This window comes from Callorhinus ursinus, unplaced genomic scaffold, assembly GCF_003265705.2.
Source record: "Callorhinus ursinus isolate GAN/ISIS: 27379988/994484 unplaced genomic scaffold, GSC_fseal_2.0 scaffold20, whole genome shotgun sequence".
In the NCBI taxonomy this organism is placed as follows: domain Eukaryota; kingdom Metazoa; phylum Chordata; class Mammalia; order Carnivora; family Otariidae; genus Callorhinus; species Callorhinus ursinus.
The window spans coordinates 1,624,393-1,888,990 of NW_027397082.1; the positions used below are offsets into that span (position 1 = coordinate 1,624,393).

Consider the following 264,598-nt stretch of genomic DNA (forward strand, 5'->3'; position numbering starts at 1 on the left):
TATATATATATATATACACCCCCACACATTCTGGGGATTCTGTACCCGTTAATGTTCTGCTCCTTCTGGCCTTCATTTGGTCATTGCCATTGTCGAAGTCCTGTAGCTCCCAACCTGGTCTTGTCTGAGGATAAAAGCATGAGATTGTCCAAGACAGAAATGAGTTTGTCCTCATTGGTAGACGTTTTGAGGACTGATCATGTTTAAAATATATAGTGATTGCCTTTATTCCTGGCAGCCCGTTAAGTTCCCATGTTTTCTTTACTGACTTTTAATAGTGAAACCACTGTTATGGCTTATTTATGAAGTTAAGTTTCCAGTGTGAACTTGTAAAGTTATAGATGCTTTTCTGTTACTTTGTTTTATTAGAAGTGCCAAGGATTATCATTTTCTAAGTTTGTTGATTATGCTGATGCCTCTCAACTGGGAGAGATTGTTCTGAAAGTCAGAGAGAGCAGACAGGAGGCTTCTGGCTGGTGAATTCATTTAAGAGGCCAAGAAGCAATGTCTTCTCTCTAGAATCTGTTAGTCACTCCTACTGACTCATAGTAATTCCCTCTCTGGGCAGAAGTTCCCTTGAGGCAGGTCCCCACCATATGGCTGTTTCAACTGATGGAAGAATTCAGTGATGTTTATACAGCAAAGAGGTCTTGTGACTCCTGGGAAGCAGATCAGAGTCAAGTAAAAGAGACCAGTCTTGGCTAGTATGCATAGCCCTGGCTGGCACTGCCAGAGGTGTCACTTTAACCTCCATACTCTTCTTCCTGATGACCCACTCCACTCCTAATCTAGCCATTCATTCCACAAATGCCTGACTACAGATATCAGGGCATGAGTGAGTAAGAGAGAGAACATGCAATCTTCTCTGATCATGTTCCTATGCTTTCATTCATTGTCTCACAATGAGCCTGAAGGGAATCAAAATGTCACCCCAAAATGTGACATTTTGGTGTAAAAACTATTTGGGGCTGAAGACTATTAAGAAACAAAATTTAACCGAGTAAATGTGAAGATCTAATTTGTTTTATTAATCAATCCATGAATCAGACAGCATCTTGTCTAGCAAATAGGGGGGAGCTCTGAGGAGTTGTACAAAATGGAAGGTTTTTATAGGAAGAAGGGTGGGGCAAGGAGTTAATAGCTAAAGACTAGAAAGGATTTATCAGGCAAGGTCACCTTCCCTTAGGGATAGGGTCTTATTAAGTGCATTACCTCACCTTCCTTTGGGAAATGGACAGAGTCCATGTGACAGATTACCTAATTGGTACTGACCAGAAAATTCCAGACCGATTGGCTTAAAATTCTGCTGGAGAGGTTAAAACTGTAATTAAGTCTTGGTTTGCTGTTCCTGTGGGTGAGTGACAACACCTTGGGCCTGTGGCTTTCTTTCTGGCAAGGCAATTAAGACAAAGCAGTTACCAAAGAAAAGCTCTCTGCCCTTCCCTATTTGCCTAAAAACAGGACATAAATTTACAAAGCGTCCCTCCCCCTTACTCTGTCAGGAAGGGAGACAACTTTAGACGTTTATCAATGTGGAGATAACAGCAGACAGAGGAATCTACATTAAAAGCTTTATTAGGGGAGTCGGGGTGGCTCAGTCAGTTAAGTGTCTGACTCTTGATTTCTGCTCAGTTCATGATCTCGGAGTTGTGGGGTCAAGCCCTCTGCTGAGCATTGAGACTGCTTAAGGTTCTCTCTCTCAAAAAGAAAAAAAAAAAAAACTTTACCAGATAGGCAACCTTAGTTTTCAATATATTGCACTTCCCACAGTTTGTTGCCCTTGGAAGCCTAAAATTGCTTTCCTTTGTCCTGTCATTTCTCTATAAATTTACTTTTTGTTGAAAGTGCTACATATGTCTAAATTCTAAGCCATTTCTTTGAGCTGCTCATCCCTGGGGACTCCCATGTGCTACATGTGCAATACACATGTCAATAAACTTGTTTTTCCCTTCTTAGTCTGTGTTTTGTTACAGACTCCAGCTGAGAACCTGGAAGGGTAGAAGGGAAAGATTTTCTCCTCCCCTACAAGCCTGATAGTCACCTTGAGAGTTAAACAGGGCAGGAACCAATGCCATTCTACAGGTAAGAAGATCAGGCTTGTCCAGGCTCACACCCGCCATCTTGGATCCTCTAGTGCTTGAGGAATCCATCTCCGAGAGATTGAAGAGATTGAAGGTCTGCTCTGCTGATACCTATCAGCCAAAATTATGTGCATATTAAGGACCCCTGCCCTCTTACTATTTTGTATAGCTCAGTCTCACACCCTAAGCCTATTTGAAGCCGTTGTCCCTCATCCCTAGCCAAAGGGCCTTTGAATATGCTCATGCCAAAAGAGACCTAGAGTTTAGGCAGCTGCCCTCTGTAAGTTTACGAGCCAACTTCTTTGCTTCAGTGTCTTCTCTTTTCTTCTTCTTTTTCCTTTCTTTGTCGCTCTCTCGCAGTATTCCAAAGGAGGGAAGATTGTTTGTGAACGGTGTTGAGAGTACAAGAGTGCACACAACCCAACCCTGCCCTATCTTCTCCCTGATGTGACTCGGATTGTTGATTGGTCTTCTGTGAACCTCAGATCATTCTCTTTAAGAGTTAAGCCACTGCATTGTTAGTCCAGTTTGTCATCATGGCTTGTACCCAGTGTTGTTAAAGGGGGAGAAGGGGCTACGCCCTATGTCCGTAGAACTCAGAGGACAGAACCTCAGAAATCGTCTGGTTCAAGGCTTCACTGTTGGTGGTTGCGGAGAGTTCCTTTCCCTAAGATTCGTCGGTAAGAAATAGAAAAAAGGAGAGCCAGTATTGCTCAGGTACTTGTCGGGTGCCAAGCACCTTTTTGACGTGCTTTACATGCATTGTTTACTTGATTCTCAGAGTAACCCTCTCTGGTGAATACTGTCATCATGGCCACTTTACAAAGGGACAAACTGAGGGGAAGAGAATCTAGGTAACTTGCCCAAGGCCACATGGTAGGGCTGGGATATAAATCTGTGGGTATGAGTCTGTGTTTGAGTAAAGATCGCAATGATTCTAGAGCTGTCGCTCCTACCTCAGGACTGAGCCAACAAATATATGTGGAGTAAGGGACAATACTCTGAAGAGTGAAAAAATTACCTACCTGTACAGTGCCACTGAGCACACACCTTCCATCTTAGTCTGGGTGAGACTTAGAAGTTACAAATTTAAATGGGCAAGACATGTCAAGTTACTTTATTTTCTTTAAATCTTTAATTAATTTTGACTCTGAGTGTCCACCCCAATCCTACTGGCCTGACTGGCTCAGCAAATTGGGAGCCTATCCCTACCCAGCATGCTGGAAAGGCTCGGGGGTCTTCCATGGAGAACATTTGAGAGGGTCTCATAGTTGCTCCAGTATCTGCAGATCCATTCACAGCCCAAACCCGCGAGATTACTCAGATGCAGAGATTCTGCTTTCTTGCCACTCTTGTACGCATCAATCTTTGTTGAGTTTGAGGGCTCCCAGGCATAGGGGTTCCTCCTCTCTAGGCAGACCACCCAGCTAAACCTCCACTTCCCTCCCACATTACCCAGAAGGTCCTCTTCCCCTCACTGAGCCCATCACAGTTCACAGTCACCTCCCCAGTAGGAGCAACACAAGCGCAGGAATGTTTTGTGCCCAGATGTCTCCTCAATGCCTAAGTCAGAGCTTGGCACACAGACTTCTGCCCCTCCCAGAAGGCCCTTCCTGCCTCTCTAACCCCCAGACTATGCATGCAGCACGATCCTCACAGTGACCTCAGGCCGTCAAGAAAAGCAGGTTCTCAGGGGCTGGGGGAGAGAGGAACCCAGAAAATGGGATGGCAAAGGCTCTCATTCTTTCTAGTTCTTCAGCAGCAAACACAGAACCCAAACTAATATCTCAATAAATCACCCTACCCTTCATGGACCAGCCAACGAGCATTGAGCACTATTTACCCATCTTCTAGCTGTTGGAAGAAAAGACACAAGTGCAAAGGTCATTTACAGCTTTCAAAGGTCTTTCTTTCTGAAACGACAAAGTTTGAGAGGTTCCTCTCTCCAGTCCCAGGATAATGAGAACATTCGCATACTTAAAGGGATTTTTACTCTCCGCAGCGCTGTTTTGTTCCACACAAGAACACAGCTTTCAGTGTGGGGGAGGCTGATGAAGTTCCCCGCAGCCTGCCAAGCTCAGCACCCATCAGCACAGGCGGCCAGATAAAGTGGCTAGAGAGAGAGAGAGAGAGAGAGAGGAACATCAAGAGGCAGAGACACTCTGCCACAAGGGGGGAGGGAAGATGACAGTGTGTAGCAGTCAAAGACACACAGCGATACACAGAGTCCCGGAAAAGATACTTCTGAAGTACACAGAGACAGAGAAGGAACCACTAAAAAAGAAAACAGCAAGAGTTCGAACACATCCGCGCTGAACTGCAAATTAGCTGCCCTGTTATTCCCCAAAGTTAACTAATTTTGCATTAAAGCAGTAGCTATGCCATTGAGGCAACTTAGAAAAAATGATTTCATTTAATGGGCTGTCTTCCGGCAAACCCGCTTCAAGTCTCAGCCACTTAGAGAAAGAATGTATTTGCTATGCCCTGCTGGCCCACATTGTCTTGACGCTCGGCCCCCCTGTGTTTAGGACTCGCCTGCTCACAGCGCTATGGCTGCCGGATTAAAGCTGCACTGCTCTCTCCTTTCCTGACCTTTCTGGCCAATGCCTCTTGCTGTGCAGGTATGTTTAATCAACCAGCCTATAGCTCCGAGTGTGAAACAGCTTCTTGAAAGATCTCTGTAAATCAAATTCTAATAAATTAAATGAGGATGGATTGGGGTGTTTGCTTTATAAATTAGTGTGATGGTCAATACTTAGCTAAGAAAAGAAGGCCTTAGTCAAGTTGGTTGGTTTGCTTTGTTTAAGGTAAATAACTCCTCCTAGGTGTCTGGATTTGGTTGCTATGTTGTTGGTTTTGGCATCTGTCTCCACAGTCCAAAAGAGAAGGCTTTGGACCTTCTGAAGTATGTTCAGAGAATAAGCATTCCAGAGCCTGTAAGAAGGAAGGGCAAGAAGATGTCTGTTCGGGAAGGCTCTTGGGGAACTATGGAGTCATTGAAATGATGCAGGACCAAGAATCAGGAACGCTCTTGCTTTTGGCTACATCCCCTTGAGTAGGTAACCAAACCTCGATAAGCCAACCTTATAGAGGACATGGTGAGGAACAAAACAAGAAGAGGTGCCCACTCATTAATTCAGCAACATGTCAAGGACCCCCTCTGTGCCAGGCGGTGCCAGGCTGTGCCAGGCTGTGCCAGGCGGTGAGGACAGAACCGAGGAGACAGAGGGGACCTCTGCTCCCATGAGAGCCACACTCTGGTGAGGGCAGAAAGGGCGGGACAACATATTTGTTGGCTAGGGCTGCGGGAACCCAGGCTATAATGTGGGTGCCCTAACTAACAGACATGCCTTGTCTCACACACAGCTCTGAAGTTGGAAGTCTGAGGTCGAGGTGTCCGCAGAGCGGGTTCTTTCTGAGGGCTGGGCGGGAAGGATGTGTTCCAGGCCTCTCTCCTCGGCCTGCAGATAGCCCTCTCCACGTGGTCTCCCCTCTGTGTATGTCTGTCTCCAAACTTGGCCCCCTTACAAGGAAGGACCGCAGTTTAGGAGAGAGCGGCTCGCACCAAGGTGGCAACAGTGCAGGTTGGGGAGGAGTGGATGTGGAGTGTATTTTGAGGGTAGGTCCAAGAAGAGTGGCTGAAGGATCTGACGAGGGGAATGGGAGGAAAGAAACCAGTAGGGGCGATGCCTGGGAGTCTGGCTGAGGCAGGTGAGCTGAGAGAGGTCCCGCAGCGCGAGTACACAGCACGGACTGCCAAACATCAACCCCACATCAAACATCCTCGTTTCCGAGACCGCTCCCTCCCGGGGTGGAGGACACCCCAAGAACAGCCCCATAGGCTAGTCTCCTCTCCACTCTGTCCATCAGGGCGAAAGGAGACAGAAGCAGGGGCTTCAGCTGGAGGTGGCTGAGGGTCGCTCGCAGGTGAGGGTTCACCACATACTGTAATTCAGGAGCTCTGGGGTAACACCTAGCGATCGGTAATCAGATGAACAGAGAAACCATCTCCACCCACCTGCACCCCACGTGCAGGTAACCTGAGGACCTGGAGAAAGGGCACAGTGGCCCCTGTCCCTCTACACCCCTGTCACGCCACCATCTACAGTTGAACCAGAGATCAGACTCAGGCTGTCTTTACCTGAAGCCAGTGGGCTGGGCAAGCTTCGAACCCCCAGTGCCTCTCTGGTCCAGATACGCCGAGTCATTTCCCCATGCCTGGTGCTCAGGCCACCTGCTGAGAACACACAGGCTACCTGTAGGGGACACTGGTTCTTCTGGAGATGGGCATCTGCCCCAAGGGACCATCAGCGAGGAGCCCTGAGGGTGAGGCTACAGCACAACACTCCGGCCTGAGCCTATGAATTAGGCCCCAGGAAATTCGGATGCAAGGCTGGGAGTAAGCTGAGGCTGGAAATGGGGGAATGGAGCCCAGAGAGTGAGGGGCCCCTCAGGGCATGCGAGACAGGATCTCAGCCTCTTCCCTGGGTGGATGACCCGGATGATTGCCCAGGTATTTGTTTTCCCTCCCGCAGGGTCTCAAGCCCTGGGTCACCTGAGGCCCACCGCGCCCAGCTGTGTGCTCCAAGGGGAGAGAGAGTGCCCAGTGGGCTGGGAGGCCCTCAGGCCAGGGCCAATGAGCTGTAGCCTGGAAAGCTCTCTGCTGGCTCCTCTGACCCCAGCCTGGATCCTCAGCTTGGGCTGTTTGTCCCCCGACCCCTACTTCTCCCCAAATTTCCATCCCCTAGTGATTTCCCAGCTTCCTCTTCCCCTGCCTATCACTGTCCTAGGAACATGTGCTGCTTCTGGAACAAAAGTCTATTGATGAGGTTCTAATGGACTGCAAAATGTGAAGAAAGAGATGCAGTGAAGGAAGGAGGGCCTATTTTGTTTCGTACTGTTCATTCATTCAGCAAACTCTCCCTGAGCCTCGGCTCCGTGCCCGGTGCGTTCTAGAGCTGGGGACACGGAGAGCCTGCAGAGGAGGGACCCGTCATAAAGCTGTTGCCGAAGTAAAGCGGCAGTGGCCGTGACGCACAGCAGCTGAGCCTCTGTGGTTACCCTGCTCCCTCCCGAACCTCCGTGACAATGACCGCGAAGCCACAGACCAGCCTCCACTCCAAGAGAGCCGGAGACGAGGAGACTGCAGAAGAGAGGTCGAGCTCAGCAGTATTCTCGAAGCTAAACATTCGGATGGACAACAATGTCAGCCCTCCCTGTTTTGACACGTGCCCACAGGGGAACGCTGATGGGGACACTGGGGAGGCTGGAGCATGGACTGGCCAGGCAGGGGTGGGTTGGCGGGGGACAAGCAGTTTTGCCACAGGCCACAAGTGTTACGTGTAGTGAGGACACGTGCCGGCTCTGGCGGAGACTGCTGGGTTCAAATCCTCCCTTGCCGATACAGCTCAGGTTTCGGAACCTCTCTGGGCCTCCCTCTCCCCACCAGCACACCGGGGGTGGCAACGGAGCCTCTCCCACAAAGCTGCCCTGCGTGTGGCTGAGAGAAGGCAGGGGCCGCCTGGGGCAGCCCGGGACACAGTGAGCGCTCGGGGAGTGGGAGCCAGGGATACTGTTACTCTTTACTCCCTCTGCTCCGAGGGTTTTCCTGCAGCCCGCTGTCTCAAGCCCCTCCTGGCCTACCCCCCTGAGCCCGTGGCCCCTGGTCACCTTGGCACTGAGCCCTCCAGGACCACCCCCACCCAGAGTGGGAGTTTCCCTCCGGGCCTTGATGGCTGTCCTGCCCTACCAGGGTGGTCAGCGGCCAGAGATACAAGGAAAGCAGGTCAGGCTTGTCTGAGGAGCAGTCATGGCGGAAAGGGATCATCTCGTGAGGGAGGAAGCAGGACACCCCAGTCACGGTGGTGCACAGACGTCCCCAGCTGGATGGACTTCCCTGAGCTCAGATTTTAGGCTGGACAAGACCCCCAACTTCTGTGCTGAGGAATCCTGGCTCAGCTCGTTGGGTACTGAGACACCCCTTCCCCTGAGAACCTGCTTCCCCGCCTCTCTCTGGTCATCCGCCTACAGCCGGCCGCTCTGGAAGTCCATTTGGCAACTTGGAGGCTCCTGGGGAAAGAAAGCACTTGCTAGCCCAGCCCTCAGGGCCTCCTGTGGCCTCCGGGCCATCTCTGCTTTCTCTGCTTCTCCTGGAAGCTGAGGTGTCTGGTCCCCAGGAGCCTGGCCCTTCCTCCTGACATTGAGGTGGGAGATGACAAACCCACAGCACAGATACAGCACTGTCCATGCTTCAGCAGTGCCACAAGGAGCACAGCTCTGCTGTCACACAGGCCTGGATGCCAAGGTCTTCCCTTTGCAAGCTATGTGACCTTTGGCAGATGGTTTGCCTTCTCTGATCCACAGTTTGTTCGTCTATAAAGTGGTAGAAATTGCATGAATGACCCCACTATTACCCATTATACAGTGTTCAAGTGCTCCTCAAAATCATGGCATTAGGTTCTTCAAGCAAAGGTCATATTCTAGGGAGCAACCTCTGGGCGAGGAGAGTTCAGAGTGTAGAATTCATCGAGCAAAGATTTTACACAAAAATGGTCACCGTGTGAGAAAGACATCTGATGCTATTTTTCAGGAAAATCCACTCATGTGGACAACAGCAACTGACACTTATTGAGCACCTACTATGTACCAAGCCCTGCGCTAAGTAAGCACTTTCTGTACATGCTTTCCTCATTTAATCCTCACAAAAACCCGATCTTACCCATGAGGACACTGAGTCTTTTAAGGGGTTTGTGACCTCTTTGCAGAGGTGTTTGAGCTAGACTTGAATCCAAGCACAGCCCAGAGCCGACTCTTACCTGTTATGTGTGTGGAAATTAATACAGTGTTGTGCGGGCACCTTCAAGTCAGCCTCAAAAGGCGGCCCCTCTTCAGTTTAAATTTCCCCTCTGAGCTGTCAGCAGAGAGCCATGAGTCCAGGTGTCCTTCTTGGGTCCAGGTGCAGATGTAGGGTAACATGGCAGGCCAGGATGGCAAGCCGAAGATCAGAATGTTCTTTGAAGTCTGTTTCAGGCAGCATCAAGCCCAGGTGAGGCATATGAAAACAGTGCACTTGTAGACAATCTCCAGTGTGTGGTGGTGGGGCCGGGGGGGGGGGGGGGTGGTGGTGGGGGGGGCTGGCGGGGGGGGGGGGGGGTACAAATGCATAGTAAAGGGGGTCTGACTCTCATTTTAACATAAGTCTGGCCTGCCCACTTCACGAAACTCCCCTTTCACTGAAGCCAGTGCTGCCCTCTCTGCAGACACATCCCCCTCTCTAGCTCAAGGTTATCCTTTGCACCTGGCACACAGGTACAAGCACTATTTTGCCAGAGTTGTTTCCATGTGAACCAGAACACTGTGCAATCCTTGAGAAGCTCCTGAGCCTTTGAGTCTTCCTGTGGCTTTTTCTAATTCCACGCTTTTCTCCAATAATCCCACCTGCTTCCTCGGTTCGGCTGCTTCCTCTTCCCACCTGCTCCCTGCCCCTTTCTGATTCCTCTCCCTTCCTGCGGGGGGGGGGGGGGGGCACACATCTCTCACTCCCCACAAACTCAGTGCTGCCTTTGTGGCGGGCTGGTCCTCCTTTCCCACCGCAGCAACTTATGACTTACTGTGAGCCCCTCTGGGAGATAGGAATTCTTATAAAAACCAACAGTGAAATTTACTGTAATATTAATTCAAGCTTCGTAGAGTGAGGATCTGGGCTCCCTAAGAGGATAAACTTGACCACTGCCTGTTGTTGGCAACAGCCATCAGTGGAGGGATCATATGTCAGGGCTTTAATACTAGATGATCATCACAGTGTTGCCTGAAAAGCTCTCCTTATTTGCATTACAATGATCCTATAGTCTTCAGGGAGTTCTGTAATCCCAGAGTGCTTGCTCAGACCCCCCCAGGATTTCTGCAGCAACTACAGCTGTCAGTGGCTCAGCATCCTACCTTCTTGATTCCCAAGCCATCCTACAAGCAGGTCCTATAAGGTTGCTGGTGTTCCCACTTCGCAGATGCAGACAATGAGGCTCACGGGGATGAAGCCATTTGCTCAAGGGCTGCCTGGCCCCATTCTGAGCGCTTCCTACTCTCCCTGAAGCACCTGGAGGAGTGAGCATCTGTTGATGACTAAGCCCAAGTATGCGGACAAAGCAGGTGTCCAGCACCACAGTGTGCAAGACGCCCAAGAGCATCCATGCTTGTGGTCTCTCATCAGTCCAGGGAACTTTCTAGGGCAGATCAAGATAAGACACTGCACCAGAGTAGCAGGGCCATCCCCGGGGGCTCACCCACCACACAGCAGTCGTTGTATGAAGGTGCCACTTATGTTGTCCCTGGGAGCACTACTATTGCTGATGATCTGTAGAAATCCACTAGCAGTCATGACCATATTGTAGCAAGAACTGGCGTCAAAAGGTGTCATTGAGAATGAAAATGGTCAGTTTCTTTAGTGCAGGACTTCTTAGAGCCTTTAATATGCTATTGTACATTTTAGATCTCTAAGGGGGAGTTTAGAATATGATAACCACCTGTATTGCACTGTACTATACCATATCGCATCATACCGTCCTGTATCAGACTGTATGAGACTATACTATATTGTACTCTACTATATACTGCATATTACACTGTAATGTACTATATACTGTATCCTACTATATTGCACTGTACTATATTGTGTGTATCATATCATATTGTATTTTCACAAAGCCAGGCCAGTTCTGTGAAAGTCCCTTTGGGAAATGCCAGCATAATACTAGTTATCTCTTCTCTTTTTCTTCCCTCCTGAACGAATTTCCCCTGGAATTCTAGTACTAAATCTTCTCTGCCCCCAGATTATACTGGTATAAATCACCCTGAATTTTAACCCTAATTGAGATTGGATTCCTTTGCATTAGGATGGTGATAGTCCCAGGTATCAAGGTCATTTTCAAATATGTTAATAGTTCTGTTTGACAAGAGCAGGGTCACCATGTCCCCAAGCAAGAGGTATGATGAGAAGAGCTAGGCCCTGCCCCTCCAAATTCTGAAGGCATAAATATACACAGACAAGGGAAAAAAGACTCCTCAGAGAAGCACCACATCTTTAAAATTCATGGTTAATTTTACACTGAAATTAGCAATTCACTTTTTAAAACTCAGGAAATGGGGGGGCGTTTTGTTTTGTTTTAATTGGGGGGGCAGGGGAAGAGAGCAAGATCAAAGCACCATGTCAGGACTTCTTCCTTGTCCTCCTTGCCTTAGCTGCTGCACTGGGTGTTTGGTCTGGTGTTTGCACCGGAGTTTGGAACCACTGGCCGTTAGAGACTTGGGGAACATTCCAGTTTAGATTACTACCTGCCAGGAATCCTCTGAAATTTCCAGCTGGAGTTTGCATGATGGACAGGCTCACCTTTGAAGAGCCCAGTTTTAAAAGTTGGGAGTGGGGGCGCCTGGGTGGCTCAGTTGGTTAAGCGACTGCCTTCGGCTCAGGTCATGGTCCCGGAGTCCCGGGATCGAGTCCCGCATCGGGCTCCCCGCTCAGCAGGGAGTCTGCTTCTCCCTCTGACCCTCTTCCTTCTCGTGCTCTGTATCTCTCATTCTCTCTCTCTCAAATAAATAAATAAAATCTTTAAAAAAAATTTAAAAAAAAAGTTGGGAGTGGAATTTGAAGTCTGGTGTCATCAGTACAATGTCTGTAAACTCTTTGTTAAACAGTCTGTCCAATTCTGGAGAGTGGTGACTGATGACATGAAAATTCTCTAGAGGCAGTTTTGGTCATAAGCAATGGAAAGCAACTCTGGTAAGAAAAAAAAAATGTGTTTCCCAATACGCCAGAGGCTGAAAATGCTGGTTATTCTCCCTTCCAAGCTCCCCTTACCTCCAGGGATTGCCATGTGACACAGTTCTAGCCAGTGTAGGCTAAGGGAATTTTTCTCAGGGATGCTGGGAAACACCTCCTTCCTTATAAAGAGAGACTCACGAGTACATTTATCTTATCACATGACTGGGTTCCTTTCTTCCTGCATCTGAGCAGGATTGAATGATTTCATGTGATTCCTGGGGATACTGCGGCCACCCTGTGATCACGAGGGGACTATCACTGGCATTACTGAAGATGGTAGAGTAAGAGGATGGGAATGGCTGGGGGCCTTTGAGGCCACCTACTTCTCAATTTCTTTTATAATATTAATAAACCCCTACTGGTCAAGCTGCTATCAGTTGGTTTTTTTGTTACTTGCAGCCTAAAGCATCTCAATGGAAATAGCTATCCAATGTTAAATCAAGCATTTTTACATGAGAATGCAGATTCTTGACTTCTCTTGAAAAATCAGAAGATCTGGCAACTCTGGGCTTGTCTTCCTACCTGGCAGCAGCCTGGAAATAAAGAGAGCCAGCACCTTTTACCTGGGGCACGCGCTCTTTAGCTGTGCAAGGCTTCCACCACTCCCGACATCCTGACCTGCTCCCTCAGGTCATTCCTCCCCTAGTCCCTCCAGGTGTCTGACCTGTGCCTGCTGACCTCTGGTTTGATCTGAGCAGGTTCACTCAGTGAAGGAAGAAGCATCTCGCGGACCACAGCTACCAGGGTGGGATCTGACTGCTTGCACAGTGTGCGGCCTGCTTTGCCAGTGAGCCTGCTTTAGTAACCTCTCATGTCCAGAAGAGATCGGGGCCGGCAGAAATGCCTCCATTCACTGCCATTTCGTTAGTGCATTATGGTGTTACTTTGCTTTCACGTTAGTAGAGCACGAAATTAACATATATGGATCCACGAAAACACTCCTCTTCTGTGAAATGACCCAGTGAATTATGGCTCCTAAGAATCCTGCCATAGCTTCATGTTATGGTGTCCTTTGTCACCTTATTATTTAACGAAAGCTTTGACATGGCCCGTGGGGTAGGACTTTCCATTCAATTATCAGCATTAATAATGCTCTGTTCTTGGTTACTTTTCAGAATCCCTTCATCGATCCGTAAATATAAGTATTTATATTAAATTTACGTTTCGTGGCCCAGAATTTTAAGTCCTCAGTAATGAAATGTAACTCTCACTTTTGTCCTGCTTGCTAAGCAGAGCTCTGGTAAGTATAGAATCAAAGAAGTATTTGAACTACAGTGGGTGGTTTTGATTTTGGGTTTTTTTGTTGTTGTTGAAATAGTAGCAAAGGATCCTTTTCCTGCATTTTTATATTTGACTATTTTTGAAAATTATAAACGTTTAGTTGAATCAGAATATTTAATTTTCTAGTTTTATATGAATTTTAGCTCTGGATTTTAAAATTATGTCTTATCAATGGCTATGATTTAGCTTCTGAAGTATATCACATCTGTTTTCAAAGTTGCTTATGGGTGTAACTGCTGTAATTTTTAGAAATCAAGAGTCTGACTTTGGATGAAAGCCAACTCAAGCCCTCCATCCCTCCACCCCACATGGGGAGGGTCTCCCCACAGCTCTGCACTGAGCCTAGTTTGGAAGGACTGCAGCCGGACAGGGCTGCACAGGGGCTTGCTTGTGAAACGTCTTCACAAGGTAGTGTGTGCACTCCAGGGCTGAGCTCACAGTGTAGACAGCTGATCAGAAATATCCTGGTGGTTCTCACTGGAGCCCCCAGCCCAGAGTTGCCCAGGCAACAATTTGTACAGCCACATGAGTCTTCCCAGAGACTATGACAGCAGCTGCTGCAAGGTGATGCAAAAATGCACCCCCCTGCCCTTCACAGCAGGCGCTGGGACCTGGAGAACCACATGTGTGTCTGCTCAGAAGCAAATGGAGGGAAGGCTCGCTGCCTTGAAAAGAACAAAGTGGCCAAGGAGCAAGCAGTGTGCTCTGCTCTCAGACTGACAAGGGTTCTCGACTGGCTGAGCCAGAACGGGGCATTCGTGATTCTGTTCCTGTACTTTCTACCAGAGCCCTTCTACCACGCTGAAACGCCACCTGCCAGACCAGAGACGGAAGGCACCACTGTTCGAAGAAGAAGACTTCTGGCAGAGTCCTGCAAAACTCAGGTCCTGGAGGGCAAAACTCCTCCCTGGAAGCTACTGCTTACTGCCAGAGGCCACCCAGCCACTCCCTGGGAAGGATCCGGTGCCCCCCAGCCATTCCCTGGGAAGGATCTGGTGCCCCCCAGCCCTGAGACACCCGCAGCGACCTCCTCTCCAACCTGGCCCTCAGGCATCTTTGTTTTCACTGTATTTGGTGAAAGCCTCTGTGTGCACTCATTTGTCTCATTTCCTTCTAAATCCAGTGATTCAAAAACCCTGGAAATACTAAGGCAGTAGCCTCAAACTTCAGCTCCATTTCAGGGGCACATGCCCTGGTAAGCTGACCTTTCGGAAAGCTTCCAAAGCTCAGCACCTGGAATGATCTACAAACAGAGCTGGCTTTGGACCGACTCCCCACCCTGGCCTCGGCTGTAACACACACCGCGTCTCCGAAGGACTTCTGCTGCCCTGGACAGCCAACACCAGGTGGGAGGCTTTATTATGTTTTACGACCATGAAAACACAGGACGGTGGCTGTTAACAGTGAACATTTCAGGTAAAGGAACGGACCAAGTTACACCTGCCCTGTCCTTGCGGCCTCCTTCCATACGTCTCTCCGAGATTCTTCCTGCGTCCTTCCTTTGCAAATTCAAGAAAGTTGAGAAGACACATTTAAAGTAGCAGGAATACCATCAGCAAAATGGAAGCAGAAGGATAACTTTGAGAAACAACCGATGAGAAACACACTACAGAAAACCTCTTCTACTGTGTTATGATGCCGGGGGGGAAGAGCGTGCCCTGGGCTCAACGTCCATCCTCTTGAGGCCCTAGTCATACAGGGCCTTCGGTGATACCTTCCAGGGGCATGCTGGGCACGCTGTCAGCTGTGGGCCGCTCGTCTTTCTTCAGCGACGTCGGGACCCGGAGGCTGACGTAGGGTTTGTGACAAGCTGTGTTGGCCAAAGGAGGGTAGTGCTGTCTGTAGCAAATATATGCAAAAATGAGGCCAATGACTCCACCAACAAAAGAATCTAGGCAGAAAGAGCAAAATGGGAGAAATGTGTTATGACGCATTCAAATGTGGCCAGTTACATTTTCTAGAAAGTACTCTTCTCACCTACTGCAGTGAGTGGTTTGCTTGCTGGACCCCCCTTGAGAGACTAAAGGAAAGAGAAACCATGCTGGAGGTATAGATCTTGGTGGCCTCTGCAGATCTTTTCATTTCCAGGACTAAAAGATCCCTTGAACATGTTTCCTTGATTTGCTCTTAAGTCTTTAACATGCACCTGAGCATCGCATGAACTCAGATTTGCATTCTTGAATTTTAAACATCTCTTCTAGAATCTGGAAGAAGTCCAGCCCATCTCTATAGGATCTAGATACCCTGGTGCGGGGCTGTGATTTCTTATTCTTCAGCAAGTTCCCGCTGGAGGCCTGCAGTATTACTGGTGAGCTACCAAAACTCATCAGGTGTGCGGACTCTGCCTCGTAAGTGATTTCCCAGGGAAGAAATACACTTTGGAGTCACAAAGTAAAGAAAATATTTTATTGTACACCAGGACTGGCAACTCAACAGATCTCTGCTGTGAGAATCCCAATCCCTCCAACATTTCATCAAGCTGGGGGGCAGAGGGCGCATCTGGAGGCAGAACAGGTCTCTCCACCGGGGGTGGGGGGGGCAGTCCCTTGCCCAAAAAGGCATTCAGCTGATGCCCAACAGAGACCCCATGAAAGCAGCCCACCCCAACAACCCTCATTTTGTATGTGCATGTATACGCGCATGTTGGCGCTTTCAACTGTGTCTATGGATTATTCTTGCCAGGAAGATTCTAGCACAATGGAAAACCTCCCTTAACAAAAGGAATTTCGGGACTCTTTTGAAGGTTGCTATCATGCTGAACTGTCAATCTCCATTTGGGGTTTCCACGTCCACATTTACGATCTTGTTGGATTCCATACACCTCTTAGAGGGAAACAGCATCATAATTCCTGAGTGGGGTTGCAAGGCATAATTTTTTTTCTTCTTTTTTAAATTTTATTTTATTTAAATTCAATTAATTAACATATAGTGTATTATTAGTTTCAGAGGTAGAGTTCAGGGATTCATCAGGTGCAGATAACACCCAGTGCTCATTCCATGAAGTGCCCTCCTTAATGCCCATCGCCCAGCTACCCCATCGCCCCCACCCACCTCCCCTCCAGCAACCCTCAATTTGTTCCTTAGAGTTAAGAGTCTCTTATGGTTTGTCTCCCTCTCTGATTTCATATGATTTCACTCTATGTGGAATTTAAGAAACAAAACAGGGGATCATAGGGAAGGGAGGGAAAAATAAAGTAAGACAAGGCATAATTAACGGGATTAAATCGAGTTCCTTAAAAGGAGAAGCTCTTCACAGGGCCTGTGGCCAGCAGCCTATAAAAACGTGCCAGGACTCAAGGTCGACTCGAGGTCGGAGAGTTGCACTGTTGTTTTGTTCTCTAACCCCAGGGAACAGCCCCATGGGGCATGATTTTTTATTAAGAGTCTGAAATGATCCATGACATCTGCATTTGAGCCACTGACTTACTGAACAGACCAAAGAGCAAAACCTACAAATAATGTCCTTCGGCTGGCAATTTTCTGGGGTACGGCATCTCATCAGGTGCACCACTGACCACAGGACATCGAATTGTCCTGAGCAAATGTTCTCCAGGCTTACTGATGGGGCAGCATCCGAGGGCAAGGCAAGTCCTGCCCATGCTGTTTTCCACTGAACGGAAAGAGAGGAACGTGGTATCACAGGTCCACCAGCGTTCATCAGAAATAACAAGGGAAATGCAAGGTCCAGGCAAGCCACCTTCTCAGCAAAGTCATGTGGGGCTTTGTTTATTACAAAGGTGGAGAACAAGATCCAAAAAATGACTTACTTTATGAGGGAGACAGTCATCAGGTGCCTCAAGTGGGTTATTGTTATTTTGATGAAATCCTACACACAGCCTGTCGGGCCTGTGCTGACAGAAGAGCAGGCAGGAGACAGGCCGGCCTTTATTAAGGGAAAAAAAGCTTGGGATTGACTTTACCCTAAATATGGCAGCATGGGACTGGAAGGTTCAAAAGGGGAATAAATGGATCTCGTTGTCCCTGAAGCACAAGATACTGGAGTCTCCTTACTCAGCATCAATGCCATTCCATTCCACCCACGTCTGTGTTCCACACGCGTATCAGGTGCCCAGCGTGACGTCTGGCTCTAGGGCACAAGGCTGAACAAAACAGACCTCACAGTCCTCAGGGGCCAGAAGGACACTAACTAATGACAGCCTTATCAGTGAGCCACAGCCGTGATACTCGCCACGAAGGAGAAGCGTGGGTCTGAGAGACCACCCAGTGGAGTAGCATGGGCTAGTCCAGTCAGACCAGGCGAGTTTCAAGGAGGACGTGCCCCCCCAGGCCAGCCATGCAGGATAAGCAGGCGTGAGCCAGGGGAAGTGGGAAGTGGAGACGGGCGGACACCTGCAGTCTTCCAGGAAAGACTTCCTCTTCCAGAGGAAAGAAGGAAGGGGCTTGGCAAATTTGGGAAGCGGAAGGAAGGACCATCTTTTACCACAGGGCTTGTGTCTTTATAATTCTATAGGACAGGAGTTGACCACCAGGTAGTCCAGGTACCCTCAAGCTCTGTGGAAGCCTCAGCATGGACCAGGGACCCTGCTAGCTTTCAGGGAGACTGTCTCTGCGCACTTCTTCGCCCATACCTACCACTCAGTGCTGATTTCCCCCTTAACAGCCTTCCTCATCTTCATTTTCTAGACCCCAGCAGTTATTACTCAGTAAATGTCTGGTGAATTGAGATGCACTAAAGCATCAACACCACCAACCACAAAAAGCCCCAGGTTGTGTGATCCCATGTATACGCAGTGCCCAGAATAAGGAGATCCGTGGAGAAAGAAAGAAGGATTAGTGGTTGCCAGGGGCTGGGGTCGGAGTTTCTTTTTGGGGTGAAGAAAATTTCCTGGAATTAGTGATAATGGTTGGCACAACTCTGAATATACTAAAAACCACTGAATTGTGCACCTTAAAAGGGATGAATTCTGAGTTACGAATTATACCTCAACAAAGTAGGGGGAGGGAAACAACACTAGATGGGCTCCAATGGTAGTAGAAAGAGGGACAGACTTTGAATCAGGCAACCTGAATTTGAATCTTATTTATAAAATGGGCAGGACCCCCACCCCCTTCTCAAAGGACAGGAGAGGATCTCACCGGGTCTGGAACATGGAAGTGCCGGTACCTACCGGCCATGCTCACCTGCTCTGGTACAAACAAGCACATCTTCTGGAGATGTGCCGTCAAGTCCCCTGGGGGAATACATCCCTCTCTGTCACCATGGCAACATCCAATATCACTGAGCTGGCCTAACTTGGGAATTTGTATGCCTTGGGCTCTACGACCCAGGACACTATGGGCAAACTCAAAAATCCCACGATTGTTTCTGTTCCTTTCATTCTACTACTAGTGAAGCTTTCTGTTTTTGTAACTTTGAGTTTCTGTGAAAGAACTTCCACAGCACGGAGGATACACGATCTATCTGGTGTACTGGGAGCTGGAAGGGTGGCTGCCATGTCTGTCTTCTCCAACACCACACATCCAGGGGACAATATGCCTAGGGCACAGGCGTGAGAGAGACAATGACTGAATGAATGTTTAAAGTCTAATTTTTTTTGGTTCATTTTTAAAGGGAAAGAACTTGCAGAGGAAAGGTTAATTTTAATAACCCTCCCCCCAAAATTTTAATAAAACCAGTGTGAGGAAAAAGATGATACTAATAAGAAAGAAACATGATTTAGTAAGACTCATTCATTCATTCATTCATCCACTCATTCAACACATTTACTGGGCACTGTTAGGAGTTGAACTGTGTCCCCCCCCACCCTGCAAAAAGGATAAGTTGAAGTCCTAACCCCAGTACTTCAGAATGTGGCCTCCTTTGGATACGGAGTCTGTACGGGGGTCATCAAGTCAAAATGAGGTCATGAGGGTGGGCTCTCATCTCATCTGACTAGAGACACACCCACAGAGGGACAATGATGTGAAGAAACACAAGGAAAACACTGCAGGCAGAGATTGGAATGATGGTGCCATAAGCCAAGGAACATCTGGGGCGACTAGAAGCTGGAAGAGGCCCAGGAGGATCTTTTCCCCACAGGTGTCAGAGGAAGTGTGGCCCTTCTCACACCTTGATTTCGGACTTCTAGCCTCCAGGACTGTGAGACAATTTCTATTGTTCTAAGCCACTGGGTCTGTGGAACTTTGTTACAGAGCCTGAGGGAACTAACACAAGTACCTACGATGTGCCCTGCCAACAAGAGATGAAAATCCCTGCCCGCACGGAGATCGGACTCTGGTGCAGAGTTCCCCAACTACGAACCACACGCACTATTTCGTCCCATATTGTCCATAGCTGTTTCCACATTACTACAGCCAAATCCGGGAGTCACAACAGAGACTGCACAGCCCCCACAAAGCCTAAGATATTTACTGTCTGACCCTTTACAGAAAAAGTTTGCAGACTTCTGTTCTAGTGGATAAGGACAGACAGTAATCAATACACCATAAACCCCTCGGTCCGTTAGATGCTGATGCATGAGCAAGATGAGGGCGGTGGGGAGCGCGGAAGAAGGGCTGCACTTCTAAGAGTGGTCATCACAAGACGTCCTCACCCAGAAGGTAACACTTGAGCCAAAGTCAGGAGGGGGAAGGGAATGAGGCACACCTACAGAGGGAATCGGATTCTCGAAATATTTTGAACAGAGAGGGACACTCTGTTAGTATGTGCCATGTGCCACAGTAAAGTGTGGCATCCCCACAGGAGGGCTGGGGGCCTGACTCATGCTCTCTTTGGCCTGGCCCAAAGTGCCGCCCACTGGGTTCTACGGGAGGAGGCAGGTGACAGGGGTGCTGCAGACAGCCCCAGCCCTCCTGTGGGGATGCCTAAGGTAGGAAGGCAGAGGTGGGTGGACTCATAAGTCATCGAGGCTGAGAGGCTCCCAGACCCTGAGCAACATTCGGCAGCTGATGATGAATGTGAATACAGACCCTGCCACAGAGGGCAGCCGACAGTGGAGGGAAAATGAGTTGAAATCAGTTCACTCCAGACCAAGAATATCCGTGGGAGAATATCAGTGTTTCTGTTTTACTCAAAGCTGGTGGGATTCGGGTAGGAACAGTAATATAGTTCCAAGGGCTCCTTTTCAACTCACTTTGCTCAGAAAATCTAGAGACTGCTTCTGACAGCCCAGGAAAAACCTGGTTAACAGAGTGTGTCCCTCAACTGTGTGTGTGTGTGAGTGTGTGTGAGTGTGTGTGAGTGTGTGTGTGTGTAGAGGGGCAGGGGTAGCAGCCTCTTCTTGGCTCTTTACTGTGGCACATGAACCATCAGCAAAGTGTCCCCCGCCGCCAACCACCTCATCTGCAGGGCTGATAATCTCCTGAAGTCTGGTAACTACATGAAAATTCATTTCAAATCACAAACCCTTTCACAGCCCAGTCAGGGAAACATGGTGAAGGCAGTGGCAGCCCCCTTGAACACTTCAGCCCAGTCAAATATGGCATCTGTGACTGCCACGGATGCTTTCTAACCTTGAGCTGGGTGGGAATGAAGGACCGTTTCCTCCCTTGAGACCCATTTTTCTGTATTACATTCAAAGGGAGATGCTCTTTCTTAGAGAGAAAACCCACAAAAGCACCCAGAGCTGCTTAAAATGACATTATGATTACAGAAACCAGCGTTGGTTGGAAGACTACCTCCAAAGGTAGAGTCACATGAGGAAAGCCTGGATCCACACACAGGAATTTGAGGGGCAGAACGACCTCACGATTATGTCCACTCATATAACAAACAATACATTCCGGCCACTCCCGTAATTCTTCACTGACTAGAAATCATAAACACTAAAGTCTATGAGTTGAGGGAGACGTGAATTCAGTAAGAACATTTTTCTCCACATACGCTTTTCTTAGATGGGAAATTCCACAAGTTTTAACTCTTGAAAACACATGGCTAATCACGAAGGGCAACCTCTTTGTGAGGTGCTGGGCTTGGCAGTTAGCATCACCCATGAAACTCTGTAGCTTTCAGTTGACCTGAAAGCGGGCATGTCACAAAGACGTGGAGACTCTCAGCCACATACAGACTCAGGACCCATCTAGCTGGCTTTATTTCTGCAGAAGTCCTGCTAAATATTTCACATGCTCCCTCCTGCCATGGCCTGTGCCTTCCATTTTCTTCACTTAATAAAACAACAGGCTTGTCTGTTTGGAGTGGAGCTAGGAAGGCAGAAAAGACAAGAAGGGTGTTGATAACAGAAAATAACCATGATAATGGAAAGAGGGAGGCATTTGGGATTATGGGCTATTTATTGGATAAAAATATACAATCGAGTAATTGGATGTACTTCTCTATTAGACACAGTTGTGTAAGTCAAAATTGAAATGGAGTCATAGAAATCTCATAATATTAATGTTGTTAACTAAAGTCTACAATGAGAGGGATTTGGGTTTTGCTGATGCCCATGGGGCTCTGCATGGATTCTCATCAGGACAGGTGGCGTCTGCCCATGGTCATTGGACAGCTCAGTCTGTGAAGAAAAACAACTTATTTATCTCTATCCGGCAATCTGCCTCAAACACCCACCCACACTGTCCATCCCTCCTCTAAGCTGGAAACCTTGGAGGCCTCCCTGACTACTCCCTTAATGAGTGAGTGTTCAATGAATAAAATTTCCCACTCACTGAACACTGCTCCTTCTTAACATGTAATAAGGGGGAAAAAAGATGGCGCTGAGGTACACCTCAGATCAGGTTTTCTAAGCCTCAGCAGTAGCCATCCGGGGCTGGGTAGGTCTTTGTCGTGAGGGAGTCGCTGTCTGGTACACTGTCAGAGGTTTAGGAGCATCCCTGGCTTCTCCCCACCAGGTTCCAGGAGCAACCACCAATACCACCACCCCTCAGTTGTACAAACCAAAAAGATATGTGCAGATAGTGCCAAATGTCCCCTGGAGGTACAGTCACCCCCTGTTGAGACCACTGGTGTAGATAGTGACAGATGGTCTCATAAAAGGAAATTCGGGTAAAATGAGCCAGACTCCTTTCAGGGCCCACTAAAGAGTCCAAGGAGAAGGCGCACTCCTCTCCTGGCTGATTCTGGGGATATAAACGGAATAGATGACACAGGTGAACTGGTACTTGGCCACGTCAAAGACCTATAACACCCCACGTACACTCAGTTTTGCCTGTGAGAGTCTACCACATCTCAAGTCTGGCCCTAAACATCACTGAACATCAAGTCTCTTGCTTTGCTTTCCTATCACCCCACAGAGCATTCATATTCTCCCTCTGCTGCTCCAAGTTCCTTTCTGTGCCCGCTGGATAAGACGGGGCTGTAGCGCCGTTGCCAGCAGGCCTTCAGTGCACCAGCTGCGTCATGCGTCTGCCACCTCCATAAAGCCTGAGACTGTGACTCTTCATCCTTTCGTGATGTACCAGCCACAGCAAGGTAATGAGTAAAAAACCCATCAGGGCCAAAAGTATTTAAGAGAGGCCAATCTCACGTCTGAGCGTTTCAGGACAAGATCACTACACAAAGGCTCCTCCTGCCTTCCAAGATAAAGCAACACTCTACTCAAATATGAAACCCTTCATCATTTCTCAAATCCCAAGTGACTGAATAAAAGTGCAAACCAGGGACTCACAGCTTACAAACAGACCACGGTCCAAAAACATGTCTGCCTCTAAATCAGTTGTTTGGGAAATACAACCCATCCTTCTCTAGAAACAATGCACAAAGCAACAACATTACTAGTTTGCATTTGTGTAATATATTTTCATTTACAAAGTACATTCAGATCCGTTATTTCATTCAGTCTATAAAACAGCATATGAAATATTGGGGGATTATTGTTCCCAAGTTCAGAAGAAGAAACTACAGCTCACAAGGGATAAATGAAAAGCAGTTCATAAAACACCAGCCAGCTCGTAATATTCTTCATGGGGAAATGCCCTCATCATCTGGGCGATAATGATTCTGCTGGAAAATAGTCCTAGGTGCGGTGGGTATGCCTTGGTGCTGCTGGCTCAGCAACTCTGCCCCTGCTTCCCTCCCATGATGGAGCTTTGTGTTACCCAGAACTTCATCCAAGTCACTGATAAAAGTAGATCACAAGGGAGGGCACAGGGCTCAGCATTATGGCTTCTAGTGACTGCCCCCATTAGGAGGGCCTCAAGACCCTGATCAGCACTGACGTATCCACCTGGCCAGACCACGCATCAGTCTCTCTTTCCCCTGAACCTCTGGCTCTAAGCTCAAAGCTCCTGCTCGAAAGGAGCTCATAAAGCCCAGAGCATGAGCTCCAAGAGGCCAGGGTGGAGCTGAGGCCAGGGAAGGAGCAGGAGAAGCTGGAGAAGTACCAGGAGGAGCAGGAGGCCCCAGAAAAGACGGGGAGAATATGTCCTCCAGCTAGAAGCACCCCTCACCTCTGGCCTCATCTGCTATGTCACTACCACTGGAATAAACAGCTGGGAAGAGGTGAGAAGTGTGCAGGATCATAAGGCAGCTGGCTGCAGGGACAGAAAAGTGGGGAGGTGGGGAACTGCATGGGGGCAGCAGGAAACAGGCAAGCAAGAGGAGGGGCAGGCCACGGGCTGATCGTGGAAAGCCATTCGGATCCCAGGAAACTGGATTTGGGCACATGTAATTCAGTCTGTTTGCTTAAAGGTGACACACTGGAGCTCTTCCCCAAAGCTGCTCAGACTTCATCAGAAATAACCAACTTGCATGTTAATGCAGACTCCTGGCCACCACTCCAGACCCACCCCCGGAGCTGGCCTCCTATCTCAGGGTGGCCTGGTCAAGGTGATCTGAGGATCGCCCTGTGCAAAACATGGCCCTACATCCTGCGCTCCTGGCAGTCTCATGTCCCATGGGCATCACCTCTCTGCTCCCTGTTTGCTGGGGCAGGTGCTGTTTGACATTCAGGCAGGCCGTGACCGCAGCTTATCTGCCGGAGGACATGGCATGGTGCAGTGTTATTCCAGTCCCTCATTTGTTGTGTGCTGTTTTCACTTTTCTCAGATACTCCAGGAGTCATACATACAGGTAAGCCTCACAACAGCCTCCTAGCAGCTGCTCAGAAGAACGCTGCTGGCATTGATCCCTGGGCTGCCCCCGGCCTTTGGAAGCGCATCTGTGGTGATAAATATGTCTTTGTGTGACGGATGTGAGATGTGCAAGCAGCCAAACACCACTTGGCACCAAGTCTGAAGACTGAGGCAAATGATCTAGCAGGGAAATCACAGTTGGGACTGAGGCCAAGGGTCTGCCTTCCTGCTGGGACCTGAGCACAGAGGAGGAGGAGGAGGAGGGGCTTCAATTCTACCCCCAGTCAGGGCAGTATGGGGGTCAGAGCTCACACGAACAGGCTTGTTTTCTTTAAAATGGTATCTGCTGTTATTTCAGCCTACTCTGGTGTGAAGGTGGGCACCTGGTTCTCCCTGAATAGGCACCTTTCTACACCCATCCCTGCAGGAGAGTGTCAGACTACCGTGAGGACTAGGCAGGCCCTGGGCCGGGACTCACCTTGCCAGTGGTGCTTGTAGTCACACATACGGGACAGGGCAATCATCATGGCGCAGTACAGGGGCAAGATGGCGGCACAGAGCCGCCAACTCTTCCCCCGCCCGCTCTCGGTGAAGCAGTGCAGCTTGCCCGCCAAGTAGAACGTCGTGAAGCCGAGGCCAGAAAAGGCAACTGCCAAAGAGAAACAGCAGGTGTTACGCTAGCAGGTGGTAAGTGGCAGGGACACAGCACATCCTGGGCATCCTGTCTACCATCTTGCACACCCCAGGGCCAAGGCATATGGGCACCAGGTACCGTCTAGGCAAGAATGACCTTCCAGGCTGTGTGTGATCAAAATGTATTCTATTTCTTTCCTTCCTTCCTTCCCTCTTTCCCTCCTTCCCTCCTTTCTTCCTTCCTTCCTTCCTCCCTCCCTCCCTCCCTCCCTCCCTCCCTTCCACAATGATTTAATGGGTATCTACTGTGTGCTACACAGGCACTATTCTAGGTGGGGAATAACAAAGTGCATCCGATGCAGTCTCTTTCTCAAGGGGCTCAAGGTCTGGTTGAAAGAGACATAGCCATGTGTAGAGAGGATTTTAATATAATGTGTTGGGTTCTATAAGAAAAAAGTGTGTATAGAACATAAGACTGTGATGACTCATGAGATGTGAACAGTGAGGGAAAGGAAGAGATTCGGGGCTTGGGGGCGCTCAGTAAGTCGGGTCCAGCACAACTATGGAGGAATGAGTTTGATGGAGAGGTTGGCAGTGACAGATGCCTTGTTTTCTCCTCCTAAAAATTGTGGTTATTGATCTTTAGAATTGCAGAGACAACTCATGACTATGCTAAATCCATTGTCAAAATTGTGGAGGTTGGGTATAGCATATGTAATTCCCAGACGTCTCACGCAGTCAAGTTTAAACACAGCTGGAGGGCGCCTGGGTGGCTCAGTGGGTTAAGCGACTGCCTTCGGCTCAGGTCATGATCCTGGAGTCCCGGGATCGAGTCCCGCATTGGGCTCCCTGCTCAGCAGGGAGTCTGCTTCTCCTTCTGACCCTCTTCCCTCTCGTGCTCTCTATCTCTCATTCTCTCTCTCTCAAATAAATAAATAAAATCTTTAAAAATAAATAAATAAATAAATAAATAAAACACAGTTGGAACTCAGTGAGATTTAAAGCAGATCTTCTGTGGGTTTAGAATGGTCTGCAACCCTGGCTACCCATGGAGTAGGAAGGTTTTTCAAAACCTGAAAAACCTAGGAAGCTTTACAAAATCCTGGTAGCTAGGTCTCGCTGCCGTACATTCTGCTGGTGCTGGTCTACTGGTCTGGAGTGTGTGTGTGTGAGTGTGAGTGTGTGAGAGTGTATGCATGTGGGAGCGAGAGTGTGTGCGTGTGTGTGTGTGAGTGTATGTATAAGTGTGTGAGTGTGCATATGTGAATGTGTATAACTATGTATGTGTGTATATGTATGAGTGTGTGTGTATAGATCTGTGTGTGCATGTATGCATGAGCGTGTGCGTGTGAGTGTGTATGAGTATGTATATGTGTGTATATGTATGTGAGTGTGTATGTGTGTGTAGGTATGAGTGTGCATGTGTGCGTGTACGTGAGTACATGTGTGCATGTATGCACGTGTGTGCGTGTGTATGTATGTGTGAGTGTATGTATGAGTATGTATGTGTGTGTGCACATATGTATACATGAGTGTGTGAGTGTGCACGCGTATACTCCCCGAGTGATTCTAACACCAGCTGGGATTGAGCCTCTGTCACTCGTTGAAGCCACAGCCCCTGCCTTCTCTAGACACCAGCCTAACCAAAGCTTTCCTCTTGGTGAGAAAATACCCCTGAGGGGCAGACTCCTTGGTAACCCGCCCACACAGGGGCTTGGTAAAACCGGTCTTGCAAATACTCCGGATGCCAATCCACCGGCGACTCGACTCGGAGTGACTGCCTGAGCCCACCCAGCAGCCTCAGCATCACCGAGTTAGTTACAGATGCAGAAAGTCAGGCCTGCCCGGACCTGCTGAGTTAGATTCTGCATTTTGCAAGGTCCACGAGAGACGTGTGTGCACTCTCCAGTCTGAGGGCCTGGCCTAAAACACAATCATCCTCTTTATAAGACTCTCTAAGAGTCTACCTTGGGAAATAATCCAAAAACATGGAGAGCTCTAGAAGATATTCTGGTTGAGTTATTTATAATCATAGAACAATGCAAGATGATGAATGCAGAGGCACAGAGTAGCAAACTGTGATATTTCCATTCAGGGGACTATGACACACCCATCACAATCACAGTGCTCACACAGCGCTATGGACAATCCTCACAGTACCATGTTAAGGGAAAAAAGCAGAACCTCAAATTGTAGGTTCAAGATAATCATGGCTATAGCACATAAAAATGAATAAACTGCAGCTTTATCAAATTATCTGATAATGTGTCTTTTTTTTTTTTTTTTTTTTTAGAGAGAGATACAGAGAGAGCAAGTAGGGGTGGGGAGGGACAAGGGGGAGGGAGAGAGAAATCTTAAGCAGGCTCCACGCCCAGAGTGGAGCTGGATGCCGGGTTGGATCCCACGACCCTGAGATCCTGACCGGAGCCTAAATCAAGAGTCAGATGCTTAACCGACAGAGCCACCCAGGTGCCCCAATAATGTGTCTTCTTAAAAGAGATCCCCCAGGTACAAACATAAGCTTTTGTCAAAGTAGAAAGCTTTCAACAACCAAGTTAAAGAAGGTAAGAGGGTGTTTGTTTGTTTTTTCCCTTTTTAACAGAAGATTAAATCAGGTTTATCTCAGGAATAAAAACGAAGCACTTAAACATTTTTGAATAATGATTAGCACCTAAATCAACAGCAAAGCAGTGCCAATACATATTAAATATTCTGTTTAAAATAAGAAAATGTAAGGAGCTTCATTGTTCAGGGCTGTTCTACATTTTTGCTATGATGGAAGGTTTTTAAGTGATTTACGGGCATTTGAAAGTGGCCCCATTTGGCCACCATCCTAGCAAGCACAATGGGTTCTTAATTTCCTGTCCTGACCCACGTTGCTCGGCTTCTTCTCTTCATTTACATCCTCCCCTGAGGTAGCAGAATGGGAGGGGGAGGCTGGACAGTTGGCTCTGGTGGGTACTGGCCTCATCCTGAATTCTTATGGAGGAGTAACGGAATTCGTTCAAACCAGACAGCTTAGCAAGTCTATCTGGCTAATTATACTGAATGTGGGAGCATAAAAGAACTGTCCTGGGGCTGTGTAGAGTTATGGATGAAAGTCTCCAAGATTTCAATCAGAGAAGCAGCCCTAAGTGTTGCCAAACTGGCATCTTGGGGGGGGGGGGGGAAGAACAGTAAAAACAAAAGGAAGTCAATGAGTACAGGGTGAACGAGGAGCAGGGATCTGTCTGTGTCCCCATAAAAAAAAATTGGTTCGGACACTTTAACACAGACAGGTCCCAGCTCAAGCAGCCAATGCCACCTGAGCCTCGAGGCACAAGACAGGCAAGGGAAGGGGCCGCTGAACACTCTCCAAGGTCAAGACCTGGGGTGGGTAGCTCAAGGCCAGACCCTCAGACTGCACTAGATCACCTCCTTGTCCCCCCTTGGAACTCGAATTTGCCCAGCTTTGGCAGCAGCAGGCTGACACTCATTCTTTGGAGAGCAGGTAAAATGTACTCTCTGTCATGCCCTGGGACCCACACTGCAGCCCTCCAAAGTGTGGGAACGTCTGTTTCTTTGAAGAGGAGCTGGGAATCAAAAAGGCATTTAAAGGCTGGGTTCACCAGTTTAGATCCTGCGGGCATCCAGCAGCAGCTGCTGTTCTGCATATTCTATTGGGCCTTTGGGCAATGTTTTTAAAGCCGCACTGTGCGCCTTTACTTTTCTAGGTGACATGACAGGCTCCAAATTCATGCTAACCCTTATGCTTGTCACTTTCTCAGTGACATTTATACAGCTGTTGAGCCAGCAGAACATCCTCTGGCAAAGGGCTTCTGAGGCTCTGCCTTGTGGCCTGGACACCATGGGCACTTTGCATTCCTGCTTTCCCGAATACTGTCCGAAGTAGAACTAGGCTCTGCCAAACCGCACTGAATTTCTACGATCCCACATTTTGTTCTTCCACCTCCTCCCGTGAGGCTGGGCATTGGGGACCAGGATGTAACCTCCTGGGGGCCGTCCAGCTCTCAGATCCTGGGGCTCACCGAGGCTCAGATCCCATTCAACTGGGAGAAAAAGAAAGCAGGGAAGTTTTCTGTTGTTGTTTTTTTAAACTTTATTTTATTATGTTAGTCACCATACAATACATCACCAGTTTTTGATGCAGTGATCCGTGATTCACTGTTTTCATACAACCCCCAGTGCTCCAAGCAGTACGTGCCCTCCTTAATACCCATCCCCGGGCTAACCCAGCCCCCCGCCCCCCCACCCTCTGAAACCCTCAGTTTGTTTCTCAGAGTCCATCGTCTCTCATGGTTCATCTCTCCTTCCAATTCCCCCCCTTCACTTTTCCCTTCCTTCTCCTAATGTCCTCCATGCTCTTCCTTATGTTCCACAAATAAGTGAAACCATATGATAATTGACTTTCTCTGCTTGACTTTTTTAAAAATTTTTTTATAGTTATGTTAATCACCATACATTACAAAGAAAGGCTTTCCAAGGCTAGCCAAGCAACACCCTATTCTCTTCTCAAAGAAACATGCACTGGAGACCCTGCAGAGCTGAAAAACCTTTTATGCTCATGTGGAACAGGTGAGACCCCGTTCATTCTGTCTGCCTCTTCCCTTAGACACAGCCCCCGCTTCCAGCATGATTAAGAAATGGAACTGAGAGCAGAGCAGTCAAGAGAGTGGACATTTCAGAAGATGGAGATCATAAAATAGGGGAAATGTGTTCATACTTTGCTAACATCATGAAAAACAGAAATATGATTAGAACACTCCCAAGCCAGCAGGCAAGAGGATGCCAAGATTCTACCTGTCCCTAGGGATCTGAACTCGTTTATTTGCTCTCCAGAGTTTGAAACACACACAAGCTCTCTCACAGTGATCTATGGGGAAGAGCATATGCCCCTTGCTTTCAGAGCCTGTAGCAGGTTTTCTGAGCTAGAAACAGCTGATTGTAAATATTTATATGTTGATCCGGCTGTGAAAAGCAAAGATGTTCTTGGAGCCTGTAAACTAGGAAGCAGACGAAGGAGAATGATTTTCCCACCCTGTTTCTGGCACTTTCAATGCTCACTTCCGGCTCTGTCGTCAATGAGAGGGGATAAGCAAAGCATCCCAGTCCAAGCTGCTGGCCCAGGATGTGACATGAGGCACCTCCCCTGTGCAGGGCTCTCTGCCTGCTGGGGATTTTGAAAGGGAATCATTGGTTCTTCTCTCTTCATAGATGAATTGCCACAGGTTTACAACGCTCTCTTTGCAAAGGAAGTTCTAATTATGGAGCTAGCTTAGGTGAAATAATGTGGTTTGCTTCCCCCCCACCCCTCATTGACTTTTAAAGCAAGTAGAAGACCTTTGGACCCCAATGATTGCCAGAAATAAGGAAAATGGAATGCACACACACAAAGCTTTCAAAATAAAATGAGGTAAGAATCAGGGGGACAGATCCTGTTTTGCGTGTTGTGTTTTTCACTTTTGCTAATTTTAATGAATTTCTCCAGACAAAGTGATCATTCCTGGCACCAAATATGGAATTGTACCCTGATGAGGTAATCTGTACAAATTTCCCATTTTATGATGCTCAAACAGCTAGTATTTTCTTCTCCAAGAGCGAGAAGAGCAATACCAGATGGCTGAATAAATCTTAATACCACAGGGGGTTTTAAGAATGTCAGTGTATCTCTACAAGACCATCCAAAACCAGGACGCGGGAACGAGCATGTGTGGTCAGTACAGGACACTCCTTACAAGGACAGTGCTCCCAGCAGTCAGAGATCCAGGTTCTCATCATGGCTCTGTCATTAACTGAATAACATGACCTTGGGCAAGTCACTTTCCCTCTCTGGGCCACAGTTTGTTCTGTAAAATGACAGACTGAACCATGGGGGCCACCAAGTCATGCCCACAGGGATCAGGCAGATAGGGAACAGGAGTAAAGTAACTGGATATTAAGAGACACCTTTTTGCAGCAGAAAACCCTCCTGGTCTATCTTCTATTGCTCCACTGTTGCTAGACGCTCAGATAAACACTTCGCCTTCTGAAAAGAATCAATGGCTCACTTGCGATGGTAAATGACAACTAACACCTGGCTGCTTCACTATGGGGCGATAACTGGGAGTGGTGAGGACTGGGGAGCACCTGCCTGTTTAAAGATGCAGCCTTGCTGTGCAACAACGCACCTGCTGTTTAAAGATGCAGCTGGTGTCTGCCCTATAGAAACGTGGGCTCTGTGTTCCTGGAAGTTTTGATCTTCTGGCAAAGGAGGGATATCCTGATGTGTGTGGTAAATGTCTCCATTTTAACATATTAACAACTCATCCAAAATTAATACAGTGCAGACCAAACGAACCTCACCTGTGGGCCAACAGGGCTGGATCTGCGGACTGCCAATGTGACAGGTCACCTGACCCCTGTCTTCCAGTGCTGACTGGTTAATTCACCCTCTATGCCTGAGCTGAAAAGTATACAAGTCAATTTGTCCCTGCTCTCCACACTAGAGCAAAGAAGAAGTTGAGCTTGGGGTGATTTTGTTTAAACCAACCGCAACAGCAAATTAAGTGACATAGGAGATTTGAGGACTAAGGAATCCATTCAACAGCAGGGACTACAGACAGTCCCTGACTTACAAGGGTGCTACTTACTTTTTTTTCTTTTTTTTACTTTATAATGGTGTGAAAGCAACGTGCATTCAGTAGAAACCGTACTTTGATTTCTGAATTTTGTCCTTTTCCCATGGATGTGACATGCGATATGATCCTCTCTCGTGATGCTCAGTGGCACCAGCCGCAGCATAGAGTCAGTCCTGCGATCCCCAGGGCAAACAACCGACACACTTATAGCCGTTCTGTTCTTCACTTTCAGTACAGTGTTCAATAAGTCACAAGAGAAGTCAACACTTGATTATAAAATAAGCTTTGTGTTTGATGATTTTGCCCAGCTGTAGACTAATGTCAGTGTTATGAGCAGTTCAAGGGGGGGCCAGGCTAAGCTATGGAGTGCAGTAGATTAGGTGTGTTAAATGCATTTTCAACTTATGATATTTTCAACTTACCATGGGTTTGTCAGGCTATAACCCCATCATAAGTTGAGGAAAATCTGTACTGTGTGCTGTTGGAGAGTGTGGGCTTTCGAGGCAAACCCATGTGGTCTCAGCTCTGCCACTTAACTCCCGTATAAGCTTACCTCTTGGGGTCTCAGTTTCCTTATTTGTGCAATCGGGTTAGTAGCACTTGCCTTACAAAGTTATCTCACAAGTCAGTTAATGAGGAATTGTAAAATGCTTAGTGTAGTGCTTGGAGCCAAGTGACCACTTGTCTAACCCATAGCCTTGGTTCTGTAAAGTTCCATTCTGCAAGAAGGGCCTTCACAAAGTCTACTCTTGCAATCTGTGGCTCTTTAGTTATATAACTGCATGCTCGCTCTGAGAGAATTCTAGAGCTAGGTATCAGGCTGTTATAATTCCGTAGCCCCCAAGGCTCTCAGTAGATATAAAATGATCTTAGCCAGCAAAATGAACAAACTTGAAGACTCAGTGAGATAAGTCAGTGGATATATCTTTCTGAACCTGCTTTGTAGGATGCCTGAAGCTCTCAGATGAGAGGGTCAGAGAGCCAGGAGGCCGTCCCGGTGCTAAGTGACCCATCACATAGCTTTTCTCCTACGACTCCCCAGAAACTAGCTTCATTGTGTCAGAACCTACTTTGATGTTTCTGTGGCCCTAAATGCCTTAATGTGACTAGTTTCTCCTTCATAGTTTCGATGTCATAGTTTCTTAATTCACAGCTCAGCCTAGCCAAGATGCTCGCTCTGTTTTCTATGATAAGCTAGATTCATTAATATTCTAAGATATTGGTTAAGAGATTTTACTTTAAAAAAAGAAAAGGATGAGGGGCGCCTGGGTGGCTCAGTTGTTAAGCGTCTGCCTTTGGCTCAGGTCATGATCCCAGGGTCCTGGGATGGAGCCCCGCATCAGGCTCCCTGCTCGAAGGGAAGCCTGCTTCTCCCTCTCCCACTCCCCCTGCTTGTGTTCCTGCTCTCACTCTCTCTCTCTCTGTCAAAAAAATCCTTAAAAAAAAAAAAAAAAGATGAAAGTAGATCGCTACAAATCCTAGTGAGAATGTGGATCCACAGTGCATCTGTAGCCTAAAGCCATTCAACGGAATTTAAGGAATGACAGCTATTTATTCTGCACAAACTTATCAAGAGAAGATCATTAACATTTGATTTAACTACCCAATCAGTGTTACAATTTCAAGGGTCAGTTTTGATGAAAACTACAGAACAGACTCAGTACCCACAGTGATTTTTAAAATAGCCTGCCTTCTCCCCAGTTTAGGAGCAATGAGATTGTTTTTGCTCAGATGTAGGAGGCAAAAAGTCTATCTTTGCTGGAAGAAAGAGAATTGTCAAAATCCTTGAAATCTTTTGAATCATATCAATGATTTTTCTAAAATTTCTTTTAAGTACAAGAGTTCATCACAATCAATATAATTCAACAACCCCAAAAGTATCAATTGATTCAACTAGATAATTTAGGGGACAGGATTTAGGTCCTGATTTATCTTGGTAAGCATCTATACATACTTCCTTTTCTTTGCTTGTATAAGCAGGCAGACCTAGATCCCACTAGACTGTGACATCCATGAGGGCTGGACTTATGCTACCTCCTTCACACTTGGATCTATCTGTACAGTCCTACACTCTACTGGCCCCAGTAAATATGTGCTGAATGAAGAGAGGACTTAGCACAAAGGTACGTTATGGTCATACATTCCTTCATTCACTCCCTCAACACCTATTTATCAATGGCCTCAAGGAACCATGGACTTTGCTGGACCATAGTGATGGGAAGATGCATAAGACCCAGTTCTTGCCCTGGAGGAGTTTTGTTTGGGAGAGAAAAACTGGGAAAAACAAGGGAAGCTCCACAGAGGAAATAAAATTGGAGCCTGGAGGACAGACAGAAGGAAGGGGCTGTAAAACCACCTCGGTTACCTGGGATCCAGGGGCTAAAGTCATTCAACCCTACGGTTGAACTGCCTCTGATTCTAGGCATGGTCACAGTGGCTATCAGCCTCAGGAAGAATGACTTACTCCAGTACCATCAGCCTTAAGATCTAATAAGAATTTGGTGTGCGGGTGAGAAACTGAAAGCCATCTGTTACAAAGGAGATTAGGTAGATCCTAAGCAGCTTGGGGAAGGCAGGCTGAGCCTGGGACTGTTGAAGCCAGCACCACCTGACTATCTGCTCCAGAGGGATGGAGACAACCATCTTGACACACTACAGGAAGCCAGGTGGCCAATTAGACCTGGTAGCTACAACTCCAGAGATGTGACATGAATTGAGAACCGACAGCTAGTCAGAGATGGAGTGAGGATTTAAGCACAGGTGAGAAGTGCTCTGTAGCACAGCTGGGTGGACCTAGGTATGCGTCCTGACCCCACCACCTGTTATCTATGTGACTTAGGGCAAGGTGCTTAACTTCTTAAAACCCAGGCTTGCCATCTGTAAAATGGACAAGCCAGCAGCTGTCCAACAGAGTGATTGGGAGAACCAATCACAGAGTATCCATGATATGCCGGACAAAGTGCCTGGCAGGCCTTAGGCTCTCAGTGATGGTCTGACCCCTCTTCCTTCTACTCATGCTCTTTCTCAAAATGATGCTGCCTTCCAAAGTGAATCTGCAAGTGTGGAAGAGAAAACGAAGCAGATGCACGTACCAAGATAACAAGGATGTGAACTCTGTGGCACCAGGATGGCTCCATGACCAAGAAGGTGTCTGCATCCTCTGCCATTATATGCACCCCACCAAGAACAGTGCCACACAAGTCGTGGGTGCTCGATAAATACAAGTGAATGAACATATTAAAGAAAGGAAGGAATGGTAGGATAATATGGAAGCTAGACCGGGGCCTCTATGGGAGCACAGTGACGAGATCCCTTCTCTGCCTAGCTGACTCCTGCTCACACTTAGGTCTCAGTTTAAATGTCACCTCCTCAAGGCAGTGTAACGGGCTCTTACTATGCCTTCTACCTACCCGTCATAACACTTAACACCACTCTTTTTATTTATGTGATTGCCTAGCATCTACCTCCCTTCTACTGGATTCTAAAGTACGGGGGCAGAGGCTGTGTTCCCCATGCCTGCACACACTAGGTGCTCAATAAATGTGCATAGTAAATAAATGGCTGCAGATCTGACAAGCAGGGAAGGTTTCACAAAAGGAGGAGGCAGGGGGGTACCCAAAGATGGAGAAGGGGTGGAGTCAGGCACTGGCTCAGAATAACATATGGGAGGGAGACAGGCTGGGACATTCATTCAATCCCTCCTTAGCACATCCCATCCTCCAGATATATAGTCAGTCAGTCAGTCTCTCTCTCTCTCTCTCTCTCTCTCCCTCTCTCTCTCTCTCTCACACACACACACACACACACACCTCCTACAAGGTTCTTCCTATAAGGATGACCCCAGAATCGTTCTGGAGCTTTCCGAACAGAAGCCCCTCTGTTCCCCAGGGACTGACAGCCACGCCTCCCCCCCAATATCTGGGCTAGACTCCAGGGAACAACGAGAGACACTCACAGCATTCTCAGATGAGGTGAGCTATGGAAGGGGAGCAACACAAGATTCCAAGGGTCTGAAGGACAGACAGGTGGAGTGGAGTTTCATTAAAGTAGAAAGGAAGGAAAGGGGAGACGGAGCTGACTTGAGCAGATTCCAAGAATGTTCTGTCAGGAGAGCAAGACCATCAGGCGTGGAGTGTCTTCATCCACCAGGCACTGTGCTACAAGCTTTCATTACCTGGCCTTGCTTCATCCCTAGAACAACACAGTGACATAGCTATTGGGCCCATTTTATGGATGAGAAATGGAGGCCCAGAGAGGTCAAATTACTGACTGAAGGTTAACACAGACCTTAAAAATGGTGAATTATTTCTTTTGGGGGGGGGCAGGGGCAGAGGGAGAGAGAGAATCTTGAGCAGGTTCCATGCCCAGTACAGAGCCTAACACAGGACTCGATCTCACAACCCAGAGACCATGACCCGAGGCAAAATCGAGTCGGATGCTTAACCAACTGAGCCACCCAAGTGCCCCAATGGTGAATTATTTCTAAATGGAGCAAGAAATCACAATTTTCTTAGCATAACTGCAGTTATGGCCCTGCTAACTGCCTATCTGTTTTGATACCCCCAGGAGGCACGTGCCCTTCAGGGTCACCACTGAAGCCTGAGGACCCAGCACACTGCCTGGCAAGAAAAGTAACCAATATATGGTAACCAAATGAATATATAAATGGTAGAGACCATTTATTCATTTCACAAACACAACTGGACTCAATATTAAGTACTCTGGCAACAGGCCAAGGTCCTTGGGGACAGGAAAACATTATGACCGTAAAAGGTCATGTCCTTCAGCTCCTATTTCTAGGCAGGGTGATACTTAAGCTTCCTGAGCCAGACGAGATCTCCATCTCATGACAGCAATGAGGGTATTGCCTTGTTTAAGGATGAGCAATGGGGAAAAGGAAAAGGAACCAAAAAACTCATAATTAGTCTGAAAGCAAATGTCAGAGGCAGGAAACACAAACAGTAGAGGCGGAGGACTGTAAGCTCCTTGTGTAACCCCGGTCCCACATCTTCAAATAGGATTCTATTCTGAAAAAAAGAACCCACAACCAACTCAGGCACAATGCACAAAAAAGTGCAGGGGGAGTTCCAGTGGCCGGGAAGAAAGGGACTTTGCAGGAAGAAGGTGGCAGTCTTTTTGTCAGTCCTTGGAGGCACGATCCCGGGAAAAGGCGAAGCATCAGCAGAGGAGGATTAAGGATTTTTAAATGACAGAAGCCACTCTGGCTCCCCCTACATACCCCACACCGCTTGATGACAAAGTCTTGTTAGGAATCATAAATGGTACTCCACTCCTTACCCTGGAGAGAGCTATGAACAGTCACCAAGACGGGAAGTGGTTTTGGATACCAGAGCATCCTGATCTATAGAAGGTCTAAGTTGCCAAGACAACTTTTGCTTTTTTCCCTTGTGATTATATGCCATAATGATCTGAAACATAAAAATATGCCCTCAAAATGGAGAAATTACCCTCTTCCATAACATCATTAGGGAAGCTGACAGAAGCATGGGCCAGCTTCAGATCAAGACAACATTTTAATGAAAAATAATTTTATTTTGCCTCCAAAGGCCTTAGCGGAACATAAATTTGATGGTGAAATTTCAGCAGCAATGCACATGTTGGAGAAACAACTAAAAAGGCAGTAGCCATGAATATGCCCTGTGTGTTCATCCGATCAGCCTCTATGTGGGGTGTATGAACTTTAGGAGAAGCCTTTGAAGTCTTAACGATGGCTACTGCCCCGCTATCTGCCAATGACGTGACCTTTTGTGAGTTGTTATACTACCCGCAGTATGATTTGTTAGGGAAAAAACACCCTTCTAACCCGCCCCTAGCACTAGCCCTGATCGGGGATCTCAACTCACATAGGAGGAGAACATGTGAGATGACAGACAACCATATATATTGGCCTTTGCCCCTGGTTCCTGGCACAGAGCTCCTAAAGCCCTTATAAATTCCCAAGTGATAAGCCCTAGGAGCATCTCTTATTCTAATGTGGTGACTCTGGGTGGGTTCCTGGATAGGGGCTGGTCACCAGAAAGACCAAGTCATGACTAGATGCTTGGGACTTTCAGCCCCACCTGCCATTCTCCAGCGAGGAAAGGGGGGCTGGAAAGAGAGTCAATAATCGATAAGGCCTATATGATGAAGCCTCCACACAAATCCCCAAACTACGGGGTTCAGAGAGCTTCCAGGCTGGTGAACATAGCAGGAGGATGACCCCAACTCCATGGAGACAGAAGCCTCTGTGCCTTATCTCTGATCTCAGAAGACCTTCCTTAAGACAACATCCAAGTCACAACTTCCTCTACACAACAAACTGAAATGCACCTGCTGGGCTCTTTTAAATCCTTTACTCCAAGACAGCACAAAATAGAACAAAAATAGAACTCTTCCAGGCATTACAGGATTTGGGTTCTGGGTCAGAGTGGTGTCCCCCACCAGCAGTCTTACCTAGTTGCCAAATGGGGACAAAGAACTGCCTCACCCGAGTCTCAAAAACACAATTTTTGTGAAAGTACTTGGTAAACAGAAATTCCACGTACAAATGAAAGGTGGTGTTAAAAATTCTGGGGAAACCGATGAGAAACATTGCAGCCAGCCTTGGACCCAGATCTGTCTGCTTCTCAGCCCGACATGAGTCTCCTTTCCCAGCACAGAAAGAGCTGACACTTCCCCAACCCAGGATTTCATTTCCCAGAGCATGGCTGCCTATAGATCCTGACTAAAATAACTAAATGTTGAGTAAGATACAAAAGCAAGCAAACAATCTTTTCAGTTGACACCAAGAGACAAAGAGACAAATTCATGAAAGCAAGGTTCCTCAAAATGAAAGGAAAGCACAGGTCTTAGATACAAGGCCATGGCAAAGCCAGACTGCGCCCTGAGTGTGTTCACAGAAACCCGCAGACCTAGAGCCCCTGCTTTGACGTCATCATGAGGCACAGTCTCAGGCTTATCCGAGGTGGAGCATCTAACAGGAGACCCCTGAATAACCCTTATTTGGAGTAAAGAGGGAGGAAACAATAAGGAGACTTGTCTGTTTCCATCTTTGTGCTGTGCGGAGAGACCTCACAACTGTACCACGCCTCTCACAGGTTTTTGCTGTCCAATTTGTGTTTCTCATATGGTCCCCACAAAACCGTACGTGGAGAACGAATTCTGGATGGCCCTGGAGCAGGTAGTACTCTCTGGAAAAATTCGTCTTCAACCCAGACATCAAAATATTCCCCAAAACAACATTCTAGGAAAAGATTAAAAGCCCAAGGGGCGCCTGGGCGCCTCAGTTGGTAGAGCGTCCGACCCTTGATTTCGGCTCAGGTCCTGATCTCATGGTCTTGAGACTGAGCCCTGCATGGGGCTCCCCACTCAGTGGGAGTCTGCTTGAGATTCTCTCTCTCCCTTTCCCCAACCTGCCCCTGCTCTCTATTAAAAAAATAAAATCTTAAAAAAAAAAAAAAAAAAAGCCCAGAGTAAGAAAGCTCAAAACACAGAAGATTTCAGGGCATATATAGGAAAAACAGACTCATAACAACTTCAGATATTATAAGGCACAGAAGATAAAATAATTATTTGTAATGTGTTTAAGGAAATTATAGGGAAGCATGAAAATAAGGACAAAGAACATGCACTATAAAAAATAACAAAGCAGATTTTTTAAAGGACCAAACAGAATTCTAAAAATAAAAAAACAGAGTAATTGAACTTAGAAACTTGATAGATTAAATAAGCATGTGAGACAACACTGAATAGGGAATTAGGTTGGACCACAGATTCAAAATTTTTCCAGAATGCAGTTAGAAGGCAGGGGTGGAGAGGGGTGGGTGGGCAGAATACGCAGGAGAAGTTATGTGACGTGGATAATATGTTGAGAAAGTCTGACTGGAGTCCCAGAGTAGAGGAGAAGATGATAGAGAATATGGAGGAGCAATGTTCAAACAGACAATGGCTGGAGCATCTGAGACTGTTGACAGACACAAGCCTGAGAGCCCAGTGAATCTCACACAAGATATGTGAAAGGAAACCCACAACAAGACACATGATAATAAAACTCTGACACTCAAGAAAAGCAAGATGTTAAAAGCACCCAGGTTGGAAACACACAGTATTAACAAAAGAGCAGCAGTAAGACCTACAACTGACTTCAAAAATGCCAAAAAAAATTGGAGCAAGAGATCAGCAAAATACTATCTTCCAAGTTCAGGGAGACAGTAACTGTCAAGTGAGAACTCCATAGTTAGCAAAGCCATCTTCCATACTATCTTCCAAGTTCAGGGAGACAGTAACTGTCAAGTGAGAACTCCATAGTTAGCAAAGCCATCTTCTAAGAATGAGGTCAAACAAAGGAAATTTAGAAAAATCAAAACAAACTGGGCATTTACCAAAAAAGAATATCAAAGAAGGAACTTTAAAGGCTCTATTTGAAGTAGAAGGTGGACGGGCTGAAGTGGAAAAGGGATGGTAAGGAGAGCTGTTAGGACGCACACGGGTTACACACACACAGGTCACACACGCACAGGCTGTACATGGGTTACACACGCACGAGTTGTACGCGGGTTACACGTGTATGGGTTGTACACAGGTTACACACGCAGGGTGTCGGTGGTTCTGTTGGAGGAGAGAGAAAGAATCAAGCTAGAATGAAAACACCAAAGATCTACCAGGTAAGTGAGAATGCATTTATCAGAGAGAAAGCATTCAGTGTCTTCATATTAAATGTTCAGAAGGGAAACACAAAGATATTAAATGACTCGAGACTTGGTTAACTATGTGTGTTAAACTAGAGGACTGATAGAACTTCTAAAAGAAAAGAGGCAAATAATGAAATTATAACATAAACATTGTACAGGAAGGAAAGAGAAAACACTATGTAATGAATGATATAAATAAACCCTAACATATGAGTAATGACAACAACTGTAATTAAAATTAGCTCCCCAGCTAAAAGTTAAAGAAATACATACATAAAACACAGAGCACACAGAATAGAAAAAGATATAAGAAGCAAATATTAACCAAGAGAAAGCTGATTTCGTTAGTAAAGTCAGATATTGTTTATTGTAAAAACGGTATTAGAAATAAAGACAGTCATGACTTAGTTATAAAGGTAGTAGAAGGTATAACAGGAAGTATGACAATTCTAAACTATGTTTACACAGCACTTCAAAATATATGAACCAAAATGAACAAAATTACAAGACCACAGAACTATCACATCTACTATGAGGGTGGAACATTTTAATGCACATTTTTCTAATTGATGAATTAAGCATAAACAGAAAAATTTGACACATAAGATTTGGACAGCACAAAAAACTTGGTCTAGTGGATATATGTACAGCTTTAGCTCCTGCAATTTTAAAATTCACATTATTTTTTAATCCCATATGAAATATTTATGAAAATAGACCATATGCTAAGCCACAAAGCTAGCCTCAAGGTCAAAGGATTGGTAATTTTTACATCCCATAATCTGATCACAATGCAATTAAACTATAAATCATTTAAAAAGTATAACAAGAAAGATATATGTTTAGGATTTTTTTTTAAAAAGCTCTTCTAACCGACTTACGAGTCACAGAAAAAAATGAAAATCAGAAAATTTTCAAAAGTAATTTTAAAGAAAACTATGTATTAAAACTTACAGAATGTAGCTCAAGCAACATTTATGGGAAAACTTACAGCCTAAATTGCTTTAGTTAGAAAAAGAAGAAAGAACAGCATTATTGAGCAATAAGTTAAAAATAAGAGAGCAGCAGAATAAATTGAAAGTTCAAAGTGGGAAAATACTAAAGATAGCAGCAGGAATAATGAAAAGTAAAGCAAACACATAGCATAGAGGCTCATAGGAAAAGAGAGCATATTGAAAAGAGTAACAGATTTTTTTTCTTTAAATTTTTATTGTTATGTTAATCACCATACATTACATCATTAGTTTTTGATGCAGTGTTCCATGATTCATTGTTTGTGCATGACACCCAGTGCTCCACGCAGAACGTGCCCTCTTTAATACCCATCACCAGGCTAACCCATCCCCGCACCCCCCTCCCCTCTAGAACCCTCAGTTTGTTTTTCAGATTAAACTCTGGCAAGATAAACAAGAAAAAAACTTCTGGATAGAGGGAGAAAGGCGGCGCATATAGCCAATATAAAAATGAGTAATGCAGATATTAATTTGAGAACCAGTGGATATTACGAAATACTTTGTATCAATACAGTTGAAAGTTTATGTGAAAGGACTAAGCTCTAAAAATACAAACAAATTACCAAAAACATCTCAAGGAAAAGCAACTAAAACACAAGAGCTTTATAACTTTAAACTGATTCAGTATTTTAAATTCTAGGACCAAATATTTTATGGGCATACCTGCCAGACATCCCAAAAGGAAATAAATCATCTTACACAGACTCTTTACAAAGAATTAAAAAATGAGGGAACACTCATTTTATGAAGCTTAACTGTGCTATTTAAATCTTATATATTTTCCCACTTATGTTTGATCTGTCAGTCACTGAAATAAATAATAAGGTTTCCAACCATTTTGGTGGATTTTGTAGGTCTTGTCTTTCTTTTTTATACTTCTGTTTGGTTTTGATAACAGTGATTACAAAACCAGACAATTGTGGTACCAGAAATTAGAATTATTGGCCAACATCACTCAAAACATATTTACAAATGTCTTCAACAGAATATTATCAACCAAATCTTGCATTAAGGAAAAAGGGGAACACAGCTAAACCAAAGTGGTTTAATTACAGGAATCAACATTTGTTTCATATTTTAATAATTAATGACTATAAATCACCACATTAACACACTAAAGGGAAAAAACTCCAACTTGTAGATGCACGAAATTCAAAATTCATCCTTACAAATTATAAATAAAAGGAACCTGATAAAAAATGTCTACCAAAAAGTCATATTTAATGGTAAAATGTTTAAAACATCCCCTTTATATCAGTAATGGGACATGAATGCTTGCTATCCCCACTTCTAGAACACTGTAGGGAGGTCCTAGCTAGTGAATATGAGAGAATGAAATAAAAAAGTTTAAAAATTGGAAAGGAAAAAATAAAACAGTCATTATTTGTAGGTAAATAGATTTTCTTTGTAGAAAACCCAAAATAATTTACAGATAAGTAGTCAGAATTAACTAGGGGAGTTTAGCAAAATTTCTGCATTAAAAAAATCAATATACCAAAGTCAATTATATTCCTGGATACCAGAAAACAACCAGACAGAAAACATAATTTAAAAAATAAAATTTACAGTAGCAATATGAATATAATTTATAGTATCTAAAATTAATGTGCTAAATAATGTGGAAATAAAACCACTAATAGACGTCAGGACCTAAAAAGACAATTATACCATGCATTTACATAGGGAGGTATCACATCTCCCCAAATTGAACCACAGATTCAATAAAATGTCAATCAAAATCTCAATTAGGATTTTCATGGAAACTGACCAGCTGGTTCTAAAATGCATGTGGAAGAGCAAAGGGCTGAGAAACACTACGGAAGATGAACAAGGTCCTCTGATTCTAATGAAGAATATGCACTAAGGTGTTAAAGCTGATGACTTCTGGGCAGTAGTGACTTTCTATAGTATGCATGTGCTACTTCTGTAATAACAAAACAATTATTAAAATGAATGAATAAATAAAAGAATGAATACACAAATTAAATGTGGGAGGCAAAACCAAACAAATAAACAGAAAGATAATAAAGAAGACAGGCACAGAGAGAAAGAAAAGGTTTGCTGCACAAATAACCAACAAAGAGCTAATATCCAGAGTATTTTTTCAAAAACCCTGTAAGTCAGTGAAATAAAAGCAGGCAACGTAATTGAAAAATAGGCAAAAGATAGGAATAGTAATGTCCTATGAAGCGGAAATCTAAATTCCATTAAGCTTAGGAGAAGATGGTCCAGCACAGTAATCATCAGGAAGATACACATGGTAACCCCAGGGCTGCCATCAGACCCCCCCAGACAAGCAAAAACTACACTCTGATAGCGCCAAGTGCTGACAAGGCTGTGGGCAGGAGGAACTCTCATAACTTGCTGGTGAGACTGTAAGAACAGTTTGGCATTGTTTCTTAAAGTTGAAGATGAGCAAATGCCCCGAAATCTGCCAGGAATACATTTGAGAATTATTTTTGCAAGAAGTGCACCAGGAGTTCATAGCAACACCGTTCATAACTGCTACAACCTGGAGATGACCCGAGTGTCCATTAACAGAATGATTTTTTTCGAAAACTGGGATATTCATGTCCTGGAATATTACACAGCAATGAAAATGAGTTAACTTCTACCATATGCATTAATAAATACACGGATCTCAAAAACAATGGTAAGCAAAAGAAACAAATCAAAAAATATATTCTATATGACTCCATTTATGTAAAGTTCAAAAATAGGCAAAACTAAGCAATATTTTGTTTAGGAATGTGTGTGTGTATGTGTAAGACTACCTACAAAAACAAATAACTTATTTAAAAAAATTCAAGATAATGGCAAAAGTGGGAAGAGAACAGTAAGGCACCATGAAGGGTCATACCAGATTTCTAAGAGTATATTTAAATTCTATTTGTCTTAATCTAAGTAACGGGTACATGAGGGTCTGTTTTCTGTTATGATTTAAAATTTATTAATACTACTATTTAACTTATTATTATTACTGTTATAACTATTATTATTTAATTTAATATTATTATTATGTAAACCCTACAGATATATTTTATATGTGACTTTGTACATATTTGATTGTTAACTAACTGTCCCCATAAAACAATAGCAGGGTACTAAGAAAATGATCTAGTCTGGGAACAAGTGCAGATTAGACAGAGCCGGCCACCAAACTGTCTGTCCTGTATTGTGGGCTATTCAGCCATTCATTTGGTCATCAAGCAAGTCAGGCCATTTAAAAAAGGGACACCAGGTTCAAGTCCCCCAGCCCTGGTCTCCTTTTACTTACTGTAAAGCTTACCTATGAAGGCTCCATCAACACAGGGCAGGCACTGTGCATTCCAGGGTCCGGGTGCCAGACTGAGCCACACACCAGTGAACCCAAAGTACTGGATTTGGTTTTAGGACATGCTAAGTATCATCATTATGGAGACTTTAAATTGCAATTTTACGACGACCATGATTTGCTTAACCAGAAAACAAGCAATGCTCCTGAAGAAGAAGCAACAAAGGAAGTCTACCCAAATATCACCTCATTATTCAAGTGCAACGAACTCCAGCTAATACTTAATTACAAGAGGCGTTTGGAGGCTGCAAGTAGAGTAAGACATGGCATTCTCCCGAGGCACCTGACTGATTTCTCAGATTATAAAATTCAAGCCACTGAGAATTCTGAAAACATTGATTTAGGAAGAGAGAGCCCAGGGAGCACTCAAGGCTTGTAATGAGAATAAATACAGAATGAATGAAACTGGCCACGTTGCCTGTTACAGATTTTACACTAGGACGTTGTTCAAGCTTCATTGCTACTTTATTTTTCTAGTGTAACTATTAGGGGTGCAAAGACAGACCTCATCCCTTTTTCTCTTGTACATTGCAACTCTGTGCCATTTGTTATGATGTTTTGCATGATCTACACAGGTTCAGAAATATGTTAAATCAGGGCTTGGATTGTTTATTTTCTTTAAAAATTATTAGCAATGAAGCATGCCTCACAAACATGAACATTAAATACTTTTCTTACAAAGTTTTCGAGGAAGAAAGCAGCTACTTTGTGCATACGTGACCAGTTGGAGATTTTCTCAACTAACATCTTAAAGTGAATTATAAGATACCTACATAACGCAAAGTAACACCTATGTGCCTGGGTTTGAATACTAGCTTTTATTTACTATTTATGGGACCTCGGACAAGATACTTAATCCTCTGGGTCTCACCTGCAAAATGGGATTTTAAGAATATCTACCATATCTACCATATAGGGTTTTCCTGAGGATTGAACAAGACAATGCATTTAGAACAATTTTGTGCATGCCCAGAATACAGTAAATTCTCAAGAAACATTAGCTGTACACAGTCAAGAGAAAGCCTCTATGTTTAGTTCAATATGCTCCACAGGAGACTGAACTTTCCCTATGTCCCTTCTATTGTAAACGGCAAACTTAAATTTTATACTCATGTCCATACCATTTGATGTCCTACCCATGAAATCTGAACACAACCTGTACCCACAAACAGGTTCTTGGCCCCACTGTAATTTCCAAGATGAGAAAGAGAAAAATTACTCCCCAGGACACTGAAAGCCCTTCCCTATGAGATTGGAAATGACCTCCAGGCAATTTTTCAAAAACATGGAAAACAGGAAGGGTGCCAGAAGTCTGATGACAAGGAAACATCTTAATTTTTTTTAAAGATTTATTTATTTAAGGGGGGGTAGGGAGCATGTGTGAACAAGGAGAGGGGCAGAGGGGGAGGGAGAGAGAATCTCAAGCAGACTCCACGCTGAGCGTGGAGCCTGATGCAGGGCTTGATCCTAGGACCCTGAGATCATGACCGGAGCCGAAACCAAGAGTCAGATGCTTAACTGACTTTACCACCCAGGTGCCCTGGAAATATCTTAATGTTTTAAAAAAAGGCTTAAAGAGAAAATTGGAATTCTGGAAATGAAAGCCCGAAACATCTGTTATGGTCTCTGACAATATTCACAGAAAAGAGTGTGACCTCCTGACAGAGCTCACCGTTTTCCTAAGGCAGGGAGGAGAGGGAGTTAGTCACACGAGCCACCAGTCTACAGAAAAAAACAGATCAGGGTGATACCCAAGCCTACAGTTTGGTCTCAGAGTACACACAGCCAGGAGTCTCCTGGAAGAATCCTTCCTACACTGTCTTAACTTCTTTACTGGACTGAGTTCCTTGAGAGCAGATGCTGTCTTATTCACCTCTGCAGCTTCAACACATAATTTAGTGCCTAGAACTCAGGAAGCAATCAATAAACGTCAGTTGGGTGAATGAATGTCATTCTCCTCAAGGTCACCACTGAAAGTGATAGACAGAAGACCCAAATTACATTCATTCACTCATTCAAACAAACAGACATGAAGCTAGTCAGACCTCCCAAATCCCATGCTTTCTGCCTTGCACAATGACACTCTCAGTGAGTCTAAATTTTAATGAGGTATATTTGCCAAAACCTCACCTGAGAATTTTAACAGACTGAGCAAAAGGCTGGGGGTGGGGGGCGTTGTGAAGTGCTATTTTGGTAACTGACGAAAAAGCTAGGTTTTCCTTTTTCTCTCTAGAAGCAAAAATAAGGGCTTTGCTATTCGGGTCCTGCTTCTTTCAGTGTTTCAGGTTTATTTCTCCCTTACTGGTACTATTCTCCATTCCCTTCCACCCCTACTTCCCAAATTTGGCACTCAGTTTAACTAACAGCCTCTGGGAGATTATCAGCCCTCTCAAAACTTCCTAAAGGCAGGCAAGGAGTCATATGCTGCCCAGAGTAGGTGGACAGAGTCAGCTGCCATGGATCCAGGGGTGAATAGGTGGGGACATGGAGGGGAATGGCCAAGTCTAGAGAGCAGCTCAAGTCATGGCACTGATCCTGTTAGATCTGTCCCTCTACCTCTATGTGATTCTGTAAGAGTTTCAGACCTCCATGGGCATGAGAAGCTCTGAACTTATTCTCAGGGATAGGCAATCTCGCTGACAGCAAAAAGTTACTTAAAGTGAATCTATGAGGTGCCTGGGTGGCTCAGTCTTTAAGCATCTGCCTTCAGCTCAGGGCATGATCCCAGGGTCATGGGATCGAGCCCCGCATCGGGCTCCCTGCTCAGCAGGAAGCCTGCTTCTCCCTCTCCCACTCCCCCTGCTTGTGTTCCCTCTCTCACTGTATCTCTCTCTGTCAAATAAATAAAAACTTTAAAAAAAAATAAAGTGAATCTATTCACAACAGAAAGCAACCTTTCACATTAAATAGTGCAAAAGAGCTTTTATTGAGGTTCCAGCTCAAAAAAATTGAACTACAACTTATGAAAACCTTATTTTATCTTCTATTTAACATGATATGGGTTACAATTGCAACTAAGCTAATTTCTAGAACAAAGAATAAATCAAGTTTTGGTTGTCTTTGACAAAATGTAGAAAATAAGAGTGTGCAGCAATACTATTCATTGTGCCCTCAAAATCACTAAGAGGATCTTTTTATTAACAGAAATATCAGTAGTACTCATTACTTTCCCTCAATTGCATCTTATAATCCTTTGATACTCAAATCTGTCTCTTCTGAAACAACTCTACTGGCCTCATCCTACTGGATTTGCTTCTTTTTAATTGCTAAACTGATCTCTTTGGCCCAGCAGCCTGGCAACATCACTTTCACTGACTTCATGAAATCTTGAATCTTTCTCAAGATGGGCAGTTTCCCTTGATCACCAACTTGTCATGTGCTGACACTGTACTGTCCTATTAAAACATCCAATAGCCACCGAGAACCGAGCAGGGGTGGCAGGTTCCCACCAAGAGCAGGAATAGATGTTTGAGAGCAGATTAATTTTAGAGGTGGTTGATTTATTACTATACATTTCCTTTCATGGCACATTGTATCTTCCCCATGAAATCTCTTAACTGCAAAGACTCAAACAACAATAATTTGGATGTTGAGAACCCCGATGTCCATGCTCCTCTCAAATGGAGTGGGCTCAGTCTATACGGTACCAATCACCACAGGACGAGAATTTGGGGGGCGGGGTCCAAGCTTCTTTTATTGCAGCTTTCAACGGCTTTTCCCTGCATCGATTCCAGCAGCTGACATCCTTATCACTCAGCTCCTTGAAAGAGGAGAAATCAGCATAGCTGAGATACCTTTCCAATCACTGATCTGAGCCTACAGCTTTGGGGAAATGAGGCCCAGAGGTGAAAGCTTGTTTGTTTTCTACAGTGCCAAAGTAGGTCATGGATTCAGTCAGTTCCGTTTAAAAAAGAAGAAGAAGAAGAAGAAGAAGGCACCACTTGTCAATTCAGTCAAATGGTCCATCTGGTCCACCAGCCAGACTGCTTTCCTGGAAATGAGCATAAAGGTATGTGCATGTGGGATACAGGGAATGATAAAGTTCCTGAGTCTTCCCAAGACACTCTTTGATGGCCAGTGGTGCTAGAAAAAGGATGCAAAATGTCAAAACCCTGCAATCCAATCAGATTGCGACTTTCTACCCAGAGGAGGGAGGATGACATGGTGCCCTGATTTTAGCTTCAGTGCTTTAGCCATTAGAGACTTTAGACATTAGAGATCTTCAATCAAAGGTCATTGAAGAGGAGGCAGCTGAATATCTGAATTTAGAGAAAAATGACTTTATTCCCTATGAGGACACAAGTTTTTGTTGATGAATAAGAATCCAGATTTAGAGAAATGTGTGGACTCCACATGACACACATTTACTAGAAGTAACAATCACCATCACCACCTGGGGTTATGAGGTTGAAAGTTTTATCATGAAGCTATTCAACAAATAGTTATTTAATTCCTGCTACATGCTTGATCAGGTGTCATGCTCAGCTCTGGGGAACAACGAGGCCGACTTGGTTCCTGGTCTTATGGAATCTAGAGATAAAAATAATTATGAACTTTGAATGTGTGAGGAAAGGAACAAATAGGCTTTTGAAAGAGAGGATGACTGATGGGGTCAGGGGAGTCACCACTTTGTATAAATCTGGAAGATGAGACAGAGCTAGATATGCAAAGAGCATCAGAGAGTGTGTCCATGGTAGGGAACAGCAGTGGAGTCCTGAAAGGCAGAGAGCTTGATACAACCAGGAACTGTCAGATCAGTGTAGCTGGAGTAGATCATGGCTTGAGATAAGGCTAGAGGGTTAGACAGGAGCTAGATTCGATTTTTTTTTTTTTTCCCCTGAGAGGGAGAGAGCTTGGCAGGGAGGAGCAGAAGGAGAAGGAGCGAAAGAATCCCAAGTAGCTGAGCATGGAGACCAATGCAGGGCTCAATCCCATCACCCTGAGATCAAGACCTGAGCTGAAATCAAGCCAACTGAGCCACCCAGGCCCCCAGGGGCTAGGTTTTTATAGGGTTTTGTGGCACATAGCTATTCTAAGACTTTTAAAGAAAAAGAGTAATCACAAATCAATTGGTTGCTGTGTGACTGGCTGGGAGATGAGCAAACGTAGAAGGAGGACAGTAAGAGCCCACAGGTCTGAATCACTTTACCAGTGGACAACACTGACCTCAGGTTACCCTGTTATTTCTAAATGTCATTTCAAATACCACTTAAATGTAACCACAATTGATAGCTTGCTGGATTTTTCAAGTTAAAATAAATGCTATGTGAAAGGTTTCATCAATGATCAAGCTGTTCCTAAATATTCTTGAGATTCACTAATATGTGGATAGTACATCTTGCATATCTGAAAATTTTTGCTTTTGGTCTAGCTTTTTTTTTTATTGAGATAAAATTTACACACAGTGAACTGTATAGATCAATCCTGAAAAACACAGATACTCATATAAGGAAAATCCCCAAAAAGATATTACAACCATTTAGAGTCAGCTCTCCAGTCTATGGTGCTCTACTCAGAACAAACCACTCTGATTTCTACTCCATAGACTAGTTTGAACTGTTCTTGAACTTCACATAAACAGAATACTACAATATGTACTTTTCTGTGTCCAGCTTCCTTATCTCAATGTAGAGTTTCTGAGATCCACCTATACTGCTATACCCATCAGTAGTTTGCTCCTTTTCAGATAACTTGCATTGTTTCTGGTTTGGGTTGATTAAGAATAAAACTGCTGCAACAATCTTAAGTCCTTTCATGGGCATGTGTTTTTATTTCTCTTGGGTAAACACATTAGAATGGACCTGCTGAGTCACGCGGTAAGAATATGATTAATTTTATAAAAAACTGACTACCAATTTACAAAGTGGTTATACCAATTTCTACCAGCAATATATGAGAGTTCTACTTGCACCCTCAACATCAACATTTGGTGTTGCCGGTCCTTCTAAACTTAACCATTAGGTAATGGCTAAGAAGTGGTTCCTCATTGTGGTTTCAATTTACATTTCCCTAATAAGTGATGATTGAGCACCTTTTCACATGCTTACTGACCATTTATTTATACGCCTTTCTTTATGCAGTCTCTGTTCCAGCCATTTGCCTGCGTTTTTATGAGGTTATCTTTTTATTATTGATCTATAGGAGCTCCTTATATATTCTGGATATGAGTGCACAAATCCTTTGTAGGATATATGAATGGCAAGTATATTCTTCCTTTTTTTTTTTTTGAATTGCAAGTATTTTCTATCAGTCTGTCACTTTTTCTTTTCCTAATGATGTCTTCTGAAGACCACAACTTTTAAATTTTGGTGAAGTTCAATTTGTTATTCTTTTTCTTTTTATTTTTTTAAAGATTTTATCTATTTATTCGACAGAGAGAAAGAGTGAGTACAAGCAGGGGGCAGGAGAGGGAGAAGCAGGCTTCCCGCTGAGCAGGGAGCCCTACGTGGGGCTTGATCCCAAGACCCTGGGATCATGACCTGAGCTGAAGGCAGACACCTAACCAAGTGAGCCACCCAGGTGCCCCTGTCATTGTTTTTATTATTGGTGCTTTTGTGTTCCTTCTAAGAAATTTTTGACTATCCCAAAATAACAAAGATATTCTTCTACATTATCTTCTAGATGATTTATAGATTTAACTTATAGTATATGATTCACTTTGAGTTAATTTTTACATATCGTATGAGCTAGGGGTCAAGGTTAATTTATTTCTCATATTTTATTCAAGCTTTCTAGTACCACTGATTTTAATCTTTCCTTTCACCACTAAATTACCTTGGCATCTTTGTCAAAAATAAACTGACCATATATGTGTAGATCTATTTCTTGGCTCTATCTGCTCTATTAATCTATTTATCTATCCTTAAGCCATACTAGCTTAATTACTGCAGAGTTATATGAAATCCTGAAATCAAGTTCTATCAGTACTTCAAATTTTTTTCTTCTTTCTCAAAATTGTTTGGCTATTTTAGGTCCTTTGAATTTTTTTGTAAATTTTATAAACAGCTTTCAATTCCTACAAAACAAATTTAAATAGGATTGTTATGAACCCTATGGTTTAATTTAGGAAAAAACAACATAACAGATTTTTAACTTTTTGTTAAGTTTATTCTTAGGTTTTCATAAGTTGATGCTACTATAAATGGTACTTTTAAAATCTGCACTTTCTAATTGTTTCTTGCTATTATATAGAAATAAAGTTGATTTTTATATTGGCCTTGTACCTATGATCTTTAGAAATTGCTTATTAACTGTTTTATAGCTTTCCTAAGATTTTCTAAATAAATAATCATGTCATCTGCAAATAAAAATAACTACTACTTCCTTGCTTTTTATTTTTTTTCTTGTTTAAATGCACTGATTAGAACTCCCACCCAACTTTTAACAGATACAGTGATAATGGGCAATCTTTTATGATATTCACAATCCAAAGGGGAAAGTATTCAGTCTTTTCACCATTAGGTATAAAGTTAACAGTTGGTTTTTCATAGATGTCTTTTATCAAACTAAAGAAGTTCCATTTTCTTCCTAGTTCAATGAGAGCTTTTACCATGAAAGTGTTTCTTCTACATCTATTGACATGATCATATGGTTTTCTCCAATATTTTGTTAATTTGATGAATTGTTAACAATCGATTTTTAATTTTTAAATCAACTTTACATTCCTAGGATAAACTCCAATTCTTTTGTATGTATTTCTGGACTTAACTTGCTAATTTATTAAAGGCTGTGTGTCTATATTCATGAGAGATATTGGCCTATAATTTTCTTCTCTGTAATATCTCTGTCAAATGTTGTTATCAGGATTATTCTATAATCTTATTTGTATAGTCTCACAGAACTAGTTGGGAAGTGTTCTATCTTTTTGAAAGTTTTGTGTAAGATTGATATTACTTTTAAATGTTTGACTGCAGAAACCAGTGAAACCACCCGAGTCTAGAGATTTCTTTGTACAAAGACTTTTAATTACAAATTGTTTTTCTATTTCATCTCTGTCAGTTCTGGTGAGCTGTGGTTTGCAAGGAATTTGACCATTCCACATGCATTGTTGAATTGTTGGCATGAAACTGTTTACAAATGCCCTTATTGTCTTTTTAATGTATTCAGGTTATTTAAGAGGAGCTCTGTTTTCTTTCCTGATATTGGTCATTTGTGTGTTCTGTTATCCCTTGATCAGTCTTGCTAGGAGTTTATCAATTCTATAAATCTTAATAAATAACAAGAAGGGCAAGTCTGGTGGAATTGAAAGTCCTTTACCTTGAGGTGTTGGTATTCCAAACAACTTTTCATCCCCATGAAAATCAATCCCCAAAATCTAACACCAAATCATCTTGGTCCGTAGGCAGTCATTATCCCTAAGAAATTCAACAGCATGTGACTAAACCACGTGAAAAAATTAGCACATTGTGAAAGGTGAATGATCTAATAATCCTCACCATAATATGAAATATTATTATATCTATTTCAAAGATGAGAAAACCAAAGCTTAGAGAACTTAGCAACTGCCTAAGTCACAAAAGCTATTTTGGATTCACACTCATGTCCTGCTGATTCTAACACCTGTGAACTTCCCACTTCAACCGTGAAATTGCCATGAGTGAATGATTCAGGATCATATTACCAGCACTTGAGCAGCCTGCCTTTGGAAAGGTATTGTCCCCATGGAACTGGGATAAATGTAGATGGAAAAAGGAACATAAGAAGAAAAGGTGCCCCTCATTTTTTTCACCTGGCCAAGAAGGGTCACATCATACTGAACAAAACGCTATTATTGGTGGAAATTACAGAAGGAACACTTTGGCCAAGTCTAAATGACTGTAGTCTAAATGATTTTTTTAAAATATAATTTTCAACTTTTACTTCAAAAGTTAGGATTGATGAAGAAGGGAAATGTCACTTGCAAGCTTGTGACATGCTATGTTTGATCAAAATAATGCCGTTTCTGTTGTTTTAATAATAGGTCCTCATAGAGTTATGCTTTGCCTTCTCATTTGTAGACATTTCTTTGAAAGGCATTTATTTTCTCTCAGTTAAAAAAGACGAGGGATTAACTAAACACTAATTTCAGTGCTTGTTCTTACTGAGTGCCCGTTTTAGAAAATAGAGAAAAATAATTTTCCTTTCCATTATCTTTGCTCATCACTCCTAAAGATTGTTTTTTAAAAAAGCCATTATTTCAGGAACATCCATTTTAGGAAAAATCATACTGTCTAGCATCCCTGAACTCCAGCAGGAAACTGGATATACATGTTAGACCTATTCCTTGTAAACTTCTGCTATTCATTTCATCTGTTATTCAATGCACAGAACAATCAGAGAATGGCGCTTCTGAATTCTTCTTTACATCTGAATTTACAATGGGCAATGGTTTTCTAGTGAACTCTCTAGCATTATCCATACCAGCACTCTGCAAGAGAAACAAGGTAGATGATAAGGAGAAGTGAATGAGGGACTTCATCATCACAGGTGGCTTGCAGGAAGAGTTGGGAAAATGAGTCCAGCCTTGAAAGATGGGTAGGTAGGGTGAACATTCACTTTCTCAACACTACTCTGTACCAGGCAGGGGGGGCTCTGGGGAAGAGCTAGGAGGGCATTTCCTGGAGGGGAAGACAGTGAGCCACAGGCTAGGGCAGTGACTGTGGGGGCTTGAGGCTGCTTGGTTGGCAGGGTATGTGCTGGAGAGGAGAGGAACGTGCTCTCCCCAAAGTGGGTAGGAGAGCATGGCGGTTAATTTTGTGTGTCAACTTGATTGAATCACAGGGTACCTAGATATTTGGCTAAACATTATTTGTGAGTATGTCTGTGAGAGTGCTTCTGAACTAGCCCTCCCCAGTGTGGGTGGGCATCACCCAATCTGAGGGCCAGAACCGAATGGAACAAAATAGAACAAATAGCTAGAGGAAAAAAACAGTAAGTGGAGGAAGAGGGGATTCACCCTCTCTCTGCCTGACAGCTTGAGTGAGGGCGTCCGGTTTCTCCTTCCCTGGGACTAGGCTGCCCGTCGTCAGTACTCCTGGTTCGCAGGCCTTCCAACTCAGACTAGATTGTACATGGCCAGCTTTCCTGCATCTGCAGCGTGTAGACGGCAGATCATGGGACTCCTCAGACCCCGTAATCACGTAAGCCAGTTCTCATTATATAGACACACTCTTGGTTCTGTCTCTCTGGAGAACCCTGAGTAATACAGAGAGGAAACTGAAGTTGGTTCAAGCATGGTTTGGGAAAATCCCCAGATGAGAATTCCCCAGGGAATTCTTACAGAAACTGGTGAGTGACTGTGGGTGACAACAGGTCCCCATGTTCTCGAGGCGTTGCCACGAGGAGCATTTAGGGCTTCTGGTGCCAGCATGGGGGAGGGGAACAGAAGAGGAAGGAAGGCCAGGCTGTGCATTCAGGGGCTGGGGCAGGGGCAGCATCTGGGCTCATATTTTGTTCTTGGGCAGGAGTTAGAAATGAAACACTGGAGAACAGCCACGCCTTATCCAGCCGCCTTTATGCCACACTGCCACTTCCGGGGCAGAGGGAGGGGAAGAGACAACATCCAGGGACCCACTCCTGGGTCTCATGGGCCTCGCAAGCTCCGGCCCTTCCCACCACAGGAACTGCTAGGGGACCACAGGCCGACCTCACAGGCAGGGCACCCCGTGGCCGACAGCTGTGAGGGTGCCAGGGTCACCATCCTCGCAAGCTCCGCTTCACCATCTACACGCAGAGACAGCGCTGCTTGAACAGGAAGGATCTGAAAGCTGATGGTGCTCTAGACATGGACTCCAGTCGGCTGGGTGTCCCTGGGGCCTCCAGGCTTCTGCGACTCTGTGGCATTCTCACTCCGCTTGTGGCAGGCATCCTTGGGGCTAGTGGGTCCCAGTCACAACTGTCCCCAGCAAGGAGGCCCAGCCCTGCCGCTCACACCCACACTTGTCCAGTGTCCTGGAGATGCTGGAAGCTGTGGCAGGCACACGGTCCTCATCACCTCCTCTTCCGTTCATACGATCCCAGTGACAGAATTCCTGTAGCAGACTCGCTTAAGATAAAGCATGCAGACTGCCTCTAGGAGAAGAAAAACTCCATCCAAGTGGGATTGCACACGTGTGGGAGAATTTTTGACGACTTTGGAAAATGAGGTCATCATTTACCGACAAGCAGGTGTCTGATTGTTCCAAATGAACGGGACAAGGAGGAAGCGGCATCAGAGGTCATGTGACAGAGGGTTTTGTGGTGGCTGTCACCACATGGAAAGCTTTTACCAGTCAACTTCTTGGCAGCAGCTGAAGAATGCATGGGCGTGCTGGATGCATGAAAGGAACTGAGCATACTTTCACAAAATCACTTTTTGCTGAGGTTCACACAGGTCCCCATGTTGGCCAAAGTCCTTCAGGGGCACCTTCTTTTCTGGGGCAGGCAGCCAGCTCCTTTGCCATGAACTCACGCCACCATGCCCATGCTGCTCCAAAGCCTGCCCCCCAAACAGACTGAGGGAAGCTCAGTGAACAGTGCTTTTCATGTGGCCTTTCAGTTCTGAGGACAACCAGCCTAGCTGTACCCAGAGGCTTCCTTTGCATCTCTAGCAATTACCTTGATAAATTATGTTATTCACTTAGCGAATGGACTGTTAATTCTATTAATGGCCTTTCGCCACATCTAGTGAGCAACACAATGGAGGAAACAGTGGGCAATGACTGTCAACTCCACTGTCTAAGGTGAGGCTGTGACTCGGGCAGTTTGTGTCTGGGCCCATGCCGGCGGACACACAGACAGACTCACTCTGGGTATCCCCACCTCTGTGACCTTTCTAGGTGCGGTACAACTGTTAACAGATGTTCTTTGAAATAAACCTCCAGCAGGCCTCCCCACCTCTAAGCCTGGCAGACAAGGGCACCACGCTATGCCACGTCCAGAAGCCCAGCTCAAGAGAGGCTCTCTGAAGCACATGCTGGTTTTCGAGAATAATCCAAAAATGGCACGCCACAATGCTTAAATGCAGACCATAACCAGGGAATCATTTTTTTTTTGATGTTTTACTTTTCCTTTCAAAAATTGTAAGACGCTGAGTTTTTGAAGCATTTAGATCTATACTTAGGATCAAGTTAATACTGTAGGTGTAAACTAAGAACGAACACAAAAGGAATTATGTTGACTGAATTTATCACACAGCTCTCACAGCAAAAACACAAGCCATGAAAGAAATCAGTCCTGATGTAATAATCAAACAAGTACCTTTTGATGGGGAAATAAACTTGGGGGATGCCTTCGCAACCTGCTGTCATGCTGTCTTAGGAACAAACACATTCAAATGTACACCTGGTGTAGGGACAGGAGATTCTGTTTCTCTCTTGTTCTACCATCTGCCAAAGGGGACAGAGACCAGACTTCTCCGATCTTCCCCGGAATCAGAGCTCAAGGGGAAGTAGCAATAAATGATTTCATTTCATTCCCCCCACCACACACACCTGAAAAGGTGGGAATTGGGACTCTGCTTACAGATAAGCCAACTGAGATGCACAGTCATAAGTGATTTGTGTGAGACTGCATCACTGTGGTGATGGGAGCCAGGCCAAACTCCGGTCTGTCGGAGTTTGAAGATAATCCTTCTCTCTCTACCATAGTCAATATGGAAATGCTGGACACAAAAGTATTTATTTTTGTGGAGCAATCCAATGATTACAAAAACAAATATACCGGGCTAGATCTTAAAATGGCATTCTTTTGACATCCAACAATATGTAGCTATGGACATACGGAGAAAGAAGAAATAAACGAATACTCATGGTATTTAGAGCGGAAATCCAAAAGTCATAAAATGATCCACGTGCCCTGGCCCTCTCCTCCACACGCACCGTGACGAGGGATGGGGAGGTTCAGGGTCTTTCTGGTAAGAAATGTTCTCACCCTCTCTTCTCTGTTCTTGCCCCACCCTTCCCTTAGAGTTAACTGTCCCAGATGCCTCTGATCATGTAAGAGACACCACTTTAATTACCAGGTATTATATATGTTTCCTACTAGCATATATCAGGAGTGTAATTAAGTGGCTTTGTTTAACATCCAATGCTATCCATCGGGGCTACCAAGAAGGGCTGTTCAGGGTGCTCACAGTCCCAGAGCGCCCCGCCGACAAGGGCAGGCTCCTCTCTGCTCTCTATGCCCTGTACCTGCTGTTGCATCTGCTGGAAGAGACACCTTCTCCGAACCGGCACAAATACTCTGTGGGCTCACAGAGGCCCTGCCCTGTGAACTCTGCCACAACTGGGACTGGGTCTGTCTAACCCACCACCATCTCTTCCCACACCCCGCACAGTAAGTGTCCCATCAAAGTGTGTGAACTAAATGACTGATTCACTAAAGAAATGAGTGAATACTTTTTAAAGCATTTAGAGAGTATTGGAAGTTTTACCTGAGATGTGGTGATGAAGTCCCAATTGTGAGTTAGATGGCAGCACCTCACTTGTTAATAGCAGCCATGATAGCAGGCTCAACAGCAGGAGGAGACAACCCCTGGGGGCATGGCACCAAGCCACGGGAAGAGCCGGGGAGAAATGGGCAGCTGCTTGTGAGGCTTCCCTGCTCTAGCCAGAGTCAGCAAATGCCCGTCACTTGTCTTTTCCAGAAGGAAATAAACGGAAGCTTGTTTGATTTGTGAGGTGTGGTAAATAATACCCAGGCAAAATATTCTACCATTTGAACAAAAGGCCATATTAGTAAAGGACAAAAATATGATCCGTATTTTTTTACAAGGTTACTAATCACCAGGGGATGCGGAGAGGCTCAGGTGGGGGCTCTCAAGAATATTCTCTTTGGGGACACTTGGGGGGCTCAGTTGGTTAAGCATCTGCCTTTGGCTGAGATCACAATCTCAGGATCCTGGGCTCCCTGCTCAGCGGGGAGTCTGCTTCTCCCTCTCCCTCTACCTGCAGCTCCCCCTACTTGTGCGTGCTATTAAATAAATAAATGAAATCTTAAAAAAAGAACACTCCTTCCTTCTTTCCTTCCTTCCTTCCTTCTCTTCTTCCTTTCTTCTTGATGAAATATTGCAGAGCTCCTCATAACTCAAAAACTAAGGGAAATAATTCTAAGGAAAAGAACAAGCTGTAGTCTGAAACCAAGTCCATTTACTGGTGGAAATAAGCACAAAGAGGCTCCCAAAAACTTTTAATCTCTGAATGTCTGATTAAAAAAAAAAATGACTCATGAGTGTCAAAGCTCTGGACTAAAGAAGCTAGCTTGTCCCCCCCCCCCAACACACACACAAGTCCCCAGGTCCCTCTCACGCTTCCAGACGCAAGGGACCCTAACTCACAGTGTCACTGTGGTCTTTCCAGTCATTAGGAAGATTCCCAGCTCTGCTGGAGGAGGCGCAAAGGGGCCCAGCATTCACAAAGCACTGACTATGAGCCTGGCACTATGCAAGGTGCTTCCGACCTTTAGCCCTTTCAATTCTCACAAGAATTTCTCTGGCCGGGATCTTAAACCCTCTTATAAAGCTGATGACACCGAGGCAGAACCACAGAGCTTTATAAGTCAAAGTAAGCTATGCCACCCTATCCCACCCATATCCCTTCATTGTTCTAAGAGTAAAGGGGAAAACTGAGCAATAAAGGGTTTGCTGCTAGACTTCCCTGCTAGGGAGCAGGACAGCTGAACACATTACCTTAACAGCTCAGGTCTCTCTCACCCTAAACAAAAAAAGTGTGGGGTATTCTGGGAACTCAGCACTGATGGTGAATTTGGGGTCCTGCTCACACACTGATAGCATATATGTAGCTTCAGTTAAAGCTTTATTCAGCTAAGACAACAAATCAATTAGTTCAATAAATATTTGGGGCGCCTATACTGAGCCATTCACTGTGCTGGGCCCTGGGAACACATCAGTGCTGGAGATGATCAAGATCCCTGCCCTCATGGAGCAGAAGCAGAGAAAAACAAGCAAACCACCAGGATGATTACAGATACAACTAAGTGCTACAACAAAAAACAATGGCGGGAGCATCTGGGCTGTTCAGGATGGCCGCTTTCCTAAGGCCACACAGAGGCTGAAACTCAAGGAAGTCGTAGGAGTTAGCCAAGGTAATGTATTGGTTTGGGTTCCCTCAGGATGAGACCCTGAGATAGATTCAAGGGCAAACAGCCTATTAGGAAGATGATTCAAAACAACACCAGTGGGGAAATAAGACACAGATAGGAAGGAAGCCAGTGAGACATGGTATCAAACACGTTACCACTCTGGGAGGCAAGAGCTCAACACCACTAGGGCTCTAGGAAACAGGGTAAAATACACCCTTCAGACCTGGTCTACCTACAGGGCAAGGGAGCCGGGATATCTATACGCCAGCCCATGAGTCAGTGGCTGAGGGCTGCTCGAGGCGATGGGCATGTGTTCCTTCCCTGCACACCCAGTCTGCTATAAGCACAGAGAAGCAGGGGCTGGTAGCTGGAAACTGGTGAGTGCTGGAGGAATGTGGGCAGGCTTCGGACAGCATTTGAGAAGTGAGAGCAGGGCAAGGGCAAATGCCAAGAATGGAAAGAATGTCTCATGTGGAGGGAGCTGTCAAAAGTTGGGCTCTGGGGGTGCCTGGGGGGCTCAGCTGGTTGAGTGTATGACCTCCGATTTGGCTTGGGTCATAACCTCAGGGTCACGAGATCAAGCCCGGTGTCGGGCTCTGTGCTCAGTGGAGAGTGTGCTTGAGATGCTCTCTCTCCCCCTCTGCCCCTCCCCTCAATCACGTGCGCGCACTCTCTCTCAAATAAATAAATAAATAAATAAATATATATATATTTCTTTTTAAAAAGTTAGGCTCCGAAGTCAGCCACTGTGGGTATAAATGCCAGCTCTGTGATTTGCTGGCTGTGTGCTGTGGAGGCCAATCGTTATCCCCCTCAGCCTCAGTTTCCTCATCTGGACAAGTGGGCTTAATAAGAGTGCTGCCCTCACAGGTATGTTGTGGGGATTCAACGGGATAAGTCCTTTAAAAAAGCCGTTAACGTAGACCCTGACACATTTTCCATGTTCAATAAACGACAGCTGCTCGCAGGGCCATCCAAAGGACAGAGTGGCCGGCACGCAGGAAGCAAGGTTGGGTGAGGGCGCAGGACAAGAGGTTGAAGAGGCAACCAGAGGGGCCAGAGCTTCATCTGGGACTGGATGAGCCTTCCAGTGCACAGGAAACCCCAGAAGAGTTTTAAGCTCTGGGGTGTCCTGACATCCTCATTCTAGAATGTCATACTCTTCAAAGGCTTGAAATGCTTTTTCTGCTTCCAGATCCCCAGAGCTGAATCTACTCCTGGCATAGAAGGAAGGTGCTATTTAGCACTAATTAGCAGACTCCAGAGACTGACGGGAGCAAAGGAGCGCTGGTTTGAATCATCTGAAGATTGCACAGACTTGGCTGTAGAATGATCTGTTTCATTTTCCTTCGGCAGACTTAACTTCCTAATTAAGTTGGCTCCAGCTAACATTCAAATGACTTTGCATTTCCCAGGAATATGCCAACAGAGGTGGGAGACGCAGCCTCCAGACCCACCAGGAGACATAGGAAGCAAGTCTGGAATGAAAAGTTTGTTGTGGAGACCCCCATGGGAATAACTTATGTACTTGTATAAGTTCTACCCAAAAGGGAAAAGGAAATACACTGGTGGTAAGGATAGGCATGCTAGATGTGAATCTGAGAGGACACAAAGAAAAAGCCTGGTGGTTCTGAGCCCAAAAGGTAATGTTTCTATGGTAGAGCCCCATCTGAGGAAGGGTATCCACTCAGAAATGGGGGGGGGATTGTGGAACACTGTTGGCTCATGATCAATTGGTTGATTAATTTCTTTCCTTTTTTATTTCTTTCCCTTTTTCTTTGTCTCTTCCCATCCATACATACATATCTCAAAAGATGTCTAGTACAGGGGACATGTGATCATTTGAATTTCTATTTTTGGAACACAGCTACCATCTTGAATGATCTCTGGACCCATATTTAGAAGACTGTGTTAAGAGTCAATGGTTTGATATAAAGATAAAAGGAGCCCACACAAAATGTGTCTATCGAACAATTCCTTTTTAATTCAAGTCTATTCCATCACCAAGGGCTAAGAACAAGACATCTATTATAAAATTCTTTTCCCAACTGATGGACCCAAGAGCCTTGTACCCACAAGAAGTCATTACATAATATGGGAAGAGGTAGGGTGAGGAACAGAGGACATTTCCTAATGATAAAAGAGTCAAAATACCAAGAATACACAACAATCATAAATGTGTATGTGCCTATAAACAGATCTCTAAAATATATGAAGCAAAACCCAGTAAAACTAAAAGGAGAAACAGATGACTCGACAGTCCTAGTTGAAGACCATCATACCCTACTCTTAGTAATTGACAGAACACGGAGACAAAGAGAATAAAAGCAAGGATCAAAAATTTTTGAATGACACCATGGTAACTTAATGGACACATATAGAATGACACAACCAACAAGTGCATAAATACATTTTCAGGTGTGCATGGAAAGTCCATTGAGATAAAATATTCAGTAGGGAATAAAACAAATCCCAATAAATTTCAAAATACTCAACATACTTGTTTTCTGTTCACAATAAAATGAAGTTAAAGATTCAAAACATTAAAATAGCTAGAAAAGCCATTTGGAAAGTGAAAAGCTCACTTCTAAATAAGAAGGTCTAAGACAGAGTCCAAGATCAAAGAAGAAATGACAAGAGTAGTTAGAAAATATTTTGAATAGCAATAGAAAATACAATACACCAAATTTTGTGGGGTACTGCTAACACAGGGCTTAAGGGAAATCTATAGCTGTAAATGCTTAAGTTAGAAAGGAAAAGTCTTAAACAATGACGATTTAAATTTCCAACTTAGGAAACTAGAAAATTATGAGCAAATTAAACACAAATTAAAAATAAGGAAATAATACAAATAAGAGCCAAAAATCAATGAGGCAAAAAAGAGACAAAAATAGAGAAAATAAACAAACACAAAAGTTGTTTTTTGGAAGGATTAGTAAAATTGATAAACCCCCAGTACAATTAATCAAGAAAAAAGTAGAGAAAATACAAATTACTAGAACAGAAATGGAAGAGGGCCGTCAGCACTGCTCCTACAGACATCAAAAAAGTCAAGGGCAGAATATTATAAACAACTTTATCCTAATACATCCAACAACCTAGATGAAAGGTACAAATTCCTTAAAAATATGATCAAAACTGACATAAGGTAATTCCACTTCTAGTATGGCAATGTGAGGAGCTATGTGGACCCACTCTTAAGCAAGATGGGAAAATTATTTTAAAAAAATTTTTTCTAAGTCTCTGGATGGTCCCAAGAACATACAAAAAATAAACATTTATTCAAGAAAATGCACTAAAACTCCGTAAGAACGATGAGAATCTGTGGCATTTGAACCCGACCCATTCCCTCCTTCCTCACTTGAAGCCTAGTATGATGGAAAACTCCGCTCCAGGAGGGAACAGCCCAGAACACAGGGCCCCCTCCTCCTCTTCCCTCAGCAATAAAAAGAAATTACTGATACTCATGACAACATGAAGAACTTCAAGATTATATAAAATTATATTGAGCAATATAAAATTATATTGAGCACAAGCTGCCAAACACGAAAAGGACATACTGTATGATTCCAATTATATGAAGTTTATTTTTTTTTTAAGACTTTATTTATTTATTTGTCAGAGAAAAAGAGAGAGACAGAGAGACAGAGCACAAGCAGGAGGAGCGGCAGGTAAAGGGAGAAGCAGGCTCAGGGAGCCCAATGTGGGGCTTGATCCCAGGGCCCTGGGATCGTGACCCGAGCCGAAGGCAGACACTTAACTGACTGAGCCACCCAGGCGCCCCTGATATTTAAAAACTAAAACAAAAACACAAAACCTGAACCGTGGCTATCCCTGAGGGAAAGAGGATTGACTGAAAAGGGACAAAAACAAACCTTCTGGGTTTATGGAAATATCCTATACTGAGACAGGAATAGGGGTTATGAGTCGAGTTTTTGAGGGAGAGTATTTTGAATCAGTTGAACGGTGCCCATTTCTCAACATATCCTATTTAGTCAGACCGGGAATTTGGAGAGTGGACAAATTTAACATGTGACTGATCGACTTCTACCACATATTTACCTAACTCACCAAGACAAGGCTTTCTCAGCCTGGACACCACTGACATTTGGGGCAAGCTAAGTCTGTGTCGTGGGGCCGTCCTGTGTGCGCAGGATGCTTGGCAGCGCTGGTGGTCTCTGTGTACTTGATGCTCTTGGTCCACCCCCTGACTTGTGACAAACCCAGCTTTCTTCAGACATCGCTAAATGTCCCCCGGGGGGCAAAACTGTCCAGCTGAGAACTACCACCCCAAACCATGCATCCTCAACCAGGACAGCACTGCTCCCCACCCAGCGGATGAAAACTGGCTCTTGGGAAGATGAACAAGTCTTAGGGATTATCATTGCTGGTGGCCCTCAGAAAAGGGTGACGGTACCTACACAGATAGTATATTGGTGGCGTTAAACTTTCACAGTGGAATGGAGCAATTAGGGGAGGAAATGTCTAAAACAAGGAGGAAGAGTGATAATGGAAGAGAGATTAAGAAACACCCTCCTACGAAGAGGTCTAGGATTCTACTGACAGCAATCATTCCCTCCCTGCATTTGGCATCCCCAGAGAAAGGCTTTTCACTGCGCCGGGGAGTCTTCCTTTGCCTGAGAAAGATGTGGCAAACAAGCACAGTTGCTTCCCAGAACCTTCGAAATTGCCTTCGAAGCCTGAGATGTAGGAGGGTACAAATGTAGGGGAAAAGCCATGAGGGGCTCTTGCCGGATCTGACGCTGTCCCTCGACATGCTGGTGAGACTGAAAACTTTCCTTTAAGTTCTAACAGAAACCACACAAGTTGAGCTGACCTCTGACAAATGACCACCGGTTGGTCCTGGCCAGACCAATGACCTCAGCACCCATGCCATTTTATAGCATTTTTAAAAGAAGACGGTGGCATTTTTCAAGTTTCTCATCTACCAAAACCCACCCAGCAAAACCTCTGGATAGCAATTTCAATTAACTCAATAATGTAAAAGAAATGAATCTTACAATTTCCTGTTTTCCTTTTCCTGTTACTTTATGCAAAAGCTTGCCTAACACTAGAAGAACCAGCTGGTTTATAATATTGACTATTCATGCTTCACGGAGTCACACCTGGCCGTTAGCATACATGGTATCCTGTGATCATTTCTCAATCCGCACTTAAAAAGCATTTAGATTTTTTCAGTAAAAGCAAACTCCCAGGCATTCAGCCTACAAACACACTTTAGTGGGCACACTCCGCTCTCAAGGACTCTGTCATCAGAGTAATGTTGAGGCGGATCGAGAACCTTCTGATGTGTGGCATCTCTGCAACTAAAGTATTAGAACATTTCGGTGGTGTTTCTGATTTTAAAATGATAGAAGAAGGAAAAAAGTGTGACAGCTAATTTTACATGTCATCGTGGATAGGCCCTGGTGCCCAGCTGTTCTGTCAACATCAGTCTAGATATTGCTGGGAAGGTATTTTGAGAGGTGATGAACGTTTCCAATCAGTTGACTTTAAGGAGCTCACTCACCCTCCCCAGTGAGGCTGGGCCTTGCCCAATCAGTTGAAGGCTTTAAGAGCAAAGACAGAGGTTTCCCAAATGAAATTCTACCTCAAGACTGCAACATGGAAATCCTGCCTGACTTGCCAGCCTGCTGGCTGGCTCTGCCCATTTCAAATTCAAGACTACAGCACTGCCTGTTACCTGAGCTTCCAGCCTGTGGGCTGACCCTACACATCTCCAACTTGCCAGCCCCACAACCATGCAAACCAATTCCTTAAAATAACTGCTCCCTCTTCCTTCTTCCCTCTGCCCCCCCTACACTCTCTCTCTCTCTCTCTCTCTCTCTCTCTCTCTCTCTCTCTCTCTCTGCTGGTTCTGATTCTCTGGAGAACCATGACTGATGCAAACAGGAACATACATTCTATCTTAAATGGAGCTAGAAGCACCTCAAGTCCACACCACAACGTATGCCAACAAAAGCAGGTGGTAGAGAGGATACCTCCCACAGCCAGGAAAGGCGAGCCTATAGCCTGCAGATGGTGGTGCTGATGAGAAGTCCCTTATTCACCACCAAGGGCCTGCAAAGCTCTGGGTACTGCAGGAGGCAAGAGGAAGATGGGGGATGGAAACAAGGAACAGGTGGGGAGTCCTTACTATGAGCAGTTAAACTCTCCACCCTATCCTACAAACCAGGAAAGGAACTGCCAACTCCCTGACTCCTGAAGAAGATAGAAGGTTTAACGATTTGAGGCTCTGCACTTAGGAAAAGCAGGCAAGTAGGGAACAGGGCTGAGCAACCAGACTGAGAACTGAGGGTGAAGGGTCCGTCTGCAAGGTGACCTGTAAGAACCCCAGCCCCTCAGCCTGGCTTCCGGAATGCCAGGCTCAGGTACACCTCGCAAGAGCCTGGGGAGTCTCGTCTGGGGAAAGGAAGAGCCTCAAAGTAAAGGCCAGGTGCTAACACTCGGGGTCAACCAGTGAAAACCCAGCTCGCTCCCCATTCATCCTTCAGTGAAGCTTAATTAATGAGCTCTGCCCAATTACCTTCAGTGCTTCCAGCTTAAATAAGAATCCCAGGAAGGCACAAAACCGTGAAACTTCAGATGGCCAGAGATGGAGAGAAGATTCTAAGAGGTTCCAGAGAGAGAAAGAAAAATAAAACCAAGGAAAGGAATGCTACAAGGCTTCTCTCAAACACACTATAAACGAGAATCCTGCACCGAAATGATTTTTCTACCTAGAATTCTGCATCCAGCTAAAGAATTGAAAACAGACGCTTCAAACATTAAGTATCTCAAAACATTGTAGCTCATACACCCTCTCCTGGGAAATGACAGGAGAAAGTGCTTTTCCTCCCAAAGCTTTTCCTGTCCCCTGCTTGGAATTCCTAGTCCCCAGGTTTCAGACCACCGTGGTAATGCACCTGGTATTCACCCTTGCCCTAAAGAGGACTTGGCCACGTCTGACCATCCTGTACCCTCCCGGAGTACCAACCCCGTACCTACAAAACAGTAAGGCCTCAAGAAGAATCTGTTAAATCATCATCAGCCAGATACACCTTTTAAATCTTGTCTGCCATTTAAAGAGTGTATCCCACAAGTATTGATTATCCTATAAATGCCCCCTTTTTAAAATATAATGGAGTTGTTTAAAAATGAAACATCTGCGTGTACAATTAAAGTGCACTGGTCTTGCTTTAGTAATGCTTTTTTTTCAGACTTAAAATGCTTCAGAGCAGTTTGGTTCACAGCAAATTTTTTTTTTGAAAGATTATTTATTTGACAAAGAGAGACACAGCGAAAGAGGGAACACAAGCAGGGGGAGTGGGAGAGGGAGAAGCAGGCTTCCCACGGAGCAGGGAGCCCGATGCGGGGCTCGATCCCAGGACCCCGGGATCATGCCCTGAGCCGAAGGCAGATGCTTAACAACTGAGCCACCCAGGCACCCCTGGTTCACAGCAAAATTAAGAAGGTACAAATATTGTTAAAATGTCTATGCTACCCAAAGCAATGTGCACGTCAGTGCAATCCCTATCAAATACCATCAGTATTTTTCACAGGGCAGGAACAAACAATCCTAAAATTTGTATGGAACCAGAAAAGACCCTGAATAGCTAAAGGAATATTGAAAAAGGAAACCAAAGCTGGAGGCATCACAATTCTGGACTTCAAGCTCTATTACCATACTGTCTATCATCAAGACAGTATGGTAATGGCACAAAAACAGACACATAGATCAGTGGAACAGAACAGAGAACCCAGAAATGGCCCCTCAACTCTATGGTCAACTGATCTTCGACAAATCAGGAAAGAATATCCAATGGAAAAAAGACAGTCTCTTCAACAAATGGTGTTGGGAAAATTGGACAGCCACATGCAGAAGAATGAAACTGGACCATTCCTTTACACCATACACAAAAATAAACTCAAAATGGATGAAAGACCTAAATATGAGATAGGAATCCATCAAAATCCTAGAGGAGAACACAGGCAGCAACCTCTGTGACCTCAGCCACAGCATCTTCTTGCTAGACACGTCTCCAAAGGCAAGGAAAACAAAAGCAAAAATGAACTATTGGGACTTCATCAGGATAAAAGCTTTTGCACAGCAGATGAAACAGTCAACAAAACTAAAAGGCAACCTATGGAATGGGAGAAGATATTTGCAAATGTCTTACCAGATAAAGGGCTAGTATCCAAAATCTATAAAGAACTCATCAAACTCAACACCCAAAAAAACCCAAAAAATCCAGTCAAGAAATGGGCAGACGACATGAACAAACATTTCTCCAAAGAAGACACACAAATGGCCAACAGACACATGAAAAGATGCTCAACATCACTTGGCATCAGGGAAATACAAAGCAAAACCACAATGAGATACCACCTCACACCAGCCAGAATGGCTAAAATGAACAACTCAGGAAACAACAGATGTTGGTGAGGATGTGGAGAAAGGGGAACCCTCCTACGCTGTTGGTGGGAATGCAAGCTGGTGCAGCCACTCTGGAAAACAGTATGGAGGTTCCTCAAAAAGTTAAAAATAGAGCTACCCTACAATCCAGCAATTGCACTACTAGGTACTTATCCAAAGGATACAAAAATAGTGATTCGAAGGGGCACCTGCACCCCAATGTTTATAGCAGCAATGTCCACACTAGCCGAATTGTGGCAAGAGCACAAATGTCCATCGACAGATGAATGGATAAAGAAGATGTGGTATATATACACAATGGAATATTACTCAGCCATCTGAAAGAATGAAATCTTGCCATTTGCAAGGACGTGGATGGAACTAGAGGGTATTAGGCTAAGTGAAATAAGTCAGTCAGAGAAAGACAAATACCATATGATTTCACTCATATGTGGAATTTAAGAAACAAAACAGATAAACATAGTGGAAGGGAAGGAAAAATAAAATAAGATAAAAAACAGAGAGGGAAGTAAACCATAAGAGACTCTTAACCACAGGAAACAAACTGAGGGTTGTTGGAGAGGCGGTGGGTGGGGGGATGGGGTAACTGGGTGAGGGGCATTAGAAGGGCACGTGATGTAATGAGTACTGGGTGTTATATGCAACTGATGAATCCATACATTCTACCCCTGAAACTAATAATATACTCTATGTTAACTAAATTGAATTTAAATAAAAAATAATAAAGAAGAAAAGAAAGAAGGTAGAGACTTCGCATACAGCCCCACACATGTGCAGAGCCTCCCTCATTATCAACAACCCCCATCATCTGTTGCGACTGATGAACCTACACTGACACATCATCATCTCCCAAAGCCCATAGTTTACTCTTACCGCTGTGTATTCTATGGCTTTCGACAAATATATAATGACATGTATCCACCATTCTGGTATCATACAGAGTAGTTTCACTGCCCTAAAAATCTTCTGTGCTCTGCATATTTATCCCGCCCCCAGCCCCAAACACCATGGTAATGCTTTTCAATACTATTTGTTTGAGCATAAGCAACATGTTTCCAGTTTTGTGGACCATGTCTCCCTTGCACTACACAATTCTGCCATTAGAACGTGAAAGCCTCCACAGACAATACATAAACAAATGGGCATCTCACTGTTCCAACGAAACTTTATTTACAAAAACAAGCAGGCACCGGATTTGGCCCATGGGTTGTTTGCTGATCCATGAACAACAATATCACTTTATGCATCCTCGCCATTTTCACAAGAAAGAAGTTTCTTAATAGCTTGACTTGGCATTAATAATTTGTTTTTTTCTGTTTTTCTCTCTGAAAGCTATCCTCTTTCTGGAATGTGAAACAATATCCAATCAAAAGCCAAGACTGCAATGAAAAACAATTCCCTTTTTGGAATATCCCTGCTTTAAAGCTATATTGCCTTTCTCTGCTTTAAATCCCAAGTTTCCGGGGGCACCAGGCTCAGTGGGTTAGGCTGCCGACTCTTGGTTTCAGCTCAGATCATGATCTCAGCGTCATGGGATTGAGCCCAGCGTTGTGCTCCATACTCAGCAGGGAGTCTGCTTGTGGATTCTCTCTCTCCCTTTCCATCTGCACTTCTCCCCACTAGCATGCATGCATGTGCTCTCTCTCTCTAAAATAAATGGATAAATAAATATTTAAAATAAAAAAAAATAAATCCCAAATTTCCAAGAGGAAACCACTTGCTCTTTGAAAGTGTGACTCTGTTTTTTCCCACAAGAGAGGCTTGGGCTGCCTTATGGAGCAAGTCCCACAAGATGGCTACTGTGGGACATGTCTTTTGAGGGCTGGATGCCACGTGAGCACTTTAGCAGAGTACTGTTTGACGGCTTATGGTCAACTAAGCACAAGACCTTTTGTCTCCAAAAGAAACCAATGTTTTTTCTTAGGTTCAAAGAAAATCAACTGTTCTGCAGGATGGTATGGTATGTGGACATCAACTACCTTCCAGTCACCGATTATCTATAAACAGAGCTGAAGCAAAGCTGTGATTATCTAGCATGAGGAATTCGTCTTAGGAGATCCCGTGGCCCAGAATGCCTGTGTGCACTCACTCCCGTGCAACCTACAAAGGGAGAAGGAGTGTGTGTATCACACTGGGGGTCCACTAAGCTCATCCCTCCGAGGTCCAGCACCTCCTCCAAGAGTCATGCCAACCACTTCCGGTTAGCCACAATAAGGAATCCAAAGAACAGCACTGATGGTTTTTCTAAGTGGCTGTGGCAGCTCCTTGTAAGGCAGTCACTGACCTGTCACAACAAAGAAAGAGAACAGATAAAAATACTATCATCAAAGCCTAGAGGCTGGGTAGGATCCCGTGTCTGCCAAGTAGTAAAAATCCGTAACTTTTTAAGCAGTGTCTTTTTTTCTTTTTTAAGTATTTTATTTATTTATTGGTCAGAGCGAGAGAGAGCACAAGCAGGGGAAGTGGCAGGCAGAGGGAGAAGCAGGCTTCCCGCCGAGCAGGGAGCCTGATGCAGGACTTGATCCCAGGACCCTGGGATCATGACCTGAGCCAAAGGCAGCTGCTTAACTGGCTGAGCCACCCAGGCGCCCCATATTTTAAGCAGTGTCTTAAGCAAAAGATAGTCATAGCCTCTGTCAAAAAGCTGGTCTGGCACAGATGGGACATCAGCCATGCACTTGACAGGGCAGCTGGTGGGCAGCCCTGTCAGAAAATGCATCTGACAGGGAAGGTGTGCTTCTCAAAGAAACACTTCTGTGGGTCTTGGCCTCTACTCTCTAGGACCGGCAGTCTTCTGGGCTGAGTTATTCACACGACAGCTATTTCCTGTCCAATGTCAAATGCAACACTGGATACGAAATTGTGCTGGCAGGCCTCAGTCAACCACCCAAAAGCCAGGGGGCAGGGTTTCACTTCTTTCTGCTTTGAGCTTTGGAAGCCCCTTCAAGCTTGGCACTGAGTCTTTGGGAGGACAGAACATGCCCTAAACAAGAGAGAACTTGAGGGACCCTACAAGGACAGAGCTGGAGAGCAGATGGGAGCCAACCCCCGGTACATGCTATTTCGGGGACCTCTCAACAGTGTCAGCACAGGAATGCCAGACCATGAAACGGAGCTCAGGAGAGCAGGCATTCCTCCAGCAGGCACCTGCGACTCCTCCTTAAAATGAAACTTCAGAGAGCACAAACACACCCAGAGGGGATGTGATTCGAAATGCATATCCTGCCTCAAGTGGCCTCGGAGAACCCTGGGCCCTCCACCTTCCCGCAGTGCCTGGCCCCTTGCCATGTGAACCTCAGTGGGCATTCTGACAAAGCACACTCAAGTAAGCATTTTCTCTCAACTCCCTCAAGCCTCTAAAGCCAAAGGCTTTCCGCTCGCTGGTAAGTGTTCGGTCTAAGCCTCTATATCCTTTTCCCAGGGCAGCTGTAACAAATGACCACCAGCCTGGTGAGAACAACGGCAATGTAGTCCCTCGCATTCAGGAACCCAGAAGACTGAAATCAACGTGTGGGCAGGGTCATGCGCCCTTTGAAGGCTCCAGCAGAGGATCCTTCCTTGCCCCTTCCAGCATGTGGTGGCCCCAGGTTCCTTGGCTTGTGGCTGCACCACTCCGATCTCCACCCCTTCTTCACGTGGTTTTCTCACCTGTTCTCTGCATCTCAAATATTCCTATGTCTTTCTCTAACCGGGACATCTGTAAACCCGAGATAATCTCATCTTGAGATCCTTAATTCAATTACATCTGCAAAGACAATTCTCCAAATAAGGTCACGTTCACAGGTTCCGTGGGCTAGGACTCGGACATATCTTTTGGGGGAACGTTATTCAACCCCCTATAGTCTCCAACAAACCAGACAAGAATATGAGTTATTTATTTAAATGAACATGGGCTACTTCATTGTATTTCATCACGGTAAGCCCTGAGACGCTATCGAGTTAGAGGCTGGTATGAAGGTCAACTAAGTGTCCTTGAACAAGTTACGGAGTCTGTCTGAGCTTCACTGTCCTTACGTGTAAAATGGGGACAACCTGACCTGGCGAGGCCATCGTACAGATTAACAGTAATTGACATAGAGCACCTGGCACCCCAATATCTTGTTGCGAGGGCTCCAGTCTCTAAGGGCTCTGAGCAAAATATTCAACAAACACTGCAGGAAAAGGCATCCAGAGACCTTGATCCAGCCGCTATCAGGGAATGTCTTACATACTTAGAAAAAACAGCAAAGATCAAAGTAACAGGCCTGCCAACGGCTGATAATGTCACACCTGTGAGAAATCAAGGACTTTGGGTCACAAGAACGGCCTCTCCCAAATGGCCGCCTGTGGCTACAGTTTTCCAATGATCCCAGTGTCACCAACCTAAATATACAGTGTCCCACTGCCTCGAGAGTCCCCAGGACACAAGCTGTGTCTTAGCTACCTCTGTGTCCCCAACACCTAGCACTGTGCCTGGCACCTCGGTCATTCAGTAAACATTGACAGAACGAACCAGAATACTCTGGAACCTCAGCTCTGGTTACAGACAATAATATGGACAAGTACTATGGATTTAAAGCACCATATTAAGTACTTCACATATACATTGAGTGGATTAAATGAGATAATGCCCTACATATGCTGTCATGGCAGTTGTTCCAAATGTCAGCGACCATCATCACTTATTTTAACCCTCACCTCCAACCAGGAATGGAGGCAGCATCGTTCCCACTGTACAGAGCAGGTGCTGAGGCAAGAGTAGGTAAGTCACAGAGCTAAGCCCTGGCAGAGCCAGGGTGTGTCACTACAAAGACCTGTGTTCTCTCCACTACACCACCCTGCACCTGATTCATATTATTTAGTATTGGCTTTGAGGCTGGTCCCAGCCTGCATATCTATAACCAGACTATATACTGAGGCATGTGCGTATGTGTGTGTGTGTGTGTGTGTGTGTGTGTGTGTGTGTGTATGTACGTGCATATATATGCTCTGTACTGGTACACACACACGATACCATCACTGAAGGAATGAACTGGCGAGAACACAAGAGCTGAAAAGCAAGGTCCCAGGGAACATGGTAAATTCCCTTGCACTGTTAAGCTCCTGAATCATACTGCCAAAGGGTAAAGTGTCACATGTCACGCTCCGCTGAGCTCAGAGAAGCAACATGTACAATGTCTTGTAAACTCTAGAGCCTCGTCTGCAGGTTTATTACTTACTGTCGAATTCTTGTTTCTAAGCCTACAGGGAAGAAGAGTGAACTGTGCTCAACATTCATGTCCCAGTACTTTCCTCTCCACTGGAACTCCCAACAAAAGTGGTAAGGAAACATGACCGGGAATTAAAGAGAGTCCCAGCCACCGAACTTACAGGAGGAATGGATGCTGGGGAAGCTTTTGCGGCCCTCAGACACCAGATCTGGGTCCCCCGTGCAGTGCATTTCTGAGTTCATCACTCCATCTGGAAAGCAGCGGTAAAAGAAATCGGGGCGAGGTCTACAAAAGACACCATGGACATTTTCAATATAAAATGCTGCCATCACAGAGGAATCCCCAGCTGACCCCCCACCGTTCCCTGCTGCCCCGAGCTCCTTCTCCTGCCATCAATACCGGTGCTGGGTACCACTGGGGACCTGGGGTCCCCAGGTCCTGGGGACCACTCCAGACATGGTGGTCTTGGGGAAAGCTCAGGTTTTGGGGTCAGAAAGCTCTGAGTTGGAACTCCCACTCTGCCATTTATTAATTTTCTAACCTTGGGAAGGTGACACAGCCTCCCCTAGCCTCAGCTTCCACATCTGTAAGAGGGGACATGAATACCCACCCAAAGGGGAGGTCGTGAGGGCTGGATGGGAGGACTGATAGGAGGCATCTAAGCACAGCGCAGGGAGAGTAGAAGTAGTTCCTGCCTCCATCGACAGCTCCCACTCAGAGGCTGCTTCCAGAACCCCAGACTCCAGGCTCCTCATGTCCCTACATCTTGAATTTGGATGGTCAATCGTCCCTCCTCGAATAGCAGGTCTCACCTAACCTCACTGAGAGAGAGGACCCAACAGCTCAGCTCCATGATGCAGAGTGCACGGCCATCCAGGCTGGCCTCCCTGGCCTGGGTCTGGGGAGACAGACCTCACGGGACATGGGTGGAAGCTGGCCCCAGGCTGCGGGCCACACTGGCACTTATGGAGCCCTTACTGGGTACCTCACATAGTGCCAAGCGCTGCATGTGCATTGGATCATATGATTCTTATGCCAACCCCAGGATTTCCTTCCTTTGACAGGTGCAAAAATGAAGGTTTAGAAAGATTACACTCCTGCCCAAGGTCACATCCCACCAATAAGTGGCAAAGGCAAGCCTAAACCCCAGTGATTGGATTCCTGCACCGACACACTTCACCCCGTGTTTTTCTGCCTCCCTCTGGTGAGGATTCTCACACAGAGAGGTGATGGACAATCCCTTCCCATTAATTCAACTAATATTTACTGAAGGCCAGCCATGGGCAAGGCTTTGCTAGTGCTATAAACACAGGGCCCCTTTTCTGCACATACTGGGTCACACTGACACCCTGGTCTTTCCAGCTCTGGGATCTAGGCCCAATAATAATCTGTCAATATCTGTAAGAAATTAATAATCAGTATCAATAATTGATACTGACTGATACCAGAATACAATTGATACCAGAGTACACTTCTGGTGTACTCTCTCCCCTCTACTTGGCTCGTGTTTCTCCAAGTGTGGTTATTCACCTACTGAACCAGAACCTCAGAGCAGACAAGGCCTGGGAACCAGCATTTTACCGGGGCCCCACAGCAACTCTTAACGCAGAAAGTTGAGAGAACACCACCGCGCCACATCATGTGCTGCCCAATTTGTATCCACCTTCTGCCCCCTGGGTGCCTGGCCAGCACCCTCCACCAGGTAGATAATCAGTAAATGCCGAGCTTCTGAGAGGGGAGCTAACCTGTCCAAGGCCAACAGCCAAAGTCAGGCCTCAAATCCAGGTCTTTTGACTGTTCATCTCTATATGGAAACTAGCTCACTTCTGGAGCAGTTGAGGGAGAAGGCAAGATAAATGGAGAACAGAAACTGTGTCCCAGGGGGGCAACAGAAATATGCCATAAGCCAAAGCTCAAATGCCAATCCACAGATGACCTTGAGAGTCTAAGTCACCATTTGTTTCTTTCTGGAACTTACCTTCCCACTATTAACTTAATAGTGTTTGTGCAGACGCCATTCAGAGCAAGAGCCAAGGACACCGCTACAAAACAAAACCAACAGACAGAAAAATAACCAGCTGGCTCCCAAACCACAGTCATCATTATCATCATCCTCGTCACTGTTACATCATCATACTATTCGATTATGACCATAGACATATGAGTCAATAGTTTAAAAGACAGAGGGAAGTCTGAGTGGCTAGAGTAAAATATAATTAATTAAGGCAAGACTTTGCAGAGTGGCTCATAAAATCCCAAGCTCCTATGACATGAAATTTTTCTCTCCTCCTTGACTAAAATTTTTAATATTGGAAAGGAACCCATCCATTATGTTTTGGCCTGATATGAACAGATTTAATACTATAGCATATAGAGACTCTTTTACTGGTAGCAAGAAACATAACTTTTTTATCTGTTTCTGGCAACGTTCTCAAACATAATTCTAATCTGAGCAGCTCTCGGAATCCTTCTTCAGAGTAGGACATTCCCACTGGGTGATTATCTCTGTGTTGACCCATCACCTGCTGACAAACTCCATTTGTTATCAAACAAATCACTTTCTGAGAAGGTAAGCAGTCCCAGCACCTCCCTGGGTTTTGAGAAGGTTTGCCTGGGGGTGTGCTTTTTGCCACCTGAGGCAGTAGGAACTTCTGGAATACATTATTTACAAATATACAGCATGGGGACTTTCTCTAAGCAGCTTGGAAGGACTTTAGTGGATAAAGTACAGATCATTCAAAGGGTACCTCACAGGTCTCTCCTATGTTTATCAAGACTGCACAAAAGCCGAGTCAATGTGATGGAAGGTCAAATGCCTTGCATAAGCAATAAAAACCTATTGATGCCCCGCTCCAACGTTTTGTTGACTGACAAAGCACGTGAGCTACCCTTTCCCTTTGGCAACCATTAACTGTTCAATAGTAGCTGAGATTTATGTAAGGAAATAGCGGTGGAGGGACATTTCCGGGAAGGAGCTGCCTAGAGCAATGCATGGTCATCAAGGGAGACAAATGTGTTCTCTGAGCAGAAAGTAGACCACAATGGCCAACACAGTCACCAAGGGCACGGGCCAGAGACTGATACAAAACCGATCTGCTTTTAACAAGTCATGCGAAGCAGACAGAATGGGAAGGACCAGTTCAAATGAATACCTTTGTCAAAGGGAAACTAATCACCTAAGCTGGAGATGGGCCACAGAGGGCCGTATCTGAGCGAGGCAAGAGGACGGATGGGCCCCGGGGGGGGGACAGAGCGGAGCAGGAGTCGGAGCATTAACACACCAAGCAGCCAACTGGATGGATAAATTGTGTAGGAATTCAGAGAGATCTTAGGATTCTTCTGATTCCATTCTGCACGCACAGACCCTTCCTTCTGAAATGCTGGCTTCCCTTCTCTCTTGCCAGCTCAGAGCACCACTGAGAGGTCTCCTTTGTAGAGAAGAGGAGAAAATGCCCTGGGCTATCTTCACTGCTGTATTCTCCCCAGAGCCAAGACAATTAACAGGCTGTGAGATCAGCCTTCGGGCCTGGGGTACTGGGGTCTTTTCCTGGGAACACAACTGTGTTTTCCCAGCTGGGCCAGCCTCCTTCTGATCCTGGTCCTAGCATGGCCTTAGCACAGAGGCAGTCTCTGGGAACAAGCATCACCAGCAGATCTCCCAATGCCCTTGGGGAACTTCACAGACCGCTACATCAATCCAGAACACCAGACACGACCCCAGCCTCAGCACCGGCTTGGCTTTATTGTAGCCAAGAGCAGTTCTTTGAAAAGTTTCAAGGAGCTGAGCTAGAAAATGTGTGGATGCGATGTAACTGCCAATAGCTGGCAACTTCACTCTCTGATCCAAAAGCCTGAAGGAGACAGAAAACAGTGGGGCTCTGGAGTGACGATATTTAGGGTGAAAGTAAACCGAACTGATTATTTTCCTCTGAATAGTATAGCCCCTAGGGACCACTGTGGGAGCCTCTCACCAACACCAGAGGGTAGGCTGCGCCCAGATCAGAGGCATGAAAGGCTGGCTGAGCAGGAAATGAATGGCCCCAATCAGGAATGCTTGTTGATTAACAATAACCCAGCGGGTCTGTTTCGTAAGAGCTGTGTTTACAACATCCCAGAGCACTGCGGCTTTCAGAGAATGGACAAAATGACAAACCAGACTGTGTCCAACAAAGAAATTCAAAGTAATGTGTCCTGTGAGTTAGCCCGCAAGTGGCCTCTACTGAGAACACTACTGCTCATCTGCATCCCAGAGGTGTAGAGGGCTTTTGTTGTTACTTTGGTTGTTGAGAATTCGGCGCTGCAGTAGTTCCACAACAAGGGACTCTATTAGACCAACTGGCTGTTCTGCAGCCGAAACCCCTAAAAGCTAGATGCTGCATAGGGGCAAACCTCACCTGTCTTGTTCCACAGCAGATGTGCGAAGGTGGCCACTGTGGACATGCAGATAAGAGGAGGTCTTGGGGTTTCAGGTCTGCTAAAGAAGGGACCTGAGCACTAAACCCCTCTGAGAAAGTCCTGAACTCCAGATAACATTGGAAATGCTACACCTGGTTTTCTGTCCTTGGTTTTTAAAGATCAGTCCCCCACCCCCTACTTCCAAGGCTTCCTAAAAGAAGTGATTTAAAAAATAAACAAAAACAAAAAAGCTGTGTACAACAGGAGGCTTCCCCGGGCAGGCTCTCATCTATTTAGGCAAACAGAACATCCAATAACTCCACCTTCTCTGTTAACATATAGAAGGCAGGGTATGGTGTGCAATTTTGAAATGTCACTCCAAGGGAGACTTAGCAGAAAATGAAAAGGTCTAGAGAAGTAACTTACTGCCACAACAACACACAACTCCAAAAGCTGGCAGTAAATTATAACCATAACCATGAGAGACAGCTCTTACCCACACTCATATCAGCTAGGGACTCTGTGCCAGGGGAGCAACTAGAATAAAAAGAGAGGCAAAGGGATTTCCAGGTCAGCTGAGAGGGCTGCCAGCAGGACGTTTCAGGGACCACAGGGATATTTAGCCCAACACTGCCCTGGCTGCTCAAGCTACATGGGGAGGGCACCTATGCTCTCCTTGGAAAACTGGACCTTTCTGCCACTTCAGCTAAGGGGACTGAGACCATGTGATCGCCAAATCCCCAAGCCACAGATAAGTAGCCTGGGTACGTACCTGACCCAAGGCTGGGCACCTACAGGCTGACCAGAGACTCATGACTTTTGTGTCCGGGTGTGAAAATGAGTCGAGCCAGAGGGTCTGCCTGGGAAGTCTGGTCCACAAGATGCTGAGCAACTTGGAGGTGGGCACTGGAGCTGATGGCCCTACAGGTGTGGGACAGGAGCGCCTACCACTGCAAGCCCAAGCCTCATAGAAACCAAAGGTATGAGGCAGCAGAAATAACGGCCACACTGGAGGATTAGGCAGGATGTGTGAGGGGAAGAGGGAAGGCACATTACGGAGAGGAGTGTATCTCCACCCCCGATGGCCCGGTTCCCAATTCCAGCCCCCATGATGCTCCTCTGTCCTTTCTCCCCCTATTCTTGGATATTTGTGAGATTGCTGATACAGCCCTGTAACTAAACCCCTAATTTATATGAGCTAATTGGAGAGAGATTCTGTTCTGTTTAATTAGAGACCAACCAAAGCCTGGTTATGTAAGAAATGTTCCCCGTCCTGCTTCAGAGCACAAAGCCCCCTTCGCTGCTCTGCATACCCCAGATGTTGACCTTACCCTCACTCCTGCACCAAGAGAAGAGAAGACCATATTTTGCTACATTTCATTTCCTCCAAGCCCAATAATTTACAAACATACCCTTGAAGGTGGGAAATCTCATCTTTCCAGATATGATAATCTAACTGAATGAATGGTAAGTCCATACAAAATACCAAAAGTGGTTTGTGTGAGGGTTTGGATGGTTTTTATTGAGGTGTCAAAAAATAAACATAATTCAGTTCTCCTAATGATCAAAAAGCTGAAAACCTGACTATTGGGTAGTTTATTTTGGTTATGAAGCAAGCCAATTAGCTTTGCTTTCTCTTAATACTGTCATTTACTCAGTTATTTAACTAATATGAAGATCATAAAAACGGATTTAGTCTTAAAAATGTCAAACTCATGTCACATGCAGCTAATGGCTTAGCTTGGGGAGAATTTATAACAATGGTGCTATAATCAACGGCAAAGATTGTGGCATTCTTTATACAGTAACGGTTGCTTAACCGCCAAAATCCTCCCCCCCCGCCCCCTCCGCCAGAGTGAGTTATGGAGTTTATTTCCATTTTCTATTATATTTTACATCTGCTTTTGATCTTTGTGCCTCTAGCCAATGGTGATTAGTCAAGAAGCCTATGGCGGATTTCTGAATTGCCCGTAATATTGGCTTACTAGCCACAGATGTGGGATTGGACAGTCAATGGTGACAGTTTCGGATTCTCTTTGCCTCATGGCTAAGAGCTACCCTGAAGCTGTACCTGAGCAGCACAGAGCTCAGACGTGTATTTGGACATTCATATTCAGCACAAAGGACAGCGACAAGGCTGCTGGCTGAAGGTGAGATGCTCACCATCTGTGTGTTGGCTCTTCTTAGGGTTGAAAGTTTACCTTTCCTTGTTTCTCCCAAGCTTAATTTGACCAAGAGAAAAATCAGTTGGGTGCAACAGAGGTTTTTAAAATCTACTGATCTAATTAAGTCCAGCCCCATCCCCTAGAGCAGGAACTGTGAATACTCTACCTAAGAAGGCTTCCTTAATTTCAGTCTTGTCTGTTCGCCGGATAATTTTCACCACACAAATAACAGCCAGGGGTGTGAGGAAAGAAATTGCCTGGAAAAAAATAACAAATAATCCCTTATGAGGACAGCAGTTTGCTATCAGAGAACTGACTGATAATTAGTTCAAGTTAGTTTCATTTAGACTCACTAGTTGAATGATCTTACTGAACTCCTGACCTCAAAGAAAGAAAGAGGATTTATATCTATACTTAGAGACTCTGAAGACTTAAAAAAAAAAAATTGGAGGTCTCAGTGTGGGTTATAATTGATTTGTAATTGCTGGAGGCTTTTTAAACAGAAAAGAATAACCTATAATCGTGATGACTCAGCTCTGCCAGCAACCCCCTCACATTCTCCCCTGCGGAAGGGTAAAAGAACACTTGGCCTCCCATCCCCAGCTCTCCGGTGACTGGGAGCACGTTGGACTTGCTTAGAGTCAATCGATCCATTCTCTTTGGTGTTCTTTTGCTGAATTTCATTTCCTCTGCTAAGCAGAGTTTAATCCTTTTGCTTGCCACCTCTCTTCTTTCCCTCCCTCCCCTCCCCTTCCCTGGCCCAAAGCACACAAAAGTGCAGTAAGTGTTTAACGAATCAAGCTGGTGGGATTCAGATGCAAGCAACACTCATTATAGAACTCTCTATGAGGCAGGACCTATGTTTGGGTAGCAGCAGGTCCTGGCGTCTCTGAAATCCTCCTGATGACTCGGTGACTATCTTTGCCAGGCTTGGGGACTAAGTGATCTGCCCAATGACATAAAGCTGGTGAGTAGCAAGGCCAGGCTTTAGAGACCAGGTTTTCTGCCTGCCATATCTAGCATTTATTCAGCATTCTACAATTAGTAAGTTGTTTCTGACATTCCAGCAACCAAGAAAAAAGTATTTCAGTTACTTCCTTATGATTATAACATCTCAGGATTACAATATCGGAAGGGACTAAATATCTTGCAGACACACAACTGGCCTAATAGACAGTGGTGGGAAGGGTGGGGTATGGTAACTATTGCTCACACTTTAGGAAACCTCCACCTGTACTCTAACACAACGCCATTTTGTGGAAAGGGGCTTTCTAATCGGGCTAAGGCATCGCTGGAAGACACTTTTCTGTTATAAAAACAGAAACCACCAAAATGAACACAGTCTTTCAAAATGACTGGAGATGTTCTACATTCTTGCTACAACCAGGCTGCCAGAGCTGAGCACATCTTGGGGTCTTCTCTTTGGGAACTGTCCTTAGAGGCAGTTCATGAGACATGAGAAAACCCCTCTCCTTACTGGCCAGTCTCTTTCCCACCACAATGGTAGTCACCAGCTTGGTGAGCCTCCTTATCAGCTGTGGCCCTGAATCAATCAGCTGTTTAAACACCCAATGAGGGACGCCTGGATGGCTCAGTCGGTTAAGCGGCTGCCTTCGGCTCAGGTCATGGTCCCAGAGTCCTGGGATCAAGCCCCACATCGGGCTCCTTGCTCAGCGGGGAGCCTGCTTCTCCCTCTGCTTGTGCTCTCTCTCTCTCTCTCAAATAAATAAAATCTTTAAAAAAATAAATAAACACCAAATGAGCAAGTCCTACCACCATGGAGGGCATTCGCAAGAATACAACAAGTCTAAGGGCAGCTGTATGAGAGGAGATTCAGAACTGGAGCAGAGGGTTTCCCCACAGGCGACTGCAAAAGGCAAGACTCACTTGTGGAGTAAATAGTTACAGCAAATCTGTGGAAGTTCCCATGAGTGCCTGGGTGGCTCTCACCCTGGAATAACAGTCGGGCTTGTTACAATGCTGAGTCCCTCAAGTATACTCACAGGACGTGTCTTAGAATCTACATTTTGTAAACAAGTGTCTCAAATGATACTGATGCTGGTGACTGAGAAACACGCGGTCAGAGTTTTGACTCCCACATTCAGTGTTGAAAGAGGAATGACTGAAGCCCTTGCTTGCTGACATCCAAAGTTATGGTTAAGGTCATAAAAGCCCCCAGCTCCTCGTTTCCTCTCATTTCAGGCATGCAGAACAGGCCACACACTCCCCAACAGGAGAAATCAGCTCACTGAGCGGTGAACAGCACCACAATAACCCCACTGACAGTCAAAGCTGAGAACAATGCAAAACTGAAGAAAACATTACAAGACAATCCCAGATGACGTACTCTAAGGTTAGATTGAATAAAACCCCAGAAAAGATATGATTTTCCCTACCTCAGAGACTGCCTACAGGAGATCCTGAGCAGGAGTGTACCAACCAAGAGGAGACAGAGATACCAGGGGACACTGACATCTCCAGGCCCATGAGGAGGGGCTGGAGAAAGCACTAGGGCTACCCAGAGGCTCCAGGCTCACGGCTTGATAGCCAAGGGGGTCTCCCTGAGCACTGCTCCCTGCCCCAGCTCCCCTGCTTCTAACAGATCCTCACTCTGACAGCCCAACCAGCATGCACTGCATTTCACCCATTCTAGGTTTTTCCTAGGTAGATGCACGTTGGTCTCTTTTCTAGAACCACTGACAAACTGCTTCCTGGGCCAATGCCAGGCACCCAGGAGGGCCAGGGCTCCCCAGTTCATGAGCTTTACATGAGGGAATGCATCAGATGAAGCACCCACTCAGAAGGCCACAGAAATGTCTGCACATGACTGTGTGGCCATCTTTCTCTCCTCCCCGCCTCCTAGCGACATTTGGGCTCCAATCCCCTTTCTTCTTCCTGAAAACATATCTGCCATATCCTTGGACAGCACAGTCTTCAAATCAGCAGAGAGACATATTTACATTGATCACGTGCTCCCCTTTTTACAAATATTTTCCAACTAAGAAGATGGGAGTTAAGACATTAGCCCCAGAAGCCAACACATTAGGAAAACAACTTCCTTCTGGGCAAAAGCACCTCGGAACTGAGTAAAAGAGAAATGAATCCCCCTTTCACCTGGCAAACCAGACTGAACCACGCCTGGTGTACACCCCTCCCACAATTCCCACGCAAGCCTTTAGAGGCAGCTCTTCTGCCTCCCGAGACCACGGGGGTCAAGATGGACACAGAGACATGAGAGGTCGGGTTGGGGGGGAGTGATTACTTCTACTTCCAAACAGATGTGGATCTGGAGGACAAAAAGGGGCAGGAGAATGTCCCCGGGACTGTTTTCCCTCAGGTTCATTTTTCCATGGCTTAAAAATTTTTTTGAAAATCCTGGGAACAAGCCCATTAGTGCTTATTAAATGGGACCTGAGACCAGAACAATGAGTTCCAGCCCATCACTGTTGTGGGATGCAGGGGACAGACTGAACTCTCTTCAGGTTTGAGCTTTACCCACTAGTTATGAGAACAGGGCTGCTCAGTATGCATACACAAATTAGATAAGCAGGGTTAACATGTTCTGAAAACTTAGCAAGGGCCATGGTCTGTTCTAGGCACTTGAGGTAAATTAACACACTTAGACACCCTTACTCTATGGATGAGAAACTAAGGCACAGAGAGGTTAAACAACCTGCTGAAAGTCACCCAGCTAGTAAGTGGTAAAGTGAAGATCTGTACCCAGACTGTTTAAATCAAGCTCTATGCTTTTAATCATGGTGTTAGAGCAGTTCTCACCTTAGAAGTAAGAAGCATTAATAAAACATGGTAAAGGCCTCTCCTCTGGAGATGAAGGAGGAAGTAAAGGGGCTCATACCCAGGAGCATGAATAAGTCACAGAAATGTCAGTGGCAGCTGTCATGGATTAAGCACCTACTATGTGTGAAGGGCGTTCCTCACATTTGTCCAATCTTCTAACTACTCTGTTGGGGGAAACATTATCCTCCTTGCATAACTCACAAAACTAGAACTCAGGGCGATAAGTGAATTCCCAAAGGCATGCACCTGGTGGGCCCAGGACGCCCCCCCACCACAACCTGGGCTGCCATGCTGCCTGGGCTGGAGTCTTGAATCACAGGGATCACCGAAGCCCAAATGCCTCATTTTCCAGATGGAGAAACTGAGGCTGAGGTCATTCTTGCATTAAAGAACATTTTGTAAGCTACTGATTAATTGTATTCCACACAATCCAAATATCAAGATAATATATAAATCATCAGGCAGGATCTGGTACATGGCTGGTTTTGCACAATGCTATGCTCCGTGCTCTGCAGAAGGGAAATGCAGGGAACAGACTCAGATTAAGGGAAACCGGGTTTAAGCTCCAGTTCTGACACTTATCAGCTCTGTGACCATGAGCAAGTCACTCCATCTCTTCCCCTTTGAGTCTCAGCTTCATCATCCATAAGATGGGGTATAATAACATCCATAACAAATATCGTTGCTAAGATTCGAGTTCACCAGCAGCTACTGAATGTCTCTTATGCTCCAAACACTAAGCAAAGCACTGTAAGTCTATCACCTCATTTGATGCTCTCAGCACCGTAGGAGGGAGAGGGAAATGTTATCAAAGCCCCTTTTTATAGATAAGGAGACTAAGGCAGTGAGAGAGGTGACTCTGCCAAGCCACATTGCTAGAAAGTTGATCTCAGCCAGTCCGCTCTGGAACCTGCCCACCCAGAGAGTCCAACAGAGTTAGCATCCAGTGAATGCTGGCTGTTGGCTACAATGTCATTATTTCCCAGGAAAAACTGAACAAATGACCCACCCAGTAAAGAAGAACCAGGATCCTGAGACCAGACATTGGAAATAAAGTGTTTTAAGTTCCAGCCCACTATGCCCTTAGGTCTGAGCAGTCAGGGAGGAGGTCAGGGACAGGGAAAAGCCTCATTTGCCTGGGCTCCCTGCCATTCCCTACATGACTGACATCTCCACCAAGGACCTGCCTTGTGCATTGGCCAATGAAATCAACATGGGAAGTGCTGTCAGTCCCCAGCCGCTGCTGCACCCGGAAGGTGGGTCACCCAGGGTGCTGATGCAAGGCAGAGTGCTGCCAGGATGGTTCTGGAAAACGACAAAGTCGGACTAGGGTGTCTGAAGTGGGAGGGGCATAAGTATACCAGGAACTTTTAACAAGCAAAGGGGTCCAAGCCAGAGCGCCCTGATGTTAGGATGTTAGCTAGGGAAGAACTTGTCACTGGAGCTCATTCATATCAGACAAACAATGGGCGCAAAGTGCCTTCATTTCTGGCATTTGACAGAAAGGTATGCTGAAAAGTGCTTATAGAGACAACTCGGGATGAGCAGTGCAGACAGCTGAAAAGGCCCTGCTGTGGGTAAACAATGACAGCCCATTGCAGAGAAAAGAGCTGTCTAAGACTTTACCAAAAAGTCTAAAAATTAAACTGTCTATCACGAGGCCAGCTTTGTCTCTTTTCCTTCCCTCCTCCCCACAAAATTGACTTTCTGTCTTCCTTAGAAGCATCCTCTACTAAAATAGGAAAACTTACTATTGAATCAACACAATATCAATAATATTCTACAGAAGTAAATCTTCTGGACTTGTTGTGGCCAGGACAAAGGACGGGTCTTGGGTAAGATTTGTTTTTTTTAAGCCAAGCAGAGCAATTGGGGAACACCGATCATTCCTTCAACTCATTACCTGAGTTCACCTGTTCAAGAGCTTGTCTGTGACCATCCAGTTCATGTTCATATCTGTGTCCCCCATGAGACAGGAAACCGTACCTTGTTCAGCTGTGCACTCCATCACCCAGCACCATGCTTGGTTCAGGCAGGTTCTTTGTAACTGTTATTAGTTAGTAATAACTAACTAACCTAGAGCTGTCCGCAGTCAGCTTCTATCCCTGCCTTCCTCTGCCCCCTTCAGACACAGATACTCTCAACACACTCCTGTTCACTGGGCCCATGGCCCCTGCTCTCCTATGTCTGTGCGTTGACACACCAGCTCTTCCGTGTGTGATCCGCTACTCACCCCCTCTCCACATTCCCTGAGTCCCCACCGAGACATCACAGTCAGATGGGTCTGTGAGGGTCCACCCTCTTGGCAGCTGGCATTCAGTTCCAGGTGCAGGATCTGGTGGTTGTATAACCTCGGACAAGTTGCTAAATCTCACTGCAGTTTCATTTTCTCCATTGAAATTATGGGATTACAAAAGTGCTGACCTCAACAGATGGTGAGAAGGATTATCTGAGATGCCACTGTGAAGTGGCGAGCACAATTCCTGTATTCAAGAGATGTTGGTTGTTGTTGTCACTGCCATGATGATGATGATGATGATGAGAGTGGTGATGGTGATGATGGTGGTGGTGATGATGGCGGTGATGGTGATGATGATGGTGGTGATGGTGAGGATGATGATGGTGGTGGTGATGATGGTGATGATGGTGATGATGGTGATGATAATGATGATGGTGGTGATGGTGATGATGATGGTGAGGATGATGATGATGGTGAGGATGTTGGTGGTGATGGAGATGATAATGATGATGGTGATGATAATGACGATGGCGGTGATAGTGATGAATGTGGTGGCGATGATAGGGGTGATGGTGACGGTGATGGTGATGATGATGGTGATGATGAATCTCCCTACAAGTTTACCCGAGCCTCTAGCCCTTCCTAGATGCTGTTTCTCTTTAGAGTACCATCTCCCCGAGGAGTCTATAGGACCCCTAAGGATATCCACCCCCCCAGGCCTGATTTGACTTCCCATCACCTGAAGCTCCTATGGCTTTCCTTACCCACAGCAGGCTCCTGGAAATGTTCTCTGAATATGGCTAAAATTAACAAGTCAGGAAACGACAGATGTTGGCGGGGATGCGGAGAAAGGGGAACCCTCCTACACTGTTGGTGGGAATGCAAGCTGGTGCAACCACTCTGGAAAAGAGTATGGAGGTTCCTCAAAAAGTTGAAAATAGAGATACCATACGATCCAGCAATTGCACTACTGGGTATTTACCCCAAAGATACAAACGTAGGGATCTGAAGGGGTATTTGCACCCCAATGTTTATAGCAGCAATGTCCACAATAGCCAAACTGTGGAAAGAGCCAAGATGTCCATCGACAGATGAATGGATAAGAAGATGTGGTATATATACACAATGGAATATTATGCAGCCATCAAAAGGAATGAGATCTTGCCATTTGCAAAGACGTGGATGGAACTGGAGGGCAGGTGTTATGCTGAGCGAAATAAGTCAATCAGAGAAAGACATGTATCATATGACTTCATTGATATGAGGAATTCTTAATCTCAGGAAACAAACTGAGGGTTGCTGGAGTAGGGGTGGGGTGGGAGGGATGGGGTGGCTGGGTGATAGACATTGGGGAGGGTATGTGCTATGGTGAGCGCTGTGAATTGTGCAAGACTGTTCAATCACAGATCTGTACCTCTTAAACAAATAATGCAATATATGTTAAGAAAAAAAAAGAAGAAGAAGATAGCAGGAGGGGAAGAATGAAGGGGGGTAAATCGGAGGGGGAGACGAACCATGAGAGACGATGCACTCTGAAAAACAAACTGAGGGTTCTAGAGGGGAGGGGGGTGGGGGGATGGGTTAGCCTGGTGATGGGTATTAAAGAGGGCGCGTTCTGCGCGGAGCACTGGGTGTTATGCACAAACAATGAATCATGGAACACTACATCAAAAACTAATGATGTAATTAATGCATGGTGATTAACATAACAATAAAAAATTAAAAAAAAAAGAAATGTTCTCTGAATGTACAAAGACACAACTACTAAGACAGCAACAAAGAGTATACTAAAAAGCAAAAACCAACACAGTCTTCCTACACCAAAAAGTAGATTTTCAAAAATGCTATGATAGGGCGCCTGGGTGGCTCAGTTGGTTAAGCAACTGCCTTCGGCTCAGGTCATGATCCTGGAGTCCCGGGATCGAGTCCCACATCGGGCTCCCTGCTCAGCAGGGAGTCTGCTTCTCCCTCTGACCCTCTTCCCTCTCGTGCTCTCTATCTCTCATTCTCTCTCTCAAATAAATAAATAAAATCTTTAAAAAAAAATGCTATGATAAACCCCACACACTCATGAAGGAACCATGACATCTTTTGAATAAGGGAGCAGCCTTCCATAAAGGCAGCTAATGGTCTGCGAACATCCAGGAGATGCTAATCCAAGACTCAGTATATGTGAAAAGACTTCTCAGCCTGTCTCTCTGCTCAACAGGAACCCAGAGTCATCAAGGGAAACAAACTTTCAGAATCAAATAACCCAACTACATTCAACTTCCAGGTTGACAGACATAGTCATCTTCACTGAAAGTGCCAAAGGCAGAACAAATGAGGGGGGCTTCATAGTGATGTGATCACCATTCACTCTGTTTAACGCAATCCCCTACCATTCTGATCTGAACAAGTGGCTACTCTATAATGCACGCGTGCAGGGGTGCCTGGGTGGCTCAGTTGGTTAAACGGCTGCCTTCGGCTCAGGTCATGATCCCAGGGTCCTGGGATAGAGCCCCGCATCGGGCTCCTTGCTCAGCGGAGAGCCTGCTTCTCCCTCTCCCTCTGCCTGCCTCTCTGCCTACTTGTGCTATCTGTCAAATAAATAAAATCTTTAAAAAATAAATAAATAAATAAAATAAAATGCACACGTGCACACCCATACACACACACACACACACACACACACACACACACACACCCCTCCAGAGGCCTAATTTCCCAGTCAAAATACATCTGGGTTATTACCAGCTGCCTTTCAATAATGTTGTGAAAGTTGAAAAGGTTGCCCTCGGATTAAAACATTCCAACCAAAAGTAAAAGAGACCCTAGGATTTGGTTTATGTATTAAGTAGCAAAACTTGAGCTTTCTAAGGAAACCAACATAGTTTAAAAAAAATAAAAACATGTTTTATTACAGTCTTCCATAAACATCTGAAGGTTTTAAAGGATCAAAGCAAACAAATGATATTTTACATTAAACTCTTACTAAAATCCAGGAGGAAAAAAATCTAATTAATGTGGTGACAAAGTATTTTTCCTCTTTGTGTTACATGTATTATAAATGTATCTATACTGCATTCCTTGTGTTATTATGGAACTGCATGAAATCTTGTGACCAAATGAATGAAATGCATCAACTACTATTAACAAAACAAAAGGTTGAGCTTCTCTCATTAGGGGACTCACGGGTAGGAATCAGGATTTGAGGCTGAATACACTTCTATTCTCTGAGAATCACAGCACTGAATAACTCCTTTACTGCCTCGCATCCACCCCTGCCAACATGCAAATGCACCCCCTCCTATTTGTGTCTGCAGCCAGAATATTTGTGGCATTGGTATCTAGACTTCAAAACAATCCATTGTTCATAAATCTAGGACACAGCCACAAATTTCTCACAATATCCCACATGAACCTTAATCTCCAAATTGTGTTTTATAGCACATAAAATGTGAAACCTGTGAGGAAGGGGGATAAGTGGTAAGAGCTTCCCCCTTTCAAAACCATGGAGTAAACTAGTTAGACATATGCTAGTTCCTTTATTTCTAGGATTTATAGAAGATCTGAGTTACAGCAGAAATGGAAAAAGTCTCATTTTCATACTCAAGTGTTAGGTAATGCCTGAACTCTTCAATTCCCCTGAAATTTACAAAAATCAGTTTAGTTTCCAGTGGAAAAGCAATTATTAAAGAGCAATTAAGGGCACCTGGGTGGCTCAGTTGGTTAAGCGGCTGCTTTCAGCTCAGGTCATGATTCCAGAGTCCTGGGATCGAGTCCCACATCGGGCTCCCTGCTCAGCGGGGAGCCTGCTTCTCCCTCTCCCTCTACCTGCCTCTCTGCCTACTTGTGCTCTCTCTATCTCTGTCAAATAAATAAATAAAATCTTTTAAAAAAAGCAATTAAAATAATATTTCAAAGCTCATGTAATGTGCTGGGCATTTCGGGATGTTTGCAGACACAAAGATCTTTCCAACCATCACTAATTAACAAGATTTCCTTCATAAAATCAGAGGGATTTCTTTCAAAACACAAAAATATTCCTCATGAGCTCGAAGAAATCTCTGACCCAATCACTTAAGTTCCCAGAAGCACAAGACTCAATGGCTGGTCAACAGGAATAAACTTCAAGCTGTAAGGCTGGCCAACCAAAAGTCACATCACTGTTCTGTAACATAGAGGAGCTTAAGTATTTCCTCTGCTACAGAAAGGCCTGATGGCAATTCCCCAGGAGGCGATCAGCATCCGCAAGGAGTCCTGGACACTGGGCTCCCACCCTACAGGGCAGCCTCATGGCTGAGACCAGGCTCAGAGCTGGCTGCTCGGATCTGAATCCTGGCTCTGCTGCTCACTAGCTGTGTGGATCTGGGCAAGTTCCCTCCTTTCTCTAGGATGCAATTCTGCACCTGCAAACAAGGACAAGACTGACAGCTTTCTCACTGGAATGCTGGGTGAGATCCAATGAGATAATCCTTCCTTCTCAAGCTCTCAGCAAAGGGCCCCGCACATCGGAAGTGAAATATAAAAGGCCTCGATTGCCATGGGGTCAGGGTGAAGAGGTAGAAGGAATGCCACTACAATCCACCAGCTATCTGGACGCTGGCCCATTTATTCGAGAGGCAGAAAGACACAGAACACTATCCAGGGATTGAGTCATACAAGGTGGTCTCATTCGTGATCACCTGACCAGCTAGAACCAGAAGAGCAGTTAACAGAGCTAGATCTATGGTGCCTGAGTTTGGCAAAATTGAGGTTTATCCTCGAAGGACATGGAGTAGGGAAATCAGTCTCTAGTCATATTTTACTGCAAATATTTGTAAACCACTTGGCCCAGCTCAGGTAAGGAGGTCCCTTTTCTTTCCAGATTAGCAGGCTATTACTAGCTCTCGCATGACCCAGCGGCGGCCGTCACAATCTGGAATTGAGTTCAGCATGATGGGCTGCTCACCTCCTCTTTCTTCCAGACTGCTCATGGTCTTCAGCAGGGGTTAGAAAAGCAGAAATGAAAACCCATTTGGTTCACACTTGGGAGACAGGTCAAATCAGCCCCAAAATCGTGGTACTTACAAACATGAGGCGGGTAGGTATGTTGTCTGATTGCACCAAAGGATTTTTATAGAGCCAGATCTCTTCTGGCTGGATGACTCTCTGGAATGGATCCAAAAACTCCGTAAAACTGAAACAAAACAAAGACAGACACGTGAGGGCTTGAGCGCTCATCTGTTGCCTGTAGTCCCGGAGAAGGCCACTCCCACACGCCCTCAGTGGAGAATCCAGCCTCTGGGGAAGGAGAAGGTAATAACAGGCTTCCCCGGGGGCGGGGGGAGGGGGATGGACTGAAAGAATTACTGAGATTCTGTAGAACCTTCTGTCAGCAGCAAAGCCCCATTCTGGGCATAAAAGAACAGCGGCGAAGCTGACCTACAAAGACCCTAGAAGTCAGGGCTCCAAAGTGAACTAGGAGCCAAAGGGCAGAATGGTGGGGTGGGGGCTCAGACTGGGGCAAGGCCAGCCAGCGGCACAGCTCTGGGAAGGAAATGGGCTCAACGTGGAGCAAAGGGGAATGAGCAGTTGATACCACCCGGGGAAAGAACCTTGGGCTCTTCCCTTCCCTCCCTTACCCCGACAGCGCGCTGACACTTCTCCACCAGTAGGGGGCAGAGTGAGCAAGAAAAGCCTCCCGGAGAAGAGGAAGGTTGGGCAGGAGGAACACTGAGAGAAAGGGAGGGAGGGAAGGAAAAGGGGAATGAGGAGAATTCTGGGGCTGCTGCCAAGAAATCAGACAGCATTAAGCATCCATGTCCTCCTCTCGTCACCCTCCCAAGCCCTTCCACACCCTGGGAGCCCACAACACCCAGGCGGATGGAAAGCAAACACCACCAAGAGTAAAACGGGATGCAGGGGGGGCAGGGGGGAACAGAGCCTGCAGGGATATGGTTTGCTTTGTCCAACTGACCCCCCAGCCCAGGTCTCCACCTGGCGAACTCAGTTCAGAATGGGGGTCCAACAGAGCCAGGCAGAGGCTGAATGTCTTTTCAAACCTAGTCTCGGAGGTCTTGTGGTGTCATCTGGTGACATGAGGGTCATTAGGTCAGCCCACATTCAAGACAGGAGTGGACCCCCTCTTGGCAGGGATATAGAGCAAGGTCCCATCAGAGAAAGGCTGCTTAAGATGACAGATGTGGCTTTAAAATAACAATATGCCAACCACCGGCTGTCATCATTGTATTGGGCCCACAGCCCCTCTCTCAGAGACCCCAGAACCTTGATCCCCATTCCTTCCCCACGCAGCCAGCCACACCGCTGAGCACGTCCCTCCTCACCTCGCTTGTCCGCCAGGTGTTACTCCCCTCATGGCTATTTTTTAAAGCCTTGTGCACCCAGCCTTTTGCACAATTCCACATCCCACCCCGAGAAGCTGCAGTCAGAATGCAACTATCAAGCAAATTATAGCCTCTGGGAGCGGCGGAGTCAAAGATAGATGTCCCTTCTCCAGCCACACTCCAGCCACCAGTGGCTGCCTCTGAGAATCCAGACAGTGAGGCACCTGCACAGAGGACTTGGGTCTCAGAAAGCAAAGGGGGGCAGAGGTGGGCATGCAGGGTGCAAGGAAAGGTCTGGAGACCATACAGGGTGGTTACCAAGAAAGGACATCCCAGGCCTGGAAACCCCCTCCCACAAGCTCTCTGTAGGTGGTCTGGAAGCCAGGAAATGGAAACCCAGCTTCCACGGAGAAGGTCAGGCATGGCCTCCTAATGACCTGTTCACTGGGGCTCACTACGCCCACACAAGCACTCCCCAAACATGAATGTGCCCAGGATCCACTTGGGGGGCTTGTGCCTACAGAAACAGCCAGTCCCAGGAAGGGCCAGAGAGTTGGCATCTCCAGCCAGGTGCCCCGCGGTGCCGACGCTGCTGACCTGTGGATCAAACCTTGATTTGCAAGGAGCCAGGGCATCAGCCTCACAGGGAGGAAGCTTATGAAAAACGCAGAATCTTGGGGCCTAGCCCAGATCTACTGAATCACATGACCCCCAGGGGATGAATGTGAGCACTATAGTCAGACATACACAGCTCTTGGGTGGGAAAGCTGGTGCTTCCCAGCTTCGGTCTTTTAAGAACCAAGTTGGCCAGTTTTGCTTTATCCCCCGCCCTCCTCCCGGACCGTGACTTTCCTCGAGCCTTTGTAAACTAAAAGCCTAGAAGAAACTTCACATCACTGCTTAATTATGAAATCAGCACTCCCTCCATAAACAGCGGGTAAATGTCAAAATAAATACAATGAAAACCAAAGACTGCTATTAAATTCTATTTTGGTGCTGCTGCCTTGGAACCTCGCCTGCCCTCTCCATGGAGGTCCTCCAGGGCTTCCCCCGCGAGGCAGGGAAGATGGAAGGACAAGTGAGAAGGGGCGAACGTGCCCTCCCCGTGCCTGTGGAGGTGGGGGCTCACACCACGTGTCATCTCAACTCACCCCGCAAAGCCCGTACAATCATCTCCGGCACTGCTGCAGTCATGGAAGCAGGTCAAATGTTTTGATGGGAAAAGGAAGGAGTTACTACTAAAGTAAACATACAATTTTCTTTTGTCAAAATTCTAACTTGACAAAAGTCAGGTACCTTGCTGTTGGATTTGGATCCAAGTTAGGCTTCTTTCATGTCTTGACTGTTTGAATTTGACAATTATCTTAATCTGCCTGTATATCAATTTCTTCTTGGCAAAGGAGGAACAGTGTTATTGTTTTCTCCTCAGTTTTCTGATGATGCAGTTTGAAGAACTAGGAAAACATACACTGTGAAAATTCAAAGATGTTATTCTAACTTTATGCTGGACATAAAATTCATGCGTAAATCCTCCTTAGGCTTGGTTCCTATCTCCTCTCTCTCTCTCTCTCCTGGTGGCCAGTACTGTTTTCACAGCCCAGCTGACTTTAAGCAGCCTACAATATCTGCTTATATAGGAAGGAATGCAGTAGGGGACAGACAGTGGACCATCATTTTTGCCTACTGTTTATTCACTCAACAAACACTTAATTGAGAGCCTTCGATGTGCCAGGTATTGCCCCATGAACCCTGGTGAGTAAAACACACATAGTCCCCACTTTTGCGGAGATTATAGTCAAGGGAGCCTAAGTGCCAACTGATTGGGGAATGGGATGTTGAATCTTCAGTTACAGGTATCAGAGTGCTGTCTACACAGATTGTCAGCCCACTGTGCTTTGAGGAGATGTCAGGTTAGGAGTGTTCCAGTTGTTGGACCCATGAGATGGCCTCCAACCTAGAGCCGCTTATGAGGACCCTGACCCCCGGAAATGTTATGGGATGTGTATCTATCACTGTTCATGTGCTGAATGTGTCAACAGATTCAGCCCAGAGTTAGGAGCCCAGAAGAATGGCCCATCTTGACATCACACTAGCAGGGAATAATGATGTTTATGTCCCCCGTGCCTCTTTTAACTCAAAGTCAAGTTCTCAAAGCCCCAGAATCTCCCCATCATCTTCTAAAAGACTCCACAGATTTGTCAATGATCTTTAAGTCACAGACCTTGATAACATACCTTTTTCAAAATAAGGTTAACACTTCAGTCACATACTAGGCACAGATTTCTACCTCTTTGACTCCCAAACAAAAATAACACAAGATTGTACTGAAACATGAACTTAACCAGACCGTTAAACTTGGTGTAAATCCCTGCTTTGGCATTTGCCAGCTGGGTGGCTTGAGAAAAGTCACTTCACCTCTCTGATCCTCAAACCCCGCCGCCCCAGGATGGCCATACCTTCCAGGACAGTGATAATACTGCTATCATTAGCAGTAAGAAAGGTCGGGGTCTGGCACGGTGTCTGGGGCACTGAAGGCCTCAACCAAATTCTCTTCCTGCAGTGTGGGCATGAACAGTGCCAAGGACATGATGTGGGTCTGAGAAGGATGCCCCCTCCCACCCCCCGATCCCCAACCCAGGGGCAGTGAGGTTGCATGCCCAGGGAAAGAGGATCAGACAGGATGTCAACACCTGCCACTCATCACTTGGCCATTCTGTGAGCCAACAATGGCCCAGGCAGCCACTGCTGAAGCTTGCGGTGTGCAGGAGGGCAAAACAAGACTCGTGATGAAGTTTTCCAGGCAAGAGCAAAAAGTAAAGCCTGTTTCTTACTTGAACAATTATTGACCTGTCCCCCCTAGTGGGCCTCTCCCATGCAGGAGGAAAAACACTGGCAAATGGGCTCTGGAAGTGCTCAGGGACAGGCAGCTGCTACATAGGGAGGAGGTGTATGGGATTTAGTCCTGGACAAGGGGTAATACGAGGCTACAGAGAGAACACGCTGATGAATTATCTCAGCGACCTGCCCCCACACAGCCTTCTCCTGAGTTTGGTCATTGGATGCCCCAAAGTCAAGAGTAACAGTTTTCGTAAAAATAGCTAGTTATTACATTTGGAACCATCTTGTGCTGTGCCCTTGACTTGGTGCTTTCCAACGTTACTTGTTTACTCTTCATAAGAGCCCTATGAGATAGTAATTGCTGTTATCCCCATTTCAGAGATGGGGGCACTGAGGCCACAAAGCAAAGTGTCTCTTGCCTAAGTCATCACAGCTCTATGTGCTACGGAATGTCCACTATCCCACATCCTTCTGAGCACATACTCTGGAACTTTTAGGAAAGAACACGCAAATACACGCAAATACACACACGCACGCACGCACACACTGCCCACCCGTGTACACGCACGCACGCACACACTGCCCACCCGTGTACACACACGCACACACGCACGCACGCACTGCCCACCCGTGTAAAGGCATCTGCAATTATTTTAAATAAGAGATACCATTTTCCACAATTAGAAACACAGCCTTACTCTCGGGAAATGCAACATGGGGATCTCAGTTCTCAGTCAGTGTGAAGACTGAGATCAGATTCTTGCAGGGAGCAGTCTGACGTTTGTTGTAAAGGAGGGAAGGGCAGAAATCACAAGAGAAGTGAAGCCCCCTAGACGTTGCTCCCGCCAGCCCCCTCCTCCCTGCCCCTCGGAGAAGCAGATGCCCCCGCAGCAAAGCCACCTGCAGCTCACCTGCACTGGGGAGAATGGCATCCAGGAGACTAGCCCTGGACCAGATGAGGAATGGCTCCCAGAGCCCCCACCCCATCCTGGGGATGCTCTCTCTTCTCTGAAGCAGCTCACAAAGGATGACAAGGCAGGTTGAGTGAGGGTGACTGCCACCTGGGGCCAAGGCACAGGCAGAGCCTGGCTCCAATCCTCCTGCCCTTCCAACTGTGAGGGCACAGACTCTGGAGAGGCAGCCTGGGTTGGATTTCCACTCTCCCTTACTGGCTGCCTGACCCTGGGCAAGACACGTCCCTTCCTGGGCCTTGGTCTCCTTACTCTGCCAAGTGATGCTGACAAGAACACCTCCCTCAGAGGGCTGGTACAAATACTAAACACGGTAACGATGCGCAGTGCTTAGAAGGGCACGGGCATGTGTTCTCACCCTGGTGGGGGGAAAGCCTAAAATTACAGCCCAGTATTGTGTCCTGCCCCAACCCCTGAAACCACACAGACTTCAAACAGCCTGAGCACAAGCTCCCTGCCCCGCTCCGCTCCCTCAGGTAAGGTCCCCCCACCAAACAATCCTCCTGATCAAGGGACCAGTTGCAATTTCTGCTTATCCTTGAGTATTGGGTTTCCATCCCCTCCCAGCCCATGAACAGACCAATCACATCCTTCTGCAGGAACCAGGGACACCCCACCCTCTTGGTACTACACAGCCTGCCTCCCACAGGCCTTGCAGATTCGCTCTGCCCTACTTCTAGCCCTGCCCAGCAGGCAGGGTCCTCCTCCCCTGCTGTGAGTATATGTGACTGATAAACTGTTATCTCTCTGTCCCCTCTTAAGTGTCATGTATGGCCATCCCCATGACCCCAGGGTAGGAATCCCTCCTTGCCAAGGGGGTGAAGATGGGGCATCAGAGCCTGTACCTCTTGGCTGGGCCCTCCTGAACATGATGGGATGGGACAGTGGTGGAAATATGTGGGCCAAGCCTGGAAATGTCATCGACCTACCCAGCTCCAGGAAGGAAGAGAAAAGACCAAGAGTAGGCAGCAGGAATAAAACCAAGCCGCTGACCCAACTACCTGTTCACACCAGCTCTCCTTCAGCTTTTAGAAACAGGGCCCTATCCTGCCTCCCCTACCTGTGGTCACCAGTACCGGGGCCACAGACACCTGTGTACCTCTGACACATGAAGTGCACGGCACCTCCAGGGAGCATTCTTCCCAAACATGTATACTCTGAACCTAATCAAGTCTTCAGATCCAACTTCCAGCTAATAGGAAACACAGGGACAGAGGAACTAGTCAAATGCCCTCAAGCAAATAGACAAGTCCAGGAAGAAAGCTAGAGGGAATGTTCCAGATTACAAGAATCTGAAGAGACAAAACAAACAAATGTAACATACATTTGACTGGATCTTGAGTCAAAAAAATTTTAAAAAGCCATTAAAAAGAAACTCTGAGGATGACTAAGGCAATACAGGGACTGGAACAAACCAGGTATCAGGTGATCATAAGGAAATATTACTAATTTCCTTCAGTGCAGTAAGGACATGGATATGGAGAAGAAGGCCTTATTTTTAGGAGATGCATTTAGGGAGCTTAGGATAATGAATTGTCCGCAATTTCCTCTCAAATAGTTCAGAAAATTGTATATAAAACACATAACTACAGAGATAATGCAAGTAGGGTAAAATGTTAATTGTTAAATCTAGGTGGAGCAGATGGGGGATTTTACTGTTTCAACTTTTCTGTATATTGGAAATTATCCAGGACGAGAGGCTGGCATAGAGGGGCCCGGGAGCAGGAACCCCCAAAGGGAGGGAAATAGCATAGAAGGCAATATGGCAAAGGGAATACAGTGTTAGCAGAGCTGTGGAGTGGAACAGCTTCTGTTCTACCTCTGCCATTTACAACCTGTGTGACCCTGGGCAAGTGACACCTGCTCTCTGAGCCCTGGGTGCCTCCTCTGGAAGTGGAAATAACCATAAACCCTGCTCCCCGCTGCCTTCAGGGCCGCACTGAGGAAGGATCGGTGAGGTCATGCACAATGGACTCAACATAGCACTCAGTAGATGCCCCCTCCCCCAGAGCCGTCTCCTGCCACAAGAGCATATTCAAGCCCTGGCACAGAAAAAGCAGGACACACCCAAACCTGCCTGCCACGGGGCAGGGGCACACATGGAAGTATATGTTGCAGAAGCACAATGTTCAAAACTACGTGCATCACCCCAGAAGTACAAATGTTTAATCCACCGATTTCTGAACATTTCTGCAGAGGGTGCCTTCCCTCTGGAAGAAACAGAAGATGGAAAACATTTTAGTTGTCTGAATTCAAACAGAAAATCCAGGTCTACACAAACGCAGCCTGCAAAAGCTAATATATTGGGTCCAGCTAGGGCTTCATGCCCTGGGGAAGGGGCTGAGGCCCCCTCCCCATCTATAAAATGGGCAGAACACCCTGCTGAAATGTCGTGAGAATTTGGGATCATAGTTGGGGTCCATGAGAAGCACTCAACAACAGGTATTAACACTACTTATCACTGAAAAACCCCAGATTAAAAGAAAAATCCTAAAAACGTGCATACCTTATATGGACCTTATCTGGATCCTGATTCAAAGAAATGCGTTCATTTGATCAAGGTTTACAAACGGTATTGTGCTCCTGGAGGCCTGGCTCAGTTTTTTGTTGTTGTTGTTTTGTTGGGGTTTTTTTTTTTTCTTTAAGTTCTCATTGGTGAAAGTTTTTGAAGTATTGACATATGAAACGATGTCATGTCTGGGCTTTGCTTTAACAACCTCCACCAATAACGGGGGAGGGAGAACAGATGAAATCCAAGTGTTGGTAACTGGTGGAGGGTATCTGACAATTTCCACACCAAAAAGTTTTTTAAAATGATTTTGCTCAATTGCCCGAAAGATACTTGCAAAACTAAGTGTTTCATCAGCCAAAGCAACTGATGCTCTTGGAAAGCATTATTTCAGTCAAGTGTAACAACCGAACGAGTAGTAAATAAAAATCAGCAAGAAGAAAGGAGAAGAGACAAGGGAAGAGGTCAGGTCCTTCAAAAAACGAGTCTCCTTCCAAAACCTGCACACCTAGACCTATCTGAAAACCCTCAGGTTGCGGTGCCCCAGAGCCCGAGGCAATAAGGAGTCCTCTCCCTGGACATCGGAAAGCAGGTACTTAATAACGAGGGTGGTGACAGGCCGGTGACAGTGAGCTGTGGGTGACAGGAGACTATGGGCTGATCCAGGCCACTGGGAATCCACTTCCCACTGGCTGCTGGGCTTCCTGGAGCTCAAAGCCCAGCACTGCCGCCGCACCTCCCCCCCGACCCCGGCAAAGCTCTCCTCTCTGGGAGGAACATCCTCTGAGCCAGACACATCTCCTAGCAGAAAATGTTTATGCAGGGGCTACCGCACTGTGTCTGGGCCACAGGCAAACAAAAGCCACTCAAAAAAAAAAAAAAAAAAAAACTAGTAAAAGAAGAGGGAGGAAAGTATATATTTCTTTGCTAACAGACCTCTGTCTCCAGTTAAGCTCTGACTCTAGAATGCCCAGTGAAGCATTCACTCCTGGATTAAATAAGTCTTTAGGAATTGAGCCAGAGCTTAAAGCACTCTGGAGCATTCTCCATACCCACGCCTGGACCAAGCCACATAAAGATCCCAGGACACACTCAGCAGAGCTCTGATTGGAGCAGAACAGAATGCCACTCAACACTCAGGACAAAACGCTGTGCAGACAGAACTTAATCTGAAGGGGCTTCTGAGCTGTAATTTTCATTCAAACACATCAGCCAGAGAGCCCTTGTTCCAAACAGGGGCCCCCGAAGTGTCTTTGAGTTCTTCCTCCATTACAATCTCATCTGAACTCCCCCCGGCATCAGTCAGCAGGGGGGCAGGGCGGCAGCAGGCCTTCCTTACCCGAGTCCTTGGCAGAAAGCAGCAGAGCCCAGACCTGACCACGTTCTCCATGACCTGCTTATCCATGTTCTAGAATGATCTTCATCTGGGCTGGTAGGTGAGAAGAGGCACATGTGTGAGACAGAACAGCCAGGGTTGGGGCTAAGGGCTGGGGATAGCCAGTATCTGATGAGAGGCTAATGGCAGGGCCAGGTCAGGGTGGAGAGCATGTGGGGAGCATATGAGACAAGACGCTGGGGTACACCTGCCCTTAGCATGACAACCTGCTCCACAGCTGGGGTCTGGGGAAGGCAGACGTTTCCCCCCTACCCTGAGGCATGGCCAGGCCTGTGGTGTTTAAGCAGATAAAGAACCTTCGTGCTTGCCCCCAAAGCCTTTGGCTGTCAATAAGCATCACTAAGTGTTTTCCTGGCCACCTGCACTCAAACCCTCAAATCCTTAATGCAGAGTCAAATTGGCCCGTGGAACTGGGCTTGACCTCGCTCAGGAGCAGACATCCCCGTGCTGTTTTCTGTGGCCCCAACGATGGCCAGTTAGAGTCAAGGACCAAGCAATCACTGCCTGTTGGCACAACTGGGCTCTACAGCGGGGATCCATCTGCTCACTCGAAATCGTCTTAAGACGAGGATCGAGAATAGCTGGGTCATCATCACTGCTGCAAAGATACGGTGGCTTTGGGCTGAATGGAAGGGCCACAGCACAACGCCAGCTCCAAGAGGGCACTAATTCTTGTCCGCTTTTGATCGGAACTGTAGAACAGTGCCTGGCATGCAGTAAGTGCTCAATAAATACCTGTTGCATCGAGACTAAACAAATCTATGGCAGCTATTTCAATAAAGACCCAATCTTCTGCCACATGGACTCTCCAGTCAGAGGCTGACAACTGGCTGCCCTTGGACCGAAAGCAACTTGCGGCTACATTTGGTTTGGGTAGCTCAGTGGGTTGTTTTGTTTTGTTTTTTTAAAGATTTTATTTATTTGACAGAGAGAGATACAGCGAGAGAGGGAACACAAGTAGGGGGAGTGGGAGAGGGAGAAGCAGGCTCCCCGCAGTGCAGGGAGTCCAATGCGGGGCTCGATCCCAGGTCCCTGGGACCATGACCTGAGCCGAAGGCACACGCTTAATCACTGAGCCACCCAGGTGCCCTCAGTGGATTTTTTTTTAAATGTATAATTCATGGCCGATATTTGAAAACCAGGAGCTCTTACGGCAAAATCTGAATTTCCGGCTTCCGGTGAAGAATTTGGTCTGGCAACCTCCGGCCCACATCCCTCCAGGGCAACACACTGATGAAGGAGTTAAGAAGGAGCTGCCCACTCGGGAGGGCAAAGCCTGCCCAGGGTCCAGCCACCCCACCCCCGCTGCGTCTCCATGGCTGCTGTAGGCTGGCTGCTGGCTGGGCCCAGAGCGGGGGGCACTTCACAGTCTCCAGCATCCCCTAGTCTCCAGGAACCCCCCAACTCTATGAGGCCAGTGCCCCCAGGGGACACATGCGTCTCTCTCTTCTCCGGGAGCCTGGCTTTGTGGGGCGCTCGTCTGCCAAGTGGTTTGTTAGGACTAAGTGGTCCACAGCAATCGAGTGTTGAGCTGTCGCCCCACCCCCACCAGCACCGGCAGCACTGCTCCCCTGCCGAAACACCAATTTGCAAACCTTGCTCTCTCCTCTGTCTCAAGCGATGGCACGACCCCAGCCCCCTGCACTGCTGAGAAGTGGGTTTGATATGTCACAGACTGTCTGAATGGCTCCTTAGTAATAGTCAATGAGATGTTGTCTTCAGAGACATCCAGAGGGAAAGAAGGGGAGAGAGGAAGCAGAGCAAGGGAGGATGGCTCAGGATTGCTCTCTGAGTGCTTCCTACCTGCCAGGAGCCTGCTAGGCAAGTGTTACACCTTCCCTCAATCACTCCTCACAATGGAAAAGTAGGCACTGCCGTACCTATCGTCCAGAGAGGGAAACAGGCTCAGAGAGGCTTCTTGACCTGCCCAAGTGCATTCAGCAGGACAAGCAACAAAACTGAAGCTCAAACTCAGGTCTTCTAACCATTACCCTGGGCTATTTCCACTGCCCCTGTTTCTGGAAGTGTGGGCTAGAGTACAGTGAGGTGGAAGGAAAACCATGGGTGGGCTGCAGACAACTGCACTGAGTGCAGGGAGTGGTGGGAGGACCCAGAGTCTGCCCAGGTGATACGGGGAATCAGCCTGGCTTTAGTTAGCAGCACCCTGGACCAGGCATCAAAAGCGCTCATTAGCTTGTAATTGTAGGAGAATCTCTCCCTCAGTGGCGTTACTTCTTTAAGAGTAATATGGAACTCTATTCCCTTATTCATCCATTCATTTCCAGTACAACAAGGCAGTTAAATGAAAAGCAGATTCTGAAGTACGTGTCCATGGGTTTGACCTTGGCCAAATCACTCTACTTCTGTGTGCCTCAGTTTCTCATCTGTGAAAGGCTTATTATCAATGAGATGATTGGCACAGAGGAAGCAGGCCCAATAAATGCTAGGTTTTACTTCTCATCCATTCATTCATGCAGCCATGCATTCAACAAGCATCATCATCCTGCCTACTAAGTAGGTTCTGTGACCCTGCTCACAAGGGGCTAGTATTGACCCTGGGCTCCTGGGGCACCATCTTCCTGTTCTCTGAAACCTCTTCCTGCCCACTTTCTCTTTCTCAAGCGTCTCTCCCTCCCTCCAGGCCCTTCATGAATAATGTGGGCCCCAGGACTTGGGCTCTTCTGCAGTGGGGACGACATGTGGTTGCAGGGCCATGCCAGCCTAATTCTGGTCTTTCCAAATCGACATCTCCATCCCTAAGATCTACACTCCCATGTTCACTGCAGTGATATTCACAATAGCCAAGATAGGGGAACAACCCTAAGTGTCCAACCATGGATAAAGAAGATGTGGTAGACAGACAGATAGATGGACAGACAGACAGAGAGACAGACAATGGAATACTACTCAGCCATAAGAAAGGACATCTGTCATTTGTGACAACATGGATGGACCTCGAGGGCATTATGCTAAGTGAAATAAGTCAGAGAAAGACAAATACTGTCTGATCTCACTTATATGTGGACTCTAAACAAGCCACACTCACAGAAACAGAGACCAGAATGATGGTTACCAAGGGCTGGAGGTGGGGGGTGGGAGAAATGGGGGAATGGTGGTCAAGGGGTAGCAACTTCCAGCTATCAGATGAACAAGTTCTAAAGATCTAATATACACTATGGTGATTATAGTTAATAATACTGTATTATACACTTGAAATTTATTAAGATAGATCTTCAATGTTCTTACCACTAATTATATAACATGATGCAGATGCTAGCTAATTCTACAATGATAATCATTTCTCGGTATACAAGTGTATCACATCAACATATTATACACCTTAAACTTATACACTGTTATATGTCAATTATAGCTCAGTAAAGCTAGAAAAAAATGAGTATAAAGACCAAGGAATACCGGAAAAGGAGGCTAACAGCGTGCTGCTAAAGAAATCAACAGTTGCTTCTCTGCCTTAAATGATTTCCCAAGTGTTATCATGCATCTTCACATGAATCAGTACCCAGTGCAATTGGGCAATACTGATAATCAGACTGAGGGTTGCTGGAGGGGAGGGGGGTGGGGAGATGGGGTGACTGGGTGATGGGCATTAAGGAGGACACTTGATGGAATGAGCACTGGCTAATATATGCACCTGATGAATCCCTAAAATCTACCTCTGAAACTAGTAATACCCTATATGTTATGTAAACTGAAATTTAATAAAAAATTTAAAACAAAGAAATGCAGAACACAGAAAAAAAAAGATCCCCTTGTAAAATACCAAAGGTGCATCTAAACTGCTCTATACACAAATAGCCAAAGAGAAGGTACCTTCTCACCAGTACACGTAATTGCTTTGCTTAAAAGCATAACAATAAAACTCCCTGGCTGTCTCTAAAATATAACAAAGCAGAAGGGTGATTCTTGCCATTCTCAACCTGTTGGGAAGCCAGCTGGACGTTATCAGAGAGGCTTCCCCAGATTCTGCAGTCATTACTGGAAGGTCTTAATTGGCTTTCGAGATTTTGCATAGCACTGCATATTTGGGTAATCGAGTTTGAGGAAAAGTGTAATCAAGCTGATTTATCCACAATTATCTCCCTCTATTATCCTCTTTGTTACCCCATTCTGCAATTACTTGCATGGAAAATTTTTATGTAATAGAGACATGCAGATGAAGGCAGCAGATCCCCTGAATCCTACAGTGAGCAAGGGGCTCGGCTCTTCCCGGGGAGCCTGGGCCCCTAGAGGAGCCGCCTCCCCCCGCCCCCGCAGGCTAACCTCAAGACAGGTAGTGTAAATGAAGCACAAATGCCCAATGAGCCTCTACTCCAAAGCCAGTGCTCCTCGAACCCTACACTCACTTGGAAACTCACAATCATCCCCCTCCGGGAGAGGACTCACTCCCTGTCAGGTCAACGAGGGCACACTGCCGACCACCACCAAGTGCATTCCAAAGCAAGCTAAAAAGCAACAGTGAAAAGCTCAGCCACGGATGGTTGTTATCGGCACTGACACTTGAATGTCTATTCCCCCTCCCTACATCAATAGTAATTAAAACAGTATCATAACATCTGGTATTTTTGAGCCACACGTTGTTCTGGACACTTTCCAGGCACCATGTGTCTCTTCAACCTCACAAACCCTATGGAGTATGACTAACATTCCCTCCATTTTACAGATGGTCAAACTGAGGGTCTCAGAGGCCATGCAGTATCCATGCAGCCAGATCTCAGAGCCACGTCTGCTTGGCTTCAGAGCCTGTCTCATACTCACTCAGTGCTCCTGCCTCATCAAGGGGAAGGGAGAGACAGAGGGGTCTGTTCCCATCAAAGGATAAGCTGATCTTTTAAAGGAGGATTTGGGAAGAAGCAAGAAAACTTTAAAGAAATGGAAAGAAAGCCACTCGCAGAAGGAAGCTGGTGATGCCATCTTGGTTGGAGGCTGTTGGCAATGCCTATGGGAAGACTGCAGATGGAGGCCCTGCTCTCAACGGGGCCACCAGAACGCCTCCTGACCTTTCAGAGGGCACCTGGGTCTCTAACCCTCAGTTTCTCCATATGTAAAATGCTTGGGCGGCCTCTAAGCGATACCATATAATGATTTTTTAGGGTTTGAAAAGCTTCCGATGCGAGAACAGAGCAGGGCAAGAAGGTCGTGGGGAGCGCGCCTCAACCCCCAGCTGCACATCACACTCACTCGAGAAACTTGTAAAAATATCACTGCCCTGGCCCTGCCCCAGACCAGTCAAATTCAAATCTCTGGGGAACCAGGGTGGGGTCCCCTGCTCTGGAGCCACTCTGTAAGTAAGAGACAGTCAGGAGACATGTAGAGGTCAACAGGACACTTCTCCTTTCACTTCTGTTCCGTTCTATGTGGCTTTTCCCTTTGATGTTGTCTTTACCTCTCAATCAATAATGGTCCTTCTTAAAATGTCACAAGGAATCCATAGTCTCTGGCACCAAAAAACATGTGTGCTTGTTTTGTGTTGCACCCGCGAATCCTTCTATTTTGCAGGGAGACCCCTCTGAAGACCTCATTAGTCATGAGCTAAGCCAGCACGACACTCCCTGTGTCTGAGCGGCCTTGTCCGGAGGCTGAGATGGGCCTGGGCCGGCAGCAGGTCTCTAAGCCTTGGCCGCCACTCCGATGGGCTGCACCAAGAAGGGTTTGGATTTGGAAAGAGAGACGGAGGGACACCACTCCAGCCCTGAACTCAGAGGCACAACTCGCAAGCATGGCGAAGAGTTTAATAAATGTCTGTTGAGCCTGAAGCGGTGCCAGGCACAGGGACCCAGAGTGAACGAGGCACAGCGTACGTCCTCAGGGAGCCGAGTGGGGAGGGGAGGGGAGGCACAGGCCTAAAACCCAGCCGTATTAGTTTCCTATTGCTGTTGTAACAGACTGTCACAAACTTAGTGGCTTTAACAACACCAGTTCTAGAGGTCAAAAGTCTGATGCATGGGGCGCCTGGGTGGCTCAGTCGGTTAAGCCTCCGACTCTCGGTTTCGGCTCAGGTCATGATCTCAGGGTTGTGAGATCGAGCCCCGGGTCCAGCTCTGGGCTCAGTGCGGAGTCTGCTTCAGATTCTTTCTCACCCTCTGCCCGCCACCCACCCCCCAGCTTGTGAGTGCTCTCTCTCTCTCTTTAAAATACTTAAATAAAATCTTAAAAAAAAAAAAAAAGGTCCGATGCACATCTCACTGGGCTCAGGTCAAAGTGCTAGCAGGGCTGCATTCCTTTCTGGAAGCTCGAGGGGAGAATCACTTCGTTGCCTTTTCCAGCTTCTAGAGGTCTCCCTCATTCTTTGACTCATGACCCCCTTCAACTTCACAGCCAGCAACAGTAGGTCTGAAACTGTGCGCCCCCCATCTCTCTGGCCCCCTCTTCTGCCTCTTCTTCCTCCATTCTCAAAGACCCATGTGATTAGACGGATCCCACCTGATAATCCAGGATAAGCCCCCGACCCCCAGGTGAGCCGATGAGGGACCTTAGTTACTTGTGGGACCTTAAATCCCTTTGCCACGTAAGGTAACACGTCCACAGATTCCAAAGATGAGGATGTGGACATCCCTGCAGGACATTACTCTGCCACAGGCTGGCCACTTACGGGTGACTGGCTGTGATGACGTACTGTGAGGTGAAGGGAAAATCCTGGGCTCCCCTAGTTTGTCGTTGTTGACATTACACGCAAACACGCATAAGAAAAGAAGAGAGACGCAAAGAAAACCCCGAAAATGGTAACACTGGTTGCCTCTGCTCAGTCACTATGACATCACACATGTCCACTGCCCCGTGCAACACTGACTACCACACAGGTACCTGCTGACCGCTGGGGGGCCCGCCAGGCTGGAAGCTGAGTGAGCACAGAGCCCACGTCCGTCTATCTCCCTCCACCCCAGGCCCAAGTGCTGACCACAGTAGACACTGGAGAGGCCTCACACTGCCCCAGCACCCCCTGAGTGCTTCCCACACGCGAACTCACTCAGTCCTCACAGGGCCCCATAGAGCTTGGCATTATTTTTAAGCTCCACTGTTTGCACCTGAGCAAACTACTCCAGCCCACCTCGCTCAAATCCATCCCGGGGCCCTGGAAGGGTCGCTGGCCCTCTCACCCACCTCTGCTGATGGAGGCCAGCACGGACTCCATGTCCTGAACTCAAACAATAATGTCTAATTTATCCCAATTCCGACCTAAGTGAAGAGGAGGTGAAGCCCTGGCAGGGGGCACCCGCCCAGGGAAGGGGGGAGTGGGGTCTGTTCCCAGTTAGCGCCCGTGTACCCCTCTGCAGGCCAGAGTCCCCCGGGCTTGGGGCTGGGGCACAGGGAACCAGGACAGTGAGGATGGGGATGGGAACAGAGACAGCGATGGGGAAAATCTGTACCAGCCCAGCCCAGTGGGAGTGGAGAGGACTTGGGAGCCAGGTGGATCTGCAGTAGACCCTTAACCTGCAACTTGAAGCTGTGATCCTGGCGGTGCCACTGGCCCAGCAGTGAGGACTAGAAGAAGTGAGGATGGTAGCTGCCCACCCCCGACGGCCCGGAATCCATATCACCCCCGGACTTGTGATTCTCTCCCTGATTCCAGCCATACCGTCTTCCCTGGGGGGCCCTGAGCTTGCCAAGCATGCCCCTACATCGGGATTTTGTCCTTGGCATTTCCTCCACCTGGAATATTCCTCCCAGACACCTGCAAGGCTCGCTCTTCACTTGCTTCAGGTCTCTGCTCAAATAGCATCTTGTCAGCCAGGCGTTCTTGACCATTTCCACATAAAACATCAACACCCCATTGCAAACCAGCCCTCCCTCTCCTCTTCAGCTGCATTTTTTTCAACTGTTCATCACCATCCAACAGACTATATTTTTATTTGTGTGCTTATTTATAGCCTTTCTCACCAGACTGGCATACAAGCTCGACGGGGGGAAAGACTTTATCCATCTGGTCGCTACTATGTCTCCAGGGTCCACAGTTCTGCCTGAAGTCTAACAGAGGTTCAAAACAATTTGTTGAGGAATGGACGTTTTCTTTCCATGATTTCAGAGGGGAAAAAAACCCATACACATACATTTACTGATATCCCCTCCAACAAATGGTCTGTAATCATATTTCTTGCTACAAGAGAAAGATGTGGAAAATGAGTTAGGCCACACACACACACACACACACACACACACACACACACACACACACGACAACTGGGAGGGCCATGCATAGCCAGGCCATGAGGACAAAGGGCAGAGAGGCCTGGATACAGACGCAACCTGGGCTTCATGAGGCCGGGAGAGTTTGACGATTGACTCCGTCTCTGACCTCTACGAGGCAGAAAAGCTCCCCAAGCTCCACACATGTGGAAATTTGAAGTCAGTTGGTTTTCATGGACAGGCTCAGCTCATCTAGAGAACAGCTTTCTAACAACCTCGACCATGGGCAATGCAGCTGAGAACCTGAAAGCAGATGGGAACATTAGCCATCTTTTGTCAAGTGGGCCCCGGGCTCAAGAGCTCTATAGAACTGGAGACTAATTCCACATTTCACAGCTGAGGTTCAGAGAGCTTAAGTGATTGGACAGCGGTCCTGCAGCCAGTTAAGTGGCAGCAGGGACTCAAACCCAGGGCTGTCCAGCTTCCAGCCTGGGAGCTCTGCCCATGACCCCACACCCCCTGAAGGCCTGCAGAGGATGAGCGTCGGCATGTTAATGCAGATAAACTGGGCCACTTGCTGAACTGGGAGAAGAGGGGACTCCAGCACCCACGTCCTAGGGTCTTACACTGAGGCACTGGCAGGTCAGCTCCTGCCCTGAAAACAGACAAAGGAGGCAGAAGGGGCCTCTACACGGCAGGCACAAAGTCCTGGCCACTGAATTCCTCTACTTAGAGACACTGGAGGAGCTGTTGCTAAACCCCAAGGCAGCAGAATCATAGCATCAGTGGCCCTTGGAGTAGGAGCAGACTTTAGTTATAAGCTGCTTACTCGCTGACTTGGAGGAAGGTCTCAGCATCCTCATCTGTCCCACACAGAGAGCAGGAGCACCTAACCCCACCCGGAGGCCGAGGGACTGTGACACAAAGTGCCCGGCAGCCAGGGAGAGCCCTGGCAGGATGTGCTGTTGATGCTGTGACTGTTATGATCACTAGCTTTCAACTCCTCCCCCTCCAGCATTCAGCTTGCACGGTTAATTGGTGACGCCCACCAAGCAAGCAGCCGGATGTGGTTGGAGAGTGCCACTTGTGTTAAAGCTCTTTCATTCAGGGAACTGCATTGTCCCTTCTTCCTGACATCCCCTGTGCGGCCCTGGAACCCCCAGGCTGGTCTACACCCTCCTTCCTTGGTGGTCCACACCTGCACATGGTCTAGCTAAGCATCCACAATTTCATCCCCTCGTCCCCGCAGCACAGGGTCTGCAAACCTGTCACTGCCTGGTGGTGAGAGGGGTACAAGATCCAATAGTGTGGGGTCCAGAATCCTGCCCCGTACTCTTGAGAGTGGTCATACCGCCAATCAGGGTATCCACTGGGCATCTATTGTGAGCCAGTCACTGAGTCACTGCTCAGGGAGGAGCGTCTAATAAGGCAGACACAAGCTCTATGTGTCCTTGGTCCAAAGCAGAAGATGGACAGTCAGACAGACAACAGCCACATGGTTTGGTGAGCACTGTAATGGGGGAGAAGGGGTGCTGTCCATCTTGCAGGCTCAGAGAAAGCTGCCCAGAGAAAGAAAGACCTCAGTTGGAGGCTGGAAACCAGTACAGTTTGAGAGAGGGGGTGGGAGAGGGGCACTGGAAGAAATGCTCCAGGAAAGAAGGGCTATGAGGTAATTTACCATCCTCTAGATCTCGAGGTCCTACTGCTATCAATAGCATACAAGGCATAATTAATTTTAAAAAGAATATAAAGCATAATTAATTTTAAAAATTAGCATCTTGGAAGCCCGCAGGCCTTACTTGGTTTTCTGTACACAAACTGCCTTTGAGCCAGGCCTCTCTTGTCGCTGGCAGCTGCTGCTGGCTCTGCTGAAGTGAGCTGCAAGACTTCACATGTAATCCTGTTAGGGTTTACCTTGTTAGTTTCAGACCCATCATTCCTGCCAAGATTTTTATGAATCTTGATTCTATTATCCTACATATTAGACTTCCATCCCAGTTTTGTGTCATTCGCAAATTTGATTAGCCTGCTGTCTATGTCTTTATCCAAGTTGCTGATAAAACCTTGGACAGAGGAGGTCAGATTCGGAGTCCTGAGGCATGGGCCTTGACAGCATCCCCCAGCTGTGCCCCAGATGCACAGCCATTGCCAGTACTCTCTGGATGAGCCACTTGTTCAACCTCTAACAGGAGCCAGATGATATAGTCTCCTGCTGTACTTAAGGGGAACACAAACTCAGTAACAAGAATTGTAATATCTCACTTATGCAGAATTCAACTATCAACAGTATTCCTCTATAAGAACCAGTGAGCAATTTAAAAAGCCCCTAGGCACGCCCCATACTCAAGCACTTAAACACAGGAGAGCTATTTAGACCCTCAAGCTAAACCTATTCACCCTTATTTTACACACAGTTCTAATAAGATGACTATCTCCTTTCAAGACCCCTTGAAGATTAGCAGCTACAAACTGTAGTAGAAACATAACTTGATTTAAGTAAACATACTGTCTATAGCCTTTCACATAGAGAGAAAAACATTTAAACTATAAGAAACAAACCACATTAATTAAAACCCCAGTTAGTGCATGGGAAATGTGCCTTACACCTCAGTACACCAAAAGGAATCACAGGACCACCTGAGGGCCACTGGTCACCAGCAATAAATTAAGTTTGTCATCCTTTGTTTTCAAATAAAGGTAACAACTTTTTTTAAAAATGCATAATACATTTATTCATTCAGCAAATTTGTCCTGCACACCAAGATGTGCAGGAAGGGTGGAAATGGAGGAGGGATGGAAAGGCCTTCCCCAACAGCAGCGAACCCAACAGGCAAGGTTCCTGTACTTACAGAGCTTACGACCTGTTGAATGGGGATAGACAATAAACAAGGATGCCAATAAATAATGGACAGCATCATTTCTGATTAAAATAAGTAAATTCAAAAACTAAAACGGAATATGATAATGCAATAGGGTGGGGAAAGGGACATTGAACAAAACGAGTAAAGGTTTCTCCAGCAAGGGACATTTGAGCAGGAAGGATGAGAAGAACCAGCCAGATCAGGCACTGCAAGGAGGAATGTCAACTGGTGCAACCTTTCTGCCCTTTGGCAGAAGTAGAGGGAAAAAAACACTTTGTCCCAGAAATTCCTCAACCAGGAATTAAGTCTAAGAATATAATCAGAGATTTGCACAACAACACGTGAGCCAGAAGGTTCAACACAGTGTGGTTCACACCAACCCGAACCCAGAGACAGCCTACTGATGTCCACCACCAGCAAGCTGACCGTATCAAATTATTTGTCTTAATTTAATGGACTGTGTTGAAGCTGTAGGGGAGGTACCCTTCTGAGTTCTTGGCTGAGACCCCTATGATAAAAGACAGAGTAACAAGAGAAAGACAGATTATCAACATGTATCCTACACGTTTACATGGGAGATAACCAAAGAAAAATGGGTAACTCAAAGCTGTGGCTTAGAACTCCAGCTTGTACAGCATCCCCAGTAAAGAACAGTAAATTTGTGGAGAAATAAAAGGACAAAGGCAAAAAGTTTTAGCACTTCCAAGGGCAGCAAACTGTGGGAAGGTCAATATATGAGAGAAAACTAATGGTACATAAAAGCTAGTCAGTGAAGTTTGTTATCCTCCAGTGCCATCTCTAGACTGATAGGGTCCAAAGTTGCCTCCAATGACCAATTTCTGTCCTTCCTGGTACAGAGGGGAGGGGGACACTCTTGAAAATTTATGCCCCACTTTTAGGCAAAGAGAGGGAAGGCAGGGAGCCTTCCTCATCTACCTCCTCTCAACTGCTTTCAACTTAAAATAATCTTTATGCCAAAGTGGCATATTTTGGGGTGGTGTATCCTGCCAACCTTCACAGCTTTTACAAAAGCAAGTTGGGGATGAATGTTTATTGGCATAGGAAGATATTGAGGGCATAATGCCAAATGGAAAAGGCAGGCTACAAAACTGTATTTTAGACAAGGCAGACCTTTTGTGCAGAAAAGTATTATGTGTTATGGCAGAGGAGAAAAAAAACTAAAAGAATACAAACCAAAATGCTAACTGTGGTTTTCTCTGCCTAGTAGGATCACAAATAATTTCACTTTCTTCCCATTTTTCTCTCTGTATTGTAGAAGTTTCCTGCACTGAGCTTACATTTATTTTATAATCTTAAAATACTGCTTATTTAAAATAAAAGGAAAAAATTCTAGCAAAGGTAACATTCTTAAAAGCTGTGGTTCTGGAAGAGGTAAACTTTGGCTCAGCGGTAACACAGCCACACAAAACAGCCCATGCCCTAGGAAGAGGTGGGAAGTAACTGAGCATGGGGTCTATGCCTGAGGAAATGGGCCTGACCCCACTGAGGACCCCTCACAAGAAGGTTGTGGACAGTTAGCTCTGGGCATGGACCCTATCGAGGATGGAGACCTGGCAGACCACGGTGTGTGTCCAGACATTTAATCAAACACAACACGTAGCCACACTAACACACTGTCACCTTTGCCACCTCCCTGCTTGGTGCTAGCCTGCACAGCCTCTAATTGACAGAACCCAATGGGAGAAGGTCAGGAGTCACCTTTCCTGGGGACTTGACAGAGCCACGAACCCACAGGGTATCTCAATGCAGCACCTGGACTTTTCCTCATTGCATTTCTCCCTGGGGAGGAAAAGTTGTCCAACTTGAGTGACCCATGGCCCCCCTCAGACTTCTCCTTTGAGCTTCTCTGTACATCTTAAGGCCAAGCCTTGACCTCTGTCTTCCTGTATGTAGGCCCGGGAGATCCCAACTGGAAGAGTTCCTTCCTATAGTAGATACAAGTGTCAGCTGTAGTGAGGTGATTTCAGCAAAAGTTCAATATTTCCTGAGCAACTACGATGTGCCAGACACATATCAGGGCTGGGAGGGACAGTCGTGAACACATGAGTCAAAGCCCTTTTCTCAAGAAGCTTGCAGTAGAACAGGACAAATGCTTCCATAACCCAAATCCACACAGAGAAATTATACCTGGACTCATTTATATCTGACATTGATTTGTACTTAGGACTTGACTCCGTTCAGTGTGAAATCGAACCTGGCTCACTCCATAATGAGACCTGCTTTCTGATTTCCCACCATAGGCAGGGGCTCATGATTTCCAACACAGCCAGCAGAAAAAACCCAGGGGAGTGGTTTTTAAAACACCTCAGAAACAAAAAGTTGACAATGGGAACACTTCTTTCTGGAGTACAACCTTCACAAAGTTCTGTTCTCTTTTTTTTTTTTCAAACTTGAAATAATTAAATTTAATCCAGAAAGTATTCAGCCTACCTTTACATTCTCTGAAGAGGAAAAAGAAAGCCCTCAGGAGGTAATTCTAAATGCTGACAAAGCAGTAGGGAAATTTTTTAAAACACTCTTCTCCTGGATTAATTCAAAGCAGGCGGCTTACATTCTTGAGAGGAAAATGAAAACCATGATTCACATTTTAGGCATAAAGTACACAGATAATTAATCAAGCTTCATCCAAATCTCTTGATGCTTTTTATGTTGGCTATTCTAAGGCAGCACTGTTTTCCAACATTGCCTGCTGACATCCAGAGAGAAGTTCTACTTGTTCAAGAAAGAAACAACTATGGTAAACTAAAACAGGTTTACCTTATAAACACATGGCTCTCACAGGCAATAAGAGGTCAAGGTGACCAGAGAACCATTGGGAGAAATGTGCCAAAAAAGACATTTTGCTCTGAAGATGGGACCAGAAGAAGGGTGGAGAAATTTCTAGATGAACACCAACCACCATGATGATGGTGCTCTCTGCCTGCCAGGCACCACCCTGCCAGAATTTATTCCTTGACAGTTTCCAATAGGTACTATTTTTATCCCCACTTTGCAGATTCATTAACTTAGAAAGGAGAGGTTGAAGTAATCCAAGCAGAGGTGGAGACAGTATCTGATGCTCAGTCTGGCTCCAGATCCTGGGATCCCTGGCACGAGGCTCCCCTGCCTCTGACCATGGGTCTGTTATGACCAAGATCCATGGCAGGCGCAGTGCGCAGGAGGCCAGTGTGTGAGTGGCTGCGGACAAAGCTGTCACCCCACCCAACCCCAGCAAGACAGCAATGGAAACAAAGAGCCACTCGAGCCAGGAAGGCCTGGACTCCCATTCTACCTCTGCCACCTACTGGCAAATGACCACAGACAGATCACTGACCCCGCCCTGCCCTTCTCCACCTGCACAGGGAGAGAGTTAATAGCACTCACTTCATGCTGGTGTTGTAAGGACTAGATGAGCTAATTGCACACAAAACGTAAGAACCTTACCCGGTTGCAGGGTGCAAATGTAGGATTGTTATCACTTATTTCTGAAAGTCATAAAGCTGCCTTTCTTTTAAATATCCTATATTCGGACTATTTGCTAATCTCCATAGAGAACTCACCAGGTCATCCAAAACAGTGATGTGGAACAATAATCGGTAGACTATATTTTGCAAAACCGACTTGACAATGAAAAATGTAGTCACTGAAATTATTAGGCTGTGCTGTTCTCAAGCTACCCTGATGAATTTTTTTGTGAAAGTAAAGATACTTTCTGATGTTGAATAACATATTTCTTAATATATTCATTAAGGAGGTCATTCTGATTTTAGGCATGATTTTTCACTTTTTAGATTTTCTTGAAATGAATTAAATGTGCTTATGCTAAAAAAAGACCCTCACCTGGCACAGTGTAAGCATACAAAAAGAAAGAAGCTATTACTCCTAGAGAAGCATTTTTAAGTTAGGGCTGCCCCCGAGGCTGGAGAGCCAGCAGCGAGGTCTGCACAGAGGAGGGCCCAGCTGGCCCCAGGCCACGCTGCTCCCAGATGTCTTCACTCCATTTTGTGTCCCATCTCTGAGCACTGTCATTCTTCCCATGCAAACCCCCACTCCACCGTACCCCCCTACCTCCTGGCTGGTCCTTCTGCACTGCCAATTCCCCATGCCAGAAGGACTGGCCCTGTTGCCTCCCGACCTCCAAGGCCCCTGATGCCCACCAGTGACATGGCCTGGGCTGGTGAGTCAGGCCTGTGCCACTTCTCATCTCATGATGTTCTCGGGCCTGGCTCAGTACGGGACACAATCAATGGGACACCATCAATGCACATCTGAAGCTACAGGAGTGAAGGAATGGAGGTGATTTCTACACCATCTGAAGTGAGGGCACTGGAGTTTCTGCCCCCATGTCATCCACTTCTGCTCCCAGGACAAGAGAACAGGGTCAAGGAAAGTGCTGTGTCACCACCCACAGATACTCTGTCCAAAGTGTAGGTATTCTCAGTGTGACAAGCAGGATCCTCCAGCTTTTAAAGCTGGACTTTATTAAAAACAAACAAACAGAAGCAACTACCCCTGAACTTTAAGTTCATCTCACGTCAGCCAGACCATGAGGAGAGGACAGCCTTGAAGGCATGACTCACTTGTCACCTCACGTGCTCTAGGTCTGTGCACACTTGTCACCTCACGTGCTCTAGGTCTGTGCACACTTGTCACCTCACGTGCTCTAGGTCTGTGCACACAGCCCTCCCACATGTGCCACAGCAGTGTGATAAACTCACACAGAGGAACTGTCAGGACTTCCCATTTTCCAGCTTTACTGAGATCTAATTGACACTGTGTATGTTTCAGGTGTACAACGTGTTGGTCCGATACACTTACACACTGCAGGATGATCATTGCTGTAGTGTTAATGAACACCTCCACCATGGCACTGAACCATCATTTCTTTTTTGTGATGAGAAGACTTAAGGTCTACTCTCTTAGCTGCTTTCAAATACATAATACAGTATTGTTAGTTACAACCACATTGGGTTTCTAGAACTTACTCATCTGATACCTGGACAGTGGTACGGAAAACCAATGTTGGCCAAAGGACCTCCTTTTGAGCAAGAGTTTGTTTTGATAAAAAGCAGCTCTCCTCACCAGCTGCCCTCCAGAGGCTGTTTAGAAACACAACTGCAGAGACGCCTGGGTGGCTCAGTCGCTTAAGCGTCTGCCTTCAGCTCAGGTCATGATCCCAGGGTCCTGGGGTCGAGTCCTGCTTCGGGCTCCCTGCTCAGCGGGGAGCCAGTTTCTCCCTCTGCCTGCCGCTCCCCCTGCTTGTGCTCTCTCTCCCTCTCTCTCTCTCTCTGACAAATAAGTAAGATCTTTAAAAAAGAAACAAACAAACAAACACAGCTGCAATCAACTGGTCCAAACAGGATGGGGAACAGACAAGCCCGAATGTGCAGAGCTCACGTCTCAGGAGGAGCAACAGAAGTCAGCTGCCCCAGCAGCCTACGGGGCCAGGAGTCAAGAGACTGAGGTTCTAGGCTCAGTTCTGCCCCGGAACAATAAGGATGATCTGAGGGAGGCCCTCTGTCAAAGAAGATGGATGAGACAATGCCTAGAGCCAGGTCAGGTCGGACACTGGGTATAATATAATCCACTCAGTGGTGCCTTCTGGTAAAATGTCAACGTTCCATTTGCTCCGTGTGTGTCTATCCCCTTCATGTCCATGATTTCACAAGGGTTGTCAGGGTCATCTCATTATCAGAAAGCCACACTACCAATCCCTTCACTTCCCCTCTGCACCCAAATCCGCTGTGAATTGTTCTAATTCATAAAACACTCAATTTAAATTTTTCACAGAAAGCACTTTCATCTGATTAGCCGTGTGACACTGGGCATGTTCGTTAACCTCTCTAAGCCTTGGTTTTCTCATCCAAAAATATGAAGAATTATAAATTTCTATCTCACGGGGCTATGTGAAGGCTTAAGGAGTCTAAAGTGCTACAGCACACTGCCCGGCATATAGTAAGTGCTCAATAAATATCAGTTGTTATCATCATCATCCTCCTCCTCCTCCTCCCCCCCAGGGCCAAACCACCCCAGTTTGCTACTTTCAGAAAACAGTATGAGGATCTTTTGTGTAAGGAAAAAAATCAAAGCAAGCCATCTATGTTTCATGTTATTTTTCATAAGTGTTCCTATTTTTAAAGTCCAGTTTAATATGTTCTCATTACATGACTGAAAATCTTTTCATTGGTCCATAGAACTGAATTAAAGCACAACACATTCAGGGACCAAGTATTTCCATCATAAAATAAAAAGATAGATGTGGGTCTTCTATATAACTCTGTCATCAGTATTATATATATTCATTCAGGGCTGATATGTTCAGACAAGATAACACAGCAAAGCAAATTCTGAGCCAAGCCCTGGAAAATAAAGATAGGATTTCAGATAGGCAAAGAAGAGGCCAGTTGAATGATGACTCAGAAAAACCACAAAAATATTCACGGGTAAAAGTAAAAATCAATGGATTTTTAAAAAATATAATTTTATATATTAAAAAACATGAACATTGTATCCAAGAAAAATTTGCAAAATCTTTTTAAAGAGACACCCAGTTCAAGATGGTTGACTGAACCCATTCATTTTGTCTCTCTTCCCTCACAAAAAACATCACTGAAAAGAAAGAAAACATAAAGAAATCCATAGCCGGTCTGAAGAGCCTTAAGGGGTACCAATCAGCAAAGCAGAAGAGGGGGGAAAAGAACTATGAAAAAGAGAAAACAGATAGAAATAAAATACTGGATAAAATAACAAATGTGAAACTTCCCTGAAAAGGAGTTTAGCCAGAGAAGGGAAACCTAAAATTCTGTGTACAAATTCCCTTCAAATTATTGGCTAACTCAGACACTGCAACATGTAAGACAAGACTCCAAGGACCACATTGGAAAGTAAGAGCCACAGTCTAAAAGTGAAGCAGAAATTTCAGCAGCTAGCCAGTGCCAGGAGATAGAGTTTGGACTTGAAGTTTTTCCAAGTTAGACTTTCTACTGAAACCTCAGAAGAGCCAAACTACAGTAATTTTTTAAAAGCACATCCCAGAACTAAAGGGTCCTAGGATCAGAGGCAAAACCAAGACAGACTTATACAAACACAGTCTAGAACCAAGGTTCTAAGGATGAAGGTGACCCAACAGTAAATTAACTTCCTGCAAGAACAAAATTCAACAGGTTTAGCAGACAATAATGATCTAGCGTCTCTATAATGTATGATCCATAATGTCTAATATGCAATAAAAAATTACTACACATACAAAGGAAGCAGTAAAATATGACCCACAATCAACAGAAGAAAACATCAGAACCATAGATCACCCTGATGTTGGCATTAGCAGAAAAGGGCTTTCCTTTTTTTTTTTAATTTTTTTGTTATATTAATCATCATACATTACATCATTAGTTTTTGATGTAGTGTTCCATGATTCATTGTTTCTGCATAACACCCAGTGCTCCACGCAGAATGTGCCCTCTTTAATACCCATCACCAGGCTAACCCATCCCCCCTCCCCCCTCCCCTCTAGAACCCTCAGTTTGTTTTTCAGAGTCCATCGTCTCTCATGGTTCATCTCCCCCTCCGACTTACTCCCCTTCATTCTTCTCCTCCTGCTATCTTCTTCTTTTTCTTTTTTCTTAACATATGTTGCATTATTTGTTTCAGAAGTACAGATCTGTGATTCAACAGTTTTGCACAATTCACAGTGCTCACCATAGCACATACCCTCCCCAATGTCTATCACCCAGCCACCCCACCCCTCCCACCCCCCACCACTCCAGCAACACTTAGTTTGTTTCCTGAGATTAAGAATTCCTCATATCAGTGAGGTCATAGGATACATGTCTTTCTCTGATTGGCTTATTTCACTCAGCATAACACCCTCCAGTTCCATCCACGTCGTTGCAAATGGCAAGATCTCATTCAGAAAAGGGCTTTCCATTATAAATACATTAAAAGATTATAAGGAAAAGATGAAGAGAATGGATGCATAAGTAGAAAACATCAACAACAAGAACAAAAGTAACACTCTAAAAAAGAACCAAATGGAAATTCTGGAACTGAAAAATATGAATATCTGAAATAAAACATTTATTGCATGGGTTTGGCAGCAGAAAAGACATAGTAGAAAATAAAGAATAGGTGAATTTGAGATAAGTCAGTAGAAATTATCTTAAACCGAGCCACAGGGAAGAAAGAGATAACAACAACAACAAAAAAGGGGAACACAGCATCCAAGACTTGTGGAATAATATAAAGCTGTCTAACATCTACGTAATTGAAAAACCAAAAGGAAAGGAGAGAGAGAACGGGGCAGAAGAAATACGTGAAAAAATAATGTCTTATAAATATTTAACTGATGAAAGACATCAAACCATTGCTCTGAGAAACTCATGAACCCAAGCGGGAAATATACAATGAGACCAACCTAGACACATCATAGTCTAATTGCTAAAAACCAAAGGTGAAGAGAAACTCTTAAAAGCAGCCAAAGAGAAAAACACATGACATTCAGGAAAGCAACAATGACCATGACAGGTGACTTCTCATCAGAAATAATGGAATCTACAAGAAAATTCCAAAGCCATCTCTAAATTGCTGAAAGAAAACTGTCAACCTAGAATTCTACATCCAACAAAAATATCTTTCAAAATAAAGGCAATTTTAACAGAACAAAAGCCAAGAGAATTAATTTCTAGCAAATATGCCCTACAAGAAAAGCTAGAAGGAAGTTCTTCAGGCTGAAGGGATATAATGCTAAGGAAAAACCAGATCTGAAAGAAGTAATAAAGAGCACTGGAAATGATAAGTATGTGGGTATTTTTGTATAATTTCTATAAAGGTATATTGATTAAGACAAAAATAAACGTTTTATGTGACTTATACATAGAAGTGAATTCTATGACAATGTATCAAAGGCACAAGGAAAGAAATGAAAGTCTTCTGTCATAAGATTTTTACATTGTATTTGAAATGGTGTAATATTGACAATGGTGATAGGTAAAAAACGTATATTGTAATCTCTAGAGAAACTGCTAACATTTTTGAAGAGGTGTAGCTAAAAATACAACAAAAGGGCGCCTGGGTGGCTCAGTTGGTTAAGCAACTGCCTTCGGCTCAGGTCATGATCCTGGAGTCCCCGGATCGAGTCCCGCATCGGGCTCCCTGCTTCAGCAGGGAGTCTGCTTCTCCCTCTGACCCTCCCCCCTCTCATGTGCTCTCTCTCTCTCATTCTCTCTGTCTCAAATAAATAAATAAAATCTTTAAAAAAAATAATAAAAAAATAAAAAAAAATAAAAATACAACAAAGGCGTTAAATGGAATATTAACAAATATTAACCTAAGAGAAAAGAGAAAAAAGGGGACAAAAAACAGATAGTGCAAATAAAAAACAAAGAACAAGGTGGTAAACTTAAACTCAACCATATCAATAATTGCATTAAATGTAAGTGGCTTAACCACTCCAATTAAATGGCAAAGATTGGCTATATTGGATAAAATGAAAAGGTATAACTAAATGCTGCTTATAAGAGGCATACATTAAACATAAAAATACAGATAGGTTAGAAGTAAAAGGATAAGAAATATATTCTGTGCGGACATTAATCTAAAGAAACATAATGTAGCTATGTATTATATTAGATAAAGTATACTTCAAGATAAGGAATATTAACACAAAGATGAAAGCTTCCTAATATTAAAAGGTTCATCAGAAGGAGATAAAATTTAAGAACACTAACCTGAAGTATAGACATAGGAATTCTGATGTCCAAATCACTAAAGGAAAAAAAGGAGGGCAGCAAAGAAAACTTGAACTATTCAGCCAGAAGAAAGAAATTAGGGGGAAAAAAACAAAAGCACCACAAAAAGAAAACACAGAATAAGCTAGCAGCAATATGACAAAATATTAGTAATTTCCACAAAAAAATGCAAATGCTCTAATTACCCTAGTTTGAGAGGTAGCATATCTTCACATTAAAAAGACCAAATTAGGGGCACCTGGTTGGCCACTCTTGATCTCAGGGTCATGAGTTTGAGCTCCATGTTGGGTGTAGAGATTACTTTAACAAAGACAAGACCAAATTAAGAAGAATGAATTTTTAAAAGTGAGAATATAGAGGATCTGAATAGTACAGTTAACTTGCTTTAATATATTTAGAGCTCTGTACCCCCCAAACACAAACTATTATGTTCAAGCTATATAAATTTACAAAAACTTGACCATGTATATGGCCACACAGGAAGTCAGAACAAATTATAAAACACAGAAATCACACAATCCACTCTCTCTGATCTCAATACAATGAAATTATTGTGTCATTATCCCCATATTGAAGACCAGGGAACTGAAGCACAGAGATAAAATAACTTCCAAGTTCACAGAGACAGTAAATAGAAGATTAGTGCTTTGAACCCAGGCATCCTGGCTCTGGAGCTTGCAGTCTTAACCTCTGTACTACATTGTTCCCAGAAATAAGGGGCCATATACCTTAGAATTGAACTTGTAAGAGAATTCACTTGCAATTCCATGGACAGAAGGAAATTTGCATCTGATAATAGTTATCACTGAAAAGCAATGTCCTTTTCACAACTGAAAAACCATATACAAGCAAAAATTTAAATCCTCTACCTCACTCCATAAATAAAAATAAATTTCCAATATATTAAAGAATTAAAATTTAAGAACAAAGTATAAAATACTAGACAATACAGAAGAATGTTCCTATTTTAGATGAAAAAGGACTTTCTAAATAGGACAGAAACCCTGAAACCATAAAGGGAAAAACTGATAGATTTAACTACATAAAAATTAAAATGCGCACAATAATAGAAATAGCAGGGGTGTCTGGGTAGTTCAGCGGGTTAAGTGTCCAACTCTTGATTTCAGCTTAGGAAATGACTTCAGGGTTGTGAGACTTAGCCCCACTCCATGCCCAGCATGGTGCCTGCTTGGGGTTCTTTCTCTCCCTCTCCTTCTGTCCCTCCCCATGCGAGCACACACGCTCTCTCTCTCTCGCTCTCAAAAAAAAAAAAATTAAATAATAGAAATTGCAAAGAAATTTAAAAGTCAACATAGGGGCACCTAGGTGTCTCAGTCGGTTAAGCATCTGACTCTTGAACTTGGCTCAGGTCTCGGTCTTGGGGTCGTGAGTTCAAGTCCTGAATTGGGCTCCTTGCTGGTCGTGGAGAGTACTTAATAAGATAGATAGACAGACAGAGAGATGATAGATAGATAGACAGATAGATAGATAATATATAGATAAAATAAAAGTCAACCACAGACACAGAGAAATATTTGCAACACATGAAAGAAGAGATTCATATCTTTAAGGCATAAAGTACTCCTACACATCAGTAAGATAAATTTAAAGATCTTATAAAAGCATGGATTAAGGGAAATGATATTTCACCAAAGAAATACAAATTGACCAAGAGACACATGAAAAGATGCTCAATATCACTCATCGTCAGGGAAATGCAACTCAAAACCACAATGAGACAGCACCTCACACCTGTCAGAATGGCTAAAATCAACAACAAGAAAAAAGTGTTGCCGAGGATATGGAGAAAAGGGAACCCTTGTGCACTACTGGTGGGAATGCAAACTGGGGTGGCCATTGTGGAAAAGAGTATGGAGGCTCCTCAAAAAGTTAAAAACAGATCCAGTAACTGCACAAAATATAAAAACACTAATTTAAAGGGATACATGCACCCCTATGTTTATAGCAACATCATATACCATAGCCAAATTACAGAAGCATCCTCGGTGTTCATCAATAGATGAATGGATAAAGCAGATGTGGTATATATATGATGGAATATTATTTCAATAATAAAAAGAATGAAATCTTGCCATTTGCAACGATGTGGGTAGAACTAGAGGATATTATGCTAATCGAAATAAGTCAGAGAAAGACAAATACCATATTATTTCACTCATATGTGCAATTTAACAAAACAAATGAGCAAAGGAAAAAGAGAGAGAGAGAGAAACAAACCAAGAAACAGATTTTTAACTATAGAGAACAAACTGATGGGTCACCAAAGGGAAGATGAGTGGGGGATGGGTGAAACAGGTGATGGGGATGAAGGAGTGCACTTGTTGTGATGAGCACCAGGTGATGAATGGAATTGTTGAATCACTATGTTGTACACCTGAAACTAATATAACACTGTATGCTAACTATACTGGAATTAATATTAAAACTTAATAAAAAAAGAAATAAAAATTGCCAATGCAAGAGTGAAAAGATGCAAATGTTATACTCTGTCCTGTGGTATAAATATAAAACTTTCCCAACATCCAGCATTGGCAAGGATGTCAAAAACAGAATGTAGGCATGTATATATCCCTTTGGATGGACAATTTGACAGTGTCCATCAGAATTTAAAATACACATGGCCTTTGACCAAGAAATTTCATTTGCAAAAGTCTATCACAGCAATATTTTAACAGGTGCGCTACAGAGTGTAAGCACAATTGCAACATTGTTTGCTGTAGGAAAAAATGAAAACACCTGAAAATTCCATGAATAGGTTAATATGATGAAACCCTGCACAGCCAGTAAGAAGACTCAAGTAGATCTAAACTAAGTAAAAAAAAATTTCAACTATAGATAAAATGTGTTCTCAGTTTTTATTAAATTTTTATTTTATTTTATATTTACTTATATTTTTATATGTATATATTATATAAAATATGTAATATATACATATATATATATGAACTACAGCTAAGCACAACATGGATGAATCTCAGAAATGTGCCAAGCAAAATACTCACACAAAAGAGTACATACTGTTTAAAAGTTTGACGTTAAAAAGTGAAAGGAGGGGCACCTGGCTGGCTCAGTTGGTAGAGCATACAACTCTTGATCTCAGGGTCATGAGTTTGAGCCCCATGTTGGGCAGGGAGCCTACTTAAAAAAAAAATTGTAAAAAAATAAAATAAATTTTTTAAAAAATGAAGGGAAGGAAATGGCACAGAGGTGAAGCAGTTCCTTACACTTTTTGTACTGTTTTAATTTTCACAACTATTTTATAATTTAAAGATAACGTTTAGGTGAGGAGAAACATTCATTCCCACCACACACATGCACTTTTGTGTAATCCTTTCTAATATTTGCACAAATCAAACATATTTCCCATAGATTTGATTCTGAGATCGATTCTTGTATAGTACTTTTCCCCCTCAACTATTACACCATAAAATGTTACTATGTTTCTTCCTGATTCTCAAAATGATTATTTTAAATAGATATATAGTATTCTCTTGTGTTCATAATTTATCAAACTATTCTTCAAGGGTTGACCATTTGAGTTTTATTTTATTTTTATTTGACAAATATATTTGCTTTGTATGGAATACAGCAATGAATATCTTCTTACATGAGGATTTTTACATTTCTACCTCAGTGCCTCAACATATTTTTCTAAGAGTTGTAAGTCAAAGGGCAAGAATAATTTCACGGCTGTCTATGCACTGTAATACCACTCTTCAAAGGGGTTATGTCCATTTACAATTCCACCTGCGGCCTCGGATCACAGCTGTTGTTAATCTTTACTTTCTGGTTTTCCTTTCAATATTTTAGTTGCTATTAAATATAGAAAGGTGGAGGGGCGCCTGGGTGGCTCAGCTGATTAAGTGTCCAACTCTTGGTTTCAGCTCAGGTTGTGATCTCAGGGTTGTGGGATCGAGCCCCATGTCCGGATCCATGCTCAGCACGGAGTCTGCTTGAGATTCGGTCTGTCCCTCCCCCTCTGCCCCTCCCCCACCATTCTCATGCTCGTGCTCTTTCTCTCAAATAAATAAATCTTTTAAAAAATATATAGAAGAGAGGCACCTGGGTGGCTCAGTCAGTTAAGCGTCTGCCTTCGGCTCAGTTCATGATCCCAGAGTCCTGGGATCGAGCCCCGCATTGGGCTCCCTGCTCAGCGGGGAGCCTGCTTCTCCCTCTCTCTTTGTCCCCTACTCCTGCTTGCTCTCGCTCTCTAGTGCTCTCTCTCTCTCTCAAATAAATAAGTAAAATCTTTAAAATATATATATATATATATATAGAAAGGGTGATTTTCGACACATTCCCACTTCAGATATTTCTAAAGCAATCACAAAAGGATCACCCCGTGCCCTACCTAAGGATATTTCACTAGCTTCTTTTTCCCCCCACAACAGGAAACTTCTTTATTGATTTTTCTGATTATGTATGAAAGTAATAAATGTTTCCTGTAAAATAATGTGGACAATAAACAGTATGAAGAAAAAAACAAATGTTATACAATCCCATCAGCCCAAAATAACCACCATTAAGATTTTGTTGTATATCTTTATAGCTCTTTTTCTTACAGATATAAACACGAATTGATTCTATTACACTACCACATTAAAGTAGCATTATGCACACTTCTGTAACCTACTTGTTATCACTTAACAACAGTTTATGGCTATCTTCCCATGTCAACAAATAGTTGTCTACAACACTAATTTCAACGGCTGCGCATTTTGTCCTGGCACAATAAAAAGCATGTGCTTATATGCAATGTTATTTTATTGTTTTCAGATGCATATTTTGCATTTCTATGGAAGGCACAGTTTTAAAGGTGTATTAGTTATTTGTATACATGTTAGTTCCCTGTGAGTTCTGTTGCTCACTTTTCTTTTAAAGAGCTCCTCTCTTTTCTTATTGATTGGTAAGAGCTTTCTGTATAGGAGGAGCATTGATTCTTAACTCTGTAAATTAGGACAATAATATCGCCTTCTGGGAGGTTGCAAAGATTAAATCATCTAAGGTGTGACAAGTGCCTAGAACAAAGTGGATATACAGTAAGTATTAAAGCTTGTCTTCTCTTCTCCCTCCACACCAAAGTGAAGATATACGTCAATTAAAAGATACATACGTGTGTGTGTGTGTGTGTGTGTGTATGCCATTTCTTTTTCTCAGTGATTTCTTGGAAGATTATTCAGAATACTCCCCCAAAACATCCTAAATCCTAGTTCAAGGCTCAGCTCTCCTGTGGTGCTGACAGCTGCATTCTTATTATTATTCCATTGTGATATTTTTTTCATTGACCGCCAAATCCACCTCCCCACAGGAAGGAAGATGAAGCAAGGGACGGAGACTGGTTTTAATGCTTCCTAGGTGCCAGTTTCGTAGCAGGCATCTGTCACACATTACATTACTTCAACTTTACAGCCTCCTGGCAGGTGACACTCTTGTACCCACTTTACAGATGAGAAAGCTAGGGCACATCTTTATAGGCAGCAGTCAGGAAATGATTCCAAAGCCTTCACGTTGACTAGGGTGCCACGCGGCCCGCCCGCCTGCTGAGTGGGGACCCAGCTCTTGGCTTCCTCATGTCATTCACGAGGCCCACCACAGACTCTGCCAAAATAGCTGCTCAACAGATGGGAGATTAAAGCTGAATACAGACTACATCTCTATTTCAGAAGTAGAGCTAGACAAAGAAAGGCCAAATCCTTCTTTAAAAACCTCAAATGAATAACCTAGCATTTCCACACCTAGGTATCCACCCAACAGAAATTACAAATTATCTTCACCCTAAAAACAATAGCAGCATTACGCTTACTAGCCCAAACCAACCAATAACCCAAATGTCCACAAACAGTAAAATAGGTAAAGAAAGAGGTACAGTCATGCCATGAAATGCTCTACAGCGATAAGAATTAACAAACTACAGCTAAGTGCAACATGGATAAATCTCCAAAACATGCTAAGCACCAACAGTCACACAAAAGAGGTCACACTGTGTGATTCTATTTACACGGAGTTCAAAAATGATGTTCGAAGTCAGGGTGGTGGAGCCCCGGGGGGGGGGGGGGGGGGCTTGATGGGTAGACTGCATTCTGAAGCCGTGCGATTATAAATCATGCATTTTTTCCTTGTGTATATTATTTTTAGGTTGAGCTAAATGCAATTCTTCTTTTTGTAGGTCAAAACAGTCAAATATCAGCAATTGCATATGGTTCGAACTAATACTCTAGTAAAAATGTGTTTAAAACCCTCTGGCAAAGGAGAAAAGAACTATCTAGCATTGACTGGCAGACTGCTACCTTTCTGAAAACCAACCTAGATGCTCCTGCAGCTTCTGATCCTGTTTTCATTCCTTCATCTTTGGCGGAGACAGAAAAACAACTCATCCCTCACCTCTGTAGGACAGTTTTTCACGGTCACACACTGAAAGACGGTGATGCGGCCATCCCTGGGCTCAGAGCCCCAGATTCTCTCTGCCTCCTGCTTGCCCATCCCGGACATTTCCAAGGTCCTCAATACCTCTGTGCCTTTAGTGGACTGATGAGAACACACTGGCAGGTGTGGTTCTGTGTGAATCCACCGCTTCGCTGTGAACCAGGGCTTCTAATTCATCCACGGAACACCAAGATTGTATTTTTTAAGGAAATAACTATGACTAAGATGATTTTCATATTTAAAAACACTATCATAGAAAAATAGAGATAGGGAGCTTTTATGAGCCTTGTGTGGGTCATAAAAAGGCATAATCCCTATAACTAATTGAGATAACTTTACCTACAAGTTATGAAACTAGTGATCTCCTTTTTGCCATGTTATAAGCATTTATCTCCCTGTGGCAAAACATCATCAATTCTCAGAATTCTGGGTTCAGCAGACTCACTTTACAGTGGCAAATAATATTTCAAACAGAAGGCTGCTTCATTTATCAGATGACAAGGCAGAAGCCTCCCCGGAGAGGGGAGAGGCGCTCGGCACACTCAGCCCAGCACCAGCTGGGAGTGGACAGGGTGTCTGATGGAAAACTCCCTGTGCCGGACTTCTCACGGAGCCCTGGGTGATGAACACAGACTCGGAGGTAAATGATGGGAATGCAGCATTTTCCTTCCACATGGCCCAAGGCAATTTTGCTAATACCCCTTCTGATTCAATGTCCTACAATCACTGTTGTAAACGGTCAGTTGATTTAAGTGACCGATGAGAAAATACAATGCTGAGACCACCCCTTCATTAGACAGTGAGCCAGCCACACTGCTCTACAGGGGTACGACCCACTGAATGAGCTCATGGCAAGTTACATACGTCACTGACGGGGGCTAAAGGGAATCCTTTGAAATATGTCTAAACAAGTTTATTATTTTAAAGAAATCCTGTAGTAAGTCATTTGGAATCAGAGTATCTTAACTACCTATAGTGTCTCTCTTTAGTGTACATTATGGATTCATCTTAATAAAAGGACAGTGGTCATAACATTACCATTTGCTGAGCACCCGTGATGAGCTGAATACACTCTCATTTAACACTCTCATTCATGGGTACTGCTAATATTCCTGTCGAACAGATGGGAAAACAAGGATCTAAGCTGGTTAAATCCTTAACTGAAAGGCTCACACAAACCAGGATTCAAGCCTTGGAAACCGGTGCCAAAGGCCACAGTCATGACCACGGTGCTACAAGGCCATTGAGACACTTCCTATAAGTAAGAGATTCAGAGGAGTGGGGAGAAGGCATCTAATTTTTGTTCTGTGTGCTGCAGGCACTTAAAGCATCTTATCTACTAACATCCAGTGAAGTTCAGTATTGTTCCCACTTCCCACATGAAGAAATTTGAGATTCAGAGATTTTAGGCAACTTGCTAATTAGTGGGCACAGCGAAAATCCAAACATAGACCTGCCTAGCTCCAAAGTCCATGGGCTTTCATTGTCCCACTTTGCCTCAGATGACTCTTTGTTTCTAGAGAGCAAGCAAAACTATTCCAGGCATATTAGCCAGATGGAACAGACTTGTTTTCCCGTAGCTAATCAGTCCGCCACATCGTCGTTAACACAGAAAGTTTCCTTCTGTCCCACAAAGCCCACTGCCAAAGGCATGACTCTCCAGGACAGCTATCCCACTACTCACATGCTGCAGCTCTGTCATCGCAACACGCAGCCCCATGCTCGCCACCGACAGAGAAAGACAATGACATCAGTGTGCCACATGTCTCCTGCTAATGGCAGGGGTTTGGGAAGGGTAGTCCCCTGTGTGGCCAGGAAGGAGAAAAGAACGACGAGACCCTCCTACCACAAGAGGGTGTAGACTGCATGCTAGGAGTTCCCCAATGTGGGGGGCAGAAGGAGCCCCTGTTAAAAATGCCGATTCCCACGGAGCCATCCCAAATGTTGATTCAGTTAAGTGTGAACTGAGCCCCAGGCAATTCCGATGCAGGTGGTCAGCACACCGCCCTTGAGGAAGCCTTGTTCTGCCCTGCGGCCGATCTCTCTGAGGCCTCTGTGACCACCAGAAATTGAGTGCAATCTGGGGAGCACTAGTGAAGCAGCGACCACGTTCATGCCAAGGAAGGCTGGCTGGGAATATAAAGAAAGCATCGAAGATAATGATACAGCCCCAGCCCCCACCGTCCAACAGTTAGCAGTCTGGAACCAGACATGGAGATGGCTGACCACAACCCAAGGCAGAATAAAACACAGGCCCCCTGAGGGGAAATCGGAGGGGGAGATGAACCATGAGAGATGATAGACTCTGAAAAACAAACACAGGGTTCTGGGGGCAGGGGAGGATGGGTTAGCCTGGTGATGGGTATTAAGGAGGGCACGTTCTGCATGGAGCATACAACTGGGTGTTATACGCAAACAATGAATCATGGAACACTACATCAAAAACTAATGATGTAATGTATGGTGATTAACATAATAAAACACACACACACACACAGGCCCCCTGGGAGCAGAGTAGGGCACAGCGATGGTGGAAGAGCTGGGGACTGTCACTGACAAAAGCAAACGGGGCCTCTGTACCGAAGGGAGCTATCGCTTTCCACCCCTGGGCAGGTGTCTGAGCATGATGCTTTTCGTTTCAAACATCCCTGGGCTTCCCAGTTACTGCTTCCAAGGGAATGTCCACGCTTCCTGGCAGGGCCCTGAGACCATCCACATTCTCGTCCCAGACTCCCCTCCTGCCCCTCCTACCAGCCTCCAAACCCACGCCCTGTGCTGAGGCCATACCTGGCGACCTGATCCCCACCCGAAATATGCCTCGAGACCTCCTGGCCTTGGCTCCAGGACACTCTGTCCGCAGGAACGTTCTCGGGCCAGGCCCTGCACACCTGCCCCTCGATGCTCAAGACTCAGGTGAGCTGCCAGTTCTGGGCAGCCTTCCCTGGCCCCTGTCTCCTCCTTCTCCCCCCTCCCAGGACTCTGTACTCCCTCCCTCTCAATAAACGGAGCACTTTGTGCCAACTACCATAACGGACCCTGGCCTACAGCCCTAGACAGGACTCTGAGGGGTAATAATGAAAGATATGTTCCTTTCTGTCAATACTCCAAAAACCTACCTGACAGCCAGTGCCCTCAAGCAAATCACCTGGACTGGCGAAAGTGCCAAGTTTCCCTGGGTCTGTTTGGAATCATACCAACCAAAGTGTACCCATGAAGGCGAAGGAAAATAGCCAGCACAAGTGCCTGCAACCCAGAAGAGGCCAAAGAAGCATCTATCTGTCAACTGGATGAATGATAAAAATGTTTGAAGGCAAAACTTTCAAAGCCAGTGATTATACTGGGGAAAATAACAGCGGTCTACCGTGTGCTCACTCGGCCAACCTGGAGCTCTCAGAAGCCCGCTCCCCCTCCCAAGCCTTCCTTCTTCAAACATCCCCAGCACCCAGCACAGGCCCCCAGCACAGGAAGTGCTCCAAGAAGGATGCAGGACTGTTCTGAGTTGAGGCAAACACCAATCATTACCTCAGCAACCCAGTGTCCCGAGCAGCCCCACAGCTCCTAGAGGGACATCCCAGACACGGGGCCCCCCGGAACCCCAGAGGGGACAGAGAAGGAGGGAGGGAGGGACTGAGGACCCCAGGGAACCCAGGTTCATGGGTGAAAGAGGGAGATCACCTTCCCCCTCCGTCAGCATTTCTGATGGTCGTCGTACCTCCAGAGCCCTTTCTGCAGTGCTAGGAATAAAGGGTTTTCCAGACAAACTGATGTCCTGGAGGCAAGGGCCAACAGGTGCACGAGCGTATCGGCCACCGGTTCTTTAATACTACCACTTAGGTTCTGACCTGCAATTTTCTCTCCACATCTCACCCTCTGCGCTCCAGAGACCTAAGGAAGACCCTTCAAAATCTGTAACGTCCTAAATTCCATCTCTTAGAGAATGAGAATCTCAACCACTACCCCTCCCCCTTTGAAATGTCACCCTAAGAGCCCGATATGAGAACCAGAGTGACAGCCCTTCCCACACATCATTCCAGGCCGTTCACGTGCTTCTCCAGAGACAATGGGTCACGTAAGGGGATGACTTCTAGGTTGCGGTCACTTTTGCTCTAGTTTCTGGAAGCCTGGGGCTAGACACATTCTATCTCAGCAGCTGGCAGCCTGGAGACGTGCGGTCAACCACCTGCTCGGACCCGGACTATACCTCCTGCTAGCTGAGTATCTTCAGGCCAGCTACTTACCCTTTCTAAACCTTGGTTTCTTTGTAAAGTGGGGAGAACATCTCAAGTGAGACGAGACAAGAGAAATCCCATGGAATGCCTTTTGCACAGTAAACCCTTGAGTGCCCCCACGCCGGCTGTTATTTTTTTCTGAAGCACTATAGTGAGGTGGCGGAGAGTCCAGATGATGCAGAAGGAGCATCTAGATTTAGATCTCAGAGCTGCCCTTCTTAGCTCTGTGACTTGGGCGGTTCCTTAATCTGTCTGTGCTTCAGCCTCTTCAGCATGAGCGCCACTGCCAATATACCCCTCCATCAGGTGTGTATAAGGCTTAACTGGTATGCGTGATCGTCTTCATGATTGCCTGGCACATAATAAACCTTCAATACATGGCACTTACATACCGGCAACGGTCGTACAAGGGGAGGTAATACACTACTAGTTGTATGAAAGAGCTCATAAATGTTTCGGGGGATATGTGAAGGGAAATCTGAAAACAATATAAATATTTGCATACCCCTGGGTCCTTTTTTTTAATCTGATGATTCCCAGCAGCAATCAAACCAGGCAGCCTACAAGCCTACCTCACTTTATTTCAGCATTACTCACACACACATTCACCAGATATACTACCTGCCTTCAGGGCTGTTGACTGACCACCTTGTGTCCACGCTGTGCTTGCTCATCAAGGTCCAGTCAGTGCTGGCTTCGCCTGTCCACAAACGCTCACAGGATCTGCGCCGGCATCTTGGGTGGCAATAGGACAGAGACAATTCACTGGCACTCCTTCTCTCTGCTCTGCCCAAGGTCCACAAGTAAGAGCACTGTGGGGCCTCCAGGCCACAGCTTCCGAGCACGAAATGCAGCCTCAAGGCTACACATTATATTTTGATTTTTCCTAAACACTGGGGTCCTCTAACCAATTTATTTCCTGTTAGGTTAAGCTTTCCGTGCCAGCCCTGATTTGCATTACCCGTTACTAATTTTCTTCCAGGTGGTCTGAATTTCTTAAGCAGGGCTGCCCAAAAGGCATTGGATGATCTTACGAGGGTTTCCTGGAGAGTATTCTCTTAGGATCCTGAATCACCAAACCTCAGCACTAAACCTGGTCTAGAGACAGAGAACTGGTTCCCTAAGGAGAAAGGAAAAGCATATAACCATATAACATATAACCTACGACCTAAGGGTCCAAAGCTGCATTTCATTAGTGCTAACTTCAAACTCCCAGGAGCAGGTGGGCATCAGGCGGCGGGATCCTGCTCTCACACAGAGCAAATATAATCCAAGAACAAGCGCGTGCACAGGTGATATTCCCCCAGAGGCACAAGTTGGCAAAAGAAGCAAGGTACCTTCCCCGAAAAAAGATTATTCTCTTGTCCTGAGAAATAGGGTACATACACCAAGGAGCAGCAGATGATGGATTTCACAGCAGCCACAAAAGTGGATTCAGCTTGCCCAGAGGGAATTTCTCCACCTACTCAGGTGAGGCCCTGCTACTGAGACCACCATCTTCAGGAGCAGAGGGGGTACGAACCATTGAATCTTGCCATCAGACAAGCACCGGCAAAGGGAAGAATAAAACTTCCCCCAAAAGTCAGCCTCTGTCATCTCACATCTTTTCTTATCTAAGAAAACAAAGGGTCATCTGTATCTGTGAGCGCCCAGCCTGTCCTTCCGGAAGCGGTTATCTGCTTGATGATAACTGCATCTGAACATCCAAGATTCACACCTAGGGGGTCTCCCAGCGATACCAAAGCTGGTCTTTGCGGGTCAAAGAGCCACACGTTGGACACACTGTTAATATGTCCAATTGATAGGAAATCAGGGAATCATCCAAAAACACCATCAGTGCCCAAATGTTTCCCTTTGGGTGAGAGCAGATCCCCCTAATTAATAAAAGGGGAAGTTTGGAAAAAAGAATATACACCGCTTGTCTGATTTTTACATAACATTCTTTGAGGAAGCAAAAAGCACGTAAAACAATAATTATCACATTTTCAAATCCACTGCACAGACCATCATATATTCGTAAACAGCTCATAAATGTTTTGGGAGATATGTGAAGGGAAATCTGAAAACAATATAAATATTTGCTTACCCTTGGCCCCTTTTTTTTAATCTGATAATTGCCAGCAGCAATCAAACCAGGCAGCCTACAAGCCTACCTCACTTTATTTCAGCATTACTCACACACACATTCACCAAACAAATGTTAAAATGCTACCATGCACTGAACACTATTTTATCATTTCTATCACATAACAATTTAATGGGATTTAGCCTATCTGCCAACTGGAAACTGTCCCCATCTGATCACACAGCTATACTAGTTTTAATGTATATTCCAAAGGTAGAAAAATCGAGTAAGAAAAGGGAAAATTGTTTCTTTTGTTTTCCCAAATGCATCAAAACCCAACTGAAGTTCTCATTCCTCCTTCCCACTGAATAACAGCAGTGTTTAGTCAGAAGCTGGGAGAGGGGGCTTGCCTGCATCTGGGGGAACTCACCGCCCTTTATGATAGTGTGAATAAATACTCTGGATGAATTTAATCCCTAGGAAAGAAAAACATGCAAGAAAGGGTCTTTCTTTCCATGTGTCTACCCTCGGCTGCTGGAACAGAAGTCAACTCACAGCCTCCCACCTGCCATCAGTGACTCCAGATTGGGGTAGGCATCCAGCGAGGGCCTCCTGTTTGGAATGGCTGCATGGGCTTTTCCAAAGAACCCAGCAAGTCCAGAAAGTTCATGCAACCTCAATATTTAAAACGTGTCAGAAGACAGCCATGGGCAGAGGGGGAAAGAACTCATGTAGGGTCAAGGGCAGGTGTGGCGCCTTTGTGACAAGAGATCAAAGGGACGGTGGAGTGGATCTGAGCCGCGGTGTGTTCAGGGTTTGCATCTGAAAGGCAGAGGCAGGACAGCTCCCTGCCGCTTGGGGCCAGGAGGCCGGTGGGTAGCGGGTCCCCCGGGCGCCCTGGGGTTCAGGCATCTCTGAAAGAGCCTGCACTGGAGCCCCCTCCTCTTTCCAAATTCGCTATTTCCAGGTACCAGCCCCTTGGGGTCACCAGGGGCATTTCGCTGCTGTCCCCAAGAGCCCCCGCCCGCACTGAGCTCCGGGCGTATGGAGCCCGTACCTCGGGCTGCGGCCCCGGACTTCCCGAGCCTCCGCAGCAACAGTTTTCCAGCCGGAGAACTACCGCCAACGTCTCCTTAGAAAACGCTCCCCTGCACCCTGGGGCACCAAAGCCAGGGACACGGAAGGAGATGGAGCCTGGCCCCGGGCACGGCGAGGGGCCATGGGAGAAGGGCCAGGAGGAAGGACTGCAAACGTCGGGCTCAGAGGATCTCACCCAACGAGAAACTTCCCGAAGGCGCGAGCGAGACTGCGCGCCCGCTTCCAGGGGAGCAGCCCCGATTCCCCCGGCAGCTGGTGCGCAGCCGGCGACCGGCGCAGGCGAGGGGACCCGAGCGGTGGCCGGTCCCGCTCCCTGGAGCGATGGGGGTGGCGGGGGGCGAGCCTTAGACCGGCTTACGCGGGTCCCTCCGCACCCAGGGTCCCAGAAAGAGGACCAGGAGGGTCCCGTAGGACACACCCCGGGCACTGGGCGGGGAGGACACCTCGAATCCAGGCCCCGAAGGGACGCGGTGGCGCAAACAAAGTTGGGGCGCAGAGACGCTCGGTCCGTGGGTCCCCGCGTCCGCGCGCCCCCAGCCGCGGCGCGCCACTACTTACACGAAGACCCCGAAGAGCAGGGCTCGGACCCCGATCTCGATGGCCAGCTCCCGCATGATGCGGCCGGAGCAGCTCCCAGGGCGGCGGCGGCTGGTGCTCTCGGCGGCTCTCGCAGCTCGACCGGCGCCGGCTCGCCAGACCCGGGGCGGCGAGGGAGGCGCGCTCCAGGCCGCGGGCGGGGGCGGGAGGCGGGCGCCGGGCGGGGGCGGGCGGGCGCTGGGGAGGGCTCAGCCCAAACCACCCGCCGCGGGCCAGGGGGCTCGCGGACGCCGCGTCCCTCGCGCCGGCCGCTTCCCGCCCCGCAGCCCCGCGCCGAGCTGGGGGCGCCCCGGGGACTCCCCGCGCCCTGGCGCCGAGCGCCGCCTCCGCGCCCTGGTCCGCGCCGTGCGCCCGCAGTCCCGGGAGGGGAGGGGAAGCCCGGGGAAGCCCCGCGGCCGCCGCCGCCTCCCCTGCGCGCTCCCCGGCTCCCTCGCCAATGGGCGGCCCCTGCGCTCGGCTCCCGGGGCAGCGCGCTCGCTGGGTCCCCGCCTGCGGCTGCTCTGCGACTCCAGGCTCCGCTTCCTTCTCACGCTGTCCAGCCTCGGGCTCCCGGCTCACGCCCGCACGTGGACAGGCGGCCGAGGCGCGCTGGGGGACTCTCGGGCCCAGGAAGCCCCCGCCCCCCGGCACCCTTTACGCCTGCTGAACGGAGCTCCCTCCCTCCCGCTTTTTGCTCTCCCTACCCCTTTCCGACCTGTAATTCTTCCTTTTTTTTCCTAAGAAGTTCCCCTGAGAACACTCTCAGGCTTCGTTTTGCCCTCAGGAACTGCCAGCCAGGCTCCAGCGCCCTGGCACACAGACTAAGGGCAAAGGTGACCCTGGCTCCTCGCCAAGCCACCAGCGCCAGGCAGCCCCCGGGATGGGGTTCCTACGACTCCCACTCTCAGCATCTTCGGGCTGCTGCGCTGTGAAAATCAAAAAAGAGACTGGCACAATTCCCTGCCCGCGACAGGCCATCCGGGTCGCTCATCGCTGATACAGCATTCAGTCCAGAGCACCTGAGGCAGCTGGGGCTGCACGTTAGACCAAGGAGCGTCATCCTTGGGCTTCATAGTCAAAGGCCACACCATCATCCCTGGCTGGTGGCCTGAGGGTCATGACCTCAAAGCAGAGCCCAGAGGGAATTTGGCTTTGTTTTCTCATCACCTGTCACGAGTAGGTATATTTCCTTTAGCTTTAGTAATTTAAACCAGATGGACGCTCAAGATGCAAAGTTCACATTAACCATTAATTTGTCCCAGATCTCATAAGTTTTAGGAGAGACCCAGCCAGGACTCTGTGAGCTGGAGAAATGGATTAGAACGTAGTCCCTGGGAATGAGGAGCCATATCTCAGTCTTGGACAAAAGGGGGAGTAGGTAGGAAGAAGAGCTTCGGAGAAGGGTTCTCCCATTAGCAAAGGACAGACAGACTCTACTTCCAAGTGGACACATAACAGACCGAAGCAAGATGCCTATGCCCAGACATCTCAGGGTCTAGGGACAGAGAAGCAGGCAGAGGAAGAACAATCCTAGTTCTGTGTGGAAGGAACTTCATATAAAGACCCCAGGCAGGAACTGCATCTGATTTGCCCATCGCTGTACACCCGATGCTTGGCACACTGTGCTTGTTGAGTCTTTGGTGAATGAATAAATGAATGGACCGTATGCCTCATCTGGCATGTGAGGTGTCAGGTGTTGGGGGAGTAGGAAGAACTTGGAGGGAGGAGGTGTGATTCTGTCTTGGGCCCGGCAACATCCTGGACACAACTGGACTCCCATAGGTTGGCAAAGTGGTGCAGGAGATCCCCTAGTCAACCCAGTAAACTCTAATGACCCAGATCTGAGACTGGCAGATGGCCATATTCCAGGAAGAGATACTAACAAGAGCCCACGTTATTAAACATCACTTACCGATAAGCATCAACCAAGTGCAGCCCGTGCAATGCTGTGTGCTAGGTGCTAGGATTCATAATCCATATCTTCCCACAAGAAGATAGGCAGCCAGAGAGTCATGAAGAAATGCCAAGGAACTATGCAAAGCAGTATTAATAAGTCCAAAGAGGGGTTTCAGAAAACTGAATCACTCAGAGATCAAAGGTTAAGAGTCCTTCCTTTGGTCTGGGATGGCCAGGGACCTAGCCTTGTAGAGGACAGTTGGTTCCTGTAAGCAGAGCCGGAAAACACACAGGGAGGAGATCCTGGGTGAGGGCAAGAGTATAGGTGAAGAAGGTTAGGAAGGGGTTTGGAGGGTACAGTCGGTCCCTCTCCCTGGCAGAGCAGAGGGGCAAACCAAGGGTAGGCTCATGGTGGAGAGCTAGTTGTAGTATCCTGCCCACCAGAATCTGTCACCAAGATCACAGAATTAGAATCTTTGTGCCATGTTATGTTTCTCATTTGTGCTTGTATTAGAGATGCCTAGAAGGAGTTTGAAAGGGCAGGTGATCTCATTGCTGTAGTCATTAAGAAGCGACTTTGAAACATGTACCTCTAAAGAGCTGCCCAGTTCAACCTCCCATCTGATGCCTGAATCTTTTCTATTGGTTCTTCTCAGCTCTCTGCTCCATCTGCACTGTATTGGCTTCTGTCTCAGATTCCTGGTAGTTGCAAGTTGGCTGCAAGAATCCCAGCTTTGCATGCTCTCAGGATCAAATCTGGTGGGAACGACCTTGACCTTGATCCCAGCGCTCCCAGCCAAAGTGTCACTGAATGTCATTGGCACCGCCCCACATGAACCAATTACTGTAGCCAGGGAGTCGTGATGGATGGATTGTCTCAAGCCTGGATAACAGGCTTGATCCCTAAGCGGGGAGTGGAACCTTCACCCTAAGCCCCTGAGCTGAGAATGGAGAAAAGGTGGACCCACAAACGGGGACTGATACTTTGGAGTAAGGAAATTGTTTGGTGTGGAACAAATGAACAAAGGCCAGCACACCCCCTTGCATGCCAGACACAGGCAGATTGAAGACAGCTCACATGCCCCATGAGTTCCTGTCTAAGCCCAGATTCTTTCACCAATGAATGAGTTATCCTGGGTGTGCCGGCCTTTGTCAATACAGATTTGCAGGACTGCCTTTAACCAAAGCCGTGATGTCCCCCAAGGCTTGTCCTCTGTGGCCTGGTCTCTTCCTCCCCTCCTTCACTCCTGTCGCCAACTCTGTCATCTGCCCCAAGGATCTCCTTTTTCATTTACCAAAGTTGGCTCTAGCCTTCTTCATTATATCAGTCTGGATCAGGATATATTGTGGGCTCTCCCTCGCAGAAGAATTTATAATTTAAGGGAGGTCGTTCTTGAAGGGCAGACAGGTTCTCTCCCCAGTGAAAGGGGACTGAAGATGACATTCTTGGTATCCCAAATCCCAGAGAGCAGGCTGCCACTTCCATGGGTTTGGAGGTGGTTGGCTCCAGCAGCTGTACAGCTGTGGACATGTGCCAAATACTAGAGCTCTCCAGAAGTGCCATATTGCTACCCCAGCAGACAAATGAATTGACAAGTTGACAAGGGAGCGAAGAAATGAAAGCAGGTTAGATAAAGCAATCCAGTCAAAGCACCCGGGTGCCCAGCTTAGCAGCTCCTGCTGGGTCTTCATAAGACTTCCATGGAATGTGATGTGTTCTCCAGGGAAGGAAACATGGATCAGAGCTTCTAGCAGTTTCAGAGACTTGAGCAGTCTTTAGAGTCTCACTCAATCATAAGAAATAACATAAACATGTCCATCCCTTGCCTAGACACAGTGAGCACCATAGCTGTCATGCGTGAGACTGATCTTTGAAAAATCACATCAGGATGTAAACACTCAAATGCCCACAGCTTCCCCCATCCCCAGTGCTTTTGTGGCCACACGCATCTTCAAAGTGCCACTCTGGGGAAATCTCTCATATTTTGTATTGAGCTTATGAGCATGTCAAGAAAGTCCCCTTCATCCCTCCATAATCCTGCTTCTGCTCTTGGATCTTTTTTTAATCCTCAAGCAGTATCGTGCAGTACGATGATCCCATATTGACCAGACTTTTAGCTATTTCCAAAAACCAAAGCCACCTTTGGAGAACACAACTTTGCAACAATTTCTTATAACCTCATTTCCCACAGTTACGCTTTGTATGTCGATGGCAGCTACCTAACTGCTCTAAGATTGGGACATGGCAACAGATAGCCAGCACGGTGCCCTCAACTTCAGAGACCCACACATCCAGGCTTTCCACTGTGGTTGCCTGGCACAAACTTGCGGCTGTGCCTAAAACACCAAGGATCCAAGAGGAAATTCAGGAGAGGTCATCAAGTTCAACCTGGTCCATGAATGTCTTCCCTAATAGTTAATAAATATCTGTCTTCTTGAACACCTCCAGGGATGTGGAACTCACTCACCTCTCATTCCATTTCTGGAGAGATCTGGTGGTGGTGGTGCTGTTTGAGAAGAAGCAGCCTATATCCATGGGTCCAAACCGTGCTTTATAGACCACATGGGGGTGAATTTCATGCCTATTCCTCTACGTTACAACAGCCCTTTAATTACTCTACAACTAGAAAGAGAGAGACATGGAGATGGGGTGGGGTGAGGAGGGGAAGGAGAGACAGAGAGAGGCAGAGAGACAGAAAAAGAGAGAAGCTTTCTTTTCCAAACTAAATATTCTCAGTTCTTCCACCTTTTCAAGCTGTAATATTTATAAGACCTTTGAGGATATGGCACTATAGATTCAACACTGAAGTGCATTAAGCTAAATTCTACCTAATAAAAGAAAACGTTCCTGCTTCCAGGAAAGATATAAGGCACACTGAAAATGATTTAACCCCTTCCTGTCTTTAGACTACTTGTTATTCCGTCTAAGGAGAAAAATGTGTGAATTAATGACATTTTCAGGGGAAAAAAATATTCCTTTGCTTCTTAGAAGGCTTTAAAGTTAGGAACTTTCTTCCCTAGCAGGACTTCGTCTCTTATTTTCAAATTCATCACGTGAAAAGTCAGAATATCACTGCCTTTACTTCATCCAAAGAGAAATCTCTGTGTGGGAGCCACCCGCATGATTCTCACTGACATAGATAATGTGGCACAAATCGGGATCCTGGGATATTAGCACAGGGAAACAAATTGAAGATATAGAAACCGATGTACTCAGGGCACCAGCTGGTTCTGCTCCCTTGCTTAGACCCCGGAGTCAGGGACAGGGCCAGGGGCAGGACCAGAACTCCAGACCGTACTTCATAGTCCTGTGCCCTTTTGATGACATCCAGCCACATCTTGGTTGAAATCCTATTGTGGTTTTGATTTGTGTTTCTTTGATGGTGAGTGATGTTGAGCATCCCTTCATCCATGTTTGCACCATTCTGCCATCTTCTTTTGGGAAGGACCTATGCATGTCTTTTGCCTATTTTTAAAATTGGGTTTTCACTTTTGGTTATTGATTTGAAGTAATTTTTAATATATTCCGAATACTAGTCCCCTGTTAGTTATGCCTGTTACAAATATATTCTCTCCATCTGCGCCTTAACTTTGCATTTTCTTAACAGTACCTTCAGCATAGCACATACTAGTAATCTTGATGGAGCCAAATTTATCAATTTCTTCTTTTATGGTTGTTCCTTTTGTGTCCTAAGAAATCTCTGCCTACTCCACATCTGTGAAGATTTTCTCCTAGGTTCTCTTCTAGAAGCTTTGTAATATTAGCTTTTATATTTAGGTCTATATTCTATCTCAAATCAATTTTTGCGCGTGCCATGAAGTCGGGGCTGAGGTTCTTTTTTCCCCTTAGGATGTCCAGTTCTCTTTTCCAAACTCCCGCCTCGTTTGTAAAGAACACAACAAATCTTTGCACAATGAATTGCCTTGGCAGCTTTGTCAAGAACTGAGGATTTGCGTGGGCTCCCCTTGATTCTTTTCATTTCCTCCACCCATCTCTTTGGGGTCCTGCTCTGCGCTAGCCAAGCCCAAGGGATGTGTACAAATGTTCATAGCAGATTGATTCATTATAACCAAACACTGAGAAAAACCCACATGTTCATTAGCAGGAGAATGGATAAATCATGGTGTGTTCATGAAATGGAATACTCACCATTCAATAATAAAAACGAAGGAGCTACTGATACATGCAAATACAGGAATAAGTCTCAAAGGCATAATTTTGAGCAAAAGAAACCAGACATAAAAGAGAGCATGCCATATGATTCCATTTATAGGAGCTTCTAGAACAGGCAAAACTGGACTCTGGCGATAGAAGCAAACTGGTGGTTACCTCTAGGTGGAGACAAGAAAGTGGCACAAGGGAACTTTTGAAGGTATTATACTTAACTGAGATGCTAGATACATGGGGGCATACATTCGTCAGCATCCATCCAACTGTACACTTTAAATCTGTCTATGTATTTAATTGTGTGCATGTTACAGCTCAGTTTTTTTTTTTTAAGAGGAAGAATAAAAGAAAACCAATAGTTCAGAGGATGTTGAGGAAATTCTCAGTGGAATCCCTCAAGTAAACCGTGCCAACTCCTTAATGCATCCCAGTATTCTGCCTGCCACCGGGTCAGATGCACTCAGCAAAACCCGCCATGGTTCTCTCGAAGACCCAAACTGAACTGTTGCTTCTAGGAAATATTTGGAAGTGCTCCAATGCTCCTTGCAAGTTGGCGCTCAGATCATAGTAAAAGTTGTGGCCCCCACTGCTGATCGGATAGGACCGGTGAGCTCAGCACTTCCTGGCCATTCTTTTGGGGAAAACTCTTCATTTGTTTTCAGGCTCTTAGCCCCCATAGCCAGAAATCTTCCTCCGGTATCTTGATGTGCTGACCACCTTTCTACCTTCACAGGAAGGCATGGACAGCTCCGCCCAGTGTCACCTACATCTTGTGTCAAGGGAAACCAGCCTATTCACCCTGTCAGTCCTTTTCCCTCAACACCACCTCTGCCTTGTGAGTGCTACAAAAATATGCATGCATGGAAAGAAAAATGTTCTCCTTTATAAACCAGGTGCTCCAGGTCATAACTGCTCTCCTGGGAATGGAGTCCGCTGCGGGGCCTGTTCAGCAAGGGCCAGGGGAGCAGGTGTCTGTGGAGGATACGCGGGGAGGTAGGTAGGCAGGGCCTCTGACCCTTATCCACCCTTGCTGAAGGCTGTCATTTCACGTCTCCCAAGCTTCATTCATGTAGCAATGAAGGTTTTCCTCTTCAAAGATCCCCTTTTGGGGACGCCTGGGTGGTTCAGTTTGTTAAGCGACTGCCTTCGGCTCAGGTCATGAGCTCAGGGTCCTGGGATCAAGTCCCTGTTGGGCTTCCTGCTCAGCGGGGACCCTGCTTCTCCCTCTCTCTCCACCCCTTCCCCCTGCTTGTGCTCTCTCTCTCTCTCTTTCTCTCTCTCTCATGCTCTCTCTCTCAAATAAATAAATAAAATCTTAAAAAAAAAAAAACAAAGATCCTGTTTTGAGGAGCAAATTCTCCCAAGTGAACTCACACCTCAGGCTGTTTGTGAACAAAGATGTCTTCTTTTCCGTATCAGTCGGCTATTTGGAGAACGCTGGCCCTCGCATTGACTCCTTTGATCCTCAGCATGAGCTCATGTGGAAGAGAATGTTTGGTTTCGTTGTTGTTTTTGTTATAGCCACCTTTTTTTTTCTGTGGAAGATGAAACTCAGGCAGTTGCATGACCCACCCAGACCACTAAGATGGTGAGGCACAGATTAAAAGCGAAGGGCAAGCCTTCCCATAAGAGGTCAGTGCCCTTCCTGGCACGACATGCCCCTGGCCCGCACTCTCCCGTGGGGACTGACTGACTGCTAGGAGAGTGGACCTGAAACCCAGGACCAGTGCCTGGGGAAGGGAGGGAGGGTGTGTGGGATGGGGGCTTGGGGCATGAGTAGCAGGGATTGATGACAGGAAGGAAGGGGCGACCAAGTCCACGTTCACCTGCCCCACAGGTTGGCATATCTGTTCTCCAAGAACCTTGTGTATGCCAGGTCCTCAGAACGTCCTTGTAGCTGAAGCTACTTCAAGTCTTCCAGGCCAGCAGGTGAATCAATTACGATTTCTCTAGTAGTGATTGACAGAAAACCCCACTCAAGTTGACCCAGACGATAGTATCCAGAGGGAAACTCTGGGATCAGGCTCCGCTTGATCAGGAACTCAAACAATGTATGAAGCCTCGGTGTCTTTGGCGCTATCACTCACTGCTACTTTTCTATTCTCTCCATCCTCAGATTCTTCTTTCCCTCTGTGGCAAGTTGACTCTGGTAGCTCCAGCTTACAGCCTCTCAGCTTCAAGTTCAGCAGAGATAAAAGAGAAAGTGCGTGTGTGTTTGTGTATGTGTGTGTCTCAACAGCTTCTGCAGAAATCCTGACCTTTGCTCTGATGAGCCCAGTGTGGGTCACATGACCATTGTGGCTGAAGATGTGGGGTGTAATTATGCTGATTGGGATAACGCTGGGTCATAGACCCGTCTCTCAAACCAAAGGATGGAGAGAGGAAAAGGAGTAAAGCCTTAAGCTAAAGTCCATTACTCTGGGTGATCAGATATTGAAAAGGCAAATTTCAAATGCCCACCACACAAGATGCCCACCACATAGATCTCACTGGAAGATAATCATTAGCACAGGACTGCTTTTCCATTTCCTGTGATGTCCCCTTGAAAAATACCTGGCACAGAGTAGCTACTCCATAAATATTAGTATTTGTCATATGGAGTGACATAAAAGTGAATGAAGCTTCAAGCATTGGGGGAATCTGTTAACTACGGTATTACATGATATTGTCTTGCTCATCTCTTCCTTCAGCCAACCCAGATTTTAGGGAAGAGTTGGGTCCACAGCTACATCCAACAGCCACACCTGCCTCACCTGTCTGAACGTCCATTTGCCCCTTGAGCTTAAAGGAGACAACACGGTATTTTCTGTCACAGTACAGGTGACATTGATGAGTTTCATAAGGATATATATATATATATATATATATATATATATATACATATGAAGACTGCATTTTGGAACCCAGCTTCTAAAAAAGTCTTTCCACTCTTTATTCTCCTTCAAAGAAACTAAGGAGAGTCTACTGTAGGGGGACAATGTGTTTAGAACAGCAATGGATGGACAGACATATACCTTGCCACGGTGGTCCCAAACAGCACAGGGATTTCCAGAGCTATGGCCCTGTATCTGTACAGTCTTTTCATACATAGAACATAAAACTACCTCCTTCCTGAGAATAAAGTCTGCCTTATCTGACTTTCTGCCAACTTCTCCAGCTGTGACTCCCAAAGCTAGAAAGTTCCCTAATCATGATATATGTGTAATGCTGGGATTATAGTGAGTACACGAAACTCCCATAAATTATTTGTAAACTTTGGGGTATGTGTTTCTTTTTCTATGAGGTTATATCATTTTTAGCCGACTCTCAGAAAGCTGGCCTCTTGCCATCACAGGGGATCCCGAGAATGAAGCTAACATGGAGGAAAGCAGAGGAAAGATTTGGGGACCACTGCCATCGTATGAGGCCTCGAGACAAGCTCTGACTAACACTGTTAACAACACTTGGGCTTCCCAGTTATATGAGCCATCGCCTTCCTGGTTTTGTTTATGACAGCTTTATTAGGATTTTTTTTTTCTGTCATTGAGACCTGATTGAATCTTTCTATCTATTACATTAATCACAGAGCGTCTGCCAAATATCTGCCATGTGCCAAGGACCATGGAAGGATATGTGGGGGACACAGACGTTACAGGGGCCACAAGGGTTCCATCAGGAAAGCAAGATCAACATCCACAAAGCAAGAGGCTAATGACTGAGTGCTACAGTAAATGGTACACGTTGGGAAAATAGTTAAAAGTGGCTATTCTAGGGGCGCCTGGGTGGCTCAGTTGTTTAAGCGGCTGCCTTCGGCTCAGGTCATGATCCCGAGGTCCTGGGATCGAGCCCCGCGTCGGGCTCCCTGCTCCGCGGGGAGCCTGCTTCTCCCTCTCCCACTCCCCCTGCTTGTGTTCCCTCTCTTGCTGTCTCTCTCTCTGTCAAATAAATAAAAAAAACATTTTTTAAAAAGTGGCTATTCTGTCCATCCATGAGTCATAGAATAAAATCCCACTCCAGAGTGACTCCGTCCCTCCTTGGCCTCTAGTGGTCACGTGCGTGACCAGGAATGGTCAGTGCAGGAAAGTAGGAAAGAGTGATGTCACCAGCCCAAAGCTGGTCTCTTGCCATTTTACCTGAACTTCATCTCCGTATTCAATTCACAGGTCTGTTTTATAACTTTCCAGGACACAAGATGTTCTGACACTTGAGTAATAAGTGATATTCACAAGATGTTTTCCCCTTCTCCATGCAAAGGATGCTAATGAAAATGGGTGCCATATCTCCCCTCTTCCCAACCTTTGTCCAAGTAGGAAGGTGACAGCCCTCCCTCCCTGGCAAGTTCCCCATCATTAGATCTAAACGCTGACAACATCTTTAATCTACACAGGAAAAAGCAATGTGGAGAGGCCCACAGCCCAGAAAACTTTCTTTGGTTTTGTCCTGGTAAGCGGAAACAGGTCTATGATAGGCCAAGGTCCCAGCTGTCTCACCAGGTAGGGCAGCCAGGTATCTCTGTAATCACTAAGAGTCATCTCCAAAGCAGGGACCTTGGGGATGGGGTGGCCACAGGGGTTTGGCCTGCACCAGCAAGAGCTGCACTGGTGTTTTTAATGCAAGCATTCACAGTTCCAAAGAATTATTGGCAATAGATAAAAATTGGGAGACATTGGACCTCTGTGGGAGACAGATGCTGTAGATTCTACACATCGAACGGCTTGTTTAAAAAAAAAACAAAAAACGGAAACATGATTGTACATGATTCTTCACCAGTTTTTACCAAGTCCTACCGGCATGATGTAGACAAAAAGACATGCTGTTCCCGGGGGAGAAAGTCCCTCATTTCCAGCCTTTTCTCATTTGCGCCATTAGGAGCAGTTGATAAATTCACGGAGGGAAGGAGGAAGAGCACACGCCTTGCAATTAGGCCCGTCAGAGGTGTGGTTTTGATGAAGCCTTGGAATGGGACAGACCTGGGTTTGAACCTCAGCTCTGTCCCTCCTTCACTGTGTGACCCTGGGCAAGTGACCTAACCTCTCTGTGCTTCGGTCTTTATAAAACGGTGGTGGTTATTAGAGCCGCCTCGCGGCGCCTTGGGGGCGCTGGGCGAGACGAAGCTCGTAGGCGCTGAGTGCCGCGCGTGGCTCGTGGCCAGTGCTGGGAAAACGGAGCGGCAGGTTTTGCAGATGGAAGGAGGGAGGGGCTGCCATTTCTGCGGGCCGCGTGCCAGAATGTGGTGCTTTCAAACCTGGCTCTGCTGCAGGGCTGTAGTCAAATGGGTGTTGTTTTAAAATATGTTTTAACCACTTCAGAAGCTGTAATAAAAAAGAACATACACCTGCCTGGATGGCATGCTACATCTTAACACATCCGGGGAGCTTGGGTGGCTCAGTGGGTTAAGCCGTCTGCCTTTGGCTGGGGTCGTGATCTCGGGGTCCTGGGTTTGAGCCCCGCGCCGCCGGGCTCCCTGCTCAGTGGGGAGCCTGCTTCTCCCTCTCCCTCTGCCCCCCACCCTGCTTGTGCTCTCTCTCTCATGCACATTCTCTGTCTCCCTCTCAAACAAAGAAATAAAATCTTTAAAAAATAATAAAATAAATCTTAACACATCCAAGAAAGCCAGCGCGTGAACTGGTGCAGCCACATAAGCTCATTTTCGTGCAAACTTTGGAGAAAACCCTGTCTTCCTTCTGACTTTCGGGGGAAGGTGGCATGATTAGGAGTACTGCACTCTGCACTGGTCGTTTGACACTTTCTGGGCTCTGCACATTCCATTGCACCAGATGCACAAATGCAGACACCACTGTCTGCCCAGTGCATGCCCTTGTCACTTTGCAGCTGTCAGCTGGGCAGCAACAGGTGAATGCACAGGCATTCACACCATGCAAACTGGACAAACGTCCCATCGAGGTAACCCCGGATGCCGGAGCTAAGTTTCTCATTTTCCAGAAGGTTCCGCTGCTTCTTGCTTAACTAAGACTCCTGGAATGCAAGTGGTGCTGGTTCCAGACCTCGGGAGCTTCCCCGCTGAAACTGGCCCCCCTCCTTGGAGGCCAGGGAGAGCAGGACGGAAGAGGCAGGCCACTCCAGGTGGAGAGGCGGCACATTTCAGAAGCAAAGGAACTTATATACGAAGCTGGGAGATGAGTAGACTTCCAGACCTGCCTGCCAGAATCTTAAAAGTTTATATAGAGGCGCTAACTAGGCTCAGTCACATGTGCTGTTTCTCTCCAGGCTGTGCTCTTGAAAATGGATCCCACTGCGAGGACAGCAGGCAGAATGTGCATTCCAATGACAGAAGAGGGGGTGAGAAGCCTTCTCGATGTCCTGCTCTCGGGTGAACCGAAGGTCACATCCTCTCAATGACCTTCCCCAGCAAGTGGTTATCAGATCTTGTTAACGACTCAGTTCTGAAAAGAAGTTACTACCCATCTCTCATGCTTCTGGAAGTTTAACTGAAGAATATATACTGTGATTGCACAGTGATATCTTAAAGATTTTACTTATTTGAGAAAGAGAGAGAGCGTGAGTGGTGGGGGCGCGGTGGAAGGAGCAGAGGGAGAGGGAGAAGCAGACTCTCCACTGAGCAGGGAGCCCAATTCGGGGCTCGATCCCAGGACCCTGAGAGCAAGACCTGAGCCTAAATCAAAAGTTAGATGCTTTACCTACTGAGCCACCCAGGCGCCCTGTGCAGTGAGATCTTAAAAATCCCTTGTTAGCATTTGTAACTACGTACCTGTGTGAAAAGAGAATTTTGTCTATCTGTGCAATCCAAACAACACACAGCGTGAGTGGGATGCTGAGGGGAAAACAAGTTGCTGATCTCCCAGCCATAACAATAGTTAGTTTGGGTTCCTCTAGAAGCCCACCCTGAGACAAGGGTGTGAGTGCTTGTAGCTTATTTAGGAAGTGATCTCAGGAATTCCCATGGGAAAGTGAGTACATGAGTCAGAATAGGGAGGACGGCCAATGCAAGGTCGTCATCAGGCAGGTGACACTGTGGGCGGTCCCACTGGAGAACTGGAGTAAAGCGTGTCTCCGAGTCGCCCCTGATCCTTGACCCGGGAGCCAGGGTTCTACCATCTATCAGTAGATGTCACCCCTGGGACACCAAGAGGGTACTTCTGGGCACTTCTGGCCTTTTCTGAGCTCTAGCCAAGCAGGCGACAATGACCAGAGAGACGTCAGCACCCAGTTGCCGGTGTTTGCAGCTGGAAACCGGGAGACCGTTATATAAGAGATGGTGAGTACGGGCGTGGGAGGGGGGCGCTGGGACAGTACCTGCTACTCTCCCCCTCCACAAATTTTAATAACGGTTCCAGGTGCCAGACACCTTGCCCACAACACCTCACACGATCCTCATGCCAACCTCATCCCTGTTTCACAGATGAGAAGACTGAGGTGTAGAAATTGAATGACTAGCCCTTTGAGGCCATCCAATATACTGTAGACCCAGCCCTCGGACCCAGAGCTGTCACTTCAAAATCTCTGTCTTTATCACTCTGCCAGATGTCAGTCTTATTCATTCTCGTGTATGATGTTAACTAGCTGGTTACTCCGTTTTCTATCCCATGGCAGATGAGACACAGAAAAAGCCACAGAGATGCGGCAGCCACGTGTCAGCGCTCAGAGATGGCAGGTGCAGCCTTGCTGTGGCCCCGCTTGGCCTCCTGACAGAGGCCCCACTAAAGTAATCACATCAAGCTTTAAAAGCTCCTCTTTTCGAAGGAACATAGGCATGTAATGTGGTTTCTGAAAGACTTCCAACAAGCATCCTGAGCAATGTCCAAGTTCGTGCTCTGGAAGAATCTATTTCCATGATCTGGATTATCCAGGCCCTGGCAGAGCTGGGGAAATGAGGTGTTACAGTTGCTCATAATGGAAGCTCTAAACCAGCTGCATGAGCTCAGAACCCAAGAAGAGAAATGGCTGAAGGGCCGAGGGGATCGTTTTGGGGGGAAGGCTGTTTGGCCTCTCGGATTAGCAAACCCTCAGGCCAGCCAGAGGGCAGCAGGGACAGGCCTACAGCATCTGCGCTGCAGGGGCTGAGGCCAGTTTTAGGGAGAGGCTATGAGACCAAGATTGAATCAAGAGGGGAGCGGCATAAAGAGAAGACACCTCCTTTTATCTTCAAAGCCATTTTCAAAACCTGAATTCGAAAACAGCCCAGCCTCTTGGGAAGTGTTGCCCAGGGGCGGCTTCTGTTGGCCAGTTTAAAGGGGGGAATGAGGCCAAGGCACCCTGAAGGGGCCAAAACCAGAAGGAAAATCATCCTTTAAAGCAGGTGCTCTGGTCTGACCACCCACCACTGCTCTAGAGAGTTCTACAACTTTGAAAACCTTCCCTTCAAACAGAATAGGTTGATGACCATTCCCTTCCATCACAGCCTTGGAAACGGGAGGCATAGAACACTATGATTCTCATCTGATTTCTTGCTCCTACAGATTCATTAGCAGGTGGGAGGGGAAAATCCCTGCAAGTTGCTCATAAACAAGCCCCGCCCTGTGATGCAGGTCACTGCTACCTGGTGACTCTCATATCTATGACAGGATAAATCTGACAGACAGTTAGGCAAGCAGAATCAGCCTCCCACTTGCACGTCAGATAAAATTCACCAGAAATTCCCTTCCACCCCGCCACGGTTTAGCAGACTGCGATTACACACTGTGAACAAAGTAAAGGCAACACACACACAGGAAGCGACATACAATGCAAAAGACTGAAGCTGACAAGAATATTGTTGTCTCTGTCCCCATTATTACTATTTTCTGTGGCTTCAAATCATGTGATGGAATTTTTTTTTCATATGATGGAATTTTTAGATCTCCTTCAATTGGGAAAAAAAACACCACTGACAGGATTTGCTAAATGCCTCCTTGCGGGGGGAAAAGGTGAGAACTTCTAGCCTGAAGGGTTTCATAAGAAAAGTTGGCCCCAAGAGAAATTATGAAGTGCTTGGCCCATGAAGAGTTTAGCCACATGCTCAGCCCATCTCCTGATGAGTGTCTCTCGAGCAACGGACAGTCCCTTGCTAGCTCTGGAATATCAGACCAGACTCAGCAGAGGAAGATGGAAGGGGGTCATTGTTTTTTATTAAAATCCCCTGCTGGATGGGAATAGCCCTGTGCTTAACTCACTGAAACTACACTGTGTGTAATCATTGTTTCAAGTAACATCTTCTTTCATTAAGATATAAGTGTCTATAAACTTAAGTGTCGAAGCATATGGAAATTGCTGTATGCTCAACTCATTGAAACGACACTGGGTATGATCCACCTTTCAGGTAAAATATTCTTTCATTAAAATATATTTGTTTGTAAACATATATGTTGAAGGATAAGGGATAGCCCTGTACTTAACTCATTAAAACTACAGTATAGAAAATAAAAAGTATAAAAAGTAAAAATAAAAAAATAAAATCCACTGCCGGAGGACTGGGAGACCCACGTTGTGAGCAGTGGTATTCACAATAGCCAAAATGTGAAAGGAACCAAGTGTCCGCCCAGGGCTGAATGGGTAGGCAAAATGGGGTGTATTCCACACTATGGGATATTATTCAGCCTTAAAAAGAAGGAAATATACACACTATGGCATGAATGAAGCTGGAGGACATGAAGCTGACTGAAATAAGCCAACACAAAAGGACACGGATTATGTGACCACTCAGATGAGGTCCCTACACTAGTCCAATTGGTGGCGTCAGAAAGTAGAATGGTGGCTGCCGGGGACTGGGGAGGGGAGAAAGGGAAGTTAGTGTTTAATGGGTGTAGAGTTTCAATTTGGGGAGATGAAAAGGTTCTGGAGGGGATGCTGTGATGAGTGGACAACAGTGTGAATGTACTTAATGCCACAAAACTGTGCACTTAAAAAGAATCTAAGTAGTAAATTTTGTGTTATTTATACTTACCACAACAAAAAAATCCCCTGTGGGAACAATTTAATGTCTTTACATCAACCCAAGAACCAAGCACAGCAATGATTCCCAGCATCCCCCAAAACTCATCTTGTTTACCCCTCTAATTCTCATTTGCATACATTTGCATTCTCATTTGCATGCTCACCTCCTCTTTCCTGTGGCTGACAGGTGGTCTTCCTTGGCAACTGACTTTTTCTAAGTTGGAAGCACCAACGGAGCAGACTTTCCACTGGATGTAAGAAGTTAGGGGGAAAAATTAAAACAAAAATGGTTATAATATTGGAACACTCTCAGCTTCTCATTTTAAAAATTTGGCATAAAAACTCATATTGGGTTGAACTTTTTAATATAGAATAATAAAAGCTCTGATTTTTTTTTTAGTTAAAGATTTTAGGCACGCGCAACTTTCTGTTAATAACCAAAGAGCAATTTATGTAATTTCTCATGATACACAAGAAATTGAAAAGGTCAGAGAAAGGGACAATGTTTCGAAGTTCTCTACATGTTATAAATTCATTCTTTGTCTTCATGCCATCACCCATATCTATCTGTGGCATTTTTTCACTCTCCTCCTTTCAAAAGGGACTTCTGTGCCAGCAAAAAATTACACAGAAGATCCTAAAAAAATAAAAGCAAAGGAATATCTCCCTTTAAAAAGAGACAGAAGCAAGATTTTCGAAAGTGTGCTCCATGAAGTATCTATATCAGAATCACTAACGTGCTTATTAAAAATGCAAATGCCCTACTGAATCAGAATTTCTGGAAATGCTGGCCCTGGATCTGCTTTTTATTAAATAAGCCCCCTGGGTAGCTAAGTGAAGGCCTGACTGAGGCAAGATGATGGGTAAGAGAAAGTTTGGTTTTGGTCCCTAAGTTCTCATGTCAAAAGACTGTCTAAGTGAGGAGCAAACATGCCCCAACTCCCCACTTCCAGTGCTCTGACAGGCTCCCATTGGTTGGCTTCGAGGGGGACAGCAGATCACTGCTCCCTCAGGACCTTTAGTTAATGAGGACAAAAAAAAAAAAAAATAATGGCCAACCTAACACTAGAGTTTCAGTTTGGGGAGAGGAAAAGGTTCTGGAGTGGATGCTGCGGCCAACTGTCCTCCTTCAGCATCTCTGACCTCGCTTCTCTGGGGGTTGCCCTGACCAAAGCTGCAGCCAGTTCACGCCCTGTTCAACCAGCGTCCCCATTCCAGGTCCACTGGCATGTCTGGACTAGGGTGGGCAAATGGATCTTCATCTTGAAGATGAAGCATGAAACGTATCAAGCACTGTTTGTGGATACCTTGAAGGCTGTGGCCAGGGGAACGTGGAGTCAGGGACCAGCCTCCATGGATTTGCAATGTCTGACACAGGCTGAGAGGCACAGGACAGCTTCGGGTTTCCAGTACCCCATCTCTGCTGTTGAATTGCTTTAAGACAATGCTTTTCATGCCTTTGTGAATTATTTGCTGATTTATGTAATTCCAAGCACTTATATAGCACTTCTGTGGTCAAGATAATCTTCTAAGTGCTTTATAAATATTAACTCATTTCATCCTTATAACAACACCAAAGCTAAGACTGTTTTTAATCCTCATTTAAAACTGAAGCAACTGAAGCACAGAGAGGTTCAGAACTTTGCCCACAGTCACACAGTTGATAAATGGCAGCTCCAATTCAAGCCAAGGCAGTCTGTCCTCATAATTGGCACCAAGCTATTTAAATAGGGTATAGATGAGTTAATGGCAAAACAAAGTACATCAATAGAAACAGTGTATTAAATTCTGGTTACTGTTGCATGTCCTCAGGCTCACTCTCTCTTTGTTGCAGGAGGAGATTAAGGAGCAGTTTTGGGGAGTGTTAAAAAAAATAGTACAGAACCAAAGCTTCCTCACTGATATCACCAGAACTGAAAGAGATTTGTAAAATGAGTAGCTTTCTTACTTCGTGGATCAATGTTATTTAATGCCACAAAAGGAGCAATTAGGGCTCCCTTTAGGAAAACAACCTAATGACAAATTTTTGCTTTGTGCTTAGCACATGTAGGCAAGAGTAGTAAAGGGGGCAGGTTTGTTTCTTTTGTTTTGTTTTTCTCACGGTTTAAACTTCTTCTTGATAATCACGTGTGCTATTAATTCACTGAAAAGATCTAACTTTTTTTTGTGCAAAAAGACATCTCAGCTCTAGTCACATGATTGGGAAATCTCTACAAGTTGGGTCCAAACTCAGAAAGTGCTTATAGTTGAATATTTCCAGTCAACACACAATCATGGGTTGATATTGCTCTAGGACGATGGTTCTTAACATGTGGTCTCCGGGCTAACAGGCGCAGCATCACCTGAGGACATGTGAGAAATGCACATTTTCTGGCCCACCCCAGATCTATTGAATCTAAAACTGTGGACTAAAGCCCAGCGTTCTGTGTTTTATTATTTTTTTAAGATTTTATTTATTTATTTGACAGAGAGATACAGCAAGAGAGGGAACACAAGCAGGGGGAGTGGGAGAGGGAGAAGCAGGCTTCCCGCGGAGCAGGGAGCCTGATGAGGGGCTTGATTCCAGGACCCTGGGATCGTGACCTGAGCTGAAGGCAGACGCTTAACCAACTGAGCCACCCAGGCGCCCCGTGTTCTGTGTTTTAACAAGGACTACAAATTTGAGAAAACCGGACTAGAAAAGAATAGCCAAATACAGTGCACACCACAGTAAAAACTGTTAAGTCCACTCCTTGCCATCAGTTAGACTTCCAAGAGCCCACCTGGGATCAAATCCTGGCTCTGCAATTTACTGCCTATGGGGACTTGGGCAAGTCATTGAACCTCTTGAAATCTCAGTTTCCACATCTGCAAAATGGGAATACTAAGACTAATCTCTAGGGTGTTACCTAGACTAAATGGGGAGAGTACACTGAGAACAATGACATGCATAGACCAGGACAAACGTTCAAGATATGTCTATGCTGGTGTTATTACTGCCATTGTCTTTATGGGTATAGTAACATTTGATAAGCAATATTTTATTTTTTTTTATTTTTTTTAATTTTTATTGTTATTTTAATCACCATATATTACATCATTAGTTTTTGGTGCAGTGTTCCATGATTCATTGTTTGTTCATAACACCCAGTGCTCCATGCAGAACGTGACCTCCTCAATACCCATCACCAGGCTAACCCATCCCCCTCCCCCCCTCCCCTCTAGAACCCTCAGTTTGTTTTTCAGAGTCCATCATCTCTCATGGTTCATCTCCCCCTCTGACATACTCCCCTTTTCTTCCTCTCCTGTTATCTTCTTCTTTTTCTTTTTTCTTAAAATATGTTGCGTTATTTGTTTCAGAAGTACAGATCTGTGATTCAACAGTCTTGCACAATTCACAGCGCTCACCGTAGCACATACCCTCCCCAATGTCTATCACCCAGCCACCCCATCCCTCCCACCCCCAACCACTCCAGCAACCCTCAGTTTGTTTCCTGAGATTAAGAATTCCTCATATCAGTGAGGTCATGTGATACATGTCTTTCTCTGATTGAGATAAGCAATATTTTAAAAGGATTGTGTCCTGGGTAGGAATTCTGAGACAAAAAGAGGTATTCCAACTCTGCAAGTCAGAGGGTATCCAGGCAAAGGTTGTAGACCAAGCCCATCTTGTTCAAAATATGTGACTGGCTGCCCAAACCCATCCACTCATGGCCTCACTATTATCCTAGAGCACCCACGTCCCTGGCTTTGAAGATCCCTAGAATGTAGCGATGACCCTTTCAATAGACACTTCCAGCCAGATCCTTCTCCAACCAAGGAAATCTTTGAAGAGAGTGAATGGGGGAGCCCATGAGGGTAGCATGAAGAACAGTTTGGACAGGGACAGGGATGAGGAAGGAGGATGGGACCATTCCCAGAGAGATCCCAGCTCTCCCTCCACCCCACCGCTCCCCAAACTCCTCACCTTTGCCCTTCCAGAGCCACCTTGATCTGGCCTTTAAAATGTGCTACTCTCCTGTACCTGGCCACATACCTTTCCCTTATATCCTCCCACGCAGGCTGGAATTTTCCAACCAAAACTGTATGAAAACCAAAGGAGAAAGAAGGTGGGAGAAAAAGCAAAATAAGCGTGATCGAATCAGAGAAAAACTACAAACCCCAGAAAACCAGCTCAAGAAGCTCAACAAGTCCCTGCTGATTGGTTTCTTTCCATTAAAATGGAATCACAGGGATGCCGAAAGACAGATGTCATTGACTGAAGGGAGCCAAGTTGATGGGCAGGGTCTTTTTCTATGTCATCTGAATTTCTGACCCAAACCACCACCTCTTCGTTTTTCTTTCACTGGCTGCTTTGGGCAAGCCAACCAGTGGCAAGTAAAGTCGGGACACTTTGCATAGAGGTGACTTGAACCACATCTGAAGGATGAGAAAGATACATCAGATAAAGGACAATCATAATTAACCACAGCTGAGTACTTTGTGCCAGGAACTATGCTGAACACATTACACCCATCACCTCCCTTAATCCTCACAACAAACTGACAAGGCAATGTTAGTAATAACAGTTATTATTACCGAGCACTCCCCATTTGCTAAGCACTGTCCTAGGCCCTTTACAGGTCTTCACGAGTTTAATTCTTGTTATAACGGAGGAGCTACTCAGTATTATGCCCATATTTCAGATGAGGAATTTGAGACACAAAGAAATTAAGCATTGGGCCCAATATCACACAGAAGTAAATGCAGAGGATGGAGTTGAATCCTGGGTCTCCGACTTGAAAATCTACCCTCCCAAGCACTACGTTTCCAGGAAGAGGGAGCATGTAGGCTTGAAGATGAACCTCTATCCAGGGAGAGCCAGAGAACAGGTGTTGGCTGGAAGTTTCATTAAGTGCTAGGAAAGTGTTGTGGTTTTTGGGCCAGGAAATGATTTGCATGAGACAAAAAAGGGCTAGAAGCTGAGGCCTGAAGCAGGTGCTGAGAAAGAAATCTCTGTCTCAGATGAGAAAAAAGAACTGAGAAGTGAAGAAGATGAGCTGCCCTATCCACAGCTACATCAAGAGTCCTGGTTGCAAAGAACAGAAACCAAAGTTAGCTAACCTAATAATCAATTCTTTGGATGGATTTTATCACATTGACAGAGAAGATAAAGAACCAGACTCAAAAAAAAAAAAAAAAAAAGCAAGAACCAGTGAGACCCAAGCAACAGAAAATATACTGTCACATCCAAAGGATGGTCTGGCTAATCACTGTCCTTGGACCCTCAACTGCATCCTGTCCCTGACTCAGCTACCTTTGACTGAGAGTTGCCTCAAAGTGTCCCTTCATCCGTGTGTCACAACTTCAGGTGAGGGCATCAGATTGGCTGAGTCTAGACCAGGGACAAGCCCTCTTTCAACTTCTAGTATCTCCGGCAGAATCTTTTCTGCCCCCAAGATTCACACAATGTTCTCCCTTCCCCTCTCAATTCCACAACATCCACAACAGCTGCTGAACCCACTTGAACAAGTATGCCACTGTACCAGGTCAACAGAAGTCCTGAAGACCAGCTAGCCTGGATGCTGAAGAATAAAAACAGCTAGCAAGGTATACAAGGGAGAGGGGAATCAACAAGCCTCTTTCATGAGATAGTTTAGCTTTAAAGACATCTACTCTTGAATCATCAGGGAAATTCGAATCAAAACCACAAGGAGCAATCACCTGACACCTGTCAGAATGACTATTATCAAAAAGACAAGAAATAACACGTTGGCAAGGATGTGAAGAAAAGGGAACCCTCATGCACTGTTGACGGGGATGCAAATTGGTGCAACCAATGGAGGTTCCTCAAAATATTAAAACTGGAAATATCATACAATCCAGTAATTCTACTCCTGGGTATTTACCCAAAGAAAACAAAAGCATTAGTTGAAAAAGATATATTCACCCCTATGTCTATTGCAGCATTATTTACAATAGCCAAGATATGGAAGCAACCTAAGTGCCTATCGATAGATGAATGGATAAAGAAGAGGTGGTATATATGCAAGGGAATATATCTCAGCCATAAAAAGGAATGAGATCTTACCCTTTGCAACAACATGGATGGACCTAGAGGGTATCATGCTAAGTGAAATAAGTCAGACAGAGAAAGACAAACACTGCATGATTTCACTTATATGTGGAATCTAAACAAGAAGCCAACAAACCAACAAAAAACAGAAACAGACCTATAAATATAGAGAACAAGCCGGTAGTTGCCGGCGAGGAGGGGGTTGGGAGGATGGGCCAAATGGGCGAAGGTGGATGGGAGGCACAGATTTCCAGTTATGGAACAAATAAGTCACGAGACAAAAGGTACAACTGAATATTGTCACTGTATTGCTGCATCCGATGGAAACAGATGGGAGCTAAGCTTGTGGTGAGCACTGCATAATGTACAGAGTTGTCCAATCACTCTGTTGTACACCTGATACTAATGTCAATGGTACTTAAAAAAAAAAAAAGACATCTATTCTTGAAGTCTTTTCCCTTGCGGTCAGTGTCACCAGCCTTGTGTAAAGGCCCCCTCAACTCAGGAGGATTCTGAGAACTTGAGGTCCCAATCCCATCCAGATACATAAGTGATGGATGTCCTATGGCTGAGAATGATGATTGAATGCTCCTGGAGTCAGTGGGCTGGAAACTTCTCCACCTGGTGACTGCCTTTGAGCACACCCCTCTTAGTGTGACCAATCCTCAGGGGAACTACAAAAGGAAAGTGTGCTCAAGAGAGGGAAGTTCATGACTGTCTGCTGACCTATCAACAGAAGGCATCACCATGAACATGGGATGTTTTTTCCATCTGAGCGAAGGCTGGACCCAAATGTCCCTGCCTGTGCTTATGTCAGCCTGGCAATCTCACTGTGAACTCTCTTGTGAGATGCACATTGCTAAACTCCGAAAGTTCCTACAATTGCAGATTCCTGTTCGTGCATATTTCCAGCTTGACACTGGAGGATCACACAGTGAGTCATTAAGCAGGGCTCTATGCACATGCAGGTGCCTAAGAAATCCAACTGCTGAAAAGTCGCAACCATGCACATGGTTGGGAGAGAACAATTACCACCGTAAACGTGAACCAACAACTGATGGGAGGGTACAACAAAAGGAAACTTTTAATGGGGAAATTTAATTTCAAAGGAAAAACCTCCAGAAAATTATAAATGCAATCATTTGATTTAAGCCTCTGCATTTGAATAGCTCTGCATGAGAAACACATTTAAACATTTATAAAATTAAGATGCTAAAATTAATGTTTAGCTATTACAGAAATGCTTATAATTGTCTGGCAATCGTGCGTAATTAAACAGCAATTTCAAACGTTCCTGGATTCGGCCCCATTCCGTGAAACTGTGTCAAAAGACAACATTGCAAGATTTACTGGAGGAAATGTTTGTGGGCCGTAAGCCCTCTTGTGGCCACAAAGCACAGTACAACCAAGGACTTCACCCCTTCACCCCCACCCCACCCCCCAGTCCTAGAGGAGCTGGGCTTCAGGGTCTTAGGGGGAAGCCTGACTCCTTCACCAGGCCAGGACCTCTGATTCTAAGGACAGTGCTGGACAGTAAGCAAACGCCCTTCTCTCTTTCTAGTGCCATCAAAGACATTACGACAGAGCCCAAACACTGCCCCACACAGCCACTGTTACCTGGTAACAGCACATCACATTTGTAGAGATTAAAGTTGCACTGATGGATGGTATATTTGATCTGAAAGAAAGCACCATCATTCTCAGCAAGATGCTGAACCCAAGGCTCCAGGAGACAAGGACTTGCCCAGGGTCTTTCATTCTGCCAACCTGATTTTAAATGTCTTCCCTGACTGCCTTACATAAAGTCACACCACCACCCACCCACCCACACCAGCTACTGTCAAACACTCTGACCTCTTGACCTCCACTTCTCAAAATGGGGGCAAATTATCCTGTCCACATCCTGGTCACGAGTCTGTTCTATGTCCCCCATGCTGGAACGGAAAGTCTCGGGGGTCCAGATCTGTCTGATTCATCTGTGGGCCCCTGGGCTTGGTGCTCGGTTGGTATCTGCGGGACCATGGGCGATGTGATAGGTGAAGCACGTGGCTGAGACATAAGCACAGAGCAGCCGACTCCAGACTGGCTGGAGAAGCACATTCTCCTTTGGGTCTTGTTGGCTTGACCAAGCTCCCGGGCCTCCTGCTTGGGTCAGCCTGCAGACCCCTCACACTCTGTGTTGAAGGGTTAAAGTCTACATTTTGTCCAACAAACACCTTCCTCCGCCATTATTCAACGATTGGGATTGGAGGCGCCACTCTCCAGCCTGTTGTACAAGCAAAACCTCAGGATGCCAGCTTGAGCCCTCTGCACCAGAACAGCTCCTCACCCCAGCTGCATCCTACCGACACCAAGTCCTGTGACTTCCCCCTCCCAGGGCACCCACCTGAACACTCCCACTGCTCTCCAGCCCAGGCTACACCACCCCTGTCCCGGTCACTTAGAACCCTCTGGGGGCTCCCTGTTGCTTTTAGGAAAAAGTGCAAAATGGCTCATATGACCCCATTGGCGGTCTGCATGATCTGGCCCCTGCTACTTCTCCGTCCTCCTCTCCCACACCTGCTCTAGCCTTACAGATGCTCTCCCAGAAAGCTCGTCCCCACCAGCCACTACACTAGACCCTTCCAGGGAGATCATCTTATTAAATTCTCTCAACACCTCTGCAAGGGAGATATTACTATTCCCCCCCCCCCTTTTTTTTTTTACAATGAAGCAGGCTCAGAGAAGCAAATGTGACTTGTCTGGGGTCCCAAGGCCTCCGGGTCTGAAAGTCATCGCTCCTTCTATCTCAGCCTGCTGCTCCCCACCCTCATTAGTGTCATTGGCAATGTTTGTTAAGGGCCTCCTTGTACAGGACACTGTGCAAGATAGACTCCAGGGCCCTCTCTCTCCACTGAGCAAGTCACAAAGCAACCTTGTTCACACATGGTTAGCAAAGTGCTAACTGGAGCCTCCAGAACCTTGAATCCCCAGCATCTAGTAAACAGTAGGTGCTCAAGAGACATTTGTTAAGTGAGTGATTGTCCATGCTTTTGTCCCTACTCCATGCCACCTATCAGCAAGTATAGTTGGTCGTGTTGCTAGAGCCATCCATCTTGTAAAAGATAAAGCATAAGAAAAATTGAGCTTTACTCATCTTTTTTTCCAGTTCTTCAGGCTCCTATGGGTCTAGAAAAGATTTTTTTTTTCATCTCTCCAAATAGAACACTGATCCTGCCATCATGCAAGTCCCCTGCCTTGTTGGCAACTTCTATCACGATGCCAATAAAAGCTGTGGATGAAAATGCCAGATATAAGTCACTCACAGATTTTGTCCCAAGGTTGCAAATGACAGGGGCTTTGGGTGTGACCTTTGTTGGGGTTGGAATATAGACCTAAGATCTTGCAAAGCCCCAATAAGGCAATGGCTGCAGGGATGGGGGAGCAGAGGCAGCCCCCCAGTGGGAGGAATGTTCCAGGCAGCTGTTCATCCAGTTATAGGAGTTGTCCATTTCCACTAGTTGCCATGGCAACCTGGCCCTTCAAATTTGGAAAGTTTCATGAACAAGATCACCCTTTTCATGAAAAACAACAGCAACAACAACAGGCCAACTCAGCCCCTGGGGGAGTGTACTTTCTTTGGAGGACTTCTCTTGTAAAGCCAGCCACAAGATAAAAAGACTCTGAAGACCAGTAAATGTGAATAGGAAAACAGTGCAAACCACTTTCACCTGCAGTAATTCAGAATTTATGAAACTCAAAAACCTTTGCCCTGGGAAGCAGTTGGTTCAAAAAAATATATTTTGAATATATGAATGAAGAAGGAATATTTTTTTATAAAACTAACTTCCCTTATAAATAAATATACTATAGATATAGATGTGTTTAAGTATACCATAAAAATGCCTAGAAAAAGATAAAGTGGCTCTGAAGGTTGGATTTTCCAGTGTACTGTAATTTATGATTAGAACATCAACACTGACTAGTGGGAAAAGCTTGGGATTTCAGCCTAGGATCATACGCCATTTGTAAGCCTTTTTTTTTTTTTTCATTTGAGGATGATCATGAGAATACATCAGACAGTCTCTGCTTAACTTCAGTTTGAAAAAGCTAAAGTGCTAAACCAATGCTCATAGTGTTTCTTTAATCTCATCTCAACAGACCCAGGTCTTTATGTTTTTGCTAATCTGGACCCTATTTCTCTTCCACATGGATATTTAATATTCCTCTTCTGCTGCCTTAGGCAATCACATCCACCCAGAGGCTCAGATCAGGGTGAAGTCTGTACAGTGGGCATGTTTATGGGCACTTGGCTACACCTGTTTATGTGGAGGTGAACACAGCATCAGGACACCAGTCATGGAGGGGACAGTCCAGGCTGTGCTGGGACAAGGAGCAAATGCCCAGTGACTGAACTCTGAACATTAAGTTTGCTTTAGGGCAGATGACTTCACTATCAGAAATGGAAGGTTTCTTTGGAAACCCTTCCAGGCTTGTCTGGTGGAAATGTCCATTGTCACCATTTCTGTACACAGGATCTGCAGAAATTCCTTCTTCCGGACAGCTCGGTTTCTTGGCAGGAATGACTATACCAGGTGCCACGTGTGATCTTCAAATCCCATCCTGACTAAAGTATCAACTCACCTGTCTGACTCTCCAACAGATAAGGATGCCAAAGATCATACTCATTTGCTTCTTCTCCAGAGGCTGGGGAGTGAACAAAAATGGGCAGATGGTACCTAAAAGCAGGACAAAGCCTCTAACCCATTCATATCATCTCTTCCTTTCTTCACACATTCATTACTCATTTACTTATCTATGAATTTGTTGAATACCTACACAGTGATACACCATATACTAGGCACTGGGGTACCATGGTGAACAGGCCCCAGACCTGACCTCTCACCTTTGTTCTCCATTATCCCATCATATAGGCTCTGTTCTTATGCACCATGTTCCTGCCCCCGGACATTTGCACTTACTGTTTCTTCTGCCTAAAATGATCTTCCCCTGATTCTTTGTAGAGCTCATGCTTCCCCTATCCTTCTAGCCTCTGTTCACAAGTCACCTTTACAGAGAGGCCTCCCTTAACCACTCTAAGAGAAATCCCCCCTCCCCAGCCTATGCTGCATGTATTTCCCTTATAGCCAATATGAAATTATTCTGATTTTTTTAAAGACAGTTCTTTGTCTTCTTTCCTGCTGGATCCCCAGCACTTGGAACACTGTCTGGCATATAATAAGACAGAAGAGAATTTATTTAGCACTTACTATATACCAGTTGCCCTTTGAAGTGTTTCATGTGCACTCTCCCAATTAAGCATCCCTGTTATGTTATGAAGTGGGTACTGAGAGAGGCATAGAGAAGCTGCATGACTTGGTCATACAGGATGGTAAGAGGTAAGGTTGATTTTTGAACCCAAGAAATTTGATGCCAGGGTCTGTGCTCTTAATCCCTACATTAGACCGGCACTCAATTTGTCAGTCAGCATCTTCAATGAATGAGTGAATGAAAACGTAAGAATGAATAAATGAATCTAGGGTGGAATACAAACAGTATACAAATCATTGTTTAACACCTACGTAAATACAAGGAGATAGAGGCTATGATGTGAGCGTGTAAGAGAGAGACTAAGCCTAGTTTGGAGCAGCTGAGAGACTTGCCTGAAGAAGCAAGACTTATTTAAGCAACAGGGTGGAGGGAGTTCGGGGGGTTGGCGGGAGAAGACGGTCATTCATTCATCAGATAATGTGTTGGCGATCCTGGAAACAAGGCAGGCTGAACACAGCTGCCAGGCCGCAAGTTCAGAAGAACATCTCTTTGGGATGTTGTGGACAAACAGATAGACCACATACCAAGGTAGGAGCAAAAATTAGTATGTTTTCTCAAAGGCAATTTGCAGAATCCATGCTATCTATAAACAACTTGCAGAATTTAAAATATACCCTCTTGGGTGCCTGGGTGGCTCAGTTGGTTGGGCGACTGCCTTCGGCTTAGGTCATGATCCTGGAGTCCTGGGATCGAGTCCCACATCGGGCTCCCTGCTCAGCAGGGAGTCTGCTTCTCCCTCTGACCCTCTGCCCTCTAGTGCTTTCTATCTCTCATTCTCTCTCTCTCTCAAATAAATAAATAAAATCTTAAAAAAAAACCTCTAAAAAAAATAAAATATAAAATATACCCTCTCTTCAACCCAACGATTGCACTTTTAACTGTCTTTCTTACCAGTACACTTGCCCCACTGTGGAGAGATATGTGTATAAGAAAGGTAGCTATGCAAATCGCCCCAAACTGGATAATAAAAAAACAAATATTTATTATCAATAGGGAAACAGGCTAAATACATTTTGGTACCACCATCTCGTGTGGAATATTCTGGAACAGTTTTTTTAATGATTTTAATCAAGATGCAATGGCATGTAAAGATCCACAAGACATAGTGCCAAGTAAAAAGAAGCGCAGTAACCCTTCACCGTGTCAAGAATGATCCTATTTGTCTATTTTTCAAAAAGAGAAGCAGAAGCTATGCATGTGTGCACACAGTACACACATGTATACCATGTATACACACAAATATAAATGCATGATTTGAAATGTTTGGGATGTTTTGAAAGAACACTCAGCTAATTCTTATTCATGATATCTTGGGAGAAGTAGGAAGAAGATTCTGACCTACGCTGCTGAAAACCCCACCAGCCACACAGCTCCATCTGGGCCATCTTCCTAGAGGTTCCAGCCTGCCCTGAACTGCTTCCTCATTCACTCGGGCCAGTGGTTCTCAGGTTCTGACTCTTCGGCTTACTCCTGACGCGGCATTTGAGCTTCATACAAGGTTCAGGATGCCTGCCTGTGCGTCCACCATTCCACCTTGGGCCTGCTTTCAACCAAACAATGTACTCTGTTTCCCTTGTCCACAGGCTTCTTAACCCTCACTAGAAGTAAGGTAAAATGTCCTCCTCGATCCCTCGGTCTCACAGGTGAAAAGAAACTCAGCATGTCTACAGACCACATAAGGGCAGTCATAGCATCATCTGGTGACAGGATTACAGTCGAGTTTAATGTTGGAATTTCCCCTTACTCTGTGGTGCATGCTATATTGTCCATGTTTTTTTGGTTTTCTTTCCAGGATTCTAAAATAGGTTAGCTCAGCATATAAGAGGGCGAAATCATTTTTGGTTGGTTGAATTTGTAGTGGCATCAATAAAATAATGTCTTAATTCATAGGGTGCTTGGGCAAAGCCACGATTGCTTCTCAGATTCGCCCTTCCCTCGGTGTTCTGACTGGTGTCCTGACCCCTACCTTCTCACCTGCCCCAGCAGCATCCGTGAACTGCACCTGCTACTCTGTGCCTGGCCCACATGGTCAGCAAGGAGAGAGGAAGAGAGCACAGACTGGGGGTGAGGAGAGAAGCATTTCCCATTTCAGTTCAATAAGCTCTCCAAGCCCCGATGAGAGCTATAACCTGCAACAAGGCCTGGAGGACAAAGCCAGGAAGAGAACTTGCCTTCTTGGAGCTTCCAGTCAGTTTAGGAGACTGTCATGGGAACACATCCTCTCAGTACCGTTTGGTGATGATAAAAACAGTCATAGGCATAGGGAAATAAATACAAAAATGAGGGGTCCTCGCTGAGCCAGAAGATTCTGGGAAGGCTTCCTGGAGGAGACAGACGGATGAGTTAAGGGTATGGAGGCACAGATGTAGATGCCAAGAGAAAAGCATGAGATTTGAAACCAGCGGACTGGCTGGCATGGCTCAAGCATAAGGGATGATGGATGTGGCCGTGGGAGGAGATGGCGCAGGAGGCCCAGACCCCAACTCACACCATTTCTGTAGTATTCCAACACGCCAATTGGCTTTTCAGCACTGACCCTCCTCCAAAGAACTAAGTAATATTTTAGCATCCTCATCTTGTATTTAAATGTGTTGGGGGAGGGAGATGTCATATTTGTTAAATATTGCTTAAAACTGTATCTGACCCCTGTCGACATTCTTTTCTAGAATAAAACAGTCCACTTTTAGAAAGTTTCTAGGTAATGAGCTCCAGGAGGGCTGCTTGTCAGGGGCAGCCTCCTGCATGCTGGCATGGCTAACAGAAGGACATAAATACAGTGCTTGGAGATGGTGCCCATCTCGGGACGTGCTCTGAAGGGTTTCTCTTCCTTCTGCTGAATCTCGTGTTTGGAATGCGGGAATGCAGAGGCGATTTGCTTCTCTCTTCAAACAAGAGAACAACCGGATATTCCTTGATATTAGGATTGTGCGGTAGAGCCTGGGTATTGGCACAGTGGCGTTCTGACAGACACTGATAGGATAGATGATTTTCCAACTTGCCGTGGTCATTCTAAGTCCAACACAGCCAGATTTGAAATGTAGATGATTCAGTGCGCGACTGGCTTCGAACAGGCATGCTCAAAAACATCAGTGCATTTTTTTGATACCAAAAAAAAAAAAAAGAATAATCCAGGGTTCTATGGCCCATAAATTTACTCTATTATCTCGATTTACTTTGACTTGAGTTTTTAAAATTCAGGTTTATTAAGGTATAACCTACAATCAGTACAATGTACGCTGTTTGGGGTGTGTGGTTCAGTGCATTTGGTAAGGCTGTGGAACCACGGTGGAGATACAGGACGTTTCCACCACCCCAAAAAGTTCCCTCATGCTTTTTGCGGGTCACCTTCCTCCATCCCCAGTCTCTGGCAATCATCTCTACCCCTGCAGTGGTATTGCCCCACTTCTTAAGAAATAATGTAAGAATCAAATAAGAAATTTCAAAATATTACAGAAAAGTATGAAAGGAGAAATAAAGGGCAATTTAAGAAATCTTTTCTTCTTTTTTTGTGAAGGTTATGGGGCTTGGGAGGAAAAGTGAAGGCCTATTTTTTTTTGTCAGTTATTTTTGTTTTACTGTGATTAGAAAAGGTAGTCTTACACTTTTGACCAAATGGACTGTATGGAGATTTTCTCCATGACCTGTTATATGGTCAAATTTTAGAATTGTGGAAAAACTGCTTGACAATAAGGAGTAGTCTCCATCAGCTGATATGCCGATGTATATTAAATTATAATTATTAATCTTCTTAATTATAATTTGTTAATTCTACTTTATTAATATTAACTAATGATTATGTATTAATTTTAACTGTTGGATCTTCTATTTCTTAATTGAATTTAGTTTTTTTTCATCATGATAAGTATGCTCTTTAATACCCATCACCGATTTCCCCCATCCCCCCCCACCATCCCCTCATAACCATCAGTTTGTTCTCTACAGTTAAGAGACTATTTCTTGGTTTGCTTCTCTCTCTCTCTTTTATCATCCTTTGCTCATTTGTTTTGTTTCTTAAATTCCATACATGAGTGAGATCATATGGTATTTGTCTTTCTCTGACTGACTGACTTCACTTCTCATGATACTCTCTAGCTCTATCCATGTTTTTGCTAATGGCAAAATTTCATTCTTTTTATGGCTGAATAATATTCCATTGTACGTGTATACCACCTCTTCTTTATCCATTTATCTATCAGTGGACACTTGGGCTGCTTCCATAGTTTGGCTATGTAGATAACGCTGCAATAAATGTAGGGGTTCATGTATCCCTTTGAATTAGTAAATACCTAGTAGTAAAATTACTGTATCATGGGGTAGTTCTATTTTTAATTTTTTAAAAAGATTTTATTTATTTATTTGACAGAGAGAGAGACAGCTAGGGAGGGAACACAGGCAGGGGGAATGGGAGAGGGAGAAGCAGGCTTCCCGCGGAGCAGGGAGCCCGATGCGGGGCTCGATCCCAGGACCCTGGGATCATGATCTGAGCTGAAGGCAGATGCTTAACGACTGAGCCACCCAGGCGCCCCTCTATTTTTAATTTTTTAAGGAAACTTCATACTTTGTATTTCACAGTAGGCTACACCAGTTTGCATTCCCACTGACAGTGCAAGGGGGTTCCTTTTTCTCCACATCCTCGCCAACACTTGTTGTTTCTTTTGTTTTTGGTTTTAGCCATTCTGACAGGTGTGAGATGATATCTCATTGTGGTTTTGATTTGCATTTCCCTGATGATGAGTGATGTTGATCATCTTTTCATGTTTCTGCTGGCCATCTGTCTGTCTTCTTTAGAGAAATGTCTGTTTACGTCTTCTGCCCGTTTTTTAATTGGATTATTTTTGGGGGGTGGTATTGAGTTGTATCAGTTCTTTATATATTTTGGATACTAACCCTTTATCTGATATGTTATTTGCAGATATCGTCTCCCATTTAGCAGGTTGCCTTTTAGTTTTGTTGATTGTTTCCTTCCTTAATTATAACTTTCAGATCTTTTAAATTCTTAAATATTTTTCTCTATATCTCCTAATCCTTAAACTAGGCTACTGTATCAGAAAGACCTCAAAATATACAATGACTCAAATACACAGAAGCTTATTTCTCACTCTCATAAAACGTACTGGTCACAAGGTGATTCAAGGACCCCGCTCTTTCCACCTTAAGACTCCTCCATCTCCTAAGGCCTCATCATTGTCTTGGGGAGAAGGGGGCAGAGTGAGCTTCTTAAAAATCTTGGCCCAGAAATGTCTTCTATCACATTGGCTAGAACTGTCACATGACCATATCTAGCTGCAAAGGAAGCTGGGAACTATAGTCCAGTTGTGTACTTGGGAAGAAGAGAAGACCACAGATTCTGATGAGCAGCTAGCAATCACAAACCCAATTTTGTGTGTTAACAGGAATGAGTTAAAAATCTCTTTTATGATTCTGTGTATTTCTCACTGTAGTCCCTACCCTTTATTCTTTACATAATTTGATGCTTTGTTATTTGGTATATGTATTAGTTTCCTACAGCCGCTGTAACAAATGACCACAAACATAGTCACTTAAACAACACACATGTATTTTCTTACAGTTCTGGAGGTTGGAAGAATCACATGGTTAGACTCAAGGAATTGGCAGGGCTGCATTTTTTTCTGGAGGCTCTAGAGCAGAATCTGCTTCCTTGCCTTCCTGGCTCCAGAGGCTGCCCACATTCCTTGGCTTGTGACCCTCTTCCATCTTCAAAGCCAGAAACTCCACCATTCACATCATATCCCATTTCCTGACTCTGCTGCCTCCCTCTTTCACTTAGAAGGACTTGTGATTAGCCCACCAGGATAATCCAGGATAACCTCCTTATCTCAAGATCCTCAACTTAAACCCATCTAGAAAGTCCCTTCTGTCCTGGTCACATTTTTACAGGTGCCAGGAATGTACATGCACATCTGCGGGGGGCCCGTTCTTCTGCCTGCCACAGAACCTGAAGATCTCGATGGGTGATCATTATGGTCTCATTGGGGATAATATCCTTTATAACAAAGTGCCACTTTTGCCTGATTTTAATCCTTGGCTTTGAATTCACCCTCGTGTGATGTACCATTTGCTAATATTTGCTCCATATGTCTTCATCCAGCCCTTTGCTTTAAAACCTCGTGGAATCACCTATTTTGGATGACTTTCATTCAAAATTCGAATTCTTAAAAAACTGAGAGGTTTTCTTCTTTTAGTCAATAAAAGCTCTTTCACAGTTGCTGGTATTATGTTTGCCTCCTTTTTGCTGACGTCTGTCACAACTCACTTTGTTTCTTCAGCTCTTCTCAAAATGTATTTTGGGACTCAGTTATTGCCCCATTGGAACGCAGGCCCCAGAAGGGCTGAGACCTGGTCTGGCGTGCTGACCACCAACTCACCCCAGGACCCAGCACAGCATCAGCCACACAGTAGGTGCTCAGAGACATATGTCCATGAACGAATGCATGGCCCCTAGGTAAATTATTCACGTCAGGTAGAGAGCCCTACCTTCTCCCCAGGATTGCTTTTTGTGACTCTCCCATTTCCCCACCTACAGACTCATATGTCCAGAGCCAAGCTTATAGCTTCGGAGATTCAATACCTCTTCGCCATTCTGTCACTGGAAGATGTTCCTCCCAAGAAATCAGAGTGATGGCAATCTGCACCCCCCCCCCCCCCCCCTGCCACCGACCTAGCATTCCCCCAGGGCCAGGGATGGCTGCCCAGTCAGCCAAGATAATTTTTACTTCCTCTAAACACGGGACTAAAAGGTTTTAGAGAATCTGAACGTTGCCACCTAAAAGCCCTTCCTCATGTAACTTTCCGGAGAAACTCAGAAACAAATGTAACAACATTTAAAAGAGATTTGGCATTTCCTGCCACATGAGGATACATAAAGTGAATTAATTATTTAGCTATTATCTGTAAAGCAGCCGAGAAATACCTTTGAGGCGTCTGTGTTTAATTCTGCTAAAGAATTAGCAGTCTGCCTAATTTCTCCCTTTCATATTTTACTAACTTTTTTCCTGCTATGTTTACTCCATTAAAGTCCATAACAGCATAAAAGATGAAAGAATGCATTCAATTGTTTTAAAATGCTAATATCACCAAGCCTGTGGTGGCTGTTCAAGGTAATTTCTCCTTTAAGGAGGAAATGACTTGGTGAATTTCTGACTCCCAATGTAAACTGTTCTGCCTTCAGTTCACAGCCTCAATAATTTATATGTTAATTTGATCAAGAGTAGCTTTCATTGCTAACCTAAAAAACCTGCATTTCCTATATTGTTGGCAACAAGGAACCAACTTGGTGTACATAAGTCAAGCATTTACTGCCCTCTGAAAGACAGACTGTAGTCATCGTAAGGTAGTAGAAATCACGAGTTGGTAAAAATTCCATGTGCACAGAAGCTATGAGGAAGCAGAAATTAGATAGAGTAGAAAGAAATCCATGGTAGCAAAAATAGGCAGAAGGCATTGTCACCAGGAGGGTTGAGCCCCAGATGTGAGCAGTGAACGGCCCCCTTGAGTTGGGGAATGTAATAATGTGGCCTTGAGAATGAATGAAAATGTCTTCCCGGTCCCCCTATGAGGATTTATCCAATTGGGAAGTACACTTACAATTAATTATTCCCATTATTGAGGGCAACCCAAACGTGTCCTGAGAAGCAAAAGACCCACTCCAGTGCCTTTGGTTCCATGAGGAGAGCGGGTGGCAGGTATGGCTGGCTTAGGGCAAACACACCAATACTGGGTAGAAGAACAACTCACATGGCACGTGCAGCCAAGGAGAAGTCTGTCTCTGTAGGTAAAGCATATTTCAGTGGTCATGACGGGAAACAGTCTTCATCATGCATTCAACAAGTCGCGTCAGGTGTGGGAAGGGCAGGGACACTTGTAGGTGCGCAGACTTTGCAAAGGCGCCGCCCCACCTCCGGGTGCTGCTGGGAGTAGAATAGTGACCAACACAGACTGCCTTCACAGAGCTTACGTTCTAGGGGGCATCACGAGTAAACAAGTAAACAAACAAATCACAAATGGTACTGATGAGATTGTGCTCAGTGCTGGGGAGAAAAGCACAATTCGTGGAGGATCTGCTCCTTCCTTCTTGCTGCTGTAACTGATGAGAACAAAGGCAGGAGAAATGTAGCCAAAATTAAATTTCCTTATAGCTTGCAGCCCTCGGGTTAGAGACCTGAAACATACACAGCACGATATTCCTCAAGGAACTCCTAGCTGTCTTAATACCTTCATGTTTATGTTTTATTAAAGACGAAGAGTAATCTTACCTTAACAGCAGCTAGCCCCTCAAGGTCCTGAAAGCCTTGCTTCCAAATTCCTTAGAGACTTAACACTATCCCTAACCCCCACTAATTAAAAAGTATATCATCAGTCACTCCTCACAATCCCAGTGCAGCTCTTACTGCCCACGGGTGCTGTCGCCGTGCTATAATAAAGTCATCTTTTTGCACCAAACATGTCTCAAGAATTCTTTCTTGGCTGTTTGCTCTCAAACCTTAACCTTCAAATCACATCGTAACAAAGGAACACAAATTTAGTGGCTTACATAAACACACATTTATTTTCTTACCTTTCGGGGCGGGGGGCAGAAGCCCTAAAAGCACAGTGTTGGCAGGGCTGTATCCCTTTCAGAGGCTCTGGGGAAGAATCCCTTTCCATCGTTCCTGATCCTGTCCTCGGCAACACGGCGTCTTCCTCTCTCCTCTCTTCCTTGCTCCCTCTCCCATTCCCTCATGCAATTGCCTTTTCTCGCTCTAGCCTTCCTGCCTCTCTCTTATAAGGATTCTATAGTGGTTACACTGGCCCACCCAAACAATTCAGGATAATATCTCCATCTCAAGATCCTTAATTTGATTACAGAACTCTCTTTTTGCCAAGGGAGGTCAATATCCGCAGGGTCCGGGGATTAGGATATTCCATCTTTAGGGAACCATTGTTCCTTCCATCCGAGAGGGACGATATTTCTGAGGAGGTAACACTTGAGCACGGGGTCTGAGACAGGAGCGAGCTTGGCATGTTCTAGAGCAAAGACCCATGGGAACAGAGCTTGGCTGAGGGGGCACAGGAAATGAGATGGAGCCAGGGAGGTGGAGGGGCTGGGGTGAGCTTCTGGGATATTACTTGACATTTGGTGGGCAACTATCCAGGGATTTTAAGCAGATGAGTCCCATGATTTGATTTATGCACTTGAAAGATCAAGATCCTCCAGCTTTTCTCGGTAGAATAACCACATGGGGCGACAGTGGAAGCGGAGAAAGAAAGGGAGAGGCTTCCACAATATTACAGGTGCGAGGTGAGGGGTGGCTCAGACCGGGGCGCTGCCGGTGAAAGGGGTAAGGACCCAGGGGGTTTGGGATGCAGTTTGAAGACTAAGAAGACTCTGAGCAAAGATTCAGGGGCAAGTAGCTTACTAGGGAGGTGGATCCCAAGAAGCACAGTGAGAGTTTGGGAAAAAGACAGGGAAGGGAAGAAAGTCAATAGCAGGTATGTGCATTAGCTGCTGTGGACACTGGGGCTCCATCCAGCTAGGGTCGCTGAGAATCAGAACTGTTCCACAGAGGGTGAGCACTCACCCCATCCCCTATTGACTAAGGGCTCCTCGGCTCTTCTAGATGCACCCACACCCATGACCAAAGAACCCCCTTGGGCAGAGAAGCAGGAGGATGTTGGCCTGAAAGAGAACTCTCCCCAGTGGCCTCCAGAGTGGGCTAAGGAGAACAGTGGGACACCCAAGCACCTGTTACTCTCACATCTTTGCGTCTTCCAGAAAGGGTGGGGCAGAGGACTCTGATTGGTAGATTGAGGGAGGTGGGTGGTTCCTGTCTATTTTCTCAGTGAAAGAACAGAAGTCATCAGCTAAGAAAGTGGACAGGGTGAGATGTTGGAGCTCTGAGGAAAGCACGGGTATGACATCGTCATGGACAATCGTGGGAAGGTGGGTTTACCGAGAAAACACAGCATGGGGTGGAGCAGTGCCAAGTGCCCATTTTGAGACCAGAGACCGCCATCCAAGTTAGGTATCTCTTAGCCCCGCTCAGGGGCTTGGGTGTCAGCAGACAAGTGGTCTGGTTTAATTAGGGCTAGGATGGTGGCAGGTGTGAGTGAAGAAGAGCAGAGTGGGGACCAGGAAGGTAAAGTTTACGCTTCACCATTAGGAGGAACCCAGGTTTTGTGGGACCTGAAATGGAAACACTTTTGGGTTCCCTCTTTAAGAAATAGCTTACAATATCACAATATCACAAAAATAAAATTAAAAATAACAGTGAATTTTTTTTAAGAATGAGAAAATAAATCATAATTTTAACATCACAAAATCCAGAAAACCAATGTGATTTGTTACTAATTAGCTGCCTGATACAACCTTGTATTACTTCTTTTCTGCCTCTTTTTTTTTTTTTGCCTATTCATGTGACAATAATCTTGTGTTATTTTCTATACAGAGAATAAAACGATAATTCTGCCTTTCATCTACAAGGCTAATTTGTACTTGTTTTTTTTTCTTATTGATAGTTGAGGAAATAAAACATGTAACTTCACACGGATATACTTACTATTTGCAATACTTCATGGAGCTCCAGATGAGTTAATGTGAAAAATCAGGTGAACCTTTTGTCTTAATCCACCAGCCCACCTACCTGCCTCTCCATCTATCCATCCCCCATCCATCTGTCTGGCTATCTCCATCCATTCACCCACAAGGCCAGCCACCCCCCCATCCACCCAACTGCCCACCCTCCACCTGTCCACCTGTCTGTCCACCCATCTGCCTACTACTCACCTGTCTCCTCCCCTCCATTTATTTTATTTCTTTAAAGATTGATTGATTGATTTGAGAGAGAGAGAGTGGGGAAGTGGGCTTGCAGAGGGAGAGGGAGAGGAAGAATCTCAAGCAGACTACCCGCTGAGCTCGGAGCCCAACACGGGGCTCGATCTCACAACGCTGAGATTGTGACCTGAGCCTGAGATCATGACCCGAGCTGAAACCAAGAGTCGGATGCTCGACCAATTGAGCCACCCAGGTGCCCCTACCCCTCCATTTAAATCCTCATTAGGCATCTGATAAATATAAGACATGAAGCTCAGTGTTTCATTTAGACAACTGAAGCCTTTTCAAACCTTTTCATTTCCATTTGCATTTTCTCGGTTTCTCTTTATCAGGATGTATTTTATGCACGTGAATCCTTTGTCTCATTTATAATCTCATCTTCAAGACCACGATCCAAGCCATTTCTCTCCCCACAGAGGCCCTTGCTCCTCCACGCTATTTGCATTGCTTGCGCATGACTAATTAACTTCTCTAATCAGAACAAGCCTCCTCCCTACACTGTGAGTGTTGGGCAAGAGCGCATCATAGCACTACGGTGTCATTTTCTAAAATTTAATGAGGAAACAATAGCTTGGGATTTATAATTTTTCCAACATTTGCCCAGGGGGAGATGGATAAATAAAATCCAGTTCAGTAGATAATAGAAAGAAAAAAATGCATAAAGGAAAGAATTGTTGGAAACCTGTGCTGAGCCTCTGCTGACTTCAGAATATAGAGAAAGGATAATCATAGTTGACATTTATGAAGTTCTTACTAAGTGCCAGGTTCTTTGCATGAATTACTTAATTTAACTGAATTATCATTGCACTAAACAATAAATTTAGCTGTTACCCCATTTTGAAGATGGGGGAACTGAGGCATTGCTTAGCGTGGGAGCCAGGCTTCGGCAGTGCACCTGGCATCGGCCCCAGGGCAGGCCGGCTCCGGGGCCCAGGCTCTAGCCCCACCCTCCTAGCCTTTTGTATGTGGAGGAACCCGGAGAGGTGAGGCATAGTGGAGACCAGATGGCCAGTGGACATAGCAAAGCCTGGGAGTCAAGGGCTCCAGGAGCCAGTCTCCTTCCAGTCGTTAGCTTGTTGTGTGACCTTGGATAAGTCACGTTCCCCTGAGAAAACTGGATTGATGATCTCCCGTGTCTATTCTCGTCTCAAAGCCTGGGCTATCTACATCACTATGTATGGAATTCATTTATGGCATTAAGCCAAAGTTGCTGCAGTTACGCAAGCAACCAGAATTAACCAGAGCAAGGACTGCAAGCAGAAATACCAACATGTCAGCCATGAAACACAGTCTGGGCAATTCTGTGCCTAGAGAGAGTACCAAGGAAGATCCCAGCAATTGGAAACTGTGGCCCACAGCCCTTTGATGCCATCACCTGGAGGCTCTGCACCCTCTGCCATCACCCGGAGGCATCCTTCATGTGTACCAGCTTACACAGAGGCACATAACAAGCACCCAGCACAGACAAGACGAGCGTCATGGACTTCTCCAATCAACAAACACACACTGTATACCTACTGTGTGTCTGGGAGGGACCCAGTTGCTGGAGATGCCAGAGGATAAGAGCAGAGACAGGAGGCAGACATCCAGACACCCAACTTAGAGAACCACAAGACACCCTATATGGAGAGTATGCACAAAAGGTTTTGAGGGCACAGACTGGGAGCCCTTAATCCATGTTCTCACCAGTCCTGCTGGCTTCTTTCAGTTCCTCAAACTCACCCTGCTCCTTCCTTTGGCCTTCCCAGGTTCTGAAATGCCCTTCCCCTGCTCTAGGGTCAACTGGCTCCTGCTCATCCTCCAAGGGTCAGATTACAGGTCACTTCCGGAAAGAGGGCTTCTCTCAACTGCCTTACCTGAGAGCTCCTCCATCATGCTCCATCTTAGCGTTTGGTTATCTTTATATAACCTACCACTGTTTAAATAACTGTGTTTGCTTATTCACTTATTATTTTTTTATCTTGTGTCCTCACTGAACTCTAAGTTCCAGGAGGACAGGTGCTAGGGCTGCTATGTCTACCACGGCACCCCAGTGCCCCAACAAGTGCCCATCACATCATTTCAAACATTTTTTGAATGAATAGATATCTGGGGCAGGGGGCAGGAGAGGCTTCACAGGGGAGACATCTGAAGGAGCAGGGTCCCCAGGTATGCCAAGTGAGGACAGGACTGTTCAGGAGACCAGGAGGCTCAAAGACACCCCGGTAGGATCAAGAAGGGTGACCCCATGGGGCGCCTGGGTGGCTCAGTCGGTGAAGTGTCTGCCTTTGGCTCAGGTCATGATCCCTGCTCAGCAGGGAGCCTGCTTCTCCCTCTCCCACTCCCCCTGCTTGTGTTCCTGCTCACACTGTCTATCTCTCTGTCAAATAAATAAATAAAATCTTTAAAAAAAAAAAAAAAAAGAAGAAGAAGAAGGGTGATCCCAGAACATTGCCTGATTGGGAAGGAGAGACTGCTTCCAACTCCAGCCTGTGGATCTAAACCTTGGAAGTGTGTGCTCTTCTATCTTTCTCCTTTGGGAAAATGTTGAAACAGGGAGCAAACACAACTGCTCAGTCTAAAATAAAACAGGGCTAATAAAAACAAGGATATGATGCAAATTACAGCTTATCAGATGCAGAACGTGGGGGGGGGAACCTCATGGTTGATAAAACTGCCCATGAAAATGAATCATGCTTTGTCTACAGATTATTCTACTAAAAAAAAAAAAAGGATACACTACGTGGGCCTTGGTATAAAAGAACTGGCAGACAATCATTATCACATTAGTCTAATTTATACTTGCTAATAGGCCCACTGTGTCATTCTCATCCCAGATGAGATCAACTCCAGACAGCACGGCTCTGGCAGGGAAAGCCAGGCTAGGCCTGGGTAGCAGGAGCATCTGTCTGTCTTCCCACCCACCCCAGTCATCAAGTACCTTCCTCCCATCTCATCCTGACTTCACTCATAAGGAAGGGACGACGGAGGTCTGAGCCTGCCCTTGGGACTTCCTCAGAGCCTCGGCATCACACAAATTTGGTTTTGTCATCTTCCAGGCTCCACCCAAATGCAGATTCTAGCCCGTTCCCTCTGTGTTCCACATTCCCATAGAAAATATGCTCAGGGCTTCTGGTTGTGTGTGTGTGTGTGTGTGTGTGTGTGTGTGTGTGTGTGTGTGTGTGAAAGAGAGAGAGAGAGATTAACCAATGCTAAATGACAAGGATGCAGTGTTACATCCAGATTAATTCCAGACCTGCGCATCACAGGGCTGGTGGCATAGTGCACACCCCAGAGGAATTAATGATGATTAGGCCCCTCCTTGTGGAGTGGAATTAGAGAAGTGGTAATTACTTGGTGTTTATGCCTTCTCAAATGAAACGAACAAGCACAGCCTTCCTCACAGAAAAGCCGACACCTCTGAGCATTAGCCACAGCCTAGGATTTCTGCAGCTGTCAGCTCTGTTTTTGACCAACCTAATGGAAGCACCCACCCCACCCCGGCTGGGGACTATAGTGGGATCTTGCTGGATGGTGAGATTGTTCAGGAAAGCCACCACATCATAACCCAGAGATTTCCTTGTCATAAAACAGAAGCAAAATTATGCTGTGAAATGGGTACAATGAAGAGCTTCTGTTGAAGCAATAAAACGTTTTTCTTTGCCTTGCTAAGCCCAGCTTTGGAATCCACTGCTGGAAAAACAGGATTCTTGTCCCACCTGATTACACTTTAATTTTTGAAACTAGCAATGCTCCTCCAAAGGGAAGTTACACTTTTGAGTCAACCAGAAACTTCTCAGTGATGAGGTATTTCATTAACACCCTGTCCCCGTGGTTTTGAAGTGGCGTCTGTCTCATGTCCCTTGGGGCCACTTGACAGAGTGAAGATGCTCTAAAGCTCCTGAGAACAGCCACTCTACAGCTATTTGACACAAGTGACAACAATGTTCCTTGAATTCTGGGAAAATGTGGGACTTCTTTCCTGCTCGTGTGTGAGATACTTTAATAAACATCTCATTGGACCAATAGCTCAGACCCAAGGAATTTGCTTTCCACCAAGAAGGCAGTTAGGGGACAGCAAGACCCTGCTCCATTGTCACACTTGTCACAGATTCAGTGGAATAATGACTCTACTTCACAGTGATAATAATGCAAACAGCTCCACTGAGTCTCCTGAAAGTCCAAAACCCATCTAGGAGCATGGACGCTTCCTCCAGGAAACGACTCTGCTAACACCAGTGATTTGCAGGCATTGACTATATAGCAGGTTATTGTTCAAAGACATAACCGGTTGGCTCTCCCTTACCCTCTTGGGCAAGTACTTCAGTTTCTATTATCGAAACAACTACTATAAAACAAAGGTGAAGAGTTCTATAATTTGGCCTCTAAAAATGAACGGGACCGGGTCTTCCATAAACAGGAGCCCCAGGCTTTGCTCATTCCAGGATGTAAGTGCAATAGTCAGCCTGTCCTGTGTCACGCTGTCCTGGGGAGAAGCAGGGGCACCCAAAGCCAGTGGCTCTGCTGGCCTGTTTCCCACCCTGGGCTCGGGACTGCTCCCCGCAGGACGGGGGAGCTGTGACTACAAGGGAACTTCCACGCACTCCCTCCTCCCTTGTTATATTAGGGTTATTTGAACAAAGACAATGCATGTGCCCGGAGGGGAAAGAAGATCTCAGACTATAGAGAGAAAGGTTTTCAGTAAAAAAGGACCACCTGCTCTCCCTGCTACTTCCAGTCCTCTGCAAAGATAAGCACCATCAAAGTTTCGTGCACATCCTTGGGTTAAAATATTTAAGTAACTGCATCTATTTGCATATGCTTTTAAAATATTCAATTCGAGTTAGGTTCTTTATATATGCTGTTCTTGATTTTTCCCTTAATATGTGTTAGTGATCATTTCATATCACAGATCTCTATTTCTTATTTATATCGTATTTCTTTCTTATTGTGATAAAATATACATAAAATTTACCCTTTTAGTACCGTTCAGGGGCATTAAGTACATTCGAACTCTCAGATGCATAACCATAGGCAACATCACCGCTCTCCATTTCCAGAACTTTTCATCATTCCAGACTGAAACTCCATACTCATTAAATACTAACTCATTCTCCCTCCCACCAGCCCATGATAACCTCCATTTTAGTTCCTGTCTCAATGAATTTGTCTATTTCAGGTACCTCATACATGGGGATTTCATACAATATTGATCCTTTTGTGTCTGGCTTATTTCACTTAACGTAATGTTTTCAAAGCACATCGCTGGTGTAGCCATTCCTTTTTATCACTGAATAATATTCCGTTGTGTGGACATATTCATCTCTCGATGGACACGTGCATTGCTTTCATCTTTTGGCTATGAGTATACGAGTACTGTTGAGTCCCTGCTTTAAATTCTTTGAGGTATATGGTTAGAAGTAGAAGTGCTGGATCATATGGTAATTGTATGTTTAACTTTTTGAGGAACTACCAAAACATTTTCCACAGCAGCTGCACAATTTTATGTTTCCACCAGAAATGTATAAGGGTTCCCCACATCCTCACCAATACCTGTCATTTTCCCTCTTTTTTAAAGTCATTGCCATCCTAACGGGTATGAAGTGGTAACTCATTACAGTTTTGATCTGCTCTTCCCAAATGATTAGTGACACTGAGTGATCGTTCATGCATGTATTGGGCATCCATATATCTTTTTTTTTAAAGATTTTATTTATTTATTTGAGAGAGAGAATAAGAGAGAGAGAGCACATGAGAGCAGGGAGGGGCAGAGGGAGAAGCAGACTCCCTGCTGAGCAGGGAGCCAGATGCGGGACTTGATCCTGGGACTCGAGGATCATGACCTGAGCCGAAGGCAGTCGCTTAACCAACTGAGCCACCCAGGTGCCCCTTGCGTCCATATATCTTTGAAGGAATGTCTATTCAAGTCCTTGGCCCATTTTTTTAAATTGGGTTGTTTGTTCTTTTTGTTGTTGAGTGGTATCTATTTTTAAGCAAATTTTTCATTGAAGTAGTATGTAAATAAAGTACCAAAATCATCAGTGTAGAGCTTGATGAATTTTCAAAGTGAACACATTCAAGTAATCACCACCTATGCCAAGAAATAGACTCTGCCATATCTCACCGCAGTCATTACTTAACCCCAACAAATGTCAGCCCCACCTGGACTTCTTTCACTCATTTAGTTTTACAGGATTTTGAGCTTCAGACACCTGGAATCATGTGGTATGTACCACTACACTGCCTTTTATGCCTATTTCTTTACTTCAACATTATGTTTGTAAGATTTACCTGTGTTGTTGTGTAGAGAGCAGTTTGTTTTCATTGCTGCGTAGTATTCCAATAATATGCCTATTCCACAATTTATTAACCCAGTCTACAATGTTAGGATATTTGCATTGTTTTCAATTTGGGCTGTTATAAATGATGCTATTGGGAACATTCTTAACGTCTTTGGTTGATTATATGATGCAAGTCTGTGGGGAACACACACAGGAGTAGACCTGTGGGTTTATCTTGGTATGCATTTGTTCATTCTTAGCAGAGGCTGAAAAACAGTTTCCAAGTTATAGAATTGTGTTTTCAGCTCAAATAAAGCTATTTTAGTTTAAAACATAAAAAAGTGATTGTACCAAGTTATACTCCATCCAGCAATACAGTTACCCCAGAATAGTCTCCCAATTAATTTTAGTAATTCATTGTATAGATGTACATAATAAAATTATCCAGTTTCCTACTGAACAACATTTAGGTTGTGTATTAGAGTTCCTCAGAGAAACAGAACCAATAGGATATATAGAGATATACTGAAAGAGATTTATTATGAGGGTTTGGCTCATGCAATTATGGAGACGGAGACGTCCCACCATCTGCTGTCTGCAAGCTGGGTGGCCCGGGAAAGCTGGGGGAGTGTTTTCAACCTAAGTCTGAAGGCCTGAGAACCAGGAGAGTCAATGGTATAAGTCTTGGTCTGAGTGTGAAGGCCCAACAACCGGGAGTGCCGGTGTCTGAGGGCAGGAGATGGACGGCCCAGGTTAAGTGGAGAACAAATCCATCTTTCCTCCGCCTTGTACTACTCAGGCTCTCGCTAGCTTGCCCATCCACTTCGATGAGATCCATCTGCCAATTCAGATGCTATTCTTTTCCAGAAACCCCCTCACAGACACACCCAGAAATACTATTTTACCAGCTAGGTGGGTATCCCTTAGTCTAGTCGTGTTGACCCATAAAATTAGCCATCACAAGTTGCTTCCTGTTATTTTATTATTTTTTTTCTATTTTTTCCATGACAAACAGTGCTGCAGTGAGCATCCTTACACATATTAATTAGCAAATTTCTGCAAGCAGGATCATAGAGTAGATTCGTACCAGTGTAGGAACTTACCTACACTGTATAGGGCCCTGTCTATGCACTAAACGTTTTGATAGACATGATCCTCCTGAGAGGCTGCAAACGTTTCCACTCCCATCAACATTCTGAGATTGACTGCCACACACCACCTCCCTCCCCTGTCCCGGACACCTAATTTAATTTCTTTCCGATTCAATGCATGAACAATGGCCTCTTTGTTGCTCTGATTTGCATTCTTTAATTATGGAGTGAGGTTCTCACTTTCATTTTTAAACTGTCCCTGAGTCAGTGACAGGAGGCAGCGGCTTAAACCCAGAGGTGCCGGCAGTCTCCGCATGCTTGGCACAGGGCACATCCCACTCCAGGTTAGTTGTCAGAGGGACCAACCCTCAGGCTATAAAGTCTCAGAAGCATCCGGAGTGTGGTATCACTTCTGCCCCTTCTGGCCCTGCCATTGTAATGCTTCTTGGAGCTCCAGGAGTGCGTTGGGGTTTCAGGGGAGCACAGAGCAGCCTCCCGCTCGGCTGCACCCTCTCTCCCAGCCTCGCTCCCGAGGGCGCCTCATGGCATCTGCTGAGGCAGAAGGGGATCAGTCTCCACCGCCTTCTGAAGCACATTGCTGAGGACGTGCCTGAGCTGTCGAAGGTCCTCATAGCCTCCTTTGACCAAGACAGTTGGCGCTTTGAATTTGGCCTCCAGTTGGGCACCACACCTCTGTGTGACGTTGAGGCTGAGGCCCAGGCCGGCTGGTTTTCAGGAAGCACTGGGGGCTGCTCTGGCTGCCATTAACAGGCCACCACACCTGGGGGGCTGAAAACTCCAGAAACCTACCCTCTCAGAGTTCTGGAGGCCAGGATCTGGAAGCAAGGCGTCGGCAGGAACACGCTCTCTCAAAGGCTCAAGGGAGAATCTGTTCCATGCCTTTCTCATAGCGTCTCCATCACCAGTGCTCCTTGGGGCTCCTTGGTTTGCCGTTGCGTAGCAACAATCCCTGCCTCCATTGTTGTCACACGGTGCCCTCCCTGTGTGTGACTGTGTTTAAATTTCCCTCTTCTTACGCAGACCCCAGTCACATCGGATTAGGATTCACTCTAATGGTCTCATCTTACCTTGATGACATCTGCAAAGACCCTATTTCCAAATAAGATCACAGTGACAGGTACAGGGTGTTAGGGTGCTTGGGGAAACGCAATGCAGCCCATAATGGCGACCTAAATCTAGAAACTTGCCTCTAACATCTCACTTTTCCAACCCATTTTTCCCCTTGCCACCTGAGTCATTTTTCTAAATTACAGGCACTGTCTTCCCACTCCTTTTCCTCAGGAACCTGTCACAGCTGTGGCCACCTGCAGAATCCGCTCCAATAATATTTTACCAGCTATCTGGGCACCCCTTAGTCTAGTCACGTTGACCCATAAAATTAGCCGTCACACGTTGTTTCCTGTTATTTTTTTTTCCATGACAAACAGTGCTACAGTGAGCATCCTTACACATATTAATTAGCAAATTTCTGTAAGCACGATCATAGAGTAGACTAGGGAATAGGAAGTATAGGAAGGCCTCCACTGTCTGGCCTTCTCTAGTTTCGGCCTCCTCTCTCACTGCTTCCCCATCCACGTACCCAGCATTCCAGCAGGCCCCCCCATCTGCCCTCCCCCAAACATACCCCGTGCTTTGACTTTGACTTCTGTGCCCAGAATGTCTCTCCCTCATCCACTCTATGTCCGGTACTCTTATTCAACCCACACGCCCGCCAACAAGTGCCACCGCCACCAGGAGGCCTACACAAGCCTGCCTGTAAGTGAATCCCTTCTCCTCTGTAACCCAGGACCTACTCCTTACATCACTTCACTCTGCCTATAGCCACATCTCAATGCGTGTGTCTTCCCTGCCAGATCATTTCTTCAAGCCAGGACACAGTGGCTCATTTGGGTCTCCCCTCTTTCCTCACCCCACGCTGAGGACAGGTCCATATTCTGTCTTTGTATCCCAAGGGCCAAGCGTAACACGGTAGGTGCTTGGCCAGGAGTGTCTGTTCAATCAACTAACTCCTTGACAGCTTAAACCAGAATCAGGCTCATCGCTTGCTGGAGATCTGACTTAGTCCCAAAGCACAGTGCCCTGCAAGGAATGGTGGCTCTTGACACTATTTTTTTTTTTTTTTTTTTTTTACCAAAAGGAGAGTGAACTTGACTTAGACTTGGCCTAGATGAAATTGCATTTCTTTCAGAGGTAGAACTGAGTTCCCCGAGGAGTACGCAAACATGGCGAAGTGGTGATGTTCGATGAGGAGAAATCTGGAAGCTTGTTGGTAGAGGTGAGCATGGCCCAGAATTCAGAAGGAGCTTCCTCCTTGTGGGGAGGTGAGCTACAGGGGGACAGGGGCAAGGCCCAGAGAATGCTGTGAGGAAGGGTTTGGGGCTTTCCACGTGCTGCCTCCACCCCATCTCCTTTGCCTGCTTGGCTCTGACCCAGTGTTTCCTAGCTCAGTGAATGGCTCCACTGTCCACCCTATCAGGCAAGTTGGCATCTTGAATGTCAACCCTAACTTCTCCATCCCTCCATTTCTGAATCCAAAAGTACATCCTGTCAGGTGTATCTCTCAAATACTCTCAGAGGCCCAGGCATGTCCACAATCATCTCAGGCCAATTGTCCACCGTCCCTCCCTGGTTCCCTAACTGCTCCCCCATTCCTGACCCCACACTGCAGCCAAGAGGTGCTTCCAAAATGGAAATCAAGTCACATATAACACACACACTCATACATACACAAACTACCCACTCATAAAACCTTCCAGCAGTGGTTTCTCATGTGGTACTGGAATAGAAAAGAGAAATTCCCGGCAATGCCCACCAGGCTCTGCACAGCCTGTGTGAGTGTCTCCTCCTCAGACTCATCTTGACTTGTTCATCCCTCACTCACTGCCACACTGGCCTTTTCTCAATTCCTGCAGCATGCATATTCTCTCACCTCAGGGCCTTTAAACTTGCTGCTCCATCCTTCTGGAATGTTCTACCTTGAACCAGGTTAGTCCATCCTCACCCTTCAGATTTCCATTCAAGTGCCACTCCCCCAGCAAAGCCTTCCCTGTCCCTTCTGAATAGGTGAGCTCTCCCATACCGTAAGGAGCAGATCTGAGGACGTTAGATAGCCCATACTATGTATCTCTCCTCTTTAGCGCTCATTGTTACTTGTATTTTAGTGGTTCGCTGTGTGATTATTTGATGCCTGTCTCCCACTCGCTGCACTGTAGGCTCCATAGGGCAGGCACCATGTTTCTTCCTGGTTACTGGGTTCTCATGACCTGGGTCGGTGCCTGGCATGTAGCAGGCGCACAGTAAACATTTGCTGGATGGATGAGTAATGAATGAATGAACACATGCCTTTGTACTTGCCCATGTGCCCACTTGATTGAAATCCCAGAGTCCTACACCAAAGGGCAAGGGGAAGAACATTTGTATTGGGGAACGTGTAAAGGAAAGTGTTACCGGTCACCCAGCCTTTCCTAAAATAATACCAGTGAGGCCAGGGCTGCAGCTATGGGGACAGTGAGTGAACAAAGTGCCCGGACCCACCGCCTCGTTGACACTAGTTCAAAGGGCTCCCCAAGCAACTAAGGTAAAACCGTTCAGTGAAGGTTTTCGCATCATTTTGTCCATTGGAACCATAAGGGATCTCTGCCAAGAATAATCATTTCCCTTTCGGCACAGGTAGTGTGTCTTCTGAGAAAATGACCCCGTAGGTCTGCTGCCTCTCTGGGCTGAAGACAGAGAACCAATGTCTACAGCGGAAAAGGACCGTGGTTTTCCTCATTCACTCTGCCAAATGGGCGTGTGGCCGGCTAACTAAAATTACTCGTCCGCCTCAAGGAATTCAGGCAGAAGCTGAGGAGGGGGTGGCAGGAGTGAAGATGGAATGACACCGAGGGGCGAGGGCCACCGTCTCCGCAGGCCGCTCAGTGTAGACCCTCCAGGCATCGTCCTGCGTGGGCCTCACGGACACCCTTCAGATGTGGGGGCCGCCGCTGCCTCCTTGTGACTGACCAAGGAAGGAGGGGCTCAGAGACGTTAAATGACTCGGCCAGAGGCCACATGGAGGAAACCATGGTCCAGGGGCTGAGACCTGGGTCCGTAGGACCCGAGCAGCAGAGTGTGCCCTCGCGGACCATAAGCGGAGGAAATCCTGTACCTCCCGCCCCAGGTCTCCTGCCCTCCAGCCTAATCGGTCCCACAGCTAAACACGGTGCACCAAACCCACATCTGAATGCCAGTGGTGTGGCTAGAAATTTGGAAAATCTCACAACAGCCCTGTGGAGTACAGGATTATTATCCACTTCTACAGGCAAGAAAACAGAGGCCTGGGGAGGTCAGTAACGTGCCCACAGTCACGTCATTAGTAAATGCCCATCCTCATAGTTGACCTCAAGACTCTGGCTGCAGGACTCCTGTGCCTTTGACCCTTTCTCCCATAGAACATTCCCCTCTTCTCCCCGAGGTCAGTATCTCTCTCTTCCCTCCCCAAGCAGAGGTTCCCGGGAACACCTAAGGAAAAGGGATTAGAGAACTGAGACCCACGTTGATGGAGAACCTGACGCCTGCTTTTCTTAAAGCCATCCTGGTTTCTTTGCACTCGTGGCAGGTGCAGATGGCAACAATTACTCTGCTTTATATCCAGAGATGCTGCAAACATTGGGACATGAAGTCAGAGATCACTTAGCAAAAGAAAGACATTGTATTAACCTCTCCGGTCTGACTTAAATTAATGCTCTATAGTCTGTTCATTTGGAAACATCAGAAACCCTAACAGGATTCTTTCTCCAAAGCTGCTTTCCCTGTTCTCAGGGCAGGCTTATCCCACCACACAAGCCGAGAGAGTCACCTGAAATCTCCAGGCTGCTGAGAGGGTGAAACAGACTTCCAGACGTCTAAAACATTCCTTCCTTCCTCAGAAGTCCTAGAAAGAGGTCAGATTTCACTGGAGACCTCCATCAGTCCCCAGGCACTTCAGAGCCAAGGAGGTGTCGGGATGATGGTTCTTTTGCACAGTTTAAATTACATCAGCTGAGAAAGGAGAGGAGCCAAAATACAAGGGAGAAATCCCATCAGTGTTTCCCTGACAGAAGAGCTCTTCCATTATGACTTCAATTATTCTCCCAGCATTTATGATTCAAATATAATCATTTTCAGGGTGTCCACAGGAGACAGGACTCTGGAAAAGAACAGATTCTCTCTGCACAGAAATAAAAAGATATATAGGATTTTAAAAGATACTATCTAAAGTTAGGTATGCGGTATTTGGGTAGGACCCATCCACATGTAAAATCCTCATGCTGTCTGACACATGATACCCCCAAAACCTGCCCTATGATCAGGAATGGGACACGTGAGTGTCCATTGCAGGAAACCCCATGAGGGCAGAAATCTACCAGGATGGGTGGGCATTTACTAATCTAGAACAGAGGCTAGAATTTATTTTTTTAAGATTTTATTGATTTATTTGAGAGAGGGTGAGAGAGAGAACACAGAGGGAGAGGGAGAAGCAGACTCCCCGCTGAGCGGGGAGCCTGATGTGGGGCTCGATTCCAGGACCCTGGGATCATGATCTGAGCTGAAGGCAGATGCTTAACCGACTGAGCCACCCAGGCGCCCCAGAGGCTAACATTTAATAAGTGCCTAATAAATATTTATTGAATGATCAAATAAGTAGAGATGACTCAAATATCAATCAATAGGGAAATGTTCAATGAGTTAAGGCAGAGCAAGTCTATGGAACAGAGGTCAGAGGTCAACTGTAAACTTATACCAAATGTAAGGCATCCTTGGTATACTGCTGACAGCAAAGTGAATGCCTTGCATTATCAAATTTTTATCAAAATGAAAAGAACAAAAGTCCTGGAAATGTGTGTGCGCGTGTGTGTGTGTGTGTGTGTGTGTGTGTGTGTTCACAGGCATGGCTAAGGGTATGGAAGAATAGACACAAAACTATTAGCAGTGTTATTTGTAGGGAGTTGGACTAGAAGAGAGGGGTTTATGGAATAGGAGACATCCACTATTTACTTTATATTCTTCTGTTGGGCTTGAATTTTTAGCAATCAATGTCTATTCATTTTGTGATTTAAAAGGTACAGAAAACAAAGTCTGTTGCCTGTTGAGATCTCAGCTGTACAAGCTTCTACGTTTCCAAAACTCTGAAATTCATTGGCATTGTTCTGTCTCTCTGGCGCTCGTGGGGTTCCAGGTTTGCATGTCAGCCAGGCTTGGCAGTTGGCCACAGGACAAGGGTGATGGGCAGGCAGGGGTCATGATGGAGGTTTCCAAAACACAAGGCTGAGCCCTGGCCAATCACTTTGCTTGAAGCATCAGAAATCAACTTATTCCCTGGATATAACTGGAGAAAGTCGTGTAGGTTACGTGTCATTGGAGTTTTGAGAGGAAGCTCTGGGGTGACTGCCTCCCAGTGGAGAGGGGCTTACCGTATAAACCTGAAGTGCATACTCACTGGGAGGTCCAGATAGCAGACTGTGGCCAGGGCTAAGAGAGCTGTTGGAGGTGGTCGCTGTGGCTCTGCCGGCTACCCGAAGTCTCCTTCCTTCTTCCTTTGTCTTTTCTCCCACCTTCTCTAAACCCTCTAAAGGGCTTCCTCCCCCGCAATCTGCAGGGTTAACGCCGCTCTGTTCTGTTCTCTCCAGTGACATCCCCCAGCTCCATCTCGGGCTCCTCTCTCCAGCCCAAGCCTGGCTCGGAAATAAAATACTAGCCCCCTGCTTCCTGCCTCTTAACACAAAGCACTACCATCTCCTTTTTTGTTTAAGTTTATTACCAATTATGAGGGACAGATAAGGGATTACAAAAACATGCACCCATAATTCCTAGAGGAATTATAAAAGCATTACACTGCAGTTCCAGCTTTGGCAGTCATCAGAAATACCCCAAAAGCTCACAAAAGGCCCCATCCCTAAAGACTCCTGGGTTTGATAGATTTCCAGATAAAATTTTCCATGTACCTTTAACATTTTCTCACATGTAATTTAAATGAGTGAAATCACTGGAAGATTTTCTAAATTCACCAGAAAGAAAGCTAAACCAATACTGACAGTCCAATGAATCACATTCCAGCAATAACATAAGGAACCAAAAAGAACAGGGAAAAAAAACTGAATGACACAAAAAAAAAAAGGAAAAAAAAAAAAAAAAAAGCCTGCACCTTTTTACACCTAAAATTAAGTTAAAATTTTCTGGCAAATATTCCAGAAAACATTCTAATTAAATATTAATCGTACCATCCATTAGTGTATATTGGGGATCTAGATCATTGGCTTCCCCTCAGAAACCCGTATTTCAGTCTTTAATATTTAGAAACTACAGCAATAAGGAGACAATAAGATTCTTATCCTGTTATTACATAAAACCGAAACACCAAAGACATGAACACATGGGCCAAATGGTAGCCAGATGAAAAATTCTATTTTTGGCCAACAGAAGAACCTAACGGCAAGGCCGCCCAGGACACCCAGGACGGCCTCTCATGGTCACAGTTGGGGGAGGCAGCCTGAGGCCCTTCCGGTCTGAGTTCCCTGCAGCATCCACTGGAGTCCAGGTGGAGAGTAGAGCTGTCCAGGAAGGGATGCAGGGCCAGGCTGCACCCCTTAACCAGACTTGGGGCAGGAGATGCAAGATGGAATGAGATCATGCAGGGTTCATGGGCTTGCCACCTGGCCTCCTCTTAGGATCAGATTCTGGGGAGCCAGAGATCCATAGGACACAACAAGATCTCATCAGGGAGGGCCTCTGAGGGCCTCCTTCCCTGCCCAGACTACCAGAGTTTCTTTGATTTGCAAGTGCTAGACCCACTCTAGCTAGATGGCGGGGGGGGGGGGGGATGAATTCTCAGAAAGATACTGAAGCATCTCATGGGCATGGGTATAGCTGAGAAGCCTATGGCTTCTCTTTTCGTGTCCACCATTAATGTGACTTGGTTCCTGCAATACCGCAGTGTAGTTCTGACACCAGCCTTCTGGAGTTAGACTCCCAGCTTAAGGGCTCAGTGCCCAACAAGACGGCTCCCCCTTCACACACAAGCCACAAGCTCAGGGGTCCCCAGGCTACCTGCACTTCTGACCCACGGGCTACAAACTGAAACCTGCCATAGCAATAGCAAGAACATATTGATTATGTGACATTCAGAAATTGTATTAGGTCCTCAACTTTATAAAATAACTTGGGAAAATTTATATTAAGGAAACACTGACTCAAATCAGAAACAGCTGAGGATGAAAGATAAAGAGATTGGGTATGTCTGCACTATTGAAACAAATTTGTGTGATTTGATAAAACAGAAAGCTCCAAGTATGCAGAAGCACTGTCCTGCCTGAGTACGCAGAGGCAGACTCACATCACACAAGGATGGAGAAATCCCCCCAAAGTGCTAAAATCTGAGGTCAGGACATTCTTTCTGCTTTTCACTCATGTTAAAATCGTTTATCCCACAGAAACTGCTCTGCATGATGTGTTGATAAAGAAGTGGTATTTCCCTTCTAGAAACAAATGGACGACAACCACTCGGATGCTCGGAATCTTGTTATGTTTGTGACATACTTCCCCTTTTCCAATCTGTCAAGTCCAACTGGAAAGAAAAGACTGATGCCTGTAAAGTACCCCTAGGACCTCTGGCTGGTCACATTGACCTCTATAATTCCCATCAGACTCAATAAACAAATGAGCTTTGGGCAGCTTCTTTTACAATAGTCTATTTACATAAGATTATCTATAGTTCCCCTTCATTCTAATTTGGAGGAATAAATATCAGGTTTCCTTTTTACAACCCCAGTGATTTGTTGGCTGGTCAAAAGGTTGGAGGGGTGGGAGAGGTAAAGAGTGCATCCTGGAGCAGATGAAAGAAAGTTCCAGTTGCAGGATGGTGGGGGGGTGGTGATGGGGGCAAGGCACTGTTTCTAGTATGGCTTTAGGCTGCATGATACTGCTGGTGAGATTTATCTTCAAACACATATAACCATCTCACCTTTTTCTTTTTGCAGACAGGCTGGCTCTAAGCTGTACTTACACACAAAAGTAAAGCCACTGGAGGAAGCTCAGAGGTTGTAGGTTCTCGTTTGGGCTAGATCCACCACAGTGCTGTTCCTCGACCATGAGGTTTAACCAAAGGACAGTTTAGTGCAGTGACTGACAATTCCATGAGCCACACATCTTGGGGGGGAAGGAAAAATTTCAAAGACTCCACGAGAGCACATGGCAACAAGCACTGATGTTTTTATCTTTATTTAGTTGCCATAAAAAATAAAAATGACACCAGATATATGCCTGTAGGTGCTGTTAAGACTAACCTGCTTGAGAACTGGGTGTTATGGGCAACTAATGAATTGTTGAACACCACATCAAAAACTAGTTACGAACTATATGTTGGCTAATTGAACATAATAAAAAAAAGAAAAAAAAAACATAAAATGTTCCTCAAATTATCCATTGCACTTTGTCATTATATATGTGCTCAATTAGCAGATTCTAAAAAGTACAACCAATCATAGAGTGAAAATCTGTGCAAGTTGTTGCCATTAAAATAGAGTGTTTCTCAGTTCCCTAGAAGTCAGGAATTGCTACTTGTTTGGGGTACCTAGTGAGGATAATTTCCTCAAAACCCTAAATATTTACTTAATTCAATCAGCCAGCAGAGAATTCCACACATGGTGAACCGCTGTGTGAATGGCCTGGAGCGTTATGCTCCACGTTTACTGGCTCAGGGGATACAAAGCGTACTCAGGAAAGACCCCTACAGATACTCAAACCAAACCATGTTAAACAAGAATGACTCTTAAAAACGGAGCCTCTTTGTGAAGCTTATTTTTCCAAACAAAATGCCCATGGAAGTTCAGCAGGTAGGATTTGGGGGTTAGCCATTTATGTTCAGCAAACATGTTCTGGTGCCTTTCCTGAGTGCACTGACTTATGGGAGAGCTAAGAGTGGGTGTCATAGACTGCATGTTTGTCCCCCCATCCCAGATTCTTATGTTAAATCCAAACACCCAATATGATGGCATTAGGAGATGGGGCCTTTGGAAGGTGATTAGGTCATGAGGGTGAAACTCTCATGAGTAGAATTTTTGCCCTTAAAATAGGAACCCCAGGGAGCCCCCTCACCCCTTCTTCTATATGAGGACACAGCCAGAGAGGATGGTCATCTATGAACTAGGAAGCATGTCCTCACTAGATAGCAAACCTATTGGCATCTTGATGTTGGACCTCCCAACCTCCAAAACTGTGAGAAATAAGTGTTTGTTGGTTAAGCCACACACTCTACGGTATTCTGTTGTAGCAATCTGAATGGACTACGACAACTGGGCTCTGCACTCAAGGAGTTTCCATCTGCTGGGAAAATGGAAGACTATAAATGATGAGTGTCTATTGCATGTCTCACATACGAATGTGATTAGCAGTTACCCAGAGAAGAAAGCAGTAAACTCCAACAAGAGAACTATAAAATAATGTGCTCCATAAACCAAGAAGATGAAGAGAGACTTGTAGCTGCTAGAGATCAAGGAAGACTATCCAAAGAAAGCAATATTTGATCTGGTCTTTAGAGAAGATTATTTCGTATGGCTGCTGGTGGACAAGAGAGTCAGATCTTAGGCAAAGTGTAGCATTGAGACTTGGGATCTATTTGCATTTTAGGGAACATGGGCTTACTAGACTCCAAAGATAGGTGTAAATGCTAATGGTTTCTTTGCTTCACCCCTTAGTCACTGTGGGCCTTGTCCACCCAGAGATGACATGGGAGCCAAGGCTGGATCAACATGTGACCCCAGCATCCCAGCCTATGGCTACAGTGAAGGGTCAAAGGAAGGGCATCAGCCCAGGTATCCCTGGCCCTTTTCCCATGTGCATGATGCAAGACCTCCAGTCCCTTGAAATATGCATGTGTACGTTCACACACATGCACCCACCCTACCCCCCAACACTCCTACTTTGAAGGGTCACCAGGGAGTCTTCACATGGGCTCAGGATAACTCCTGCCCTCTCTTTTGTCCTGCAGGCCAGTGCCCACAGCGCTGACCCTAATGCTAGAGTCAAAGGAGCAGACACTCCATTTTCCCAGTGCCGCCAGCCTTGTCTGGCCAGAGTGGGGTGTTTTCCTGCTCTGAAGGCCTGCTGTACACCATGCATAGGTGGAGTAGACATCCTCTCTTCTCCACACGTTGTCATGGCTCCCACAGAAAGCCACACCATGCATGACCCTTGTTGCTCCATTTTCTCCCCATAGCCCGTTTCTCTCCACAGGCCTCAGAGAGTCCAGAAGGTCAGATGAACACCACCAACGTCAGAGACCAACCCCAGCCCAATCTTATTTTCTCCATATCACACCTTCCCACTCAGCTAAACACACCCAGGGAAATGGCCTCCTGGGAGTAGTTTGTTAGAAGGTGAATTCTGGAGAAGCAACTCAGGACCCTAGACGGGAGAAAGGAGTGGGAGATGCCCGGCCTCATTTCTCAGTTCAGGTTAATCAAGACTTGGTCTGAAGGGTTCTCATTCAATAGGTTTGAAGGTGTGGCTGCATACTGATACTTGTTTATCCAAACATCTTTAAATGATGCCAACGTACATCCAAAGCCAAGAACCACTGTAGGTGCTCCCAACTGCCAGGAGAAAGTCAACATATTTTATCATCTCAAACTCTCTGGGAAAGAAAAAAATAACATAAATACCAAGGATTGGATTTTTTTAAGATTTACTTATTTGAGAGAGAGAGAGTGTGTGTGTGTGTGTGTGCGCGCGTGCATGCACGTGCGAGCAGGAGGAGGAACAGAGGGAGAAGGAGAGAGAGAGAATCTCAAGCAGACACCATGCTGAGTGTGGAGCCTGACAGAGGGCTCAACCTCATGACCCTGAGATCATGACCTGAGCCGAAATCAAGAATCAGATGCTTAACCCACTGAGCCACCCAGGTGCCCCCAAGGATTGTTTTTAACCAAGGAGATGTTATGTGAAACTATTAAATGTGTGCTCAACACCCAGCAGAGCTTGGGTCCCAGTAACTCCAATCTTTAGATGGTTTTGAACCTGGCAGAGGGAGTGAGGAATCCACAATTATCCCAGGGTGTTTGCCTCTATTTCTGCATTGCTTTACCCGTTGCTTCAACCACAATGAAGAGACTTTTGTGGAGACTTGCTACAAAAGACTTCAGCTATAGGAATAGTGCTAACATGACCAACATGGTAAAAACTGAAATGAAATGTGAACCAGCAGACTATTAGAGCTTTAGTGGACCCTCAGGGCAAAATTCTTCCACTCTGCTGTTCCTATTCTAGCCAAGTGGCCCATCATTCTTTGCTCTGCATGCCACGCCATTTTTCCACACAACTTCCAGAGGTGCGGTTGCCAACTTCCTGCCGACACCCATTCACCCCCAGAAAGGCAGAAGAGATCTTCCTTAACAGGCTCTCTGAGAGCCTTCCTCAATGTAATGTTTCACAGGCCCCTAGTAGTCTTCAAAATGGAAGAGGAAACACAGTCGCATCTGGCTATTTTGAATGTTTACATTTTTTAATATTTTATGAGAAATGGTATTTTAAAGTAGTACTCAGAAGTCGATATTTTAAAAATCTTATCATCTTATTATTCAAATTTTTACAAATATGCCAACAAAGCATTACCTTATTCCAAGTGGCTCAAAGAGCCATTAGAAGAGGATCTTGTTCTTTTAACCTTCCTGTAAGTATATTTCTATTACCCTGAAATCTATGTTAATATCAAAATGGCTCCATCCTGCCAGCTAATGTGATGTATTATGAAGTATGAAGAGCTGAGTAATTTCCATAATGTTTCATTTGACTTACACAAGAAAAATGTATTTTAAATGCCTACAAGCAAAAAAAACCCACATCTATGTATATCACCTTTGAGTTCATTTGTCAAGAGGAGAAAAGGAAAAAGAATGATGTGCCATATTCCTGAAAAATCTATTGATTTAATTCTACTTCTCATAAGTAAGATGTTTCATAAAAAAAAAAAAGTAAGACTATGCTTTGAGGAGAAATTTTGAGTTAATTATTCCAGATAATTTAAATTAAATTAATATCCATTTAAAATATTTAGATTTTTGGAACCAATCTGAGGTTTGAATTCCTTACGTAATATAATCACATCAGGTATCTTTTGAGGGTCTTTGTCAATCTCTATTCTAGGATTGTTCCAGCTCTTGGCACAACCAGTCGTGGCCATAAGATTTTGGTGTTTTCTTTAAGTCTCTACCCAAAAAGGTCTAGATTGCTTTTTCCTCCATGGAAAGAATGAAACTCACTCTGCTGATTGAAAACTAGAAATCACCCTATAGAAACTATACTGTAATGAATTGTAATTCATTACCGGCAGGTGGGCCTTTTCCATGGTGTGGACTTCCACCCACTCTCTGGGCTTGTTCCTCCTCAGCCATGGACGCTGGCAAGGCAAACCCTCTTGACCGCACATTCACACTAGCGAAGAAACACCAGCTTCATGGCTGGATGGTTTCCACTGACCCTCCTGCTCTACCTTCCACCTTCCTCCACTCTGCACTGCATGCTGGAGGCTCTCAGTGGACCCATGGCACTTCTACTTGATTCTCTGTGACTAATACTGCCAGGAATTAGAAGGAGAGAGGAAAGTGACACTGGGGTACCTATGTCCCTTGGCTCACTTTTGGTCTCTGCAGTGTGCAGGTCCCTCTACCAAAGGCCACAGCTCCTGCTGAGAGGTCCTCTCCTCCAGCTTCAGCTGTACCCACCAGGTTCCAGCAATTGCCCCTCCAGGGAAGGGGTGGTAGGAACGTCCCCAGGGTCCTGCACCATCCCTCCATGTTTCCTCTTAACCTACCCACACTTTTATAAATAGCCACCTCGGCTGGGTTTTCTCAGTTATCTTGTACATTTTTCCGCAGCAAAAACAAACTGGGTCTTCAGCTCTATTCCTGTTTCTTGCAAGAGAAGAGGCTTTATACAATTGGACACATTTTGGGTTTTCCTCATTGAGAATTTTAACCCTCTTTTGTATCATTTCTACACTAATTTGTAAACACATTGGTTTTTACCTGCTTTTCAGGTCAATTTTTTTATTCTGCACTTATTTGTCAAAATAAAGATTCTCGTGTAATGTAAAAAACAGTAATTTAATTATATAATTATAACTTATTATAGTTTATGTGTCAACTTGATCAGGCCATGGGATACCCAGGTATCTGATTAAACATTATTTTCAGGTGTGTCTGTGCGGGTGTTTTTCAGAAGAGATTAGCATTTGAATTGGTGGACTGAATAGAGCAGATAGACCTCCCCAATGTGGGTGTGCATTATTCAATCCATTGAGAGACTGGGGAGGAAAAAAAAAAAAAAAATATATATATATATATATATGTATATATATATAGAGAGAGAGAGAGGAACATATTGGAAATAGGGTCTTTGCAGGTATCATCAGGTAAGCTGACGTGCGTTAGTGTGGACCCTAATCCAATGACTGGTATTCTTATAAAAAGAGAAAACACAGACATGGGAAGAGGCTATGTGAGGATGGGGGCAGATGTTGAAGTGATGCATCCACAAGTCAATGATACCAACGACTGTGGGCAACCACCAGAAGCTGGGAAGAGGCAAGGAAGGATTCTTCCTTCAAGCCTTCAGAGGCGGGTGGCCATGCCAACACTTTGATTTTAGACTTCTAGACACCAGAACTGTGAAAGAGTACATCTCTGTTATTTTAAGCCACCCAATGTGTGGTATTTGTCCCCAGGGCCCTAGGACATGAATACGGGGGTGAGTGTTTCCCCGTCACACGAGCTTGCTGGCATCTTTTAGGACACAACACTCTCATTCTCTCAGATTATCAGTACGTTGGCCATTTTAGCATGTGTCCCACATCAGTAACTGCTGTGTTTTGACGATGTGACTTCTCCCCAAGAACCTCTCCACACATCTCTCTCCACGCTCGGTCTTTCATGCCTCCCTCCTCTCCACCCAAGACCCATTCCCCACTTCCTGCGAGAGGAAAAACAGGTGTCACAAGAGTCCCACAAGAGAGAAACCACCATGCCCAGGTGGTGCCCAGTGACCCCTTAGGCCACAGACAGGAGATCATGTCAACTGTTCCCGCACAGGTCACATGTGTCTATGGCCATCATGCTCCCAACATCTTAGTCAAGCAGACTGTGATACTTTAAGATGATTTCTATTCTTCTCCCCATTTGTTGCCTTTCCCTCATTGAAGCAGATTCTATGTTTCATTGCTTCAGGGGAGGAATACGCCAGGTCTAAAACTTCCTAAAACTTCTCGGCTTTTGTTTTCCCCAAATCCTGAGCCCAACGTTGGTCAGAGCTGGCGGAAGATGTAGTGGGGCTCCAAGAAGCAGGGTGGTGCAGGGAGAGTCTTCCCGTTGAAGAAGAGACTTCCCTGAGATGGGAAGGAGAGCAGCAGGGATCTGGCCTCCCCTCTTCCCACACCCCAGAGAGAGACAGCCGGACCCAGAGAGGACCCCAAAGGATATGTTCAGAGGCATCGAGGGTCCGGGCTCCCCACAACTCCAGCCCCTAGCACAGCACAGAATGGTCCCTCATTCTGAAGGATGAGCTGCTCAGCAGAGGGACCGACAGCGGCTGGAGACCCTTTCCCTTTCCCAGCTCTGGTCACAGCCACCATGGGGTGTGGGGGCAATCCCACAACAACTGAGATGGGATTCCCCTAGTCTGGTAGTACAAGGACTTGGAGCTAAAACTGAGGTTTAAGTTTTTAAAACTTCAGTGGTATTTCTTATACACCTGAGTTTGTGGCCTAAGCGCCGCTCAGTCTCCCTCTCTACTTCAGTGAAGGTTGAGATGGTTGAAGGCCAGGTGAAATTTACAATTAAAGTAAAGGGAAGCTAACATTTCTTATTCTAAATTATGCACAACAGAAATAGGGGCGTCTGCTTAACAGAGGACATCTTCTAGAATGTTCCCAGGAGCCCTTCCCATAACAGCCCCAAACTGGAAACTTCCCAATGCCCATCGGTGGCAGAATGGATAAATAAACCACGGTATTTGCACACAATGGAACAGCGCCCAGCGATGAGAATGAGTTTTCAACTACACACAATGTGGATAAGCCTCACAAACAAAATGTCAAGTGGAAGAAGCCACAGGATTCTGTTCATTTAAACTGCGGAAACAGGCAAATGCATCTATGCTGTTAGAAATTAGGGGCATGGCTGCCCTTGGAGAGAGGCAGCAATTAGAACCAGGCATGAAGGGGCTCCTAGGATGCTGATTCGAGTTTATGAGAATTCTCTCAGCTGAGCACTTATGATATGGGCACTTTTCTGCATGTATATTTCCCTTCAATATAAAAAAAAAAATTAAGGTAAGAAGAGAGTTTCGGACAAAGTGGGCAGAGACAGAGAAAGCTACACTGGGACAGATGGAGGCAGACAGGGACAGACAGGGACAGCACTGACAGGCACCCCGCCCTCTCCTAAAGCATGAGGTATGTGGCCATCATTGGGGCATTAAACACACTGGCTTGGGATGAGGAGTTGGGGATAAAAGATATGACATTTGAAACTACAAGACCTGGGTTGACATGCCGACGGTTTGTAGGAAAGGTTGGCACATAACAGGCAGCCCACCAGCACTGCCCCCCCTTCCTTTCTGATCACCTGCTACCTATGATAGCAATGGTACTAATGCTTCTGAATTTTATAATGAGCAGAGTTGTACAAACTCTCATAAATACTCAGTGCATGAGCAAAGGATTTCTATATCCAGAGACAAACATTTGCATCGGCTTGTTCCTGAGTGTGGTAAAATATATAGCTTGCAGTATTTCTGGGGGGGGTGGGGTGGAGGATAAGGCCACTCACCCATAAGGCATAGCAATTTAATGAGTTATAAATTGCTAATTTTTTTCAAAAACCATAATATCACTGGAATCGTGCAGAGGCATATAAAACTGTGCCCAGGATATTTCCATTTTGACAAGGTGGGCTATCACATGCCCTGCTTCCCTCTCCTTTTGGACTAATCCGCATCCCATCCAACCCTATGCAGGGCACAGATGATCTTCAGACTCGCTCACAAGGTGCCTTACCAGGGGTTTCTCGAAGGCCTGAGAAATGTTATTTTAGCTAGGGACCTACAAGCCCCTGGAGGATAGGGCCGTGGGTTATTAACTGCTGGCGTTAATATACACCAAAAGAGTATATATTTGGACACAACCCTCATGACTCCCCAAGCATTTTCCCTCTTGATTTATTCTTCTCCCTTATGTGAATGCATGTTCATAATCTGCATTACCAGTCCTCTAATGATGCCATGTCAGATCCAAATGTCATCTCATTATTTCTGACACTCACAGAACCCACAACAGTAAAAGCCAATTAGAGGCTAGAGAAATCCCAGAAGACCTTGCCTACTATAACAGCTAATAAGCTTCAGCATCATTATACTCAGTGGTGGCCCCATACAACGGATGTCTGCGCATATCTGTCCCGGGCCGTGGGCCCTTCCATTCATAGGGTAAGGAGATCTAGCAGGGCATAGCTGGCTGTTGGAACGCTCTGGGAGAAAACCATGGGATTCATTAGCGGCCAGATGATGGAGGTGCTGTGTGTTATCCTGACAGAGACAGGAATCAGTTTCAGATAGTGGTTCATTGACTGAGTCCGCTTGGCTGAGCTGGGACCGCATTTATAGATCCTGTGGAGAGCTACCCAGAGGAGACATTTGCTGAAGATCTAAGGTAGGAGTGAAGCAACAGCCATTGCTTTTGGAAGGTCGTCATGGTGAGGCGAGGTGGAAACATGCTGAAGTGGGGGGGGGGATTCTAGCTTGTTCTTTTTCTCCCCTCAAAACACACCCAGCTCTTCGTCCTAAATGCCAACCTGCTGACCAACGGTACATCTAGACCCGCCTCAAAAAGAGAGAGTGATTGATACAGACTTCACCCCTGGCCTCCTTGTAGGTCCCCCTTCAGCAGAGGGACCTGTGTGGCAGCTTCCCAGTTTGGGCAGCAAGCTCCGACTTTCTACTTCCAGAAGACTTTTAATGACTTTTAATGACTTTTTAATGACTTTTCTCTGACCTTCCAACTCTCCTTTCTGGATTCTCTTTCCAGCTTGAGGGGCTGGCCTCGTCAGTGGGGACAATGGAGGCAACAAGGGGGAATTCATTTCTTCACAAATATTTATGCCAGAATCTTCCATGGACCGAGCACTAGAGATACAGAAGGAAAAAGACAACCAGTCCCTGCCCTCCGGAGCCTGCACACCTAGCAAGAGGCTCTGTCGTTTACGGGTGCTTACAATATCCCAGACACCGGGCTAGTGCTCTACATAAAGGATTTCATTTAATCCCCACAAAAACAATTTTATAACAGAGGTACTATTACCACTTCCATTTATAAACAAGGAAATGGAGGCTTAGTGAGGTGAAGAAACATGGATGCCACCCAACCCTGGAAGGCATATTCTGACCCACTTTGCCATTCAGTCCCCTTGAGCAAGAAGATCCCCCAAAACACCCAGACAAGTTTCCAGTTCAGAAGGCACACGCAGCAAGAATACGCCAGCCCCTGAGCAAGCCTCTTGTCTGGTGCCCAGAGCTTTTAAGTGGCTTCTCTTTCTGGGGAAAACGCTACCCCTGGATGGATGCTATTTTGGTACCTGAACAAGCCCTTACCGGGGGACTGTGGATGCAAGGCCAGCTGCTGGCCAGAGACACGGCCACATGGCGGGGCAGGCCCGGGCCCACGGAGGGGGTGGTGGTGGTGGTTTTAATTCACAGAGATATGAAATTATCGACCGAGTTCAAAATATGGTACTTAATCTTTCTCTGTTAATAAATAAGTGGTGAGTGAGCCAAAAACAATTCCAAGAAGACCACCCAACTGTTGATGGTGGTTTTCCTCAGAGATGAGGGAGAAGGGAAATGATTCCAGAGAACCCTCACGTGGCAAGTCAAACATTTCATAATACGTGAATTTTTTAGCAGTGAGGATACAGACTTTGGTAACCAGAAAAATAACCAAATGAAGCTGCTATGAAGGCCAGGAATCTCCATTGTGGTATTGGTTCAATCAGAAGACATCCTCACTTTGGGGCACCGGGGTGGCTCAGCTGGTTAAGCGTTGGACTCTTGATTTCAGCTCAGGTCATGATCTAAGGGTTGTGAGATGGAGCCCCGCGTGGGGCTCTGCACTGAACATGGAGTCTGCTTAAGATTCTCTCTCTCCCTCTCCTTCTGCCCCTCCCCACCACCCCCACTTGCAGGTGCATGCTTTCTCTCTGTCTCTTAAAAAAAAAAAAGAAGAAGAAGAAGAAGAAGAAGAAGGCATCCTCACTGCAAGCGCTGTTTGTGCATGGGCAGCCTAATGGCCCAGACCATGCCTTCCTCACTCTCTGCCCCTGGCCCTTGCCTTCACATATGTTCAGAGAAGAGTGCTGCATTAGTGATTGCCCTGCGGTAATGAAGTCCAAGTTCACCCATAATTGACCTTGCCTTTTTCCTCTTTCCCAATTCAAATCGAGTCCAAACTATCAATCACTCCAGCAGAGCCCTGAAAAACTGCATATGCTGATTTTCTGAATGTTATCACCTGCGGCTCAGGAAATATTGAACCTGAAAACCTTGACGGCAATTTCATGACAATTTAAGAATATCATGTATAGCATTTTTTTGTGGTCCTGTCACAAAACAATCTGTAAATACATATTATTCAAACGGATATGCTAACGAAAAGGACAGATCTGAGTTGCCAATATTCTTCTTGGATTGATTTTTACCTTTTTTTGTCAAAGAAAGTCATGCATAACCTGAACTGAAACTTTGCAAAGAGACAACTTCTCTTCATTGACAGCATCCGTAAGAGCCAGGAGTCTATACAGCTGGGCCCCATGACAATTAGCCTTTCTGCAATCAATAAGAAATCCCAATTCTTAGGGATTTCCAGTCCCATTGTATGGTTTGCAACAAAATAAAAACAAATTTCAATAATAATTTCATCTTCTGGTGAATGTTTCAAGTGTTCAAAAAGCACAAAACTGTGGGTTGAGCCACCCTGGACAGTTTGTGCCTTCCCACCCACTGGGCATGTGGGCCTCTGTCCTCCATCCTTGAATTCCCCATCCCATCAGTCCTGCTTATCATCAGCCCCCAGGTGGACTATCACTCTGGGAGGCATTACAGGACCTTTGGCCCCTCCTAGATAGAATCCATCCACAAATCCTCCCCAATCCAACAGTTTCACATAGTTCATAAAGTCTGAACTTCTGTCGCTGAGGGCTCCCTGGAGCCAGGGACTGTTTCTACTGCCTTTGGCCCCTGTGCCCAGACTGGTGCCCAACCTAAGAACCTACACTGAATACTCAACACTAACAAACAAATGTGATGATGATCTGGATTCATCCAGCCTTGCCACGTTATTGGCTGCTTCATACTAAACAGTCATCAGCTTCTCTGGAGCATTGTTTCCTCATCCAGAACGTGTAGAAAATTAAATAATCACTACATTACATGACTTAGAATTGCAGAAACATCCAAGGCTATAGCAGATAGGAAAGCAATTTGTAAGGCATGAACTAATATATACATTATGGGACTACTCAGTGCTCAATTCGGAGCAAGTCTGAATTTGATCTAAAGAGAACAAAAAGCACAGTTTTCCAATTTTAATTCTATATTCTTCCAATTTATTCAAGCCCAAATAAAGTATCCACTTAGATTTATTAACATATCTCTGCCATATGTGAATTTTAAATCTTAACAGACTATCTGTAAGATCTTAACTGCCTTAGCCTATAAATTTTCCCAGTTGGTCTCTCAGTGTATATATAGAAATAAAATGCCATATATATATATACATATATATATATACATACACATATATACATATCTAGAGATACATATATATGTACATATATATGACATTTTATTGGAAATCTAAGAATAAATAAAAATAAAGACAGAAATTATGTTTTCTTTAGCAAGAAGATTCTTTTTTGAAATTGATGTAATCTGTTCTATTTTTCTTATTCAGAAATTACCTTGGGAAACTGTATTTAATATCCCTACAGAATTTGGGGGTTTTTTTTTTATACATTTTTTAAGTAATCTCTACATGCGACATGGGGCTTGAACTCACGGCCCCAAGATCATGAGTTGCACGCTCTATCAACTGAGCCAGCCAGGTGCCCCCTATCCCCACAGAACCTTTAAGAAGTCTACTTTGAGTTAATTTTCTAGAACATTTCTCCCCACTTTCCAGTTTTCTCTTCTTCTTACTACTTTCACTCAAAAAGCAATAAACATGCATTTTATACACTTAATTATCCCTGAAGTTCAAATTAATCTGAGCACTTTCCAATGCAAAGGCTAAAATTCCACCAGCAATGATGAGTAAGCAGATGGGCTGCTTATGGGGGAAGCACAAGAGAAAATGATATAACCTATTTTATATACCTTCTCCAGGCAAAATAACTCCAGGTTCTTTACCACATTATTAAAGTTATTCATTAATCCAGCTTGAGGGCTTGGCAAAGAAATAACAACTATGGAGAGAGGGAGAGTGGGCGCACAGATTAGATGAGGAGGAAGGACTGCTATATTGGGCACGTGGCAGGATTCTCAACTACAACTTCCTGTCACCACCGACAGGACTCTCCCCCACTGATTTATTCTAAAGTCCTCCTTCTGATGGCTGATACTGATGGAGAGCAGACAAAGCAGCATTCCATATGAGAGCTGGAAGCCCACTGGACTGCATTAGGAATGAGAGGTCTTCTACAGACCTCTGATTTCTCTGTTGAACTCAGCCATTTTGCCATTTTGGATATGACACTGCATCTTTTTTGGTTAGTGGCTCTAACAACGCCGCTCCCCGGTGTGAGAACTGTAAATTCAATGGGAATAATAGCAAGTGTACCCATGAGGGGATGTTGGCATATGGTGTGGCAGATGAGGGTTCAACAAAGTGATATGTACTCTATTCCTGGCAAATGCCAGGTACTTGAGTGTTTGCAAATTTAGCTATCTTGTGTCCCCTTTTTTGGCGAAGCACATGAACCACTGTCTACCCCTCTAAGTTAGAGGTCATGCGGAATCTACTAATCTGCTAATTATTCTTGGGAGTCAGCAGGTTGTCAGTGCTCAGACTTGCCACTTAAGAATGGCTATTTACATACTCAGTCCTTCACAATTCCCATAACACTTAAGAAATACTCACTCATATAGGGAAAAAATTATATTCCAGACAAATTGATATTTTAGCTGTTAAAATGTATGCTCCAATTCCAACATTTCTGGAAAATATGATTAAACACTGACCGTTCACTAAGGCAAGGAAAAATACCTCTGTTTCCAGCCAGGGTACTGGTATTCCCAGACCTAGCTCTGGGCCTTGCACAAGTCACCTTTCCTCCCTGAGCCTACACTTCTCCAAAAGTGAAAGCCGAAGTTTGGTTAGATCTAGGGTATAAATCAGCTTCACTGTAAATCAATCAAAACTTGGTATTATATTGAAAAGTACTGTGAAGCTGCCTCCAAGCCTGGTGGGAGAAAGAGCAGAGATTGATTGGCAGCATCTGAAATGAACAAAGAAAGTCAAAGGGTGCAGAGGCACTACCCCGGGGATAATTGCTAAGGTCGAGAGATGTCTAAAATCCATGCAGAATGTGAGTTCTGGTGTGTACTTTAATGGCACCTGCTCCAGAAACCCAATTCAAGCACAGTCTCTTAGGAAGCAGGGAATGGAGGGGTGATGCTCACCAGATTGTCTCTGGTCACAAGGAGTTCCAAGAGAAAATCCAAGAGTTGGGGCTGAGAGAGACTGACAGAGAGCCCCTGCAGAAGATCAGAATATGCCACCCCAAAAGGTGCCACTTTGGCATAAGGATTTTTTTGAGCCAAAGACAACTGAGAAAAAGCAAATGCCAAAAAGCTCTCTGCTCTTCCTCATTCCATGATTTTGCAATCGCCCTGGCTATGCACTCAGCAAAACAATTTCTTGGTCTCTCAGTGTATGAAAAAGCTTCCTCTTGCATTTTGCTACCCTGTGAAATAGACACAGAACAGTATAAGGAAACTCCAGAGGAGGGCCCTCCAACTTCACTGGGGAAGCTTGATAAAAATACAGACTCCTGGGTTCCATCTCCAGAGAGTCCGATTCCGTTTATCTGGGTAAATCTCGGGAATCTGTATTTTAAACCAGTTCTTCAGGTTCCTGGAAAGTGGGTAGTAGAGGGGACCCCACTTGGGGAAAACTCCTCACTGGGTAATCCATCATGCAGAAATGCTAGGAGCAATAGAACCCCACCCTCCCTGAAATGAGCTGAGAGTTCTTTCTGATTTGTATCTGATGACATCCATCAAACATGTTAATACCAACCACAAATTAATGACTTTTAAGCAATTTGTGTAGGTGGCTGCCCATGTAATCGATCTTAATTCACAAACACTGCTGACTGTCTACACAAGGGTAATAATGTATACAACCTCACACATAAATCTCTCAAATGGAAATTAAGTGCATAGATGTAAGACTCTGGTGGGCATTATTCAACGTCCTGAGAGGTAGCATGAGGTTAACAGGATTGAAGCTGAAAAATCAATCGGACCATCAGGAGAGTGCCTGTCCTGTCCTGTTCAGAGCCACACCTCACTGACCCCAAGCACACTCAGTACTTGAGGGCCATGTGACCATGTACCAGGACTTTTGGTAGAAATCCCTCTCCTCTGGGAGTTAGGTGTGCCATGAACCTGGAGGCCCTCTGGAGGGCTGCAGTCCCTTGAAAAAAAAAAAGGAGGGTGGAATTGGAAGAAAGCCAGTCTCCATAACTCAGGCAAAGTGCTCATGCCCTGCATCAAATGGTGGAAATGACTTTAGAAGATAGAACCGAGACATTACAGAGGTCTTGGGTTGTCTATCCACCACCCTTTCTTTGGGAGAACATCCTTTCTTTCTTGCTACCTGATGACCTTGTGTGCTCCACAACCTCACCCACTCCACAGTGACAGGGGTAACTCAGGTCTACTTTCCCTGCCCACCGTGATTGGTCACAAAGATGGTCATATGGCCCAAGCAGAACCAATCAGAGTCCTCCCATGATATTTTATATGCTTAAGACTGTTGATAGGAGGACCATGTAAGCTCAGAGATGCCACTGGCCAGTTTAGCTGCTAGGATGGCTGGAACCACCCTGAGAATGAGCGACACAGAGGAAGTAGGGCTGGGAGATTCAAAGTCTCAAGGCCATTGTTTAAAAGCCCAGATCTATTCCCGAATTCTGTATCACATAGACAAATATACATTTGTGTGTACACAACATATATTTGTGTACACACAATTGTGTGTAAACACAAATCTTGTGTTTGTTTTTGGTTGTAAAAAGCACATAAAATTTACCATCTTGACCATTTTAAGTGTATAGTTCACTGGCATTAAGTACATTCACATTGTTGTGCAACCATTACCACCAGCATCTCCAGAACTGAAACTGCACACATAACACAACTCCCCATCTCCTCCTCACACGGCCCTTGGCAGCCACCATTCTATTTCTGTCTATGGTTCTGACTACTCCAAGTACTTCATGTAAGTGGAATGATCAAGTGTTTGTCTTTTTGTAACTGGCTATTTCATTGAGCATGATGTCTTCAAGGTTCATCCATGTTGCAGCGTGTGTCAGAATTTCCTTCCCTTCCTTTCGAGATTGAATCATGTTCTATTATTTGCATATACCTCATTTTGTTTTTCCATCCGTCCATCCATGGACATTTGCATTTCTTCACCTTTTGGCTATTGTGAATAATGCTGCTATGAGCAGGGACGTACAAATACCTATTTTAGACCCTACTTTCAATTCTTTTAGGTATATATTTAGAAGTAGAATTGCTGGATCATATGATATTTCTATTTTTAATTTTTTGAGGAGTCACCATACTGTTTTCTTCTCTAGTGGCTGTGCCACTTTACATTTCCACCAACAGTGCACAAGGGTTCCAATTTCTTCTCCACATCACACCAACACTCGTTTTCTACTTTTGATAGTAGTTATCCTAATGGGTGTGAGGTGGTACCTCATTATGGTTTTGATGTTAATTTCCCTAGTGATTAGTGATATTGAACATCTTGTCATGTGCTTATTGGCCATTTGTATATCTTCTTGGGAGAAATGTCTCAGTCAAGTCCTTGGCCCATTTTTTAATTGAGGTTTTTTTTTTTATTATTATTATCCCCTTGTAAGATACATGATTTGCAAATATTTTCTCCCACTCCATATGTTGACTTTCACTCTGTCAATTATGTCCTTTGACGCAAAGAAATTTTTAATTTTGATGTAGTCCTATTTATCTATTTTTTCTTTTGTTGCCTTTGCTGTGGTATCATATCCGAGAAATCAAATCCAAATCCAATGTTATGAGGCTTTTCCCTTGTGTTTTCTTCTAAAAGCATTAAAGTTTCAGGTCTTACATTTAGGTCTTTGATCCATTTGATTAATTTTTGTATATGGTGTAAGATAAAGACCCAATTTCATCCTTTTGCATGTGGATATCCAGTTTTCTCAACACCATTTGTTGAAAAGACTTCCTTTCCCTCACTGAGTGGTCTTGGTAGCTTTGCTAAAGATCATTTGACCATACACATGGGGTTGATCTCCAGGCTCCCTCTTCTACTGCACTAGTTTGTATGTATGTCTTTGTGTCAGTGTCACACTATTTTGATTATTGAAACGTTGTAAGAAATCAGCTTTTTAAAATGAGTTTTTTAATCAAAATGTGTGAGACCTCCAACTTTGTTCTTTTTTAGTATCTCTTTGACTATTTAAGTTTCCTTGAGATTCCATATGAATTTTAGAATAGATTTTTCTATTTAAAAAAAAAGACAAAACAAAAAACCACCCTTGGGATTTCAATAGGAATTACACCGAATGTGTAGATCACCTGGGGTACTACTGATGTCTGAGCAATATTAAGTCTTCGAATCCATGAACATGGGATGTCTTTCCACTCATCTATGTCTTCTTTAATTTCCTTCAGCAAAGTTTGTAGTTTTCAGTTGTACATCTTTCATCTCCTTGGTTAAATTTATTCCTAAGTATTTTATTCTTTTTGATGGTATTGTAAATGGAATTGTTTTTTCCATTCCTTCTAGGGTTGTTCATTAGTAGTATACAAAAATGCAACTGATTTTCTAATGTGTTGATTTTGTATCTTGCAGCTTTGCTGAATTTGCTTGTTAGCTGTAACGTGTGTGTGCATGCAGTCTTTAGGGTTTTCTACACATAAACTTATGTTGCCTGCAAACAGACAATTTTACTTCTTCCTGGCCAATCTCAATGGCTTTTATTTCTTTTTTTGACTAATATTTCTGGCTAGAACGTCTAGTTGACTTATGTTGAACAGAAGTGGCAAAAGCAAACATCCTTATCTTACTCCTGACCTTAGAGGAAAAGCTTTCAGTCTCTCACAATTGAGTATTATGTTAGCTGTGAGCTTTTCGTATATTGCCTTTACTATGTTTAGTTGATTTACTTCTTTTCCTAGTTAATGCATTCATTTTTTTTTTAAAGATTTTAGTTATTTATTTGAGAGAGAGAGAGAATGAGAGATAGAGAGCATGAGAGGGAAGAGGGTCAGAAGGAGAAGCAGACTCCCCGCTGAGCAGGGAGCCTGATGCGGGACTCGATCCCGGGACTCCAGGATCATGACCTGAGCCGAAGGCAGTCGCTTAACCAACTGAGCCACCCAGGCGACTTGAGTAAGTTTTAGTTAGTTCCATGTTACTTGCAATCAAAATACCCTTCACTGAAACAAGCATATTGTAATGTTTGCAAATGCTTGGTACTGGCAAAGGTGAGCACATGTTGGATACCTTGTATAGTTCAAACACATCACAAGGTTATAGAGTCAGCCCCGACCAACACATGATAGTGTGACTGCTAGGGTTGCAGAAATGGACTTCTATGTAATCTGATATGTTTTGGTTTCTTTCCAGATAGACAAGCCACCTACATGGATCATGGAATTTTCACATCTGTGTGTTAATGCACCTTATACCATCAAAGGAGGTAGAAATGGACCAAGAAACTTCACCACAAAAGGCAGAGCACACAAGTCCCAAAAAGAGAGAGGAAATGTGACCAGTACCTAGCAACTAGAGGTTCGGAGCATCACTGTAAAGGAAAGGCCATGTGTGGTGTGAGTGCGTGTCACTTTCACTCCCCAAGCTCCAGAGGCAGAGATGAGTTCGTGCTGCTTCCGCAACCCCAGAGCACATCCTACCTCACTGACCCCAAGCACACTCAGTACTTGGGGGCCATGTGATTTTTAGATAACTAGTTTGATTTATGGCAAATGAGAGGGTTAAGCCAGGGTGTGATTAAAATTGCCCCATTGGTCAGCACTTGGAATTTGTGGGCAGCATGCTGGTTACTGATGACAATGACAGAAAAGACCCGAGACCAGCTGGCCCAGGGCTTTGGTGAACAGAGCTGGCTGCACACTGAATAGGACTCACTTAACAACCTCGGGTTCCAGGTACTGAGCTTTTCAAAGCCCGTTTGTCCCACATCTTCAGATGTATAAGCTACAACCTGGGACAAAAAAAGCAAAGTGACATCTTTTATGCACAGAGTGTTTGCCATGTTGGTCATCCCTCCTGCTCCCCCTCGACAATGCCCTTGAAATCTGGTCAACTTCTTCCATCCTGTCCCACAGTGATGGCACTGCCTGTGCGTGAGCAGCCCTCCCTCCTCTGTGAACAAAACCCCCTCCAATGTTGCTTGTACCTCCACTGAGCACTGACTCTATTCCTTTGCACTGTGCTCAGTGGTGCAACAACGTCTCTCCCAATCAGCAGGCAGCTCCCAGGCAGCAGGGGCCTCTTTTTATTACCTGTATATCTATTCAATCATCCTCTTCCCGCAAAGCCCTGCATGATGCTGACACACAGTAGGGACATAACACAGGTATATTACATTGAAGCAAATTGAATCTCCTATCAAACAAATAAGAGGATTCCACACAAACTGCAGGATTGGGGCTTTTCGGGGAGGAGGAGGCTCGGGCCGCTGCGGAAAGGTAGAGGAAGGAGCTTCCCCAGAGAAGGGACGTTGCAGCCTGGACACAGTGGGAGTGAAACAGCGCATGCTCTCCACCACAAAGACGCCGGATTTCCCGCAGAACGCTTACACCTGCCGGAGAGCCACTCGGGAGGTGCAGAGAGTGGGTTTTCCACTCACAGTTTCGCCCACATCCATCTCCAAGGACAGCGCCGGAGGCTGACTTCTAGATAATTACATGAACTCAGATCATTCCTTTGGCTTTGTGAAATTGAATTCAAAGGGGGGGGGGGGAAGTTTAAAGGGAATCCTTAAGTGTTAATATCCTAGGAAAATTACCCTAAAATAATACATTTCAGCTCAGCCTGAGAGAGATTGGCTGGATGGCAGAATGACGAGAGCTTTACTGACTCATGAGTAGCAATCATTCTGAAACTCTCCTGGGCATCGAGTCAACCCCGGAACTTGGCGCTGATGCAGGATTCTGCCGGCCTGGGCATCTGCATTTTAACAAACACCCAGTGATTCCGATGTCAGGGGCCAGTGAAATCGGCTTGGGGAAGCACAGCTGTGGGGGGAACACTCGTGGGAACCCGCACCAGGGACACAGCCCTGCGGCGAGCTCATGCTGTGCTCTGCGCTCCGAACGAAGCCGAGACATGGGCAGGGCGGTCGCCCCTTGGGTTGGAAATACGAACATTTAATCAGGCAGAGATGTGTAGACCTGAGGCTGTCCTCTCAGAAGTGGGCAGGGGAAGCATCCGGCCTCCTCAGAACGTAAACCCTGCAGAGTGTGCCCCGCATGCCTCCTGCACAGGCTTCACCTGCCTCGCCCTCAATGCCAAAAACCCGGGGATGAGCAAATGGGAGGCAAAAATCACTTGGGAGGCAAATGCAGAATGGGTTTTTCTTGTTTTTTAATTAACACTATTTTACATTTCAGGGGAATTAATTTTAAACACAACTGTCTCCATCTGGTAAATTTTCAGACCTGCTCGTGAGAATAACTTACTCCTGGAATTTTGCAGACATCCCGTAAAAGCACACTGGGAGAAGAGAGGAGGAAGGTGGCTTTAGGGCTTGGGCAGAGCCCTCTTGTGATGACTCAGTTTTCTGGGGTGCATAGGGTTAGACTTTGATTTACAATTTCTAATCTCATCTCAGCGCACTGGCAAGCCCTGAGCATTGGGTAAACACCGAAGAGGTGACTCAGCAACACACAGAACACTTTTAATCCAGAAACAAAAAATACATACACATCCTCAGCTGAATGTTAAGATAGATTTTCTAAACTATGTGGTGAGAAGATGCTGTTGCCAAGTTGAAAAATAGTTGGAAAGCCTTTAGAAGAGGAGCTGTCTGGGTTTGAGATTGTTTCACAGACCATGGAGACCAGGGAAGTTTTAATCATATAAGGGTCTCCCTAAGTATACTGAACGAAAATTAAGATTGCAATTATTGGAGTGGTTCAGTACATGGAGTTTGAATTCACCTTTTTTTTTTTAATCCACTTTTTAGCTGTGTGACCATAGGCAAGGCACATAACCTTTCTGAATCTCAATGTCTTCATCTGTAAAATACATATAGTAATAGCAGCTAGGAAGATTAAATGCAGTAATATAGTCCTGGTGGGGGAAAGTTTGTTGGTTTTTCTTCACTGATTTTTTTCTAATGCTCTTCTTTGAGGATTGGCATGATGCAAGGACTTCTTACCAAGAAGTCAAGCCACAAAGGCTACTCACTTGCTCCCACTGCCCCTGAAGCAAAAGAAGGGTGACTTAAACTCAGCCACTCGGATGCTTCAGCCCGGACTTGTGATTGCGGAGCAGGAGCGAGAGAAACAAAATGTGGGGGCAGCATAGAGTCCAACCCAGGACCATGGACAACAGCTCACATCCTGGGCCCCAGAGCCAGTGGGCATCAGGGGATGCTAACCAGGCTGGAATTGTAGGTGACCACTGGTTCTGGCTGCCCAAAGCCCCCTACTCCAGGCCATACCCCGAATGTAGGTTTCCGGTTTTCCCATTTTGCTTCCTGATGTCCTGCCCATAAATTCCTTTTCTGCTGAAATTAACCAGGGTTGGAGGTGCTGGAGACGGAGAGAATCACCACTGCTCAATCTTATCAACCATGCCTACATAAAAGAATCTCCACAGAAACCCTACTGGAAGGGCTCTGGAGAGCTTCTGGGTGGCTTTATGCATCCATGAGCTGAGAGGATGCTGCACCCCAAACCCCATGGGGACAAAAACTCCTGCACTTGGGACCCTTCTGGACCTCACCCTCTGTACCTCCTTCATTTGCCTTTTCATTTGTATCCTTTGTAATATTCTCTGTAATTGACTGATAATCATAAATAAAGTATTTCCCTGGGTTCTGTGAGTTGTTATAGCAAATTATGGAAACTGGGCAGCGGGGGAAGTATAGGAATTCCCAGTTTGTAGCCAAGTCAGACAGAGGTGTGGGTCACCTGGGGACCCAGTATTTGCAGTTGGCATCTGAAGTGAGGGGCAGTCTTGTGGGACTGAGCCATTAACCCATGAAGACTGCACTATTCTGGGCAGTGATTGTCAGAATTGAATTAAATTTTAGCACACCCAGTTGGTGTCCCCATAGAATCTGGAGAACTGCTTGATGTGGAGCACCCACACATTTGCTGTCAAAAGTTTTGTGAGTGGAGAAACAGTTTTCATTTAATGTCTCCTACCAAAGAATTCAAAACCCCTAGCAGAAGTCAAAACTCCAGGCTTCCTGTCTATTTGCATTTGACCATACCATAATTCTCTTAAACATCATGCACAGAACCTCTAAAAGTTGCCTACATGACAGCACCATAAAAATGCCTGCCCTGCATTTCAACATCAGAAAGTTAACCACAAGGGGAAAAAAAAAAATCCCAAATTTGGATTTCTGAAGAAAAAGTACAACGTGGAATTGCATTGTGTTACTGCAGCTATTTTCCCTCCTAATAAAATCCTTCTTCAGAATTCCATCCATAATTTCACATTTGGGTTTAAATGAATTTAAAATTATTTAAATATGAATCCAGTGAGGTCTCTGAGAATTCAGATTCAAATCAGGAAATGTACAGGGAAGATTGAAATTATCTAGTATATAGAAGCCTGCCTGAGACTGTATCAACCAGGGTTTTCTAAAGAAACACAACCAGGAGGATAGACACAAATATATACATATACAGAATTTACAGACATTTATTTTAAGGAACTGGCTCAAGTGGTTGTGGGGTATGGCAAGTCTGAAATTCATAGGGCCAGCAGGCTGGAAACTCTGGAAGGAATTGATGCTTAACTTTTGAGGCAAAATTTCTTCTCTGGGGAACCTCAGATTTTGCTCTTGGGACCTTCAACTGATTGGATGAGGCCCACCCACATTTTCAAGGGTAATCCTTTACTTAAAGTCAATTAATTGTAGATGTTGGCAATGTCTTCAAAATTCCTTCATAGCAACACTTAGACTAGCATTTGAATCAATAACTGGGTGCTATGGCTTAGCCAAATTAACACATAATATTAACCATCATCACAGGCTTAGCAGAACTCCACGATTCATTTCAAACCTTTCCCCCATGCCATAATCCAGCCAAGTGAATTATTTGGCAAGCTACACAGATCATAAAAATTAGTTTGGTTAATCCCATTCTCCATTTCATGTATTTTGCCAGCATACTTGTCACTTTACAACACACATTATATCTATAAATATATATATATATACACACACATACATTGTATATAAATATACATATACATAGAGCCACCCTGGACCTGTTCAGGCCTCAGCTGGCCCTCTTGGCCAAGCCCCACTTTCTTTGGTTAAAGAGGGGAGGGGCCAGGAGATCAGGTTCTAGCTCCGGATCCTTCAGCCTCCATCATGGAAATAAATTAAGTTTCTAAACAACAACAACAACAACAACAACAACAAAAATATATATATATATATATATATATACACATATACATACACATATATAAAATCTAATACAATGTAACTTTCAAATGTGTTTGCTCCATAAGCCTTTTTCTGCTCATTTCCTCCCCAAAACTGGCTATATTTTAAGTGAACATTTTAAATTACTTTTTTCTATGGATGATGCCTCTGGGTTCATTACATCTCCCTTTTTTTGTTCAAATGATGATATTTAACTTGCATTTTCATTTCAGACCATTATGTGGTTATTGTTTAGAGCCTGGAAAACCAATCTGCTCTCTGCCTGTCCCTCCAATGATTTCGCCATATTGAGATGCAAAAAGAGAAAGGTTATTTTATATCGAAGCTGTGACTATAATGCAGCAGGACATTTGATGGCCATTAACCTCTTGCTTAATTACCTAGGCAATTGCAGTTTGGGAAAAAAACAAAACAAAAAAAACCCTAGACAAGAAAATCCATGCCTGCTTTCCCATCCCACAATAAACATGCGTCAATCTGCCAGTATTCGATTCTAGTAAGATTCAAAGAACAGTGAGATTTAACAATAATTTCTGGTATTGGGAGAAGGCTTGTTTTTAAAGTGAAAAAAAAAATCAGTAAAACTCCTTGCTTAACCAATCCTCATCTGTTTGTTTTCTCCAGGCTTTATGACAATCATTCTGGTAGGTAACACCCTGGACAAACCATAACCCAGAGTGATTTAATTAGCTTTAATAATAACACTTGGCCTTGCTTAGTCCTTCTGGAGATTCATTGCAATATTAGGGCATAAATTGGCAAACGTCTGCCATCAGGAATGCCTGATGACAACTCTCACCTCTGGACCCTCATAAAACCAAAGAAATATCACAGCCTCTTCCATCTTCACCTTCCAATTGATTACTGTCCCTCATCCTCCCACCGGATGATAACACCCTCTTTAGGTCTGGCCAATATTCCACATGCTGACACTGTCTCAGAAACAAACTGACTTCCTTGAATTTTCTAAAACCTGTTTCTCTCCTTTGAATTGGTATCTCCAGAGGTCCTTTTCATCAACATATAATGTTCACTGGTGCAGACACAACCTAAACCTGTGTTCGCCTACAATTGGTCTTGAAGGAGACCAAACAATCTGCATGCCTCAGCTCTCAAGAATGAACTTGGAATGCTTTTTTGTTTAGTCAGGGAATGCTCCAGATAACTGGAGGTTTGTGGGGTATGTGTGTGTGTTTTTTTTTTTTTAAATAATTTGGAGTTATGTTTATTTAATTACTTCCACTTGATCTGGAATCTACCTAATGAAAGCCTTTGTAACAAGGCAGTATTTAGATTTACCAGTTTATGCAGTGTTTATCTATGGTCTTAAGAAATTAAATAACTAAAAGATGAATTTAAAAACAGAGCCTCTCAGAGATCTTTGTAATAAGTATATGCCATCCTAACCAGAACAAACTGCTTCCCTTATATTTTAAAATTTGTTATATTTATTGTAAGTTTAGTCCCTTCATCCTAGAGAGAGATATAACTGAATCAACAGAAGCAAAATATCAGGGAACTAAGTTTTATGAGAAACTCAAAAGACAACATAATTTCCAAATATTTTCTCACAAAATGTTAACACTCTCTCAGGTTGGTCAAAGCCTACATTTAAAATATTTCACTTTGGTAGCTAATGAGCTGTCCACACTCCTGGGAACCTCTGAAATACATAAAAAAGTTCTTCATTTGTAGGTATCAGTATATAGATAATCTGATCATCATCAGGATAGAGCTAATCTGAGCAATGATTAACATTTTCTAGAATAATCTCTTTAGTACTTGGGGCCTAGGCACAGATATCCTATTTACAACCAATAAACTGCTGATTTTCACCAGTTGAATTAATAGACATGACTAAATGCAAATATCACAACAATTTTGCCCCAAGGAGCGCAGCAAAAACTAAAACTGGTGAAGGGGAAGCCCACAGAAGGCTGAGTGACTGGGATCGACTTTTCTTTAGGGTTAAATATAGGGTTCTTAAAAATTGGGTGGCCCATCTCCTCCTCAGAAAAAACAAACTATCAAAGGGAAAGCAGAGCAAACATTGTAAGAAATTGGGGAAGGAAGGAAGGCACAGATTCATCTTTTGCATGCCCACTAGAGCAAATCCAATTTACTTTTTGCAATTTTGAAAATAAAATCCAGGATAACATTAAGTAAGGGGAAAAACATTTTTTAATAAAAGGAAATAAAGAATGAAGATCCAATGCCTGCCTCAGGACAAGCAGCTATTTCCCCAAGTCCCGGGCTTTGAGGGCCCTGGCATCAAGCGGGAGCCTTGCTTTCCGTCTCCAGACATAAGAGAAGAGAAAATAAAAAGAGGAACATTGCAAAGACACAAGTAAATGAGAGGGTTGCCCCCATGAGAATCAAATCAAATCAAAGGAAATCTGCAAATTTCCAGAACACTAATTCAAGGTTTCTACTTAAAATAAGCTAAGATCATGATTAAAGGCAGATTTCTAGAGAGCTTAGCTGATATATTTTAAAAGAAGTGTCAAAAATTAGTAAAACTGGCTATTTGGTAAACAGGGAGTGAAGAAGAAAGAGGTGCATGGCTGAATTAAGTTTCAAAAGTTTAAATGCTTTAAAAAGTCAAACCAGCGGTGCCCGCGGGGGTGGTGCAGTCTGTTAAGCGTCTGTCTCTTGGTTTCGGTTCAGGTCCTGATCTCAGGTTCATGAGCTCGAGCCCCGAGTCCAGCTCCACACTCAGTGGGGAGCCTACTGGAGATTTTCTCTCTCTCCCTTTGGCCCCCTACCACTCACACTCGCTCTCTCTCTCTCTCTCAAATAAATAATCTTAAAAAAAAAAAAGTCAAACCAGTTTATGTGAGATTAGGGGTCTGTCCACTCCATCACAACAACCCCCGCCCCTCATTAAACCTGGCTTTAATCCAAAGGCTTGGTTGTTCCTCTGCCTTTGGGTTCAAGTCATTAGTGGAGAGGACTTGCCCAGATTAAGACCCAGGTGGTACTTATTTATTATTTACTTACATCCTGTGCACTACCTAGTTTCAACTGTGTATCAGAGATGTCTTCCGGAAACAAAAAATTAAAACCAGCAACACCAACCACCACAACAAACTTACTATTACCAAACATAAACTGACCTAGGAGCTTTCTGTTGGTCAAAGCAAAACTAGAAACATGATGGGAACATAATTCTCATTTGCTCACTTGCCAGATTAAAGGAAGAAAACACACCTGTCATCCCACATTCCTCAATGTCCCTTGTTCTTCACAACCAGTTAGGTAAAGCCTGACAATGGCATCTCCCTCTTCCCATCTGTCTTCTCAACTCCCACACGGCCACTGCAACTCAGCGTCAGGCAGCTCACCTTCACTGTTTTGGGAAACTACTGCCTAAGCCTCCCATCCCAGGGCCCTCTGGTTCCTTTCTCTGCTGGCCAGTCCAACCATGTGATCATGTCACTGCCTGATGGACATCCTCTGCAGACTCCTCAGTGTCACCATCAAGCTTCTAATGTTGGGGTACACCTCCCCAATGGGTACAAAAAGTTGTGCCAAGAATATAGGAAGCCGCAGAACAAAGACAAAATGTCTTCTAGAAGCTACAATTTTACTCGAAGATTTGGCAGGGAAAATAGTTTAATTGTGTACATAACATGGGGTTACGTGCAAAAGTTACATAAAACTTTAAGTGGAAACCCAAGACTTTAAAATAATGTTACACCTGGATGGCCACTTTGGACTCAGCTTTCAGAATGGACTATGAGGATATTTCAGAGAAAACGCTGAAAAGATTTGGATAAGACAGAAATTCCGAACTCTGTTCATGCCTTTTGACACACCAGTCTTCTTCAAGGAAATCTATCCTATAGAAATCGCAGTCATATGCCAAAAACCTATACAAAAGGTGATTCATCTCAGCATTATTTATACTAGGTAAAAGCTGTAATGATTTAAATTATCACCACTCATGTTGATCTGTACATATAATAGAATACATTGTTTCATTTTACAAAACATGGCAGAAATATAAAAATTAACATAAAATATGTTTGGGATATATTGTTAAGTGCAAATGCTAATTAGAAAGTAGCATTTTATCATTCCTCATAGAAGAACAAATATCAAGGCATAAGATTGGTCTTCCTTGGTTGGAAGGCATGATTGGCAATTTTTTGTTCTTTTTGCTTATATTTTTTTTTTGTAATGAATATGTATTGCCTTTACAATAGGTAGATATAAATAAAGGAATTTCTTTCTGTGAGAAGGGGAGCTGGGAACTCCAACTTTTTGAACACTGTATACATCATTCAGGATCTGGCTCCTCCCTACCTCCCTCAGCTTCATTCCCTGCCACATCCACCCTGGTCCTTCACCCACTAACAGTGCTTGAATAACTGTAGCTTTTCCAACAGGAGAAGCTCTCTTAGAGCTTTATGTTTCTCAAGTGCTTCTGTCTCTGCCTGACATGTCCTGCTTTAACTTTCTTACTTGAAGAACGACTATTCAGATGATAATTTGGCTTCCCGTTGCGCCTTCATGGACAGAGAAAATTTTCTGGCCATGCAATTCAACTGCATGAGCCCCCCCTTCACCATAACACTCAGCGTAAATGAGTGAAGTCTTCTGCTTTTATAAATCAGCCTTTGTATGCTTGGTCACCGTGAGTCACCCTGGACAGAGTCATACCAGCAGTCTCCACACATCAGAAATTTCTCACTCACACAGCTGATGCCCAGTTTCTACATCATGGCAAAAACAGTAAATGTCATCATCCTGTGAGCCCTGCTGAAACAGCCCACCAATTAGCCTTCATCCCTGGGCAATAAACTACCCCACTTTCATTCTTTTAGCTAGGCTGGAGCCTCAACTTACCACTGTCATCATGGGAAAATCAGTAACTAAATCATTTGACAGGCCGGGGAGCTTCACTCCAGTTGTGCCAATGAGAGAAATTTCATCATACGACAGGTCAATGAGAGAATGGCCATGCCCAAAGATAAGACCATGTACTTTTCATTCCTTCACTCTACGTATAGTTTTGGGCACTGGGTGTGTGCCAGGCAGAGTGTGTGTGTGTGTGTGTGTGTGTGTGTTTGTGCATGTGTCACATTAATAAAGAAAATATAACTTGCACCCTCGCTGTGGCTCATTCAACCTGACACTTTGGCTTCTTCAGTGAAGAACACTTCTTAGTCTTTAGTCAGCAAGCTGCCTCCAATTGCAAACACACGTGGGGGTCAGGGAGCAACAGGGCCGGAGGGTGCACAAGAATCCTGACAATGCTTTGTCTCAGGGAACAGGCAGAAACTGTCCAACTTCCAGGCCCCCACCCATCCCAGTCAGAAATGTTATTTCTAAAGCTCGATCACTCTAATGTGTGATACCAGAGGCAAAGCTGGATACTAGTAGCCTGCTGTGAGTAATGATCGCCAACCAGACACATGTCTGCTCTTAGTCATCTGCCGCCCTTTCTATATGAAGCAGTGAAATGTCTGAGGATTTCCTCTTCGCTTTCAGAATGAATTTTTAAGTGGTCTGAAAGGAAGCCTTTGTTGGCACAGTTCATACTCTTGCCCACCTTGGTGAAGAGAGAAATGGTATCCACAGAAGCACATGTCTCAGGCTAAAAAGATCCAAAGGGAGAAGATGAAACTCAGGGATGAGACACTTCTTTTTGCCAGTTATCAAGACAGATTTGAAGCCTCTGCCCAAACACAGCTATTGCCAAGTGCAACTGTGGTCCCCAGATTGCAGCAGAGTTAATAGCCTAAGCCACATAATTTCAGTTCCACCTGAGTAAGCAAAAGTAATGAATGGTGATTATCATGGAGATATTATGCTTATAGTCTCTTGTCTACAGTGCATCTGCTTCAAGAAGAATGGATATTAAAAAAATCCTCAATCTCACTAGTAATCATGGAAATGCAAATTAACACTGAGATGTCATTTTTCACCTGTGAAAGTATGAATTTTTTTTAAAGATTTACTAATTTATTTTAGAGAGAGAAAGCATGAATGGGAGGGGCAGAGGGAGAGGGAGAGGGAGTCTCAAGCAGACTCTGCTGAGAGTGGAGCCCAACAAGGGGCTTGATCTGACAACCCTGAGATCACTACCTGAGCCAAAACCAAGAGTTGGACACGTAACTGACTACATCACCCAGGTGCCCCCGAGAGTACAAATTTTTTAAATGCTCTTACCCAGGAGTTGACAAGGGTGTAGGGAAGAAAGCACTCTGATCCTCTGTTGCAGGGAGTGTAAATGGATACAGCTTTTTGTAAGACATTTTGTCAACATGCTTTATAAACTTAAAATTTTATATATGCATGAGCATGGGATCTTTTTTATACAGCTGAGAAATCAGAAAATACGATTCCTAATGACTCAATCAATAAGGAAACTCATTGTTTTGCAACACAAGTGTGGTTGTAGAAAGCTTCAGGGCTGGTCCCTTCAGAAACCCCATGATGTCTTCCCAGGCACAGATTCTCGCCATCCCCCTGCTGTGCCCACATCAGCTTATTGGCTCACTCCTACTAATGGTCAGTCACAGGATGCCCCCGGCAGCACGTTTTTACGCACTTAACACCCAAAAGCAGAAACAAACAAAACCCTGCCTCTTCTTCAATCACTTTAAAATGTAGGAAGTTTCTCCAGGAGCCCCCTAGAAGACTGCCCCTCTCTACCCTCTCGTTGGCCTAATCCAATGGTTCTCAAAGTGTGGTCCTTGGACCACGGCCAGCAGCAGCACCTCAGAAATGCAATCTCTCAGCCCATCCTGGACCTACTGAATCGGAAGCTCAGGGTGAGGCTGATTCTGTTGCTCCAGTTTGAGAACCACTGACCTAAGCCAACCCACTGGCAAGGGGGATGGAATTACCACTGTTGATCCATTCCCTTGGGCTGGCCCCCTCTCCAGAGCACAAGGGTCTCACCTTGCTGACCTCTACCTTACCTGCCCACTTGTGGGATGAGCCCTAACTTGTTGTATTCTGTATCATTAGCATGTTTTCCAGTGGTAGGGCCAGAAAACCCAACTCAAGAGGTCCTTAATAATGGGGAGAGTTTATGGATTCATTCATAACAAGTGTAACACATAGGGTTAATTCAGATGTTTACCTCTCTAAACTGTAGGTAACTTCTTCCTCTTTTATATTCCTCTCCTTTCTTTGTGGGGGCTGGAAGAGGTAGTAAGACCCTGTGCCAGGGGCAAATTATATCCATAAATTCTCTGATACTCCTCCCTTCAAAAAAGTGAAGCCCAATTCCCTTCCCCTTGACTGTGGGTTGTGCTTACTGACACACCTCTAACAGATTGAATGTGACAGAAGTGATGATATATGACTCCCAATACTGTGTCAGAAAAGATACCATGGATTTCTCCTTGCTGCTTTCTCCTGGGTCACTGGCTCTGGGGGGAGCCCAGTTGCCATGTTGTGAATACCCAAGCACCCTTGGGAGAGGTCTACCTAGAACTAAGTCCTCCTACCAACAAATCCTGTACCATCTTGGAAGTGGATCCTCCGGCCCAGCCCAGTCACATCTACAGATAATGCAGCCCTGGCTGACACTGTGACTATAACCTTAAGACTCATGAGACACCTGGCCAGAACCATCCAGTAAGCTGCTCAATAATTCCTGACACACAGGGATAGTGAAATAATGTTTGAATGTTTTTAAGACAAAAAAAAAAAAAAAAGAAAGAAAGAAAAGAAAACATGCTGGCATGATCTTTTATATAGCAATGCATAACTAATAGAAACCCCTAGTACAACGGCTTAAGCTCCTGGGGCTACCTGAGTTTTAGTTTACAACTTCTTCCCAAGACATGTGTGATTCCCCAACAGGAGTGCACTCTTTTCTTCCTGCACTTAAGGCCTGCTACTGATTCTGGTCCACTGTGTGGCCAACTTCTTCCTTGCCTGTGCTGATTATTTTCTACTTAGATGACCTGACATCTCTTCCTGCATCTGATGCCCATAGCCTTGTCTGGCTCTTTGCCACTTTCCTATTTGCATTCTAACAGGGATCTACTGGAAAGAGATGGCATCTCATCCTATAGTACTGACTTTAAGAGTAAAAATTTCCTGCGTGCATCACTGTGGATGAAGGAAAAGTTAGGAAGACATGATTCAGGGCAAACTTCTCAAATCCCACTCAGAAGAATAGTGAGGACATCTACTGAGACATTACTATTTTCTGGAAATTTGGAGCAAATTGACATGATCTTTCTTGCAGGATTCCTCTGAGGAATTCTCTTCTGCCTGAAGTAGAGGTGGCCAATGACTCTAAGCCTGTGTCACTAGAATGTGCCCATAGACTCTTCCATGTGGATGGGGGCCCAGCAAGTTCAGGGGTATGGTGGGGAAATGAAGCCAGCCCACCTGATGCTTATATACTGCCCTGGAGCCTGTCATTCCAAGAACCATATCTCGGGTGCCCCGACTGAAACTCAGAGCCTAAGACGGTGTTTCCCATAGGATGGCAAAAGAACCACTAAAAGTGCTCATTAAAAACGCTTCCTCCACCCCATCCATGGCCCACTGGCCAATTCTGACACACCCTAGTTTTCGAGAACAGCAGCTATTTTTTTAATCGAAGGATGGTTTACATACAACAAAATGTACAGATTCTAAGGGTTCTATTCAGTTATTTTTGCTTTGTGTACACCTGTGAAACCACCTCCTTAAACAAGAACAATTTCTTTTTTTTTTTTAAGATTTTATTTATTTTTCAACAGAGAGACACAGAGAGAGTGGGAACACAAGCAGGCGGAGTGGGAGAGGGAGAAGCAGGCTTCCCGCCAAGCAGGGAGCCTGATGTTGGACTCGATCCCAGGACCCTGGGATCATGACCTGAGCTGAAAGCAGATGCTTCACGACTGAGCCACCCAGGCGCCCTAAACAAGAACATTTCTATCACCCCAGAAAATCCTCTCTTGCTCCTTTTCAATCAACCCCACCCCCAAAAGCCAAGATTATTGAGTTTGTTCGATCCTAGAGAATTCTTCCCAGAACTATTGTTTTTTGAAACATTTAGGCTAAAAAAATTTTTTATCTGTCATTTGAGAGCTCTAAATAAGCCATTTCTGCATGGCGGGAGGAAGAGACTTCCATTGTCCATTTGAGGAGATGGTTACATTTCCATCGGAAAGGTAGCCAAACAGGCCTTTTAGCAATGCAAATACAGAGCCATCTGCATTGGCAATGTGGCTGGAAATGTGACTCCAAGGGACTGAAACTGCACTGGGAGAATGCTAAAGATTTCTGCTGGATACAGGACTGCAGCTCTTAGGCATTGCAGGAAAAAACATGTCAAGGACTGTGGAGGGGTTGCCCTGGCATCTGCCTCCACCCCGAGCCCTTTGGAAGGGGTCCAGCCCAGGGTTAGGGGCTGTGGGGTCCAAAGTAGATGGGATTATTTTCATGAGGGACTTTGTGACAGTCTAGACTCAGACAAGCACCCTCAGCAAAGGTGGTTATTAAGAATGTGGGGAGATGGGGTAACTGGGTGATGGGCATTAAAGGAGGGCACGTGATGGAACGAGCACTGGCTGTTATATGCAAGTGGTGAATCACTAAATTCTACCCCTGAAACTAATAATACACTATCTGTTAACTAAATTGAATTTAAATTTAAAAATTCAAGAAAAAAAAATACTATTTAGGGGAAAAAAAAAAGACAAAAAACAAAAAACAGAGGGTCCTGAGTAAGACAGTATGGCCCCGTAGGCTGGCTTTGCTACTGATTACTTAGGTGGCCTTGGGCAAGTGACTTAACTTCATTGAGCTTTGGTTTTTCTCATCTGTAAATGGGGATAATAACCACATGATGTTGATGTTAGGATTAAGTGGGGTAATATAAGTGAAGTGCTTACCATATACATTACATACATATACATTCTATTCAGTAAACATTAACAATTATTATTAATATTATTGCTATTATTATTAAAGCAGTCAAAAATAAAAAAGAAAAGGAAAGAATGGCACTTTCCCCATCAAGCTTCCTAACTAACCTACTGCTGGCATTTACAGAAGACTTTGATATCTATATATTTATTTTGTATCTGCCCTCACCATTGAATGAATTGTCTTATTAGTTCTAATTGCTGTCCAGTTAATTTGCCAGGGTTTTCTAAATACATATCTTCTGAAAATAAGGACACTTTTGTTTTTTCCTAATTGTTATAATGGGTTTTTTTCTGCCTTACCACTTTGGCAATTATTAAATTAATTTTCTTTAGAAAGAAGATATTGGTGTCAAATTTTTGGCCAGGCTGAAAGTGATAGAGCTGGGAACTGAGAAGCTATCATCCCTGTAATGAGCAGAGGCCACCTCAGTAGTTTGGGTGTGATGGGACAGTGGTTGGTTGTAACTGAGAAATGGAAGAATCCTCTCAGAGATAGTCTAGGTGAACAAATGTTGGACAGTGGTAAGAGAAGGCAAAGCCAATGGAGACCCTGGCTCCTAATGCTGGGAGTTTCATTGACCACAAAACCATGAAAAGAGCTCTGTTTTGACTCACTCCTGATAACTTAAAAAGAGGGGAGAAGGAAATTAAGTACGCACCTTAGTTTATGACAGAGCTGTGACTAAGGAGTTAAGACAAATTAGCAAAGACGTTTACTTTCTACTTTTCATCTATGGTGTAACCCTTAACCTACCAACAAGCACAACATATTTTAAGATTTAAAGTTTGATTTTGATGATTGCAGTTTGCAAAGCAGTCTTTCTTTCCTTTGGGATTTCAGATGCATAGAATCGGGGTGATGTGCTTCGTCTGACCACCTCAAATCAGTGTATGGCATATTAGCATCAAAGAGTCCATAAACATCCCCATTTTTACCCTTAATATTTCAAAATTTTATTCTCGTCCTCTTCACCTAACTCCTAATCCCATTCCCATTCTACTCTATTTGCACACTCTGATCGAACGTGCAACTTTTCTGAATGACGTTATTCACATCTAAAGGCATCCTTAACAATAATTTACTAGTGTGGGTTTTTTCCCCACAAACAGGAGTGTGCTGAGTATCTCATTTGACTTTTGACTTTTCACTCAATATTACATGTTTGAGATTTATCAGTGTTTTTTATATGTATATATAAGGAGTATTGAGGTTGACAATAAAATGAACACATGGTAGTCCCCCATCGGCCGTTAGATCACTAGTACCAAAGACACCCAGGGTGACCCCCTGATTCAACCAAACTCTCTCCCTCTATAAGTAACTATATCCCAAATTTTTGCTTATTATTTCCTTACCTTTATTAGTTTTGCCATACATATCATATACTCCTGATAATATATTGTCTGGTTTCTTGTGGTTTTCAACCTTACATAAAGGCAATTATATGCATTTTTTACACAAGTTTTAAAAATTCAATAGGTATGTGCACAATTCCTTCCTGCAGATGCTTATAACCATTGAATATTAATTTTCATAACCCTGCATCGTTATTTATCCATTCTTCATCCTCAGACATTTGGGTTGTTTCTAGTGTTTTACAAACAAAGCTGTAGGAACATTCCTAGGTGGATGTGCAGGAGCATCTCTATGCCACAAAGCAGAATGGCTGGGTTAGGAGTACACACATCTCCAACTTTTGCTCCATGCCACGCTGACGTCCAAAGGGGCTGCAGCAACTGGCAGTCCCCCCAGCAGAGGATAAGCGACCCAGTGGCTCCAAACTTCTCAAAGGCTTGATATGGTCAGAATTAAACTTGTGTCAATGTCGTAAGAGTAAAATACAGTTTTAATTTGAATTTCCTTGACAACCAATGAACTTGACAAACTTTTTATACATTTATCAGTCACTGAGTGAAGTGACTGTTCAAGTCTTTAGTCCTTTTTGTTGTTGTTGGGCTTTTTGTTGGGCTTGATTAGTAAATAGATGATTATTTTTAACTGCTGTATGACACTCCGGGGATTTTAGCCATTTGCCACATGTACCAATCCCTCTTTCTATGGGCTATTTAGCTTATTTCTAACCCTTTGTTATTTCAAGCAATGCTGTGGTAGACATCTTGGTACACGGGTCTTGGTGTAGAGAAGAACTCCCCACCCCTAGTGGAATTGCTGGGTCTTTGAGTATGTGCATATTCGATTGCCCTAAAGGCTGACAAATTGCCCTCCAAAAATAGCAACACTGATTTCCCATCCTCCCCAATTTCCCTTCCTCCTACAAGTTAACGTAAGTTCCCATTCATTCTCCCGAGCACTGGACCTCATCATCAAGGCAACCCTAGGTAGATACTGTCCCATTTAGCCCGTAAAATCCTGGAAAGTAGAAAATGAAAATGAGCCAGCATGTTTCTAGTACTTTACAATTTGGGAAGCACTCTCCTCTGCATGACCTACCTCATTTTATGGCCAAATCCCATCACTCATTCCCTTGCAAACCACACTCAAAGCCAGCGTACTTCATTCTCTAAATCCAACATGCTGCTTCACACTTCCACATAAATACAGGTATCTTGCCAACAGCAAGTACCCCCCCAAAATTCCCCTAACCCTGTTCAGTCATGAGCTGGTCTTTATCCCATACTCCAGGGAAGCAGATGAAACCAGAGACGGATCTCTGTCATTGGGATCTTCAAGAGGAGGATATGGCTCTGTCATCCTCTCCCAGGGGACCCTACCTCCTCCCAAGCCACAGAAAGTGGCGGATTTTTGAGACATGGAAAGGGGTTTGGATACTTGTCAGCCAAAAATTAGGACACGTTGTCCAGCACAGAGGTTATAAATAACAGGGCATTTAAGGATACAGGGCGCCTGTCTTTTCTCCCCAAACATTACCTTTCCCCTTTTTGTTTACTTCTTCCAGTGTCTGCTGGTGAGTTTGGGATAAAGAATAAGCCACAGGATCATAATCAGTCAGGCATTCCCACCCATGGGAGCTCACTCACGAATTGTTTATTTTTCTGGAGCTTTGTGACTGTGTTCCTTATGTTGGCAATATGTCATAATGATTTTATTTTAATGGTAATGAATTATGACTTGGCTCCTGCAGCAAGGCATATGGAATCCCTTTTCAATCCCAAGTGAATCAGTGTTGAAATAATGAACACCAACTTCATCAATAACATTAGAGAATATAAAATGCTGTTCTCCAGTCATTGGCATCTCTTTCTATAATCTTTGCACTCCATCATTTTGACTAATATTTTCTAGATTTAGCTGCCTTTTTATTTACAAAATGTTCATGCATGTCTGCCTGAATTATAACTTCCAGGTTGTGATTTCACGAATAATTTTTGAGCGCCTGTGTTGGGCCTTGTCACACACCAGACCTATTGTTTGTAATGGAGACAAGCCAGACTCAGAAAAGTCATTTGGTCAAAAGTCTGAGGGATGGAGCCAGGATTTTAACCCCGGGCGTAGACCTCAAATTCTAGGTCTTTGTCTCCTGTGCTACGTGATAAGTTTGCAGAGTTTTGTCGTTTTTTGAATATCATACAGTGAACTCCTGACATTTTATTTAAGTTTCTTTAGAATCCTAAAGGAATTTGGTATCACTGCATCTACGATATTTGAGTCCCTGAGGAGTGAAAGGCCAAGCCAACATTTTGTACAGCACCTCATCCCATTACTCGAAGACACAGCCTGGACGCTGTCAAGCTCAGCCAGCTTCCCCTCCGAGAGGCGTCAGGTTGAGGGTGGGGAGGCACCCCGCACCACCACCTCCACCATCAGCCAACTGCCTTAACTGACAGTTTCATTTCCTTTCCCTGTGAGAATCAATACCAACAAATCGGAGTCTCTGGGTTTCTAGCTCTACAGCTTTATGTGTATAGATTTACACCTTTGGATATCTGAGGAATCTGTCTAGAATGGATGAGAATACCCCACATTTTCAAGTTTCAAATTTCAATCTTCTGATAGCAAATTTGGTTTTCAGAGCAGTATTTGACTCAGATTAAGCTAAGCCTACAAAAAAACATCAGACTTTATAAAACTATGATGAGTTATGTAAGATAAAGAGTCTGGGGACAGGCTACTTAGAGGTCATGAAATTGTCACCATAACAAGTGTGCTCTCTTAAATTTTCTCTTCTAGGCCCCTGTGCTTTTCTGAATGCTGTTCCCACTGCCCGAGAGCAACCCAACTGCTCCCCATCCTTGCCTACCATCCGTCTGTAAAGCACCCAGCTCAGAAGTCATGTCCTCATGACCAAGACCTTTCAGACATCCCCATCTGTCCCCTATGATGGCCACTCCCTGTTCCCACACAACGTTGCTCCCATGCAGTCATTCCAATTACTCGTTCCTCCAGCAAATACTCACTGAGGTCCTACTGTGTGCTGGGCACCACCAGAGGGCCTGGGAGACACCCAGGATCCGACAAACAAAAGTGCCTGCTGTGCAGAGATGACCCTTGAGCTGAGAACAACAGACAAAACACACAACACATAAAGGAAACAGAATATGCCGGACAGTGATTGGTGCAATGGGGAAAACAGAGCAGGGAAAGATGGGTCTGGAGCAGGGGAGTGTAGAGGAGGCTTCCAACTTAAAATAGGGGGATAGGGTAGATCTCACTGAGTAGGTGACACTTGAGCACAAAGTTGAGAGAGGAGAAGGAGCTACACACTCCATCAGGGAGGAACAGTCCAAGCTGAGGAACAGATGGTAACAAGGCTTAGGGCAGGAGGCGCGTTTGGCCAGAGCCAAGAGAGTGAGCAAGAGGCCAGGTTCAGAGACACCACGGGGGGCCAGGCTGCAGCAGCCTGGTTGGCCACTCGCAGGACGCTGGGTTTTGACAACGAGTGAAACCGGGATACATCAGAGAAAGAAATAAAGGATGGCTCAGGGTCCACCCCTCCTTACTGCACTGGGGCCTATGTGGTTATGTATCCCCACTCCCTACTGGACTGTGAGATGCCGGGACAGAAGCTGTCTCTGGATTCCCAACATCGAGCCTATGGCAGGACCCATAGGCAAGAACTGTGTGTTGAGTCTGATGGTCGGCATAAGCGTGTCTCAGCCATGAGTTTTAACTAACAAACAGGAAGGCGGAGACAAGCTTTTCGACATCATTTGGGGAAAAAACAAGTCAGAGGCCAGGAGAGCATCTCCATCCAGCCCTCTAGCTTCTCCTCTCTGAATGGGTACCCATGGGACATCATGAACATTCTGTGCTTCCATGGGTAGATGTGAGAAGGGCTGGCTACTAACAACCTCTTTATTCAAGGACATGGTGGCAGATGGAACTAACTTTTTGTATTTGTTGAAACATAAGGGGAGAAATCTGTCTTTTCAGAGTTACAGTAGGAGAATTATTTAGAGCCAAGGAATTTCCCCAATGCCTAGTTTCAGCCAAGCAGAGCCAAGCAGAGCCAAGTAGACACGCTGCTTCGGGCCTAATGAGGACTCAAGATGGCTTTAATGCAGTGGTGGGGCAGTTCGAGAAGCCGCCAGACAACCCGGAGATGCCCCAGGCAGCCTCGGGTCTCCTGGAAGCAGGGGTGCCGGGTGAGTCACACTCCTTCTGGGTGCCAAGCATGTCCCTGATCCTGTCCTGTCCATGCTGCTGATGGTCCCTTCGTCTGTGGGGGCAGAGCAAAAAAGCCGCTGGCAACAGCATCAATACAAGATTCTACAAAGTATATTTTTCAGAGACTGGAGTGAGAACAGCCAAAGCATGGAGTGAACATGGGCAAGACCACAAGAATGAAAGAAAGTGTTTTTTGTCCTGTCACCCCTCAAACCCATCTGAGAGGAAGGTCCACAGCCAGGACTAAATAACCAAAGAGCAAACCAAGTCCCTATCCAGGGCACCAGTGGAGCAGGGAGACAGGAAATTTTACAATTCAGCAAGAAACCATTTAAATTTCAGCATATATGCAAGCTTCGTGTCATTTCAAAAATAAATTATTTTACGGTTTAATGTCAGTCTTGTTCTGAATTCCAGATGCTGGATGGCACGGTAAGCTTTTCAGTGTATACAGCCCTGATAAGAATCCAGCCCCATCAACAAACCTGGAGGGCTTCTCAAAGGTGCCTTCTGGATTTAAGAAACAAAACCCCTTCATCGGATTTGCAAAGGCAAGCTCTTCTATGTGAGAGATTCTATAAGGTTATAAAGGGCAAGCAGCGTCCGGGGCTTGTCAGCAGTGGGAAGCAGGTGTGGGCCTTGTTATAAGGTGAGCACGGAGCCATTCTGCCTGGCTCATGGGAGCATCACGTGTGCCTGAGCTGTGCAGAAAGCTCATGTCCTTCCGCCAGACGGGCAAGCCATCTGTCCAGAGTGGGCCAGAACGACCACTGGCCCTCGAGGGGGAAGGTATTCCCACCCTCAATGGAACTACCACCAAGTATTATTTATAGAGTTCCTGTGCTCCTTGACACCTGCTGCATTACACTAGCTTTATTTATGCTCCTTGAACCAGGGGTGGGAATTATGTTGCACTGTGACATCTGCCACCCACTTGCTCATAATAAATGCTATATTTGAGCACAGTGTCTTTCCCATGGAGCCCAGACTCGGTCTCAGCATTTTCTCAACGCTGCACTCCAGGCATCCACAACCAGCCGGCCAACCAAATGGTGGCGGCACAAGACACAGAGCCTGTCTCTCATCCTGATTCTAACGCTTGGCTTTTGGAAGGGCAGGACCGTGTCTTCCGCATCTCTGCATCCCAGATAGTACCAAGCCCCTGTCTCAGAGACAGAAAGCAATCTAGACTAAGTTTCCCTTCCAGAACTTTAATCTACGCTCAGCAAACTTCAGCAAAATCAGATGTGGCCTATAACCTCTGGAATCTTAGAGTCATTCAATAAACACTTAATGAAACCAGCTCGGATGAGAGCATAGATCATAGTGATGATCCCAAAGAAATCCTGCGTGGGTCACTCTGAAAGGCCAAAGACATGGCTCCTGAAATTACGTTAGTTAAGTGGAAGGTGCTATTTTAAACAGATAGCAATTAAAGCAACCTGGCTCTTTGAAGAATTGCCTTCCAGAAACAATACTGCCAGGCTCTCAGACATCCTGGCACGCTGTCTTCAGGATGACATACATCATTACTAAGCCTTTCTTTTTGCATCTATTTCCCTCATTACCATTGTTAAGAGATCGAACAGGAAAGTCTTCTGCGACTGGATAATGACTCCTTCTGAATCCTTTTCACCAGTTGTAAGGAGCTACCCAATCTGACAGTCTGATTTGTTTTCATTTCTCCTTGAACCAACCCAAATAGAAGTTAGGTTGTAAAATTTTTGAAAATGCCTTAAAACTTTTGTGAGCCTCATTATTAACAGGGTCGATCCACACATTTGAATGGGTGCCTCTTGTTCCCATTGTAGCAGAGGCTGTGGCTTTCATAACATCCAATTGCACTGGCTAATGAGGCATATTAATCGGTCCTCAGAGCTTTAGGGACACCAGTGAAGGGTCTGTTGACCTTTGGAGCAGGCTGAACCATCACTGTCATATTTTGTGTGTCAGATTTCTAATGAAGCTAGGTGTGGTTAGGATCTTCACTCATGTTTCACTAGTAGCAAGCTCGTGTTTTTAATGCCCCTCTTCCCATTTTTTTTGAGTAGAGCGGTGACTACTTGAGATCAGAAGCCTGAACTAGTGCTTTGGATCCTTCTGGATGAGCTCAATTGTGTCTATTTCTTTAGGGGTGATGCTCAGATCATGTGAGTTAATGCATATGGGAGCACTCTGCATGGCAAACAGCAGGGAATAACTAGTGATCAGTAAGTAGGTCACTCACCTGGCAGACTCCATGATGTTCCAGCCACCATCCAGTCAGACCCCATCTTACTACATTGGCTGCTCAGAGATGCCTGGAGCACCCAGACTCTTCTTCTCTGAGTGAGATCTTCTGGGATTTCCATCAGCTATTTTTGGGCAAGTCTGTGGCTTGGTGAGATTATGGGAATAAATGTAAGAATTAAATAAATATATGCATTTCTGTGACCTTGGGCAAGTTATTTCATTTATCCTATTGATAAAATGAGGACTCAGGGGGCTGGTGGAATTTATCTAGTGACCTCAGCAGAGTACATTGAGCAGAATAGGATCTCAATAAACAGTAGCTCTTATTATTCATTAAATACTGTTTTTACTCAAGCTTGAACACTTTTGAAAGACAAATCTGCTTGGTCCATGAATGGACAAAGTTTCTTGTCCCCCTGGGATGAGGTAAGTCTTCCTTGAGTGGAAGGAATTGAGGGCATGGGGACAAAGTGACCTGCAAGGTTGGCTCTTCAGGCAGGGAGAGAATACATGAAGATGTAGACAGCAGCAAAGGCTCTTGGGAACATTTTGTGGGATTTAGAGCTATTTTTGTAAAAGACAATTTCCCTGTCACTTACTCATGCTGAGGTCCCGGAAGCAGCAGAGACAACACTACTCAAAAACAGAAAACTGTCCCAAAGCAGAAAAGTACAGAACAAGTGTTTTGATCCGGGCTGTTCAGACAGTAAACAGCCACACCAGACTTTCCGACTTCTGATCCAGTGTTCTTTCCTTGCTACCAGCCACTTCTCACTTTGAATTTGGGCTAACACCAGAGAAATCTCCAGAGAGGACAGCTTCAGGAGGCACCAACAACTGCCAAGTCAGGCATTCTTCAGAACAGGTGTCACCCTCAGTACCAACAGCAAACCTTACAGAGCACCCCCTGGGTGCCAGCCCCTTCACCACAGGCCTTAGCTCATTAAACCTTCTCAACCATCCCCAAAGCTGGTACCAGCATTATCCTCATCTGACCTAAGAGGAAACTGAGCCTCAGGAAGGTCAAGTGGCTTTGACAGGCAAGTTTCCTTGTCTCACACAAACTATTCTACAGACTAGGAAAAAGAAAAGGGAAGGCGTCCTGAATTGTTTTATAAGACCATGAAATCAAAACTGGTCAAGAAAATAAATTACAGTCTAGTCTTGTTTATGAACACAGAGGCCAAAATGCTAAATAAAACATAAGAAAATTGAATTTGACTCTATCACACACAGAGAAAGAGAGAGAGACTATAAAAACATTAGGGCCAAATAAGATTTGTCCTATGAATGCAAGGATGGTTCAATGTTATAATATCGAGAAATATACTACATTATCAGGTTAAAGAAGAAAATGAAAGGATCCTTTCAGTCGTAGGGGTCTGCATGGCAGTCTCCCAAAAGAGGTCCTTGCCCTAATCCCCAAGCCTGTGAAGTTTATGGTAATGTGTCACAGCGGCCACAAGAAACAAATACATTCAATAGTATTCAACATGAGCTTGTAGAAAGTAACTTTCAAAAAACTAGGAATATAAGGGAAAGTCAATTTACAGATGGGATAAAGATACTCACAACACATATCCATTATAGGATTAATACTCAAAATGTGGAGAGGATTGCAAGTCAATCAGGAAGAGACGAAAATCCTAATGGAAAAAAAGGGTACAAAAAATGAACAATTCACAGAAGAACAAACTACTCAGTCTCACCTGCAATCAAGAAAATGTAAATTAAAATGCCAATGAGATTCTATTTCACACTCATCAAATTGGCTAAAAGTTTAGAATGAAAATATCAAGTTGGCAAGTGTGCAGAAAAATTAACTCAGAGGTCCTGGCTGCTCAAATCTTATACATTCTTGTGAGAGCCTGCTTAACATGACTAGCCTTTGGCTGGCTCCTGCGAAAGGAGCTATTAGAATCTTCTTTATGCTTTTTTTTTTAAGATTTTATTTATTTATTCATGAGACTGAGATTGAGAGAGAGAGAGAGAGAGAGAGGCAGAGAGAGAAGCAGGCTCCCCGCCAAGCAGAGAGCCCGATGTGGGACTTGATCCCAGGAGCCTGGGATCATGACCTGAGCCAAAGGTAGATGCTTAACTGACTGAGCCACCCAGGTGCGCCTCTTCTTTATGCCTTAAGTGATAGCGCATTTTATATACTCTAACCATGCTATACCAGCTGTCTAGGAAATTTGTGCAAACACTGAATTTTGATGCAAGGCCACTTTCCTTCTGCGGGTCCGGAGTTTCAGTAACTATAGCTAGTTATAAACATAATATGTGCCTGTATGGCCAACCTTCATTAAAAATCTCCAGACCTGGGGCGCCTGGGTGGCTCGGTTGGTTAAACAACTGCCTTCAGCTCAGGTCATGATCCTGGAATCCCGGGATCGAGTCCCACATCGGGCTTCCTGCTCAGCAGGGAGTCTGCTTCTCCCTCTGAGCCTCTTCCCTCCCATGCTTTCTATCTCTCATTCTCTCTCTCTCTCAAATAAATAAATAAAATCTTTAAAAAAAAAAAAATAAAATAAAATAAAATAAAATAAAAATCTCCAGACCCTTAGGCTCAAGTAAGCTTTCCCTGGACAGACTACACTTCACACATATTGCTGCAATTAGTTACCAAAGGAATAAGCCCATCCTATACAACTCCACTGGGAGAGAACTTCTGGAAGCTCATGCCAGGTTTTCCCAGACATAGTCCCATGTGCCCTTTTCCTTTATTGATCCTGCTTTGTATTCTTTCACTGTAATAAACCATAGCCATGAATAGAAACTATTTCTGAGTTCCGTGAGTCTATTTCTAGGAAATCACTGAACCAAGGGGTGATCTTGGGGACCACTGGAGCAGTGAGAATGTGGAGAAATGGGGCTTTCACACACAGCTACTGTGTGTGAATCATTTGGGAGAGCAATGTGACAAGATTGGGGAAGGTTTAAGATGTACGTGTGCTAAATCCTAACAACTGCATACCTATGCTACTAGTCAAGGAAACCTCTCCCTCAGGACATACAGAAAAATGTTTGCTGTGGCATTTTTTCCTAAAAGTGAAAAACTGGAAGCAATTTCAATATCCACTGAAAGGAGAATGGAAAAACAAACCATCATAGATTTGAATAACAGAAAATGGCAAAGCATTTCAAATGAATAAATAAGAACTACATCGACATGGATAAGCCTCAAAATAATATATAAAAGAAGGAAGTTGAAAAATTAAATGCAGGGCGCCTGGGTGGCTCAGTTGGTTAAGCGACTGCCTTCGGCTCAGGTCATGATCCTGGAGTCCCAGGATCGAGTCCCGCATCGGACTCCCTGCTCAGTGGGGAGTCTGCTTCTCCCTCTGACCCTATCCCCTCTCATGCACTCTTTCTCTCTCTCTCTCTCTCTCAAATAAATAAATAAAATCTTTAAAAAAATTATATGCACAGTAGGATACCATTTATGCAAAGTTTAAAAACATGTAAGATTATCTAAAGCATAAGAATGACGCTCACCAGCTTCATGACAAAAAACTAGAAAGAAAGAAAAGAACTAGGGTGGGGGAGGGGCCGAGACAGGGGGCTTACAGAGATCTGCAATGTTTTATTTCTTACAAAAAAAAAAATCCATAGCAAATATGGCAAATAAGATTTGTTAAAGCTGGAGAGTGAGTTTGCTATATTATCCTATATATTTGCAGCATCCCACAATAAAAAGATTAGAGTAATAATAACATAAAACTGAAGGGTCGAGCAATTTGCCTAAGATCACAAATTACATCAAACTGAGATCTGAGTCCCAGCCCCCAAGCCTGGCTACAAATTTCACCATATGTCCTTTCATTTCAGTGATCTGTTAATTAAAACCCAGGCAAATTAACCTAATCCCATCTATAGTACGCTCATGCAGAGCTCTGAATTAAATTTAAATAAAATGCTCATTTCACATTAAGACTTTAGTTGCTATTTACAACATTTAATTATATTCTGAGTTCTCACAAGCTCTTAATATGACAGTCCCACACTAATGACAAAAATCTTAGAGATGGGCTTCAGAAGGCAATAAAAATCCTACAGAAGGAAAGGCTAGTAAATCTCTTGAGCCAAGGGGTATCTTGTTCATTTAAAATATCGAAGAAACCAAAATTAAAATCAATATGAAGATCTTAAAGACATACAACTTGGTCAGCTGAATATAAATTAGGGGCGGTTCTTAATTAAACAATTTATATATATATATTGATGGATTCACTTCATCCTTTTAGAAACATAGTTTTCACTTTGTCACTGAAACATCATGAGACCGAAACCAATGTAGTTTGTATTTAAAGACAACAAGCCAGAGAAGAAGGATAAAGATCAAACATTTGAGTTCTCTAAAGGACATTAGCTGGAGAGGTAAGGCATTTATGGTGATGCTGTTTTATAATTTAGACTAAAAAAAGGGGGGTTGACCAGTTTTAGTTAATATTTTTAACTTTGTTTATTAAAACTTGCCAGAAATTATGAGGAATTGTTTTCATGGGGTTTGTTTTGTTTTTTGGTCAACAAACTTTCAATTCAATTTCACAGAAGTTTCTGAAAGAAATATTTATAAGAGAACCAAAAACTAATGATGTAATATATGGTGATTAACATAACAATAAAAAAATTTTAAAAAAAAGAAATATTTATAAGAGAAGCATTTTTCTAGGTTCTGTAGACGTAAGTCCCTTTGGTGTAATAACAGTAAAAACCACTATTACTATTGCTACTCTATTGGAGACCTCTCTGTGTGCCTGCAGCTCTGCTAGAAGATTTGCACAAGCCGAAGGAAAATGAAATGTATGTGTGTGTGGAGGCAGAGACTGAAGAACATAAGGAATAGTTAAGGAACTTGTTGAGACCACACAGCAAAAAAAAAAAAAAAAAAAAAAAAATAGAGACAAGCGTTCAGACAAGGGAATTTTAAAGTTAGACATACTGAGAGTAGAGATGTTCTCAGTGATTATGAGGATGCTAGAGAGTATGGGTTTTCTAGTGTTGCTGTAACAAACTTAGTGGCTTGAGAGAACACAAATGTATTTTTTGTCTTACAGTTCTGTGGGTGACAAGTCCAACATGGGTCTTCTAAAGCTAAAATCAAGGAATGTAGGGCTGTGTTCCTTCTGTTGTTTCTCAGGGAGAACCTGTTTCCTTGCCTTTTCCAAGTTGTAGAGACCACCCGTGTCCTTGTGGCCCCTTTTTCCAACTTCAAAGTTAGCAGCACCCAGTAGAATCCTACGCACATCCCATCACTCTGACCTCCTTTGCCGCCTCCCTCTTCCACTCTGAAGGACCTCTGTGATTACATTGGGTTCATGCACGTAATACAGGATAATCTCCCTATCTTACAATGAATTGATTAGCAACTCTGATTCCATTCCATCTGCTCCCATAGTCCCCCTTCGCTGTGCAATCAGGATACTCACAGATTCCAGGGATTAGGATGTGGCCATCTTGGGGCAGGCATTATTCTGTCTACCTCATCAAGGTTGCTAGAGAATTGCAACTCAAATTAGCTTATGCAAACAGGTCTCTTTATCGGAAAGATGCCGTGACATCATAGCACTTTAAGGGCAATCCAGCCTCAAAAACAGAACCCAGCCAGAGATCCCTCTTCCCCAGCCTCTCATCTATGCTTTGCTCTACATCAGCAGGTTGTGTCTTCCACTGAAGACTGGGCTCCTTTATCCTGGATGCACACTTCAGAATTTGGCTGCCAGCAGTTCATGGAATATTATATCTTACGTCCCGGGCATCAAGAAAGGGAGCTTGCTATTTCTCTTGCTTTTACTCTCTTCTACGTCCAAGATATCAAAGGCAACACTGTTTGGTCCATCTTGAGCCAATGTCTTGGCTGGAGGTTCAAAGAGGCTACCACACAGAACCACAGAAATGGTACTGGAGTAGGGGTGAGATAAGCAGCTCCCCAAAAAAGATGGAGTGGTAATGAGTAAAAAACCCTCCAGATATCTACAACAGTGACCAAGTGGAGTAAGGCATCTTCCTGGTACCCAAGGACCACACAGACCAGAGGAAGATATAGGAATACATAGACTTCAACATAATGGGATGAGTGTGGTTATCTCAGTCTGCACAAAATCCTGTGGGGATTTGGAGAGCCCCCTTCCATCAGCAGAGCTCGGTGAGGCTGAAATGTAAGGTAGAGTAGAAGAGCAGCCCTAGGTGAAGCTGGACAGAAAGAGCAGGAACCGATTCTGAAAAGTCTTCAACAAGCAGCTAAGATCTTCTTTTTAAGGTGACTGGTGATAGATGGAACCTGTGTTTTAGAAAGATCACTCCCCAACCCCCCTTGGTTAAGCAGGGCATTGACAGTTGCTAGACAGAGCAAGACTTGGTCCAGAAGCCCAAGTCAGGAAGCTGTTACTACTGTCTAGAGGGGAGCCCAGAAGTGGGCTGAAGCATTGCAATGGAGATGGAAAGGATGGAGGCACCTTCAGGATGGAATTTCCAAAGGCAGAGGAGAGCAGAGCTGATGAAGAAGATCCCAAGGGTTAACTGTGGCTGGGATCTGGGATTCTGCCCCCAAGGAGATTTAATTTAATTAGAATTAAATCTAAACTGATTTGGGGGGACTGTCAGTCTTTTCCAGGGGTGTGCTAGTAAATGTTTAACTACTGCCTCTGGTTGGAGGGAGGGCCTGATCTGTATAGTTTACCAGTTTCCAAGGTGTAAGTACTACTCTGGCCAATTTCAAACCACAGGAAGCCACTAGATGTGGAGATGGGAAACCAGCCAGTAGCAGTTGACTTAGCACACCCTGGCTTCTCATTCTTCATCATGATGCTCCTTTAACATTGCCATGTCCCATTCAATGGACAGTCAGGTCCCCAGATCAAGGCTTCCCCAGCAGGACTTTGAGGGGCTCTGTTGCTCATATACTTCTCCTGTCCAACCTTCCCCAGGCCTCTTCAGCAATTGAGCATCCAATCACAACACAAAGGAGAAAACCTAGGTTTGCAAATATATGACCAAACCCTGAGAAGAGCACCTAGCCAATGAGTAAAAAGAGAACACAGCAGATAAAATGGGAAGTGGGATAGTACAGTGGCTAATAAGTCAGACGTCAGACCACCTGAGTTTCAATTTAGTTCCTCCACTTGCTAGCTCTGTGACTTAAGCCCAGATATAAAACTACTCTGTGCCTCTAATTGTGATCTCCAAAATGGGGATGTAACTGACAGTATTTTCTTCCTAGAGTTATTGAATGGACAAGTAAACTAAGGTAAGATAGTGCTTGGTGAGTAATAAGCACTCAATAATGCACCTGATGATAATGAGTACTCCGTCTCACTTGTCTAAGCTATATATGCTAATGAAATTATAACCAAAGGAAAAATGGCTTTCATTCCTTTACTGACTTTGATAAGGAACTCAATGGGACATGGTCAACATTATGTTGGATGCTGAGGCCCATGAAGTCTGAGAGTTTGAGAACATGTCTCCCTCGTCCCTATTTCCAGGGCATAGCATAGGGTCTGGCTCATAGAAGGGGCTCAGTACAAATTTTTGCTAACTAGATAGAGCACTAAGTGCTATAGGGTCTACAAGAATGAATGAGATATTCAGGTGACCTTGGTAGACTTCTACTGGCACATTTTTCCACGATGTTAATGACATTTGTGTCTGCCTTAGGACGGAAGAAGGTTACCAATGAGACCATCAATAACAAAGGCTACTATAAACACATTTATCTCCAAAAAGCAAAGGCAAATTTCTCTCCAAAAGCTTAGGTGGCAGCTAAGGTGCTTTCTCAACTTCCATAAAAAATAATCAAATGTCAGCCTTGTAAATATTTATGATCCTAAACAGTTCCTATTTGAACATCACTTGTTTTAAGATCATTTGAGTGCTTTTTGACAGAAATCTTATATTCTACACCACTCCCTGTACACAGTACTTAGAAAACATGCCTTTATAAGGTTTTCCAGTATGAGGTCACAAAGGTAACTAAATGTGATTGTATAGGCCCACCCAGGGCTTCATTTATTCTGGGCAGTACATTTATAAAGGTTAGAAGCAAACAAATTTACTGATAAGGAGGCCACTGTGACTTTTATTCATAATTAAATATTATTTGACTCATAGTGTTTCTGCTTCTTAGTTTAATTTCCAGTTAGAACACAAGAAGGAAATGAGAGAAAGGGCAAAGAAAAAGTCATCATACAATAATGCTCCTTACACGTTCCAGTCAGGCAGGGTGTGGCAGTGTGCTTTGGTTAAGTTCATGATCTGCCAGCAACCACCTGTGACTTCATACGAGTCATCTAGGCCTCAGTTTCCTCAATAGCAAGAAAAAATATTCAAGATTATATAAATAGCAAGCATTGTTGGTGTACTTTTAATCATTCATCTAAAAAAATGCAACTATTTCTGAACTTGTGATAGGCGTTCTCACTCTAAAACACAATGGTTCTAAAAAATAAAAAATAAAACGCAATGGTTCTACCAGGAGAGATGATGGACTCTGAAAAACAAACTGAGGTTTCTGGAGGGGAGGAGGGTGAGAGGATGGGTTAGCCTGGTGATGGGTATTGAGGAGGGCACGTTCTGCATGGAGCACTGGGTGTTATGAACAAACAATGAATCATGGAACACTACACCAAAACAAATTATGTAATATATGGTGATTAACATAACAATAAAAAATTTAAAAAAAAACCACAATGGTTCTATCAATTTGATAATAGGCATCTAAGAATCACAAGAAAAATGGACATGTTTTACTCAACCACCCGAGAATAAGCCCAAAACTCTCCGAAACCATGAGTCTCAAGTGTTCCGTTCCACCGATACTCCATCCAGAGCAAAAATGTCTGGGTATTACCTAAATTTCAGTTTTTATCCACTTTTCTCTACTCTGCTAGAAAAATCAAAAGAAAGGAGAAAATGGAGAGGTCTTACAAGCAACCCATGAAGTCTGTTTAAGAATCGACCAGACTGTATAAATTTGTCAGAGCTCAGAAATCTGTAATCGTTTACCAGGATTTCTTTGGAATGATTGGCCAATTGGAAGAACAACTTATTCACTTATAATAATACCTAACAAATATGAAATTGTCAGAGGCTGAGGGATACTACATAATGAATTTTCCAGAAAACTGACAAGGATGAAAACTTTGTTTTTAAGCATGAAGGATTGAGTGCTTTCCAAAATATATAGCCTATTTCCCTGTCTGCTTATCTTGAGAATAATGAGCTCAATTAAATCTTTCTGGGAAATCAATTTCAGCATCATTGGATAGCCACTGTCCCGCTGATAGGGCCAGGCACTAGCTTCCCTGCCTTGCAGCTACAGCCTGAACATGTGACCCAAACTTAGCCAATGGAACACTCTGGGGCACATTAGGAAAAGGTGGGGGTAATTGGGGGTTTTATTGTTTGGGGTCCAAATAAAAAGAGACGAGAAAGAAATAGACTCTCTTCTGTCCATAGTTGCGATCCCCAACAAGGAAAGCCAGAATAGCACCCTGAGGATGGCAGATACCTGAGTGCTTGGAAGCATCACTAAGCCACTGAACTAAGCTTGGATAGGACCCAGGATTTCCAGATAGGTGAAAAAATGAATGTCCTCTTGCGAAGTCACTGCAGTCAAAGGGATCCTTTTCTTGCAACTAAAAGTGCTTAGCTCATAGGCAAGGTCTCCAGGAAAGACTAAATTGGGGTTCAGAGCCAGACTATTTGTGGGACAGGTGACCCAGCAGCCATTCCAAGTAACTGCACAAGCTGATATTCAAGGTGTTCTTTTGTTGGACTATAAAGGATGAAAGAGCTTGTTTGCAAGTGTTCACTTACAGATTTCTGCCTCGAAAAGATGATGGTTGGGAGGGAGGGGCAGATAACCGTGTGGCTTGGTGTCCAGGTGTGGCAGAAAGTGTGACCGTGAAGAGCCTGGGCTCCGGGCTCTGGCCTGATCGCAGCTCCACCACATATGAGAAGTTACACAAGCTCTCCGGGCCCCTTCCCTAGATGAGGCAGTAATAGTGCCCTCCTCCCAGGGCCAGGGGTGTGGCAGTGTGCTTTGGTTAAGTTCATGATCTGCCAGCAACCACCTGTGACTTCATACAAGTCATCTAGGCCTCAGTTTCCTCAATAGCAAGAAAAAATATTCAAGATTATATAAATAGCAAGCATTGTTGGTGTAGCAAGAAGGCTGGATGTCACTGGCTCTCCCACGTCACAGACTATGGGATGTTAAAATATGGGGAATGGGAGGAAAGGGTCTTTGACTTGATGAAATGTGGTGAGTTTATAAAGTGCCTGGCACAGAGAAGGAGCCATGGGCATGTCTGCCATGGTCAGTAGAGCTAGAGGAAGGGTCTTTCCCTCCAGCTCCACTTGGGATCCAGGACAGAGGGTCCCTCAGGGACCGGTGGTTTGGGCCATGAGGAAAGGGAGCCCCACAGCACGGAGACTGGCAATCCCACAGAGCAACTCCAGTGGAAACCAGGAAGGTATGGGGCCAGCTGGCCATGCGAGGGGGGTCATTGCAGGAGTGAGGTGGGGACAGGAGCAGGTGCATCATGGTCCCCACTTCTCCTGCAACTTCACTGTGCGTGTGTTTTTCTGGGCTGTTGGGAGGTCAGTTCCATCCCCCCCAGCGAAATGTACCCCCCCATCACATTACCCGTGTGGGCTCTGGTGGCACTTTCTGACCTTCCTGGATTCCTGCCTCACCAACAGGGTCCATCTGCCCCCCTCTCACAGCTCCACACCTCCCCACACCCAACCCCCCAACCCACTCCCTCATGGCCTTCTTTGGATCTTTCTGGCTAGGGATCTAGGAAATCAGAAAACCAAATGTCACCAAGTGCCTGGACAGCTCTTTCGTGAGTGAAACAAAGGCACACTTCATTCCTCTGTTCTGTCACCCGTCAGATAATTTCCAGCACCTGCTTGTGCTTGCTAGATGCTGTCCAGGCACTGGAGACACCAAGGGCCCAAGAGACCAGTCTCCTGCCTGATGGGACTGACATTTTAGTGGGAAGCACAGAAGACAACATCTAATTAAATCAACAAGATGATGCGGCGGTTATAACTGAGGAAAAGCAAGCAGTGGGAGGTGGAGAACTGGGGGCAGGATGAGTGGTCTAGATCTCTCTGAAGGTGACATGTGATATGAGACCTGGAAGATGGGGCCTGACTTGCAGAAGTCAGGCAGAGATTCTCTGGCAGAGGCCATGGCAAGTGCCAAGACCGGAGACAGGAGGCAGGTCGGGGCATTTGAGCAGAAGGTGGCCACGGTGGCCGGCAGCAATGAGCAATGGGAGGCTGCAGAAGGACTTGGTGTTCCTCCAATATCAGCAGGAAGCCACCGCAGGGTTATTGGTGGGGGTGGTTCTGGTTTGGTTTTCAGCCCGGGTTCTGTACTTTAGACAGGCTGCACTGGCCGCGGGGCAGAGAGGGGCCTGTGGGAGGCAGGAGACAGAGCAGGGAAGCCTGTGGGAGGCTTGCAGGCACCTGGCAGAGAGATGGTGGTGGGGACCAGGGTGGTCACACTGGAGATGATGAGAAGTGTTCAGAATCCAGACACATGTCACAGGAGGAAGGGCTGGGTGGGCTGTACCGTGTCCCCCAGAAACAGAAGTTCAAAGGCTAACCAACCATACCTGCAAATATGATCGTTTTTGCAAATAGAGCCTTTGCAGATACAACCAAGATGAGGTCATAGCGGGTAAGGATGGGCCCTGAATTCAGTGACTGGTGTCCTCACCAGGAGACAGATGTGAAGACACAGAAACATGCAGGGGGGGAGTCTGGTTGGGCACAGCCCCAAGACAGGGCAGGCCAAGGACGGCCAGCAACCACCGGAAGCTGGAAGAGGCGAGGAAGGGTTCTCCGCGAGAGCCTCCAAGGACCAGGAGTCCGGTGACACTTTAATTTCAGACTTGGGCTCCAGACTGTATGAGAATAAATGTCTACTGTTTCAAGCCACCCAGTGTTAGTCCTTTGCTCGGGCAGCCCCAGGAAACCAATACAAGTTTGTGAGAGAGCAGAGCGGGTCTCTGAGAACGGCACGGAGCCCTGCAGAGCTGGAGTAAAGGGACCGCATAGTCTAATGATGGAACGAGCTTCTGTGGCCATAAATTACATGCCCAGCTGCAGCTCTCCATCCCCTTCCTTGGAGCGCTGATGATGCCAGTGGAAGTCCCTGCCTTTGGGGACACTGACTGTGTAACCAAATCAATTGCCCATAGCTGAGTGAGTCTCACACTACACACTCCCCGTCCCCTTCATCATTTCTCTGCTCACTCCTGCCAGCAATGTCACCCGAACAAATTTATGCCACTGGCAACAGTGCTATTAAATCCGTCCGGGACAATGACCTGCAGAGCCTTATCTGAGTTTTGAAAAAAACGTCCTCCTTTTGAGTCAAAAGATCATTAGACACAATGCAGGGACAAACTACAAATCAGTGCTGACCACTGACGTGAGCTCTTAATGGAATCATAAAACAAACCCAATCTCTTGGAATTTTGCACAGAGTACAATTTTTGGAGAGCCACCCTGAGTGAACCCCATCGATGCCTGCTTCTCCCTGCTTTAGACTAAGAGGCACTGTTTACAGGTCAGTCTGCTCAGCCAGTGGTAAACTCCCCGAGGACAGTGATCCCATCTGGTTTAAATTTGTTTTGAGCCTAGTACGTTCATTTTTTCAATAAATATTTATGGAGAGCACTCCGCAAAGCTCCAGGCATCTTTAATAGTTGCCGAATTGAATTAAATACTTTACACTCCCTGGTAGAAATAAAATAATGTAAATGGAAGGAATTTACTCATTTGTTTAAAAATGAGAAAGAAAAAAAATGGTAGAAAAGACAGAGACGAAAACAGATAATGGACAAATTCACCTTGTAAGATAATTAGGCAGGACCAGGGGATCTCAAAATCCCATCCAACTCTAGGCGAGAATGTTCCACTGAGGGAACAAGGACAGGCAGGTGTGCAAGAATAGAAACCTCAAAGGGGCACCTGGGGGGCTCAGTCAGTTAAGCATCCAACTCTTGATTTCAGCTCAGGTCATGATCTCAGGGTTGTGAGACTGAGCCCCACATTCAGCTCCACACTCAGCAGGGAGTCGGCTTGATATTCCGCCCCCCCCCCCCGCTTTCTGCTCCCCCTCCTGCTTTTGCTCGCTCTCTCAAATAAATAAATCTTTAAAGAAGGAGGAGGAGGAGGGGGAGAATATAGACCTCAGAGATAGGCTTGAGTTTGAACAAACCTGGGAGCTAGGCAGCCACACCCTAATTGTGTGACCTCTTGCTGCCCTTCACCCTCTCCTTTCCTACTAACCCCTCATCCTACTTTGGAATTATGTGGTTGTTTTGTTTCTTAGTATCTGTCTGCCCAAGTCGACTACAACCTCACGCTTCATGAATATTTGCTCACTGCAGTACATCCAGCGCTAGATCAGGTACATGTAGAGGGTAAGTATATATTTGTTGAATGTATGAATACATTAATTAAGTTAATCTCCCTAAGCCTCAGTATCATTTGTAAAATAAAATTGATAGTTATAATCACTTCCCAAGGGCCAATATGAGGGTCAAATGAGATGAAGTATTTCAAATGCTTGGCTCATTAAAAGGTGCTTGATAGATGAATACCAGGTTATAACTAACATCATTATCATTGATATTATGGACATAAAAAGCTAATTTATTCAAATATTAAAATAAAAACAAGAACACAGTTAAAAGGGTAAGCCACACGATAACGAGACATTTGGGAAAAGTTTAATAACATGGGAAGTCTGTCAGATTAAAATGAAGGCATACAGATGTAATCTGGATGAGGAAGAACCTTCCCCTTAGGTTGGAGACTGGGGGTGCTAACCAGGTGCCAGAAGGAAGAGGGGACTCAGACATTTTCCCTTGGCTGTACTACTGGGGATTCCACTTGCTCTGACAGCATCTCCAAAGAACAATGTAGAAGACCAGCAGTGGCTATACTTTGTCATGAAAACCAACACAGGGTTAGGGTTAGGGTTAGGGTTAGGGTTAGGGTTAGGGTTAGGGGTTTAGGGTTAAGGTTAGGGTTAGGGTTAGGGGTTAGGGTTAGGTTTGGGGATGGGGATGGGGTTGGGGTTGGGGTTAGGGTTAGGGTTAGGGTTAGGGTTAGGGTTAGGGTTAGCTTTCCCTGCCAGCCTCAAGCAAGGCTTGTTCCTTAATACCTGAAGTAAAAATATCAAAATTCTTGTCTGAATCATCCAGTTTGCCACCTAAAAGTTGTATTCTCGTTACCTGTCAAGTGCATATTTTCTTTTGACCTTCTGTCAGATTTTACCTTAGAACATGCCCCAGTTCCAGCAAGGCTTGAGAGGAGATTTCAATCCAAGTTTTCGAGGTTATGGTAACAGACACCCAGGATCTGGCCATAATTCACATCCCCCTGTAGCTTATTTATTTCTTGTCAAACTATTTGAACTACAGCCTGTACTTGAAAACATTTGATCTAGCACATCACCTGAGCAGCCCCTGGTTTACTAATACTCTTGAAACAAGTCCCATGGCCAGATTTCACCATGAAGTTGGGATGTTGGGTCCATGGCTTCCTCCTTGTAGACTCTTACACCATCTGTCTTTTGGCTCCAGAGCCATGTGAGACATCTCTCTCTGATATATTGAAGTAAAAGTTGTTCTTGTTTTATCTCTTTAGTCCAGATATCAATAAACTTTCTGTAAAGGGCCAGGTAGTAAACATCTTAGGCTTTGTGAGCCAGATGGTCTTTGTCACAACTATTCAACTCTGCCATTATCACCCAAAAGTAGACATAGACAATATGTAAATGAATGGTCATGGCTGTCTTCCAATAAAACTTTATTGACAGACAGCTATTGGATTTAGTACAAGGACCATAGTGTGCTGACCCCCACTTTAGTCATGTATGCCCCACATTTAAAAAGCCAGAAAACTAATGGGTTCTTTTCCTAAGAAACTAAAAGGAAACACATTCTAAAGGTTAACAAGACAACTAGCTCATTTACCACCAAATAAAATATATTTATCCAAAAAATTATCCCATAAATTATAGTTCTTGATGTTTTGTTGTTTGTTTTGACCAATTCTTCTCAGTACTGATTTCATGGAAGCACAAAATAGATAGCAGAACCCCTTTTTCCAATGCCTCTCTTACAGAGAACCCAGACATATGAAGCTAAGGGAAGTGATGAAGGGGCTTTCCAGGTGGTCCACATCTTCACTGGTCTGGATATTCTGGAGTTATTTGGAGAGGCCCTGTGGCATTCCCAAAGAGCCCAGTGTGGGGAACACTGGTAAAGAGCACAGAAGATGGGGCTGAGAGTTAGAGACCGGAGCTCTAGACCAGGCTGCTTCCAGTTTCGTTGTAAACTGCAGAGATATGAGGAGACAAGAGCTGAAGTCCCAGAAAGATGCAGAAGGTGATCCTGGCCCCGACGTGCCAGGTCCTAGTTTGGGTCCTTGTGGACACCCAGCTGGTCTGCTGAGGTCTGCGCCATCTTCTCCCAGTAAACTTCATTTTGATCTTTCCTTGAAAGTTAGCTTGGCTGTGTGTCTGTTGCTTATGACCAAACAATCCCTAAATAAATTAGCAGAATTAGATTTAATGGCATTTCAATCTCCTTCAGCTCATGCTGAAAGAGACATCAAATGGGCCAAATGAATCCTAGCATTCATTTTATCTGCAAATTCTCAAATTAATAAAATATTTTTCAGTCTTTCATAACACAAAATTCCAGGATGTGGAAAGAAGATTTGGACTTTCCATTTACAGTTCAGATTCCACTTCCGGAATAAAAGTGAACCAGAGAACGTTCAGGGCAAAATTAGGCTAGTGATTCAAAATCAGGGGAGTGTGATTCATGAGACAAGATTAAAATAATTAATGCCACAGCCAAGCTAAATAAAGAGTAAAGGTGCAGAGATAAGCAAGCCTGACTACCTAAAAGGAATAAACAACTGAGCGATGAGGTTCTTGGGGTGGCGTTGAGGCCTATGAGATAAGAAGAGGGCAGGGAGGCTCAGAAAAACGTCCTGAATATTGCTAATTCCGATAGAAGGTAGAATTATCCCTCTGCAGGAATTTGCAGAATTATCTTCAGAATTAACTGTGCAGTTTCCAAGATCGGCCTCTATAAGCAGGTACAAGATGTGTATTCGAGCATTAGTTTAGTTCCCACTAGCAGAAAGGGGCAACGTTAGAGTTGCCCTCTGGCTCTTGGGTCTCCCTTGAAGGCCATGACCTGACATAGCCTAGCCTCCAACACAAGGCACACACTTGGGAACAGTCATTAAGTACTGAGGAGGCAGCACATTCATCCCTTGCACCCGTGTTTAGCTCTCCGGAGAGAGAAGGACCTAGATAATTCACCTGCTTGGATTTAAGAACAAAAATTGCTATATACAACAGTGGGAATGGAATTGATTGGGCCTCAGGGGTCTGAAGTAAGGACTTTTTACTAGCAATGCAGCAGGGTAGATCATGTTGATTTTCAGTTTCCTTATTCAGGGCAGAGAACTAGCCAGGAATAAGAAAACAAAGTCCCATGGGCCAAATCCAGCTGCCATCTGTTTTTATAAATAAAGTTTTATTGGAACACAGCCAAATCACTTCTTTACTATCTGGTTTTTTACAGAAAACGTTAGCCTACTCTGGTACTAACTCCTTTCTATGACATTTTCCAAATTCTGACTCTTCCCCATGTGGCCATACAGTAAGAACGTGCTTCCACTTGGTATGTGTGTGTGCATGAGAGAGAAAAAGATTCGCCTTTCTCATTCATGACAATGACAGATAATGGGTTGGGGTGTGTCCCCAAGAGACTTCCCGTGGGACCTCTCAGCCAGCCAAGAGAAAGGAAGATTCCTGGGGGACAGAGCAAAGTTCATGGTCTCCAATGGGCCTCCAGAGAGAATGAATCTGTGTCTTCCATCCTGCATCACCTTAAAGATGATACCAGACAGGGTTCTCTTTTCCTCAAGTATCAGAAACCCAGCCCCCGGTCCCTGCATCCTTGCACAAACTCAAAACTGAAACCAATGGTAAACAATCTCACTGCTTCGCTCAGTAACAGGTTTGGCCAATCCCACATTTATAGGATGACTTAAATTCCAGCTCCTCAGAAATTGTAGATTTCCATTTTCTTCTCGGCTAACACAATTCATGAAGAACAGCCAAGGGCAGGCAATTTCTATTAAACCTTCCCAATTATGTAAGAGGATTGCTCCTTGTTCCAACTACCCATGTACACTGGATGTTAGGGGATAATTTTCCACAGAGAATCCAGTTCCTGGCGGGACCAAGTCCCGCGAGCAGCAGTTGTTGCCCCCCGCCCTTTCTGTGGTGGTGAAATCATGAGCTGACGGCCCCGGCCAGCTGGTACTTTTCTGATCCGGGTCATTTATCACCTTGACAGGAGGACTGGAAAGCAATTGGATGATAGTTTTAATCCACGTGATAGAAAGCATAGTTGTGTCAAAAATAAGTGTCTGCAATTATAAAGCCATTTAAAAAAACCATTAATCCTTAAAATCCTCCATCTGTTATGAAACGGGCTTCATTTGGGTATTTAACAAAATGACAAGACAGGTTCTGATTCCCCTGTTTACATTTCCCTGGTGGCATCCTCCTTCCCCTCAACTGCATTCAGCCAGCAGCTGGACTCCTAGATCCTGCCAGCTTTGTCACCTTTGGGGGGAAGCTTAGCTGCCATGATCGTGCCGGCCTTCAAACATGATGCCTCCCAGGGCATCAGCAAGGATGGGAAAGGAAGTTAAGAGCATTCCCATTAAAGGGGGCGGGGGGGACTTCCACCACACCAGCATCAAAGAGCACCACACAGGGGATAACAGTGTTGTAGTAATCTTGTTAAGTAGCTAACAACGTCTTCGTTGTCTTATGGTTGTCAAACATACATTATCAGTAACCACACTAAAGGAAGTTTTGGGATTTTCTTTTCTACCAATGTACCCAGGTCTCTGTTATTCTTCCTTCTTTCTCCTGCCACCTTGTTCACCCATTTCCCTCTTCATAATAAAAAGAGTTAGTCAGTGGCAATACCATATTTAAATGTTTGAGATGAGCACAGGGTTTTATACACAACTAATGAGTCATTGAACACTACAACAAAAACTTACGATGTACCATATGCTGGCTAACTGAACTTAATACAAAATTTAATTAATTAGTTAATTAATTAACTTTAGCTGAGGGGCGGCTGGGTGGCTCAGTCAGTTAGGCATCTGCCTTCAGCTCAGGTCATGATCCCAGGTCCTGGGATTGAGCCCCGCATCGGGCTCCCTGCTCAGCGGGGCGTCTGCTTCTCCCTCTCCTCTGCCTCTCACCTGGCCTGTGCTCTCACTCTCAAATAAATAATAAAATCTTTTAAAAAATAAAAATAAAATAAAAAAATAAATGAGAAACAGCAGGTCCTCTTTCCTGAATTTAAGCTTCTGGAAAGGTAACTATTTTTGTTGGTGGCCAACATTCCCCTTGTAGAGGGTTTGTGCATAAGGAGGTTTCTATTTCGTGGAGGTTCCCTTATGGAGGCATCGGTAAGACTCTTGGGGATGGTCTGCAAGTCATTCTGAAAGCTATGGGAATTCAACGTGAACGTGTGGCTTTGGCCCCAGGCTCCTGCAGGGAAAGGAGGTTGGCACAGAGCCACAGGCTGCTGGCACCCACTGTTCTTTGCTGTCCTTGTTCCTGAGGACACAGAGAGAGCATCTTTCGGACTAGAACTGCTCCCCCAGAGCAATGAACACTGACACGTTACTAATGGTCTTTCTCCAACACTAAGTTCTTAATGTTTTCTATATCCTTGTTTCTTGCACAAGCATTCCCCGCTCCAAGTTTAAAGACAAACCATGTAAGCCCAGCTTTCTCAAAGTGGGACAGGCACATTTTCTCAAGACTGATTCTATTCGACTATGGCTTGTGCTTTTTTATTCCCCATTTTATTATCTTAAATATATTATTTTAGCATTAAGCACACCAGTCACTTGGAGAAACACAATGCTCAAATGTAAAGATCCCAGCTGGACTTAGACCGTGCTTTGGAAGGAAAATATTATCATTCCAATGTGACTTGAAAACTCAAAGGCTTTGTGATAAGCACATATGGAGATTTGCCTTCTAAAATACAAAAATATTCTCTGCTATTCACAAAGTTTACAAATGCCCATGAATAAAACATCATGATTTCTCATGGGAAATAGCCTAAAATGTTGTCCAAACAAGAAGGGCCATGTGGAAGTCCTTTGAGGTTATGTAAGTCCACAGATTTCTCCAGCCATCAGAATTGGCGAGGGCCTTTGGGGCTGCTTCTGATGAGTCCACTCAATCTCCAATTCTAAGGGTTTTAAGTACCTAGCGTTTGGGAGGCACTGTGGAAAACACAATTTCTACCTTAATCCAACCTTCAATATGTGTTGTCAGGGCACATAAAATGCTATAAATTCTTAACAAAATACTTCACATGATGTTTCTATTATGCAAGCTTGGACTTGTGCACTTTATTTTCAGATAGATGTTCCCCATATAGAATTTTAGGGGCTTCCAAATTCATACCTTCTCTGGGTCTTCACTGCCTGTCATTAGGGTTTTCAAAACCTCCCCACCTCTTTCTTCTCCAGTCCCTCCTCCAAACATTACTAGAATTACTTTCTGGACACCCAGGACTGGTCATCATTCTCCAAGTTTGACGCTTCCATATCGTCTATAGAATGACATTGAAGCTTTGCAGCAAGGAGCTTATTACACTTCTGGCCTACATAAAGTAACAGGAGGATTTACCCTCCCATCCAAACTAACAAAAAAATACACAGAATATAGGAAACAATGGTTTCCAAGACACTGGACATCAGCCAATGAAGAGCAGTGAGGGAAAGGAAACAAATGAGCTCTACAATTATTCCTCTATACTGTAGAGTTTCCAGTCTACAGCACAGGCTGGGGATACCAGACAGCCTGGCAGAGTCCCTGAACTGAGGAGACAGAGCTGAGTGTCCAGAGAAGCCAAGGCAGCTATAGTTCACAGGACAGAACGTCAGGGAAGAGAAAGCTGCAGAGAGAGAGAATTCTGGATTTGCAGTGCTCCTTCTCCTCATGTATCAGCTGAGTCCTGGTCAGCACATGTGCATACAGAAACTTCCTGAGGCCAGGGAACCACCTGAAAGGATTAGAGGTAATGGTGCCTAGTGCTCACACGGGACCAAAAACATGTCTCTTCTAGTCAGACTGTAAAACCCCATGATTCGTGAAACCTTCAGTAGAGTACACAGAGGGGGTTACCTTATTGATGAGAAATAATTAAACCTAGACTGAGTATAGCTCTGGTCCCACCTAAAAACATCAATAGCAAGACCCAAAGAGCCAAACTGCTTCCAAGGTACCTAAATTTGTCACAGAACAAAGCTCAATAAAATTTACAGAAATACGAAGAAAATAAATCTTACACCCAACAAAATAAAATTTACAATGTCTAGCATACTTTCAAATATTACCAGGCATGCAAAGAAACAGAAAAATATAACCCCTAAAGAGGAGAGAAAAATAATCAAAATTGACACACAACTGACATAAATGTCGGAATTGGTAAAGACATTAAAATAGCTGTTACAATGATAATTCATATGTTCAAATGCTATGTAGAGATATGGAATACATAAAAAGTGCCAAAATTAAACTTCCAGAGGCTACACTGTCTGAGGTGAAAAATACACTGGATGAGATTAATAGATTAGACATGGCAGAAACAAGTATTAGTGAACTTAAAGAAATCATAGTAGAAACTCTCCAAAATAAAACAGAGAATTTAAACAATTAACAGAGCATCAGTGAACTATGGGAAAAGTTCAAGAGGCCACATATATATTGTACTTGGAGACTCCTAAAGAGAGGGTAGAATGGGAGACTGAAAAACTATTTGAAAAAATATGGCTAAAAATTTCCAAATTTGATGAAAACCAGAGCCCACAGATCCAAGAATCTCAACAAACCCCAAGCATGTGCACACACGTGCGTGTGCACACACACACACACACACACAACATGAAGAAAACTACATCATAATCAAATTGCCCAAAGCCAATGATAAAGATAAAATCTTAGAGCAGGAGAGGAAGAATGAAGGGGAGTAAGTCAGAGGGGGAGACGAACCAGGAGAGATGATGGACTCTGAAAAACAAACTGAGGGTTCTAGAGGGGAGGGGCTGGGGGGATGGGTTAGCCTGGTGATGGGTATTGAGGAGGGCACATTCTGCATGGAGCACTGGGTGTTATGAACAAACAATGAATCATGGAACAGTACACCAAAACAAATTATGTAATATATGGTGATTAACATAACAATAAAAAAATTTTAAAAAAAGATAAAATCTTAAAAGCATTCAGAGGAAAAAAAGACATGTTAAATATAAAGGATCAAAGATCCTTTTGATTACAGATTTTTTTGTAGGAAACAATGCAAGCAAATAGTACAAAAACATCCTTAAAGTACTGAAAGAAAATAATGTCAACCAGCAAAACATATCTCTTAAAAACAAAAGTGAAATACTTTTTAAGACGTACAAAAATAGGAAGAATATATAGCCAACAAAATCACACTATAAGAAATGTTACAGAAAGTCCTTCAGGCAGAAGAAAAAAATATACCAACTGGAAATATAGATCTACATATAAGAATGAAGAGCACTGGAAATGGTAACTTCCTGGGCAAAGATATGATTTTTTTTCCTTATTGTTCAATTTCTTTAACAGATAACTGATTATTAAAACAAAAACAATAATGCAGTGTAGGGTTTATAACATATATAAAACTAAAACATATGACAAAATAGCAAAAGCATCAGGACAAAAAGAAATGGAAATAAACTATTGTCAAGGTCTTATATGATGTCATACTGCTTTAACATGGATAGACTATGATAAGTTATAATGCATACCATAAAACTTAAAGTAACCACCAAGAAAACAAAACAAAGTATAGTTAATAAACCAACAGAGAAGATAAAATAGTAAAAAAATATTCAACTAATCCAAAGGAAGACAGAAAAAGAGGAAAAAGAACAGCGAACAGTTGAAACAAATAGAAAAAAAGACAGGAAAATGATTTAAAACTTAATCATATGAATAATCACATTACATGTAAATGGTCTAAGTACTCCAATCAAAAGGTACAAATTATCATATTGGACTAAAAAAAAAAAGAGCAAGACCCAACTATAGGCTGTGTATAAGAAATATGCCTTAAATATTCAGACACCAAAAGATTAAAAGGATGAAACAATATATACCATGCTTACACTAAAAAAAAAAAAAGCTGGAGTGGCATATTTAACATTAAATTTTAGAGCAAAGACTATTACTAGTGATAAAGTCATTTAACAGTGATAAAAGAATCAATTCATCAAGAGACTATAACAATTATAGATATCCATGCCCCTATTAGCAGAGATTTAAAATACCTAAAACAAAAACTGATAGAAATGTAAGGAGAAATAGACATGTCCATAATTATAGTTGGAGATTTCGATTCCCCTCCCAACAACTGACTGAGCAAGTAGACAGAAGATTAGCACAGATATAGAAGGTCTGAACAACACTATCAACCAACTTGACCTGATCAAGATTTATGGAACACTCTACCCAACAATCATAGAATACACATTGTTCTCAAATGAAAATGGACCATTTTCTAATATGCTCAGTCATAAAAACCTCAATAATTTTAAACAGATTCGTCATTCAAAGTATATTCTCTAATCAGACTGGAATTAAATTAGAAATAACAGAATATCTGGAAAATCCTTACTATCTGCAAGCCCTGCAGTCTGGTTTTTGACCCCTTCATGATACAGACTCAACTATTGTTTATAAGATTGTCTCCTACAATCTTTAGCCGTAATAACAGCTAAAATTTTTGCAGTGCTTATCTGTGAAGATTTAGGGCTCATAATGGTTCCATAAAGTGAATGGTTTTATTCCTATTTTGTAGGTGAAGAAACTGAGCCAGCGGGCAGTAATGGAAGCTCTTTGTCGTCACGACGGTTAGGAGTGTTATAGCCGAGTCTGGCACTGAGGCAGCCTGGGTCCACAGCCTGCACCCTTAGGTATTACTCTCCTGCCCCTCGGTCCTATATCTGACCACTGGCCATTTCAAAGATAGCTCCCTCTCTTCCCCCTTTTTGTCTTTGCTCAGCCTGTTCTCTCTTTAAGACGTGCTCTTCCCATCTTTTCTTGGGGGTCACACATGGGCTCTACTCACCCTCTCCATTCCCAACTCAAAAACCATCTCGAATTTCATTCAATAAGAGTTCTCTGCTCTCTACAGGAGTAACATAATTCATTTTCTAAACTGAAGCATTCAGTAATAAGCAAAGTTTTTTCTACATTTTCTATGGTAAACCAAGAGTTAGATCTACAACAGGAACCCAAAGTCCATCAGAAGAAAAGCAGAGGAGGGGCAGGCCATGGCTTCTCTGGGTCAGAAATTAGAACAGGGAGGTTGACAAAACCAGCACTCCTTTTTAAAGCTCCTTTCCCGCCAGTTAAAGTTACTTTCCTAGTCTCACCTGTGGTTACTTCCTGGGCAGATGTTACTTAAGTAGCCTGTGGCCAGACAGACTAAAACTACTTCAGAAGTAGGTCACTTACAGCCTCCTCCTTCCTAGTGCTCACCTGCCCAACCAGGCTGGGACTGCCTTCTTGTTCTGGGCATCTCTCTTGCCTACCTGGATACCTGAGGTTCTGCAGAGTCTAACCCTGGCTCCCACATCCCCCCTCTGCCCCAGCCTGCTATAGCACTCACCATGTCACAAGGTGACCTTTTCAAATTCAAATCTCATATAATTTCCTGCTTAACACCCTTCAGTAAGATAAAGACCAAAATTCCATACTTGGCCTACATGGTTCTACATGGCCTAACAGTACTAGCCTCTAAGCCCAATCTCTCAACACATGCATGACTCTCTGAAACCCAGCCTCATAGGCCTCTCTCCCCACCCCCAACTCCAAATCACTACTCCTAGTGAATTCCAACACTTCCTTTGGATTTCAGTTAAATTCTCTCTTTCTCAGGGAGGTCACCCCTGCTGACCTGCCAATGAGCCATTATAATTTCCAAGAGCAAAACATGCCTGTCCTTCCATAGCCCTTGTCACAGTGACAGCACTGCATTCACTGTACGATTTTGGGGGTTAGTGTTGATCTCCACTAGACTTTAAACTCCTTGAGGACAGGTACTCTGTCCATTTTTGCATCCTTGGCATCTAGCTCATGGTTGGCCCTCAATAAGCATTTACTTGATGGGTGACCAAATTAGCCTGGTAACCCAGGGGTGATATGAATGGTATGGACGGACTATAAAATGGTCTTTCTCATCTCTCACCGGACATGTTACTCTCCCTTCCTCAGGAAGCTTCCCACCTGAGGGATCAAAGTGCTGGGAAATCATCTTCAGTCCTAGTGCTCAGAGGGGCCCGATCCCTGATGTATTTTAGCCATGACTTCTTTTAACAATTGCTCTTCGGCTCCCCAACAAATTGATCAAATACCCATACTGTGGTATTTGCCACTGTTCCACGCACATAGTTTTACTGTCGTGGTCTCCTGTCTGCCTCTGTGGCTAAATGGATTTTTACAAAGCACATCCTCCCTGGAGCTTGAGGTTTCTGTACATGAAATTAGGCTGATGGGATTACAGATGAGTGACACAGCACAATTGAATCAAAGTGGTCATTCCAAATGGATGTAAATACATTAAGGATTTGAGAAAAACTGATGCTAGCTTTATTTGTACCTCTCCTACCTTGGAGAAAACAATAGGGACTTTCATTTATTTAATTTTATCATTGTCAAGAAATAATAGAACTCCCTGTTAAATCCTGAGCCAAATAGATCTCAGGTAAACATTCTCTGTTTTGCACTGACCCACAATCAGCCTGCAAAGGCCGCAGCCTTCCAATCCTACCAGCTCCCCAGCCCTGTCTCCCGGTTCTCGTGAATTCGTTGGATTCCAATAGCTTTCAGGATTTGGGGTTGGATATAAATTAACTTTCTCCTATGGGCATTTGTGTTTATTTTTACCTTTTTTTACCCCAAAGGATTAGATTGTATGTTTCTAGAAATCTCTCATTTTTCTCTAACACTACGTGTATACTTTGTTCCACAGAAAGGAAGGACGTAGAACAAGGTAGGATAGTGTTTTTTTCCAAACAGAAGAGACAACAGAATTGCTTTGCATGATGTGTCCTCCCCATAGCCTAGTTTCCCGGTCTGATGTTGGGGCCCAAAGAAGGGAAAGGGCCAATGCAAGTTTCACACTCTCCTCCTTACTCCCAGAGATGTCCTAAGAAGCCCAAGTCTCATAAAACTTCAACTGAAATCAAAGCTTCTGGCGATACACAAGCACTGGAATGAGAAAGTTCTAGTATGTCCCAGAGTCCTGCCTTATCATGGTACAGCAGCACTCTGGTAACACAAATCTCCGGATCATGTTCGTTTCTGACATGTGAACTTTCCTCTTTGATATTTACTGCTTCACATTCATCTCATTTGACCCTTAAAACGCTGTGAAGCAAGCGGGGAAGGTTTTATCATCCACATCTTAGAGAAACAGAAACTAAGGCTCTTGCGGTGCCTGGGTGGCTCAGTCCGTTAAGCGTCTGACTTCAGCTCAGGTCATGCTCCCGGGGTCCTAGCCCAAGTCGGGGCTCCTCGCTCGGCGGGGAGTGGGCTTGTTCCTCTGCCCCTCCCCCTACTCAAGCACTCTTGCTCTCTCTCTTAAATAAATAAAATCTTTAAAAAAGAAAAAAAGAAAGAAACTAAGGCTCTACATAGACACCTTTTTCGGCTCGTCCGGCCTCCCTTCCCTTCTCGGATACTGGCGTCTCCCTCTCACTTAGGAAAAACCTCCACCCATATCACATTTGGTTTCCATGAGGCTGGTAATCACTGGACACTGCTATTTACCTCCCATGCTGCCACCATCCCCCTAAGCTAAGAGAAGGTCACCGCTAAAAAAAAAAAAAGCCAGTCAGGCTTTCTGTCTCCCACAACTTTGAGCCAAGCAGAGAACTCAAGGCAGAAGGCCATTGGAACCGAGGGACAGCCCACAAGGCCTGCTGCTGAATCCTTAGAGTGGCCTGATTGCCTCAATCCCCCTTTCTTCTGGAACCCTTCCAGTCTGCTCCCGACAGATCTGTTTTTCCTGCCTTAAGTTAATCATAGTTTTTGTTGCTTACGACCAAGAACCTAACAATATGTTTGCAATTTGCCCAAGCTCTCAATCTTGAACAAAGATCACTGGTGTTCTTTGTGCTGTGCCATGCAGTCCGATATAGTGATATTAATATCTTCCCCAGCACAGAGGAGAGGGTAGGACTAATACAATAAATATAAAGCTAGTTCATTATCTAGGGCAGTGGTTCTTAACTCTGGGCAATTTTGCCCCCCAAGGGACATGTGGCAATGTCTGGAGACGTTTCTGGTTGTCACAACAGGTAGGGGGAGGGTGGACACTACTGGAATCTAGAGGGATGGCTGCTGAACATCCTACAGTGCACAGGACAGCCCCTCAACAACAAAGAAATATCTGGCCCAAAATAATAGCAGCATGGTTTAGAAACCTTGATTTGGAGAAAATTGAGTTATCTACCATATTAGGATAACACCAGGCAGTAATACAAAAAAAGGAGGAGGAGGAAGAAAGAAAAAAGAGGGAAAAAAATGACCTCAAGTTTTCAATGGCTTAACACTTACCAAAGGTTTGCAACTTGCTGTTGGGCTGGTGACTGTCCTTTCTGTAAGGACTTAGCAATCCAGACCTTCCCGTTATGTGACACCACCAGGTTGCTAAGGTAGGGGATGCAAGAGCTGGAGAATTACATGCAGTCTCTTAAAGACCCCAGCTGAGAGGTGACACCTGTCACTTCTACTCATGACCCACTGGCCAGAACAGGAAACCTAACTGTCAGGGTGTGGGGGTGGGGGACGCAAACGATATTGAAGAGTAAACAATTCTGCCACACCACTCACGTGGCCCAGTGATACTATATTCTATTAGATGCAGAAATGTGCCTGCCCCACGACTAAGTTACACGGCTAGTTAGCCATTCATCTCCTGTGCGGTGCATTAGTCAGTCATCTCTTAGAACCTAGGTGTTTTTTTGGTTTTGGTTTTTTTAACCTCAAAGAATTACTTTACTATAGCAGCCCCTACCGCAGCCAATAATTCTTACCTCTAAATAAGTGTCCTGAAGGCTTGTTTGGCTAGGTGGTGATTGAACTATGAACTGCGGTAGACAGGACACAGCCAGCTAAATTCCTCCGATTCAAAGGGCATTTCCTCCCAAAAAGGACAGAGTCACGTAAATGAAATTATATCCATACCTGATGCAGAGTGCTTGTAAGCAAGACCAATCTGTTTTCATTGGAAATAATTAGTTGGAGTCCATTTGTGCAGAGAGGTCACAGTGCAGTTAGAAATCTTTAAATATGCATGAAGTAGTTTCTCAATAATTTTGGGTAGTGTTTCTTAACCATGGGCAGAGTCATTCCTATGGCCTTTTCTAAAAATAAATGTACAGGCTGACATTTTTAATCCAACAGAAGTATATTAAGATTATTGAGGGTGCAAATAAAGAATCTGATTACAGAAGCACCCGGGTAGCTCAGTTGGTTAAGCCTCTGACTCTTGATCTCAGCTCAGGTCTTGACCTCAGGGGGTGAGTTCAAGCCCTGCACTGGGCTCCATGCTGAGTGTGGAAAACAAACTTAAAAAACAAAAAATGAAACAAAACACAAATCTGATTACAGGCAACTGAAAAACAAAAGATGAGAGCTTTTTAGAAGGATAGCAGGGAGCTTACAGAATCAAAGGGAGAAGTGAACAGCCAAGACTTGGAAAAGGCAGAAGGTAGGGGCTGGGGCCGGGGGGATACTCTAGGAAGTGCAACAGCCCAGCCAGTGTCCAAGGTCCTTCTGAGAGCTTCAAGGTCGCTCATCTCCATCTCCTTTCCCTTCCCCAGCTAGCAGAGAAATGAGCTGCTGGACTGGCCTGACAGAGAAAGGTATCTCCACCCCTGGATCAGTCAGCTATGGGGGTATGTCTTCCATTAAGCTGTGTAACCCTGGGCAAGTTACTTAACCTCTGTGTGCCTCATCTCCTCACCTGTGCACTGGATATGACCCCACAACACCCGCTCCTGAAGCAGCTATTATCAATCTGTCCTGCAGTTCCAATTGTTGTCTGAGTGGATCTAGAACATATATAATTTGGAATGAGGATTGGCACTTTTAATCAGTAGATTTACTGAGCACTTACAAGGAGTCAAACACCCTATGAAGCCTTTTACTTGCATTATCCCATTTAATCCTCCAAAGAGACTCAGGAAGCAGATACCTCCTGTGTGTGATCTCTTGCCTGGAACATGGCAAGTGCTCCAAAAATGTCAAATGAATGAATGAATGGTGGTACCACTGCCAACCATTTCAGCCAAGATGGCAGGTGGTGATCAGCACAGGTAGTGGCACCCACCTCTTAGAGCCATGTTCCACTGGACACTGCAGGCTCTGTACATGCCCAGCACCCTCCAGAGCCACCACTCCAGTTGGCGTTCCCTGCAAGTATCAGTGGTCACTCTCTCACACTTACCCCATTTTTCAAGAACGCATTCATTATATATAAAAGTACAGAACTGCCCATTTCTCTTTGATGTCTTAGAGTTTGTGTAAGTGGCATGGGGTCCAATAGCAGGCAGATCTGGCTCCATGATTCTTCATTGTCCTCCATGTGACTCTGCGCTATTGATTCTCTTTCTCTAAGCCTCAGTTTTACAATCTGTGAAAGGAGGATGAAGACAAGTAGCTCAGCAGCTGTAGTGTAGGGTGTGAACAAATGCATGGAGAAAGCAGTACAATGCTTGGCCCACAGTAGGGCTTCAAACAATATTAGCTAAAATAAGATTTAATAATCATTATTACGGATACCATAACTGATAAAGGAAATAGATGAAAACAAACAAATTCCAAAGCAGAAATTTACTTTTAAAGTATATCTGTTTCCTTGATATTTGCTTTCCTTGAGATTTTCTGTTTCTCTTCCCCGGTAAGACATGGTTCTGGAACGAGATTGCCTGGGTTTGAGTTCAGATTCACCACTGAGTAGCTGGGCGACTGACCTTGCGCAAGTTTCTTAACTTCTCTGTACTTCAATTTCCCCATAGGTAAAATGTGATCACATTTGTAGCAAACTCATAGAGCTGTGGGTAAAGATTAAATGAACTAGTATTTGCAAAGCAGAGTGGCACCTATAGACTGTAAGTACTTAAATCTGTTACATAAATGACACAGAATGCAGGGGAACTTCTGGTCACTTAGTGTATCCAGTTAATTGGCTTCCAGACATTATGTCTTGGTAAGGATACCAGTTAGACAAGGCTTACTCCATTTTATTTCTGGGTTCACCATTTGATCGTTTTTCAGATTTAGATTACAGAAGACTTAGATGACCCGTGCTCATCCAGATCTATTCAACTGGATGGGAAGTAAGATCACCAGCTCTTGTATGGATCAAAATATCATGAAATTCTTTGATCATTGGAACTACTGGGGTCCAGCTGTTTTCCTGGCCTCAGTACAAAAAAGCGACAGCTACTTTGAGTTGATTTTGAGGTGGTGAAAATCTCATTAGGGCACCAATGACAAAAGGGCTCTGGGAGCGAGCAGATGGCACCTGGTACACAGGCCCTTCAAGATGAGCAACAGCTAGAGGAGGAAGGTGAGATGCCCCAAGGCAAGTTGTTTTGCATATGAATCACTGCATTTCTGATCAAGTTTCCCTGAGGCTTAGCAGAAGGAAGATTTTTGTAAAGCTTTCTCTTCAGGAGATGCGGCAGGGAAGACAAAACTCCACTGAACACCATCTCTCCCTTTTTAAAAAACTGTTGTAAACACATAGTAAAATTTATCATCTTCCTATCCCATTTCCCCATTTCCCCAGCCCCTGGCAGCCACCACTCCACTCTTTTTTTTTTTTCTTTTAAGAGAGAGAGCCTGAGCCACGGAAGGAGGGGCAGAGGGAGAGGGGGAGAGAGACTCTCAAGCAGACAATCCGCTGAGTGCAGAGCCTGGTGGGGCTCCATCCCACAATCCTGAGGTCACCACCTGAACCGGAAAGGAAGAATCGGATGGCTAACCGAATGAGTCACCCAGGTGCCCCTCTACTTTGTGTTTCTATAAATTTCACTACTTTAAATGCCTCATATAAACAGAATCATACAGTATTTGGTTTTTTGTGATTGCTTTATTTCATGCAGCAGAATATCCTCAAGATTCTTCCATTTTGTAGCACATGACAGTACTTCCTTTCTGAGGCTGAATAATATTTCATTGTATGTATATACCACATTTTGCTTAGTCATTCATCTATCACTGGATATTTTGTATCACCGGTTGTTTCCACCTCTCTCTCTCTATTTCGCTTTTTTTTTTTTTTTTAAGTAGGCTCCATGCCCAACGTGGGGCTTGAACTCACGACCCCAAGATCAAGAGTCTCGCTTTACCAACTGAGCTAGCTGGTGCCCCAGGTTGCTTCCACCTCTTGACTGTTGTGAATAGCACTACTATGAACATGGGTGGGCAAATGTCTCTTCGAACCCTGCTTTCAATTCTTCTGGATATATACCCAGAAGTGAGATGGTTGGATCATATTTTTTTTAAAGATTTTATTTATTTATCTGAGATAGAGCAAAGGCGAACGAGAGAGAGAGAGAGAGAGAGCGTGCGCAAGCACGCACAAGCCGGGGGGAGGGGCAGAGAGAGAGGGAGAGGCAGACTCCCCACCAAGCAGGGAGCCCGAAGCAGGGCTCCATCCTAGGACCCTGAGATCATGACCTGAGTTGAAGGCAGATGCTTAACCGAATGAGCCACCCTGGTGCCCCTGGATATTTTTAACTTTCTACGGAAACTTCATACTGTTTTCATAGTGTTTGCACCATTTTACATTCCCACTAAAGGGCACAAGGGTTCTGATGTCTCCACATCCTTGCCAACCCTGTTATTTTCTGCAGGGGTGGGGGGTTGTAGTCACCATCCTAATGAGTGTGAAGTGATATACCACTGTGGTTTTGATTTGCATTTCTCTGATGATTAGTGATGTTGAACATCTTTTCATATGCTTATTAGCCATTTGTATATAATCTTTGGAGAAATGTCTATTCAGTTTTAAAACCATATTTTAATTGGGTTATTTGATTTTTTGTTGTCAACTTACAGGAGTGCTTCATACATTCTGGATACTAACCCCTTATCAGAGAAGGGCTTTGCAAATATTTTCTCCTACTTCATAGGTTGCCTTTTCACTCTATAGATTGTGTCCTTTGATGCACAAAAGATTTTAAGCTGGTTATAGTCCATTCGTCTATTTGCTTTTGTTGGCTTGTGCTTTTGAATTTATATCTAAAAAACATTGCCAGGTCCAATATTGTGAAGATTTTCCCTATATTTTCTTGCATAAGTTTGATGTCTTACATTTAGGTCTTTAATGCATTTTGAGTTAATTTTTGTAAGTGGTACAAGACAAAGGTCCAACTTCATTCTCTGGCGTTAGGAAATTCCGTTCTCCCAGCACAATTTGTTGAAGAGATTCTTTCACCTTCTTTCAACTTTCACATCACAAAAGAGGATCAGTAGGGCTGCTAATGCCCTCCTTACAGACTCAAGATGCCCCCAACCAGCCAGGGAAGAGAGGAGTTTAATTCACACCTCCCTCACGCGAGCCTGCTTCACGGTCATTGTTACCTTGCACTTGCAGACACAGCCCTGACTTTGCTTCCGCTCACTGGTTATTCAACATTTTCAGCTCGGCCTTCTGACTGTGAGGAGTCAGCTTTGCTTTGTCTATTTCTCAAGACTTCTGAAACAATCCTATATTCAATACACAACCCAGTGAAGCCAATTTCTTTTGCCAAAACTTAACTCACCAGGCTTCATTTCATCTCCTGAGTGCTTATTGATATGAGAAACAAAGGCAAAAGGAAACACTATATTTCCTTCCTACTTACAGCCCATTGATAATTCCTTGAAAAAGGCAGAGTGATCTTCCTTTGGGAGCTCACCTGCCTCCATACTGACACTTTGCTAGGGCAAATGGCAATCTCAGCCTGACCCCCCAGGATCCTGTGCGTCTACTCTAAACAGAAATTCCTTTGGAAACTTCCTTTGTCTTGACCCCCCAAGATATATGTTGGCAGTCATCCTGCAAGCATATGGCTCACTGAGATACATCTGAAAGGTCTCATGACAGTTTTTACTAAACAGTAATAAATGACATTTTCCTAACAATAGCTAGCCCCACTGAGGGTCCTGGAAGCCTTGTTTCCAAAATACCTTGGAGGTTTGTGTTATCCCTCACCCACTCCGAACTTGAAAATATAAAATCAGCCAGTCCTCACAACTCCAGTGCAGCTCTTTCTGACCATGGGTCCTGTACCCGTGCTTTGGTAAAACCACCTTTTTGCACCCAAAGACGTCTCAAGAATTCTTTCTTGACCATGTGTTCCAAACCCCAACATTTCCACATCACTTATTAATCAGAATTACGATTATCCCTATTTCTTAATGTTTGGGAGAGTCCAGCAAAATAACTTGTGATGTTCTTTTTGAGGTTTTATTTTAGTTATTTAAACTCCATCTCCTTGCTAAAACTATCCTCGGCAGCTTAATGTGTAATAATTTCATCTCATTTCCTGAAAGCTCACTGATAGTTTTAGCTTAGGTCAACTGACAGAGTATAAAGCCACCACAGTCCACCCCTTGTCCACTGAGCATCCATATGTATCTCTTCTAACCATCCTTAACTTCCAAATAAAGACAGGAGCAAAATCATGTTTCCACCTGACTTCATGCAACTATTCCTTGAACAATTGAAAACATACTCCCAAAAAGAGGTTACAGAGTCTTTTTATCCATCTTTGGGTCATTTTCATTCCTCTTCTGAGTCACACTTTGCTTTTGATCTCCTGTAACTTAAATACTGAGATATAAAGTTAACTACTATTAACACATCTTATGTAGAATGGTGGGGGAGGGGAAGAGGGGAACAAAACCGTGTGTGCGCCAAGTATGGACATGTGAACATGAAGAAGAAATGCTCATAACTATTACAGCATCTGCAACTTATTTCTGCAATAGTGGGTATAACTTCCTTCTTTCACTATTTCCTCCTTGAGAGCTCGTTTGGAGGCTCTAGCAGGGAGCGCAGCTCCTCGTATACCCTTGACCGAAGAATGGTGCTCCTCTATAGGGGAAGGCTGTCCTCTTCAACCGAGTACACAGCTTCGGGAGGGACGCACATGGAGCGGTGAGGGAGGAAAGGGACACCCGCCTAGCCAGCCAGATCAGCCGAATCAACCCTGGCGATCAATGGGATGACAGATGTCACAGCCAGATCGCCCTCACATCCTCACTATTTACTCCATATGCATTTGGCCTTCAGCAAGCATGTCAGCTAGTCATGATTCCTTGCCTGGTGAGGTGACCCAAACCTTTATCCTAAAGGGTCTAGCCTTTTAGAGTCCTGGCTGAATTTTATCATTGTGAGTTTCCATTGACTTTATTTTTTTTCTTTAAATTTTTTTATTGTTATGTTATTGTCTTCCTCAATTTCTTTCATGAGTATTTTATAGTTTTCTGAGTACAGATCCTTTGCCTCTTTGGTTAGATTTATTCCTACATATCTTATGGTTTTGGGTGCAATTGTAAATGGGATCGACTCCTTGATTTCTCTTTCTTCTGTCTTGTTGTTGGTGTATAGGAATGCCACTGATTTCAGTGCATTGATTTTATGTCCTGCCACTTTACTGAATTCCTGTATGAGTTCTAGCAGTTTTGGGGTGGAGTCTTTTGGGTTTTCCACATACAGTATCATATCATCTGCAAAGAGTGAGAGTTTCGCTTCTTCTTTGCCGATTTGGATGCCTTTGATTTCTTTTTCTTGTCTGATTGCTGTGGCTAGGACTTCTAATATTTTGTTGAATACTAGTGGTGATAGTGGACATCCCTGCCGCGTTCCTGACCTTAGGGGGAAAGCTCTCAGCTTTTCCCCATTGAGGATGATATTCGCTGTAGGTTTTTCATAGATGGCTTTTATGATATTGCGGTATGTACCCTCCATCCCTATACTCTGAAGAGTTTTGAACAAGAAAGGATGCTGTACTTTGTCAAATGCTTTTTCTGCATCTATTGAGAGGATCATATGATTCTTGTTCTTTCTTTTGTTAATGTTTTGTATCATGTTGATTGATTTGCGGATGTTGAACCAGCCTTGCAGCCCAGGGATAAATCCCACTTGGTCATAGTGAATAATCCTTTTAATGTACTGTTGGATCCTATTGGCTAGTCTTTTGGTGAGAATTTTTGCATCCGTGTTCATCAAGGATATTGGTCTGTAATTCTCCTTTTTGACGGGGTCTTTGTCTGGTTTTGGGATCAAGGT

General features: G+C 44.8%; 1 protein-coding gene across 4 annotated transcripts; it reads right to left on the reverse strand.

The window, feature by feature from the left end:
* Positions 1–14,310: 14,310 nt before the first annotated feature.
* Positions 14,311–170,064, reverse strand: PLPP4 (phospholipid phosphatase 4). Of its 4 annotated transcripts, XM_073904535.1 has the most exons (12): positions 169,949–170,064; positions 161,507–161,569; positions 151,014–151,097; positions 120,483–120,519; positions 99,698–99,787; positions 90,785–90,893; positions 79,862–79,952; positions 75,114–75,177; positions 73,296–73,420; positions 24,644–24,814; positions 16,944–17,059; positions 14,311–15,067 (listed from the first exon to the last, which is right to left on the reverse strand). In XM_073904535.1, exons 1-12 carry the CDS (start codon positions 169,992–169,994, stop codon positions 14,942–14,944), a joined length of 1,122 nt encoding a protein of 373 aa, XP_073760636.1. In that variant the 5' UTR covers positions 169,995–170,064; the 3' UTR covers positions 14,311–14,941. The 4 variants fall into 4 exon arrangements, with proteins under 4 accessions (XP_073760636.1, XP_073760637.1, XP_073760638.1 ...); XM_073904536.1 differs by lacking the exon at positions 16,944–17,059; XM_073904537.1 differs by lacking the exons at positions 99,698–99,787; positions 120,483–120,519; positions 151,014–151,097; positions 161,507–161,569; positions 169,949–170,064 and adding an exon at positions 134,898–135,054.
* Positions 170,065–264,598: the final 94,534 nt, after the last annotated feature.

What these genes read in the sequence shown, in the direction of transcription:
- PLPP4 (XM_073904535.1), bottom strand. Translation starts at nt 169,994, where the DNA reads ATGCTTTACCTACAGAGACAGACTTCTCCTTGGCTGCACGTGCCAT. An exon ending in CTACAAGCACCACTGGCAAG is followed by an intron (nt 17,060 to 24,643) that starts GTGAGTCCCGGC and finishes CCCTTAATAAAG; the next exon opens with GCCGGCCTGTCTCCTGCCTG. An exon ending in ATGACTGTCTCCCTCATAAA is followed by an intron (nt 15,068 to 16,943) that starts GTAAGTCATTTT and finishes CTTTCTGCCTAG; the next exon opens with ATTCTTTTGTTGGTGGAGTC.